This window comes from Patagioenas fasciata, chromosome Z, assembly GCF_037038585.1.
Source record: "Patagioenas fasciata isolate bPatFas1 chromosome Z, bPatFas1.hap1, whole genome shotgun sequence".
Classification (NCBI taxonomy): domain Eukaryota; kingdom Metazoa; phylum Chordata; class Aves; order Columbiformes; family Columbidae; genus Patagioenas; species Patagioenas fasciata.
The window spans coordinates 37,317,621-37,556,264 of NC_092560.1; the positions used below are offsets into that span (position 1 = coordinate 37,317,621).

The following is a 238,644-nucleotide window of genomic DNA, read 5'->3' on the forward strand; positions in this document are numbered from 1 at the left end:
AGGAGCTCCTTCTGCCTGGTCGTCAATGACTGATGATGCTGGAGGTGGAGAGATGAGGGCTTGGATGAGCCTTTCATCTGCCCACAGTGAATGCCTGATGAAGACGATCCTCCCCTTGCAGAGCAGGCACTCGGGCTTAGTCTCTGCCCACTGCAGGATACATGTGAAGCAGAATTGGTGGAGGCATGGCGTCACACAGGCAACCTTGTCCCAGCTGTCCAGGCAGATGGGACAGCGGTCTTCCAGCTCCATGGCCATGCTGTCCACTTGTTGCGGTGGGCTGGGGGGAGCTGGGGATGTGGAGCCGCTCCCTCGCACCGGTGCTGCATCAACTGATGACGTGCTGGAAAAAGAAGAGAAGCCGCAGTCGTCGGCTGGCCCGGGAAGGGGTGGTAGAAATGCCCAGGTGCCTCCAGAAGGAAACCCTCCCAGCTCCCCAGGGTGAGGTGTCCCTGCCCAGCTCACTGCTGCTGCTGCTGCGAGCTGTCTCCTGGGTGCCCCGGCTGCCTGAACCTGGCAGGGCCGGGGAAAATCCTCCAGTGTCTCTGGGGTTGGGCACTGAGAGCTGCAAGAACAACTCCCCGAGCACAGCACCAGCACCAAGTCCTCATTCAACACTCCAAACCTCATAAACTTGCAAGTCGCAGGGTGGGGAGAGGAGAGAGAGAAAAAAGGGAGAAGAGAGGGAGAGTCTATTACTAAGGGCATTGTTCAAATGCTTCTGAAATGCTGTCAGGTATCGACCACCTTTCGAGGAAGCCCGTTGCAGCGTTTGACATCATTAGGAAGGATGAAACATATTCACTATAGTACTACTGGCAGATGCTTTTTAGTCCCAATAAAAATGGAGTGAATGTGTCACTTTCCATGCTACCTGTCTCTTAAGTGGAGATAATGAGTTGTGCCGGAGACAACTGTCGTCTTAGAGGTTGGTGTAAGCAAAATGCCTTTTAAGGGGTTTAGACTTCCCAGATACTCCTGCTTCTTACAGGAAGAGCAAGCTATCAACAACCCTGAAGAATACTCTAGTAATGTTCTCTCAAACAAAGACTAAATTTACCTGTTTCCCATCTTGCCGTAACTGTGTGCCAGCTCTTTGTCTCCCAGGACATAATGAATGCTGTACACCTTGGTAGGCTGAACTTAGTACACAGGATGCTTGCTTATCAGGATTTAAAGTTGATTCTGTAGTGCAGAGAGTGTGAGGTCTGACTACAATTTGTAGAACTCACAGAAAACCCAAGCCGGTCATATCATCTGTGTCAAAACTCTGTATGTGTGTGCGAGGGGGCAAACTGCATTTGTGCCATGTGGTGCCTAACACATTCTTCCCTGCTGGGACTTTGATGTCATGCTTTTTCCATGTTGTAATCTGTCCTACTCCACTGCTCACAGCATGCAGAAAACTGGCATTAATACACACTCAGGTCCGCAGTCTTAGTGGAAATACCAAACAATCTGGACACGAAAACTAAACTCCCGTAAGTATCAAAAAATACTTAGTAAGGTGCAATTCTCCTTTGACAGAAGGAATAAATCACCTACTATCTATTTTTCCCCTTTTGTTAATATTTGTTACCACTGTTAATTCTCTGCTTTTTGGAGGGAACAGAGTTACTTTCTTACTATCAGAATTGTACTCCTTAGAACAAGGGTATCGTATGAGCTGGCTAGCTAACAGTAATTTGTGCTGAGTTTTACCTTTGCAAGGGCTTAAGGAAGAGCTACAATCTCCAGATCTGTCATCTTGACCCTTTACAGTCACAGTTAAAATTTTTTTGATACCATAAGTGAATAGGATGGGACTGTACTGTAATATATCCACACTTCTCAAGTGGAAGAACTTGCAAGACAGCGAGTGGGGGAGCAAAGCCCCTCCCACTGCAAGTGAAGATCAGCTTCATGACCGCTTGAGGAACCTGACCATACATAAGTCTATGGGACTTGATGAGATCCATCCCAGACTCCCAAGGGAACTGGCTGATGTAGTCACCAAGCCACCCTCCATGACATTTGAGAAGTAATGACCGTCAGGTGAAGTCCCGGGGACTAGAAAAAGGGAAACACTGCACCCATTTTTAGAAAGGGTAGAGAGGAGGAGCCCAGGAACTACCAACCTGTCAGCCTCACCTCTGTGGCTGGAAAGATCATGGAACAGATCCTCCTAGAAGCTATGCTAAGGCACAGGGAGAACAGGGACGTGATTTGAGACAGCCAGCATGGCTGCACCAAGGGGAAGTCCTGCCTGACCAACATAGTGGACTTCTGTGAGGGAGTTACTACACCAGTGGACAGAGGAAGGGCCACAGATGTCGTCTGTCTGGATTTCTGACGACCCTTTGACACGGCCCCCACAACATCCTGCTCTTGAGGTATGGATGTGATGGGTGAACCGTTCAGTGGATAAGAAACTCAGAGAGTACCGGTCAACGGCTCAATGTCTGCATGGACACCGGTGACAAGTGGTGTCCCTCAGAGATCCATACCGGGACCCGTACCGTTTAGTATCTTCATCAATGACACAGACAGCGGGATCGAGCGCACCCTCAGCAGATCTGCAGATGATGCCAACTTGAGTGGTGCAGTTGACACAGCTGACTCTAAACACATACATTTTTAGATCAGCTACGATACAAGATTGCACCCCTCAGTGCACAGCTCAGCGGAGGATAGCATTGGCACGGGAAACGAAGGCGCTCAACACCATCCTGGCTGACACCATAATGCTGCATTCCTAGTTGTCGCTCTAAACTACTTACAAAAATTCGGTCTCTCATATTTTAACTCTATTTCTTCACATCTTTAGCTGGCTGACCCTCAAAAGAAACATATTCCAGGATTCTAGAGAACAGAAATACCAAGGTAACAGAGGCCTATCTCTCTAAAGGAGGTGATAAGTCAAACTATCAGTGTTTTTTACACTTAAGTAGATTAAGAACATTACAAATGTATGTAAGTTTAATTTCATGAAACAAGTAACCTTTTGCTACTGAAAACTACTACTAAAACGACCCTCTCCTCCTCACACCCATACAGTTAACTGTCTTGAGCAAAACCAAAGATGTGGGATTCACCACTGTGTAGACATATCTCTTTGTAGAAGTTTTATCTAGATAGAAGTTTATCTTTATCTAGGACGCATTAATAGTTTCTGAATTCAGTTACCAGAAGCAGAAGACAGCAAAAAAAATCTTACCTCAACTGGCTGTGTGCTCCCTACCTTGGATGATTCTGAGGTCAGTAAAACAGAAGTGGTAAATGAATTGCAATGACTCACAACCAATAAATACTGAGGTCCAGATGGGTGTTATCCAATTAAAAAGCTGAGGAAGAAGAAGGTAGACAGGTGGCAGTACTCCTGAAGATTATGTCATTGTGAAGAGGTTTCAGAAAGCACAGGAGAAGTGAGACTGACATACAGAAATGCAGTAAGGGAAATAACATAAAATTATTTAAAATGCATGCAAATACAGTGCAAGCAGTCTGCACCAGCATGAAAACACCTGCTAAAACACTGTTGGACAAGAAATAAATTCTTCCAGGTGATCGGGCTTAGCTGAGGCCATTCAATGGCAGGCTTCACTCTGAGAAGGCAACTCCCTCCTCACCCTCTTTCCCCCACTCCCATTTTCAGCCAAGATTGTCAACAGCTGCTTCAGTCCTACCACTGAGGCTGAAAGCAAAGTGTGTAGGACCTTCTGGGATGTCTCCAAGAAAACGCAATAAGAAACAGAAAGAGGAGGACCTTTGCACCGCTGTTTGAATGTCTCCCTCAAGTCACTCTGGATTTACCAAAAATAAATTTTTAAGAGTTTTAGGAGACCGTGTGCATTCTATACATATATAACACATGGGAGCATCATAGGCAAAGCTCGGTGCTTTGTTAGTGTCGGCTACCACAGTTTCTTCTGTAGGTTTTATTAGATCTAACAGCAGTCAGATTATGATTTTTTGCATGATTCTGATAGTCTTTGATAATTATCTTCTATAACTGTAAACAGTAAGAAAGAACCTTGCAAATGACAGAATTATTCCCTCATTGTTAGCCCACCTGTGGTGAGGAATGACAAGCCTTGAAATCACATTAAAGGAAACTAACAAGAAAAATCTAAACACATGGGAGGGGTGAAGTAGGTATTAGAAATCTTGGGAAGCTGCTATCTGTGGGTTGAGGGATGCTGGGGGGCTGTTGGCACGGGGAGGTGTTGTTGCTGGATTGGTTTGGGTTTTGCCTTGCTTTTGCTGCTCTCTAGATTTTAATCTAGGTTTATGTAAAATTCTGCTGCTAAGCCAGGGTAAGTCTTCTCCCTCCAACACCCTTCAAAAGACCTAGACAGAAATACAGATGAAATGGGCAATACGGAATATGAATCTGATATTTAAGAGAAAACATTTTTGGCAAAAGCTAGAGCTAACAAGAGGAAAATTAGACTTCATCAGTAATTAGAAAAGTCCTGACAGCGTTAGAGACGTGAGAAATGGGAGGACTGTCCTTGAAGGGTGGAAATCACTTAGACAATATGCAGTGATGAGGTATTGGTCACTCAAACAAAAACTGAAGAGGTAGATACTTGACATCATCTGCTAAAGTTGTATTTCAAATCAAGAAAGCCAATGCACCTGGGGTGCACTAGGACAAGTGTGACCAGCAGATCAAGGGAGGTTATCCTCTCCCTCTACTCTGCCCTGGTGAGGCTGCATCTGGAGTAGAGCATTCAGTTCTGGGCTCCCCAGTTTAAGAAGGACAAGGAATTACTGGAAGGAGTCCAACGGTGGGCTACGAAGATTATTAGGTGCCTAGGGCATCTTTCTTGTGAGGAGAGACTGAGAGAGCTGGGCCTGTTCAACCTGGAGCAGAGAAAGCTGAGAGGGGATCTTATCAATGCCTAAATATCTCAAAGGTGGATGTCAAGAGGATGGGACCAGACTCTTTTCAGTGATGCCCAACAACAGGATGAAGGGCAACGGGCACAGACCGAAGCACAGGAGGTTTCATCTGAATATGAGGAGAAACTCCTTTACTTTGAGGGTGACAGAGTACTGGAACAGGCCGCCCAGAGAGGTTGTTGAGTTTCCTTCTCTGGAGATATTCAAAACCCACCTGGATGCATTCCTGTGCAATCTGCTTTTGGTGAACCTGCCAGGTTGAGTTTGGACTACATGATCTCCTGAAGTCCCTTCCAACCTCAGCCATCCAGCAATTCTGTGATACTGGAAGCCAGTTATGCTGCTTGCATAGCCTATGCAGCTTGTACTGCCTGTTGCTTGGGGCTCTACTTTTGCACAAGAAAACCTGATGTTATCAGTGCGGAACTGAGGCAAAGCGGGTATTCCCTGATCATTACACCCTGCATATTTATGCTGTATTGACTAGCCCCAGCAAGATGATTCTCATCAGTTTCCTTTGTCCGGTATTCTGAGTTAAATCAGCTTGGATGATATGAATGAAAGGCACAGCATCTCAGGAGTACCCTGTAGTTCAGACCAGTGTTGGAATCACAGCTGAGATGCGATATAATAGATAAGACTCTGTGTCATGGTCTGAACAATACATCAAGATGACCTTTACAATATCAATGAATTTTGCTTTCTACAAGAGAAATATGAAAAATAACTGTATTTGTTTTGCAATGTCATAGAACAGTTTTCCATGAAATATTGCCTCAAGAGATTAATGTAGCCTAGAAATTTTTAGGTTGCTCATTTGATCTGATCACATAAGATTAGGCAACAGTTACAGCTGGTGTAGTGAAAAGCTTCTATATTCCCATCATTTGCACCTCTGAGGGAAACTGAGAAACACAGGACATGTTTACTGGGTTGTGGTTAAAGTGGTTGTTTAATTTACAAGCAAAGAGGTCATACTTTGTTATGAAAGTCTTTGTGGATTCATTTTCTATGAAATAAGCTAGCTCAGAAATGTTCTATGTAGTTTATTAAATATATTTATACTTTCCCTCCTCCCCTTCCTCCCTTCCTTCCTTCCTTCCTTCCTTCCAAGGTATCTTAGTGACCATGAGTGCAAGCTTGTAGAAAAGCATGGAAATTCTTTTAAAGAAATGTCAAATAATTTGCTTCTTTTATGAATGAGTTACAAACGTCTATCAGTCATCATCTATGTTTAGAAGTAGTTACCTATGTGTCTGAACGAGACCCTGTCTGGCTCTTCAGAGCGGTGAGATGTGAAAAATTTCTATCGTGTTACTTGTTTTACATGACTGTTTAAGCTAATTATGAGTTCAGAAGCTTCCTTTCTATCACTCTGGAGATGATTTAGTGGGTGGGAAACATGAAAAACAGCTACGCAGAATAATTATCAAAATATCAAAATTGTCATAGAAGATTGCAGGTGACAGCTGCGTAGTGACTTACGTATGCTTCATAGCATCCCTGCAATTGTATCCAAGCAATTTATCTTATAATTTTACTTTTTAATTTCAGGATATGGAAAAAAGGCTTTCAAAAATCTGGCTGTACTAGGTGCTAATCACAGCTTTAAGAGTACAACTCTCTAAGAGTGCAGTTCAAATGTATGTTTGGACCTAAGCTACACAGCTGAAACAGGCAATGTCTTTACTACAAAAAACAGTAAGTTATGGCAGTCCTGTAAGTACCAAATATTGGTAGCATAATGTCATTACAGTGTGCAGATACTGATTGTTTCTTTTGTCATGTTTCAACGGGGAAAAATTGTCAACAAGCAGTTGTCATTTTGTGCCTTGGGATTCAATTGTTTTCCAAGACACAGTGTCACGGAGGCACCCCAAGGTTAGTTTAAGGGACAGCAGGGTCCAAAATAACTTTTATTAAACTGGTGAGAAACAGGGTTTTAGCACTCCAAAAGTGACTTAAATACAGGTTCGAAAGTCTCCTCTTTTCCAAGCTAAAGAGCCCCAGCTCCCTCAGCCTTTCCTCATAAGGGAGATGCTCCACTCCCTTAGTCATCTTTGTCACCCTATTGGACTCTCTCCAGCAGTTCCATGTCCTTGAACTGAGGGGCTCAGAACTGGACACAACATTCCAGATGTGGTCTCACCAGGGCAGAGTAAAGGGAAAGGAGAACCTCTCTCAACCTACTAACCACCCCGCTTCCAATACACCCGAGGATGCCATTGGCCTTCCTGGCCACGAGGGCACAGTGCTGGCTCACGGTCATCCTGTTGTCCACCAGGACCTCCAGGTCCCTTTCCCCTACAATACTCTCTTATAGGTCATTCCCCAATTTATACTGGAACCCAGGGTTGTTCCTGCCCAGATGTAAGACTCCACACTTTCCCTTGTTGTATTTCACTAAATTTTCCCCCATCCAACTCTCCAGCCTGTCCAGGTCTCACTGGATGGCAGCACAGCCTTCTGGCGTGTCAGCCACTCCTCCCAGCTTCATGTCATCAGCAAACTTGCCGATAGTACACTCTATTCCCTCATCCAAATCATTGATGAATATATTGAATAGTACTGCTCCCAGTACTGACCCTTGAGGCACTCCACTAGATACAGGCCTCCAACTAGTCTCCACCCCATTGACCATGACTCTCTGGCTTCTTCCCTTCAGCCAGTTCTCAGTCGACCCCAGCAACATTGCTGGAATTCATTTTAGCTTTCCAGAGAATTTCAAAGGCTAGTAAGACTTTTCTTAGAAAACATAAGTAATATACAATCTAAATTCTTTCTTAACCTTATATTTGCAAAATGAACCAGTCTCTTAGGGCTTCAAATACTACTGGGAATGGAGATTATTTCTCAGAAGTGATGTCTGGTATGACAAAACCTGAGGAGTTACTGAATTTCCAGACTACATTATTCAAGAATTCCACAAGTTTACTTTGAGTTCATTAACTATTTCCCTTACTATAATTAAAAGCATTATTACAAAAATAGCAAGGTTTCATTTTAGAGGTATTTACCAGTAAGCTTAACTTGTCAAATTGTTCATCCTCTCTCAAAAGAATAGTTTAATATACTACGTATATCCTTCAGGTTGGAAACCTGGCTTATTGCCAGTGTGAATTTCTCGATTGCTTATAAACCTGCTTTGTATCTTTCCTTGCCCTGTGTGTACAAAAATTCACTGCAGACAACTTCTCTGTTTGGGATAAATATTACAAGCTGCACGCAAATACTATTACAGTGAGAGGAAATATACTCTAGGAATCCTTCGTTTATTTACAGTACTCCCAATATTGATTATCAGTTCTTTGTTTGAGGAGGAATGGTACACACTTTGCAGTTTCAGTCCCAGATATGTCTTCTTGAAATTCTTTGCAAGTCTGAAACAGAAGCTGTGATTTCAGGCAAGAGACTCAAAAGTGCTACAAAGCTTTTCTGCAATCCTATTTCTGCTACACTGAATTTCTGACAATAGTGCTGAGTCAATCCGTGGTATCACAGGCATAGACAATGTACATTAATCATAGCATCTGCTTCAGAGGAATTATAAATATCTTACCGATTATCTTCCAACTTTATTTGTAAGATTATAAAGATCTAATTCCTGTATCTCGGGACTACTGAAATAAAACTGAAATAAAAGGTGAGGTAAAGGTGAATCCATTACTATTCACCATTTTTCAGCACAGTTCTCCCGGGTCAGAAAATTACATGGAAACTCCCTAGCTTTTTTCCTCCAGGGAAACAGCAGCATGGGGGAAACCTGTCTTTTCATCACACTTTCTGACTCTGTGTTAGATCAGCTACAGGACCGCTTCCAAGTCAGTATGAAATAACTCTGGTTATGAGAACAGGAGACACTTGCTTTCCAAAATTCATGGTCCAGCTGATCTGTGGTTTCCCGTCTGTCTTTAAAGGAGAGGCCAGGAGAAAGGAGTGCTATGGACACTTCTTTTCACATAGCATGTTGTACAGCTTCAGTGGGGTCTCCTAATGGTGGTTAGGAAACTCCTTGGGTTTGTGCCCATGGTGCGACATTTCAGACCCCTGTTGTAGTTCTCTTCTGCTTCCTGCTGTGCAAAAAGCAAGTCAGGGTTACAAATTATATTTGGAAGAGTTACCAAAAAACCTTTAAGGTGCTACACTTCACTCTACAATTAAGTCTTGTGAGGGAATTTGTCAGCAGAATTTTGTCATCTTTTTAATTTCCTTTTGAATGCACAGGAGCTGCTTCCTGGCTCATTCCATGGGCTGTAACTGTTGATACTAGAAACAAAGTTTCCTAAAGACAGATGTCTGTGGGACGCCACAGAAAAAGGAAAAAAAAAAAAATCCTCAGATTCCTCAAGTATGTCTTAGCAGCTGCAGTACTTGGTGATGACTGAGAACTGTGCAACTTCATATTTTATGATTTTCTAAAACATTTCAGGTATCATTTTATATCATTCCACCGTATCATGCTTTCCGTTATTTTTGGCAGTACATCCTAAGGCATGTCTGCCTCATTCAAAAATAGTGCTTGTGCCTGTCTAAAACTGGGGCGAAAAAAAGAAGATCGGGATGGGAGGAGCTGTTCATGGAAGGAATACCATATTCACAAATCACTCTTTGCCTAAGGAGATGGTCACCACATTCACCAGTCACCTCACGTTTCAGGAGATCCTGATTTTTATGGCATGTTGAAATCACTTGAGAAATTCTGTGACTCTGTTTGTCAGAACTAAAGACTTTACAGAAAGATTCATCAATATAATTGCTTTGCTTTTCTTTGTTGGCTCATACGGATCTAGGTACCACTTAGAGATTCAGTTCAAGAAAATAACCGACTTTGAATATCTCTGCTACTGGAGCACCTGTTTGGGGCACAGTTGCATAACGTAAGATTTTGGCTTAAAGGTTTTTGCAACCAACTAAACTGTGTTGGTCTGGATGATGTTAAAAGAATTGCTTTAAAGATGTTTCCTAGTTTCATGCCTAGACTTCAGCTCTGAGGTCACCAAGCAACTGTATTTAGTAGCTGTTGGCACACTTTGGTGATCTGGCAGAAATCGGAATCAGGAAAACTGATGGCAGTGTACTGCTGACACTGCTTTAAGGCGCCGTTCCTTTCAGCAATAAAGGGTTAGTTGATAAAAGGTTAATTGTGAAAATCTTGCAACAAGCCATGAAAACTCTTTTTCAGCTCAGTTACACCATTGCCCTGGTAGGAGAACAGGGAAACCAAAACCAGCGTCTTCTAGATTTGGAGCAACCATTCTTCTGGGAAGAACAAGAAGCTGTGTCCACTCGTCCATGTTTCAGATTTAGATAGGCGTTAAAAGACACATTTGGGTGGAGACCAGGCAGGAGGGGGATGCGTAGTTGAGGTCACAGAGTAATGGCTGTTACTATTCAGAAAGCTTCATTTCTTGCCACTTTTCTTCATGCTAACTATCAGTGTACTCCAAAAGCAGTCCTGTTGGGATCATTATGGCTGTTCATATGATTGTAGGTCAGCTTCTGTCTGTATGCCAGCACCTGGCCCAGAGGAAAGGGAAAGATGTCAATGAGACACTTTTCATTCCAGTCATGAGCAAGTAAAAGGGAGGGTCTTGCAGTTAGAATAAGGACTAACTAAGGACTGACAGTGAAGTGAGTAAGGATAAAGTTGATTATTGCCTGCTGAGGACCGTGTCCTTGTTGCCAACGGTGGACAGGACAGACCCTAAAGTGGCTATTTTTTCTTATATCAGCTGGCCATAACTTACTGAAGTTATGGTAGTAGAAGGGGGAAATGTATTAGAAATTGTTGTCTCTTAAAAGCCTTATACCTTCCCTTGGTATGTACAGACAAAACTTAGTACTGAATTTGAAAGAAGCCAGATGGACTTGTAAGACGCAAAAGATTTACCTGTGATTGTTCTATCCAAAATGGATATTCACTTCATTTAACGGACTCTAGGATCTTAAATAAAGGCCTCAGGTGGCTCTGCTATTTGAATTTCATGTCTGAAATGTTAATTTCAATGGCAATTTCATGCATCTTCAATACTCATATAAAATTGTAAATCTTCAAAATATTTTCTTTTTCAGGCCAAATAGAAACATTGTAAGGAACTGTGGATTTTAAAGGATTGACGCGTTTTGTGTGATCAGTCGTTCCAAAGCATAGATGCATCCCAGGAACAGTATTTTCATTCAGATTTTTTCCCTTTAAAAATATGGATGGAAATTTAAAATTATCTGCAGACGCTTTATTAGTATTGAAAACATTGAGACTTTCGATTAAAATACTAGCAATCTGACTGATTGCACGTGCCTTGGTTTAGAAATACTGGGATGTAATTCCCTCATTTAATGTCTGCTTTCCTTTTCATTCAGAATTTTGTGGGTAAATGTGGAGTAACATCTCGCACATATGATATGCTATGGCCGAGGCCTTCGGTAATGTTGACTTTCCCGTTCATGAGTACAGAGGGTTAAAAACACTCTAGAAATATCATTGCATTATATTCAGCTAAGTATAACTTGGTATCTTAACCTTTGTCAAGCTATTTGAAGGTGCATTAAAAGAAAATGTGAGTACAAGCTGTAAATACCAATAACATTTTCTGTAGGACAATAAAGTGAGAATACTCTTTTTACCGCTTCTGCTACTGTTACCTGAGAACTGGAATTTTTGGAAGTCCTCCTCCTGTGTTAATTCACATCTCATGCTTCAATACAGTACACTTGATAAAACATAGTGTACTAATACTTTAGGTACAGACGAGAATTTTCTTGACACAAGAGTTTATATGCGGTCATCATCTGATAGCTGCCTCATAAAATTATATATCCAGGGTGGCTAAAGGTGTGAAATTACTTTCGTCTATGGTATTCGCATGAATTACTGCACTTGTTTCAGAAAGACTTTTTACTGAAAACTTGTGGCAAAAACATCTACAGATAGCATGGCAGAAACCCGAGGCTGTGCAAGTCCTCTATAGTCTGTCATTGTGCATAAAACTAGCAAAAGAGAAGTTCCTCCTCACAGGCTCAGACCGACCCACTGAACACGTGTGTGTATGCAGGTTTCTCTGTTGGACACAGGAAAGTGATTTCCCCGTTTTATTACCTATGCGTAAAAGCAAAGTTTTAGAGAGTAAAGAACATGAGACTTAACTGAATCCAATTATTTTGTTTCCGTCGGCTACAATAATATTCATCAATAACTAGTCCCCAAATTCCAGACAATATGCTTCTTATATGGCAAAGGTTACACATAATGGTTTGGGCTGGGAAAGATTCAATTTGCTTCACAGTGGTTTATTGTTGGAACGATAAAGGACTCAGCACTCCGATTCAATGTGAATCACGCCAAAGCCATTTATTACAGACAGATGTCTCCTTATATACGCAACTATTCTCTAAACACGAATCCACGCTCCAAGCATGGATTCGCTAAATGAGTATCATGGGCAGTCCACATGCTGGAGCCCCACTGATGATAGGTCCGACGACTCACGCCATGCTGAGGCCCTGTTAATGAAGAAACGCCCCTCTTTCTCACAGCAGATTCTGTTCTCAGCTTCTCGAAGTGGCCTTGAGATTCCTTTGGGCCTGACTAATTCAACAACATAGCTCCTTCTAACGAAACCCCTTCACAATTCCCCCTTTTTGTTCTTGAACTAGTCAGGCCCCTTAAACAGCATGCTGAATCGTCTTTGAAATACACTGCAACATAGGACACGTGATTAACAACATAATTACAATTACATATAATGTAGCTAAACCTTACTTAATAAGATTAAACAACTATCTGCTTATACTCAAACCTTCATATCATATATAAAACCTTAATTCTACTTATGACAACCTTACCAACGCACTATTTTAGAATAGTCAGACAACTTAATACAATATATTCTCTTAAATTCTTAAAAGATCTATAACTGCGCAGTTTATAGAGTAACGTACTTAATACCATCAGCATATGCTAATTATTGACTTAATATCTTAAAACTTATATTAACCTATTCATATGCTAATTATTGAATTAATATCTTAAAACTTATATTAACCTATTTAAAAGATCTATAGCTTAATCTTAATATCTCTTTTAAAACCTTACCAGTTGCTAAATTAGGTTACCATGGTAGAAATATCTTATACTTTTACCTTATCTATGCATAGATTATCTAATTGTAATATCACCCTTTTGGAACTCTTACTATCTGTTCAAATTAGCATTCTCTATGGAAGGTACCTTATCTGTTTACTAATAAGCTTTTAGACCACTGGGTCTAAGAGCATCTATAACACTGAATAAGAATTCATGGTTTACATTTGAGACAATTCTCACAACTTATCTCCCTCCTGTCCTTCTGCATCTGTCGAATCTTTGTTGTCTTTATTCAGCCATGGCTTGATCCATTTTGCAGGAATCCATTTTGATCCTTGGTCTGTAATGACACAAGCATAACCCTTTCCCCAAGTTATTAATTGGAAAGGACCCTCCCATTCACCAGTAACTCCATTGCGTATTTTGACCTGACACTGATTTTCTCTAAGGTCTGTCAAGTGTCCTTTTAAGCTTGTTCCATGACGAATCATAGGTGGAATGTCGAACCCTTGCGGAAGGCGTAAAAAGTTCAAGACATATAATGCTTTGCTTAGTCTGTCATGTGGAGTAGTACAGTCAGTTCCCCCTTTTTGTTTGTCAAGCTGATGCTTGAGAGTTCGATTCATCCTTTCTACCAAGGCCTGACCAGTAGGAGAATTTGGTATCCCTGTAATGTGCTTAACACCCCACAACTGAAAAAAGGTGGCAGTAGCTTTGGCGATATAACCAGGTGCGTTGTCTGTCTTGACCTGTGCAGGAACTCCCAAAGCTGCAAAAGCAGAACGTAAATGTCGTTGCACATGTGAACTAGTTTCACCAGTCTGAGCAGTGGCCCATATGGCGAAAGAATATGTATCAATAGACATATGCACATACTTCAGCCTGCCAAATTCAGGGACATGTGTGACGTCCATTTGCCACAATTCCAAGGCTCCTAATCCTCTTGGATTGACTCCTGCACCCAGCCCTACTGAGATGGGCTGACAATCTGCACAACTTTTAACAATACCTCGGGCTTCACTTTCGGACAATGAAAATTGCCGCTGTAAGACCTGAGCAGACTGATGGAGGAAACTATGAGAGTGTACTGCTTGCCCAAACCTATCTATTGGAGGTGGAACCCAGGCAGGAGATACAAGAAAATCAGCTTGGCGGTTTCCTTCAGCTAAATCGCCTTGAATTGTCAGATGACTACGGATATGTGTTATGAAGTATCGGTGTTGTCTCTCTTCGATCACCAACCATAGTTGCCTGAACAAAGACATCAGTTGTGCATCCTGAACCTCTTTGAGCAATGATCTTTCAATGCGAGCTACCACACCTACCACATACAAAGAATCACAAACAATATTCACTGGGCTATGAGCAAATCTGATAAACACTTCTATTACAGCCCTGAGTTCCAAATGCTGGGTTGATCCTTTCAGGTCAGTTAGTATCACATCGTGCCGTTTTCCATCTGTTTTCCATGTAATTGCTGCTTTCTGCATTTTACCCCCTGCGTCAGTGAACACTGTGGGTCCTTTAACAGGAAATTCTGAGAGAAGAGGGGGACCCTCCTTCATTGATCCCATATTCAAAACTGACATTAACTTGTGTGGAGGGGAAAATGTCTTAATTAAAGCTTGAGAATCTAATAACGCAATCTGAAAAGGTAAGGAGTTCTGCAAAGCCCACTGTAAATATTCTGAAACGAGGGGAACAATGATATATGCAGGCTCAGCCCCTGAAATTTCGACTATTCTCTGCCTACCTTTCATTATAAGCTGAGCAAAGACCTCAACCCTGGTTGTAATGGTTCGTTTGAGTCGAAAATGCAAAAACACCCACTCTAAGATCTTTAACGGCTCCTTACCAGTTGTCCATTGCATTATGAGAGCAAAAGGATAGTTAGTATTGTTTACAATTAGTAGTCCAATTACATAATCTGGGTTCCACCTATGGCTGAAAGCTTTTACAAGTTTGGACATAATCTTTTTCAGAGCAGCATCCGCCTCAGCAGTAAACGTTCTAGGAGAGCTAATGTCACTATCCTCTTCTAGCAGTTTTACAATTGGAGCTAAATCCTCATTAGTGATCCCACAAATGGTCCGGACCCAATTCAGATCACCCACTAGTTTCTGCACATCATTTAAGGATTGAATGACAGGCCGACATACTATTTTCTGAGGTTTCACTGTGGACTGAGAAATTTCCCAACCAAGATATTTCCATGCTGGTTGAATTTGTACCTTTTCTGGAGCAATTAGCAATCCTCTATGCTGCAATGTATCAGATACTTCATTTATCAACAAATCAGTCGAAAAAGTTTCCCCAGCTATTAATATGTCATCCATGTAGTGGTAAATCACTAACTCAGGATGAGATTTTCTGACTGATTGCAAGGCCCAAGCTACATAAATTTGACACATAGTTGGGGAATTTTTCATTCCCTGTGGCAAAACTACCCATTGATACCTTTTCGCAGGTTCAGCCTTATTTACAGAATTTATGGAAAATGTAAAACTTTTACAGTCATCAGGATGCAAAGCAATGGTGAAAAAACAATCTTTCAAGTCAATTATTAAGATCTGCCAGTTTTCTGGAATCATGACAGGGGATGGTAATCCCGGCTGTAATGCTCCCATGTCTTCCATGGTATCATTAATTTTTCGAAGATCATGTAACAACCTCCATTTCTTTGATTTTTTCTGAATAGTAAACACAGGAGTATTCCAGGGACTTGTAGACGTCTCTAAATGCCCTTTTTCAAGCTGTTCCTGTACTAGCTCTTCGACATGGGCGAGTTTTTCTTTACTGAGTGGCCATTGATTTACCCATACTGGATCATCATTTTTCCACTGTAATTTCAGTACTGGTCGCCCATCATCAATGGCCGCTTCTAGAAATGCTGTTGTTTTGTCACCAGAGTTGCTCCTAGTTGTCCTAACACATCCCGTCCTAATAGAGAAACAGGGATAGACATCACATTCATGCAGTAAAGAACTAAATTACTCATGTTCTTCTGTATTATCACAAAATGCACATTTTGAGTCAACGGAATCTCATGATTTAACAGACTGTGAACTTATCGTACCATGTAACAAAGACCTATCAAAATCGCAGCATTCTTAAACAGATACCCACAAAGAAAACAGGTTAATAAGGAAAGCATCTTGCAGACTTTAACAAGTTTTCTGACCTGTGTGTTATCAGTTAAGTCTCTCTCAGCTTGTTGAAGTTCAAATCGCCCCGCCTGTAAAACTGTCTGAAAAGATTTAATAATTTCTTGTCCGAGTGCTTTCCTATGTTTTAAAACACCTCCCAATACCGATTTTTTAGGAACACAACTGAAAACAATCATTCCTGACCCCATCTTGCAAGTAAAAACCTTGAGGGGGGGGGGGGGAAGAGGCAAGGGGGAAGCACAGGGCTGCTTGCAGCCTGAGTGGGAAGAGCGGGCAGAAGGTTTTATGGCGCACTTAAAAACAACTAGTGAAACAATTAGCTCACATTCCTGACAAGCTGCTTGATTTTCAGCGAGACGGTACACAGGAACACATAATATGTACTGTAAAACTCGCAAATAACATGCTGATAGCAAACATTAGCATTTTCTACTGCTAATTTCAACACCAGTGCTTCCTTAACTTCTAAGTTTTCAATCTGCTTATTGATGGTCTCTTGAAGGTGGTCAATAAATTGCATGTAATTCTCATTGGGACCCTGATTAACAGTTGCAAATGATTTGTCTGCTTTGTTGGTTTCAGGCACCTCTCTCATAGCTTGATATTGCTGACTGTTGGATTCACTCGCTAATAGTTGATCTGATCTTTCACACAGTTCTTTTGCCCAGTTCTTATCCGGCGGCTCCTTCTGTTCTCTTGTAGGAGTTAGAAGGATAGAAAGCGGTGAAGGCGGACACAAATCAGTAAAAGAATTGATATTACAGTTATTTACGACTTTAGCATTCTCAACGTTCACCAGTCCTTTTGACAAATTATCTGACTCCAGTTCTTTGGACTTCTTGGTCTCTCCAGGGTCGTGTGATGGTACAGGAGGCCATCCACTCGGTAATTTTCCTCCCTCCGCCCCAGACTGTTGTATCATTGGGGGTGCCGAAGGCACAACAGGGGATGGAGTAAGGAGGGTATCGAAAACACGAACTGGGTAAGCTTCACAGTTATTTTTAGAGTTCCTATCAGGCTGTAACGCTGCAAAAATTCCAGTAACCGCAGCCCACTCAGCCTTAAATTCTTTTAAGGTGGAAATTATAAGCTTCCATGTAGTCGCTAATGATTTAACTTCTTTATCTCCGTCGCTAACCTTATCCCATAATTTCTGCCCTATATCGTCCCAAAGTTCAATTTTAAAAGCTTTCTCAGCTTCTGTCGGGTAGCCGTTAGTTCTACACCAAACCAACAGTCTACGTATGTTACTTTCTTCATATTTAAGTCCTCTCATAGAGAGAATATGCAGGAGGATCTTAACTATAGCTTCTTCCTCAGAGGATATATTCTGCCCCATAACTTCACTCTTCCCTCCTCCTGCTCCCAGCCGCTCACCTTTCCCGGGGCCTTCTTCAACAAAACTTATCCGCGGAACGTCCGTACGTCTCCGCCCGGCTCTCAGTCCAGCTGAGCCGCCTCCGGCTGGGCCGCTCCAGGCTTTTCCCCGACCTTAGTGAGACGCCGTTCGGAGTATCACGTCGGGGTCACCATTTGTTGGAACGATAAAGGACTCAGCACTCCGATTCAATGTGAATCACGCCAAAGCCATTTATTACAGACAGATGTCTCCTTATATACGCAACTATTCTCTAAACACGAATCCACGCTCCAAGCATGGATTCGCTAAATGAGTATCATGGGCAGTCCACACGCTGGAGCCCCACTGATGATAGGTCCGACGACTCACGCCATGCTGAGGCCCTGTTAATGAAGAAACGCCCCTCTTTCTCACAGCAGATTCTGTTCTCAGCTTCTCGAAGTGGCCTTGAGATTCCTTTGGGCCTGACTAATTCAACAACATAGCTCCTTCTAACGAAACCCCTTCACAGTTTATATAGTGTTAAGTTTTGGATTTGTAACCAAAACGATGTTAATAAGGACCAGTGTTTTAGTTACTGCTGCGCGGTACTTCCACAGCACCAAGGCCTTTTCTGCTTCTCACACCACCCCACCAGCGAGTAGGCTGGGGCTCCACAGGAAGTTGGGAGGGGATGTGGCCAGGACAGGTGACCCCAACTGACCAAAGGGATATTCCACACCATATGACGTCATGGTCAGCAACAAAAGCTGTGAGGAAGAGGGAGGGATGGAGGGGGCACGTTTGGAGAGAGGGCATCTGTCTTCCCAAGTAAAACTAGATGCAGCTCTGCCTTCCTGGAAATGGCTTAATATCTGCCTGTCAGTGGGAACCAGCAAACAAATTCTTTGTTTTCTTTGTTTGCTCTTGCAGCTTTTGCGTTGCCTTTAAAAATGCCTCTATCTCAACCTACAACTTCTCTGACTTTTACCCATCGGGTTCTCTCTCCCATCACACTGGGGCAGGGGAGTAAGCGAATGACTGCATGGGAATGAGCTGCCTGCTGAGGTTAACTCACATTATGGAAGCAAAATGTTGCAGTATTAGCTACACAGTCACTTTTCAGATTTAACAGCCCAGAGGTAATGAATGAAGGTACAAGAAAACTATCGAAGGTTGCAAGGTCAGGTTGTTGGTGGATTTTGGTTAGCTTTTGCTCGTGATCCGGTCCCTTCTGTCTCAATGCTTGTGCCAGTACAATGTGACTGTGAAGTTGCTAAACTAGGCAATATGCGAGAGATTTGTAATTAGCTGCACAACTGCGTTGAGTTCTGCTCTACAGTACGCATTTCACCCATTCCAGAAGCTCCAGTTGTCCTAGTTCAGGGTATTTCTCAATGTCCATCAGTGAATTCCCATGCATTTAGCATATGATGAAAAGTACTGAATATCACTGACTCTGGAACATTTGAAATGCTGATTTCAGTGCAGTCAGCAAGAGCAACACTTCCATTGCACAATATATCCATTAACTTCTTTTAATGATGTCAAAGTTTCAGAATTTTTAGCCATGAGGGAAAAATGTGGGTTTGTATGTCCCTCTATTGTTTGCTTTTTTTTCTTTTGTTTTTTTTTTGTTGTTTCTGAAAAGAAAGGAAAAAAAGGGAAGATATTGTGATATTGATTTACCATAAAAGCACAGAGATGTTGGAATAAAGATGATGTATCTTATTTTTTGCCGGTTGAGACCTAGATGAATTTATTTGCAGATGGGAGTAAGGAATGGCCATCTTGCCCCTTATTGGCTTTTAAAACACTTTTACCAGCTGAGTTTTTGCCTCCAGTCAGAAGGCAGAAACTGAGTTTTCAACTTGCAACAAATGAACAAACAAATTAATCCTCCCCAGAACCTGTCATAGGCTTCTAAGCTCTTCTTCTTCAAGTGAAAGAGGAGTTTCATGGAAAATACCTGAATGCATGCTGAAGTCAGTATCTGACAGTTAAAGAAGTTTGCAAACTTTCTATGTGTGATGTATCTTAATCTGACCATTTGGAATGTAATCTACAGTGCTAATAGCATGCGTTTTAGTCGTTTCTGTGGGTGACATTCTTCTAAACAGGTGAATGGCAAGTTCCTAAGATTGGTTGTTTCAGTATCATGCGAATTATATTTCTCCATTGTATTAATCTAGTGGCCTATGAATCTGTTCCTGATCGCATAACTCTGTCTTTTACCCTGCTACATAGCTTTCCCATCTGATGTCTCAGGCATGGTCTTGAACCTCTTTCTCGTAGGTCGGCTTCCGTAAAGCTATGAGGAAGCATCAGCCTGTGTGCTAAAACTGCTACTCTCGTTGTTCAGATTTTGAAAATACCTAAAGATTCCTTTCAGGCTAATGGAAATCATGAAATCCTGCTTTCAAACCGATTCCATTTGTCGTTAAGTCAAGATCATTCAATACAATCTTTACAATGAAAGTGTTTTGTTAAAAAAAAAAAAAAAAGGAGAAAATAAAAAAGGGATCTAATAAGAACTTGGTGATTGTATTAAAAAAGTAGCTTACTTATAAAGCCTAGCTGGTGAAAACTGGGTCCTTTTAAATTCATGTTGTGTATCAGTGAAAAATACATTGCTTCTTATTCACAGAGCAGTCAACTGAGAATAAATCTAATCATACAGTCAGTTAAAAGATGGAGTATTTTGAGTCTCAACTGAATAACCAGAACATACATTTACTACGTGGGCACCTGTTCAGCAGAGAAATCTGTCAGGCCTAATCCAGGACAAGAATATCTTGCTAGAGGCGACAGAAAGAATCTCTTACTACAGTTGGAATTAAAATGTTGAGCTCATTAAAAAACAACAACGACAACAAAGAACAAACAAACAAAACAACATAACAGGAGTTGGAACAAATGGATTTCTGGAAAATAAGTGGCAGAATTAGGGAGCTGGCCAAAGTGCTGTCTAGGGACAGCTTGCTTATACATGGAATATGCATTAATCCAAACTCAGCAGCGATACGCAGCAGGAAAAAATGTTCTTTACATTTTTGACACTCATTTCACACAGAACACTTGGAAACCCTCTATTTCCATTTTCTGTCATCTACAAATAACTTTGATTTATTCATCCACCATCCACCTTAACTGACAGTCTCTCTTACTAGTAACCATGAATTAGAATGCATCAGGCTGTTGCCAGCTGTCTAATACGAGTGGTGTGCTCTCGCTGAAGCTCACAAGGCCTAGTTCGTGAGTGGTGTGAAGCCACACTGAACCCAGGAAAGAAACTTACTTTCTTGCAGAATACCTTCCTACTATTTGCTAATACCCTTTTAAAGTGTGTTTGATTCTTCCACATTTCTTCTTGGACTTTTGATATACTAATAGACGGGATAAAAAGATTTTAAAAGTTGTTACTCCAGAGCAAGTACCACAGCTATGTCATAGCAGACCTGGCTAGTCTCTGCTCGTGCAGTATTTCCAGTTCTTTTCACACAGCATTGCCATGTAGAGGAAAGAAGTACATAGAACACAACAGAAAATAAAATAGTTCAGTTGGAAGCAATTTCCAGTGATTTTCTGATCCAACTGCCTGACCAGTCCAGGGCTGACCAGAAGTTAAAGCCTGTTATTAAGGGCATTTTCCAAATAAATGCCTCTGAAACACTGACAGGCTTGGGGCATTGGCCCAGCTGACCCTCTAGGAAGCCTGATCAGTGTTTGACCACTCAGGAAACAGTGGGCATAGGCCAGGAAAAGGGGGAGGAAGCAGCGCAGGTGGGGACAGCAACGCCACCCAAACTGTTAGTAACACCCAGACACACTTTGCAGTTTTCAGGACTTTATTGTCTTGCACTGTCTGACAATCACGCCTAGAGTGCCAGGAGCCCTTGCTGGCTGGCACAAACCCAGCTGCTGGCCCACCCTGGTTTTGACAGAGCCTGGGCCATTCTAGTGCTTCTGGTGGGGTGGCCTCTTGGGGGCTGGAGAAGAGCCCTCAGGGCTGCCGGCCTTCCTCTTCGGGGCTCGCCGTGGCTCCCCCAGGGGAGCGTTCCTGCCCCGGCTGGGAGAAGATGGACCTGGCGCAGCCTCCTCCTGGGGCTCTTGCTCCTCCCAGGGGAGAGCAAGCAGGGCAAAGGGAGGGTTGCTGGGATGCCAAAGCAGGACAGCTGCTAAGGTGCTGGGCCTGCCGCCCACGTTGTTTCCTTCAGGGCTGTTAGAGAGGGCTAGGCCAGGCATGGGAGACCATTCTTGGGAGGCAACAGGCATCATTTCCACAGGCTGTGGTTGTGCTGCTGCTGGGCTGGGTGCAGCTGGATGGCCAGGAGCTCCTTCTGCCTGGTCGTCAATGACTGATGATGCTGGAGGTGGAGAGATGAGGGCTTGGATGAGCCTTTCATCTGCCCACAGTGAATGTCTGATGAAGACGATCCTCCCCTTGCAGAGCGGGCACTCGGGCTTAGTCTCTGCCCACTGCAGGATACATGTGAAGCAGAATTGGTGGAGGCATGGCGTCACACAGGCAACCTTGTCCCAGCTGTCCAGGCAGATGGGACAGCGGTCTTCCAGCTCCATGGCCATGCTGTCCACTTGTTGCGGTGGGCTGGGGGGAGCTGGGGATGTGGAGCCGCTCCCTCGCACCGGTGCTGCATCAACTGATGACGTGCTGGAAAAAGAAGAGAAGCCGCAGTCGTCGGCTGGCCCGGGAAGGGGTGGTAGAAATGCCCAGGTGCCTCCAGAAGGAAACCCTCCCAGCTCCCCAGGGTGAGGTGTCCCTGCCCAGCTCACTGCTGCTGCTGCTGCGAGCTGTCTCCTGGGTGCCCCGGCTGCCTGAACCTGGCAGGGCCGGGGAAAATCCTCCAGTGTCTCTGGGGTTGGGCACTGAGAGCTGCAAGAACAACTCCCCGAGCACAGCACCAGCACCAAGTCCTCATTCAACACTCCAAACCTCATAAACTTGCAAGTCACAGGGTGGGGAGAGGAGAGAGAGAAAAAAGGGAGAAGAGAGGGAGAGTCTATTACTAAGGGCATTGTTCAAATGCTTCTGAAACGCTGTCAGGTATCGACCACCTTTCGAGGAAGCCCGTTGCAGCGTTTGACATCATCAGGAAGGATGAAACATATTCACTATAGTACTACTGGCAGATGCTTTTTAGTCCCAATGAAAATGGAGTGAATGTGTCACTTTCCATGCTACCTGTCTCTTAAGTGGAGATAATGAGTTGTGCCGGAGACAACTGTCGTCTTAGAGGTTGGTGTAAGCAAAATGCCTTTTAAGGGGTTTAGACTTCCCAGATACTCCTGCTTCTTACAGGAAGAGCAAGCTATCAACAACCCTGAAGAATACTCTAGTAATGTTCTCTCAAACAAAGACTAAATTTACCTGTTTCCCATCTTGCCGTAACTGTGTGCCAGCTCTTTGTCTCCCAGGACATAATGAATGCTGTACACCTTGGTAGGCTGAACTTAGTACACAGGATGCTTGCTTATCAGGATTTAAAGTTGATTCTGTAGTGCAGAGAGTGTGAGGTCTGACTACAATTTGTAGAACTCACAGAAAACCCAAGCCGGTCATATCATCTGTGTCAAAACTCTGTATGTGTGTGCGAGGGGGCAAACTGCATTTGTGCCATGTGGTGCCTAACACATTCTTCCCTGCTGGGACTTTGATGTCATGCTTTTTCCATGTTGTAATCTGTCCTACTCCACTGCTCACAGCATGCAGAAAACTGGCATTAATACACACTCAGGTCCGCAGTCTTAGTGGAAATACCAAACAATCTGGACACGAAAACTAAACTCCCGTAAGTATCAAAAAATACTTAGTAAGGTGCAATTCTCCTTTGACAGAAGGAATAAATCACCTACTATCTATTTTTCCCCTTTTGTTAATATTTGTTACCACTGTTAATTCTCTGCTTTTTGGAGGGAACAGAGTTACTTTCTTACTATCAGAATTGTACTCCTTAGAACAAGGGTATCGTATGAGCTGGCTAGCTAACAGTAATTTGTGCTGAGTTTTACCTTTGCAAGGGCTTAAGGAAGAGCTACAATCTCCAGATCTGTCATCTTGACCCTTTACAGTCACAGTTAAAATTTTTTTGATACCATAAGTGAATAGGATGGGACTGTACGGTAATATATCCACACTTCTCAAGTGGAAGAACTTGCAAGACAGCGAGTGGGGGAGCAAAGCCCCTCCCACTGCAAGTGAAGATCAGCTTCATGACCGCTTGAGGAACCTGACCATACATAAGTCTATGGGACTTGATGAGATCCATCCCAGACTCCCAAGGGAACTGGCTGATGTACTCGCCAAGCCACCCTCCATGACATTTGAGAAGTAATGACCGTCAGGTGAAGTCCCGGGGACTAGAAAAAGGGAAACACTGCACCCATTTTTAGAAAGGGTAGAGAGGAGGAGCCCAGGAACTACCAACCTGTCAGCCTCACCTCTGTGGCTGGAAAGATCATGGAACAGATCCTCCTAGAAGCTATGCTAAGGCACAGGGAGAACAGGGACGTGATTTGAGACAGCCAGCATGGCTGCACCAAGGGGAAGTCCTGCCTGACCAACATAGTGGACTTCTGTGAGGGAGTTACTACACCAGTGGACAGAGGAAGGGCCACAGATGTCGTCTGTCTGGATTTCTGACGACCCTTTGACACGGCCCCCACAACATCCTGCTCTTGAGGTATGGATGTGATGGGTGAACCGTTCAGTGGATAAGAAACTCAGAGAGTACCGGTCAACGGCTCAATGTCTGCATGGACACCGGTGACAAGTGGTGTCCCTCAGAGATCCATACCGGGACCCGTACCGTTTAGTATCTTCATCAATGACACAGACAGCGGGATCGAGCGCACCCTCAGCAGATCTGCAGATGATGCCAACTTGAGTGGTGCAGTTGACACAGCTGACTCTTAAACACATACATTTTTAGATCAGCTACGATACGAGATTGCACCCCACAGTGCACAGCTCAGCGGAGGTTAGCATTGGCACGGGAAACGAAGGCGCTCAACACCATCCTGGCTGACACCATAATGCTGCATTCCTAGTTGTCGCTCTAAACTACTTACAAAAATTCGGTCTCTCATATTTTAACTCTATTTCTTCACATCTTTAGCTGGCTGACCCTCAAAAGAAACATATTCCAGGATTCTAGAGAACAGAAATACCAAGGTAACAGAGGCCTATCTCTCTAAAGGAGGTGATAAGTCAAACTATCAGTGTTTTTTACACTTAAGTAGATTAAGAACATTACAAATGTATGTAAGTTTAATTTCATGAAACAAGTAACCTTTTGCTACTGAAAACTACTACTAAAACGACCCTCTCCTCCTCACACCCATACAGTTAACTGTCTTGAGCAAAACCAAAGATGTGGGATTCACCACTGTGTAGACATATCTCTTTGTAGAAGTTTTATCTAGATAGAAGTTTATCTTTATCTAGGACGCATTAATAGTTTCTGAATTCAGTTACCAGAAGCAGAAGACAGCAAAAAAAATCTTACCTCAACTGGCTGTGTGCTCCCTACCTTGGATGATTCTGAGGTCAGTAAAACAGAAGTGGTAAATGAATTGCAATGACTCACAACCAATAAATACTGAGGTCCAGATGGGTGTTATCCAATTAAAAAGCTGAGGAAGAAGAAGGTAGACAGGTGGCAGTACTCCTGAAGATTATGTCATTGTGAAGAGGTTTCAGAAAGCACAGGAGAAGTGAGACTGACATACAGAAATGCAGTAAGGGAAATAACATAAAATTATTTAAAATGCATGCAAATACAGTGCAAGCAGTCTGCACCAGCATGAAAACACCTGCTAAAACACTGTTGGACAAGAAATAAATTCTTCCAGGTGATCGGGCTTAGCTGAGGCCATTCAATGGCAGGCTTCACTCTGAGAAGGCAACTCCCTCCTCACCCTCTTTCCCCCACTCCCATTTTCAGCCAAGATTGTCAACAGCTGCTTCAGTCCTACCACTGAGGCTGAAAGCAAAGTGTGTAGGACCTTCTGGGATGTCTCCAAGAAAACGCAATAAGAAACAGAAAGAGGAGGACCTTTGCACCGCTGTTTGAATGTCTCCCTCAAGTCACTCTGGATTTACCAAAAATAAATTTTTAAGAGTTTTAGGAGACCGTGTGCATTCTATACATATATAACACATGGGAGCATCATAGGCAAAGCTCGGTGCTTTGTTAGTGTCGGCTACCACAGTTTCTTCTGTAGGTTTTATTAGATCTAACAGCAGTCAGATTATGATTTTTTGCATGATTCTGATAGTCTTTGATAATTATCTTCTATAACTGTAAACAGTAAGAAAGAACCTTGCAAATGACAGAATTATTCCCTCATTGTTAGCCCACCTGTGGTGAGGAATGACAAGCCTTGAAATCACATTAAAGGAAACTAACAAGAAAAATCTAAACACATGGGAGGGGTGAAGTAGGTATTAGAAATCTTGGGAAGCTGCTATCTGTGGGTTGAGGGATGCTGGGGGGCTGTTGGCACGGGGAGGTGTTGTTGCTGGATTGGTTTGGGTTTTGCCTTGCTTTTGCTGCTCTCTAGATTTTAATCTAGGTTTATGTAAAATTCTGCTGCTAAGCCAGGGTAAGTCTTCTCCCTCCAACACCCTTCAAAAGACCTAGACAGAAATACAGATGAAATGGGCAATACGGAATATGAATCTGATATTTAAGAGAAAACATTTTTGGCAAAAGCTAGAGCTAACAAGAGGAAAATTAGACTTCATCAGTAATTAGAAAAGTCCTGACAGCGTTAGAGACGTGAGAAATGGGAGGACTGTCCTTGAAGGGTGGAAATCACTTAGACAATATGCAGTGATGAGGTATTGGTCACTCAAACAAAAACTGAAGAGGTAGATACTTGACATCATCTGCTAAAGTTGTATTTCAAATCAAGAAAGCCAATGCACCTGGGGTGCACTAGGACAAGTGTGACCAGCAGATCAAGGGAGGTTATCCTCTCCCTCTACTCTGCCCTGGTGAGGCTGCATCTGGAGTAGAGCATTCAGTTCTGGGCTCCCCAGTTTAAGAAGGACAAGGAATTACTGGAAGGAGTCCAACGGTGGGCTACGAAGATTATTAGGTGCCTAGGGCATCTTTCTTGTGAGAAGAGACTGAGAGAGCTGGGCCTGTTCAACCTGGAGCAGAGAAAGCTGAGAGGGGATCTTATCAATGCCTAAATATCTCAAAGGTGGATGTCAAGAGGATGGGACCAGACTCTTTTCAGTGATGCCCAACAACAGGATGAAGGGCAACGGGCACAGACCGAAGCACAGGAGGTTTCATCTGAATATGAGGAGAAACTCCTTTACTTTGAGGGTGACAGAGTACTGGAACAGGCCGCCCAGAGAGGTTGTTGAGTTTCCTTCTCTGGAGATATTCAAAATCCACCTGGATGCATTCCTGTGCAATCTGCTTTTGGTGAACCTGCCAGGTTGAGTTTGGACTACATGATCTCCTGAAGTCCCTTCCAACCTCAGCCATCCAGCAATTCTGTGATACTGGAAGCCAGTTATGCTGCTTGCATAGCCTATGCAGCTTGTACTGCCTGTTGCTTGGGGCTCTACTTTTGCACAAGAAAACCTGATGTTATCAGTGCGGAACTGAGGCAAAGCGGGTATTCCCTGATCATTACACCCTGCATATTTATGCTGTATTGACTAGCCCCAGCAAGATGATTCTCATCAGTTTCCTTTGTCCGGTATTCTGAGTTAAATCAGCTTGGATGATATGAATGAAAGGCACAGCATCTCAGGAGTACCCTGTAGTTCAGACCAGTGTTGGAATCACAGCTGAGATGCGATATAATAGATAAGACTCTGTGTCATGGTCTGAACAATACATCAAGATGACCTTTACAATATCAATGAATTTTGCTTTCTACAAGAGAAATATGAAAAATAACTGTATTTGTTTTGCAATGTCATAGAACAGTTTTCCATGAAATATTGCCTCAAGAGATTAACGTAGCCTAGAAATTTTTAGGTTGCTCATTTGATCTGACCACATAAGATTAGGCAACAGTTACAGCTGGTGTAGTGAAAAGCTTCTATATTCCCATCATTTGCACCTCTGAGGGAAACTGAGAAACACAGGACATGTTTACTGGGTTGTGGTTAAAGTGGTTGTTTAATTTGCAAGCAAAGAGGTCATACTTTGTTATGAAAGTCTTTGTGGATTCATTTTCTATGAAATAAGCTAGCTCAGAAATGTTCTATGTAGTTTATTAAATATATTTATACTTTCCCTCCTCCCCTTCCTCCCTTCCTTCCTTCCTTCCTTCCAAGGTATCTTAGTGACCATGAGTGCAAGCTTGTAGAAAAGCATGGGAATTCTTTTAAAGAAATGTCAAATAATTTGCTTCTTTTATGAATGAGTTACAAACGTCTATCAGTCATCATCTATGTTTAGAAGTAGTTACCTATGTGTCTGAACGAGACCCTGTCTGGCTCTTCAGAGCGGTGAGATGTGAAAAATTTCTATCGTGTTACTTGTTTTACATGACTGTTTAAGCTAATTATGAGTTCAGAAGCTTCCTTTCTATCACTCTGGAATTGATTTAGTGGGTGGGAAACATGAAAAACAGCTACGCAGAATAATTATCAAAATATCAAAATTGTCATAGAAGATTGCAGGTGACAGCTGCGTAGTGACTTACGTATGCTTCATAGCATCCCTGCAATTGTATCCAAGCAATTTATCTTATAATTTTACTTTTTAATTTCAGGATATGGAAAAAAGGCTTTCAAAAATCTGGCTGTACTAGGTGCTAATCACAGCTTTAAGAGTACAACTCTCTAAGAGTGCAGTTCAAATGTATGTTTGGACCTAAGCTACACAGCTGAAATAGGCAATGTCTTTACTACAAAAAACAGTAAGTTATGGCAGTCCTGTAAGTACCAAATATTGGTAGCATAATGTCATTACAGTGTGCAGATACTGATTGTTTCTTTTGTCATGTTTCAACGGGGAAAAATTGTCAACAAGCAGTTGTCATTTTGTGCCTTGGGATTCAATTGTTTTCCAAGACACAGTGTCACGGAGGCACCCCAAGGTTAGTTTAAGGGACAGCAGGGTCCAAAATAACTTTTATTAAACTGGTGAGAAACAGGGTTTTAGCACTCCAAAAGTGACTTAAATACAGGTTCGAAAGTCTCCTCTTTTCCAAGCTAAAGAGCCCCAGCTCCCTCAGCCTTTCCTCATAAGGGAGATGCTCCTCTCCCTTAGTCATCTTTGTTACCCTATTGGACTCTCTCCAGCAGTTCCATGTCCTTGAACTGAGGGGCTCAGAACTGGACACAACATTCCAGATGTGGTCTCACCAGGGCAGAGTAAAGGGAAAGGAGAACCTCTCTCAACCTACTAACCACCCCGCTTCCAATACACCCGAGGATGCCATTGGCCTTCCTGGCCACGAGGGCACAGTGCTGGCTCACGGTCATCCTGTTGTCCACCAGGACCTCCAGGTCCCTTTCCCCTACAATACTCTCTTATAGGTCATTCCCCAATTTATACTGGAACCCGGGGTTGTTCCTGCCCAGATGTAAGACTCCACACTTTCCCTTGTTGTATTTCACTAAATTTTCCCCCATCCAACTCTCCAGCCTGTCCAGGTCTCACTGGATGGCAGCACAGCCTTCTGGCGTGTCAGCCACTCCTCCCAGCTTCATGTCATCAGCAAACTTGCCGATAGTACACTCTATTCCCTCATCCAAATCATTGATGAATATATTGAATAGTACTGCTCCCAGTACTGACCCTTGAGGCACTCCACTAGATACAGGCCTCCAACTAGTCTCCACCCCATTGACCATGACTCTCTGGCTTCTTCCCTTCAGCCAGTTCTCAGTCGACCCCAGCAACATTGCTGGAATTCATTTTAGCTTTCCAGAGAATTTCAAAGGCTAGTAAGACTTTTCTTAGAAAACATAAGTAATATACAATCTAAATTCTTTCTTAACCTTATATTTGCAAAATGAACCAGTCTCTTAGGGCTTCAAATACTACTGGGAATGGAGATTATTTCTCAGAAGTGATGTCTGGTATGACAAAACCTGAGGAGTTACTGAATTTCCAGACTACATTATTCAAGAATTCCACAAGTTTACTTTGAGTTCATTAACTATTTCCCTTACTATAATTAAAAGCATTATTACAAAAATAGCAAGGTTTCATTTTAGAGGTATTTACCAGTAAGCTTAACTTGTCAAATTGTTCATCCTCTCTCAAAAGAATAGTTTAATATACTACGTATATCCTTCAGGTTGGAAACCTGGCTTATTGCCAGTGTGAATTTCTCGATTGCTTATAAACCTGCTTTGTATCTTTCCTTGCCCTGTGTGTACAAAAATTCACTGCAGACAACTTCTCTGTTTGGGATAAATATTACAAGCTGCACGCAAATACTATTACAGTGAGAGGAAATATACTGTAGGAATCCTTCGTTTATTTACAGTACTCCCAATATTGATTATCCATTCTTTGTTTGAGGAGGAATGGTACACACTTTGCAGTTTCAGTCCCAGATATGTCTTCTTGAAATTCTTTGCAAGTCTGAAACAGAAGCTGTGATTTCAGGCAAGAGACTCAAAAGTGCTACAAAGCTTTTCTGCAATCCTATTTCTGCTACACTGAATTTCTGACAATAGTGCTGAGTCAATCCGTGGTATCACAGGCATAGACAACGTACATTAATCATAGCATCTGCTTCAGAGGAATTATAAATATCTTACCGATTATCTTCCAACTTTATTTGTAAGATTATAAAGATCTAATTCCTGTATCTCGGGACTACTGAAATAAAACTGAAATAAAAGGTGAGGTAAAGGTGAATCCATTACTATTCACCATTTTTCAGCACAGTTCTCCCGGGTCAGAAAATTACATGGAAACTCCCTAGCTTTTTTCCTCCAGGGAAACAGCAGCATGGGGGAAACCTGTCTTTTCATCACACTTTCTGACTCTGTGTTAGATCAGCTACAGGACCGCTTCCAAGTCAGTATGAAATAACTCTGGTTATGAGAACAGGAGACACTTGCTTTCCAAAATTCATGGTCCAGCTGATCTGTGGTTTCCCGTCTGTCTTTAAAGGAGAGGCCAGGAGAAAGGAGTGCTATGGACACTTCTTTTCACATAGCATGTTGTACAGCTTCAGTGGGGTCTGCCTAATGGTGGTTAGGAAACTCCTTGGGTTTGTGCCCATGGTGCGACATTTCAGACCCCTGTTGTAGTTCTCTTCTGCTTCCTGCTGTGCAAAAAGCAAGTCAGGGTTACAAATTATATTTGGAAGAGTTACCAAAAAACCTTTAAGGTGCTACACTTCACTCTACAATTAAGTCTTGTGAGGGAATTTGTCAGCAGAATTTTGTCATCTTTTTAATTTCCTTTTGAATGCACAGGAGCTGCTTCCTGGCTCATTCCATGGGCTGTAACTGTTGATACTAGAAACAAAGTTTCCTAAAGACAGATGTCTGTGGGACGCCACAGAAAAAGGAAAAAAAAAAAAATCCTCAGATTCCTCAAGTATGTCTTAGCAGCTGCAGTAGTTGGTGATGACTGAGAACTGTGCAACTTCGCATTTTATGATTTTCTAAAACATTTCAGGTATCATTTTATATCATTCCACCGTATCATGCTTTCCGTTATTTTTGGCAGTACATCCTAAGGCATGTCTGCCTCATTCAAAAATAGTGCTTGTGCCTGTCTAAAACTGGGGCGAAAAAAAGAAGATCGGGATGGGAGGAGCTGTTCATGAAAGGAATACCATATTCACAGATCACTCTTTGCCTAAGGAGATGGTCACCACATTCACCAGTCACCTCACGTTTCAGGAGATCCTGATTTTTATGGCATGTTGAAATCACTTGAGAAATTCTGTGACTCTGTTTGTCAGAACTAAAGACTTTACAGAAAGATTCATCAATATAATTGCTTTGCTTTTCTTTGTTGGCTCATACGGATCTAGGTACCACTTAGAGATTCAGTTCAAGAAAATAACCGACTTTGAATATCTCTGCTACTGGAGCACCTGTTTGGGGCACAGTTGCATAACGTAAGATTTTGGCTTAAAGGTTTTTGCAACCAACTAAACTGTGTTGGTCTGGATGATGTTAAAAGAATTGCTTTAAAGATGTTTCCTAGTTTCATGCCTAGACTTCAGCTCTGAGGTCACCAAGCAACTGTATTTAGTAGCTGTTGGCACACTTTGGTGATCTGGCAGAAATCGGAATCAGGAAAACTGATGGCAGTGTACTGCTGACACTGCTTTAAGACGCCGTTCCTTTCAGCAATAAAGGGTTAGTTGATAAAAGGTTAATTGTGAAAATCTTGCAACAAGCCATGAAAACTCTTTTTCAGCTCAGTTACACCATTGCCCTGGTAGGAGAACAGGGAAACCAAAACCAGCGTCTTCTAGATTTGGAGCAACCATTCTTCTGGGAAGAACAAGAAGCTGTGTCCACTCGTCCATGTTTCAGATTTAGATAGGCGTTAAAAGACACATTTGGGTGGAGACCAGGCAGGAGGGGGATGCGTAGTTGAGGTCACAGAGTAATGGCTGTTACTATTCAGAAAGCTTCATTTCTTGCCACTTTTCTTCATGCTAACTATCAGTGTACTCCAAAAGCAGTCCTGTTGGGATCATTATGGCTGTTCATATGATTGTAGGTCAGCTTCTGTCTGTATGCCAGCACCTGGCCCAGAGGAAAGGGAAAGATGTCAATGAGACACTTTTCATTCCAGTCATGAGCAAGTAAAAGGGTGGGTCTTGCAGTTAGAATAAGGACTAACTAAGGACTGACAGTGAAGTGAGTAAGGATAAAGTTGATTATTGCCTGCTGAGGACCGTGTCCTTGTTGCCAACGGTGGACAGGACAGACCCTAAAGTGGCTATTTTTTCTTATATCAGTTGCCCATAACTTACTGAAGTTATGGTAGTAGAAGGGGGAAATGTATTAGAAATCGTTGTCTCTTAAAAGCCTTATACCTTCCCTTGGTATGTACAGACAAAAATTAGTACTGAATTTGAAAGAAGCCAGATGGACTTGTAAGACGCAAAAGATCTACCTGTGATTGTTCTATCCAAAATGGATATTCACTTCATTTAACGGACTCTAGGATCTTAAATAAAGGCCTCAGGTGGCTCTGCTATTTGAATTTCATGTCTGAAATGTTAATTTCAATGGCAATTTCATGCATCTTCAATACTCATATAAAATTGTAAATCTTCAAAATATTTTCTTTCTCAGGCCAAATAGAAACATTGTAAGGAACTGTGGATTTTAAAGGATTGACGTGTTTTGTGTGATCAGTCGTTCCAAAGCATAGATGCATCCCAGGAACAGTATTTTCATTCAGATTTTTTCCCTTTAAAAATATGGATGGAAATTTAAAATTATCTGCAGACGCTTTATTAGTATTGAAAACATTGAGACTTTCGATTAAAATACTAGCAATCTGACTGATTGCACGTGCCTTGGTTTAGAAATACTGGGATGTAATTCCCTCATTTAATGTCTGCTTTCCTTTTCATTCAGAATTTTGTGGGTAAATGTGGAGTAACATCTCGCACATATGATATGCTATGGCCGAGGCCTTTGGTAATGTTGACTTTCCCGTTCATGAGTACAGAGGGTTAAAAACACTCTAGAAATATCATTGCATTATATTCAGCTAAGTATAACTTGGTATCTTAACCTTTGTCAAGCTATTTGAAGGTGCATTAAAAGAAAATGTGAGTACAAGCTGTAAATACCAATAACATTTTCTGTAGGACAATAAAGTGAGAATACTCTTTTTACCGCTTCTGCTACTGTTACCTGAGAACTGGAATTTTTGGAAGTCCTCCTCCTGTGTTAATTCACATCTCATGCTTCAATACAGTACACTTGATAAAACATAGTGTACTAATACTTTAGGTACAGACGAGAATTTTCTTGACACAAGAGTTTATATGCGGTCATCATCTGATAGCTGCCTCATAAAATTATATATCCAGGGTGGCTAAAGGTGTGAAATTACTTTCGTCTATGGTATTCGCATGAATTACTGCACTTGTTTCAGAAAGACTTTTTACTGAAAACTTGTGGCAAAAACATCTACAGATAGCATGGCAGAAACCCGAGGCTGTGCAAGTCCTCTATAGTCTGTCATTGTGCATAAAACTAGCAAAAGAGAAGTTCCTCCTCACAGGCTCAGACCGACCCACTGAACACGTGTGTGTATGCAGGTTTCTCTGTTGGACACAGGAAAGTGATTTCCCCGTTTTATTACCTATGCGTAAAAGCAAAGTTTTAGAGAGTAAAGAACATGAGACTTAACTGAATCCAATTATTTTGTTTCCGTCGGCTACAATAATATTCATCAATAACTAGTCCCTAAATTCCAGACAATATGCTTCTTATATGGCAAAGGTTACACATAATGGTTTGGGCTGGGAAAGATTCAATTTGCTTCACAGTGGTTTATATAGTGTTAAGTTTTGGATTTGTAACCAAAACGATGTTAATAAGGACCAGTGTTTTAGTTATTGCTGCGCGGTACTTCCACAGCACCAAGGCCTTTTCTGCTTCTCACACCACCCCACCAGCGAGTAGGCTGGGGCTCCACAGGAAGTTGGGAGGGGATGTGGCCAGGACAGGTGACCCCAACTGACCAAAGGGATATTCCACACCATATGACGTCATGGTCAGCAACAAAAGCTGTGAGGAAGAGGGAGGGATGGAGGGGGCACGTTTGGAGAGAGGGCATCTGTCTTCCCAAGTAAAACTCGATGCAGCTCTGCCTTCCTGGAAATGGCTTAATATCTGCCTGTCAGTGGGAACCAGCAAACAAATTCTTTGTTTTCTTTGTTTGCTCATGCAGCTTTTGCGTTGCCTTTGAAAATGCCTCTATCTCAACCTACAACTTCTCTGACTTTTACCCATCGGGTTCTCTCTCCCATCACACTGGGGCAGGGGAGTAAGCGAATGACTGCATGGGGATGAGCTGCCTGCTGAGGTTAACTCACATTATGGAAGCAAAATGTTGCAGTATTAGCTACACAGTCACTTTTCAGATTTAACAGCCCAGAGGTAATGAATGAAGGTACAAGAAAGCTATCGAAGGTTGCAAGGTCAGGTTGTTGGTGGATTTTGGTTAGCTTTTGCTCGTGATCCGGTCCCTTCTGTCTCAATGCTTGTGCCAGTACAGTGTGACTGTGAAGTTGCTAAACTAGGCAATATGCGAGAGATTTGTAATTAGCTGCACAACTGCGTTGAGTTCTGCTCTACAGTACGCATTTCACCCATTCCAGAAGCTCCAGTTGTCCTAGTTCAGGGTATTTCTCAATGTCCATCAGTGAATTCCCATGCATTTAGCATATGATGAAAAGTACTGAATATCACTGACTCTGGAACATTTGAAATGCTGATTTCAGTGCAGTCAGCAAGAGCAACACTTCCATTGCACAATATATCCATTAACTTCTTTTAATGATGTCAAAGTTTCAGAATTTTTAGCCATGAGGGAAAAATGTGGGTTTGTATGTCCCTCTATTGTTTGCTTTTTTTTCTTTTGTTTTTTTTTTTTTGTTGTTTCTGAAAAGAAAGGAAAAAAAGGGAAGATATTGTGATATTGATTTACCATAAAAGCACAGAGATGTTGGAATAAAGATGATGTATCTTATTTTTTGCCGGTTGAGACCTAGATGAATTTATTTGCAGATGGGAGTAAGGAATGGCCATCTTGCCCCTTATTGGCTTTTAAAACACTTTTACCAGCTGAGTTTTTGCCTCCAGTCAGAAGGCAGAAACTGAGTTTTCAACTTGCAACAAATGAACAAACAAATTAATCCTCCCCAGAACCTGTCATAGGCTTCTAAGCTCTTCTTCTTCAAGTGAAAGAGGAGTTTCATGGAAAATACCTGAATGCATGCTGAAGTCAGTATCTGACAGTTAAAGTAGTTTGCAAACTTTCTATGTGTGATGTATCTTAATCTGACCATTTGGAATGTAATCTACAGTGCTAATAGCATGCGTTTTAGTCGTTTCTGTGGGTGACATTCTTCTAAACAGGTGAATGGCAAGTTCCTAAGATTGGTTGTTTCAGTATCATGCGAATTATATTTCTCCATTGTATTAATCTAGTGGCCTATGAATCTGTTCCTGATCGCATAACTCTGTCTTTTACCCTGCTACATAGCTTTCCCATCTGATGTCTCAGGCATGGTCTTGAACCTCTTTCTCGTAGGTCGGTTTCCATAAAGCTATGAGGAAGCATCAGCCTGTGTGCTAAAACTGCTACTCTCGTTGTTCAGATTTTGAAAATACCTAAAGATTCCTTTCAGGCTAATGGAAATCATGAAATCCTGCTTTCAAACCGATTCCATTTGTCGTTAAGTCAAGATCATTCAATACAATCTTTACAATGAAAGTGTTTTGTTAAAAAAAAAAAAAAAGGAGAAAATAAAAAAGGGATCTAATAAGAACTTGGTGATTGTATTAAAAAAGTAGCTTACTTATAAAGCCTAGCTGGTGAAAACTGGGTCCTTTTAAATTCATGTTGTGTATCAGTGAAAAATACATTGCTTCTTATTCACAGAGCAGTCAACTGAGAATAAATCTAATCATACAGTCAGTTAAAAGATGGAGTATTTTGAGTCTCAACTGAATAACCAGAACATACATTTACTACGTGGGCACCTGTTCAGCAGAGAAATCTGTCAGGCCTAATCCAGGACAAGAATATCTTGCTAGAGGCGACAGAAAGAATCTCTTACTACAGTTGGAATTAAAATGTTGAGCTCATTAAAAAACAACAACGACAACAAAGAACAAACAAACAAAACAACATAACGGGAGTTGGAACAAATGGATTTCTGGAAAATAAGTGGCAGAATTAGGGAGCTGGCCAAAGTGCTGTCTAGGGACAGCTTGCTTATACATGGAATATGCATTAATCCAAACTCAGCAGCGATACGCAGCAGGAAAAAATGTTCTTTACATTTTTGACACTCATTTCACACAGAACACTTGGAAACCCTCTATTTTCATTTTCTGTCATCTACAAATAACTTTGATTTATTCATCCACCATCCACCTTAACTGACAGTCTCTCTTACTAGTAACCATGAATTAGAATGCATTATGCTGTTGCCAGCTGTCTAATACGAGTGGTGTGCTCTCGCTGAAGCTCACAAGGCCTAGTTCGTGAGTGGTGTGAATCCACACTGAACCCAGGAAAGAAACTTACTTTCTTGCAGAATACCTTCCTATTATTTGCTAATACCCTTTTAAAGTGTGTTTGATTCTTCCACATTTCTTCTTGGACTTTCGATATACTAATAGACAGGATAAAAAGATTTTAAAAGTTGTTACTCCAGAGCAAGTACCACAGCTATGTCATAGCAGACCTGGCTAGTCTCTGCTCGTGCAGTATTTCCAGTTCTTTTCACACAGCATTGCCATGTAGAGGAAAGAAGTACATAGAACACAACAGAAAATAAAATAGTTCAGTTGGAAGCAATTTCCAGTGATTTTCTGATCCAACTGCCTGACCAGTCCAGGGCTGACCAGAAGTTAAAGCCTGTTATTAAGGGCATTTTCCAAATAAATGCCTCTGAAACACTGACAGGCTTGGGGCATTGGCCCAGCTGACCCTCTAGGAAGCCTGATCAGTGTTTGACCACTCAGGAAACAGTGGGCACAGGCCAGGCAAAGGGGGAGGAAGCAGCGCAGGTGGGGACAGCAACGCCACCCGAACTGTTAGTAACACCCAGACACACTCTGCAGTTTTCAGGACTTTATTGTCTTGCACTGTCTGACAATCACGCCTAGAGTGCCAGGAGCCCTTGCTGGCTGGCACAAACCCAGCTGCTGGCCCACCCTGGTTTTGACAGAGCCTGGGCCATTCTAGTGCTGCTGGTGGGGTGGCCTCTTGGCGGCTGGAGAAGAGCCCTCAGGGCTGCCGGCCTTCCTCTTCGGGGCTCGCCGTGGCTCCCCCAGGGGAGCGTTCCCTGCCCCGGCTGGGAGAAGATGGACCTGGCGCAGCCTCCTCCTGGGGCTCTTGCTGCTCCCAGGGGAGAGCAAGCAGGGCAGAGGGAGGGTTGCTGGGATGCCAAAGCAGGACAGCTGCTAAGGTGCTGGGCCTGCCGCCCACGTTGTTTCCTTCAGGGCTGTTAGAGAGGTCTAGGCCAGGCATGGGAGACCATCCTTGGGAGGCAACAGGCATCATTTCCACAGGCTGTGGTTGTGCTGCTGCTGGGCTGGGTGCAGCTGGATGGCCAGGAGCTCCTTCTGCCTGGTCGCCAATGACTGATGATGCTGGAGGTAGAGGGCTGAGGGCTTGGATGAGCCTGTCATCTGCCCACAGTGAATGTCTGATGAAGACGATCCTCCCTTTGCAGAGCGGGCACTCGGGCTTAGTCTCTGCCCACTGCAGGATACATGTGAGGCAGAATTGGTGGAGGCATGGCGTCACACAGGCAACCTTGTCCCAGCTGTCCAGGCAGATGGGACAGCGGTCTTCCAGCTCCATGGCCATGCTGTCCACTTGTTGCGGTGGGCTGGGAGGAGTTGGGGATGTGGAGCCGCTCCCTCGCACCGGTGCTGCATCAACTGATGACGTGCTGGAAAAAGAAGAGAAGCCGCAGTCGTCGGCTGGCCCAGGAAGGGGTGGTAGAAATGCCCAGGTGCCTCCAGAAGGAAACCCTCCCAGCTCCCCAGGGTGAGGTGTCCCTGCCCAGCTCACTGCTGCTGCTGCTGCGAGCTGTCTCCTGGGTGCCCCGGCTGCCTGAACCTGGCAGGGCCGGGGAAAATCCTCCAGTGTCTCTGGGGTTGGGCACTGAGAGCTGCAAGAACAACTCCCCGAGCACAGCACCAGCACCAAGTCCTCATTCAACACTCCAAACCTCATAAACTTGCAAGTCGCAGGGTGGGGAGAGGAGAGAGAGAAAAAAAGGGAGAAGAGAGGGAGAGTCTATTACTAAGGGCATTGTTCAAATGCTTCTGAAACGCTGTCAGGTATCGACCACCTTTCGAGGAAGCCCGTTGCAGCGTTTGACATCATCAGGAAGGATGAAACATATTCACTATAGTACTACTGGCAGATGCTTTTTAGTCCCAATGAAAATGGAGTGAATGTGTCACTTTCCATGCTACCTGTCTCTTAAGTGGAGATAATGAGTTGTGCCGGAGACAACTGTCGTCTTAGAGGTTGGTGTAAGCAAAATGCCTTTTAAGGGGTTTAGACTTCCCAGATACTCCTGCTTCTTACAGGAAGAGCAAGCTATCAACAACCCTGAAGAATACTCTAGTAATGTTCTCTCAAACAAAGACTAAATTTACCTGTTTCCCATCTTGCCGTAACTGTGTGCCAGCTCTTTGTCTCCCAGGACATAATGAATGCTGTACACCTTGGTAGGCTGAACTTAGTACACAGGATGCTTGCTTATCAGGATTTAAAGTTGATTCTGTAGTGCAGAGAGTGTGAGGTCTGACTACAATTTGTAGAACTCACAGAAAACCCAAGCCGGTCATATCATCTGTGTCAAAACTCTGTATGTGTGTGCGAGGGGGCAAACTGCATTTGTGCCATGTGGTGCCTAACACATTCTTCCCTGCTGGGACTTTGATGTCATGCTTTTTCCATGTTGTAATCTGTCCTACTCCACTGCTCACAGCATGCAGAAACCTGGCATTAATACACACTCAGGTCCGCAGTCTTAGTGGAAATACCAAACAATCTGGACACGAAAACTAAACTCCCGTAAGTATCAAAAAATACTTAGTAAGGTGCAATTCTCCTTTGACAGAAGGAATAAATCACCTACTATCTATTTTTCCCCTTTTGTTAATATTTGTTACCACTGTTAATTCTCTGCTTTTTGAAGGGAACAGAGTTACTTTCTTACTATCAGAATTGTACTCCTTAGAACAAGGGTATCGTATGAGCTGGCTAGCTAACAGTAATTTGTGCTGAGTTTTACCTTTGCAAGGGCTTAAGGAAGAGCTACAATCTCCAGATCTGTCATCTTGACCCTTTACAGTCACAGTTAAAATTTTTTTGATACCATAAGTGAATAGGATGGGACTGTACGGTAATATATCCACACTTCTCAAGTGGAAGAACTTGCAAGACAGCGAGTGGGGGAGCAAAGCCCCTCCCACTGCAAGTGAAGATCAGCTTCATGACCGCTTGAGGAACCTGACCATACATAAGTCTATGGGACTTGATGAGATCCATCCCAGACTCCCAAGGGAACTGGCTGATGTACTCGCCAAGCCACCCTCCATGACATTTGAGAAGTAATGACCGTCAGGTGAAGTCCCGGGGACTAGAAAAAGGGAAACACTGCACCCATTTTTAGAAAGGGTAGAGAGGAGGAGCCCAGGAACTACCAACCTGTCAGCCTCACCTCTGTGGCTGGAAAGATCATGGAACAGATCCTCCTAGAAGCTATGCTAAGGCACAGGGAGAACAGGGACGTGATTTGAGACAGCCAGCATGGCTGCACCAAGGGGAAGTCCTGCCTGACCAACATAGTGGACTTCTGTGAGGGAGTTACTACACCAGTGGACAGAGGAAGGGCCACAGATGTCGTCTGTCTGGATTTCTGACGACCCTTTGACACGGCCCCCACAACATCCTGCTCTTGAGGTATGGATGTGATGGGTGAACCGTTCAGTGGATAAGAAACTCAGAGAGTACCGGTCAACGGCTCAATGTCTGCATGGACACCGGTGACAAGTGGTGTCCCTCAGAGATCCATACCGGGACCCGTACCGTTTAGTATCTTCATCAATGACACAGACAGCGGGATCGAGCGCACCCTCAGCAGATCTGCAGATGATGCCAACTTGAGTGGTGCAGTTGACACAGCTGACTCTTAAACACATACATTTTTAGATCAGCTACGATACGAGATTGCACCCCACAGTGCACAGCTCAGCGGAGGTTAGCATTGGCACGGGAAACGAAGGCGCTCAACACCATCCTGGCTGACACCATAATGCTGCATTCCTAGTTGTCGCTCTAAACTACTTACAAAAATTCGGTCTCTCATATTTTAACTCTATTTCTTCACATCTTTAGCTGGCTGACCCTCAAAAGAAACATATTCCAGGATTCTAGAGAACAGAAATACCAAGGTAACAGAGGCCTATCTCTCTAAAGGAGGTGATAAGTCAAACTATCAGTGTTTTTTACACTTAAGTAGATTAAGAACATTACAAATGTATGTAAGTTTAATTTCATGAAACAAGTAACCTTTTGCTACTGAAAACTACTACTAAAACGACCCTCTCCTCCTCACACCCATACAGTTAACTGTCTTGAGCAAAACCAAAGATGTGGGATTCACCACTGTGTAGACATATCTCTTTGTAGAAGTTTTATCTAGATAGAAGTTTATCTTTATCTAGGACGCATTAATAGTTTCTGAATTCAGTTACCAGAAGCAGAAGACAGCAAAAAAAATCTTACCTCAACTGGCTGTGTGCTCCCTACCTTGGATGATTCTGAGGTCAGTAAAACAGAAGTGGTAAATGAATTGCAATGACTCACAACCAATAAATACTGAGGTCCAGATGGGTGTTATCCAATTAAAAAGCTGAGGAAGAAGAAGGTAGACAGGTGGCAGTACTCCTGAAGATTATGTCATTGTGAAGAGGTTTCAGAAAGCACAGGAGAAGTGAGACTGACATACAGAAATGCAGTAAGGGAAATAACATAAAATTATTTAAAATGCATGCAAATACAGTGCAAGCAGTCTGCACCAGCATGAAAACACCTGCTAAAACACTGTTGGACAAGAAATAAATTCTTCCAGGTGATCGGGCTTAGCTGAGGCCATTCAATGGCAGGCTTCACTCTGAGAAGGCAACTCCCTCCTCACCCTCTTTCCCCCACTCCCATTTTCAGCCAAGATTGTCAACAGCTGCTTCAGTCCTACCACTGAGGCTGAAAGCAAAGTGTGTAGGACCTTCTGGGATGTCTCCAAGAAAACGCAATAAGAAACAGAAAGAGGAGGACCTTTGCACCGCTGTTTGAATGTCTCCCTCAAGTCACTCTGGATTTACAAAAAATAAATTTTTAAGAGTTTTAGGAGACCGTGTGCGTTCTATACATATATAACACATGGGAGCATCATAGGCAAAGCTCGGTGCTTTGTTAGTGTCGGCTACCACAGTTTCTTCTGTAGGTTTTATTAGATCTAACAGCAGTAAGATTATGATTTTTTGCATGATTCTGATAGTCTTTGATAATTATCTTCTATAACTGTAAACAGTAAGAAAGAACCTCGCAAATGACAGAATTATTCCCTCATTGTTAGCCCACCTGTGGTGAGGAATGACAAGCCTTGAAATCACATTAAAGGAAACTAACAAGAAAAATCTAAACACATGGGAGGGGTGAAGTAGGTATTAGAAATCTTGGGAAGCTGCTATCTGTGGGTTGAGGGATGCTGGGGGGCTGTTGGCACGGGGAGGTGTTGTTGCTGGATTGGTTTGGGTTTTGCCTTGCTTTTGCTGCTCTCTAGATTTTAATCTAGGTTTATGTAAAATTCTGCTGCTAAGCCAGGGTAAGTCTTCTCCCTCCAACACCCTTCAAAAGACCTAGACAGAAATACAGATGAAATGGGCAATACGGAATATGAATCTGATATTTAAGAGAAAACATTTTTGGCAAAAGCTAGAGCTAACAAGAGGAAAATTAGACTTCATCAGTAATTAGAAAAGTCCTGACAGCGTTAGAGACGTGAGAAATGGGAGGACTGTCCTTGAAGGGTGGAAATCACTTAGACAATATGCAGTGATGAGGTATTGGTCACTCAAACAAAAACTGAAGAGGTAGATACTTGACATCATCTGCTAAAGTTGTATTTCAAATCAAGAAAGCCAATGCACCTGGGGTGCACTAGGACAAGTGTGACCAGCAGATCAAGGGAGGTTATCCTCTCCCTCTACTCTGCCCTGGTGAGGCTGCATCTGGAGTAGAGCATTCAGTTCTGGGCTCCCCAGTTTAAGAAGGACAAGGAATTACTGGAAGGAGTCCAACGGTGGGCTACGAAGATTATTAGGTGCCTAGGGCATCTTTCTTGTGAGAAGAGACTGAGAGAGCTGGGCCTGTTCAACCTGGAGCAGAGAAAGCTGAGAGGGGATCTTATCAATGCCTAAATATCTCAAAGGTGGATGTCAAGAGGATGGGACCAGACTCTTTTCAGTGATGCCCAACAACAGGATGAAGGGCAACGGGCACAGACCGAAGCACAGGAGGTTTCATCTGAATATGAGGAGAAACTCCTTTACTTTGAGGGTGACAGAGTACTGGAACAGGCCGCCCAGAGAGGTTGTTGAGTTTCCTTCTCTGGAGATATTCAAAACCCACCTGGATGCATTCCTGTGCAATCTGCTTTTGGTGAACCTGCCAGGTTGAGTTTGGACTACATGATCTCCTGAAGTCCCTTCCAACCTCAGCCATCCAGCAATTCTGTGATACTGGAAGCCAGTTATGCTGCTTGCATAGCCTATGCAGCTTGTACTGCCTGTTGCTTGGGGCTCTACTTTTGCACAAGAAAACCTGATGTTATCAGTGCGGAACTGAGGCAAAGCGGGTATTCCCTGATCATTACACCCTGCATATTTATGCTGTATTGACTAGCCCCAGCAAGATGATTCTCATCAGTTTCCTTTGTCCGGTATTCTGAGTTAAATCAGCTTGGATGATATGAATGAAAGGCACAGCATCTCAGGAGTACCCTGTAGTTCAGACCAGTGTTGGAATCACAGCTGAGATGCGATATAATAGATAAGACTCTGTGTCATGGTCTGAACAATACATCAAGATGACCTTTACAATATCAATGAATTTTGCTTTCTACAAGAGAAATATGAAAAATAACTGTATTTGTTTTGCAATGTCATAGAACAGTTTTCCATGAAATATTGCCTCAAGAGATTAACGTAGCCTAGAAATTTTTAGGTTGCTCATTTGATCTGACCACATAAGATTAGGCAACAGTTACAGCTGGTGTAGTGAAAAGCTTCTATATTCCCATCATTTGCACCTCTGAGGGAAACTGAGAAACACAGGACATGTTTACTGGGTTGTGGTTAAAGTGGTTGTTTAATTTGCAAGCAAAGAGGTCATACTTTGTTATGAAAGTCTTTGTGGATTCATTTTCTATGAAATAAGCTAGCTCAGAAATGTTCTATGTAGTTTATTAAATATATTTATACTTTCCCTCCTCCCCTTCCTCCCTTCCTTCCTTCCTTCCTTCCAAGGTATCTTAGTGACCATGAGTGCAAGCTTGTAGAAAAGCATGGGAATTCTTTTAAAGAAATGTCAAATAATTTGCTTCTTTTATGAATGAGTTACAAACGTCTATCAGTCATCATCTATGTTTAGAAGTAGTTACCTATGTGTCTGAACGAGACCCTGTCTGGCTCTTCAGAGCGGTGAGATGTGAAAAATTTCTATCGTGTTACTTGTTTTACATGACTGTTTAAGCTAATTATGAGTTCAGAAGCTTCCTTTCTATCACTCTGGAATTGATTTAGTGGGTGGGAAACATGAAAAACAGCTACGCAGAATAATTATCAAAATATCAAAATTGTCATAGAAGATTGCAGGTGACAGCTGCGTAGTGACTTACGTATGCTTCATAGCATCCCTGCAATTGTATCCAAGCAATTTATCTTATAATTTTACTTTTTAATTTCAGGATATGGAAAAAAGGCTTTCAAAAATCTGGCTGTACTAGGTGCTAATCACAGCTTTAAGAGTACAACTCTCTAAGAGTGCAGTTCAAATGTATGTTTGGACCTAAGCTACACAGCTGAAATAGGCAATGTCTTTACTACAAAAAACAGTAAGTTATGGCAGTCCTGTAAGTACCAAATATTGGTAGCATAATGTCATTACAGTGTGCAGATACTGATTGTTTCTTTTGTCATGTTTCAACGGGGAAAAATTGTCAACAAGCAGTTGTCATTTTGTGCCTTGGGATTCAATTGTTTTCCAAGACACAGTGTCACGGAGGCACCCCAAGGTTAGTTTAAGGGACAGCAGGGTCCAAAATAACTTTTATTAAACTGGTGAGAAACAGGGTTTTAGCACTCCAAAAGTGACTTAAATACAGGTTCGAAAGTCTCCTCTTTTCCAAGCTAAAGAGCCCCAGCTCCCTCAGCCTTTCCTCATAAGGGAGATGCTCCACTCCCTTAGTCATCTTTGTTACCCTATTGGACTCTCTCCAGCAGTTCCATGTCCTTGAACTGAGGGGCTCAGAACTGGACACAACATTCCAGATGTGGTCTCACCAGGGCAGAGTAAAGGGAAAGGAGAACCTCTCTCAACCTACTAACCACCCCGCTTCCAATACACCCGAGGATGCCATTGGCCTTCCTGGCCACGAGGGCACAGTGCTGGCTCACGGTCATCCTGTTGTCCACCAGGACCTCCAGGTCCCTTTCCCCTACAATACTCTCTTATAGGTCATTCCCCAATTTATACTGGAACCCGGGGTTGTTCCTGCCCAGATGTAAGACTCCACACTTTCCCTTGTTGTATTTCACTAAATTTTCCCCCATCCAACTCTCCAGCCTGTCCAGGTCTCACTGGATGGCAGCACAGCCTTCTGGCGTGTCAGCCACTCCTCCCAGCTTCATGTCATCAGCAAACTTGCCGATAGTACACTCTATTCCCTCATCCAAATCATTGATGAATATATTGAATAGTACTGCTCCCAGTACTGACCCTTGAGGCACTCCACTAGATACAGGCCTCCAACTAGTCTCCACCCCATTGACCATGACTCTCTGGCTTCTTCCCTTCAGCCAGTTCTCAGTCGACCCCAGCAACATTGCTGGAATTCATTTTAGCTTTCCAGAGAATTTCAAAGGCTAGTAAGACTTTTCTTAGAAAACATAAGTAATATACAATCTAAATTCTTTCTTAACCTTATATTTCCAAAATGAACCAGTCTCTTAGGGCTTCAAATACTACTGGGAATGGAGATTATTTCTCAGAAGTGATGTCTGGTATGACAAAACCTGAGGAGTTACTAAATTTCCAGACTACATTATTCAAGAATTCCACAAGTTTACTTTGAGTTCATTAACTATTTCCCTTACTATAATTAAAAGCATTATTACAAAAATAGCAAGGTTTCATTTTAGAGGTATTTACCAGTAAGCTTAATTTGTCAAATTGTTCATCCTCTCTCAAAAGAATAGTTTAATATACTACGTATATCCTTCAGGTTGGAAACCTGGCTTATTGCCAGTGTGAATTTCTCGATTGCTTATAAACCTGCTTTGTATCTTTCCTTGCCCTGTGTGTACAAAAATTCACTGCAGACAACTTCTCTGTTTGGGATAAATATTACAAGCTGCACGCAAATACTATTACAGTGAGAGGAAATATACTATAGGAATCCTTCGTTTATTTACAGTACTCCCAATATTGATTATCCATTCTTTGTTTGAGGAGGAATGGTACACACTTTGCAGTTTCAGTCCCAGATATGTCTTCTTGAAATTCTTTGCAAGTCTGAAACAGAAGCTGTGATTTCAGGCAAGAGACTCAAAAGTGCTACAAAGCTTTTCTGCAATCCTATTTCTGCTACACTGAATTTCTGACAATAGTGCTGAGTCAATCCGTGGTATCACAGGCATAGACAACGTACATTAATCATAGCATCTGCTTCAGAGGAATTATAAATATCTTACCGATTATCTTCCAACTTTATTTGTAAGATTATAAAGATCTAATTCCTGTATCTCGGGACTACTGAAATAAAACTGAAATAAAAGGTGAGGTAAAGGTGAATCCATTACTATTCACCATTTTTCAGCACAGTTCTCCCGGGTCAGAAAATTACATGGAAACTCCCTAGCTTTTTTCCTCCAGGGAAACAGCAGCATGGGGGAAACCTGTCTTTTCATCACACTTTCTGACTCTGTGTTAGATCAGCTACAGGACCGCTTCCAAGTCAGTATGAAATAACTCTGGTTATGAGAACAGGAGACACTTGCTTTCCAAAATTCATGGTCCAGCTGATCTGTGGTTTCCCGTCTGTCTTTAAAGGAGAGGCCAGGAGAAAGGAGTGCTATGGACACTTCTTTTCACATAGCATGTTGTACAGCTTCAGTGGGGTCTGCCTAATGGTGGTTAGGAAACTCCTTGGGTTTGTGCCCATGGTGCGACATTTCAGACCCCTGTTGTAGTTCTCTTCTGCTTCCTGCTGTGCAAAAAGCAAGTCAGGGTTACAAATTATATTTGGAAGAGTTACCAAAAAACCTTTAAGGTGCTACACTTCACTCTACAATTAAGTCTTGTGAGGGAATTTGTCAGCAGAATTTTGTCATCTTTTTAATTTCCTTTTGAATGCACAGGAGCTGCTTCCTGGCTCATTCCATGGGCTGTAACTGTTGATACTAGAAACAAAGTTTCCTAAAGACAGATGTCTGTGGGACGCCACAGAAAAAGGAAAAAAAAAAAAATCCTCAGATTCCTCAAGTATGTCTTAGCAGCTGCAGTAGTTGGTGATGACTGAGAACTGTGCAACTTCACATTTTATGATTTTCTAAAACATTTCAGGTATCATTTTATATCATTCCACCGTATCATGCTTTCCGTTATTTTTGGCAGTACATCCTAAGGCATGTCTGCCTCATTCAAAAATAGTGCTTGTGCCTGTCTAAAACTGGGGCGAAAAAAAGAAGATCGGGATGGGAGGAGCTGTTCATGAAAGGAATACCATATTCACAAGTCACTCTTTGCCTAAGGAGATGGTCACCACATTCACCAGTCACCTCACGTTTCAGGAGATCCTGATTTTTATGGCATGTTGAAATCACTTGAGAAATTCTGTGACTCTGTTTGTCAGAACTAAAGACTTTACAGAAAGATTCATCAATATAATTGCTTTGCTTTTCTTTGTTGGCTCATACGGATCTAGGTACCACTTAGAGATTCAGTTCAAGAAAATAACCGACTTTGAATATCTCTGCTACTGGAGCACCTGTTTGGGGCACAGTTGCATAACGTAAGATTTTGGCTTAAAGGTTTTTGCAACCAACTAAACTGTGTTGGTCTGGATGATGTTAAAAGAATTGCTTTAAAGATGTTTCCTAGTTTCATGCCTAGACTTCAGCTCTGAGGTCACCAAGCAACTGTATTTAGTAGCTGTTGGCACACTTTGGTGATCTGGCAGAAATCGGAATCAGGAAAACTGATGGCAGTGTACTGCTGACACTGCTTTAAGACGCCGTTCCTTTCAGCAATAAAGGGTTAGTTGATAAAAGGTTAATTGTGAAAATCTTGCAACAAGCCATGAAAACTCTTTTTCAGCTCAGTTACACCATTGCCCTGGTAGGAGAACAGGGAAACCAAAACCAGCGTCTTCTAGATTTGGAGCAACCATTCTTCTGGGAAGAACAAGAAGCTGTGTCCACTCGTCCATGTTTCAGATTTAGATAGGCGTTAAAAGACACATTTGGGTGGAGACCAGGCAGGAGGGGGATGCGTAGTTGAGGTCACAGAGTAATGGCTGTTACTATTCAGAAAGCTTCATTTCTTGCCACTTTTCTTCATGCTAACTATCAGTGTACTCCAAAAGCAGTCCTGTTGGGATCATTATGGCTGTTCATATGATTGTAGGTCAGCTTCTGTCTGTATGCCAGCACCTGGCCCAGAGGAAAGGGAAAGATGTCAATGAGACACTTTTCATTCCAGTCATGAGCAAGTAAAAGGGTGGGTCTTGCAGTTAGAATAAGGACTAACTAAGGACTGACAGTGAAGTGAGTAAGGATAAAGTTGATTATTGCCTGCTGAGGACCGTGTCCTTGTTGCCAACGGTGGACAGGACAGACCCTAAAGTGGCTATTTTTTCTTATATCAGTTGCCCATAACTTACTGAAGTTATGGTAGTAGAAGGGGGAAATGTATTAGAAATCGTTGTCTCTTAAAAGCCTTATACCTTCCCTTGGTATGTACAGACAAAAATTAGTACTGAATTTGAAAGAAGCCAGATGGACTTGTAAGACGCAAAAGATCTACCTGTGATTGTTCTATCCAAAATGGATATTCACTTCATTTAACGGACTCTAGGATCTTAAATAAAGGCCTCAGGTGGCTCTGCTATTTGAATTTCATGTCTGAAATGTTAATTTCAATGGCAATTTCATGCATCTTCAATACTCATATAAAATTGTAAATCTTCAAAATATTTTCTTTCTCAGGCCAAATAGAAACATTGTAAGGAACTGTGGATTTTAAAGGATTGACGTGTTTTGTGTGATCAGTCGTTCCAAAGCATAGATGCATCCCAGGAACAGTATTTTCATTCAGATTTTTTCCCTTTAAAAATATGGATGGAAATTTAAAATTATCTGCAGACGCTTTATTAGTATTGAAAACATTGAGACTTTCGATTAAAATACTAGCAATCTGACTGATTGCACGTGCCTTGGTTTAGAAATACTGGGATGTAATTCCCTCATTTAATGTCTGCTTTCCTTTTCATTCAGAATTTTGTGGGTAAATGTGGAGTAACATCTCGCACATATGATATGCTATGGCCGAGGCCTTTGGTAATTTTCTGATCCAACTGCCTGACCAGTCCAGGGCTGACCAGAAGTTAAAGCCTGTTATTAAGGGCATTTTCCAAATAAATGCCTCTGAAACACTGACAGGCTTGGGGCATTGGCCCAGCTGACCCTCTAGGAAGCCTGATCAGTGTTTGACCACTCAGGAAACAGTGGGCATAGGCCAGGAAAAGGGGGAGGAAGCAGTGCAGGTGGGGACAGCAACGCCACCCGAACTGTTAGTAACACCCAGACACACTTTGCAGTTTTCAGGACTTTATTGTCTTGCACTGTCTGACAATCACGCCTAGAGTGCCAGGAGCCCTTGCTGGCTGGCACAAACCCAGCTGCTGGCCCACCCTGGTTTTGACAGAGCCTGGGCCATTCTAGTGCTGCTGGTGGGGTGGCCTCTTGGGGGCTGGAGAAGAGCCCTCAGGGCTGCCGGCCTTCCTCTTCGGGGCTCGCCGTGGCTCCCCCAGGGGAGCGTTCCTGCCCCGGCTGGGAGAAGATGGACCTGGCGCAGCCTCCTCCTGGGGCTCTTGCTCCTCCCAGAGGAGAGCAAGCAGGGCAAAGGGAGGGTTGCTGGGATGCCAAAGCAGGACAGCTGCTAAGGTGCTGGGCCTGCTGCCCACGTTGTTTCCTTCAGGGCTGTTAGAGAGGGCTAGGCCAGGCATGGGAGACCATTCTTGGGAGGCAACAGGCATCATTTCCACAGGCTGTGGTTGTGCTGCTGCTGGGCTGGGTGCAGCTGGATGGCCAGGAGCTCCTTCTGCCTGGTCGCCAATGACTGATGATGCTGGAGGTGGAGAGATGGGGGCTTGGATGAGCCTTTCATCTTCCCACAGTGAATGCCTGATGAAGACGATCCTCCCCTTGCAGAGCGGGCACTCGGGCTTAGTCTCTGCCCACTGCAGGATACATGTGAAGCAGAATTGGTGGAGGCATGGCGTCACACAGGCAACCTTGTCCCAGCTGTCCAGGCAGATGGGACAGCGGTCTTCCAGCTCCATGGCCATGCTGTCCACTTGTTGCGGTGGGCTGGGGGGAGCTGGGGATGTGGAGCCGCTCCCTCGCACCGGTGCTGCATCAACTGATGACGTGCTGGAAAAAGAAGAGAAGCCGCAGTCGTCGGCTGGCCCAGGAAGGGGTGGTAGAAATGCCCAGGTGCCTCCAGAAGGAAACCCTCCCAGCTCCCCAGGGTGAGGTGTCCCTGCCCAGCTCACTGCTGCTGCTGCTGCGAGCTGTCTCCTGGGTGCCCCGGCTGCCTGAACCTGGCAGGGCCGGGGAAAATCCTCCAGTGTCTCTGGGGTTGGGCACTGAGAGCTGCAAGAACAACTCCCCGAGCACAGCACCAGCACCAAGTCCTCATTCAACACTCCAAACCTCATAAACTTGCAAGTCGCAGGGTGGGGAGAGGAGAGAGAGAAAAAAGGGAGAAGAGAGGGAGAGTCTATTACTAAGGGCATTGTTCAAATGCTTCTGAAACGCTGTCAGGTATCGACCACCTTTCGAGGAAGCCCGTTGCAGCGTTTGACATCATTAGGAAGGATGAAACATATTCACTATAGTACTACTAGCAGATGCTTTTTAGTCCCAATGAAAATGGAGTGAATGTGTCACTTTCCATGCTACCTGTCTCTCAAGTGGAGATAATGAGTTGTGCCGGAGACAACTGTCGTCTTAGAGGTTGGTGTAAGCAAAATGCCTTTTAAGGGGTTTAGACTTCCCAGATACTCCTGCTTCTTACAGGAAGAGCAAGCTATCAACAACCCTGAAGAATACTCTAGTAATGTTCTCTCAAACAAAGACTAAATTTACCTGTTTCCCATCTTGCCGTAACTGTGTGCCAGCTCTTTGTCTCCCAGGACATAATGAATGCTGTACACCTTGGTAGGCTGAACTTAGTACACAGGATGCTTGCTTATCAGGATTTAAAGTTGATTCTGTAGTGCAGAGAGTGTGAGGTCTGACTACAATTTGTAGAACTCACAGAAAACCCAAGCCGGTCATATCATCTGTGTCAAAACTCTGTATGTGTGTGCGAGGGGGCAAACTGCATTTGTGCCATGTGGTGCCTAACACATTCTTCCCTGCTGGGACTTTGATGTCATGCTTTTTCCATGTTGTAATCTGTCCTACTCCACTGCTCACAGCATGCAGAAAACTGGCATTAATACACACTCAGGTCCGCAGTCTTAGTGGAAATACCAAACAATCTGGACACGAAAACTAAACTCCCGTAAGTATCAAAAAATACTTAGTAAGGTGCAATTCTCCTTTGACAGAAGGAATAAATCACCTACTATCTATTTTTCCCCTTTTGTTAATATTTGTTACCACTGTTAATTCTCTGCTTTTTGGAGGGAACAGAGTTACTTTCTTACTATCAGAATTGTACTCCTTAGAACAAGGGTATCGTATGAGCTGGCTAGCTAACAGTAATTTGTGCTGAGTTTTACCTTTGCAAGGGCTTAAGGAAGAGCTACAATCTCCAGATCTGTCATCTTGACCCTTTACAGTCACAGTTAAAATTTTTTTGATACCATAAGTGAATAGGATGGGACTGTACGGTAATATATCCACACTTCTCAAGTGGAAGAACTTGCAAGACAGCGAGTGGGGGAGCAAAGCCCCTCCCACTGCAAGTGAAGATCAGCTTCATGACCGCTTGAGGAACCTGACCATACATAAGTCTATGGGACTTGATGAGATCCATCCCAGACTCCCAAGGGAACTGGCTGATGTACTCGCCAAGCCACCCTCCATGACATTTGAGAAGTAATGACCGTCAGGTGAAGTCCCGGGGACTAGAAAAAGGGAAACACTGCACCCATTTTTAGAAAGGGTAGAGAGGAGGAGCCCAGGAACTACCAACCTGTCAGCCTCACCTCTGTGGCTGGAAAGATCATGGAACAGATCCTCCTAGAAGCTATGCTAAGGCACAGGGAGAACAGGGACGTGATTTGAGACAGCCAGCATGGCTGCACCAAGGGGAAGTCCTGCCTGACCAACATAGTGGACTTCTGTGAGGGAGTTACTACACCAGTGGACAGAGGAAGGGCCACAGATGTCGTCTGTCTGGATTTCTGACGACCCTTTGACACGGCCCCCACAACATCCTGCTCTTGAGGTATGGATGTGATGGGTGAACCGTTCAGTGGATAAGAAACTCAGAGAGTACCGGTCAACGGCTCAATGTCTGCATGGACACCGGTGATAAGTGGTGTCCCTCAGAGATCCATACCGGGACCCGTACCGTTTAGTATCTTCATCAATGACACAGACAGCGGGATCGAGCGCACCCTCAGCAGATCTGCAGCTGATGCCAACTTGAGTGGTGCAGTTGACACAGCTGACTCTAAACACATACATTTTTAGATCAGCTACGATACAAGATTGCACCCCTCAGTGCACAGCTCAGCGGAGGATAGCATTGGCACGGGAAACGAAGGCGCTCAACACCATCCTGGCTGACACCATAATGCTGCATTCCTAGTTGTCGCTCTAAACTACTTACAAAAATTCGGTCTCTCATATTTTAACTCTATTTCTTCACATCTTTAGCTGGCTGACCCTCAAAAGAAACATATTCCAGGATTCTAGAGAACAGAAATACCAAGGTAACAGAAGCCTATCTCTCTAAAGGAGGTGATAAGTCAAACTATCAGTGTTTTTTACACTTAAGTAGATTAAGAACATTACAAATGTATGTAAGTTTAATTTCATGAAACAAGTAACCTTTTGCTACTGAAAACTACTACTAAAACGACCCTCTCCTCCTCACACCCATACAGTTAACTGTCTTGAGCAAAACCAAAGATGTGGGATTCACCACTGTGTAGACATATCTCTTTGTAGAATTTTTATCTAGATAGAAGTTTATCTTTATCTAGGACGCATTAATAGTTTCTGAATTCAGTTACCAGAAGCAGAAGACAGCAAAAAAAATCTTACCTCAACTGGCTGTGTGCTCCCTACCTTGGATGATTCTGAGGTCAGTAAAACAGAAGTGGTAAATGAATTGCAATGACTCACAACCAATAAATACTGAGGTCCAGATGGGTGTTATCCAATTAAAAAGCTGAGGAAGAAGAAGGTAGACAGGTGGCAGTACTCCTGAAGATTATGTCATTGTGAAGAGGTTTCAGAAAGCACAGGAGAAGTGAGACTGACATACAGAAATGCAGTAAGGGAAATAACATAAAATTATTTAAAATGCATGCAAATACAGTGCAAGCAGTCTGCACCAGCATGAAAACACCTGCTAAAACACTGTTGGACAAGAAATAAATTCTTCCAGGTGATCGGGCTTAGCTGAGGCCATTCAATGGCAGGCTTCACTCTGAGAAGGCAACTCCCTCCTCACCCTCTTTCCCCCACTCCCATTTTCAGCCAAGATTGTCAACAGCTGCTTCAGTCCTACCACTGAGGCTGAAAGCAAAGTGTGTAGGACCTTCTGGGATGTCTCCAAGAAAACGCAATAAGAAACAGAAAGAGGAGGACCTTTGCACCGCTGTTTGAATGTCTCCCTCAAGTCACTCTGGATTTACAAAAAATAAATTTTTAAGAGTTTTAGGAGACCGTGTGCGTTCTATACATATATAACACATGGGAGCATCATAGGCAAAGCTCGGTGCTTTGTTAGTGTCGGCTACCACAGTTTCTTCTGTAGGTTTTATTAGATCTAACAGCAGTAAGATTATGATTTTTTGCATGATTCTGATAGTCTTTGATAATTATCTTCTATAACTGTAAACAGTAAGAAAGAACCTCGCAAATGACAGAATTATTCCCTCATTGTTAGCCCACCTGTGGTGAGGAATGACAAGCCTTGAAATCACATTAAAGGAAACTAACAAGAAAAATCTAAACACATGGGAGGGGTGAAGTAGGTATTAGAAATCTTGGGAAGCTGCTATCTGTGGGTTGAGGGATGCTGGGGGGCTGTTGGCACGGGGAGGTGTTGTTGCTGGATTGGTTTGGGTTTTGCCTTGCTTTTGCTGCTCTCTAGATTTTAATCTAGGTTTATGTAAAATTCTGCTGCTAAGCCAGGGTAAGTCTTCTCCCTCCAACACCCTTCAAAAGACCTAGACAGAAATACAGATGAAATGGGCAATACGGAATATGAATCTGATATTTAAGAGAAAACATTTTTGGCAAAAGCTAGAGCTAACAAGAGGAAAATTAGACTTCATCAGTAATTAGAAAAGTCCTGACAGCGTTAGAGACGTGAGAAATAGGAGGACTGTCCTTGAAGGGTGGAAATCACTTAGACAATATGCAGTGATGAGGTATTGGTCACTCAAACAAAAACTGAAGAGGTAGATACTTGACATCATCTGCTAAAGTTGTATTTCAAATCAAGAAAGCCAATGCACCTGGGGTGCACTAGGACAAGTGTGACCAGCAGATCAAGGGAGGTTATCCTCTCCCTCTACTCTGCCCTGGTGAGGCTGCATCTGGAGTAGAGCATTCAGTTCTGGGCTCCCCAGTTTAAGAAGGACAAGGAATTACTGGAAGGAGTCCAACGGTGGGCTACGAAGATTATTAGGTGCCTAGGGCATCTTTCTTGTGAGGAGAGACTGAGAGAGCTGGGCCTGTTCAACCTGGAGCAGAGAAAGCTGAGAGGGGATCTTATCAATGCCTAAATATCTCAAAGGTGGATGTCAAGAGGATGGGACCAGACTCTTTTCAGTGATGCCCAACAACAGGATGAAGGGCAACGGGCACAGACCGAAGCACAGGAGGTTTCATCTGAATATGAGGAGAAACTCCTTTACTTTGAGGGTGACAGAGTACTGGAACAGGCCGCCCAGAGAGGTTGTTGAGTTTCCTTCTCTGGAGATATTCAAAACCCACCTGGATGCATTCCTGTGCAATCTGCTTTTGGTGAACCTGCCAGGTTGAGTTTGGACTACATGATCTCCTGAAGTCCCTTCCAACCTCAGCCATCCAGCAATTCTGTGATACTGGAAGCCAGTTATGCTGCTTGCATAGCCTATGCAGCTTGTACTGCCTGTTGCTTGGGGCTCTACTTTTGCACAAGAAAACCTGATGTTATCAGTGCGGAACTGAGGCAAAGCGGGTATTCCCTGATCATTACACCCTGCATATTTATGCTGTATTGACTAGCCCCAGCAAGATGATTCTCATCAGTTTCCTTTGTCCGGTATTCTGAGTTAAATCAGCTTGGATGATATGAATGAAAGGCACAGCATCTCAGGAGTACCCTGTAGTTCAGACCAGTGTTGGAATCACAGCTGAGATGCGATATAATAGATAAGACTCTGTGTCATGGTCTGAACAATACATCAAGATGACCTTTACAATATCAATGAATTTTGCTTTCTACAAGAGAAATATGAAAAATAACTGTATTTGTTTTGCAATGTCATAGAACAGTTTTCCATGAAATATTGCCTCAAGAGATTAACGTAGCCTAGAAATTTTTAGGTTGCTCATTTGATCTGACCACATAAGGTTAGGCAACAGTTACAGCTGGTGTAGTGAAAAGCTTCTATATTCCCATCATTTGCACCTCTGAGGGAAACTGAGAAACACAGGACATGTTTACTGGGTTGTGGTTAAAGTGGTTGTCTAATTTACAAGCAAAGAGGTCATACTTTGTTATGAAAGTCTTTGTGGATTCATTTTCTATGAAATAAGCTAGCTCAGAAATGTTCTATGTAGTTTATTAAATATATTTATACTTTCCCTCCTCCCCTTCCTCCCTTCCTTCCTTCCTTCCAAGGTATCTTAGTGACCATGAGTGCAAGCTTGTAGAAAAGCATGGAAATTCTTTTAAAGAAATGTCAAATAATTTGCTTCTTTTATGAATGAGTTGTAACATAACAAAAGGGTATTTTATAAAGCAGTGAATTAGACTATGATGACAAAGACCATCTGCTCATGAGCTGGTGTCCATCCTGATCCCAAACACATTCTAAGTGGCCTGAATTATCCTCATGTGTTCAAGTACTAATTTTATTTGACTGTTCATTAAGACCACTTCTGTTTGGCAAGAGACCTTCATGAGTCTCTTGAGCAGTGATTTAAGATAAGTTTTGCTACACTGTCTACAAACTGGAATCACATTACCAGTTGTTGAAGCATAGCTGTCACTGGCCAGATCCTGTATGCAGCACAGAAGGATGAATGTTTTGAACAAATAAACCATTTGGAAATCTGTCTTCTTTTAAAACTGGATCGTGATGTTCAAAGGTGACTCTTAAGTCTGTAAATTGTATAAAGGCTTCACCCAAGACAGCATATTCTGCCCTTCTGTTTTTACTCTAGTCATTACATCTCTAGCTGCTTCTACAAATTTTCTCAGGCTGGGAAGATGGATATTGGATGTTTTCTAATGTCACATTCACATATATTTTCCACTATGGAAAGTCTCTTTAAGTTCTGTGCCAATGGAAATCAGTGGAGAACACCTCTTGGTTTTAACTGCTGGTCTGAAAAGCTCTGTCATGTTAGTCTTACAAGTCTTTGCTCTTATTCTGTGTGTTCTATTGTCTTCTGCTTTTATTCTGTACTTTCTAGGCTATGGTAAGTATTATCACATTTCCTTTGTTCAGTTTTCCTAGCTGTAACTGGGAAGTTGATACTAAGTCTTTCTAAAAAAAAATTACATCTTACATATATTAAAAAAAAAAAAAGTGTGTTTCCACATATCCAAAAATATAAACATGCTTTCTTTCTAGGCAAGTAAAATATCGAAGAGAATAAAGCTGTTCATGTTTCTGTATATGCATGTTGAAAAAAAATCCAAGGCCCAAAGGTTAGGTATCCTAGATTGTTAAAAAATATATCTATCATAGATATGATGCTTGAATTAGCAAGCACAGGTTTTCAATTTTAAAATGTCAACGGCAAGTTAAAAACAGAGGATCTGGTCAAAAAGATGTATGACTATTTTTCTCTGAATGAAAAAAACATATGCAATCTGTGAAATGTTCTACTGTAGGCTGAAGGGGAAAGGGGTGTAACTAGCATTTCCTTTTCAGTCTGAAAATTTACAGGAATGCAACAGTACATCTGTATGGAATTACCATGGCTTCTTTCCCCAATACATTCATATTCATGTGACTGCAAATCTAGAGTCTATAATCTTGAGTACGGATTTGTTTTACTTAATAAAAATATCAGGACTGATTGTACCTTAGGGTCTAATATTTAAAAAGACTACAATGATATTTTTAAGAAAATAAAAATAAAAGCAGACAGTTTCATAGTATTGTTAAGCACTTTTATCTTCAGATATCCATTTAAGAGACTGTGTAGCAGGCTATATACCGAACCAATATTTGCAGGCATTACAGCTGGATTTGAGACCATCAGTATACTCAGAAAAATCCTTCTTATTGGAAAACCACATTACAAACTTTTCTGCTGGCTGCCAGTTTTCTTATGGAATTTGCACTGATGTATGACCTATTCTGTTTTCCTTTCATTAGTCTTTACAAAAGCCATGCTGTATGTAACATGGCCTAATTACAATATGCTGGCATAATGCTGCTGAAGTAAGTTAATACAAAGTTTGAATTGCTCTTAGTATATGTCATGTCATCACAGATTTTTTAAGCATTCCATAATGGCAACATATATATATATATATATATATATATAATATTCTACATAATATTATATATTAGAGTTTTATAATGTAACATATAATAGACATTTATTTCTCCATTTGTTTGGAGCATAGACCTTTTTAAAAATCTCCTGAATAATGATCAGAGTTTTATATATCAAGATCATGCTGATTTGAGCCATACATATATTTGGCATGCATTTTAATTTGTAGTTGAGTGAAAATTACCAGCTCTGTATTTCATAGATATGTGTCCATATAAAGGAACAGCCACGACGGTAATTTGGCAACTGAACACACGCATGTATCTTACAGCGTGAAATGGATCAAAGTCTACCCGTATTTATATTCCATAAACCTATTTTAATTTCATAAAAATAAAGCTTGGTTCTAGTATGCAAAAAAATCTTAATTCACATCCATCAGATAGGAAGAACACAAAACAAACACTGCTGTCAAGATTGCTTTACTTTCATGACTCCATAGATGAAGTGAGATTTAATTAAAAAAGAGAGAGAACATAGGGTTGAAATATTGATGCAGCCAGAACAGCAGTCAGTACAAAATTGCATCATTTACATAAATGGTGCAATTCAGGTGAACTGACACTAGGCTGCAACTATTAAATACTCTCTCAGTTTGTCCTTGTGGTCTTTAGTCAAACTTTATCTTCATGTGGACATGTGGAAGCATTGAAATGTAGTACAGATTACGTTAAACATGATCTCTAGTTTTTCAAATTCCTAATTTGTGGTGCAAAACTTACGTGCTTGTAGCAGCAACTCCTAGAACTTCACCACTGCTTTGAACAAAGAAAACTGTCTCAGTGAATGAACTGTGGAGATGTTCATATACTGCATAATATATTTTATGCATGCTTTTAGGTGAATAGCTAGAGGAATGTGTATTTGAATATGTCACCTCAGTGAGATCAAGGATACTTGAATCGTCTATTTTTAAAGATTTTGTTAAAGAGAAGCTGAGTCAGAAAATAATGCATAAAGGAACCTATGAAAGAACAACTATTTTAAATCATATATCTATAAAACTACTAATGTATTTAGATAATTAAAACCATGCAGTCCAGAGCTTAACGACAGATGAAACTTCTCTTGAATAACTAAGGCCTTCTATGTGCTCCACCTACACATTCCCCTGGGTAGGCAGCAAAGACAAATCAAAATAATTATAACTACAGACATCTTCCTGTAATCTGTGAAGTACTGCAGCATCTAAATGTTTGTTTGTTTTTTTTTTCATAGACAAAACAGAATATGCAAGAATCTCTGTTGTGTTCTGTGTTTTATTTAACCTGATTCATTTTAATATAGACACTGAGGTGTTTTAGCACTGTGAAAGGATGACTTCAACCTCCTCTTTCATTTAAGACATACATGCAGTAAGAGGGCTACCCATGGTGCACTTGCACTGCTCTGCACTGGTGCAGCCTCACCTGGAGCACTGTGTGCAGTTCTGGCCGCCACAAGATAAAAAGGATATAAAGCTACTGGAGAGTGTCCAGAAGAGGGATACAAAGTTGATGGAGGCTTTGGAGAGGAAGTCGTATGAAGAGCAACTAAAGTCACTTGGTTTGTTCATAATGTGAACTTTTACAGACAAAATAGTCAAATCAGTCCTGGAAGGATGTGCTGAGATATTCTGCTGTGTTTACATTTTTGTGTGTATCATAAAGGTGAAGTAGCATAAAGCTAAAGAATCAGACATTCAAAACTAGGCTATATTCCTGTAGCTGAAGATTTTTAGCACTGAAAGATTTTTTTTTGTTTTGCTTTGTTTAATTGCATGGAACTCTTATGTTGTGTTACGGTATTGTGGTAGCTTTTTTGCTTTTTTTCAAATTGTTGTCTGAAATCTCATGTATTTCCTGCCTTATTTTATAAGCTCCACTTAATGGTTTCATTTCTTCTTTTCAACAAGCCTCAGTTATTGTATACTTTTTTTTTTTCCCTATAATCACTGAAAGCACTACTTTGAAACCACCGCTAAAGTAATTTTGAATTTTAGAAATAATAAACTTGCAATTCTGTGGGATGATTTTTCTATCTGTCGTAAATGTAAGGGACTTTATGTTGAGGGACAATATCTGAGGTTCTAACTGCAGAGAAACTATAAATAAATTAGTCAAAAACATGAATCAGAATTTCTTCTTAAATGGTTGTAATATCCTTTATATGCATTGAAATTTTACAGATGAGCACAGACATGGAAGAGATCATAACTATTTACTTTTTTTTTTTTTTTCATTCAGGATAAATTTAGAGTTGGAATTAATTAGTTTTCTCTCTTTTTGCTTACTAGTTTTTATTTGTTTTTCTACTAAATTAGAAGCATATAACAAATCAGTGCATATATTTAAAGATAGGAAAAATAAGATAAAACAACTAATCTAATTTCCTGGCCTCAAATAGTGCTGAAAAGAAATAATTCAAGTTTCCATGTGAAAACAAAAACATCGAAAACAACCAAGTGAGATTTGTCAAAAGCAAGGAAGACACGGTCAGATAACAGGACAGATGAATAGAACAAAAACAAATAGATACTGTCTACCTCATTTTAGTAATGGCTTCAAAACAGTCTCAACTGACATTCTCCAAAACAAGCAAGAAATCACAGCCCAGATTAAATTACTCTGTGAATATATAATTGATTAAAGAAAACATACTGAATCAGTTATCAATAGCTTATTGCCAAAGAGGAGGCAAGTACTATGTGTCAGTTTCAGATAGGCTCAGACACATAATTTTTTAATATGTTCTTTTAAAGAGCAGATGATTGAAAATTTATTCCATTTGCAGACTAATGCCAACCTGGAGGGAGTACAACTACAGTGAAAGATGGGATTAGAATTTAAAATGGTGTGATAAATTAGATAAATGGAAAAAAGAAAAATGAAAATGTTAAAAAAAAAAAAACAAAAAAACAAAAAAGGAAAAAGTATGTAGCTCAACAAATTGTGTTTTCACTGTTTAGGTAACACTCTTGCAGAAAAAGATTGGAGTTTTATAGGATACTATAAGCTAAAGTGAGTAATAACATCAGTACTGTTTTGAAAAATAAAAGCACCCTGTAGTCTGCAAACATTATTGATTTTAGGCTGTAAAATCAATTAATTACTCCCTCTTCTCTGATCAGCTTGGGCACCATGTCAGCTAGAGAACTGTCTTGAGCTTAGAGAACCCCACTCGAAGAAGGATGTTGTCTCTGTAGAACAAATTGAGACAACAACAACTGAAGATCTGGGAAGCCTGAAAAAAGACATACACTGGTTTAGTCAGAGGAGAACAAAAAGAAGAAAAAAAGGACAGAAAGATATTCTTCAAGCATGAAGCATGTAAGAAGATGCTGGAAATAAAAAGTGAATTGGGAAGATGTGTTAAAAATGCAGAAAGCAGGATTCCTATCGGATGTTTGGGAAACTTCAGGGGCAGATCAATGGCATCTGTAGCAGATCACCTGCAGCCCTACAGAATTACTGTACTTGAGACACAGGTTAAATGGTCAGGTTCTAGGATACAGGTTGTAGCTGTTTGGTTGGTTTGGAGGCTTGTGTTGGTTTTTTGGCGGGGGGGGTGTGTGTGTGTGTGTGTTTTTTTCTTTGAGTTGTTCGTTTGTTTGTTTGTTGATTTACAGCAGAAGGGATTAACCAGATGACTTTCCAAGGTCTTTTCCAGAAATACTTTTAAAATATTTGTCTGGTAAAGGTATTAGAGAAAGACACCAAACGAAGATTTGGCCCTGACTGAAAAGGTGAAGCTAGGGAGCATGCACTAGATCCAGTGGGGAAGAGAGAACAGCTGAATAGAGTCAGAGAGAGTGAGCTTCCGTAGTTAGAGTTATCTCTATCAGCTGTAATCTCAAACAGGTTTATACAAACAAAGGTCAGAAAGGAGGAGACAGCAATGAGTTAAATGCAAAATTAGACTCATGAAATCAGGTAGACATTACATCTGAACATGTACTTCTGAGGAGAGAGACAATGTAGCAAAGAATGATACAAAAGTTACAAAACTAAGCAACAAAAAGTTTACCAGTTGTGTTGGTTTAGGGCTTTTTCACAGAGGAAGAGGAGGACTGGTTTAACAGGACAAGTCCAAAACCTCAATGTTTACAATGTTTATTTTAACACAACAACTAAACATTCACAGGAAGATGTCAGAAAGAAAGGATGACATGTTAGACTTGTTGAAGTGAAACAGTTTATCAGAAATCAGTGGTATTTACAAATCAACAGCATACAGGCAGGAGTTCACTCAAATGCCTCAATTCTTACAGAGCTTCAGTTCCACTTTGGCCCATTTTCTATAGGATTTAGCACATGGAAGCCCAGGATCTCCTCAGAATCAGTAAGTATTTTGTAATTTGCCTTATTAAAAGTGGAACAGAAAGAGGAAAGATCAAACTGCACTTCACAGGCATTCCATTCAACATGTTTGTAACTTCACAATTTAACATTTTCCAATGTTTTCTGCTTCTCAGTGTGCCCTGCCACATTTAAAAAAATGCTTGTCAAAAGGTGGCAGTAAGAAGTCAGGTGAGAGCATTTGCCCTCTTTTCAAAATAAAGTATGCTGGAATTATACTGAAAAGATATTTAACAAGTAAGGATCTTGTTTTTACAGAACAAGTCAGCTATGCAGGTGGAACTTGATATGTAAATAGAAAAGGAGAAAGAAAAATCAAAATATTTATGCATTCTTGAATGACTGGATTATTTTTAGTTTATTTTGGTCACTTCCAACAAATTTTTGTCACTTGAACAAATTTTATCTAGAATGAAACCAGACCATCTTTAAAGCATTATTCAAGCACTTTTTCTTCCATAGAATAAGCAGGAGGTATTACTCATGATACCCAAAACCTGAATGCTTCCTGTTTTATTTGGTATGGCCAAACACTCAGATACCTCCCTTGCTACAAGGGTAACTGTGTGGAAGGACCAGCAAGCTGCATCCTGTACCTGTATATATCCAAGTGCTTAGAAATGTCAGCTGTTGACCGTACCATACCTGTTGTGGTTTAACCCAGCAGTAAGCTGCACACCACACACAGTCATTCACTTTTTCCTCTCCCACCCCTGCAATGGAATGGGGGAGAGAATTGGGAGGGAAAAAAAAGGTAAACCTCATGGATTAAGATGAAGACAGTTTAATAAGACAAAAAGGGGAAAAAAAAAAAAAATAGAACACATAAAACAAGTGATGTACAATGCAATTGTTTACCACTTGTTGAACTGATGCCCAGCCTGTTCCCAGGCAGCGATCACCCAGCTAACTTTTCCCTAGTTCATATGCTGAGCATGGCGTCACAAAGTATGGAAAGTCCCTTTGGCCAGTTGGGCTCAGCTATCCTGGCTCTGCCCAGTCCCAGCCTCTTGTGTCTCTCCAGCCTCCTTGCTGAAATGTCCTTGACTTGGTATAAACAAGGCTTAGCAACAAACAAAACATCAATGAATTATCAACATTCTTCTCATACTAAATGCAAAACACAGCACTACAGCAGCTACTAGGAAGAAAATTAACTCTGTCCCAGGCAAAACCAGGACACCACGGTATGCTAAGGTCCTAAAACCGGTGTCTGGCACTTAATACTGAAAAGATAGGGCCGTGGTCCTGAAATGTATGGAAGAACAAGTGTGCACGTCCACAATTGTATCATTCTTACAGTAGTGTCTTAGCCATGAAGCAAGGCAAAACCAATGACAAATCTCAAAACTATCCTACTGAAAAACCCTTTGAAACAAGTATGTCCTTTTATATTAGGTATGAATTGTAATTTATGTGACTTACGCTTTCAACTTATGGCCTTGGGCAAACAGCTGAACCCAATCCTGTAGTCTCTTTCATTAACTTCAAGGGAAAATTTTCCATAGGACAGGATCAGTTTACAATAGATTAAACTCCCCTTGATGCTGTGGAAGGAAAACAACATGACAGCAGTTTGCATAGCAGCATTAAGAAAAAAAAAAAAGAAAAAGAAAAAGAAAAAAAAAAAGTTTGGTTTTTTAAGCTTGAGTTTCTCTTGTCATTTGCACTTTTAATACCGGTACTGATCTAGGCATCCACCATTGGGTGCTTTTAATGATTCGGGGTAATGAATAGCTGAGAATTGTTTAAACTGACAATAAATTTGGACATTGAGAGACATGATTTTCAGAACTAAAAGAAACTATTTACATCTAAGAAGTCTAGTTTAATTGCATTCTGCTTTAGCAAAGTGACAGCCCACATTTTTACTTTGTTTCCAAATGCCAAAATAGTAGGAGTGCCTTTACTTAAAAATAACTCCCGCTCTCTTTTGGGAAGGAAAGAAGTCAACCACATGGGAAAAGTGTGAATTCAAAAATGATCTGCATTACAAGTTTTTCTCTGGGCATATTTTCTGTATGTAAATGTACACTTACATGTTTCCTGAACATCCACTATATATAACATTTTGAATTATTTTTATCAGAATTGGTCAGACTTGAAGTTCGGCTAGAGAAAAATAGACATAATTCATCCTTCTGCATCAGTCACACAATGCCAGTATGTCATGGCATCCTCCGGGAAATAAACTATTCTATTTTATAACAGCTAGGGAATAGAATAGGACGGAGCCTCTGGGTTCATTGAATTCAAATACTCTTTAGAAGTTCGGAGACTAACCCTAGAACATCTTTCCTAAATAAATCTAGGTTCATCCCAAAAGTACTTATAGTTGTGGGCTTTACTTTTTCTAATGCAGAACTGTATTCCCATCTTGTCTAATAAACTCTTCTAATTGCACTAATTTGAATGATCATCACTTTATACTTTTCTTATACTATATATTTTCCTTCACTGTTTTTTATGAGAAGTGGTGTGAGCTGAAGAACCCAAACACTTTAGCAGTGGTTTTCTTCCCTTGATCATACAAGTGGCTTTTATGTGTAGCTATTCCAACATCTGTTTCTAACATGAATGATCAGAACATAATAATTATTTTAGATGATGTCTGATCAGTGTCTTTTACTCATAGAGAAGTACTAATGCTTCCCTTTCTAACGAAGATAGCTTTGTTGATAAGTACTTAATCTGTATGCATGTTTACATGGACCTTTTATAAAAAAATCATATCAGAATTAAGGCTCCTTGCTATCGAAGGCTTTATAGTCTTGTGTGCTAGTTCCTTTTAAAATTCTAGAAAGGTGCTACCTAGTCCTCTTCTGGTTTAAGTGCAGGGTATCTGAGCCTTAGAAATCATGAACCACCGATAGCTGCTGACCAGTCACTTTTGTTCCTCTGCTCAGTATCTACAGTTTCACAGTTTCAAAGTAAAACAAAACAAAACACAGCACAATAAGAAGTATATATATCTATCTTTGTTTTGAACCATAACTTCCCCCCACCTCCCGCTGGATTTCTAGCCCCAGGAGTGGGTTAGAAATGTGTTGTCATTTTCAAGATGCAGCTCTATTTAACTTCTAGGAATTACTTCTTTATCTCTGTGGTTCCTGATATCCAAGGCCCTAAGCTTATCTCAGAACAGTTCTTTCTTTTTTATTCTTTGTAGCTTCCCTCCTGATTCTTTGTATTTTTCTTCAGATAGTTATTCAACCAAACAGGCACTGAATCCTTCTCTTTCCCTGGCTTTGTTAGGCTTGTCTCATACATGACAGCTTTAACAGCTTCTGTTTTGAAGAAACTCCAAACCTCACCTATACCCATGAGGTTCCTGAATTCTTCTGCATAGTTGTCTTCATTAAATAGTTCCTTCATTAAATAATTATCTCAATTTCTCAAGGTTTTACCTTTCAAGATTCAGATTTTCCAACCCAAAATTATTTTTACCAACTTTTCAAATTTAAACAAAACTAACTTCTGATCAGCCAGAATCCAGATCTGTAAATGGCGCATCTATTAGAGGCACTGGACCATCAAAGTAAGGCAGTGGCTTGACAACAAAACATAGCTCCTGGTTCTCATTCCTGAATTAAAAGTAATATGCACATGAATCTAAAAGAAGCTGCTATATGTTTATTTATTTATTTATTTATTCTCGTTTTAAAAGATAAAAAATATTTCCTGGTTGTCACTGTATGCATGGTGAGGTGCTCAATCGTACAGCTGTAATTAAAGTGATTCATCTTGGATGACAAAAACAGATTGTGTCCTGTAATCAGAATGACCCACAGGGAGCACTCTGGGACTTTGAGCAGGGTGCATGTCTTCATTGCTTTTGTTTGCCTTTTACTGATGGCTAACTATCCACCACATCTAGGTAAATGCATGGGTTTGGCCTTAGAAAGTGTGGAATTAACCAAGCATTCGTTTTAAGATGCTTATGTAGAGAGAAACGCAAGGACAAAACAAGTAAAACCTTAAGGTGTGGACTAGCAAAAACTAGTCGTGAAGGAAACTGCAAATATACTCCAAAGTCTCTTAGCTCTCGGTGTTTTCCAAGTGATTTGAAGAAATTTGACAACTTGCTGACAAAAATACCAACGCACACGGCTGGACCGACGCGGGACCGGAACGAGCTTCAGACGCCTCTGCCTGGCGCTGCGGCGCCCGGCCCCAGCGGGGCCCCGCGGCCACTCACAGGGTGGGTGCAGCTGCCCCCCTCCCGCCTCCTCCCCGCGCCGCCTCCCAGCCCTTGTGAGGCCCGGTGAGGTCCATCCCAACCTTCACCAGGACGTGACTCATCCTGCGGCTCTACCTGGACCTTTCCTTTGAACCCCGAGTGCTCTTCCATGGAGGGGTTTTACTTACAAGACCCTCCGCAAATGCGGGACCGCGTACATAAAAGTGGTAGACTTCCCAGAGGTTTGGGAGGGGGCACCGAAGGAAAAGGGAAAATCACCTTTTGGGCAAACTCTACCTGCACCGCCCAGGCTCCATGTGCTCCGCGCCCCACCCCGCCCCGTAGCCGCCCGCCCATTCCCTTTCCTCCCTCACGACTCCCCCTCTTCCCGGCCCCCGCCGCAGCCCCCATGTGCAGCGGCAAGGACGCGCGATCCACTTCCCTCGGCCCGCTCGGGTCCACCCCTCCCAGCCCCGCGGTGACGGTGGCGGCAGCGCCAGCCGCACCCCGACCCCGCATCCTTGCCCAGCGCCGGGGAGCCGCTCGCCCCACCTCTCCGGGGCTGTGTCAGCACCGGCCGGGAGGCCGTGGCCCCGCCTCCTTGCCGGCCCCGCCTCCTGGCCCGCCCCGAATCTCCGCCAGCTGTAAAACCGCCCCTTGCGCTGGACAAGGGTTCTTGCTCTCCTCTCAGTCGATCTCTACACACTTCTTTGGACGAGGCTATTGTTAAAGATCATCTAGTTCTTATTTTTTCTAGGGAAATTCAACGTGAATCTGTTAGATTTTCTTTTTCGGAGTGGGGGAAGAAAATTACAACCAACACAACTTTTCTTGTTTTTTCCTTCTTTTTTTTTTTTTCTTTTCCCCCTCTCTTTGGAGTGAGAGGAGGGGGGGATGCAACGTGGACCTCACTCTTGGTATGCCCGCGTCCCGCTGACGGCTGCGGCGACAGGGCAGGCTGGGGAGGAGAGAAGACTGAGTTTCCGCGGCTGAAGCCTTTCCCCCACGAGGAGCGGATCCGTGCCCGCTGCCGGCGGTGCGGGACAAACACACCTCTCCCGGCTCCCCGCCCGCCACCACCTCCGCCGTTTACCACCGAGACAGCAGCAGGATGGGGAGACGGCGGTGGCTCTGGGTCCAGCTCTGCTTCCTGTGGCTGGGCTGCCTGGCGCTCTGGGCGCAGGGAGCAGCCGGGCAACAAAAGTCGCCACCGCCTGTCCGTCCTCCTGGAGGAGCAGGCGGCATCCACCCTGCTGCCGCGTACCGGCACGATGGGGCCGGCAGCACTGCCGCCGCCGGCCGGGTCCGCAGGCGAGGACAGCAGGACGTGCTCCGCGGGTAGGGATGCGCCGCGCCGCTCTCGGGCCTCTGCCTTCCGCAGCCTGAACCCCCTTCTCTGCTGCCCCAAGCCCCGGCGGGCGGACCCCGCGTCGTGCAGCCCCCTCCCTGCAGCTACCCCCCACCTCAACCTGTGGCCTTCATTTTTGTTTTCGGTACATCTCACCTTCCGGCCTCTTTATATGACTAAGAAGTTGTGGTTAATTGAACTCTATATTTTGTTCTCAGCTATGAAATACAGTCTTTTAATTATTACGACTATATTAAAAACAGATAGTGTGTGGGGCTATGTTACCACTAACAGATGTACCACTTTGGGCTTTTTATTCAAACATGTTACAGTATTAAGACACTTAAATATTGTCTCTGGCTTCTGAGAAAGTGAGAAAGTGTGCAAAAATTGTGTTTTGTTTTGTTTTTTTTTTATTGCTAGTGTTTTGGGGAGTTCTTGGTAATTTGAATAAGTTTATTAATCTTTATGACCAGTCCTCGCTTCTGTTTTGTGTCAGTTGGCGGCATGAAGTCAATTTTTATAGCAAGACTCTAAGACTGTATAGGAATGCGGAGCCAAACTCATCCCTTGCATATCCTCAGTAGTTCCACCAGAGGTGAATGTGGCCTGTTGGTGCCTTGTTTGTCTCTCCTCTTCATACTAACCAGCTGAAATAATACAAAATAAAGTGCCTTGGAACTCCTTATAGTGGAGGAAGATTTTGTTCTTCTGGAAAGGATTTTTTGTTGACATCTTTGCTATACATTTTGTTTTATGCCACTGGTTTCTTTCCTTGTGCGTACATAAAACTTTGGATTCTATTTATGCTGGTTTATACTTCTGTATATATATTTATTTGTTTGTCTGTGTGACAGGCCAAATGTGTGTGGCTCTAGATTCCATTCTTATTGTTGCCCTGGATGGAAAACACTCCCTGGAGGAAACCAGTGCATTGTTCGTAAGTGTCTGACTTCAAGTTTCTACTGTCCTAGAGGAAATAATAAAAGTAATTATTCATCTGTGAGTTACTGCTCCATTCAGTATGAGAAAAGGGAGTTCATCTCTTTTGCTTTATGTTTAAAAATAATAATAATAAAAAACGTGGGTTTACAAGTCCACGTTTGTTGTAATTGAAAGACTGGAAAATTGCTGTAGTTTCTTTCATGTGTTCATAAAAGGCACGTCTCCACTTAGTTTTTTGTTGTTTTTTTTAAAGAACACAACAAGGAAGGAAAAAAGGAAAAATACTTCCATAAGACAAATGATCAACTAGAGTAACAGGAGAAGGAAAACCAATAAACCCCCAAACCAAAACCAAAAAAAAAAAAAAAAAAAAAAAAAACCAAACTAAACATAGCACACACACACACAAACCAAACACACACACAAAACCCCAAACCAAAATACAAAAAAACCCTCAAATTATCTTGATAATAATACAAATCAGATCTGAAGTTTTGTGAAACTTCTGTGTTAGGCATGGAATTACAATGAAATGGGAAAATTTTTTCCATCTGGGGTGCTTATTCTGTCATTTTTAGTTGTGTTTTAATAGCTATAAAGCATGTAAACTCAGGTTATTGTCTGGTCATAATACATAATGTGCTGACACATGTGGCTGTTGACATGGCTTGGCAGAAAAAAATTAGGCAAAATAAGGGAAATTTGTTCAATATTCTGGTTAGGGAATGTTGTCTATCTAGAAAGGAAATGAGTTACGGTGTTTTCTGTCTGATAGATACAAGCCGCTATTAGACGCATGGTTCTTTAATGTGAGACCGTTCCATGCATCCTAGCTTGTCACCATCTCTTAAGCTAATAAGTGTAGCCAACTTCAGGACTGAGGTTCAGGAACATAATGTCCTTTATGTAAGCAATGAAGGTCTTTGCAATATTTACCTAACAAGCTACAGCATCCAGGACTAAACTAGGGAAGGGATGGGTGGTAAGCCAACATCTTCCAAACTTAAAGGTGACTTTTGGACTGTTGCCTTATGATTTGGGACTCTCAACTTCCTCATATCTATTTGTTTTACATAAGTAAATTTGCCTTGGTAAGATGTCTTGTAACTGTGCCATGTATCACTGACTTTTATCTAAAGTTGACCAAGTGTTTCCAAGCAAAATTTAACTGTCATTCAGAGGAAGATGCTGATATCAATGCCAGTGTGGAATAAGAGCGGGTTTCTCAACATTTTCAGTTCACATTTATGATCTCTTATGATATTGGCTTACTTAAATGTAAACTTGGGTTTTTAAAATAGAATTAGGCTGCCTACTTGCTAGGTTTTTCGAATTCAGCTGGGTATCTAGCTCAAATGAAATCAGTGAGAGACACTGATTTAGATGCTTTCAAAAATCCTTATAAATTAAATTGTGATTCTCAGTGCCTCTTAAACACCTTGGTCTCAAGTCTCTTCACATCCATAATAATCTTTGATTTACTATTAATTTATCAGCACAAAAGCCACCTTTAACTCCTGTTTGCTTACTGAAACTTAATTGCAGCTCTCTGACATGTTTGAAGGGTGAGTGATTTTGCCAGGCAGTCTGTAAGACTAGCTGTTCTACTTGTATTTGTGGTGAAGGTTTAAGAGCACAGTTTTCTATGCTTGCACTGAACGTTTGTTGACCTGATGATCTCCCAGGTTAGATGTGTAGCTAGACAAAGTCTCCCGCACAGGATCACCAGCAAGCTAGCAAAGTTCTTATTGGAGATGTGTTGATTATAATCAGTGCAGATTGTAAATGGCTATTTTAAAGTATTATTTCATGAAGAGGCACCAATGAGCCGGTGGTAGATCAACAGGAAATGATTCTAATCTTAATGGTGTTTTTAGTTGATAATGTGAGGATGGTTGTTGGTGGTTTGTGACAGGTTTAGGATTAGAAGTGATCTTTTATCTTAAAAAAAAAAAAAAAAAGTCTGGTTGTGTTTACTTTTTCTTTAAGTAAAATAAACTGTACTGATGAAAGCATATTTAGAATATGCTTTCAGCTATAGGAATTTCAGTTGTTAAAAAATTGTTTCCTAACAGATAATAATGGTCTACATCAGGTCTAAAATCTAAATGATCTAAATGGCTTAATCAGGAGATTAAGCTACATTGTATAAAGATGAACTAATCAGCTATATAAGGAAAACCCTGTTCCCTGTTTTTGTCCTGTTACTGTGTTTCTAAAAGTGCTCTAAGTCTGGGTCCTGTTTCTCACTTTTGAATCTGCTAATAAAAGAAGTATTTCCTGTCAGTCAATGGTGTGTCTCCAATTTCAGCTAAATGGTGAAATCCCGCGAACTCTTTCACCCGTCATGCTTTTACGTTTAGAGCACAGTTGTAAAGGAATTTAATTATGAATGTTGATGGTGCATGTTGCATTTTTTTGATGCCCAAAAGGTGGTGTCAGTGGACATCTAGTGTGGCTTTGTCTACTCCTCTCTTGTAAAGAAAATGTGGCCTTCATTGGAGTATGTCAAAGAGGAAGCTGGTTTACAAAATCTGGTCTGGTTTGATCATGTTCGGTATCAGTAAAGAGCTGATTTGGTGGAGAAGGGATAAAAGGGAGCATGTAAATTTACCGAGGGGTGTATTTGAACTTCGCTAGTGGGACAAGAAAATAATTTGCTTCCTTGTGGGAGCTGAGTCTCATTTCTGCATGTTTTTTTAAATCAGAAGTGGAGCACATATACTCTGGGAAAGGTCTTGTCTCTGCTTTGTTTCTTTATGTATGTGGCCAGGAGTTTTTTGTTCTTGTTGTTTGTTTGTGGTTTTTTTGTCTTGTTTTGTTTTTCTTTCCTTTTAAAGTATATAGACTTTTTTTTAAAGTAGTTGGTGTGTTCTTGACAGATTATCTAGCAGAAGTATTTGTTGCTTTTGTAGTCCTTCAGTGGAGATATGCTTCCAAATTATTTGATTATCTCAAAGTTCCAGAGTTATTTACAAAGAAACTGTGATTCTCATTTGGTTTTTTGTTTTACAAGCAGTCTCTTGTGCGATACATGTTTTTGGGGTCCTCCTGTGCCGTACTGGCTCTTGATGTTTCAGGTACCCTTTTGATGCATTTGCCAGTGCAGCAGATTATTTGGATGTATTCATTTGAATCTCCTTTAGAATCTGGATCTAGCCTTTAACTCTTTTCTGATTCTGTAATTCCTTTGTGCAATGGGGCTCTTTTGGCTGGTGAGTGAGAAGGGAAGATGCAACTTAGATCCATCAGGGGATACCACAATGGTATGCATGTTGTGGACAGGTGGTAGGGTGTGGACAGGCTTCCTTGTTAGTTTCTAAATGACAATGTGGAAATATTTGAGTACAGAAAACTATACTAAGGGAAACTATGCAAAATCTGTGAAGACCAGCGTTTGCACATTGACTTCCCATGAAACAGCTGTGTGTAAAGGATGTATAGTCTTAGAAGAAAGAGAGACTCTAAAATAGCAATTATAGGAGAGAAGCCATACCATAAATTGTTGTTTCTGATCTATATTATGTATATTCATTCACATCTTGGATTCTTGGTAAAGTTTTCTACAGGTCTTGTGGTCTAAAACATATAATTTTAATAATTTTACATAACTTGTGTAGTGGGCTGGTATTTCTAATTAGGGAAAGAATTGATTATCTGGTTTCAGTGGTCAGACCAGTGTTTGAATATGCCATATTTAATTCTATTTTTCTTTAAATTTGTCAGAGATACCAATTATACCAAAATTTTATTTGCTTTATTTAACTTAAAATTACTTTTACGTGTATATTAACTGTTCTAATGAACTAAGCATTCAAGTGAGTGGGATTTTGTTGTAGTTTTGTTTTCTTCTTCTTAAAAAGAAGCTATTAACATCCTTTTAGCTTTCACTTTTTTTTGTGTGTGTGTGTGTCATTTAAGACTAAGGTTACTGTTAATCGCTGTCTTTTTAATTGCTTTCTTCCTCAGCCATTTGTAGAAATAGCTGTGGTGATGGATTTTGTTCCCGTCCTAACATGTGTACTTGTGCAAGTGGACAGATATCACCTACTTGTGGATCAAAATCTAGTAAGGACTTAACATATTTGTTTTTCTTAGAGATTTAATTTTAAGTAATTATCTTTGGTGTCAACTCAAAAATAGCTACTGCGTAAATCCTTTAAAAATAACTTGTCATTACTGCAGAGACATACGCTTTGGTATGTCTCTAGTTTTTGAAAAGTTTGATATACCATGTATGCACTTTTACTGTCTGACAAATTGGAAAAAAATGTGTTTAAAGAGAAGAGCAAGTTTAAATACAAATGTGTGTGGTATTAATGCTTTCATTGAGTCCATTATCCTAAGAATGAAGATTATACAACCTTGAATATAATTAAAAATCATAAGTTTCTAAATATAGTCACGGAAAGCTCTAAAGAAGCTCTTCATGGCTGCTTTTAAATCAAAGGCTGACTAATAGCTACAGATTGGATGGCTTTGGTTACGAGAACACCTGAGTGTACACTTGAATACATAGCGTATATTGTACGAAGCTCCTGTCTGGTTTCTGGTGCCTTTATTTTTATCCATGTTTGCTTCCCAATGCGATATTTTTGCTTAACACTGGTGTCTCTCCACTGCAGCACAACAGTGCAGCATCAGGTGCATGAACGGTGGCACGTGCACAGATGACCGCTGCCAGTGCCAGAAGGGCTACGTGGGAACTTACTGTGGGCAGCGTGAGTAACTGCTTTGTGGCAGCTAAAATTAAACGCACCCAAGTCCTGCAAGTTATCTTTCTCACTTTAGGTAGAAAGTAAGTATGAAAAGAAAGCCAGTATGCTGAAACATAATGAAATGTCAGTGAGAAATTTAATGTTGTTTCGGGGTACGGTGTGCAGCTGAAAGTCAGTTAATGCATGAAATGTGTCTGTGTTCTTCAAAATTCAAATTAGGGATCGAATTCACCAAGTAGTTTTGAAAATCCTTTGGGAACAATGGCATTATATGTTCCATTCTCCTTTTCTAACCAGATGATCACTAATTTTTCATTCTCTTTGACAAAGTTTCTCTATCTCAAAAGAACAACCAAACTGCTAAGTTACAACACATTTTTCTGTTTTCTACTTAACTACAAAAAAAGATGAAATATTGTTTGAGCTTTTGGATACCCTTTTGGTTTAGCAGGCAAGCTAGAAAGTCAATTATTTGCACAGCTCTACCTATCACAGTGCAGTGTTTACACGTTGTGCAAATTTAGCTAACAACAGAAATCACTTAAGGCTACAATGATGAAGAAAGACTCAAAGTGTATTCTGAGGCCAGCTGAGAAATTGAGGTTGTGTGAAGGAACCAGAAACAAACAGAAGGCAGCTATGCAAAGAACAGTTAGATTTAATAGTGTGGAAAAACGTCCTTTTGTCTTAGTAATTTTTGCAATCCTGGAGAGCAGTCTTGTTCTTGCTTAATTTCTACCTGAAAACAATTATCTAAAATTTTAGTTAATAATTGTAAACCTAAAATGTGACCCTAGTCACAGTCAGATTTAAGAGCTGATGGCCTCTTCCTGCTCATTTTGAAGTATTTGGTCAACACCTGAATGCTCTCAGGCAGGGCATATTTCCACTGAATAAATGAAAAGAGGATTAAATTTTCAAGTAGCAGCTCTAAAGCAATTCAGAAAATCTGTACAAACTGTGGAGACTGATCTCAGTGTATAAGATACTTAAAATTTCAAGTAAGATTAAGTATTTGTCTTCTAGAAACAGTATGAAATAAATGTCTGAAAAATGTAAATATGTCTTATTTTTTTTAGTAAAATGTAGTTCTCTTAAATCTACTGAACTTAATGGTCTCACTAAAGTGTCATTGACCATTAACTCAGTAATGTAACACATGCAGAGAAGTATCTACATTTTATGCATAAAACATGCATTCTCAGTAAAAAGTAATTCAATTTTATAGCTCTTAGTAAGAAGCAAGGCTTTATCACATTTCCACATAAGTGTATGTTCCCCATTGTGATATAGGAGGCATGTGCACATTTTTTTCCAGTTTAACAAATTTACCTTCTCTAGATTGCTGAAGTTCTTTTTCAGTTGGTACTCAAGAATGTTACAAATGCCACCTTCAAACTGGGCAGACCTTCAAAGGAAAGCACCTTAGAGACTTCTAGACTGAAATCTCTTCACTGTTGTTCAGAGCCACTTGAAAACAGTGGGATTGTCTTTTAAGGTGAAATATATTGATTAGTAATGTGTGCTAATTCTGAACGAGGCTGTATGTCCTGGAAACAACAAGCCTGAAAACAGATAGCATTGATTAAACCACTCTTTTACTGGTATTTTTCAACCTTGCTGAAGAACTGTCTTCCTTTCAAATTGAAGAGATTTCAGTGCTTTGGCAGGAGGCTTTGTTCTTCATTCACACCATTGATAAATAGCATGAGTCGGTGCTCTGAGGTCCCACAACTGTAAAGTACCTTCTCCATCTATATATACTGTGGATTTATAACCCACAAAAATACAACAATCTCTTGTTGGAATCTTTTAGGCACCACAGTTTTTTAAGGTACTTAAAGATGAGTTAAACTAGTAGTTCTTTTCCTTTGCCATAAACATCACTTCTACCTGCAGTATCAACTCTGAGAGCTGAATTATCTGTCTCTCAAACTCCCCAGGTCTCCCTTTTTGAAAGTTTTGTTGCTGTTGTGACTGAATAGTGCAATTTACTATGCTCAAAAAACCCTCAAAACAGTTGAGTTTTTATCTGCTAACTTTGGTGATGGATGTAAGATGTTATGAGTAGTGACTAGAGCTGCACAACTGTTTAAAAATGTACTGAAGTTAACCATCTGTTAAGTCTGTGCTGAATACTATTAAACAGCTGCTTGCAATTAGCATTAAACAGGTGCTAGTGGAATTTGAGGCTAATGGAATTTGACTTGAATGATTGTTATTGTTAGTAATGATGGATAGGTAGGACATCAGTTTGATCTTCAGATCCAGAAACAGTTGAGAGGAAAAAATAAGTTGAATATCACATATGGTAATCTTTGATATATGTCATTGCTATAACATTTAAAACTTTGTTGTTGTTGTTTTGTTAATTAAAGCTGTCTGTGAAAATGGCTGCCAGAATGGAGGACGGTGTATTGGACCTAATCGCTGTGCATGTGTCTATGGATTTACTGGCCCTCAGTGTGAAAGAGGTAAAAGAGATACATAATGAAGGAAATTATGAGCAGTTATATACAAGAATGTATGTACATGTGTTATGTTGTGCATTTTCTGGCTGAACCAATAAGCTTCCAGTAAACAATTAATTATTTGTAATTTTACAAAGTGTCTTATTTTTTAATCTGGTAGCCAAATTTCAGGTTGGCAAGTACAAAACTGTCACAATTGGTAAGGGCTTGAGCTAATTTAGCCTGCTTATTTTATTTGTATAATAGTTAATAGATCAGGTGTCTTTTGCTCTCAACTGTGTGAGATAAAGTTACAGCAGAATTACTGATGATGTTATAATTTTGTTAACGTTGCTAACTGAACGATTGTTTTTCTGTGTAACACCTCTTTCAGAGGAGAAACTTGGAAACTTGCTCTGGTTAGTTCTATGCTGTAGGAGAAAGAGATGGAGTGAAAAAATAACCAATTACAGTAATACTGAGATCAGTTCCTAAATCTCTTTTTACTCAAAAAAACACCTAAGACATGGCTTAATTTATAGTGCTTTAATGAACTGGGGACTGAACTAGGATTTTATTTTGAAATTCTGGAGAAATCCCTCAGCATTCTTTTATGAGCTTAGAAGTATCAACAAAGTCAGTTTTAATGATGCTGGACAAAACATTTTTAGCATTACAGTATGTGATTAACACACAAATAATCAAGGCACTAAGTCCATATGTAATGATTTAGAATAAACCTACTTCCACTCTCAGAAATGTATACTTCTTGCTTTTTAATAAATTGGAGCATTGCTTGTATTTTAAAACCAAGACTGTGGATATATAGTGATGTAGAACTGCTCAACACTAGATATAATTGTAGAACATATTCAGTCTGCATCAAACTGTCAAATGTAATGCAAACTATTGCCTATTTAGAATGGATTTTTATTGAACAGATATAGTGAGGATTGCTTATCAAAACCATAATGTACATCCTTCAACAGGAATTTTTCAAGAATTATCTAAGATGGTGTTGAGGAGCTTAGCAGAAATATTATTCTTTGTCTTTTTCCAACTTGGTATGTTTGTGAATACATGTTCTCATCAAAAAGAGTACTAAAGAACTGAGCAACGATAGTGGGAAATAATAAATGCCAGTTTACATTGTTATCTTTCTCATTTAAAATACTAAGGTTGTCAATATTAAAAAGGGGGATGGGATCATTTACATTAATAGAAAATAAAAAGTCACATTCTTAATTTGCATTAGGAGTGGGCAAGGCAATCACTCAGGGCAGAAGTAGACTTCTTAGATTCATAGAGTAATTTAAGTCAGAAAGAATTAGGTCAATAGCTGCTTAAACCAGGTCTAATCAGATCAGCCTGCACAGATCCATGTTTCAGATCCAGAATGCGTTCAAGGATGGAGATTCCACATCATCTCTGGAAAACCTGTTCCAGTGTTTGAACCTCGTGGTAAAAAATCTAATAGCAATTTTACGTGTTCTATCTTGTATTTTTTGCCTCTTGTCTGATTGCTGTGAGCCTCCAAGAAGAGTCTGGCTTCAATTTCTCTGTGTCTTTTGAACAGGTAGTTACAGACAGCAGTAAGTCCCCTTGAAACCTCTTCTTAAGGCTGGATGAACTCAGGTCCCTCAGTCTCTCCACACTGACCAAATTCTCCAGTCCCTGACAAATTTGGTGTCCCTCCCTGGACTTCTTCAGTACACCCATTGCTTTCTTGTATTAAGAGTCCAAAACTGGACACAGTACTCCGTGTAGTCTTACAAGTGTCAAATGGAGGTGAAGGACCACTTCCCTGGATTGGATGTGACCCTCATCCTGATAGAGCCCATGCAGCTGGTCATCTCTGCTGCAGGGGTACGTTGCTGCCATGTTCAGGTTGTTGTCTACTAGGAACGACCCTGTCCTGGTTTTGTTTAAAACAAGGCCAATTTTCTTTTAGTGAATTTTCATTTCAGCTAAGTTCTTTTAAGTAACTGTATTTTTCTGAAGTTGGCTGTGTGTTTTTTGGACACTGTTTGCTCCAGAGCTGATAACAGTAGGAATTGTATGCAGAAAAGGCCCAAGTATATCCTTATTGCTATGGCAGCCAAGGTCACTGATAAATTTTGTAGGTCACATAAGTGAGAGGGGTATACTCACAGAGAGGAGTGGACAGAACAGATGACCAAAATCGGCTAACTAGGTATTCCATACCTTCCACGTCATACACCATATAAAACTGGGAGATCACGAGGGTCTCACTGTCTTTGTCCATGGTGAGCATTTGAAGAGTACCCTACCAGTTCTACCTGCACTCCTAGGCCTGGTTCTGGGCTGTGCATCCCTGCATCCAGTCCCTTTTTTTAATAGTTTGCATTATTATTTTTCTCTCATCATTAGTATTATTAGTAAAATATTTTTAAGTTTCCAACTTGTAAGTCTCTTTCATTCCCTTTCCTTAGCAGGGAGGGTAGGAAGTTAACAGAGAGTACTTGCAACAGTTTATTGTCGCCCTGCAATAAGCAGTGACAGCCACTCATAATCCTTTTCTCAGAGCTGCTTCACAGGCATTTAGCCTCCAGCTTGTGTCGTTCTATCACGTTATTCCAACCCACATGTGGGGAGACTTCCTTTGCTTTTGTTTAACTTTGGGAGATAACCATCCACTCATTTTCTCCAAGTGATCTGGACCACTCTGAGTGGTAGTCCTGTCCCCCAGTGTATTGACTGGTGCCTCAAATTTGGTGTCATCTGCAATCTTGCTGAGAGTGCACTCTTGTGCCATCATCCAGGTTGTTAACGAAGACATTAAACTGTTATACATGCCAGTACACATCCCTGAGAGACTGCACTAGTTTCCTGGCCCCTAGCTGGACATTGCTGATCACAAGTCTTTGAGCCAGCAATCCAGCCTGTTTTCAGCTCACCTTACCTATTGTTCCCTTATTCAGCCCGTATCTCACCGAGCACAGTCTCTGTGGGAGCCTGCCTCAAAAGCCTTGCTCAAGACAAGCAGCATCCACTGCCCTCTCCTTGTCCTCTGTACCAGTGACCTCAGGGTTGAAAGCAGGGGTGAAATTTGTCCTTGGTAAACCCATGCTGGCTGCTCTCAAACACCTTGTCATTCTTGTGTTTAGGAATTGCTTCTGAAGGGAATCTTGTGGAGTTCTCTGTTTGAAATTCAGCTCTGAAGTGCTCAAAGATGTATATAAATTGTGACAAGATCTTGCACCATTTTTTTACGTTTGTTGACTGTCAAATGGAAATAATTTCCATGTAGATGAAGGAAATAACTAAACAAAACACTGAAAAAGGAGGAGTTTCTATTTGCTATTCCAGGCTGGTTTTGTATACCTACTAGATGTCACAAGCAACAGAGAAACATATAGGATGAATTTGTTTCTTTGTCTCTAATTGCTTGTCACTTTGATTCATAAAACCAGACTTATAGACTTCAATTCATTTCTGTTTGTTCAGGTTTTTGCTGTCACATGTTACATCCAGCCCATTCTCTGTACTTGCTTCTTATGAGCCAAGCGCAAGGACTCAAATCTTCTATATTTTGGTTAGTGGTGAAAAAAGAAGCATTTTTGTCTTAAAAACTCTATTAATATTTACAGCTATTTTCGGAAATAGATCTTTGTAGAATGTACACCTGCCTTCTAGCTAAGAGACTACCAAGTCTGTCAGTTTAGGATGGAGTTTCAAGGGATTGGACAATGTTAGATTGCTTTACAGTTAGAGTCTTAGTTCATATGGAACTTCTGTTTGTCCAAATTCAACAGTCTGAGCTGTGTATCCAAGGTGGATGATAATTTCAGCTGAACTTTAACATGATAGAACTGCAATATTGCAAATTTATTTATTTATTTATTTTAATTGATTGCATTCAGATATCAATATTTTTTGTTGTTGTTGCCAGACAACTTGGTAAACTTGATTTTTTTTTCTCTCAGATAGAGGCAACTGTTCCTACTTAAGATTTGCTTCTGTTCTCTGACTCAAATTCAGGACTGTAAAATCATGTTAATACATATGATGGACTCCAGCTGTGATGATGGCTCATGGTTTTTAATAACAATGCTTATATTTGAAATAGATTGACTTGTTTAAAAGGTTCTAGTACATATGGGTATTGTAACTTTGCTTTTGTGGTGATGAGAGCATTGAAGTTTGCTTTGCTACAATTAATTGTGAAACTTTAAGCTACAGAATTCAAACCACGTAAAGGAATAAAACACCGCTATTTTGGCATCTGTATTTCTTTGCTGTCCTTGAAAATCTTAGCCTTTCAATTTTATGTGTAGAATGCTATTGTCATACAAGATTTAAGCTATATTGTGTGATTATTTGGAAATGGAGTTATAATTAGGAGTTTAAATTACCTTACTTGAAATTGGATGTAGGAAGCTAAATCTGCTTCTGTCACTGTCACAAAAATATAATATATATATGTAATATATATATAGTTGCATATATAATTTGCATATCTAATATAATATAACATGCTTTTACAACAGTGGACTGGCTAAGTAACATTTCCTGTAGTATCTTTCCTTGATGTTGCCTAGACTTTCTCATATTCAAAACAAGAAGTTGTTACTAATTTATTGTACTATTATTCAGTTAAAGTCAGATGACGCCTGTAATGTATCTTGTTAATGAACGTAGAAAGTCTCTAATACAGTAACTGTAAATGTGATTTTGGTTTTTTTAATGCTTTATGTGAGCTGGAGTACATGAAGAAACTGTAAAAAATTCATTAATGCCTATTCTGTTCAATAGTAATTTGTAATATATGCTTTTAACCTAATAAGAAGTTTATGATTTCCAACAAAATGCAAAAGGTAATGATTTCTTCATCTGTTGGTTGCAATAGTTGCCCATAATACTTTACAGTAAGATAAGCCTCTATAGTTTAATTTTAAACTGAGTTTAGCAACAATTCATAGCTCTTTAACTCAAATTTTATAATTTAAAGTTATGTGAACTTCCTTTGCAAATCACATCAGGGTTATAGCAGATTTTGTTGTTGAGTTTTTGCATCACTGTGCTTTAAATTCAGACTTCTTATTGTTCTCTAAATTATTTTAAATTAAGTATTTTCTTCCTGATATAGAACACATGTGTCTTTCCTTCAAATTGGCCTTCCAGCTTCAGTTATATGATAAAACGTGACTGCCTGTTCAGCTATCTGGGCCCTGAGCAGACTAATTTCCGGGCTGGAGACAGGAGGCTGAGCAGTAACTGATGACTGGCATGATTACAGTATTTAACCTAAGACTTGCTGCTGGGTTAACAAGAAAGCAGAACCTGTTTGAGAGCTCGTACTTTCCTCTTTCTCATATTTACAATGACCTTTTATATTTCCTATCAATGTCTGCTCTTTTCTTTAGCTTCATGTCTTTGATTTGTAAACAAATAAGATTCAAGCTTTTGATTTTGTCTGTTTTGTTGTGTGGTTTTTTGTTATTTTTTGAAAAGAAAATAGAATTTTAAATTTTGCTGTTGAATTTTTCCCAGTGAAAATAATTGGAAAAAAAAAAAAAGAGATAGATTGAGTCCTCATTCTCAGATACACATATAACAGCTGCTTTTTCCTCCATAACCTGTTCGTTTGGTTTCTTGAGACTGTCTGAGCAAACGATTTTTGTATTAGTGCACGTGGCCCATGCATTTTTTATTTTTCTTTTTTTAATTGATGAACTGTAGAGGTATGATGTTGTGGAAAAGCAATGTTGTTTTTTACTTCTTTATCCTGGGTTAAAGGGAGGAAGAAGCAGATGGAAAGGAGAGTTCTGCCACTGATCTTAATTTGCCTTCATTCTGTGTAGAAGGAGAAAGAACAGTGCCTTCTTGCTCTGTATGTAAGTAGCTTATAATGAGAAGGAAAAGTGTCTGGATGGAGTAGAAATGCATAGCTTGGGAAGAATATCCTTTTGAAGACGGGAAAGGATTTTAGATAAAGATATTGAACTTGGTCAGATGAGAAAAGAGGAAAAATGAAGAAATGTAGTAGTTGAATATAGCATGAAAACTTCTGAAAGTGGAGAGCTTTTGGGCTGTTCTCAGGAATATTGCTGTTAATGTGTCTTAGCCCAGTGTGTTTGTTGCACCTGATACTCCCAGTAAAAGTATTGGGCCGCTTTCTCTGACTGCCTGAATTTTGGAATCTCTGTCTATCAAAGGACTTGAGAGCCTGTACCTCATGACAGATGAAGCAAAACAGTGATCAGGGCAGCTACCTCCCTGTAGGTTCTTGTTGGGTTAATAGGGAAGACTGTGTAGATGTAAACAGGTAGAAACTCAGTAGAAACCCTCCTCTGTGCAAGGCAGCAATTCGTAGGCCAATTCTGCAGTGCATACAAGAACCTGGCCCATGCAATTGAAGAGTCATATGAGGGACAGCAACAGATTAAGTCAAGTGTCCCTTGAATTGGAGAACAGGATGTTCCAGAGGATAGTGGAAAAGGTTTGAGGCAGAGGATGCAACTGAAATAAATGGTTCATTTTGTGGGGTAGGAGAGCATACTTCTAACATTGTATTTGATATCAGTTACCTTCATCTGACCCTTTCCAATAGGAAGATAATCAGCGATGATCCTGTGTCTAAGGACAACAGAAGAAAAACTGAAAAACAAAACAAAACCAAGCCAAAACACAGCAACAAAAGAGAAAATGAGGAAAAAAGAAAATAGGTATTCTTCAGGCTGGGAAGAGGATGAAGAAGCTAATTAACAGCACAGAGGAAGGGGCAGGAGGAATTAAAAATCATTGTCAGTGAAAGTGTTAATGGTGTGTAGTGACAGAGGAAAAAAAGGAATGAACAAAGAAAACAGAACCGAAGTGGAGCTGTACAGAAGAAACAGATTGACATTTTAAAAGATACAACAATATTTGGGGATTATACATTTGAACAAAATTCAGCTTATGTAGGAAACTGACAATTTTAAATAGGACTCTATACTTATCAAATAGATTTTTATTATGAAGAAAATCTACAGTTCACATTTAGTCTGTAGTGCTACTGAAGATGCTTGTGTGTGCTTCAGTGACAGTGATTACGTGTAAATGAATCAAGGAGGGAATTTCCTCTGACAGGTATTCAAAAGATCTTTTAACTTTACACAACTTTTCTGTATCTGTTGGTGGCAGCAATGCCGTGAGAAGAAGTGATAACTTTTTGGGGTTGTATTCAGATCTTGTACATTTGGTTTTACCCCTGTAATCTCATAAACTGCAGAACTTCTTGCCATGAAGACTGTGGCAGGTTATGTTCAAAAGGTTTTCTGTCTGACAGCTGTGCATGTGTGGTTATAAAAGGACCTGTACTTTTTCCTCAAGTTTCTTGGTTTGTTTTAGCTGCTCCTCAATGACTGTAAACTTTATTCAGATGCTTAACAGCAAAATGTTCTTCTGATCGTTGACGTCTTCTCTTTTTGTAAGAGTTATGGCAATGTAACTTTTTAATTTTGCTCGTTTTTGCTTTATAGTGGCTACTGTTAGCCTGAACTAAAAAAGAGGTTCTTTATGTGGGATAGGATGTGTATGAGTAAGTGGGTCCCCACTCTCAAGGGCTAATCGGACAAAGGAAGTATTATTACTCTCTTCCCTGCCCTCAAGACATGCTGAGGCACATCAGGTTGTTACTTGTTGAAGGCTGAGCAGGGAAGCTCCAGCAGACTTAGCAATCAACCCATTACCCTGAGTTTCAGGCTGAGGTTTTAACTAGGGGCTCATCCTTCCTGTTGTATTAATGTGGTGTAAGACTATTGAATTTTGCATGTTCTAGGGGTGAGTATAAATGCAAGTGCAGGCATTTTAGGAGAAGGTAGGAAGAAAGGAAAGCAACAGGATTAAATTAAAAATAATTACTGAATGCTGCTGTTAAATATCAACCAGCAGTTGTGTTTTCTTCTTGCCACGAGGCCATGTGTCCTGGTGTCTTTTTTTCAGTACATTGTAAATGAAATGCTTGTCTGCTAAACACTAGTTTAATTCACTTTCAGTCTGCTTTTAGCCACTGGGAAGTGGAGCATGTGGTCTTTAGATATTTCCTGGAAGTTCGTAAAGATGTCATTCTGGCTTTCTTGAATGAAAAAAAAATTAGTTCACTGTAGCTACATGGTCCAGTTCACATAGGGTGTTCATCACCACTGGGGTAAACACAAGAGTTATGTCATCGACTTGAAGTCTAATTTACCTGAAATAAATTTAGTGTAATCAGTTTAACTCAAAATAAGTTAGTGGTAGTTTAAAGCTCTACAAAATGTGATTCTTCCTAAAATTTTCAATTTTCACCATTGTTATCTACATTATTTTGTAACTATTCTGTTAAAAACATTTCTGTCAGCTTTTTTCTACATGCAGTGTAAAGTTGATTATAAGCAGAATGCCACAATGGTGGTATTATCTTTTGAAAAGGCTTCAGTTTAAAAGAAGAAACCATACTACTGATTTCTTTTGGAGATTTTTGTAATACGTACAGTTAAATGCAGTCCTTACTCCTTTTTTCTTCTACAGGTTCAGACCTGTAGATATTCGCACATATCAGTCTTTGATGGATTACACTAGTTCTGAAGGGCAAATTCAGAAAGCTACTTTTGTGCTCTTAGATAACAATAGCTAGTAGGATTAGAGGATTCTGGCAATACATGACTCGGTTTTGCCATCCATTGTTATCTCTAATAACAAAGTTTTCAGACTTTCCTTGCCTCAAATTTCACAAGCTGAGAAATACTATCTAAGCATTAAAAACCCCACAAGATGTCTACAGAGTATGTATTTATTTGTCATCAGCCGGTAGCTGAAAGTTTCTCCTATCTGTGCAAAAGGTATAACATTTTGCAATTTAATACCAACATGAATAATGCTGTACCTGCCCTTGATAGTAATGACTAGGAAAGTAGTATAATCCCAGTCAGAGTCTTTCTCTTTCTTCCCTCTTTTCCATTTTTTGGGGACTTCAGGATGTGATGACTAGTATTTTCCTCCCTCTTGCCCACTTTTCCTTTGGTTGCACTGGCATAAACAGTTTTATATAACTGTCTAGCAATGGGCAGAGCAAACGAAGTCACTCTATGCTAGAACACTAATAATATGTAGCATATGCTTGTAAGTTACTTTGTGCCTTTCCTCACTCCCCAGATCACTTAGGATTACTGGATCAGTGTAGATCCCAGCATTCCTTCCAGTGTGAAAACTAGTCACATACTCCCCACTTCCTCCTTCTTGTTTCTTAGCCAAGGAACTTCCTTCTTGTTTTGTGCCTTGTTTTCTTGAAAAGCCTATGCTTGAGGTCCTTTGTGTATCCCTCTAGACTGTGTCTGCTTCCACCTAATAGATGTGTTGATTCATTAAGAAACTACACTAGTCACATAGGGTTTGATTTTCTTTCTCAAAATCCAAATTGGTGCTTCCACAATGCTGTACGTATCAGTATTCCTAGGTCAGTTAAAAACCTAGCTGTTGAAAAAAGGAGACTTACAGGATGCTTCTTGAGTCTGATTTTTTTTTTTTTTTTAAATTTAAATTAGTGTGGGGATGATTTTAGAAATGGAAACTATGGGAATTCTGCTGTTTCTTGCCTTTATTTTGTAATGTGAAGATATTTAAATTTCTGTAAACCTTGAACTAAAGTCATGCTCTGACTCTGTGGGGCCTAGGTCTTCCTTTTACCTTCTGATTTAATCTACTTCATTGGCTTATGTTAGTCTTCTGGTTTTTAACCCACAGTCATGGATTCTTTGTATAGAAACAAATAATCTTGTGAATGTTCCACTTCCTCCAGTTCTTCTATATGACATATATTTTGTTATTAACATCAACTTTCAAAAAGAAGTCTTTAAGTGGAAAGTTTTAACTGTCTTTAGAGTACAGCATGAAAATGCAAGAACAAGATTTTCATGGTTTTCCACTGCAAGCTTTATGAAGATTTTCAAGTCTTTACTGACTGAATCAAAAACTATTTTTGTCTCCCACCCTTAGTCATTAACCTGCACGCTGACAGCATCCACAAAAAAGCAATTTTTGCAAATATGAGAATGGGACAGAGGCTGTCACTCTGATGATCCAGTGCCTCAGATTACAGTCTTGGTGTATATGAGAGATTAAAAGGAACCAGTCAGCTCCTGTGGTGGGTTGACCATGGCTGACAGGTAAGTCTCCACACAGGTGATTGCTCATTCCCCTGCAGTGGGATGGGCAAAGAAACTGAAGGACAAAAGCTGAATATTCATGGCTTAATGTAAAGAGGAAGTTTGATCAGTGAAGCACAGTGGTGCACACAAGTAAAGCAAAACAAGGAGTTTATTGACTACTTCTCATCAACGGGTAGCTGCAAAGCCTTTTTCTGGGAAGCAGGGTCTTAGCATGTGTAACAGTTGGGAAGACAAATGCCATAGCTACATACGTTCCCCTTTCCTTCTATCCCCTAGGCTGTGTTTTTTGTTTGTTTGTTTGGAGTTTTTTTATTTTTTTTTCTTTTTTTTTTTTTCTGAGCATGGAGTCATATGGTATGGAATATCCCTCTGGTTCAGCTTGGGTCCACTCCCAGCTTACTCACTGGCAAGAGCAGAGTAGGAAAGGATGCAGAAACAAAACCTCGACACTGTGCGAGCACTCCTCAGTCATGGTCATAACACCGGTATATTCTGGTTTAGTCACAAATCTGAAACACAGCACTCCCACCATCTACTGTGAAGAAAATTAACTCCATCCCAGCCAGATGCAGTACACTTCCCAGAATGTTTCTCGGACAATATAGATTGTTAGTGGACCTTTCATTTAAGAAAATAAAGGAAAGGATAGGAATTTTCCAGAATTCAGTTTTAATTAAAATTAGCGTTCATTTTTGAAACTCAAATTAGTCAAATTAAAAATGTAATCATTGGTGCAGCAAGTTGAAAATAAACTACAGGACAGTGGATTGGTTTGACTGGAACAGGGTTAATTTTCCTTCTGTGGTCAGAAACTTTTCAGTAGCTAGCATGGTCTTCCGTTTGGGATTTACTTTCAGAATAGTCAGATAACATTGCTCTTCCCTGGGTTGGAGTTATTTTGTATTTCTTTCAGTAACTAGTTGTGGTTTTGAGTTGGTATGAGAAGAATGTAAGAACTTACTGATATCTTGGCAGTTGTCAGGGAGACCAAGGACTTTTGGCCATCCAGCTACAGGTGCAAATTGGTAGGATGGTGCCACAAACAAGGCAGCACTTCGACTGATATTGAGATTGATCAATGGAATATTTCCTACCACTTACTGTCATGCTCCATATATAATCTGAGTTGGCTTTTCTGGCTCATTATTTCTGTTCTGTTTGGGTTTTCTGGCTAGTTAGCTCAGTTTAGGAATTCCATTCCTCAATTTGGTATTAGTTCAGCCCTTTGCCATTTTGCAGTTGGCCTTTGGGGCTTTCTACCTTTTTGTTCTCCTGCTAGGATTTGCTGTTTGAGACCAGGGTGCTTTCCTTTCCACACTGACTGTTTGGCATGTCAGGAGTTGTCAGGAGTTGTCAGGAGTTGTCAGGAGTTGTCAGGAGTTGTCAGGAGTTGTCAGGAGTTGTCAGGAGTTGTCAGGAGTTGTCAGGAGTTGTCAGGAGTTGTCAGGGATTGCACAGAGTATCACTTATTTTATTTTATATATATAATTATTATTAGTAGTATATTGTTATTTTTTTTTGTTGTCCTATTAAACTCTTTTTGCCTTTCAGTTCTCTTTTTCCCTTTCAGTTCTTTCACTTGCTTAAGGGGCTAGAGGGGGAGAGAGGGCGCAGCTATCGTGGTTCTTACTTTCTGGCTGGGGATAAACCATGACAGATGGATCTCACTGAAGTTCTTTACCACAGTTTTGTATGATTCCACTGTGTTAAGCATTGATGTCCTGGATTCACATTGATGTTCATGCTGGATTCACAGTTTCAACTTATGTCATGACAACAAATCCAATACTGTTGTATGCACGATTTGTCATACTTTTATACACAAAATGAATCATTGAATTGGGTGTGCATTTGTGTACGCTTAGTTATTCCAGTTGTTACCACATGGGAGTTCATCTGTGTTCTTTTCTAAAAACAGATGAGAAAACAGTGGGAAAACAGTGTCAGCTGCTGTTCTGACAATGGTGAAATAATGGCATTTTACATATTTTTACAAGTTTTCAAGGCCACATGGGGTCATACTGGGCCTGTTCTCTTTCCTTTAAGTTCCAGAGTCTTCAGAGCCCCTTCTGGGTTTTACCATACGCAGGACATTTTCATAACAAGATGTCTAAATCATCTGTAGAACATTTATTGTACGTTGCCCAACTTACGTAATTAAATGGTTGACTGGTCTATGACATGGTTTGTGTGTTTGCAAATTACTCCTGCTGTATAAAGAATGTAATTTTTTAACCTGGAAAGTTGCATTTCCTCTGTCGTTTTCCTGTCCGAAAAATGTTTGAGTCATCCAACCTGCAAAACAGGAATAATAACATATAACCAGCTGAATAGCATAGCAAGAACAAATAAGTGTGTGGATGCGTACTAAGATTGAAATGATTTGAAAATATTTAGTTAATTTGTATAGTCCAGAAATCATCATCATAATATGAAAAACAGGAATTAACAGCACTGTATTGGTGAGGGAGCAAGAACATGGCTGAAACTGTTGCACAAAGCATGTAACTGACAAATTTTTCATCAAAATTAAGAAAAGGAATGTATGCTAAGAGATTTGCTATGAGTCCTTTGGGAGGTCACTATTTTTTCCTCCTTTAGCAGTTGCATGCTCAGGCTACTTTGCTCTGTAATGCCTTCAAAAGAACCAATGAAGGTGCTAGTGGCCTGTTTTTTTCTTGTTGTTCTAAATGCAAGGAAGGAAGTACGTTATTTGCTCAAGTTTCTTAGCTAGGAAATTGAAATTCCGTAAACGATAGACATAGATGACAAATATCTACCTTTCCGTAAAACAGAATGCAAAGTGCTAACAAAAATCTCAAATAGTTACATTTATTAGTATTAACTAAGTTGATGACAATAAAATGTGATTTAATTGTAACTGATACTTAGACAAAGTGTTATTGGATCAAAGTTATGTATGTTTCTACTATAGTTACAGCTTTCCGTGGTCTAGTAAAGATAGAAGTAATTGATGATGTTTTCAGGCAAATACCTCCTTAGGAACACTGGTTTGTAGAAGCCTATTGCTGACCATTTTTTAGATGGCTTTTTATAGAGAAGATTTTTCATTAGTTATCTGATACCTCTAATTAACTAACTAGTAGCCAGTGACATGTCAAATGTTCAAAGCATGAAAAGTCCAAAAGAGCAGCAAAGGAACAGTCAGTGTAAATAACAAACAGGAGTCGAAATATTCCTTGTGAAGAATGGAGGTGCTGGAAACAGTGGAAGAAAAACAGTCAGAAATGAAATTGAATAGAATAAAAGCAACATAGGTAAACGGTAAAATTTGTATTAGATGAAGATTGACAAAAAAATGTTTTGATGAGCCCCATGGAAAATGAAGACATTTGTGCTTAAGGTCAGTACATAGCGAAGTTTCAACACTTTGTCAGTTCACAGTAGTGGAGCCATACACACTGTAACACCACATCTAACTGAAAAAGCTGTGGTAATGTATTGTCTGGAAACCTTGACATGCTGCTAAACTCACTGAGCTGTTGAAAACCATGCAACAAGAACTATGGATAAATTTCAGAAAAAGCAGGAAGGATATCACAAAGATCAGTTTTTACTGATCTTAAATATCAAGTAAAAAAAAAAAAAGTTAATAATCCTTATAAAGGAAATATTCCTGAAAGAGTAGTGGCACAGATATGCCTACTCTTCTCTGTATCTTCATCTGCTCTATGTGCCTCATTAAGGACACTCACCTCAGCATGTGGCTTTGTGGCACTGTGACAATCTTGCTATTTTTTAGTATTTTGCCATTGTGGTGTGAAATTTATTTTCAAAAATGAAACTATTGACTACATTTGTGGCAGGTTATTGGATGGATCACTATTGTGAACACTTTTTCATCTTCAGATTTAAGAGAACATTTCCAAAGGATTGTATTTTGCCTGTGCAACTCAACATGCAATGCAGACTTTTCCCATATGTGCACAGCTTTGTATTTTTTGTGAATTTTGAGCTGATTTTTAGAGTAGGATATGGCATACATTATATGTCCTAAAAAGCTGAATGATGAGAAAAGATTTCGTCATTCCTGTCAGTGTCTTCATAAACATGGACACCTATTCTTAATCAGGGCTGAGGAAGGACAGAGAATTTTGCAGTCTGATGGCCAGTCTCTCATCTGCTTGATTTTTTTTTTTTTTTTTTGACTCTTGGGAAGAAGATGTATAATCCTACTTTAATGTTAGTACAGCATTACAGTAGCTAACACTGTCTACCAAGAAAAACTTTTTTACACGTCTCTTGCATTATACTGACTCTTTGCCTGCAAGAAGTGATTAAGTGTCCTAATTTTTCAAAGGTGATGAACAATATTGACTTTTTTAGGAGCTCTGGGTGCTTCTTGGAACTCAGGCTCTAATATAACTAAAAGGTTCATGAAATACTTGCAATTCATTGTGCTTTCAGTACATCAAGGAAAAGTATGTTTATAACTGATGTCCAGACCTCCTCACACCATAAAACTGTCAGATTAAGCTTTTTCTTATGCAGAAATCTTTCTGTTGTCAGTTGCTATAAACCTCTGGCTTCAGAGAACAATTCCCTGTTGTGCCTAAAAGGATGCATCTCCCTACTGTCATGATATCCATCCCTGTACCCTCCTTTTTCTTTTCTGCTTTGTTCTTCTTCCCTAATTATCCTCCCATGTCAGGGTGAGACATAGTAGGCTGTTTTTGTTATTCCCCCTATACTTTCAGTGCAGGTGTGTCTTTCCAGAGTGGGTATATCATTCCTCAGTGCCTTACTCTGAATCTTCAGTTTTCTTGTTAGGACTGACAGTGAGTGACCTTCATGTGTGAGCTAAAATTTTGCTCTTCATCTGCTTGAAGACCCTGAGCTGTGTCTCCCCTTTGCATCTAAAAACCTGATTCATATGCTTGATGTAGAGAGTATTTTCAGATCTTTTCAGCCTTTGTGCCTTATAGCATAAATGGCAAGAAAAATATAGAGGGAGAATCGTTGTTAATTTTTGACCTAATTTCAACTATTTTAGTAGATGGATTGTAGTGTAATGTGACTTCTAGACATTGTACTACCAGAGACATCATGTACCTGCCTCACACTTAGTCTTTAATTGCTTCTGAACATTTGTAGAATGCAAGCTTGACCTGCAGTATCTACAGCAAATGGAGAGTTTACGCAAGGCCTCCCAGATAAACCAAAAACATCTGAAAATAATAAAATGTAACAATGGAAGAGACATTTTCCAGTATGTAAGTTGTATCATTAGAAACTGTAAGATGTATGTTTTCTTTCTTGAGAATGTTATTCTTTTTTTTTTTTTTTTTTTTTAGTTTTAAACCCTGGTCAGTTGAGGGTTGGAGATCAGTGTCAACAAAGTTAAGTCTCAGATGGTGTAACTTAGAAGCTAATCTTGCATTCATTAGGTAAAGGATTTCTTTTGTTATTTGACTGCTCTGTGCAAATGTGACAATTTAGGCAAGTATGTGAAAAGATTTTTCCTCTCCATGTTAGAGTTAAGGCACATAATGCAAAATTTTTTACTGAAAAATGTTGAATTCCAATGTAATTGCATAAAATTTTCATTGTTACTGAGATTTGGTAGAACAGGAATTAATGTTTCTCTTTTCAGTCCCCTTCTCAGACCCTTTTACTTGCTTATTGTAAATGCAGACTTAGCTGTGCCACTTTGTACCACTGCAGAGCTTTAAGGCTCCCCAACACCATCAGGATCCTGCCAGAGGAAGAATTTTCACAGCACACTGCAATTACTGTTTTATTACTGTGAAGTGACTGATATTGCTCTTGAATAACCCTACATCTTGCCCATAGAAAAGATGTTTGATCAAGGTGGAAGAAGTGTAAGTAATGCCTGTGATTTCTGACTGTTGCTGGAGAAATCGTTCTCACTCATAAACCAATATAGGCAAGATGATTGATGCTGGTTTAACTCAGTGAGACACGAGGTTGCTCACAGATTGGCCAGCATTATGAGGCAGAGTAAAGCCATCTTTTTATCTCCTCTTGAAAAGGCACCTGAAATACAATTTGAGTGTGGCACTAGGAATAACTGAATTTCTTTGTTCTTTTCTGCCTAGAGAATCATCTCACTTCATTTCTATTAGCTTGTCCTAGCTGATGGAAACTTTAATGATTAGATGAGTATTTTACAATATAAAACAATATAAAAGGAATTTAAACTACAGATCTTCATGTTAGTTAAGCAAAAACTTTTCTGAGTAAAGTTACTTTTTTTTTTTTTTTTTTTTTCCCCAGAGACAGTCGCTTTTGAAGAAGTAGAGTAGTTTTCATCTGGGGTAGTTGCCTTTTAGTATTTTCCTTTTAATTAATACTATTACGCTACAAAAGTGTAGATCTGTTGTTTCATAGTGTTATGTTTTTACAATTGCCGTCTGTCTCTATTGCCAACCATCTGCTTGAAGTTACTCTGCTTATTGAGTAAATCAAACATATGAGGTTCAAAATTACAGTGAACTGAACCAAAAGCAGTTATTTGTGATGCATGCCTGTTTCTAAAATGTAACACCATAATGAGCAATATTTTTTATGATTTAATAGATTGTTATAATTTTGTGGGTACTTTAAAAATATGACTGTGTAATGCTTTTCACTCTGCCTCTCCTCACACTTTTCCTGTATTTTTTTTCTTCTTGAAGTGTAAATACATAGAATGGATTAGGAGAAGGATTAGCAGAGGAAGGGGTGGGGATGGACTATAAAAGAAGTAGAAGAAGGCTTAGCCAGAAACTTGTAGTTTTATTGAAATCTAGTGGATTTATTTTCACTTCAGTCAGGTTAACGAAGGCCTCCCAAGGAGGAAAGGAGAAACCTGTGAATGAATGTGATATGCTTTTGCTTCTGTGCTGCTTGCTAGTAACATCTGAAAATACAGTGACATGCAGACACCAATCAAGCACGCTTATGGAGATGCTTTCTGAAGGAAGGGATGGAGGGAAAGATACCCCTCACTAGACTGGTTTACATAGTTCAACAAACCAGACAGAGCCTGAGTCATTTCAGATGTGATAAAGGGACACATTTCCAGATTACTTTTCCATTTTTCCTCAACTGTTTCAGCTTTATCTGAAAAAGAGCTTACCCTTCTGCATACATTTTAGGTAAAACTATGTATCTAAACTGAAAAAGCTATAATAGTACAAATTCTTACAAGATACTTTTCTGGTCAAAACCATCAATCACATGGTACCTGGCTTGCTTTTTAGTTTATTATCAACTGAAACAAAGTATCAGGATAGTCTGGACAGTCATGGGGGTTAATGTTTCTCGCAAGCTAAATGTGATTTATTTTTTTTTAAGAGCAATGTGTGAAACAGGGGGGTTTTGTTTGTTTTTTTATTTTTGTGGGGTTTTTGGTTTTGTTCTTCCTTTGTTTGTTTATTTGGGTTTTTTTTTTTCTTTAACAATTAACAACACGACAGTCAGCTGCATGTCTGTGGTTTTAATAGGGTTTCTGATCTGCTGAGGCTTTTTGTGTGTTCTTCTTAAATTATGCAGGAAATTTGGTTTTGAAATATTTCCCGCCTCCCTTCCTTCTGAGAGTATGCATGCATTTTGAAGGCCTTCCTAAAATGGTTACTAAGACGAATGCAGTTAATGAGAGAGACTTCATGGCTTCTGTCCTTCACTGTTACCTCCTTCCACAGAGGCTGTATGGTGCCTTATGGTGCCTGACTTTGTTCTGGCTCCGAGCTGTGGTCAGATGTGGCTAACATGTAAATATCATCTCCTTTTATGTCTGCCTTCTTATTTTTGACCTAACCAAGCAGTATGCAGATTGCCAGATGGTTGAAAAAAAAAAAAAAATTGGACCACTTTCCCACCTACCATGAAAGTTTAAGTTACGTTTAGCTGCTTTTAAGTCTTGCAGCTATAGAAAACTGTACATTTGCACCTTGAAGTTGTCCTGACTGTTCTTTCACACTCAGCTACCTGAATTACGTCTCTATACCATGGCGAGATCAGAGTTTCTGAAAATAATTAAGTATTTGCTGTGGACCTGTTCTGCAAACCCTCTCCATGCGGGTACTCTTAACCGGTGTGACATTTGACATACCACTTTGATTAGTGGGTTTGGTTACTGGCATGAGTGATGACACTGAACTCCAATGTAGAGGGTTGGGAGTAGGATGAGGGAGTCTACACTGTAGTCTCTATACTGATACTCTCAAAAGTTTTTCTTATCTGTAGACCTGAATGTTTAAATTTCCTCTTTGCTGACAAGGGCTTCTCTTCCTTTGTGACTGAACTGAATAGCACTGATTTCCCGGGATGGGAAATCAAAATATAACTGAAATTTTCATTTTATGGTTCAGGAAGTAGCACGTTTTCTTTGCAGGCATATAGCAAGATATTGACTTATTAATTGTTGGGATATGAAGGAATTGAAGAGTATAATGTGTATTTGTTTGGTTTTTCCAGAGGCCAAATATTAATGAGTAATATCTTTGAATTTTCATCATATGGGCAAATGTTGTCTTGTCAATGAAACTGGAATACAAGGTTTTGCGCAGGGTACAGAGTTTCAACACAGGTAATGAGAATCCCTTCTGTCATTGTAAATCAAACATCGAGCTGTCAGGCTGTAGCAGAAAATATTTCTGCACACCCCTGTTCCACATATGAAGCTTTTTTCATGGTGCAGCATGCTCTCCTGATAAGGATTTAAGTGGCCTTGGCTTTACTCTGGTCCTCTGGTATTTGGTGGACTTAGGTCTTACCCTGGACTGTATAATGGAGAGAAAAATCTCTGGCTTCACTTCCGTTAAAGTTTTGATGTTTGAGGCTTTGGGTATGGTTATTATTTGTTGTGTTGTAGTTCTGAAGGAGCCTAGTTGTGGACCAGAATGCCAGGGTGTTGGGAATTCATCTAACTCTAAGGAGAGAGCAGTAGTCAGCATGATATGGAGTTACTTCACTGCTTTGGATTTAGCAGACATCTCAACAAAGTAGAGATGTAGTAAGCTAATGTTAAGGTGGTTAGTAAGAACTGCTGAATCTTGCAAAAAAAAATATTTTTGTGATTTCTTATCTCTGTGTACACTTTGCACAGGGGTAATTGAGCCTGTAACTTCCTATAGTAACTGTCAATTAATATTTTGTGGTGTTTCAGGTATTTGCTCGTAGAGGTGTTTTGTTAGAGTCCAATATTCAAACTCAAATGTAAGCTTTATATAGTAGTAGAGCTTGTAGAAGTACAAGGAAATACACAGATTTACAAGAAGCTCCAAATGAATCAAAATTGGAGACCTTGCTGGAACCAAGGTTCAGCTATATTTATTTCCCAGCTTTTATTCTACTCTTGAAATTTTGTAGCAGTATGATACTGCAGTTGCACGTGGCAACCATTTCTTCCAACAAGATTGTAAGAAATACCAAATTCCATAAATGACAAAAGCAGCAAATATCTGTGTTTCTAGTTTTCCCTGCTCTTTTTGTATGTATATTTATAGGGTATTTTGTATCTTAAAATATTAGAAGCGTTGTCTTCAATGTTCAGATTGATTACAGAAAGTTGCATTTTATTTCAGTTATCTGTTGATTATTGGGTTCTTTGCCATACTTTCCCATGTGCTTAGGTGTGTAAGAATGAATTATTTTTAATAATGATAATAACAAAAGAGTTTGAGATCTGCAGATAATGCTATATTAACACTTCAACTGCTTAAAACTGACATAATCTCAATTATATTAAAATGGATGTACAGAACCTGGGATGTTGTTTTTGAAAAAGACCTGCTTTCACTGTTTCAGCAAGAGGAAAATGAGAACGTGCCTAGAATGGACATGACAGCAGTACTGGTGGAAACTGGAATTTTGCTAAAAGCTACAAAGCCCACATAGACTGCTACATTGAACATGCTTTTTTTTTGCTTTTTTTTTCCTTTAATTTAGAGCTACCCTCCACTCCCTTTTTAATTGCTATGTGTATATTAAGTTACCTAATCAATTGTAGGATTTTGTGTGATGGAAAGTATTGCTTTGCAGGAGCTGGTCAAAAATGGTCATGTGGGACCAGTAGAACAGTAGTAAAAATTCAACCTGTAAACAAAAGCTGTCAGCTGTATAAAAATGTTCAAAACTTCATGATATATTTAACATAAATGTTCAAAATATTTTCAGCTAAACTGTTCTCCACTATTACATATCAAAATAAATATTATAAAAATCATTGCTTCAGAGGGCTAAAGAGCCTTCTGGGGATACGTCTCAACTTTGATTTATCCACAATTTAAAATGTTTGAGACTTTGTTATTTACATTAATAATGAACTTATTACTTTTAAATATTTCATTAAGGACTTGGCACATGAGTTTACATTTAAAAAAAAAAAATCGGGGAAGGAAGTGCAGACTTTACTATTCAGGCTTTGGTTTATGTGAACATCTTAATCTAAATAGTTGTACTGCCCATAGACTATTTTTTTCCAAGAGAAATTAATATCTTTGCCAAATGTCTTTCATTTTCCAATAGACTAGCTCTCATTTTCAACCAACGATCTTTTTTTCCATAACTTGTTGGATGTCACCTTTGAAAAAAATGCTTTTTATTTATATCAAGCCTGAATCAGTACAATTCATCTAACTTCTTGTTATCTTTGAAACCTCCCTTACAGTGAACTTTCAGTGCTGGCAACTAAGCATTACTGCAAAAAGAACAATTTTCCATACTAGGATGATTAAAATTATTGAAGGAAAAAATTTTAGATAATATTTAATAAAACAAACATATGTACCTTTGTAATGTTTAAATATTTTTTTGCATACTGTGACTTATGATGTGCAGATGTTGGAGTTGAACAAGAAAAATAGTACTTGCACATGCATTCATTTTGGATTTGTGGTCTGAACTCAAGTACAACTATACATATTACCAACCCTTTCATACCATAATGAAAAGTTAATCAAGGAAAACCCTGTTCTCCTATATTTTTTTTTTTTCGGAAATGCAAGACCTGGGCAATGCTGTCATTTATGCAGAATCAATGGGAGAATGGTATATACTTTACTCTTCCAGTCCTGCTGATATTATGGTAGGAGTTGCACATTCTGGGATTCCCCATTGCAAGAAGAGCTCAGTTACACTTTTGATTATCGAAACATTTAGATTTCACATTGCAAAGGGGAAAATTCAAATACAGTTTCTTTTTAAACTCTCAACAGTAATCAAGGAGCAGATGCTGCAGCAAGTAGCTAAAATCAGTTTCAGGTTTCTGGAGACCTCTTATTGTTAGTGGTAATTATGGGTAAATTTTTGAATGGACAGGATTTTATTTTTTATAATTTATGTAATAAAAGTACTGTCTTTGTGGACTGATAGACACAAGGGAATCTGAAGATTGTTTTCTAATGAAAATCAAGAAAAATCAAAATTCACAGTCCTTACCAAGTTGTTAAGATCTTTTAATCTCTTGTTATTGTTAGGTATTTTTGTTATGGATATGTACATGCTTGCTTAATTTTATTTAAAGTGAACAGCCCAACTGCAATGAACTACCAATGCATATCAATAACATGCAGACATCTTCCCAGAGTCATACCTGAATGAACCATGTCAAAGACAGAGAGCAGAACATTTGTTTCCATTTGAGCCAGCTTTTAAGAGCTTTATGTCTTAGTGCAAAGAAAGCTTAATATGAGGTATCACTGGAAAGATAATTTTCTTCCTTTCCAAGCATGTCAGAGCTCTTATTTTTATTCTTCAGGGTGAAAGTATCAAATTCTAGGTGACATAAATTGTCCCATTTGTAAGCTTGATTGTGAGACCAATGAAAGTGTGCAGAAGACAGTGTGTGACCCACATAGCAATTTATGTTTTCAACAGGAAAAAAAGAATAGGACAGGAGAGGAGAGAGCAGCTGTAACCCCACTGTTCTGTCTTCTTTCATGCGACTGGGTCTGAGTGGAAGCTTTGCATTTTCTTTTTTTTTTTTCCTCCTCTTAAAGTTTCCATAAGGATATGAAGTCTGGCTTAGAGCAACCATCTGTTTCTCATTTGTTCCTGCAGAATTTCAGTTAATTCTTGTTCCCAGTTCGTGTTGCCTCATAAGGTCAAAAAATCTTTTTCTTTATACAGATTGAACCTTAATGAGTTAACTAATTACAGCAATTTGACTAAGAATATATTTTCAAATAGTTTGTGTGCTATATTCCATGTACTCAATATAGCTTGAATAGGTTGTGTTATCTCATGTTATTCCTCTGAAAATCCAATTAGTTTCCAGTAGGTAGCACTATTTTGCCCTAAGCATTCCAGCAGGAATGTTGATTCTGTGATGGCTGCTGGCATGGACCTTGATCAATGTGGAGTGAACAAACGTGTGGCTGCCGTGGTCTGTAGTTCCCTCCCATGAATCACTGTGAAGTAGCTTAGGAACAAGGAAGCCAATTCCCAGTCCTTGTTTGCTTAATCTGATCTGCTCTTTTGATTCTTTGCTTGCTTGCTTGTTTGTAAAATTCCTTCACTTGTTATGTATTTTACTGGTTACATTGTCAATGCACAGATTAGTTTGAGGCCCAGCTGCCTTTCATTACTTGCATCTGTCAGAAAGAAAGAAATTGAAAGATAAGATAATCTTGTGAAAATCATTCTCTGCACTGGAAGCTGTCATGCTACTTCTGTAAGAAGCAACATAACTTAAATTTCAAGGTCCTCTTGGAATTTTCTTCATATAGGTATTCATTGGATTCAAAATTTATTCTTTCTATAGTCAGGAGTACACTATCTTGTAAAATACAGTGATTTTTTTTTTTTTTTTTTTTTTTTTTCCAGATTACAGAACAGGCCCTTGTTTCACACAAGTTAACAACCAGATGTGTCAGGGACAGCTAACTGGAATTGTTTGCACAAAAACCCTCTGTTGTGCAACCATTGGGCGTGCATGGGGTCACCCATGTGAAATGTGCCCTGCTCAGCCTCAGCCATGCCGTCGTGGCTTTATCCCTAATATTCGCACTGGAGCTTGTCAAGGTAAGCCTTCTGGTTTAAATTGGTCATGACTGTGGTGTTGCTGATATGCATCTTGAAAACCTTGCTTCAACTTAAGACAAAGATCACCATTTTCCTTGTGTGTATTCCGTGTCTTACTTTTGATAACATTCAGATATAAGTTGCTGCTTCCAGATTTTAGCTTGTGTACATGTAGAACAATATCCAAGTGAATGTCACTCAAAAACTCATAAATATGGAGCATGAAAAGGTCAAAATGTCTGTTGAGCACAGTCATCAGATACTGCAGTAGAACACCAATCAAGCAACTGGTTTATGTTGCTGTAGGCCTTAACTAACATATACTTCATTCATACTACTGAAAAATTCATTATTTCTTGATGCTGAGTTGTTTTCTTTCTGAAGTGGTTGGGAGTTAGGATACAGACTTTTTTTTTTTTTAATCCCATCATTTAGATAAAGTATATAGCGAACATTCTGGATGCTCTGTTTGGATTATTTGTACAGGGCTAGAAGAATGCATGAATAAGGAAGGATTTCAGTGTTATATGTTTAGATTAATAAAGTGTTTGAGAAATGGGAAAGCCTTCTTGCCTTATCCAATGTCTCTTTCCATGATGTTAAAGAACTTTCTGCTCCTCCATTTTGTCATTGCTGAAATCCACCTATCCTGAAAGGTAGGTATCAGTTCTACTGTAGCTGTTTTGCTAAGTTTTAGAAAAAAATACAGAAAGACTGCAATAACAGACAATACTAGAACTCCTGAAGGAGAATGGACTACTTCTCTGGTCGAGACTGGCACACATGGTCAGGTTGCAGGATGTGCTGTTTTAGGACTTCCCAAGACGTAGTGGAAACCAAGTAGTTGTTGTGGTCAGACCCTACAGTGCTGTCTTCCTCTTGAAGGAATAAGATTCAGAGTCCAAGGTACAACAGTCTGTTATTGCATTGATGAGTGCACACACTCCACCTTGTTTGAGCAAGAGGACATCTAGCACCGGTCTGGTTTGTATGACAGTGTCATGTTGTTGGTGGCTTGCAATTGTGTGTTGACCAACATGAAGGATGTACTGGCACTGCTGACCAGTAGAGGAGAGGGACTAGATGACCTTTGGAGGTGTCTTCCAACCCAAATTATTCTATGATTCTGTGAATTCTGGTATGTCAATGCATAAAGGTATACAGGTGAGCTCTCAGCTGTCATCAGAGTGGCAATACAGGCAGAAAATGGACTATCATTAATGCTCACATCTTACATAAAATCCGTTAGTATTGGCAAGACTACATTACATTTAAGACCTTCTTGAGTGAAAGCATCTGTCTGTGGGGCAGTACTGGTAGCTGTCAGGTTAAAGAGGCCAAGCCACTTCATGTACCAATGGTTCAGGTGCCTGCAATGCTGCTCAAAATGCAAGCCATTGGCAACATGCTACCAGCAACTACCCTACACCAAGCCCCTCTAGGAGAGAGCCTGGTCTAGCCCGTGACTGAGTGTAGTGTCATTCATTTGCTGCCTGTGTTTTAGAGGTATGATGCTACATGTCGAACAGCTGCACCAAAAGTTCCAAAAACCTTTACAAACCCATACTGACCTTGTCACTAAAGGCAAACTCTCCATTCCCTCCAGTAAGTCAATTAACACCACCCTGTATTCTTGCCATGCTGACAATGGGACCTCAGCAGAATACAATGACCATGTGCCATACAAGTGAACCAAATTATGCCATTCTGAGTTGTGAATTGATCCATGACATTCCTGCAGAACAGAAAAGGAAATGGTCTCGGTGGGGAAAGGCCAGACGGTTACCCCTGGATCCACTTGTGGGGAATTTTTAAGCTTTTGCTGTCAGAATGCTGGATGCTCCAAATGTTATTATGCATGCTCAAAAGAGGCCTTGTTTAAGCCACTCAGTCGGGTGGTTAAAAGAGACTGCTTGCCTGACCTGACAGGTCCAGCAATGGCAGTCGAGACAAAAAAGCCTTGCCAATTGCTTGGCCCTGTGTGCCTCAGCAGAAGTTTGTTTTTTCCAGGGCTGTCCAGCTTCCCCAGTCAGGCTCATGGAGATGTAGTGTTTGTTTTAGGTCAAGAAAAACAGCAGCTTTAACTTTGCAATGTCTTTTCCTTGGGAAGGTGCAACATCACCCAGGCAGTGGGCACACTGGCAGGTTGGCTGCCCGTTCCTTGAGTGTAAACTCATGCACAGGGAGAGATACCAGGGGTTGCCATTGAGGCAGAGGGAAAACAAGAAATCTGGGCTCCAATGTCGATCAAACATCTTACAGGGAATCTATTAGGGCCTAGGTTGACAATGATATATAGACCCCTGCTTGGTGTGCCGCTCAAAAAGGTTTGGCTGCTGTACCCAGAACACCAGACAGGGTATGGGTACTAGTAGTTCTCTGCCAGTGGGGCAGCAGCATGTCGAATGGCATCTAGAGCTTCTTGGGCATCTTTATAGAACAGGTCAGTAGATGGACAGTCTGCACCCTTGCTACACCAGCCAGCTTCATGGGCAGCTTGGACCATGGCCCCTAAAACTGCTAGTGGGTTTCTTGTGCATTAATTCTAGTGATAAACTAGGTCTAAACCTGCTCTCCACAGTCTGATTCTGAAGTCTTCGTCGTCTCTTGTCCTGCTTGACAGTCTGTGATTCTGTGAAAAGCATCGTGATGCAGGTAGTTTCTGGTGCTCATGGTGTTATGAAAGATTTCAGGAAAGTTACTCTTCTACTGCTTCAAAAGAGTTTAGATAACATCCTCCTTTTCTCTTTTATTTCCCTATTCCTTCTCTTTCAGTCTTCTCCATAGCCCCATGTATTCCAGCATTATTCATGGTGCTGCTTTCCCCTACACTGCATCATATTTCAGTGGTCTAAATTTGCACAAGTTTAATAAAGTCAGTTGGCTGGATTTCTGCTTCAGGTCTCTTCTGTAAGACCTCTTTGTATGATTGCTCTGTAAACTTGAGTTGAAAAATTGAGAGAAAATCAAGATGCTGTAAGATTTTTGATTATTGGAAATTAAAACTTGTTGAAACACCTTTTTTTAAATTTTTTTTTCCCTTAGTTTTTATTGAAATAGTGGTGTGGTTGACCTGAAACTACAACTGAAGCTATCAGCTCGAATTCACTTCTGTGGAACTCCTCACAACATTATCTTAGCAAAGGCATCTCTTTAAAATACCTAGTTTAGTTTTAGGCAACAATAAATCCCTTCATTTTTCTTAACTTCAAATATTCACTTTCCTGGTTTTTTATGCTTACACTGCTTGAAGCATCCATATTGCACTAAGGAGAAATATTTAATAGCACATTTATTTATATGTCAGAAATAGGCCTCTGTGTATAACAGCTTATGCTTTACTGTTCATCTTGAAGTGATTAGTATGTTTTAGACATTCTATTAGTAACAATGTCATAAACAGAAACAGCGTACTGAAGGCATGCATGTTGGTTACAATCTCCAAGTCAAACTCTTTTGTATAACAAAGATGTTGGCCAGATATAATGACTTCTAAATACTTCTCTGCCAAACCAATCCTGGCATAGCTTCTGGGGCTTCATTCAAATTATGTGAGCAATCAGTAGAGCTCTTTAGCACCCATGCCCGCATTACTGTGGGGTTTTTTTCTGCCAGCTTATGCTGTGCGGCAAATATTTTTAACTTATGCAGTTAACATCATGGCATATTTCCCCTGGAAAGCACAGAAACAATGTGGTAGTCCATTTTGTGTGATAGATGAACAAAGGAAGTTTAAACAGCCATCATTTTTGCTGTGTTTTTAGTGTATTATTACTATATATGAAGATCTGATTTTATTATGTTAACAGGAATTATCACGTGATGTTACAAAATGATGGTAAGGCACAAACAGATGAGCAAAAGTAAGATTTTCTGTGTGGAAAAGGAGAGACAAACAGTTTACTTGTTCCATAGAGTTACTGGCTTTACTTCCAACAGTCGAAACAATCAGTTTTAAGCCCTGAGTACTGGTGATTCCTCCTGATCAAAGTTCTGTGGTGTTTGCAGGTTGATAACATGTTGTCTACTCTGTTCTGAATTACCAGACCACACTGCTATAGGAAGGAACTGGATGTAGTAATTGACAGTGCGGAGACACCGTTTAACTTTTTGAACTCCAAGTTCAGGGTACATTGCCTGTTGAAACAGACCATAGTATTTTGCTACAGCTAGGTAGAAAAGGTTCTTCTTCCTGCTGCCTTTGCTGACATTAAGTATATATAGCCCTGATAGGAGGTAATATCCCCAAAAATCTGTTCTATAGAAGCAATATATTGTGGTTAATATTAGGGGCACTGACATGGACTGGACAAAAGAGAGAAGATAGGTGAAGGTTCAAATTCACAACAAAGAGTGATCGATGATAATTTATAGATAATCTAGTGTTTGGGATTAATTTGTCTGGTTTACTGACTGTATTAACAGTGTCATCTAGGATGCCATTCTGCTGTCATGAAAATAAATATTAAAACAGAAAGAAAAAAAAAAGCTTAGTATTTTTTATGTTGTGTGTTTGTAGAATTTCTGTTATCTAGGATGCAGAGGAAGAACCAACATTTTCCACTGTACTGATGACCGGTTTACTTTTTAGTTCCCACATGGCACATCCCTTGCAAAGAAACTTCCCATACATGTTGTAGGTAGAAATAAAGAGTAACTTTGTATTTGGGTAATTGTTATTGCTATCATTGTAAATAAAACATGTGCTATCCAAAATTTGTTTATAAAACCTGAGAGGATTTATTTTTCCTGAGCTTTTTGGTTCTTCAGAGTTTTTTGAGAAATAGCTCACTCATCAAACAGGGAAGCTGAATCTGACTGTGTTTTCAAAGGTACGTGTTTAAAGTTTGTTGTGCAAATCCCACAGGCATTTAGCAGAGAAAACTGCAAAAGATAACCTTTTTTCACTTGTCAGATATTATCAAACCTATGAACATTCTACCTAATCTGTAGCATATTGAAACTCTGTATACAGAACTGTATCTAAAGAGTTATTCATCTAATGTTTTGTTCATGGTTTTGTGTTAGTGTGGTTGGGGTTTGAAAGTGTGAATGAATTGATAATTAATAATGCTAAAACTCCCGTGTAGCTTAGCGTGACTGTCAAAGTTGTAAAAAAGTAAATAAAAATATGCTTAATTTCAGATTTGTTGTATTTTCAGGAAAAAGGTTCTTATATCTTAAAATTGTATTTAGGAAGCCTTTAATAAAATATGCCCTTTTAAGTAAATACTTTTGTCCTTTCTGACTTTTCTCAGTTTGAAAACACTAATGATAGATTGAAAAAAACTTAGTTTTTCCTCAAAATGTGATACTGACCAAAAAAGCATCAGACTTATAGTGTGTATATATGTTTTTAAGCTAACACTGAAGTTGAATATACTTATTCTCTTTACATTTAAATAAGACTTAGGATAGTTAGCATATAAGCACTCACAGATTAAGATTGATATTAGCACAGAAAAGCAAGTGCATGTGATTTGAAGATTTGCAGGATCTCACCTTCCAGAGGGATAATATTTCTGTTTTCTTCACTGGACAAGTACTACACTTTGTTTCATAATTGAGATCAGCTTTTCAGACTTCATCAGAGCTTGATGCTTACTTGTCCTTTTAAAACCACAGGACTGGAATTGAAAGAAATTAAGGGACTCAATAGGTCTTTAAATTGTATTTGCTTCAAGGCTTCAGTGTTACGTTCTCTGTTTCTGGAAAGTATTAGTTTCCTGCTGCTACTGCCATTAATTTTCTATTACTTGACATCTTTGACTTACAAAACTGCGAAAGATGCGCAATGGTTATTTTTAACCGCTGATCTGCTGACACAGTCGGCTTAATTTAAATAAGCATTAATAAGTGAAACAAAGCACAGACATACTGCATGTGATAAAGGCATTCTGAGGCCCAAGGATCAAAAAGCAAACACTGTATTAGTTTTCCTTGGAAGGGAGCTACTGGGTGGGCTGGGTGTGAATAAATGATGGATCCCATCTTCTGTCTAGATGTTGCTAAATCATGTCCATGTGGGGGGGGGGGTGGGGGGAGGAAATCCTAACCGCTTTAAAAATAAAGTAATCTTAAACATGTATTTTAGCCATAATGGAGAAATGAGTGAAATAAAATTATGGGGGTTTTGTGGGTTTTTTTGGTGTTTTTTTGTTTGTGGTGGTGGTGTTATTGTGGATTTTTTAATAGGTATTGCTCTAACTCTACATATAATTGAATTCTATACTTAATTGTAATCCAAGATAAAAAAGAAATTGAAATTGGCCTCTGCATAGGAGAAACTCTTTGGAAGCCATGTGGCTTCCTTTTCTACAACCTGCAAAGGACCATTTATTTCCGTTTCCCAGTGTGGAGAACTTACAAAATCAGTTGATTTGTGCCTCTTCTGTGAAAGGGCAAACTGTTTGACAAGAAGTTTTACCTGAAATCTTACAGAAGAGCTTCTGCAAATTTTGGAACAAAGCTTCCAAACCTCTTCTCCTCTATGAACATTTGGATACATGTGTAATTTTGCTGTGAAGAAAGTAGTATGGTTGCTTGATTCTGAACTCTCTGATAGCTGTAGATGAAATGAACTTTTAAAACAAGCTACTGATAAGCTAAATGCCCACATGTCATATGTCATGCACTAATCTAGAGCCTGTTCTTCCATTCCTTGTGTACAAAGGATTTCAAACTCCTTTAGCATTGGTTATTTCATAGAGGCCTCCATGATCCTTGGTCTTACTTTAACTGCCCATTTGCAATTACACATTGAGTCGTGATGGTTTTGCATAATAACCTACAGAAATGCAGGATGCTTTCTGTATAAACAAACAAGAGTGGGGAGCAAAAAAACCTGACACTATTTGAACTGGAAATAGCACATAATTAAATACAACAGGATGTTACTGAAAGTAAGATGTAAAGCAAGAACAGCACTGCATTTTCTAAGAGCATTTATTTAACATTGACAGGCTAGCCTAAATAAATCAATGAAATTCTAGTCCTACTTATTACCTCAGTAAATAAAGTTATGCGGATCGTTTGCCATACAATGCATACTGGCTGAATAGCACCTGTTTTCTATTGACTTGAAATTTTACTTCTGTCAAGATAGAATATCCTGCAAGAACTATCATTTCTAGTTAAGTTGTACAGTAAGGTAGTCCATACATGCAGGTAGTGATCCTTTAAAAATAAGAATCTGTATTTTGTAATGGAATATAAGGTACAGTCTGAGTGCCTAGGATACCAACAGTAAGTTGTACAGATTTGACTTAAGTACACTTACTGACTTACAGCATCCTGGCTTCTATCAGGAATAGTGTGGCCAGCAGGACTAGACAAGTGATTGTGCCACTGTACTCGGCACTGCTGAGGCCCCATCTTGAATCCTGTGTTCAGTTTTGGGCCCCTCATCGTAAGAAGGACATTGAAGTACTGTAGAGAAAATGCAGAGGAGGGTCATGAAGCTGGTGGTGGGTCTGGAGCACAAGTCTTATGAGGAGCAGCTGAGGGAACTGGGGCTGTTAGCCTGGAGAAAATGAGACTGAGGGGAGACCTTATAGCTGTCTACAACTACCTGAAAGGAGGTTGTAGCATGGAGGGTGTTGATCTCTTCTCCCAGGTAGCAAGTGATAGGACAAGAGGAAATGGCCTCAAGTTGCACCAGGGGAGGTTTAGATTAGATATTAAAAAAAATTTCTTCATGAAAAGGGTTGTCAGGCATTGGAACAGGCTGCCCAGGGAAGTGGTGGAGTCACCATCCCTAGAGCTGTTTAAAAGGCGTTTAGATGAGGTTCTTAGGGGCATGGTTTAGTGCTGGAGTTAGGTTATGGTTGGACTCGATGATCCTGAGGGTCTCTTCCAACTAAAATGTTTCTATGATTCTTTGGTTCTATGAGTTACATAGCTTTAATTATTTAATACATGTAATATGTTTTGAGCTAATATGAAGCTGAATACAACACACATGAAGGTCTGAGTCCTGTCACTGCTGTTATTGCCGTAACTTAAATTGGTGGAGCAATGTATTGAGGTTTCCTGTTGTTATTTTTGAGAATAATTCCAGAGCTCTTTGTCTATTAGCAAGAGCCATGATGAAATTCGGTGTCTTTCATCAAGTAATCCTTCCTTTTTGTCTTTGTAGATGTTGATGAATGCCAGGCTATCCCTGGAATCTGCCAAGGAGGAAACTGCATTAATACAGTAGGTTCATATGAGTGCAGGTGTCCTGCTGGTCACAAACAGAATGAGGCAACTCAAAAATGTGATGGTAAGTCACGTTTTCAGAGAACATACCTAAAAAGTGGTTAAGTAAAGCATTAAAGCACTTTAGTAATGAAACAAAAAGTTCTCAATAGTTGCTGTGTATGATCTGAACAGACATAACATCATTTTACTGTGTTTTTCGTTTTTTCTTCACAGCATAGCCTGTTTCTACTTTGCTGTTTATATTTTGCATTAGATTTTTTTTTTCTGTCTGACTCCTGTGGACCAAGATGGTGTTCAGTCTTTGTCAAAAAGGCTGCATATGCACCATATGCATCTGTGAGCAGCATATAACTGCAACTGAGTTATTAAGATCTTGTTCTCTCAAAAACGCCCAAAATATTCTAGTATAAGTAGGTATTTTCAGCCTACTGACTGCAGTGTGAAAAGCAAATGTGAAAGTTTTGGTAATGGATATAAGAAATTACTGCTATATACAGTTTGTGTTACAGAGCCTGGGTAAGTAAAAAATACATAGGAAATGTCCCTTTTTAGATGTAAAATAAAATAGACCATATTCAATAAGCATAGTTTAACAAACACGGACTGTGTTTATTCACTAAACATCTTGATGAAATTAAGAGCAGCAATTCTGTGTAGTTTAAAGTAATGTGATGTCATAGAAAATTACTGAGTTTTTGTGGATTTGGTGAAGATTTCACTGATTTGCATGGATCTGCCATGCCTTTGAAAGAAATCAGAACTCTCAAACTTCATCCCACCCAGTGGGTACCTTCACAGTCAAGTTACACAGATAAGAGGACTACCTGGTCCAGGCTTCACTTTGTGAGTAGGCAGCAGTTTGTTACCAAAATTTATTATTCTTCTTGCTAGGGAAGCAAACAGGAAGGAGTGGCCGGATAGGATACAAGAGATTTGTAGGCCCTCAGTGAGGCACCAGTGAGGCTTCTAATTAGTAGAAAAGGAAGAAGAAAGAGTGCTTTGTTTTCCCTTCACAAGAACCTTCCTTTGGGCTGGTCCATGTTGGAAAACATGGAAATATGGTAATTGAGACCACGTATCCACTGCACCTTCCGTTTTTAGGAAAGGATATCACACTTATCAGCTTGTGACCCTTTACTTGACTTCTTTATCCTCTTCATCTATTTGGGAGGAAGCCCAAAGGAATGCTTTCTATTAATTGTTAATGGAAAAAACAAAACAAAACAAAACCAAAAAATGCTGCTATTAGAACTGCCTGCTGCTTGATCACTGGAAAATTATAACTTTTGGTTTTCTTATTGAGCAGTAGTGGTAAGAGCTGTGGAGGGCAATCTAAACTTCCCCTGCTGTGTTAGATTAATCACAACACAAAGTATGAAGATGTATGGTAATAATCTAGCACTCCTTACTTTTCTCTGGTCATGGAGTCTAATCTTGGAAAGGTAAATTGGCAGATACCATTAACAATTACTAACAATGTCTGCCACTGCTATGAGGTTAGACATTGTGCTGTACTGATGTGAATACATAACTTGCACTCCAGAGCTAACTTGCATCCTACCAACTCGGAGTACAGGCACAGTGAACTTAACAGCTACCTATACACACCTTGAATCTGATATATACCTGACATGATTGATTTTTTTAGTATCCTAATGCTATCATTAGCTTCTAAGCAATGTACTTCTGCAATAGTTACACAACATTTAGGAAATGAATAAGCATCTACTGGGTGCAATTGTCTTTGCATAACTGTCTATTTTACCCTCATTTTGCATTATGTGGGACATAAAATAATTAGTTATCATAATCTTGAAAATTCTGGCAATACAGTTTATCTTTCAGTAGAATTCAAGCTTAAGTTTACTGAGCATGAGAATATAAAGTACACAAAATTCAGAAACATTTTCTTGTAATGATTCCATTCAATATTAACAACTATCAGAAAAAACCTTGCAAATGTTGAATGTTTTCCAAAATCTGACTGTGATGCCTCACTTGAAAGAGTGGATTTGAAAGTATTAATATTAGAACTATAATCAACCCGTCATTTGTGCTGTTCAAACAGTCTAGCTGCCAACCTCCACGTGTGCTTGGTGCAGTCAGTGTGCAGACATTGTCCACCTCCAGAGCAAAGACCATTGCTGCTTTTGCATTTAGAAGGGACCACTGGACCACTTCAGCAGCGCAGCCCAAGCAGATGTCCCTGAAAGCAGTTTCATCCCTGTGTCCAACCCCTTTGGACCATCTCATGTCGGCAAAATGAGGCTGAATTCCCTGGTGCTCTCACAGTGGCGTGGGTGTAGTGGCTGGCTTCTTGCAAACCCAAGCTGGTAGCACAACATGATAGACCATCTTATGTCATTTAATGAGACCTGAGGGAAAGGCGGGAAGATGTGCCAGAGGAGTTATAGATTGGACATTAGGAAAAGGTTCTTCGCCCAGAGGGTGGTGGAACACTGGAACAGGCTCCCAGGGAGGTGTCACAGCCCCAAGCCTGACAGTGTTCATGAAGAGACTGAACAACGTCCTCAGACACATGGTGTGAACTGCGGGGTTGTCCTGTGCAGGGACAGGAGCTGGACTCAGTGATCGTTGTGGGTCTCTTCTAGCTCAGGACATTCTATGATCTCAAAGCTGAAGCAAAACCAGCTGTAATTGCTAAACAAATTGTGTAGGTCATGTGTAGATTAGAAATGTATGCTTTGTTGCTGTTCATCTTGGATTTGTGTTGTTAGTTGCAAGACATTTCATTCGAAAGCTTTTATTCAAAATGATATTCTTTCAATTACATGCGTTTATTTTAGTAGGACTCTTTCTGCTTGAGATTGTTTAGCACTTTTTATAGTATTAAATGCAATGATCACTGTCATGTTAGAGAGCAACTTTTAAATTTTTTTATGAACAGCTACTTGCTCATTAGAAGGACACTTGGTTTTCCAATTCTCTCAATCATGGTGTAATTATTATTATTCTATGAGACTTGTACAGCAGGAGTAGGGCAACAGAGCTTTTGTCCAAGCCAGCTGTTGAGGTGTGAGTCCTGAAAAAAACACATTTCTAATGTGATAAATACACAATTAGATCAAAGACAGCATTTGGATATATGTTATGATGGACTACTCTCTCAGTTCAATAAATGAAGTACCTGTTCTGATGATGTCTATAGTCTGCCTGTGGCTGTCCTCCTGCTCTACTGTTGTTAACCGCAGAAGAGCTCCATGTGAAGGAGACCTGATACCTCCTTTCAGTTGAAATACATGAAACAGATATTTTCCTAGAGATTCAAAAAATGCAGGTTATTCATTGTGCTTGTCAGACTCAGACAATATTCTAAAATGGTGACTCTGATGTGGTGTGTCAGCTGGAGACTAGGTTTATTGTGTTAAAAGTATATAGCAGCAGAATAAATTAATGTTAGAAAAAATTACATATATATGCATACATGGAAGATTTTATGAAGTGCGTAGATCTCCAGTAAGATATATTGGTCTGAAAAACTCGCATCGTACTTTCTTTCTGTCTCCACTCAAAAGAGAGTACCAGAGTTCAAAAACAGGCTGGGAAGAAAAACAGTATTATTATAAAACTGTGACACCATTGAAATACCTGAGATGTGGTGACCAGCATGTGTGACTGGAGTTCTGCAATGGAGGCTATTTAAGAAAGTCATAAAAGATGGATGAGGATTGCCTTGCACCCAAAATGCAGCTCAAATATAGAGTTATTTTGTGAAACCAATGCTTGATTAGCTGCAAGCTCATGAGTCTGAGTCAGAGGGGAGGCTAGTAAAGGTAAAATTTCAGTAACATTGTTGTGTTTTTCTTTTTTTAATGTCTGCCTTACCAGGATTCAATAAGCAAGGAAGCCTCTAGATCAGTGTGGCTGGTTCTTATGAGAGAATCCCTGAAATCTACAGGAATGGCGACACCTGTGCCCTCCTGGGATACCAACTTTCCAGGAGGTTTCTGGATGGTGTCAGGGTTGACTTCTAAATACATATATGTTTGAGCCCTAGCAAGTACACTGGAGCTTCTACACATGAGAAACAAAGAACTGGTTGGGGACATGATAGTCTATGTCAGCCCTGGAAACAAAATAGTACAGTTCAACATCCTGAGGGGAGTGAGGATCCTGGACTTCAGGAGAGCAGACCATGACTTATTCAGGGAACTGGTAGTTAGGGTCCTGTGGGAAGCAGCTCTGTAAGGCAAAAGATTTCAGAAGCGCTGGCTATTCTTTAAGAAAACCCTCCACCAAGCACAAGAATGGTCTATTCCAATGCTCAGGAAAACATAGACTTCTAAAGACTCCAGCCTGGCTGAACAAGGAACCCATGACTTTTTTCTTTTAAATATATATATATGTTTTTATATATATATATATATATATATACATCATAGGGGGGTTTTTTCTTATTTTTTCTAGCCATTTTAGAACAAGAAGGCTTTTTAACCTTGTTTGACCTACATTACCTGATGTTGGCATGTTACCAGTACTCTGGCACTTTATACAGATAATTGCATGTGTTTTTGTGGGCTGATTGTACGTGTGAATTCTGTGTATGTTATGTTTCTCTCTGTCATCTGCACTCCAGCTTTGATGCCAAAAGAACTGATTCAGTAATAGGTTTCCTTCCTTCTGAAAACAGTAACTAAAGCATTCTTTGCATTCTACTGCTTTAACCTATCCAAAGGTCTGCATTAATTGTTAGAACTTGTGTTCAACAGTTTTCCCTGACAGTATCAACAGGAAAAAGTGAAAGTATTTTTAACATGTATTTGCTTTAAAATCTTCGGTGTTTATGGGACTGTGCATAATAGAAGTGAAACATCGTCCGCAGTTTGAAATATTTACTGTTATTTCATAGTTCAGTAATCAATGGGTTTTCATTTCGTGCTTTGTTGGCAGCCTGCTGCAGAGTAGGTCATATGCTCTGACTGTTTCGTTTAAGCCCTTCCCGCTTTGGTCTGTGGCAGAAGCTAGGTACTAATTAGTTCCTGGTCACAGCTTCCCCCATCATATAGTTCTGCAAAGGGAATAATGTGGAAAACAAACTGCAGTGCCCAGTTTGTACCAGTTATTTTGAGAAAAAAAATATAATGAAGCAGGTATTTGTCCATTTCTCCATGCTTCACAGCCAACATGGTAATGCCAAAATTATACCAGCATAATACCATTCTTGCATTGTTCCAGAAAAGGAACAGAGAATGAAAGCCAAGCCATAGTTTAATTCAGATTGTGTTGTTTTATTGTGTTTTGTTTTCTAACAAAGGCTTTGAGAGTTCATATTCTCTCAATGTGAGAGACAAAACTATAGCCAGCCCTCCAAAGAATTACACTTCCAGTTAGTGGGACAAGCGACTGGTCATTTGAGGAAAGTTACATCGCTTATTTGTATGGATTTGGGCCATTGGGAAGGATTTAAGTAATCGGTCTCCTATGAGTTAGAACCTGCGTTCAGAGAAATGGTTTAACAGAAATTGTGGTTTTTTAATGAAGTTTTTAAATGGAGTATGCTCGTCCTTTCCCTTCTTTAAGTATGGAAAACCAGATCAAATGTTACTTGCTGGCTACAGATGACAAAGTCAAAGTTGGACCTTGTAACTAGGCAAGGATCCAGTGTTCAGAGGCTTTATCCTTTGCCCTGAAACATCCAAATATAGTTTGGGGGTTAGGATTTCTTATCAGAGAGCTGAAAAAATTTGGAAAAGACTAGTACAGGGGTTGTACCAAATTCTAAATATCTGGAGCACTAATGTGATTTCTTAACTAAACAAAAGAAAACCCCAAGCCCTTCTCTTTTTTTGTCTAATAGTTTTGATCTTACAATATATTGCATTTTCATTGTCTTTTTAGGAATTAAATTATGTTCGTTTTTAGGATGTTATCTTGCAGAATTGATGTAATTTAAATCCATAGGTTGTTCAGGTAGGTATTGTATATAGATAAAATGAGAGGAGAAATAAGCTTTCAGTTGTGCCTGCTGGTTTACAAAGTGGAGTACTACTTATTGGTACTACAAGAACCTAATAAATGTGTTCTACTTACTCTTCTAAAATTCTAAATATATCACTCTCCTTGACTAAATGTATTTAGTTATGACACCCTTTACCACCAAAATACTCTAGGAGATAAGATGCATCTGATGCTCTTCCAAAAAGATGTGTTGCTGTGCTATTGCCATCAGAGGCCTAGAACTACATGACACAGGCTAACTCCTTTTTTTAAAAAATGTGGCACTGAAATGCAAAGAACCTTTCAGAAGAAACAGTTCTATTTCTGATTTTCCTACTTTAACATGGAATTTCATTACACTGTGTGTTATTCAGATTTGATATTACCAGGTATTACTATAGACTAAAACTAATTTGAAGGAACCTTTTTTCAGAACTCAGCAGTTGAGATCCCCTTTTCTGGTACTTTTAATTCAGTTATTCATAAAATCCTGCTTAGTGTAGTAGTAAAAGTCATGAATTCTGGATGACAGGTAGCCAGGCTGGTTTTTTCTGGCAGAAGCTCAGCTATTAATACTCACACCTGCAAAGTTTATGCCACACATTTAAGACTGGTTTTCACATTGAGACTGGCTTTCTTATCTGGTATGCAACATTGGAACCACAGCCATTAATGCCACCAATTATTTTCACCCTTAAGACAGCATCTTCTCTTAATATCTTTGGAGCATTTTCACTAAGACTATTTATTTATGTATTTTGGAGGAAGAAGGGAGGAAATGGAGTAACTTTTTCAATCAGCCATCCTAAAAATAACTCTTCCTGAAGTAAAGTCTCAGAATTTCCAGTCAGAGGTAACAGAGATCTTGTTGAAAGAATTGCACATGCAAGAACCAGGGAGGGGGAAGGAGAAACAGAGATTTAGCTCAAAAACTGCTGGAACAAAAAATCCACTGACTTGGAACTGTTCCAGTAAGTAAGAGAATTATTCTTTCACAAGGGCCTTCTGTGTTAATTGGTAAAAAAAAAAAACGTTTTTTTCTCCACATGGAGAAGACTGTGGAGTCTTCCATTCTGGTCACTGCCCAGATTTTAGGGAAGGTACTTCCTCCCTTCCGAGCTCTGTGTCATTCTTGGACAACAGCCCCTACAGTGTTAAACTCCTGTACATGTAGCCAGGTGAGAAGGATAGTCTAAGTCTGCATCTTTGCAGAAGTGGCTAACTACTTTTTTGTCTTTCACTTGCCAGCACTACAAACTCCACCTACTGTTTACCTTAACGAGCTTTGCGCCTGTATGATCTAGCAGTTTGGAATTTGTTTTCCTTTGGTAAAAGATCAGGTATTATGTTCTTGTAATTAAGATTACTGCCTTTAAAGTAGCAGGTACCTGTGCTAGACAGGGTGAAAACAAAGGGTTTCAGTTTTCAAATGTCTGCTGGTTTTAGTAGTCTGATTTTTATTGATGCATTTTACTTGTGTACTTTTTTTCCCTTATGTATATTAGCTGCAGTTCGACTTCAGGTCTTTAAAAAAGAAAAAAAATAGAACAAAAGCAATGAAAAAATTTACAAGATTTAAGACCCACTCTCTGAGAGTGACTGAATGAAACAGGTGTTTTGAAAATGGTATGTAATTTGTTCCTAGCACATGGATTCTTAAATTTAACTTGTTCACATATCACTAGTGGCGGGTGCTACCAGCTTTGTGTCATCCTGTTTGTGTGTACAACATTTACATCTTCACACAGTATTTCCATGCTGGTAAATCATGATCACCATGCTGGTGTTACCTTTATCAAAGTTTGGGTTGCTCTGAACTTTAGAATTAATCTTGGAATTTATTTTTGGAACCACTACGGTAGTGATGCAAAAAGGGTCATGTATTATTTCTTTGAGATTGAAAATGTGCATCAAGGGACAGCAAAATGAGGGAGTTTTCTTGCATAGCCATCCAGTGACTCTAGCATCAGGAAGGTGTCACTTTCCAGAAAAAACTCTTCCTACAGAGTCCTCATTTCATCCAATTTTCTTACCTTTCTGTTGTGATGTTTCAGACTGTGTGTGGATACAGAACACAATATTCATGCTCAAAAGGCTTATGAGTTGTGAAAGACCTGTACTGTATAAAAAATCTGATCAAAGCATGCAACCAGTTCCAGTTCTGTTTTAATTTACACACGTTTTCATTTCATTGAGTTAGCAGTTCACCACATTCTATGTATTGTCTTTAATACAGTAAATTAAGGCAAGATTTCAGAGCTTCTAGGGAATTATTTGGTTTTGATTTATACTGTCATTTGGAATTCTGGAGTCTCTGCAGTGGGTAACTATGAAGTCTTAAGTGAAAGCATTATTTCTTAGAAGAGTTTTGTTTCAGCATAAATAATGCTTTCTTTTGTACATACTTGAGCAGATGTCAAAAAATGTGGGCAACAGTCGTCATAATTTCATAAATATTTTAATATAAAATTTAATTTTTTTGTGTCTTCTGAAATGCTTAAATAACCTTCTTTAAAAAGCCCTAAATTGTCACCTTCTCTGATTCTGCTTTGAAGAGAAAAAACAAAACAAATCCAAAAAAATCTGACAAAGGCCACCGGATGTTTATATGTGTGGACTAGTTAGGACATTAGAAACCATGTTACTTGTAAGATAAATTTTATTTTCTATAACTTCACTACAAATGACATGCTGGTGGAGGAGCGTTTTTTTTTCATATCTTCACTTTAAAAAAAAAAAAACAGTTTTCACATTCTTAGTGGCCCTGTGGCAAAACTTAATTTTCTTTCAGTACTTAAATGTTGTCTCTAGATTAATATCTAAAGGGAGTTCTTCATATGTGGACCTTACCAGAGTGGGGAGTTACCTTTTTGATATAGTCCCTGTGCATGCCAGATCTTTTTGGCATTCCTTCTTTTGTTTGAGTTTTGGGTGTGGAGCATGTAGCAAAGGAGAGGGCAAAGTATTCATCGCATAAAAGCTTCATGAGAAATAACACCGGCTGAAGTTAATTTCTCAGGTAGTTATTTGTCTCAAGGGAATTTCTAGAGTGACAGTTCCAAGGAAATGATAGGTCTGTGTAAAAGTGCAAGGAATGTTCCAAGGCTTTCTTAGACCTTGGACCTTAGACCTTGGCGTCCAAGGCTTTCTTAGAAGGAATGTGGAGACTTTCACATTGTAATCACGAGATAATTTCAATCATACGCTCTTTCCTATGCTTCTTCTGCATTGATTGACATCAGAGAGTCTGGGTTCAACAGTCTGACCGTTCTGATTTTTGTTTCACCGTATGAAAGCTACTGTCAGTTAATACTGCACACAGATTTTTACAAACAGGTTAAGGAAAAGTCTTGTACCTTTGGAATCAAATGGTGCAAAACCTGTGGTATCACATCATTCCAACTGGAAAACAGCTTGAACTAGTTAGAAAATGTTTTCCCAGAATGATTCCTGTGTTAAATGAGGGCCACAGTTCACATTCACTGAAAGCCACTTGAAAAGTTAGTGCACAGAAGTCAATTAAAAGCAAAATTAGGTGACTAAAATGAACCTAGAAGTATGTATATGTCTATAGATTGTCACAGTTGTAGAATGAAGTTGCTACTTAAAACAGCTCATTTGCATAAACAGTCATGACATAGTCTTTACTGTCATACTATTTTTCCTGCTTGTGGTTCTTCCATTCCAGTTCACCCTGCTGTGTTTCACAAATCTAACAATACAGGCAGCCTGCTTTCTGCTATTGCTTCTCATTGCCTCAGCACCTGATTTTGCTTCCAGTTTGTTCTGGGACAACACATGGTGCTCTCAGTTCTGGTGCCAAATGCCCTAGCAGCCCCTTGTTACATACAAAAGCTCACTTGTCAGCTTGATAACTTCTCACATTCTATGTATTTACATACATTTTTTTTCAGTGTTCAGATGAGACCACTACTTTTAGTTAGCAGAAAAATTTTGATAGATTAAAAACACTTGAAAAATAAGAAAAATGCAACATTTGGTCACATTTGAAGAGCTTGGCCAAAATTCTTCCTTACTTCTAATAAGAAGACCAGAAAGTGGTCAGATATGATAAGCAATATTTCTGTGGTTACAGAAGCCCAGAGCTGTCACACTTGGCTGCTGTACCATCCTCCTGCCTTCAGCTCAGAAGCAGAAGGTGTATTCTGGTATTGCGTTGTAGCTGTTGTGTGCTTCCTTGAGATGATCATCAGTATGTGTCATTTAGAGGAAATCCAAGACTGCTCTCACATAATCTGTGAACTTGAAGTGGTACACTGCTTGAATGTATAAGGAAAGCTTCCATTAGATGGCAAACAAAATTATTTGCAGTATGCAAACACTAGCAATATGTTATTCAATTTAAGTTGAATGACAATTTCAGGAAACCTCTCTTTCCCCCTTTTTTTGTACAATGCGTTCAAGTGCTCTGCTAGTTATCCTATGTACTTTCCTTTTTGGATAGATATTGATGAATGCAGCATCATCCCAGGAATCTGTGAAGGCGGTGAATGCTCTAACACCGTGGGAAGTTATTTCTGCATCTGTCCACGGGGTTATGTGATATCCACGGATGGCTTGCGCTGTATTGGTTGGTATTCCACCCTTGCAGGCTTCTAGAGCTCTCATGGTTATTAAGGCAATTTATACACAGCAGCATAAGACCTTCTGCTCCAGCCATCTAGCACTGATTCTCACCTGCCCCAGGAGCTAACTATATGTTAACTCACTAGTATCTCTGATCCAGCTGGTTAAAGTTCACAACACTCTCCTCTGATGACAATTGCCACTGCAACCATCTTTATGTAGATAGTAGGTACCTCTGTATCAGCTGTATTGTAGCCTGAAAACTCCTGCCTGAGATCTGAATCTTCTTAGGATAAAAGCAGTTACTGTTTCTCTGTTGTTAAGCAAACACAGAAAATGTTAATTATATTTGTTTTCTAAGCTGCATCTGACGAAATCAAAAGCTAAGCTCACTTTGGTTCTAAAGAAGCAAACTTTTATCCTTATTCTGCATTTTAAGTTCCATCTGACATAGGTTAATTTAACCTTTAGAGACCAATAAATACACATATATAAACGCAGAAGGCATTAAGTAGTGCATGCTGAGGTGCCATTAATTTGATTGGAACAGATAATCAAAAAAACCCCAAATATTATATTTCAGCAGATTGCCACTTTTATGGGAAAATTTATTTTAAACCTGTTTCTATATTACAAAAAATATGTATACTTGTCTTCACATGAGGTGATTTCTCTTATACAGCTACACGTGTCAAATTGGTGTTATAAACTATTCTAATTAACTAAAACACTGCATACCATGTGTAAAAATAATTAACAATTGATAATAATAGTATCTTTTTTAGTTCTCATGTGGTTCTTCTATTTCCCACAACTCAAAGTGCTTTTTTCTCATGTTGGGAAAGGGATGAGAATCCTGAAGGGATTTCTGAATTACAGATAAATGATGTAAACAAGTAACGATACAAGATTTACAAGTGATTTCACATGGATAATTTCTTGCGCAATGTAGCCAGCTTTTGTTAGCCAGGTTCATATCAGAAATGCCGGACTTCAAGTATATTGTGGCTGGCTGCAGGAATACTGAGAATCTATGATTTCTAATATGATCAAAATTTCCATGGGTCTTAGCACGTTTTGCAATCTGGTCTCAAAAGTCAGCTCCCGAAAGCAATTACACACAAACCAAATGCCCTAATCCACCAAGACAGGCCCTATGTCACAGAGTCTCCTTCCCTTAAGTGAGCATGTGTCCAAAAGTTCTTGTGCTCTCAAATCTTTATGGTATTGGAATATCATTTGTATACTCTAGAAGTATAATTTTTCATTTACTTAGGAGAAAAGTGAAAAATGTAATCCTCGTTAATACAAATTGTTTTTCCCCATTGAAGATAAATATTTGCTTTTAGCCAAAATAGCAGGATGTGCTCATTTACTGTAATTAGTACCATGTCTTTCCAAATTCGTAGTTCGTTTCTCCTAGTCAGCATGCAGGAATGTGACAATAAAAGATACAGGATGGTTTCTTGAAGGAACTAGAATATAACAAACGCTGACATATCTATGCAGAGTAGTTTTCACATGGCACTACTAAAATTACTGTTGTGCATTCAGTCTACTGAGCAGAGCAGAGCAGACTGGATAACATTTCTTCAGTCAAGATACATCTACACCAAGGAAAAATCCATTAAATTAATTTACTGATGTTGCTGTTGTTATGTGAAATGTCTCAATTTTTGCCATACCAGGCTTTTTATATAATTCTATCTAGTTTCTATTTGTATTGCTTTGTATGTTTTGTATCATCCATATTTCTTGTTAGCTTGAGCAGACTTTAAGATCATGTGTTGGGTTAATGCAAGACTAGTGTCACTATAAATGTAAAATGCACTGGTGCTAATCACCTCAGATTATTATTGGGTGTGGTTTGGGTTGTTTGTTTTGTTGTTTTTGTTTGTTGTGGTGGTGGTTTTGTTTTGTTTTTAATACAACTTTTTCAACAATTTGGTCCTTGCATGAATTTAATAAGGGAAAGTGATTTTGAGAGGTTGCATTATTATTTCTTATTTTCTTCTTAAATTAATTCGCAGATCAGAGGACAAGTACATGTTTCTCCAGCATAGTGAACGGCCACTGTGGGCAAGAGGTTCCCGGTAGGTTCACAAAAAGGCAGTGCTGCTGTGAGTCTGGCCAGTGCTGGGCCATTGGGTCTGTTCCAGAGATGTGTCCTGTCAGAGGATCTGGTGAGTGGCTTTTTGACTGGTTGGTTTATTTCCGCTTCTTGCTGACCTTTCTAGTTAGGATGGAGTTCACTGGAATGTATTTTAAACTGCTTTGAAGAAAGTCAGGAATTACATTATTATTCATTCTTATGCTTTTAATACTGATGTACCATCTGCGAACCATTTTTTCTGGTCCATGACTGTTTGGGACTAGTTTTTTTAACATCCTTTTGTTGACTTTGGAAGTAGTTCTTGGGAGATGGGAAAGATTTTGTGGTCAGTCTCAAAGAGGAAATGACTCTAAGGGTCCACAGTTCATTTTGATTTAAAGGAACAGCTGCTCTCTTGTTGTATTAAATTTGGGGTTACTTTGAACTAGAAATGCATCAGTATTTCATTTATTCTTTTAACTCTGGTCACAGAACAACGGTTCCCATCTGTAGTGAAATGTATTTTCAGTTTACCTGTGTCAAGATCCTTGAGTGACCAGGGAATTACAGTGCTGCTGGAATCACGTCAACAAAAATGTTTCAAAAAATAGTTGTACATTACAATACTTCCTTTTATTATTCTTAGTGTCCTTTCTTAAATAACACCTGTCACAATCATGGGATTTGCCTGAGCTTAGAAGTGGGAGACGGAATACATACCAAAGAAACGAGGAGCTGGTGATCTGGTTTTTGTAGCATACAAAGATCTGTATCTTCCTTATAAGCTGACTCTGAAGAGTTGGTTTACTTTCTGCTTCTTGTGTGTTCCTGTTTAACAGATGAACACCGCAGACTTTGTGTGGATGCTGCTCGTGCTGGAGGTGGTTCCAGAGACAGTGGGACAGGAGGAAACGGGTTCCTTCCCAGTGGCAATGGCCATGGCTACGGCCCAGGAGGAGCAGGATTCATTCCCTTCCCTGGAAGCAACGGTTTCTCTCCAGGTGTAGGCGGAGCAGAGCTAGGGATAGGTAGTCGAAGTCCCACTGGAAGTGGCCCAATAATTACAGGGCTAAGTAAGTACTTGTGCCGTTGTGACTTGTTTCTCTCTTTTTTTATTCCTTTTGTGATTTCTCTTTTTTTCTGTGTAGCCTTTAGTCTGGAAATGACATGGTGTTCTTAACACATAAAAATGCCTTTTTATCAAGCACATTTAAGAGACCTCAGCTGATACATTAAGAAGTTCAGGACCCTTTTTTCTAACAAGAGTTCAGATTTAGAGGTTTTATTTTTTTTTTCACTTCAGTTATAATGTCCTTAAGTCCATGCTGTGCCTGCTGATCTGCCTTGGTCAACAATAATAAAAGTCCAAATTTCTAAGTGTTTTCAAAAAACACCAGATTTTAAAACGAACTTTTCTCTTTTCTTGTTCTTCCAAATGTAAAACTTGCCTATTCTGCAGGAGTACTGCCTTGACTTAAAGCCCAAGATGAGTAATACTCAGAGGGAACTCTCGTGTATATAAAGTTGCTTGTAACATGTGTAAACACATCTCTAGCATCAGGACAATGAAGTTAATAAAATGCAGGGAGTATTATTAAGACAAGTACACTGAAAATAGTAAACACATAGGAACAGACTGGTTTATCTTTCACTTAAACTGTGGGTTATTCATAAAGTCACTGACAAACTCATCAGGCTATACAGATAATGGGTAAATCATAATTAAGACTGTCTTATATGTTTTGTTTCTGAGAGCTACTTGTTTTTGTTAGTTTACTGTTGTGTCAACAGATAGTGCTTGGAAAAAATACTTGGCTTGATGGATATATTTATGCACCTGATAACATACTTTCTGAAGCAAAGCATAATCTTCGTATTTACTTGTATTTGAAAATATGAGTATGTCTCATGTTCTGGTTTTTTATTAGCAATTCTCAATCGGACAATAGACATCTGTAAGCACCATCCCAATCTTTGTTTAAATGGACGTTGTATACCAATCCTTTCTAGTTACCGATGTGAGTGCAACATGGGATATAAGCAGGACACAAATGGAGATTGTATAGGTAAGCACACATTTCTAAAATCCATTATTCACTTCTAAAATGCTAATATTTTTGTGCTTTAAATCAGATTTTTTTAAAAAAACATATTCTTTTGCCCTCGCATACATATTAATTTTCTTGATATTGCTCTTGTGAGAGTGCAAAGACCATGATATTACTTACTGATATTGACTATTTCTGTACTTGATGAGTATTGCACATTTTTGAATTCACATTCAGTAAAGTAAGTTCTATTCCACATTCTTTTTTTATGCTCATACAGCTACATTTTTACTACAGGAGTTAGTGGTGAATTATGTTCAAAATAACAATGGGTAGAATTTGTGTTTAATCTACTTGTAAGGATGAATGACAGTTTTAAGGTTATCAAGTCATTAAAAGAATACATTTATTAACTTCTGGTTATATTTCAATTCATTTGAAAATATTGAATGCTAACTTTTTATAATGAGCTGAATTTGGGATTCTGCACTTTTATTCAGTCACTGTGGAATTCGCTATTTCAATGTCAAAGGCTCATTAAGTATTTCAGTGAAAATACAAAATTTTGGTGTTCTTCTGGGGTAGTTGTGTGGAGAAGAATCCTGTATGGAGGACACAACTTACTAAACATATGGGATCCTAAACAGAGAGGTCTGGTTATATTTCTGATTGAACATTTCCTTACTGATTCTTTATAAAGAGATTTGAGATCTGTGAATGAAAAATATTTACACAAGAGCTTACTAGCAATAGGCTTTTCTCACTGTAACTACTTTTAGAATAAATTTCTAGCATGCCAGTGAATTAGAGGAAAATATAGGAACAAAAGGAACACAGAAAATGGCAGCTACCTGAATCCTTTAAAAAATCTTCTAATCCAAGACTGCGCAGTTTATCTTACACAAGCAAATGCAGTAAAGACAGATTTTGACCTACATGTAGCAGAGTGGGTATCAGCTAGAAGGTCAGCTGGGGACACTGAGTGTCTGTGTTGCAAATTCTTTCACCTCCCACTGAATTACAAACTGAGTGTTAATACCTGCCTGTCTTGGCACTATGCCTTTGGGAAAAATGAAATTTGACAATTGTTGAATCGTACTTTTCCTGTAATATCCCTGGTTTTTACTGGTTTTAACCTCTCTGTTTTCCTTTCTCATATGGCTAAAAGTCAGAGAGTCCACTTAGCTAGATCATTCTCATGCACCAGAGAGGCCAGCTATAGCTACATTATTCCTGACAACTGTTTTGTACACCCTCTTCTTAAGAAACATCAGTTGATGGAGATTCCATCATTTCCCTGGGCAGTTGCCATGCTCCAACAGTCGAACTTCCAGAAAGTGTTCAGAATGTCTAATCCAAGGTAAACACCATTTTGGGAAAAAAAAAAAAAAAAAAAAAAAATTGTTTCTTGTCTTATCCACGGTATATAAGGAAAGCAGTTCAGTACCTTTAACTTTGCACATTGGTGTACACGGGGAGCACTACAGTTCTTCTTCCAACTTGCCCTCTGTGATACAGCAAGCCCAACTTTTTCAGCTTTTTTTGTTTGGGTGAGAGTTTTCTCTAGCTTTAATCCCTGTCTGGGAGATTCAGGCATCTTAGTCTCATGCTGCACCCTTGGTCCTCAAGAGCTATAAGTGCATTTTAATGGGGAGTGGCAGTTTTACTATAAATCTGTCTTGCTTGGCTATTCTTGGCTATTATAGTGTATGAAGAGCCCTGACGCTTTCATTCCCAGCACTAGATTTTACATCACTGAAATCAATAATATTTCTAATTATGGTGGACCTTGACTTTTGAGGAAGTCTTGAAACATGCTGAGCAGCACCTGAAAGTTGGTGTATTGAACTAATGTTTCTTGATGAAACCTAGTTCAGAGCTTATATTCATACTCTTTGTTACTTGGCAGACAAGTTGAAAATATCATCTTAAGCACATAGACGTTTGTTTTATTTATTATTTTTTTATTCTTTTTGCTTTTTAAGTTCAAATTAAGAAATAAAAGTGAGTAATGATAAAAATCTGAATATATGGTTGTTACAAAGCGAGCAATTGAATACAGTGAAATGTTTTTCTAAACTGTACTTTTTGAGGCAACCATCCTGTGTTTGAATCATTAAAAAAGCAGTGATAAATAACATTGTGATAGAGCATGATTATGATAAATGCTTGTTCGTGTTTATGAAGAATTATTCTGCATAAAGAAATATACTGAAAGAGCACATAGCTGAGCTATGTATGAGCTATTAATACTTAGGTTACAGGAAGCAAAACTATATGGATTTAATTTAAACTTTTTTATTTTCAATTTTCATTGAAGAAATAAAGCATGAAAAAAAAATGAAGTAGCACAACCACCTGTAGTTTAAAAGATCCATCACATTTACATGTCTGAGTGCTGAAATTGATTGACAGAAAGATATAAGGTGTCCTTAACAACTGGCTGGCATTCTGTCCATTTCTTTTTTGTGAGGTCACCCTGGAGGCCACCAGCCTTGTTGTTCATCTTTCACTCCAGGCTTGTGGTAATAATGAAGTTCTTTGATTTTCAGTTTGAGGTTAAAGTGCCTGAAAACTGTGAGACTAGATTGAGAGGTGCATGGGAGAAAAAAAAAAAAAAAAGTTTACCTTAATTCTCTAGTGCACAGTTATGTGCCCAGAAAAACAGGTATATTCACTTAGGGAACTTTGTAATGCACACCTCAGCATGAAACAGTGGTCTGAAAACTGAGGAAACTTTGCATACACTGAGATCAAAAGAAAAATTTCAGCTGCTTTAACAAAAGCAGAAGGTTGTGTGCCAACTACAGTAATATCCTACATTGAAAGTGAGGCAAAAATACACAGTGATGGCTTCCAGTAAATTAAAGTGTAATTTTGACTGGTTTTTTTTCTGTGTGAAACAAATCAGTCATTACTAATTATTTTAACACTTCAGTGGTTTGCCTTTTGAGTAGCTTCTTGGATTCAGAAGATTTTTAATAAGAGGGTATACTTTATGAATACTTTTCTTAGATAACACAGCTTTGGCTTGCTGTTATTTTCTAATTGTATTATAAGGAAGTTAGACTTCTTTTTTTTTTTTTTTTTTAAATAGAGTTAAAGAGTCGTCTTATTTCAAAATTTGCTGATAAATAAGAAAATAATGGTCTTACGTACTGCCCTCTGACCTAAACTTGTATGATGCTGAACTCAGGATGGAACATGCCTGATGTGGCCGTATGTCATAAGTAATCTGACCCTGAATGGCCAGTCTCTTTACCAAAAATGACAGACAACTGTAATACTACCTTTCCTTATTTCATTCTGTTTATAAAAACTCTTGATGAAACTGTGGAGACTTTGAAAGTGGCAGTAAGTCTGTAGCTGTGCAGTGTTCAATTTTAGTTGTTTTGCGAATACCAACCTTCATATTTTAGATTTTGTAATGTATCTTCAAAGTCATCACAGTAATTCTTAATGGGGTTTTGGATGTTCCATACTGTGTCTACTGAAATTCTGACAAGTGTTACAGATGGAATACTGAAAAGTGGAGATGTGTGATGCAAGTAGCGATAGAGAAATATTGAACACCGAAGAGTAGTATACTGGGAGATAGAATAAATGGGTTAAATATCTCTGTCTCAGATGTTTCCTGTTTATACTACTGTAATATGCATGCTTGCAGTTCAAACACAAAGCCCACAACTCCTTTATATTAACATATATTTACCATCTCCCTCTTTTATCAGGAGCTAATAAAAATAAGAGCATCTTAAGATGCATATTTTAAATGGAAATCAATTGAAGCATATGGCTTTGGAAGGATTTTCTAAGCTTAAGTAAACTATTTAATAGAGGAACATTATATTCCTGCTGTACAATTTATAGATTAATTTACAGTGATATCCATTCCTAGCATGAATATGTTTGGTTTTTGTTTAGGCAGATGAAGCAAGTTGAATCCTGTAATAAAGTCGTAAATATTGTTGCCTGTAAGAAAATAAACAAAACAGACGAGTGCCATATCTATTATTTATAAGTTCCTCTGTTGTCCCCTATACTAAAGTAAGATTAGTATACAGTAAAGTCATCTGAATTAAGACATTTGACAAAACATTCATGTGAAAATGTGATTTAGAGTTTGACATTTTGTAGGCAGCTGAGTTTTTTCCGGAGGAATTATTTCCAATCCTCCTTAACCCCCCATATCAGCAGAACACTGAGGAAAAAATACCCTATCTAGCACTTCTAACAACGAGCATCCCACCAGCCAGACACCGTAGAGAAGCAGGAGAGCAGGAAACTACTATAATTACATAGAAGTCTACTGCAGTATTAGGATACAGTTACTGTTTTCTTCACTACACTTAATGCTCTGAATTTATTTTTTCTTTACTTCATTCCTGTGGTTTTACTGGAGTGATGTTATGAGCTGCTATGCAAATATGAACGAGCTAAATATTCATGAGGGGAGGTATTTAATTTTTCCATTTGCTTTGCCTTTATTAATTTAACAGCTTATCCATATTAACGATCTGCTTGTATCTAGACATGAGGAGTACTGTAAACCAGTTCACTAAATCAGTGATTTGGATAAACCCCGATCTCTTTGATGTATACATAGATGCTATTGGTTTTAGATGTGTATGTATCAACATAGTAAATTCTGTGAAAATTATGGTCTTGTTTATTATTAAATTAAAACAAAAGTAACCTTTTGACATTTTTAGAATCAAGTCATTCATGGTACAACACTTTCTTGATGTATATATTTATTTAACATATACATCTGCTTATATGTTTAATTTCTCATTGCATCCCAATAGTTTGAAGATGTAATGAACGAAGTTTTAGAGCTAGACCTGGTAAAGAGTGAGCACAAACAATCAACAAAATTACCCTGTCTTTTTCCTGGTATTACTGGTAGCATACACTGCAAAATGCATGGGGAAATCATCATGACTAACAACTGATCAGCAATGACTTTACCTAGCCCCAGCTTCCTATGGCAACTTGCAGCCAGATACAACAAACCCCTCACAAATCAGCATTGGCTTTGTGGTATTAAAACCTACCTAAATGAAGAGATGAGTAATTTCAAACCTGTAAGAGAAATGCAGTGCATAGCTAAAAGTAAGAAAGTCAAGTTAGCAAAGGTTATTGATGAAGAAAAGAGGATTTAATCAAGAGATTGATTCAGTTTGTAACCTGTGAATCTAGATGATCAGTTTATCCCCTGGTAGCTGCAGGAGAGGCTCAGCGAGCAGTCCTGTCTGCCAGACCAGTGGGATGCACTTGCTCTGCTTCCTGGATCACAGAGGGCAAGGATCCTGGGCGGGTTTAGAGGAGCATAATAGAGAGGAACAGTCACCATCGTTTCAGAGCTGGGAATAGCTGTCTTGGGCCAAAGACACAGCTGACTCATTGTTAACCACTGGGGACCAAGTCTGAGAAAGGTGCTTGAACAGAGTTAAAGTTTTCAGAGCCTTGTGTCAAATCGGAGTTATTTCTCTGCAGTTACCTGAGATATAAGGTGGTTTGGTTGCAAATACCAAAAAACCTTTGGAAAGAAGAGTAAGGGACATTATAGAGAAGGGCTAGGTTAGGTCTGGCATTACTCAAATGCAAACACTGGGGTTGAGGATGAAATGGGGCATGAATAATTGAGAGATGGTGCACAGACTGTGGTCTCATTAAGAATCCCTCCTGCTGCTGTGTGGCACCTCTCACATTTCTACGATAAACCTGTAAAATACTGTAGGGTTTTTGGATGCTATGATTTGCTCTGATTTTAAAATGCAGTTTTGATTGCTTTTAGTTTTATTCTGAAGAAGAATGAATGGTCATTCTGTTAAACGAAACTATGTTGAATAACGTGGTGTTTGCTTTCAACAGGCAACTCTCAGATCCCATGTCGCAAAATCCTCACACGTGTTTTTACTTCTGTCTTTTAAGATATGTATAAATGAGTAGTCATGTTTCACTTCCTAAAAATGTCTACCTCGTTGGACTGAAAACAGCTTTGTGTTCTTAGGAAAGTAATTATTTTCTCCAAGAACAAGTTCTAGTATTTAACATTTGACTGTTAGTTACCATTGTTTACACTTACAGTCTTCTAGGCTTGATAAAAATTTTGTATACATAGTGAAGTTACTAATGCTTCTCTGTGCTGCCAACAGATGTTGATGAATGCACATCAAACCCATGCTCTAATGGTGACTGTGTTAACACACCTGGTTCCTATTACTGCAAGTGCCATGCAGGTTTCCAGAGAACTCCTACCAAGCAAGCTTGCATTGGTAAGAAAATTTGCTTCACATCTACTGACATTGTATATGTTCTGAACCCTTATGTCAGATCATGTTGAATTCAAAAAAATAGTGAACAATGTTATGTCAGTAAATTCTAACAGTCGTTATACTAATTGAAGCTCTAGTTCTGGACTACCATTCCATTTGATCTATTGTCTTTTAATGTTTATCCATTATTCCAGAATATCTGTCACTTGGCCAGGGAATTCCCCAGCCAGGTGTTCTATAATAAAATCAGGAAATAGACTGTTAGTACAACAGATGTATGCTTACGTATGTGTGCAGATGAATGTGTGAGAAGATTTTGATCTATTCATAAAGTAATTGCTGAGCATCAAAAAATGTAACATTTATTGTGCAAGTCTGTAAAATAATGTTCTGCCTGTCTCTGATGCAATGACAGTAAATTCCTATCTGTCTTTGGAAATTTTTTCTACCTAATATTTAAATAACATGTCAGAGTTTTTCAAAGCAACAATTGTCACTATATATATTTTTATCTCAGAGTAATTATCTGATTGTGTGATTTTTTTTTTTGTCTTAGACATAGATGAATGCATCCAGAATGGTGTTCTCTGTAAAAATGGTCGGTGTGTAAACACCGATGGAAGTTTTCAATGTATTTGCAATGCTGGGTTTGAACTAACTACAGATGGAAAAAATTGTGTGGGTAAGAACCCTTCTAAGTAATGGGGTAGGCATTAGTTCGGTGATTCTAGAAATTGTACTTCATGCTACAGTTAAGGGTCATTAAGGATTGCATTTTTTAAAATAAGCTACAACCTGAGGTGAACTTATAGCCCCTGCATTCCAATAGTTATTCTGCAGAACTGCATGATTTCAAAGAAAACTTGAGGTAATTTTTGGTTTTGAAGCCACATATTTCCTCCAGAGTCCCAGGTAACTCAGTGCCAGGAATAACATTTTTCCCTAAAGCTTCATAGGAAGTGTTCCACATATCAGTGCTGCTGAAGAAATAACTGTTTTTAATTTGGGCTGTACTACGTCAAAAAAACTTCCTAGATAAACAACAAGTTCTTAATCTGTCAGACGACTGAAGCTTTTTATCCTTTCATGTAAGAAAGAGAGATTCACCTTCTTCTTTCATACACAGTCTGCTGAAACATGCAAATTAACTGATCACAATAGAAAAAAAATGCTACTTTGTATATAGAACGAATAATCTTCGGACACTTAATCAGAGTTCTGAGTAGAATTTAATCTTCAATGAAGGCACATGTCACATGAGTCCTGATTGTTTATTATTACTATGTCATCTTTTGGAAGGTAAGAAACTATAAGCAGTTTTCTTTGCAATGTTTTGCAGATCACGATGAGTGTACCACTACAAACATGTGTTTAAATGGGATGTGCATAAATGAGGATGGGAGTTTTAAATGCATCTGCAAACCAGGATTTATTCTGGCTCCAAATGGGCGTTACTGTACTGGTATGTAGAATGGAGGGGCAATGCAGTAAGACAGTCTTGATTGAAAATGGCTTTTCCTGTCCATTAATTCATGCAAGAATGGTAATCTTGTCACATGGATTTAATATCATACTCTAATACCTTACTAACTTATTACAGTAGACTTCTTAGGATAACTAGAATAGAAATAGGTCTTTAACTTGCAGAAAGAAATAACTGAGGTATTTAATAGTATTGTGAAAGCTACAACAGATGACAAATTAGCTTTTCAAAAGTCTTTGAGCACGGTAGGTGCAGCGAAGTGTGCAAGCCCTTCATGAAATAGTGAAGCATTACAAACTTTTTAAACTGAGATTGTTGAAAACTCATATTAAACATTTTAAGAAGATAGTCTGATTTACCATCAGTTTAAGTAAACTAATGGAAGATACCTGTTGCTGCCAGTAGAAGTATGCTGGAGCTTGAGTCATTTCTAGTAAGTGCAAAATTGTCTAAACTGTTACTTTTCTGATTTGAAGTTGAGCTATTTCTAATGATTGTGATTTTCTTGATGTACATGCTTCTGGACTGTTGACTTAGATAGGAATTGATGACCACTGAAAAGTTCTTTGAAATGAATATTTACCATCATATGGATATTCTGTGATTAGTACTTCCTTAACCACACTTTGAAGCAAAGTTATAGTATCATGGGGTGGACAAAGAGGAAATTTATCGTTAATTTTGCTCCATGTAGAAACTGAAGTTCCTCTAATGCTACATTTTTTTCTGGTTTGGGGAAGTTTGATTATTTAGTGTAATTCCAATACCAGAGTTTTATTAGGAACTCTCAAGGACATGTTGATGATTCATCTGCTATCATAAAGACTTTTAGTAATGTTTTATAAATATTAATTGTAATCTTGCTTACAAGCAGCAAATAAATTGATGAATTGTGTTGCTTCCTGATAGATATTGATGAATGTCAGACATCAGGAATTTGCATGAATGGTCATTGCATAAATACTGAAGGATCCTTTCGGTGTGAGTGTCCATCTGGCTTGGCTGTTGGGGTTGATGGACGTGTGTGTGTAGGTAAGTGAGATTTTGTTTTCCTTAAAAAGCAAGCGGAATTATCAGGTTTTCAATTTAAAGAAATGCATCAAATGACATCCTTCTAGATAATGTTGACATCTTACCAAAGAGGATCTGTTATAGGATAATCTGGAGTATTCTTCTTCCATTCTGCTATGTGTTTGTGTTCACGTATGTACACTATATATAGATGTGTATTCATGTTTATATTCAGTCGTGCATGATCCACTCCAAATCACTCAAACAAGTACATAACTCAGTTGTGACACTGATATTTTTGCACACCCCTTTCAATCTCTTTCTCTAATCTGAAAACATTTTATTTATCCTGTAGCATAATGTTGAAAAGAAAAAGCTGTAGCAGGAGAAATAGTAACAAATAGATAGATTTGTTTCTTTGAATTTGAAAATCATTATTAGTATTATTAGAAAATCTTGCACTATGCTCTCCCATAAACCTAGTGTTAAAAGACAAGAAGCTTAAAATCCTCTGTGGAATTGGAGTGGCTCCAATTCTTGTTTACGTGTTATTCCTATAAATTATGGTATTAACTCTTCCTGGCATCTTCTTGGTTTTGAGCCATATCTTTTCTAGTCTGCTGATGAATAATCTTTTTGTCATATAATCTGAACTGCAGCCTCTTATCTCCTCAAATGTTACTGGTTCACAGTTAAGAGATTTCACCCAACTCCACCAGAAACTCTAGTGTAGCTTCAGGGAGTTGCCTGGAGAATAATAGAGCATTTTCAATCTGATGAAGAATAAAAAAGGGTGAAGGACAAGAGATATTAAGTCACTTGTTTCGTACTGGTCACTGATGAAGAATAGGGAGAGGAATATACCTTTTTTTAGAAATTTCTGAGAGTGATGGGACCACATACACTAGGGATTTCAATACTACAAAGTTCCTTAAACCCCTTCAACCCACAGCAGATACCATTTTCCCTTCTTCCACGTAACAGAACATCAGTTTTGTATGCTGTAAGTTTCTTCTCTCCCAGCTTACGAATGTTTCTGTCATCCAGCACATTGGTGACCCAAGGCTCAGTTAGTGGCTAGGTGTGGCATTAAGCTTCACCAGGTAAATGTGCCTGTGATGAGGACTCTTAGAGTGAAAAGATGAGGCCAACTTGTAGATGTTTGACAGGTTCATGAAGCAGTAAAGACAGAGAGGAAAGCATCGGCTTTGCTCTGTAATAGTCACATATATTAATCAGTGCTATGACTGTTGTTGATTCTACCTATGTCTTATCTGCATGTGTCCAGATAAAGAAAACACAGACTTCATCACAGTGTTTGGAGGTTACCTTGCACATAAAGGGATGTGAGATACTACATCCTTGTGTTGCTATTATCAAGTCATTTAAAATAAAATTTAAAGTTGTGCAGCAATTCATAGCTCTTTAAAATACAATCTAGTGCAATCATTCCTATCAACTGCCTGTGCAAGCTGGCCCCTTCTGTTAAGACTTCAGTTTAAAAAGTGCACAATAAAAGCTCAGTATGGCTTAAAAAATAGGCTAATAGAAAGCTAAAACACTTACTTCCTTAGCCTTTTAGTTGGAACCCAAATATTTGATGTTCTAAATAAGTGAGATTTTTTTTTTTTTTAGTAAGCAAAACTGCTTACACACTGAAGAATGAACTGACAAAAGCAAGGTTTGTTCTGTCCTATGCAGTAGCCAAGTTCAATAAACATTTGGAGAAAAGAGATTAAAAGATAAAACAATGAGGAAAGGCTTGGTACACTATTTTTAATATAGGAGTTTCGCTGTTTAGTAGCACAGCAGCAAAACCAGATTTGAGTACAAACTGTTCAGTACCTTTTTTGTGGTCCAAGTTGGCCTCATCTTTAGCCCTGTCAGTGATACAGCTGCAAAGAATCAATGCAGTGCTCAATTTTCTGTCCTTTCATTTACCTAATGCTACCACAGTTCTAGCAGCTACATGCTTCACATGTTGGCCATCAGCTGTGAACACTATTTTTTGTTTGAAAATGTTCAGCTCTACGTGTCACATAGCTTTAAGGCTTACTACAAATGCTTAAGTTTTCAACAGGAAATATCCTTAATATGGCAAAAATTGGTAGGCAGAATGATCATTTATTTAGAAAATCAGTTTTAAAAGGTGATGTAATTATTCCAGGCATAAAGTAACATAGGAAATTTCAAATATTGTGTAACAAAAATGTCCTCATACATGACCTTTAGAATAGAATTTGCAAGCCAATTTGCTGTTCAGAATTTTATGTGTGTGTATACATATATGTAATTATATATACATATACATGCCGCGTTAACTACAGGAATTCTCTGTCTGGCTATTCTGTCCCATGCATTACATGAGCTAAATAATCCTTTTCAGACATTCTGGCTGCTAGAAGAGTGTTTGTCTGAAAGTCAGTAAGTTACACAGGCCTTCCTTTTAACAGTACTCTCATAAGTATGCTAGGCAGTTAGCAAAACTATAAAATCCAAGAGCCTACAGTCTGATTCTCTCACTCTTACCTTGAGCTATATTTTCCTTTTGAATCATGATCTTGATTCTGGTGAGACTATTCATAGAATAAATTCCTTTTTTATTTAGTACTAATAAGTGTGGCAGAGTCAATCACAAAATCACAAGCTGGGGAAAAAATACAACAATGGGGAACAAATGCTTGGAAAAGGAACAGTTGGCTAAATACTCAGAGCTAAACTTCTATCTGCAGGCATATCAGGTTTGGCTATACTACTAACTGCAGCTCTATGCTTGTTTACCTCCGCTGGCTCTGTGTGTGTGTTTGTGCATCACCTCAGAACTGATGCTGAGTTACGACTGTAGCTTTGAGTAAAGTTTTTTGTTCTCTGCTGAGACACTTTCAATTATAATTCAGGTTGCAGGTCACATGTCTGCCAAAAGCGATAGGCATCCAGGACAAACTAGCTAGGTTTTATTTTACCCTGGTTATTTTGCAGAACCATACCTCAAAGTCCCTGTTATACCATTATTTGACCTGCTATTTAAGAGTTTAGAAACACCAGCAGAGTTTCTCATAAACAGCTACACAGTTACAGCAGAACCGATGCTGAACTCTGATGCTGGGCATAAAGTAAGTTCTGTAGTGTTCTAAAATTAGTAGAACTTTCCAATCTTTTCTCCCCCTGCAGTTTTCCTTGGTGCTGTTTGCTTCTCTAGAATAGCTTATCCTTTCTCCCTCAGATACATAGCTATGGGGAAGTCTTCCCTTCCACGACAGGGCAGTTATTGAAGGCCCTTTATTCATGCCAGACTGTGGCAGAGTGGCATCTGGACTTGTTAGATGTCAAGGGAAAGGATGTGATGCAACTAATTATTTTGCAGACTACATGAGCAGACATTTCTTGTGGAAGAATTCTTGTCAAGCGTAATAATCTTTTCCTGCTGTGAAGTGCAAGCAAATTGTACTGGCTTCACCTAGACTCTTGGCAAGGAATAGGCTCTGAAATCTGGGCCATATTTAACTGTGCTCCAGAACTGTCTGTTCCATGGGGTACCAAAAGCAACAGAAAACATTTATGTCCAGTTTTATAGAAGCCAGCTTACAACACTCAAAGAGTAGGCAGATCACATAAGGAATTGCAAGTTCTTATTCCAGTTGGCACAGGATATTCAACATCAACTGTAAGATTTTTTTCATGCAACTTTTCTTTGCTATTTTAGGGTCGTCTGTTAAATAGGTAACTGTCTGGATCCCCTCAGACCCTGCTTACTTTCTGAATGCACCCAGGCTCATGTGCCTGTATGTATGATAACTTCACTAGAAGATTGACAAGGAGCATAAATAAAAGCCATGTTCTGGTCTCGTCCATAAGGATGCATGAAACAGAGAGTATTTCCACAGCTCAGATGAGCATTAGTAGAAGTATAGGAGTTAAAACTAAAGGCTATTTACTCCATCTGTATCTTGCACATCTCAACCACATGTTTAGGTGGACTGTCCACTCACATGCTTGTTAGAAGATCTCCAAAATCATCCTATAAGCAAATATGCAGAAGGGATCTAACCCTGGAATGACCAAAAATCCCAAAACAGTAACAAAAACTAAAACAGGAGTAAATAGTTTTGTGAATTGGCCTTGATGCCATCAGGATTGCTGTGGCAGAGCAGAGCAGATGTAGCCAATGTGACTGTTTTGTTGAACATTTTTTTATTTTTTTAACTCGCATTGAGATAGTATACATAAGTTTCATTCTCAGCCTGAGGAAATAAATTATTTCTTTGTTTGTGCTTTCTTAGATACTCATATGCGTAGCACATGCTATGGAGGTATCAAAAAAGGAGCATGTGTCCGTCCTTTCCCTGGTGCTGTAACAAAGTCTGAATGTTGCTGTGCCAGTCCTGACTATGGTTTTGGAGAGCCATGTCACCCCTGCCCTGCTAAAAACTCAGGTAAAATTTTGTGTTTCCTTGCATACTAAAGTGAACATAGAGATGTTAAAAAATCTTGTTCAGATCAGGTTGTTCGTTTATTCCATGCCTTAAAGAGAAGTGAATAGAGTACTTAATGGAATTGTACACTTGTTCTGGAAATAGTTTCTCCTTTAAAGAAAAAGTGTCTGGTATTTTATGGTGAGTCCTTGTGGTTTTATGCATTGTAACATTTGACATGAACCTAGTTCCAGAATTGGCCAGACTGTGACAAAATTCAAGATGAAGGATCTGAGTATACTGTGGATAATGTTGGGTCCCTAAATTAAGTGTTGACTATACCAAGTAATACTTTCAAAGAGAATAAGCAGAGTTCTCTGATGAATCTGTAGATTTCCTAGTCAAATCAGTCCAGTTTAACAGAGCAACTCATGTTAATCTTAGAAATCTGTTTTTCATTTTATAAGAATCAGTTCTCCAAATAAACCTGGGGATCAAAAAAAAAAAAAATCTCTTGAATATAGAACTGAGATGGTGTATCTTAGAAAGTATTTCCATTCAGTATCATTTGCTGAGATAGAAGTGAAGTACAACTGGCATTATGGTTGAAAGTAGTAACTTGAGATAGTACTGTCAAGACTGTGATGAAATTGCTTGACTTTTTAATTCTTGCTAGCAGATTTTGATTTTGTCTATATATGAAAGTTCAGGGTAGAATCTTACTTGACATATTTTATTATCTATAAATAGTTATTTCATGTGAACAGTACCATTTTATTAGTTACATTGTAGAAAAATTATTTTGAAAAAAGATCAGGTGGATTTGGTTTAGGATTAACAAGGATGAAACACTGGAAATAACATTTTCGTTTTTCTCCAACAACTTGCTTCAATTGAGTAGCTGAATTCCATGGCCTGTGTAGCAGTGGAATTGGTATTACTGTGGATGGACGAGGTATGTTGCACATTTTATTTAATGCGTATGATTGTATGAGTCATGGTTCAAAAACATATATACAGAGATTTATGTTTTTCATTAATTTACTGAGTTTTTTGCCTCAATATTAGTATGTTGATTTCAGTATTTTCATTGTCAAAGTAGAAAACACCAGAATTAATTCTCTATAGTGTTGGATTTTGCAGAGAGAGGGATTTTATGAATAATAGCTGAGCCAGGTCTGAAGTAGGAGTGATGGATGCTGCAGCTGCTAAGTAGAGCGAGTTGAAGAAGAAATGGTGGAATGTAGTATTATGATATTTTGCGAGATAGTTCCATGACGAGTTAATAAAGTTGCAGCCAAATTAGAGCAGATACTGTACATTTGGTATTTCCAGTCATCTAATTTGTATAGCTTTTATCCTTGTCAGCATTAAAGCTCCTGCTCCATTCAGCTGGAACAAAATGAGGCCCTCTGATTGTTATACTTAGTAACAGCCTACATAATTTTTAAAAATAGTACTATAATAAAATAAACTCAGTTTCTGTTTAATACTGTGAGTGTATATGTATAGCTTTTCCTTCTCTATGAGCTCATTTCTTAACATGTTGCCAAACTTACAAGTAATTTGTAATCCATAGAGTTTGTAAATTCTCTCAGTTTTCTTTTCAGTGAATTATACAAGGTCCATTCGAAGGACATCTAAGTTTCATGGAGAAATAATAGCAGTGCACCATAATGTTGTTTTACCAACAGCATCCTACCACGAGAATTTCCATGTATTCTGGCAGGGATTTTGTATGTTATTTTGGATACATGGAAAACATACAGTTAGTCACTAAAAACATAAAACCAATTGGGGTCTCTACCAACTGCATGATAAAGACTATAATCTCTTGGGGGTTCCTGTCTCAAATAAAGTCCCTCATTCTTCAGAGCTCTAGACAAAACCCTAGTACTGTCTGTACATCTTGTGCAGCGACCTTGCAGACATTTTCCTTGCTGCTACTCCTATCACTGCTTATACTAAGGGACTTTGTTTGCTAATTCTGATTCCTAAGGAAGAGGAACACTGATCTGACATTCAAACCCCAATAAAAATTCTACTGTGTTCCTAATGTATTCTCCTTATCAAGAGTGAGAGTCAATACATTTTATCGGTGAAATTCTTGTCACACAGATTTTATTTGATTTTTAGCTGATGCAGAGCTTGTTAATTAGACTGCAGTCAATTACCACATCACTACTCCTCTCATTCAGTTTATGATTAACAAGTGAAAAACCTTTATGTCTCCAAGTAACAGAATTCTCGACATAGGTGAGGACAGAGATTTTGTGGTCTGGTTCAATATAAAAAGTGACAGGAAGGGCTGGACCTTCTGAAATCATTCATTTGATAAGGAGAGATAGAGTCATGAAATAGTGTGGATTGTTTCAAGATACGAACAAGTTTAGTAAACTACAGAAAACATATTGCTCAAAAGAAAGTATAAGGCTGAAATATTATGCCAGTTCATATTTTCTTATGAAATTTTCAGGTATCTCGTGGCTTTGAGTTTAACCCAGGGATAGCATGATTTTTCTGAATACCTATCTGAGTATATGTAAATCATGATCTAAACTGCACTATGATTAAAGAGGAAATGTCCTATATAACAAGTTGAGCAGTACTAGTATAAAAGAAGCTTTTTATGAAGTCAGACCTAGGCCTGCACCCTCACTGTTTTTTCCAGGATTTGGAAAGGGAACTGTTTAAAGTAATGAGTTTACCATGTGGGAAGAAATAATATTGAAAAAACCTCTTTTCCTCAGAGACAAAAAAAAAATTAAAACTAGCCTGTTCCTGTTCTTACAGTAAATATGAATATTTTGGAACTTTCCAACTTCAGCAGAAATTCTATATGGGACTGTAAATTCAGGGAATATATCTCATTCATCATGCTATTCTGTTGATCTGTGAAAAATTTTGAATTTCCAACAAGTGCTATGATTTCTTTGACTGTTGTGGTATTGACCTATGCATTAGTTCTGTATTAGGGAAAGTATTTGTGTTTCCTAATAATTTATAACTTCTTACCTAGATCTTTAAACCACAGGCACTGAGTGTACAGGCTAGATATTTTGAATCAAGGTATTCTTACAAACACATGGTTCTCTGTTGATTTATGTTGGAAAGGATATCTGGAGGTCATCCACCCTAACCTTTTGCTCAGAGCACGGATATCTTCAAAGTTGAATCAGGTTTCTCAAGGCCTTACTCAGTGCAGTTTGGAAAATCTCCAAGGATGGAGTTCCCATAGCATCTCTGGGCAGCTTGCTCTAGTGCTTAACCACTCTTATGGGGAATAATTGTTTTACTGGTGTTCAGTGTAAAATTTCCCCTGTTGCATTGTAACTTGTAACTGTTGCCTATTGCCCTGTCATCGTGTACATCAAAGAAGAGTCTGGCTCCAGCTTCTCTGCAGCTATCTATTAAGATCAGAGGACTGCTATTAGACGTCTCTCTCATCTTCCCTTCTGCTGGCTAAACAAGTCTAGTTCCCTCAACCTTTTCTCATATGTCAGGCACTCATCCTGCTAGAGGACTTCAATCATCCTGACATCTGCTGGAAAAGACACACAGCAAGCTGTATGTAGTCCAGGAGACTCTTCAAAAGCACTGAGGATCATTTCTTATACCATGTGATAGACAACCTGACCAGAAGATAAGTGCTACTGGACCTGTTGCTTACCACACAGATGAACTTATTAATGAGGTCAAGACTGGTGGCAGGCTGGACTGCAATGATCACGTCCTGGTGGAACTCATGATTGTGAGCGATGTGGGCCAGGTAAAGAGTGAAGACAGGACTCTGAATGTTAGGAGAGCAAACTTTCAATTGTTTAAGGAATTAGTGAATGGGACTCCTGGGAAACTGCCTTCAGGGATAAAGTAACAGAAGAGAGCTGGCACCTCTTTAAGGTCATTTTCCAAGGATCGCAGGGGCTGTCTCTTCCCACGTGTAAGAAATCAGGCAAGGAAGTCAGGAGACCACCAAGGCTGAGTAAGGACCTCCTGGTCAAATTAAAGTGTTCAGACGGAAACGCAAAGGCAATGGAACCAGGGACATGTATCCTGGGAAGAAAACAGGGATGCTGCACAGATGTTTAAGGATGGGATCAGGAAAGCCAGGGTAAAGCTGGAGTTGAGTTTGGTAAGAAATGTGAAGAATATGACAGGCTTCTACAGGTACATGAGGCAACAAAGGAAGATTACAATGAAATGTGCACAGACACAAACAAACACCATAAATAACACAGGAGAAATAGTGACAACCAACATGGAGAAGGCTGAGATACTAACAATTTTTTGCCAGAGTTTTCACTGGTAATCGTTCTTCTCATCTCTCTCAAGTCTCTGGGCATCAAGGATGGACGGAGAAAGTCCCTCCCATCATAGGAGAAGATCAAGCTCAACACCACCTGATGAATCTGAACATACACAAGTTCATGGGACATGACAAATTGCATCCCAGGGTCCTGAGGGAACTGGCAGATTAGTTGCTAAGCCACTCTATCCTGTATAATATTTGAAGAATGGCAGTCAGGTGAAGTCCACAGTGAGTGCAGAAAAGGGAATATCTCACCCATTTTTTTAAAAAAGGGTAAAAGGAAGGACATCAGGGAGATCAAGGAAAGAGTGAGATCAGTAAGATCAAGGAGCAGATCCTCCTGGAAGTTATGTCACAACATGAAGGACAAAGGTGATTTATGACAGCAAACGTGGCTTCACCACAGGCAAACTGTGCCTGATTAGTCTGGTGGCCTTCTACAATGGAGTTACTGAAGCAGTGGACAAGGGTAGAGCTATTAATATCATCTACCCTGACTTCTGTAAGGCCTTTGATACCATCCCCCCCAACATTATTTTCTCTCCACTAAATTAGAGATAGATGGGTTTGATGGATGGACTGTTATACAGGTAACGAATTGGCTGGATGATCATGTGAAAAGAGTTACAGCCAAGGACTAAATGTCCCTCAGCAATCTATACTGAGACCAATACTGTTTAATGTCTTCGTAAATGACAAAGATAGTGGGATTGAGAGCACCCTCAGCAAGTTTGCATATGACACCAAGCTGACTGGCATGATTGATTTTGCTAGAGTCAAGAGATACCATCCAGAGGGTCCTTGACAGTCTTGAGCAGAGGGCCCATGTGAACCTCATGAAGTGGCCCAAACCTAGGCACAGTATTCCAGGTTTGGCCTCACCAGTGTCAAATAGATGGAAATAATCACTTATTTTAGCCTTCTGGCAGCACCCTTGCTGTATCCTTGGTTTGAATGACAGCCCCAACATCCAGTAAGTCAGATATTATCCACATCTATCACATGATCAGGTTTTTCATATCTTTCAGTATCTGGTTATCTTCTGTGTTGTGTTAATACAGATATTAATGAGTGTGCATTGGATCCTGATATTTGCTCTAATGGAATTTGTGAAAACTTACGTGGCAGCTATCGTTGTAACTGTAACAGTGGCTATGAGCCTAATCCTTCTGGAAGAAATTGTGTGGGTAAGTTGCCCAATTTTTTTATTTCTTTTGAATAATTCATCACTATATTGATGCTAATTTGGCCTCATTTAGTTTGCAAGGCATCTGCTTCATAAAGCTACAATAAAAATGCAAAAATTCTCTAACATAACTGCTTTTCTCAGTTACTGCATAACTAATTTTCTTACAAGTGTATTTTTCTGTTGGGGTGGGGGCTACTACTGTTTGGGAAGTGTAAGCAGGACATATCACTGCAGATTAGAAATTAATTTTCTCAAAAGCATGTATCAGTTTTCATTATATTTTAATGTCATACATTTGTAAAGACCACATAAAATGCGTTTCTTTCAAGGCTGGATGATAATTTATCAAGAGCTGAAGGTCACAGTTTTGCATGATGACATGTAACAGATTGCTATCATTGTCATAATGAGTGATAACTGGTGATATATGTACACAATTTCTTCACTATGCAATAGTTTGTTATGTCCCTAAGTTACACAAATATGGCAAAATGTATTGCTCCACACTTAGTTGTCTAATTTCTGAAAGTTTCAGCTCGTGAGATGCAACAACCCACTCTTAGGATTTCACAAATCATGTCTGAACAGTGAGCTCAAGTGCAACAGCTCTTCTATTAATCTTCAGAATTTCAGGTCACCAGTATACATGAATGATTCACTTTAGAAATTTCTATTTGTCTTTGTAGTTTGAGTTTATACCAGGCTGTCATTACAGTATCTAGATTTCTGCAAGTTTTTAAGTATATGCAGCAGAAGATACGTATGTTATACATTTCACTCTCTGTGTTAGTTTATTTTATAATTCATGGTCATACATGAAACTCAGTTGTTTTTTTTTTTTTCTTTTAAGAATTCTTACACTCAAAAAGAATGTATTATGCCACAGGTACATTGTACAGTAATACTGCTTATAGTCCTCTTATAGTCCTGTAATTCTAAACAGAAAACTGAAGTTTGTTTATATTAAAAGCTAATGAAAATCTATCTGAAGCCATTAGAAAGTCTTAAGTATCATCCTGCCATCTGATGTGTTTATTTTGGATAATTATTTCTCCCTACACTTGAAAGTTGATACTGACCTATCACTGGTATTTGTGGTCAACAAAACACCACCATTTTTGGTAGGTAAAACCTATGCTATATAAGTGTGGTATTATTTCAATACCAAACATTCCTACCTAGTGATGCAAAGCAAACACGAAGTAATATAAGTGTTTCTTTTCATCTGCTTGACATAAGGAATTTTGCAGCTAGCTACTGTCCTATATGACCTTTTGGCAGGAAAGACACTGCTGCCAAAAACTATTGGTGTTGGTTTTTTTTTTTAATACTTCTACATAATATTCATTTTCCAAATGGATTTTATGGCAAGGGACTGTATTTATCTAGTTACACTTGGGATTATGTAAGTGCTAGTATAGGTACATGTCTCTTTAATTATTTAAATAAACATACAGCATACTGACTGTGAAGATGCATTTATTTTTAGCTAGTAGAACTTTTGTACAAAAAAAAAAAAAAAAAAACCAAAACACACCACACACAAATAAAGAGTTGAAATCCTTTTATTAATGATAAAGATTATGAGTTGCCAGGAAATAAAAATGGTCATCAGACAGAATACAGACAGTATTTTTTGTCAGTTTTAAGCACTTTAAGAGAATGAACTATATCGTCCTCTGTTTTTGCAGTGCATATCACAATAGGTTACAGTCCAAATCTGAAGTTATTCCGTGAGACCCTAAGGAAATAATATGTTCATAATACTGCTAGTTGAGTTAAGGGATCATATGACAGCAAGCTCAAAATTAAAGTCTGTTGCCATTGAAAATGTCAAATTCCAAATCCATCCTCCTTTACTTGGTAAAAATCAGATGAAGCTAGATTAAGGATAAGTTAGTTTAGAAGAGTTTCTTTACAGCTGCCAAACTTAAATATCAGATTCATCATCTGTGGAAATTTAGACTTTATTGTCTGAATCCTAAAGGACTTCATAAGCATAGCTCGCAAAATCTAATGTGTTTGAGAAACCAAAAGCTTCCAGATTGTAATTATATTGCAATCTTGGTTTTCTTTTTTATTTTTGAACATAAACTCTCTAAAAAATCTAGTTAATTTAAGATTTCAGTTGCAAGGTTAAGTTTGAGAGATCAAGTACTCAAAATATAGGAGGCACCCTGAAACAGAAGACAGTGCCAGGTTTATCGTGGCTTATCCTGTGAGTATTCGTTTATAAACTTAAGTATTTGTGCCATGTGATGGACACTAAAGGAAAGTAGCTTAAAATGTAATTTTTTTCCTATTAAAAAAGAAACAGTAGGTCAATGAGGAAGATTGATTGCTTTTTATTAGCGTTATTTGCACTTAGCGTAAGAGGAGTTCAGGGAGTGATGTTAATTTATGTGGCTTTCCTATGCAGCATGTTTGATAACCTGGTCTTAATCATAGGGTTTTTTTTACTACAATATACCTCTGGAGGGGAGATACATACGTGTACACTTGAGGTGTCTGCCACACATTCACTGTACAATTTTGATTTTGACACTTATATTGACTTCATGGATAACAAAATCGGTGTTTGCCTATAAAACAGGGCTAGAATGGTAATCTAATGCCTTTATTTGGTTGTTTTAAAAAAATGACGGTTTCAAAGCAAATAGACTTTCATGAAGTTGTCATGGTGACATAGTCATACAACTGACAGATATCCCAAGGACTTTCTAGGAAAACGTAATTATAATTTTAAGACTAACCATGAACTATTTTTAGAGACTGCTAATGAAAAAATTTGAAGGCAGACTAGATTTTTTGATAAAGAGAATCTGAAAAGAATTGTCGTTTTTCATTACTCAGTCACTGTTGTAGAAAACTGCATATCCAGCAACATTATTGCTCCAGGAAGCAACATGGGCTACTTGTGGAGGCGAAGACATCTCTTGGCATTTGCATTCATTCATATGTCCTACTTCATCTTTTTGCAGACATTGATGAATGTTCAGTGAACGGGCTGCTGTGTGATAACGGTCTCTGTCGAAACACCCTTGGAAGCTACACCTGCATTTGTCCAAAGGGTTATGTGTTCAGCACTGAGACAGACACATGTGAAGGTGAAAAATCTGCAAGTTGTGTGAATTTTGTTGCTTATTAACTAATATTAAAGCTAAATGATCACAAGAGATTCAGAGTGGTGACAAATATCAGAGGAAAAGACAGAACTAAGATATTGTGTAAATCCTCTTAAATTTCTCTGCAGTAATTTTTAATGTTGGGTCCTGCCATTGAATTTCTTTCAAAGTAATCAGTTCGTTTTTATATGAAAATGTTTGCATTTCCTTAGATAAAACACTTTTAAGCTGGAATAAACATGAATATATGCTTGCCTCTGGTCATGTAGCAGGGACACCTAGTCTGTCATTTAGGTAAATATATCTATTTTGATCACAGAGTCTCTGCTTTATTTTCTCCATTCAACCTCTGGCAATAGTTAATTATAGATCAAATTCTGGTATTTGCGATGATTTATGTGATGCTTGAATTCCAGGATCTGGATATTACTGCCTGGTGGTACTAAAATTGTCCTTTGTTTTTACAGTATAATCAAAATTGCTTTCTTATATTACTAATGAACACAGATGTTAGAGCAATGAAAATATTACATAGCTGAAACCAATGAGAAGTTTTAATTATAAAAAAATTAAGGTTGTATGAAAACGTCAAAATAGAAGCGTTAGCTTTTGCCTCCATTTTTAATTAAAATTTAGTGTAGTAGAATTTCACTGGTCTTTGCTTTATGTTCTATTTGGTTCCATGATCTGTAAATTTCAATATTTGCTATCATTAGAAAGTTTTTATAGTAAATATTCTTGCATTTGAGTGAGCGATGGGGAAGCTCTAGTTCTTTGCTATGGAATGCCTATTATGTGAACAAATGTTTTCATCCAGATTTGTCTGAAGCAGTGGAAGACATTATTTTCGTCAGCTGCTTGTTATTACTGATCAGACAGAAGTTGCTGCCACACAGCTAAACAAACACATAGCAAGGAAAGTGGGAGCACTCTGTAAACCATTCTTGCTGTTTAAGATCAGTCAGGTTAACTGAAACTGTCTCCTCGGCAGCACATGCTGGATGGGTTGTCTTTGCACCGAAGCAGGTGAGGAGCACTCCTGTACTCTTTGCCAATTTTCAGCAGAGGAGAGGAATCAAACAACATGGGGAGGAGGCAATTGTGGTTTGAATGTCTCCAACTGTTTGGGAAGTTAACATGTGTTTGCATTCAAAATGTCTCACGAAATGTTTTAAATTCTGGCAGTATCAACTCATTCACCTCTTCACCCTTACTGTTCAAAAGAAATTATGTTCCTTTGTATTTAAGTAAATGTGTGTTTCAGAGGTCACTTTCAAAAGTTAAAATTTCTTCTCTCCCTGTATGTTACAAATCAGTAGCACTTGTTCAGATTAGGGTTTTTCTTACATCATATGCTCACGGATTTATAGTGCTCTCTCTGGGAAGTTGTCTCAGTGCCTAGTATCTATACACAGTGCACAGGTAAAATTTATTATTCAGGGTCTGTCTATATGCTAAGTTTCCATGCACTCAAAGATTTCTAGCTGTGAAAAAGGCTTGCAGGGTGTCCCAGTTTGCACGTGTCTTAAGGATTCTTCTAGACAGAAAAAAAAAAACAGAATAGGAGTTCATTACTAGGGTGACAAAGCCATCAACTTCAAAGCATAAAACTGACCAAATGGTAGATGAATGAGATGCCAGAATTCAAACAACCTAGCCAAAATTATTGAAATAAAATTTATATAGCCTTTCAAATATAAAATGTAACTTTGTTTTAATTATAAGGATAAGAGTAATATTAATTTAAAGGCTTGAAATTAGGATTTGACAACAACAAAAATTTGATTTCATGGTCTCATTGAGCCACCACAGCCTTGGGAAAAAAAGTGATCTTTCCTGTCTTCTGGACATTTTTATCATCAATGCAGTGTTTTCTCTTGTGCTAGAAGAAATTTGGGGATCATGATATAATGAACCAAATCTGGGAGTCCCTTATCTTGTTTTATTTGTGAGGAGGTTGTAAGTGGAGAAGAGAATGAGGGGCAGTTGTCCTGGAATGGAAATGAATTTAATTGTTCATTTAAATTAATAGTTCATTGAGAAGAGGGTGATTTCTTTAGATAGTGTTGCCAGCTGATATTGACTGCAAACTATAGTATTAAAAAAAAAAAAAAAGTTACAGTTAAGATAAAATAGGATTCACAGGAAAGTATATGAAGAAAAGATACTAGCAGAAATCCAAATGGCAGGCATGTTCCCTCTTAATTGCACCTTAGTGCATTTTTCTAAGTAATGTGACTACTTTTAGGTTTTGTCTGAGGGAATCAGATGCATTCCCCAAATTACCAATTTATGAATGAATTTTAAAAATATTAATAAAGAACCAGTATGATTTATTCAAACTAACATATTAGAGTGTCTGACAGTCATCCAGTACTACAGGAACTGAGATATTTCACAACTCAAGCCAGCCGGAGCATGAGGTAGAAAATGCACACACACCTTATTTAAGCTAGTTGTTACGTGAATTAAAATCTATTTTCTTGTGAAAGAATAGTTACTGAGGTGATCATTCAGGCTTGCTAAGTAAGGCTGCTTGGGTTTCTGTTTGGTGGGTTTGGTGAGATTGTAATTAATGCATTTACCGTTGTTTTCTTTTTTTAACATTTCTTTTTAGATATACATAAAAGAACATGCTTCTGTACATATTTGCAATATTTGTACTGTGACTCCTGCAAAGACTAATGAAGGAATATTATTTGATATTCCAAAAGATCCTAAAAAAAGAATAGATCTGTCCCTGTCTTATCTCCCTTTCATGGTGGTATCAGGCTTAGCTTGTGATTGAAAAGGGGGTGTTTGTTGATGAGAAACTCAATATGACCCAGCGATGTGCACTCACATCCCAGAGAGCCAGCTGTATCCCAGGCTGCATCAAAAGAAGTGTGACCAGCAGGTTGAGAGAGGTGATGCTGCTCCTCTACTCTGCTCTCATAAGACCCCACCTGGAGTATTTCATCCAGCTCTGGAGCCGCCAACATAAGAAGGACATGAACATGTTGAGGCGAGTCCAAAGGAGGACTCTGAGGATGATCTGAGGAGGGTTGGATCACCTCTCATGTGAATACAAGCAAAGAGAGTTGGCGTTGTTCAGCCTGGAGAAGAGAAGGCTCCAGGGAGACCTTACAGCAGCTTGCCAGTACCTACAGGGGACCTACAAGGGCATGTAGAGATAGGACAAGGAGTATCACAGTATCACAGTATGTTTGGGATTCGAAGGGACCTCAAAAGATCATCAAGTCCAATCCCCCTGCTGGAGCAGGAAGGCCTAGGTGAGGTTGCACAGGGACATGTCCAGGCGGGTTTTGAATGTCTCCAGAGTAGGAGACTTCACAGCCTCCCTTGGCAGCCTGTTCCAGTGCTCTGTCACCCTCACTGAGAAGAAGTTCTTTCTCAAATTTAAGTGGAACCTCTTGTGTTCCAGCTTGATTCCATTAACCCTTGTCCTATCATTGTTTGCCACAGAGAAGAGCCTGGCTCCATCCTCGTGGCACTCACCCTTTACGTATTCATAAATATTAATAAGGTCACCCCTCAGTCTCCTCCAAACTAAAGAGACCCAGCTCTCTCAGCCTTTCTTCATAAGGGAGGTGCTCCACTCCCTTAATCATCTTTGTTGCCCTATGCTGGACCCTCTCCAGCAGTTCCCTGTCCTTCTTGAACTGAGGGGCCCAGAACTGGACACAATATTCCAGATGGGGTCTCACCAGGGCGGAGTAGAGGGGAAGGAGGACCTCTTTCGATCTACTAACCACCCCCCTTGTAATACACCCGAGGATGCCATTGGCCTTCCTGACCACAAGGGCACAGTGCTGGCTCATGGTCATCCTGATGTCCACCAGGACCCCCAGGTCCCTTTCCCCTACATTGCTCTCTAATATGTAATTTCCCAACCTATACTGGAACCTGGGGTTGTTCCTGCCCAAATGCAGCACTCTACACTTTCCCTTGCTAAATTTCATCAGGTTATTTCCCGCCCAACTCTCCAAACTGTCCAGGTCCCTCTGGATGGCAGCACAGCCTTCTGGCTTGTCAACTACTCCTCCCAGCTTCGTGTCATCAGCAAACATGCTGATAGTACACTCAATTCCGTTGTCCAAATCGTTAACGAATATATTGAATAATATTGGCCCCAGTACTGACCCCTGAGGCACTCCACTAGATACTGGGCTCCGCACCATTGACCACCACTCTCTGGATTCTCTCCTTAAGCCAGTTTGCAACCCACCTCACTATTCTATTGTCTAGAGCACACCCCCTCAATTTAGTTGTGAGGATGCCATGGGAGACTGCGTCAAAGGCTTTGCTGAAGTCAAGGTAGACCACGTCCACCGCTCTGCCATCATCCATCCACCTTGTTACATTCTCATAGAAGGCTATGAGGTTGGTCAAGCATGACTTACCCTTGATAAAACCATGCTGACTGCCCCTAATGACCCTCTTATTCTTGATATGCCTTGAGATGGCACCAAGGATAAGCTGTTCCATTACTTTCCCAGGGACAGAGGTGAGGCTTTAAACTGAAAGAGAGTAGATTGAGATTAGATAGAAGGAAGAAATTCTTCACCGTGAAGGCATTGAGGCACTAGAAAAAGTTGCTCAAAAAAGTTGTGGATGCCCCATCCCTGGAAGTGTTCAAGGCTAGGTTGGATGGGGTTTTGGGCAACTTGGTCTAGTAGAAGGTGTCCCCTGTCCACGGCAGTTATCATTAAGGTCCTTTCCAACCCAAACCATTCTATAATTCTATGACATAGCCAGCTTCATAGAATAAATCTGGCTGTGCTTCTCTTGGCTGTATTTCATATTTCTGTATGTCTGCTGAACTTTGAACAATGAGCTTGTGATTGGACACGAATGCCACAGTAGTATTTGAAATAATCAAGCTTTTTGTTAATGGAAGAAAAAAAATGCTGTTTTCTCATTTAGAAAAAAACAAGAACAAAAGACAACTGATAACTGAAACTTCAGATTTGTAAGAGTATTTTGTTTCTGAGCATAGTTTATTGTTATCACCCTAAAACTTTTTGTTGTCTGTACAGCAGAAAATTGAAGGATTTTAAATTCCTTTCAATATTATTCTCAACATTAACTTGTATACATAGGTCAAGAAGGAACTGTCATCTTGAATCTCATATTTAGATGATAATTAAATTTATCAGGAGGGGTTTGGCATAGAACTGTGTATTACTTTTTTCTAATGTTGAGTGGGTTGGCAGCAGAGAAATAAATTTATCTCTTTCTGTCCAAATTCTGCTTTCAAAGAAATGCTGCGTAATTCGATTTGGAGTTAGAAGTTCACTAGCTGTAAAAAACTTGTGTAGCTAGAAGCGTTGTGTTATGCTTTGAAAATGCTCCGATGCTTATTACTCACACATATATTTTTAATTAATATGACTGTCATTAGTAACTGTGAAGAAACAAGAAAACTCTTCACTCTTCCCATTTATAGTTCAATTGAAATATTTTTCAATTTCTTGTGGGGAGTGGGGGCATTGTTCAAGGCTCCAGAGGCTGTGAAAGCTGATATTTTTACAACAAATTCTGTGGTTTAAATCGTGTTTCCAGTGACATAACTAGTTAAACATAAACCAGATGTGCTTTGAAGTTCATTTCCAGGAATGTACAGTGGACTGTTTCAATTTTTGTTTCTCTGACATTTACAACCTACACTTACTTAAGAAATTGTTTCAAAAAAAACCCTGATTAATATTTTCAAACACATTGGCTTCCATTTTAAAATATAAAACAGTATTAAAATTGATTTCTTTCTCATTCTTGTTAAAATTTCCTCATAAGGTACATGGAAACAATTTTTTGTGTTTGTTTAAATTGTGCATATGATACTTTTTTGACTGTTTCAGCAGAACACTAATGCTGAAATGCATTCATCTTTTATATTTTTTTTTTTCCTGAATAGTAGTTTTGGAAAAAAGCCAATGCAATATTACAAACTTGTTTATGCCCAAAATAATTTGATTTGGCTTTTGTTTCTTTTGTTTGTTTGTTTCTTTTTTCCTAGCATAGCGCTGAATCCTGTCAAAAGCAAAAAGTAGCAAACTGTTTTTTTCAGGGTCGGAGGCCTAGAGCATAGTCACATGATTGATTTATAAATGACCAGAAGTTAATGTCTCCAGATATGGATACCCCATCCTCAGTGAAAGCTGCTCTCCCTCTTTCTGCTCCATAGAGAGAAATGGGATGAGTATGCCTTGACATGTGCCAGAGTAAAGGGAAATGTGGAGGAGTCTGATTATGTGACACATCTTCCCTCACCCACAGTCTTGTCGACCAGCTTCTGCTGTTCTCATTTCAGAAGACAAAAGTGACTATTTGTCTGTGAGATCAGTGATGGGCTGTCACTGGTGCTTGAGAACAGTGGAAACTGAGATTGGGAGAAGAAGGAGGAGGAAGGAAATGTCCCCTGTGGACAGCAGCAACCAGGCAGATTGAGCAAGCTGTTTTGCCAAATAACATTTGATGCAAATTTGAGTGAAAATTTAGACTAGATCATCTGACTTTGGCTTGAAATGGGCAGGCAGTTCTCGCAGTGTAGAAAGTGGTCAGCTCTTCCCTGTTTTTGCTCTCTCATACATACAGTTTGAGTTTTTTTCTCCCCTTTCACTGTCTTTGGACAGAGAATGGATAACATGGCCCATGATGTCAAGAGAGCTGCTTCAGTCATCATGAGGTGTTGATCTCTAGATGCTTTAGCCCCTCCGTCTCCACTTACCCACTTATCTTTGGTTGTAGTTTTGGGGACACTGACTTCCAAGTATGGCCCTCAACTAGTTTTTGATAGGTTTGGGTTTCTTGTTAACTCTGAAAACCTGGAATACAAGGTGTGTTTTCCTAGAAGAAAATAAATTTTAAACCTAGCTTGCTAAGTAACAGGGAGAACTAAAGATAAGAATTACAAGATGATATTGCCTCTATAAATTGTATTTTAAGTTTAATGCATTTTTTTAATATTCTGAATATGGTATCTCCTTATTACAGTGTCTTGTCCTGCACATTGGTTGTGTATGTGCGAACATATGTGGGGTTGGGCTGGCAGCTGTTAAAACTGTGAGACGCTTTACATGAAAATCTGTTGTTTTCAGCTATAAATAGCTGCAGCAATCTTCAAGCACTTTGCCTGTAATCTTTTTCATTGGGTGTCTGAGACAGACTAGATTTTAATTTTGCCTTTAGAAAGTTCAGACAAAGCTTTTTGTTCATTTCCAATAAAATGTTAATTTGTATATTTAGAAACATGCAAACCTTGTGACCTTTTTCTTTAAAAAGCTGATGGTCATCTCTGCTCTTGCAGCTTGAAATTTCTTGAGTAGCATTTGTGTCAGGATAGTGCTGCTTTACTCTGAAAATGTGTTCAGGTGTGGCCAAGTTGGAAGCCTGATTTTGCTCAGGCACAGATTATGCCTGGTCCCTCATGGGAACTTCTCTGAAGTTGCATCTTAGCTAAAAGCAGGGTAGAGCACTTGCAGCTGACTGGACAGGGAATCATATCTGCATAAAAGCAAAGACATAAATGCAGATACTGATAAAAGATCATTCTGACCCACAGCAGAGCAAGTATACAATATTACTTTCCAAAGATACTTTTTCAGTCTCCAACAGCTGTGGTTCAGGGACCTCTGACACCAGAAGCAGGATCTTTGCCTTATGCAGACTTTAGTGAATTTACCTTCCACGAACTTTTCCAGACCAACACTGGCTAGTGCAGACTTTCAGCATCACAGGGCAAGGGTTCCCAGTTTCTGTTGTGTAAGGAACCAATTTATTTTAACTAGATCCTGCGTTAATTTATAATCAATTTGATTCACATTGTTTTAGTTTATAGATATGACATAATTCCTCAAGCACTACTAGCAAATATAAGCAAGCACTAATCAGTTTTATTTCTGGCCTGCCAAAGGAACTGCCAAGTTGGGTTAGAATGTATGGCTTGAATCAGGACCCAAATCAAAAAGTTAAATTTGTTGAGTTGAGGAAGAAATGGTGGATATGCATCTGCAAATGTTCTTTGAACAAATTTGCCAGTATTGTTTTAATCTTAAAATCGATTTCACTTTAAAATAAAATAATCAGCAAATAGTACTGTTTTCAGAGGTCCTATTCTTGCATGTGAACAGGCTTAAACAACTCACAAGGGTAATAAATAGAAGGAGTTAGGGGCTAGACGGAAGTACCATTTACAGTGTTGCAGCTTTGACTCCTACTTCTTGAATGCTTTCCAGAACTAGAGAATCACAGCCAGCTTTGTGATATTTTGCTTCTGACAGGGTTTTATGAATTCTCCCAAAGCCTACATGGAGTCATGAACGACAGAAACAATAAGGCTTTTATTAGTGCACTGCATGTTGTGGATGGGAAGGCATTGCATTCTACGAAAAAATCATTTTATTTTCTTACAGGACAGTTATAATTGATGCTGGAAAACTTTATAGTCCAAGTTGTTGGAAATTTCTATCTTTGTAAAAAAGAACCATTTAATTAACACTTTCACAATATGCTCTCCTATACATATGCACATACATGCTACCTGCCTTCCCCTATATCTTTTTAACGTTATGCTGAGAGGAGCAGGGGGGGTAAATATAGCAGGCAGTCTTGGTGAGTAATGGTCCACAGTGGCATTTATACTGTGTAATATTTTCCAGAAGCAGATTGTAGTTCTAACAGTGTCTTTTGTTTCTGGATTATAGATATAAATGAATGTGAAAGCAGCCCATGTGTCAATGGTGCTTGTAGGAACAATCTTGGATCTTTCAACTGTGAATGTTCACCTGGCAGCAAGTTGGACTCTACAGGACTGATATGTATTGGTGAGTGTTTCCTTATGTTATTTTCCCTTTTCTTAATAACTTAGAAAACATTGATCATATTGATTAATAAAGCCAGAAAACAATGCATTTAGATAATTTCCCCATGACAACAGACAATATGTCTGGTTCTGTAGGTAAGACTAAAGAATCACATACTCATTTAATTGCTTCCATGGAAGCAGGAGAAAACTGAGAGAAACATAATTCATGAGGATGTCCAAACTATGGCGAAAGTGGTGAAATGCACATATCAATTGGTGGGAAAGAGTGGGGTGTCTTAATAGGAATTATCTTGTCCTTTGGAAGAATGAGATTCTGAGTAAAGCTGAAGATGATTAGTCTGGTAGTTGAAAAACTCCAAAGCAGAAATGGTCACTCAGTTCTTTGGCCACTTTTAAACCTGAGACAAGAAAGCAAGCAAATCTGGAGGAACATGAACTCAAATAATGATAGGAAAGCACATCTCATCAGTTCAGAACATCCTTCATGAATTGTGAAGACTGACTTCCCTAGCTATAAGGAAACATTAACGGCTTTTTCATTATAGCACAATTTCTTACTTTACCTCTTTTGCAGGAAGCTGGTAAAGGTAAGAGAGATCTGAGTTTTTCCAGATCACTGCCTCTGGAGCAAACACGAGTATTGTCTTGGTTTTACATGTATACATACACAAAATATATATTTACATAAAGAAATAATATTAGCACCTTCTGAGGATTCTGTTGCATTGAAAAAAAAAGCGAAGCACTGTGCAGATTTTACTAGAACTAGCAGCAACAGTTGTCTGCAAGATGTTGTTGGTATTATCTTTGGAAACCATTTGTTAATGTTTTTTTTCTTGCCTTTCCAATAAAACTCAAACGATTGGAGACGTGTACTTCTCAGGTGATCACAAGCTGCCATTGTTTCATCTCATTTGTGTAATGTAATTGAAGTCATTGTAGGATATGTGGGACAGAATGGATTTGAGTGTCGTAACTGCATGGTGCTAATTTTAAATGTTCCTTTTATTTTAAGATGGATTTGTCTGGTGTCCTTGGTTCAACTTTCTTGCCTTGCCAAGGTTTTCTTAGATAGGAAATTGAATGCAAAGACGCAAGTTCCCATTTAACAATTGAGCCCATATATGCCCCAATATGTTTTTGAAGTGAATGTTACTTTTGTGCTTAGGTCTTCTCTTAGATTTCCTTGTAGCATCACTAGCCAGTAAAATTTTGTATTGACTTTGTTCTTTTTTTTTTTGCATTGTGCTAATTTCTTGGTATTTCTTGGCCACACTAACTTATGGGTTTTGTACTGCTTGTTTTTATTCTTCTTGTATTTCCATATCCAAAGGCACTACAAGTTCACTAGGGGCCTAATTGTAACAATGTTCTTGATTTACTTTGCAAATTATTTCCATTGGAATGTTTCCCATGCGATGTTCCATTTGGCCTGAATATTAATGATAAGTAACATAAAATGTAAAGAAAAAAAAATACCTGAACAATCAGATTAAAAGTGAAGAATAGGAGCCACATATATACTGGAAGCTTAATCAATTTTTTTTTTTTTTTTTCTGTTGACCAAATCATCTCAGGAAGAGTTTTCTGTACCACAGGGGAGAATATGTTAAGAAAGAAGGATCAGAAGTATAGCTAATGCCAGGCATACAGATTTATACTGATAGAGCCCAGTTGTATGATTTTTTATCTTGGCAAAATTTCCTTTGGAATTGGTAGCGAAGAGAGGAGGGCAGACTGGATTATTGAAAAGTGAGTAAGGGGTTGGAAGTTACAGGTACTTTACTGTGTGAAAAACGTGCAAATGCTCTTGTCGTATGTAAGCCATTTTACATCTTCACAGTAAAACAAGGGGTTTTTTTCCCCATTACCACTGCAGTGAAAGACTTTTAAATTGAATGTATTTGCCTTACTTTTTTTAGCAGATTGTTCCTGTAAAGCTTTCCTGTAGCATCAGATATGAAAAGCATATGACAAAACATAAATGCATGGCTAAAATAAATGCTGTAGTTTGGGCATGTGTTGCATTCTTATAAGAATGATCAAAGTACAGTTATGACAAATTATGACTCCTCTGTAGTTTTTCTTTAATTTCAAATTTGCTCTTGTATCAGAATCACAATCAGTCCTACATTTTAGAGTTTTTTCTTTCTCTCCTTTCTCTCTCTCCTTCTCTCTCTCTTTCTCTTTCTTGCTTTTTCTTTTTTCTCTCTCTCTTTCTCTCAATGATGATTAAAGTTGTCAAACTTAAAAATGACACAAGATTTTTAAATAAAGGCACATAACAACAATATTAGAATAAGAAAGGGTTAACACAACATCACTGTTAATTTGGTTTTACAATTTATTGCTCCAATGTGTTTGTTGGTGTTATTGCTGATTTTTACCGTCTTGTGGACACGTCAGACTGCTTTATATGGAGAAATTATATGGCCTTCTGCACAGTTTGTGGACAGAAGACTTCACTTTGTCACTTTGTCTGGTTCTTTTGCTCAGTCTGCTCATCCTCAAGGCTGGAGGACCAGGTGGCTTTAGCCATTTGCATCCATATTATCTGTAGAAGTTGAGCACGGGTGTGAACCATTTGCCTCCTTCTTTGAACCTTTCTGGGTAGAGAAAAAATGACTTGCTCAAATTCCAGTCAGAATCCAAGTAATAAGATTTGCACTGAAATTTAAGATCAAACCTCCAGCAAATGCAGGTTGTTAGTTCAGCAGTTACAATAAAAGCATTCAGCAAAAAATGCTGATGTATATTGGATTTATTTTGCTTGCATACTGACAACATTTGCAGTATTGAGGCTGCAGCCTTAGAGGAAAAAAGTCAAATTGTGTTTGAAATACATCTGTCGGTTATACAAGTGTTGCGTTGCTATTTTGGGAATTACTCATACAGTAGGGATACTGCCATTTGTGCTTTTTGAAATATGCACTTAATATATGCTTTTTATTCATGTTTTAGTCAAGATTTGTGGAATTCATACATTGCATAATCAGTAGGCTGCCATCTGCCTGTACTATGCATATATTCTTCTTCAAGTCAGAATCAAAGAGATGCAAAAAACAGAAAGAATGCTTTGATGCTGGATAATAGCTTTTTAACCAAAGCAAAAGTCACAGTTACTGCCCATAGTAGGTTTTTTTTTGTGGACAAGAGAGATTATGTAAAATAAAGGAAATTAACTCATAGACTGAAAAAGATAAGACGAGCAGACTTTGGCAGGGTAATATAGATGCAGCTGACGTGAGAGAAGTCACCAGCTGATTTGTATAGTTTAAGTGATTTTTGAGATATTAGTTTGATTTTTCCATCCTGTAAAGTTGACTACTAAAAATAAATAATATTGAGCTCAAGAAGCTTCTAGTGAATAACGCAATGGAAGCATTTTGAAAACATAAAGCAGAATCATCAAAATATGGGCAACAAGTTGGATGTTGTGTAAAACAGCAGCTGAAGAAGAACCTATATTCCTTCTCCCAAGGTTGATCCCTGAATTTGGGACATATCATGAACAAGGACATGCCCATCTGATGACTGGTTAAGAGCCAACCCAGCTAATGACTGTACAGGTTTCATCTTCAGTCTTGTTATGTTAATCCAAGTCTTGAATGTTGGTTTAAGGTTGATCAAGGTGTGGAAAAGATGCATTTTCCACGCCTCTACACCCCTTGTTAGTTTGTGCACTTGCTTAAATGTTAGGCCCTAGATGTTTTAGACCAACATTAATCTAAATAATACAACTGTTTTACACTGAAGCACCTTGCTGAGTTTCTAGAGCCGGCTCCAGTCATATTCATGAGCAAATTTTTTTCTAGTTACTTCAGCCAAAGAAGGGTTGTGGTCTCTGTAGTCCACATAATTTTCTAACATAAAAAATCTGTAGAAAAGTTTAAGTTGTTTGAAAAAAGTAAGCTGAAATGATTCTATCTTAAACACATTGTTCCTAAACATGATGTATTAGTAACACTGATCAACAGCACCCTATACATAGTCTGTGTTTTTGTACTTATACGTAAATCTTAAAACCAAATCTTATTCCTCTTTCATTAGTCATCTCATTAAATTCATCTGGGCCACATACTTCGCTTTGAACTCTGTGTATGCACATGCATTTAAACTTTACCCAGGCTGACGTCCAAGTCTGGGTTAATCTTTACAGACTGCTATTGCTATTTGATCACAAAAGTTGTTGTCTGCTTCAAGAAATTCTGTACCATTTGAGTGTAACATTGTGAAGGTACTGAGCAAAGGTGCTGTAGGTGCAACTTCTAAAGTATGTAACTGATTGAAGATCTAACGTTTTAAAAAGTGGCTTGGGCACTGAAACCATGTTTTAAGAATGGAAGATTTGAGTACCTAAAAAAGAATTCTAGAGGATTTCTGGCAGCAAAGGCAACACTTGTGGCTGAAAATCTGCCCCCTGCTCAGTGTCTGTCAGTCAGGAGGTGCTGTCTGGTGTGCCTGGGCACTTACTGGAGCGGGTTTTCCCTGAGCTGGTCTGCATTCCCAGCCTGGCAATCCAGTTTGTGATTCACGAGGTGGGTGTGCTAGAACTTAGCCCTCAGGAACAGGGAGTGGACTATAACCTAACAGACATGTTCAGACCCCTAAAATAATATAGCACACCCCTATTCCCCACATATTTAAGTTGTTTGTTTGTTTGTTTGTTTGTTTGTTTTCTTGAAGGTTAACTGAGTGAGAGGCAAGAGGACCTGGATTTCGTAACCCAGTGGTTCAGGTAGTCAGTTGGAAGGGAGAGTCACAGGTTATGATCCCTGCTTATGTTGTAACTTCTCTATTTTAGACTGATCAGTTATCAGAATAAACAAATAAACAAATACACTGTAGTTTCTGAAGGATCTCTGGTAGCATTGAGACCTGTGAGACCTGGGCTATAAAATGGCTCAAGCAGTGTGCTTTGTTGCTCGCTCATAGTAATAGTGCTATTCCTTTCTGCCACTGCTAGTCTAAAATATGTACAAAATAACTCTGATGGAAAACTGCACTGATGGAAGTCTGCACTCCCTCGGTACTCTGTCTGCTGGTGGCATGAACATGGCATGCCAACTCTTTTTACTGTGGCAATTCTGTATCGTTTTCTATTCTGCTGCAGATAGCCTGAAGGGGACTTGCTGGCTTAACATCCAAGACAGTCGCTGTGAAGTCAACATCAATGGTGCTACACTGAAATCTGAATGCTGTGCTACCTTAGGAGCAGCTTGGGGCAGTCCATGTGAGCGGTGTGAATTAGGTATGTCCTTGTATCCTGCATTTTTGGAGGAAGAGAGGAAATACCACTAGATAGATTCTCATCATTTTCTGTATAGAAAACAAGTAAACAGACAACACACACACACACACACACACAAAAAAAGCAGCTAAAATGAAATTGTTTTATTTAGCATCATTTTTATTCTCCACCATCAGAGATCATTCTAATAGCTTTGAAGTTACTAGGAAATAACATGTGAATAAATCTTTTATTAATGACATATGTTTCATCTCCACAGGGTCTGTGCGTTGGTGTAGGGAAGTAAAAGTCTTGAGGGCTTTTTATGTTGTGGGCTGCTAACAATTCTTTCATCTGTTTTCAAATACATAGCTTATTGCAGAATAGTACTGCTATTAGATTAAAGGTTAGGTCTAGAAGTTGGAAGCGGGAATGTCCACTGTGTGCTCTAGTTTGTGGAGAAATACTGTGACGCATTCTCCCCATAAGGTTTGAATAATGCCACTTGCAGCTGAACCAGTGTCAAGATGTTATAGCCTTTCATTTCTAATTGGAACAGTAACTTCAGGCACGCGTATCACATCTAACAACCATGTTACAAACAATATCCAACTGAGCTCTTAACTGTGCAGTGCAGTATCAAGCAAAGATATTACTTTGGACTCCAGGAAGCAGCACTGTCAGGTTAGACTGGTAAAACTAATAAAACCCCAGTAATCTAGAGATCTAATTATCTCAGACTTGGGTACATTTGGCCATTTAATTTTATGTTCTCTGACTAATTAAATTTCAGCAAGCTTTCATATCACTAAATCATGCTACACTTTACCTGCATATCCTAAAATAATGTTATTGCTCAGGTCCTTTACTAAGCTGCAGTGGGAAAAAAGCCATTAGTGATAACTGGCATCACTAAAGTGTTAAATCTTCAGGCAAGTTTACAGGCAATTCACCCTTCAGCTGCATCTGAGTGCAGAGACTGATAGAATGAGATGCTGAGGATTCTCATCTCCACTAAGGAATGCACATGGGAAAGTAATTGTTTAAGATTTAATTTCCGCAACTATTCACTTGTTTTAAGTAATACATATGAATCAGTACTTTTCTTGATTGAGGCTAGAGCACTCACCACCCTGTACAGTCAAATTACTTTAGAATTCTGAAGATACATTCATTTTAAAATTATTTACTCCTGCGTTTCTGCCATTCTAAAGCAGTGATATATCTTTCTGGCTTGATTCCAGACCCAGCTTGCTCAAGAGGATTTGCCAGAGTGAAGGGTATAACCTGTGAAGGTGAAGTTTTTGCTTCTTACTCAAGATGTCACTTTTTTTTTTTTCTTTCAAAATGAGATAAAAGGGGATTTATTATGTTGTTGTTTATGTCATACATAACCATGTTAATCTGAGATGCCTTCACAAACGGTTACTGACTGTTGGGAAAAGTTATGTTCCACTGTTTGTTGGAGAATATCAAAATAATACAAACACAATGGAATTGCTCCTTCAAAATACCTTTGATCCCTTTAGATTTTGCTTTTCTCAGCCACATCCATCATCTTGTCTTAGAGAAGAGAATGTGGCATCTTCGTGCCCTATGACTCGAAGATCTTGCAAGAGTCCCATGAGACTAGGCCAGGCACTTGTTCAGAGCACTGTTCAGACTCTAATACAGTATGGATGAAAGCCTCTTGCTTCCTTTCATGTAGCTTAAATTCTCAATAAAGCCGTAGTTGTCTTCTTCCAGTTGCAATATAACTCAGCTTCTTGTTTCCCCAACAGATGTAAATGAGTGTGAGGTTTTCCCGGGCGTTTGTCCCAATGGGCAGTGCATTAACAGCAGAGGCTCCTTCCACTGCGAGTGCCCGGAAGGGCTGACACTGGATGGAACAGGGCGAGTGTGCTTAGGTAAGAGTGTGCTCGATTCCACCAGCTTTTTACCTGTATCCATCAGTTGTCCAAAATTATTCTCAAAGGCATGTGGAAGAATGTTTGGTTTGTTTCTGAATTCATCCAAAAGCAGTTTATTAAGGCTGTGTTTTATTTTATGGCTGCTTAGATATCAAATGCCTGTGCCTGCCTCAGGGCAGAGCTGTTAATTCCTTGGGGAGATATGAATGTTTGTGTTAGTATTTGGTTTGCCCTCAATGCAATCAGCAGGTTTTGCTAGAGTGCTGCCCATGCTCTTCCTCCTGCTCATGGACAGAAATGTCTGACTCACTGGAACGGGTTGATGAGCAGCCAGCTGCTCAGCCCACAGCTGTAGTGCAGTGTGAACGCTGCTCTGCGCTACTGCTATCTCACCACCTCGTGCAACTTGGATACTGCCTTGTACCACAAATATGCTGATGCAGATTGGTCTGTCTGAGACTAATCAAAGTGAGTGTAGACAAAAAGAGGGCCTGATCTTCGTTGTACAGCTTAGTATCTTCTACTGACAAAACATGATGTCTGTGACAGCGTACATTCCTCTAGGAAAACTTCAAGTATAAAAAGTACTGAACCCCTCTGTGAGTTCAAGAAAACAGCAGTATCCTGTAGCAAGTGTAGTTAATTAATCTGCATCTTCACAGATCAATGATCAGAGATGAAAAAAGATAAATTCAGGGTCCTGCATGTTTAGAACAGATGCAGGAACCCGTATTACTTTTTCTTAACAGTTCTAAAGACTGTAAAACTATGATTACTGAGAGCATTGATTTGTTTTAAGAAAACAGAGCAGCAGAACAACGACAACAAAAAATTCAGCCCTTGCTTCATGTCAAGAATTCTCCTACTCTGACCTTTTTTTGTTGTTTGAAGAGTGTTCTCTGTCCTCAAGCAGAATCAAATTTAAGCAAATATTTTTGCTTTAATTGCACTATGCCTCACCAATAACTGATACAAACAGTTACCAGATTGTGGGATCTTTTAATGTGAATGTTATTCTTATTTTTTAAAATAAGCAGGATTTTTAAATGAAGCAGATGTTTACAATTGGTATAAATGTCTCAGGAAAAAAAAAATCAAAACCCAACCAAACAAAAAATACCCAAACAACAACAAAAAAGCCACACCAGTTCAAAATCAAGTCTGCCCAACTGCACATATCCGTTAAGTTTGTGTATATCATATGCAGTTTTCCTTGTTAGACTTTACTTAATATTCCACTCTGCACCAACTCCTCCTAACTTACTATTTCTGGTGCAGTCACTGTCTGTGGCCACCAACCCTGTATCATTTCTCAATGAGAAATTTTATAAGGACAGGTGTGGATTTAATCGTGGTTGATAGATATAATGAAAATTTGAAACAAAGGAGACATTTTCAAGCAACATTCATGATTCATTTTCTCTCAAAGCTGTGTTCTCTTTTCTTATTTTAATGAAAAAACATCATTTTACATTACAAAGTATGAGCCTTCTCCTATGCTGCACGTAACATATATGTCTGAAATATGTTTTCTTCCTGAAAGACCCACTATAGTGATTTTATTCCAAAGAAATACGTATTAGCAGTATGCTTGTTGAATCTCTGGAAATGGAATAAATGTGAAATAGTTTACAGAAAACCACGAGTATTATTTGAACCATTTCCAGTTCTTATGCTTGTTTAACTTCAGATGTGCATAGGGTAAATTTATATTGTAAGTCTGCACAACTTTGAAGGACTTGTATGGAAAACAGTTCAGCAGTTTATCTGTGTTATTTTTAAATCTTGCATCTTCTCCAAAGCTCTTTGCACAAAGCATTTAAGAGTTCTGTCAGGCTTGCTAAAGCCTAACTTCCTGTCCAGTATATCACATGAAACGCGAATATTTATCCTGAAAATAGAGCTGATCTCTAGTTCATTTCAATCACGTCAGAAGGCTCTAGAAGATGTCCAGAACTTGTTTTGTCAGATGCCATATGTCCCTGTGTTCTTCCCTTACACAATGGAAATAACTCTTGTTTCCTGGAGAGTATAAAGTTACCAAGAAATTTCTGTATAGTATCATAGATATCTTCTCTAGCACTACTGTAATTTATACTGTCCATTTCTCATTATTGGTATTGTTTGACAGATTATTAGACTTTGGGCATAGAAATTTTCCTATGTTGTGGAAATTAGCATATAGAGACTTAACAACCCATATTTATACCAATTTTATATTTTAACAAATACTAAAATTTTTTCTAAAAATTTTAAAATATTTTTCTTTACTAAAATACAAGTAGGTGAAAAGTGTGTAATGTCCTGATGGTTTCAAATGGGTTATTGTTGTTATTTGTTACTGTATATGGGAACTGGTGAAGGTGGTTTTTTCTGTCTACAGACCAGTGTGTGGTACTTTTCCTGACAGCTGGGTATGCAAGCACAGATTTTGCCTGCACACTTGGTTGACGTATCATTTGCTTGACCTGTTTGCTTGTTTGCTTGCTTTCCTTGAATGTAAGCATAACTAATTTTTCTGGAAGCCATGTTGTTTTCTCCTGCTAACTGGTGTTAAAGTAAGCCTGACAATGTGAACATTTTTTTCTGTATTCCTTGTATTAATAAACTAATATAATAATATAAACATAGGTAGGATTAAGTTTGGGGTTGGGTCTGTTGTTTTTTTAACATGAATACATGTCAAATTGTAAATGAGAATACCTGATACAGTAAAGAAATACATGTCTCTGTCCTATCAAATACACACAGGAACCTAAAAAAGCACTTTCATGTTAGAGTAGTGGTATATCTTAATATTGCAAGACAATGAATGAAATGTTTGTACTTTTATGTGGTGCAACAGAGATCCAGAAACTTAATTATAATGTAATATTAGCAACTTCAAATGGTCAAACATTGTGCAGAAGTGTAGAGTCTTGCACAGAAATCTGCCTCCCAGAAACTAAGCCTCACATGTACTCCTGCCTTAGAAATATGTGCTTCTGAAAAACAAAAAAGCTTTCATGAAGGGTAAAATGCTGATTTGTCATTGTAAAATGAGCAGATATTCGCATGGAGCCATGCTACCTGAAATGGGATGAAGATGAGTGCATTCAGTCTGTGCCTGGCAAGTTCCGTATGGATGCCTGCTGCTGTGCGGTGGGGGCTGCCTGGGGCTCCGACTGCGAGGAATGTCCTAAACCTGGCACCAAGGAATACAAGGCTCTGTGCCCCAGAGGTCCTGGCTTTTCCAACAGGGGAGATATTCTAACTGGCAGGCCATTTTATAAAGGTAAGGGTTCATTCTTGGATCTAAAATTAAAATATAGGTACGTCTGGGTGAATATTCTAAGAGAATGCCAGGATTTGTGGCTATGTTTGCTACATACTTGAGATGAGAGATATGATAAAGATTTTTGTCCAAAAGAGCTGACCTTGCAGGTGGGAAACTCTCTGTTTGCTTGGTTCTCGAGAGAGTTGCAGGAGCCTAAAAGGAAAAGCTGTGAAGTTTAAATTTGGTAAGGAGAAAGAGGAAACGGTTATAAAAGAACTGAAGGGAAAGAGGAACTCTGAATAACAAGAACAACACAAAATGTGCACCTTTATTAAGGCAGTGCCTTTCAAAGTGTGAACTGAGGGTCTGATGATGTTCCATGAAGTCAAAGAGTCGAGATGTGAATGTAAAATAGTACTAAAGTTTGGCCAGGGTTCTCTGAAAGAGATACTGAAGAAGAATGGGTTCTGTCTCTGGTTTGCAGAATTATTAAGTTACTAGAAGGGAAGTGTGTCCGACACTATGTTAAGATTACAAGGGCAATGATAACAACAAGCTGCAGTGATAAAGTAAAAAGCCTTTTGTTCAGTTTTTACTAGCTTCAACTCCTGTAAGGCAAAAACAAAACTGAAGAGGCTGGAAAATATTAAGAAACTAGATCTGAGATGTTTTAGCTGATTGTGTTAAGAAACTAGATCTGAGATGGTTTAGCTGATTGAGATCAGAGAATAAAAACTGTAAATTTCTCCGTGCAGAAGCTGAGGTGATCCAGAAATGGTTTAGGTATGGTTTTTTTGTTGGATTTTTTTTTGTGGTTTTTTTGTGGTTTTTTTTTGTTTGGTTGGTTGGTTGTCTGGTTTGTTTGTTTGTTTGTTGGTTTTTTTTTTTTTTAATGTATTCTGAAGCATTTATCTTGAAATATGTTGAGTTGCTTGAGAAAACTTTAGCAGATTGGACCTCGGCTTCCCCATAAATAAGGTCTGATATTCAGGAGTTATTATTCTCAGGCAAAGCTCTGAACATTCTGTGGTGACATACTAAAACAAATTAAGGAATTTAATAATAATAATAATAATAATAATAATAATATAATTGCTTGTTTTTATTAAAATTCAATTCATTAGAAATAATAAATTTAAAAATTTAATACTAGTAAATATCTCATCCACTCCAAAATTTTTTAAGGTTTTCCTGCTTGTTTCTGGTTTTGTATGTGGACCGCACTTTTCTCCCACTCACATGAGTACATAGGAGACAAAATTTTGTTTCATAAAAGATGATTCTTGGGTTGGGACATTCAACCAGCAAATTATATGACAGAATATAAGAAAAGCTCATTCAAGTTTGTAAATGCTGCTGGGAGTGTACATATGAGAGAGGCCGAAACATGAAAAACCTTTATTGTCCTATGCAAGAACCTTTAACAGCAAAATATATTTAGAAGAGGTGAAACATTTCATTTGATATTCAACAAAAGATGAATTAACCTTTTCTAAACTGAGCTCCAGATATCACTCTAGCAATCTCAATTTAAACCAAACCAAACCAAACCAAACCAAACCAAAACAAAACAAAACAAAAACAAACAAAACCCCAACAATCGATCAGGTAAAAGTTACATCTTTTACAAGCTGGCACAGGAACACCATGAATGTTCGTTGTATTAGAAAGCAAAATTGAGGACAATACACATATTGGCATAATGGGCAGAAGAGTCTCAGCTCGGGGAATTTCACTGAATTTGGTTCATTGCTGATTGACGTGAACTTTTAGTTACTGATTTGGACATTGAGAAGCGAAGGAAGCATAAAGAAACCAACAGTAGGGAAACATCTTTTCTCTCCTACCCCCAGGCTTGGATCCAGCCTGGCATCTCTCCTGCATGCTTCCTGGCGTCTTACTGCCTCAGTCTCATGGATGAGACAGTTGGCAGCACAGGGCCTTTGGGACATTGCAGTGGTTTCTCTTTGTCACCACCCATTGCTTAGTCTTTTATTTTACTGCTCCTTCCTTCTGCTCATTTGTTGTGCCATGACATGGGCTCCTTCATGGGACAGAGGCCCTCAGGTGTGTTCCTGCTCAGCATGGGTTGTCCACAGCCCATACTCCTTCACGACATCCCAGTCACAGTGTGGGTCATTTGTGCTTAGTCCTGGGAGGAAACACCCACATGTTGTGGTCCCTCAGGGATCTCTCTGCCCCAGCAAGGGTTGCCTATGGGTCACAATCCCTCAGAGGTGTCTCTGCCCCAGCATGCATGGACCACTGTCTCTCAGGTGTTCCTGCCCCTGCTTGGGCCACCTATGGGCTACACACCTCAGGCATGTCCCTACCCTGCCATGGGTCACCCACAGCTGCAGTCCCTCAGGGCTGTCCCTGCTATGGTGTATGGGTCTTCTACAGACTGTGATTTCTCTGGACTTTCTCTGTGCTGGCATAGTTCCTCCAGGGGCGGCAGTCCCTCCGGGATCCTTTCTCGGATGTGGAGTTCTACCCTCCAAGAGTGCATCTCCAGTCATGTCTCCAACTATGTCCCCTGCTGCTTGCCTCCTCTGTTTCATTTCTCCTTTCTCCTAAACTGCGTAGGAGGAGGCCATACCTCAGACCCTGCCTTTTACACCCAATACAACTGGTAAGAAGAAGCAGGAAACTTTGATTATATTTATAGACGCATTTATGCTTAAGAATGCTCTTTTGTTTTATTTCATAGATATAAATGAATGTAAAGTGTTCCCTGGTATGTGCATGAATGGTAAATGCAGAAACACAATTGGAAGTTTCAAATGTAGATGTAACAATGGGTTTACTTTAGATATGGAGGAAAGAAACTGTACAGGTAAGTCTTGCATTTTCTCCAGTTCTTCCTAGAATCATAGATTGGTTGAGATTGAAAGGGACCTCAAAATATTATCTTCACCAATCTTTTGTGTGTTAGGGAGCCTAAATAAGATTATCTAGTTGCCTGTCCATCTTGAAAACATCAAGTGATGGGGACTCCACCATGTCGTCAGAGCATTTTAAAAAAACTTGTACTTGTTGCATATCTTTGTGATCCAGAAACTTAATGTAATTCAATTCCTTCAGTTTCGAAGAGCTTTGTCTTTGGACAGAGTGACCAGCTGTCTTGAGATTCCCTTTCAGAAAGTGATTTTTTTAATAAATGTAACATTCTTCTTCTACATGTACATGAGGAATTTTTTAATTGATGTTAAATATTCTCAGGTTGTGGTCTATCAGTGTAACTTGAAAAATCAATAAGAGTCACCAGCAGAGACAAGTTCAATGTTTAAACAGACAGATTAATTTATGTTATATTCCTTACTCTCTGGTCATTGTAATACCAAACGAACTAAGAAACTGCACTGCAGATTAATTTTCATTTAGATTTGAAAGCCAAGCACACTCAGAGGCACCTCTGCAATTCTTTCATCAGTGCAACATTAACTCGAGAAGTGCATTTAATTTAAAAGTTTAATATTTTGTTGTTTACTGCCTGGAAAAACTGAAACAGAAGATAAGCTTGATAGTTTTCTGGTTATGAGAACCTGGATGCCTGCATTGTGGGTGGCTCTGTGCTGAAAATGAAGGAGGTTTTGTTATACCGCACAGGCGTCTATGAGTAAGTCAGCATAATATGAAGTGTGGGTGGTAAGGCGTGCTAACTGAGGTGGGTCTGGATGTTAATGTTGCCCTAACTGGTGATTTCCTTGTTTTTATAGTGATTGCATTGATGAGAAATGTATTTAACAAACTTTATTTCTAAACTAACAAGAATAATTCAGAAAACTTCTCCCTCCAGAAGCTTTTTTTGGTTCTGTTTTCCATTGGAAGTTTGTTCTGACAAAAATGTTCCACTGAGCAGCTGTAGAGAGCCAGGTTTTATTAATTTATTTATTGTTTTGTTTTAAATTAGCAAAATGTTTTATAAAGCCTTCAGGAGGCCAGAGAACATCCCAGGCCCAACAGGTGGATTACCATCCACCAATTCCACATGTCTGTGTGTGATGGAAATATCTTCACCAGACAAAAACCTGGCCATGGGGGGTGACAGAGAGGCGAAAGAGACTTTTGCATGTTGTGAAAAAAGAACTGTTGCAAATCTTTAGCGGTTTCTTCAGTTAAACCAATATTTGTGTAGTTTTTCTCAATCACTTACACATGTGAATCTACTGCCCAGCTCACCAACTTACTGCCCAGCTCACCAACTTACTACCCGTGTGTTAATGTTCTCCTCTGATTCCTTGCTCCCTGGACTTTGGTCCCTGGACTTCTTGGATGACAGAACCAATCCTATGTCCTATCCTGGACTAATGTCTTTATTGTTTCAAATATTCTGTTATTTTTACTCCCAGTAAAGGCTTCATGATTTCTTAATATGTAGAAATTAATTACACAGTAGTGAATTAAGTTGAAGGTAGAGCGTATAATGGAGAACATGAAACAAAGGCATGGAACCCTTGTTCACCCAAAAAACAATGGATAGGCAGTAGAGTAAGGAATAGAGAAGTCTAATGGAATGGGTAAATGCAAATTCATATTGCTATTAGTGGTTTAATGTCTTGATAATTTAATAACAATGACACTGTAGTCATGGTGTCAATTAGTACCTCTGTAATAATAACAACTTAGAATTTGCTACAGTTAGTAATTTCCTTAGAAAACTAACCTTAAATTACACTTAATGAAAGCCTGCTTGTTAAACAGTCTAGTGTATAGGTCAGAGATCTGAAGGCATTGCATTATGAATCTTTCAAAAATTGTTTCACATAATCATAATTCCTTTAAATATTAAATTAATTTCATTTTTCTCTGTTGATTGGTATACTGTGAATTATTTCTGTAGAGTTAATTTGTAATGCCTAAGTGTTCACTTCTGTGAAAAGCAGTATAACATTGAACTCCGTTTGATTTTTCTCTCTCTCCATTACTATGAAATAGACATTGATGAGTGCCGGATCTCCCCAGACTTATGTGGAAGTGGCACTTGTGTCAACACTCCTGGAAGCTTTGAGTGTGAGTGCTTTGATGGCTATGAAAGTGGATTTATGATGATGAAGAACTGTATGGGTAAGTGTTGCCAGAGTGACCTTGCGTGTGTCCATTGTCTGCAGAAAGCCTGACCTGTTCTCTGTACTCTGTACTATACTAGATTTGCTCCACTGAATACTTCATATGTGTAATTATTCTGACTTCTTGAAAAAGAAGTTTATAGGACAGATAACTGAACTGTGCATCTAGCTTTGTTAGTTCTTTTTGCTAATCACTTTTACACATTTCTGTATAGATATTTTAGAAAGGCAGCAAATATTCATTTACATAATTTAACAATGTCTAATGAGGTATCCAAACATTTGGTAAAGTTAGGAATAGAAGGCTGGAGTTTCGAAAGTAGTGTGATTCACATTTCCTCGATTCTTCTGGTACCACAGAAATTCTGAGAGTATTTCATGGGAAAAAAAAAAAAAAATCACATCTCTTTAATCTTTTTAAAGTTGTAAGAATAGATATGGAGACACCAAAAGTTACTAGCCGCTGTAAAACTCTTGAGTTAGTATCGTGCAGTACTTCATTAAATATATCACAAAATATATAATGAAAGTGAAAAGTCTTTTCACTTTTTCATTTTGATGAGGCTAAATGGGTCCTCCTCCTTGCCCTTCTTGAAGACATTTCCTCTCCTCTCCTCTCACGCAAAAGTTTCTTGTCTAATTCCATGGTCTTTCACAGATGGTCAAGAGTGGCTTCAAAATTACATTGGTCAGCTCCCTGTCAGCACTCATGAGTCTTTTCCACATCCTTTGTCAGCAGTTCCCTTCCACTCTTTCCCCTCATCTTTTATACCCTTCACATCCCCTGTCAGGGTCAGCTCCTGATGGCGATGGCTTTGGCTTTCCTAATCCCACCTCTGCACACTCCGCGCCTCTGTATTTCTCCTGCATCACCTCTCCCTGCTTTGGCTTATTTTATGTTTCCTTTTTGTGTTTGAGTTTCACCAGGAGCTTTTGTGCTTGTATTAATAACTGGACTCAAATAAGTGGTCCTATGCCACTGCCATGCAAACGTCCTATCACCTTTACTTGATTTCCTGCCAATCGCGATGCTTTTAGACTCGAAAAGTTGGCAAAAAATCATTGCCTGAATCACAGGTGGACATGACAAAGACACTAAACTGTGTGAGCTGAATAGCCTTCAGGAAAGAGAGAGTACAAATGCAGAGAATCAATACCATATGGTGGAGATATAATATCTATAAAACAGAAACAGGGTATCAAGATGTCAGGTAATAGCAGAGAGGAGACAAGATAAGTTACTTATTGAGCACCTTTTGCAGAGGTGGGAGAGCATAATGTTCAACAAAAACATTTTTGAGTTGCAAGCACTATCCAAGTAGGAGTGTAGCAAAAGAGATGCTAAATTCTGTCATCGGGTAGTTTCTCCCCTCATGTGAATAACCTGCAAAACCCAGTGATATCTTGGCTAAATTCCCAGTCTAAGGTAAGATAACACTAGTCTGCCTATCTGAATAAAAGTCTCTAGTTTCAAAGACAGATAACCATAATGCTTCTCAGGAGTCCCAAAGTGTAAGCACATCGTGTACCTTGAACACCATTTGATCATAATTCTCTTCATCCACATCTACAGTGTTAGCTGTTTTTATCAGGTTTGTGAGTCAAATATTGTTAGTCATCATAAGCTGCAGCAAGCTTATTTCTCAGCCAAACAGTGACATATGTAGGATTTATCAAACTGAATAGCCATTTAGGTAAAAGTTTACATATACAGCCCCATTAACAGCATCCATAGACAACAATTTCATTAAGAAGTACTTTTCAAAAAATTTCATCACATTAATACATTGTTCTAAGTGGCAATCATCCAAACAGTTGCTGTCTTTTCCTAGAATACTTAATTTTGAATGATGAATCTCTGTTATTTTCTAGGAGAAAGATACTAATCTTTAGAGTTAATAATGCATAGTTTTTTATTCACCATTATGCAAGTATGAGGAAAGGATCAGTACTGCTTCAATTAAACAGTCCTTTTATTTCTGACCTCCAGATTTTAGCACATACAGACACTGATAATTGCTTTTCTCTTTGTTGCTCCTTAGTAAGGATTTTGTATTTGTTTATCATCGTGTCTTCACAGACATTGATGAATGTGAACGCAACCCTCTGCTGTGTAGAGGTGGCACGTGTGTGAACACCGAAGGGAGTTTTCAGTGTGACTGTCCTTTGGGACATGAGCTGTCACCATCACGTGAGGCATGCATAGGTGAGTTTCAAGTCAGAATACTGATCTTCAGCTTTTTAATAAGAGTTTTCATTTGTGCTATCAAAACTTCTTGTCTCTGGCAAGGATGGGGTCTCAGGAATATCTTCTACAAATTCATGTTCCTTCTTTATAAGCATACCTTCAAATTAAAACCTTAAAACAGATCCTGTAAAATCTCCTGTGCCCTTAATGCTGTTGACTTTAAAGAGGAGTATTTTACAAGGCCTTCTATCAATTATTTAGCAACTCAGAGGACTGCACCACTCATGTTGGCAACTTTCAAGAAAAATACATACCAGCACATAGGGAACTTTGTTACTACAGTCACAAAAAAGCGTTGTCTCTTGTTGAAATGCAGCTCTCCTTTTTGCACATAATTCATCAAAATGCTAAACAAAATGAAGAGAACATAATGCATATTATCTCTTTGACTTCTCTCTTTAATTGATAATTGCTTCAAGACTTGCTTTATACTACTGCAGTTAGTGCTCACAGACCAGAAACAAAGATAAACCTTTGGGCACTGGCTTAAACATGCTATTCAGAGCTCCATACCCTAGACTGGAACAAGAAAGGAATTGAAAAAGCCCAAAAGCCACTAGTTTAAAAATCTGCCTCTCACCCTCTTTCTCTGACATTCAAACAGTTTTGCTTAATGAGTCTGCATTCTGAATAAGAAGTAATTTATAAGAATGATTCTTTTCCAGATGTAAATGAGTGCTTATTAAGTGACAATCTCTGCAGAAATGGCAAGTGTATGAATATGATTGGAACATACCAGTGCTCCTGCAACTCTGGGTACCAGGCCACTCGTGACAGACAAGGCTGCATAGGCAAGTGTTGAACACCTTCACATGTGTATTTGTGCTCCATTGTATATTGTTTCATCTGTCTGTCTTTTTATTTATCTCATCTTTTCCTTTTGAAACTGAGCAGGGCCGTCTTCTCATCTGTGATTAGACATATCCTGAGCTATTGTGGACCCACACACTGATAGCTTCTCTTTAATTTGTCCTCCTAATTCTACACATCTCTTAAATCCTCCGCTGAATATATGTATATAATATGTACACATAATATATGTAGTACCAAATTATGTAGGTGTCATCACATTGGTAAGGAGAACAGAGGTATTAAGAGCTTTTTTTTATTTTTAATTTTTTTTTTTTCAAAAATATATATTTATGCTACTTTTCAAGCTTTAATGAAACCTAAGTATCTCAGGGCTTTTCTTTCTTTCCTTTCCATATGCTGTATTTTGCACCTTTTTTACATCCACTGTTAAAACATGTTAATAAAAGCAACAAGTAAAAGTAGCCACTTGCTCCCACAAATGACAATAAAGTTGAAAGAGAGAAAGCTGAAGAAAATGTAAATCAGAGACAGTAGAATGAAAATAACAATTCAGAATTTTGTCACTGCTGAACTGTTTCATCTGCTAAGTAAAATGGCAAGAGAAGACGGCTTTTCCTTATTAAAGCAGACTTACTACTACTAGTGTTGCTTCCCCAGATATTGATGAATGTATGATAATGAATGGAGGATGTGACACCCACTGCACTAACTCAGAAGGCAGCTATGAATGTAGCTGCAGTGACGGCTATGCTCTGATGCCAGATGTCAGGACATGTGCAGGTAGGTTTTAATATCTTAAAAGTTCCTCCATTGTACATTTCAGTCAATATGAGCATGGTATTCTTTTAGCCAAACCATAGGAGAGTGTCAGAACTACTATCTGTTGTTTGGTTGGTATGTTGTTTGTTTTATTTTTTCCTCCAGACATCGATGAATGTGAAAACAATCCAGATATCTGTGATGGTGGGCAATGTACCAATATTCCAGGTGAATATCGCTGTCTCTGTTATGATGGGTTTATGACTTCTATGGACATGAAGACTTGTATTGGTGAGTAGCTGTATGCACAAAATTTAACAGAAGTCTAAAAATTCTTCAGCTAATGTTTTAGGATGTTCTGATGAATCCTTGAAAGTGGGTATGGAAAGTATTTATATTATTTTAAAAAGAAGTCGTAGGAGGGGATTGGACTAGATGAGCTTTCAAGGTCCATTCCAACCCCTAACATTCTGTGATTCTGTAATCTTTCTTACCTATCAATGTGCATGTCAGGAAGGGTAGAAAAATTTTTGAAAAGTCCATAAAGATGAAACAAATCACATTGTTCCAAAAATAGGAGTGATTTAATTGTAATTATATGACTCTGCTAAACCATCTTTGTTGAGAAGAGATTATTTGAGGGCCCATACATTTTCTTGTCTCTTGTAGATGTTTTAGTTTATACCCTCAATTACAGAAAGATATCACGAGTATTTATAACGGAAATTAAAATGAAATTATCTCCTCAAATTAACTTAACCTGTTTAGTGTATCTTGATATTCATATGAAGTTCATACATTTTACATTAAATATGAAGTTTCTTATGTTTCATATTTCAAGGTGATTTTGGCTACACTAGTAACATCATTTTATATTTTGTGAGCATCTGCCAAACCAACCTTCACTTTGCACAAATACATACTCACTGTGGAGAAACTAGTCATGTGTATTGCTGAGCATAGTTGTCCTGAACTGTTTTTTTCTCCTTTCTTCCATAGTTAGAGTTGAATTTAAAATTTTCTTTTCACCCTCACTTTTAATGTTACTCCAGGTTCCTGTGTTCAGTTTTGCACACATACTCCCTGTTTATGCAACCAACTTGAAAGTTCAGAACTAATAATTTTAGTATTTTTTTGATATTAACAATGTTAGTAGCTGTAAAATCAGAATACTGTTTTTAATTTTATACATAACTGCTCATAAATGTTCTTCTTTGGGAAAACGGTATCTGATATTAATGTAGAAACCTACAGTAAGAGAGTGAATTTCTACCATGTAGGTAATTGATTTCCTTGCTAACATTATCCAGTTTGTCAAAAAGACTTTGGGGTAACTACAGTTCTTACTGGGCGTAACACTACTTTCAACAAAGTACTTGATTTTTTTTTAGCAGAAGTATTTGCAGTATTTTGTATTTGTTTGATAGTATGTGAAATTAGATTATCTTTGCCATTTAACTAGTGTAAAATTGGATCTATTTGAATAAAGTAAAAAAGTTGACAGGGGTATAGCTCACAAGATGACTATGTTTTAACTAAAAGCTTTTAATCAGATTTTTAATTATAAACTAATTAGCTCTCTAATGACACAAGTTCTGGACTAATGTTAAAGCACTGAATTACAGTTGAAGGCATATATTGAAGATTTAACATGCAATATAAGAATCTAAAATGCAGTTCAGGTGCAAACTACATTATTCTTTAGGAGAGGTTTTTTCCTAATGGAAAGTTTTCATCATATATGCAATGGCCAGTGAAACTACAACGAACAGAGGGACATCAGCAGCAAACTTTCCTCTTTCTTGAAACTTCAGTGTGTATCAAGGCAGCAAGTGCTGAGCAGTCATGTTGTTGAGCTGCCTAGGAAGGGAGCCTGGCACAAGAGCACATCTGATGTCCTGATGCCCTGTCTTTCCTTGTGACTATTTTATTTTTTACATGGTTGCAGGAAAACTTTCCTGGTCATGACTTATCATTTGCTCTTTCTGCCAGTGTCATCCTCCCACCTGCACCCTGAATTCTTCTTGAATATTACCTTTGTGGTAGCCTTGTACCTTTGTACATGCCAGAGATTTCTGTAACTTTTGGAAGCAGTTCTCAGGGGCATTCTTGTAATGTCGCTGCTCTTTACCCTCTCCAAAACTGGCTTTCAACAACACCATTAGGACAATGGTTACTGATTTCTTCTTTCATTCCTACTTAACCTCAGCCTTGATAGACATTTTCATTTTTCTTCCTCTCTTTGGGAACCGGGACTTTACTTCTTCTCAGCAAGGAATTCACCCCACCATGCACATGTGTACACTCTTGGAGTAAGTAATAAACTTTATTTCCTAGGTACCCATTTTCTAATGGCACAGCAGTGTGACAGATGTAGGTCTGTACTAAAAAGCTGGCAATGAACTATAGGCTTTCTCTGAAACCTAAGTGGAAGGCTGTGCCAGAGCTACTCAGAACCGTGAGCTACTAAGAAGAGTTTGAGGTTTCCTTGTGGTGTTAAGAGTTCCCTGTTTGATATGCTTCACAGTTCATGTTTTTCCACAGAGATTTTGAAAGAAGCAGGTCAATTCTTATGTTTCAGGTGTGTCTGAGCAGGCAGAAATAGGAAGGTAAGCCTGCAGCTAGTGCAACTGAGAAGACTTAAAGCATGGCAGCTTTCCTTTGCCTTGTAGTGTGACAGTTGGATATAGTGGGGAAATAAAGGTTGCTGTAATGACAGTATTTAGCAGACTGATGAAATCAGTCCTGTTTTAAAATACAGAACTGAATTTTACTAAATTCGTTTAATAACAACACATTTGCCAGTAGTCAGTTCTTACACAATATTGATCATTAACACTGCACATACAAAACTGTTATGGGTAGTTTGCGTTGACTGCCTTCCAGGCCTTGGTGCTGCTTAGTCATGAAGGTCAGAGTGACCAGGTATAGAAGAAAAGACAGAATTGAAATGGGTCTTCTTACTTTTAGTACTCCTCTCAAAAAAAGCAGACTCCCTTCTATGTCATGTAGGGTTTACCTTGTTTTCTTGTCTTGCTAGTCATTCTCCTGGTACCCATGAGGTTTTCCTGCCTGTCTACAATTCCTTGTGCTTATATTGTCCTTTGTCTGGCAACTTGTATGATTTTGATGTGCCCTACATGCAGCTACATTCATCTTTCTTTGTCTATTTGGCAGTGTCCTTGCTCACATACTTATGCAAAACCGTGTCTGGCTATGCCATCAGAGTATTACACAATACTTACCTGCTATCGCTAGTTACACTGTTCTAGCATGCTTATGCTGTAGTTTAAGGGAACATAATATTAATTATATCTCGAAACTCTCCTAATTTATATGTGATGTGGACCTCTGCTTTGCACTACATGACATCTTACTTCACTCAAAAGGACAACTACAAATACCAGAAATACCTTTACCATTCCCAGTACAGTGACTTTCTTAAATGTCATAGTATAATATTGTTAGTTAATGTCATGCCAAAGGACAAATGGAAATATTAGACAAAGCATTTTAAAAGCTCTACGGCCATATGACACCACTGTAGCATGACTCAGAACATTCATAGGAAACTCTTCAGTTACCCACCTGGCAGGTGCCCAAATCTAGGTTGTTATATCAGTTGCATTGTTTCGTAAGATTTGTTGTCTTTCCTAAATTGAATTAAAAAAAAAAAAAAAAAAAAAACCACAAAAAACTGATGTAGTTTCTTTATTATTCTTTATAATTTTGACAAATGCGATTCAGAGGTATTGACACACATTTCTGTACAAGATTATTCAATTTTAAATAGTGATCAAAATGTGCAAGTTGAAACCTGTATTTACTATCAGTACAGGAAAAGTAATCCATTTATTGTAAAAATTCTTTTTTGGAAGAAAATTACAGCTATATTATGATCAAGAACATGCTTTTAAAAAATAGTTTAAAATTATTATTGTAAGAAGTAGTTGACTTAATAGTCCAATAATTAGCATTCTAATCAAATTAGAAAACACTGTATTTGGACTACACATTCATCCTTGTTCCTAGGAATGTAAAAGAATACAGAATGAAAAAGATGTTACAGTTATAATATATGTTATATTATGGTGAAGATTAATAAATGTGACGTGCCATAGAAGTGCATCATGCTTCTGATATTTTCACCTGAATGAAAGTATTCCAAAAACACAAAATATGCTGTTAAATGACAGTAGTGTTCCACTAATAATGATTTTATGTGTACTTACAGATGTGAATGAATGTGATTTGAATTCCAACATCTGTATGTTTGGAGAGTGTGAAAACACTAAAGGTTCCTTCATTTGTCACTGTCAGCTAGGATATTCAGTCAAGAAAGGAACCACTGGATGCACAGGTAAAGCAAATGTCCAGCATATATATCATGGTGTACACATACCTTGCTTGACTTTCAGGTAAAATAAATGCCTGAGTGTTCACAAACAAGTGAGAGATTGTAATCTATGCATAATAGTAAATATAAAATTAAGTATTTTATTTTTATCGGAGGTATACAGAGTTTGAAGAGGTATGTTCCTTCAACAGTATCAATATTATATGAGATGTCCCTCACATAACTGTGATTTTAAAAGCAAAGCTTTTAGCAGCATAGATTGGGGAAATACCTGTGGTATGAAATATAGCTTGGGTGGCCACAGCCACATTTGTATTAGAAGCGTTTGATGAGCGCTCATTTGTCATACATACTTAAAGTATGAACTACTCTTTCAACTAAAGTTTCTGGAAATGTCTCTGTGGTCTAAGAACAGGACAGAAGAAAAAAGTAAAAGAAAATTATTAAAAATAGTGGTGATGTAAAAGGGCAAGTATATGCCATTATTCGACCCATGCTAACAGATTTTAAAGAATCATAGTCGGTAATCTGAAGCTCTGTGAGTTCCCATGATAGTTAAGCAGTACCTTGTCTTCTGCAAGCTGGATCCACTGTGTTCAGGAAGCTAAGTTCGTCCAAAATTATTCTTCTGTGGAAGCTGGCAGACTTTCTCCTATAAATTAGAATTAAGTATTTGTTCTACAGTTATTAAAATCTTGGAATAATCATTTTTGTAACTGAAGTGAGCCTATGCAACCAAAAGTCTTATCCCAGTTTTAGATATATAAAGATCAGCATATTTAATGTGTCTGGAAAACAGCACTAATTTCAAACTGAAAAGGAGCTGTAGGAAAACAGACTAATTTTGTCATGTATACAAAGAACAAAATGTAAATACAATTGTCACTATTTTTTAATAATGTGTAATACGAAGTAACTTGCTTGAATTATTCTGTAGTCTTGAGTTTCGCTTTTTAAAGGACTGCAAATCTGTACAGTGGAAATAAACAACATATAAAAGGAACATAATTTGTAATATTCCGCTGCTCCTAATGTAAATACTAATACCTTTTTTTGGCTCGTAGATGTGGATGAGTGCGAAATTGGTGCTCACAACTGTGACATGAATGCTTTGTGTGTCAATGTACCAGGAATTTTTAAATGTAGTTGCAGAGAAGGATGGGTTGGAAATGGCATTAAATGTATTGGTAAGTATCCAGAAAATACAGCTTCTCTCCTTTTTAGATATATATGTATTTTTTTTAAATCATGTAATGCGAATGTGTGGTTACTTCTTTAGAAACAAAGTGTTATTCTTCTATCTGCTGCACTCTGTGGATAGATGAGTACACAAGAGTCTTATGTTTCAGGCGTTTCGTCTTCTGAGAAAAAAAAAATGTTTTCTCTCAGAATCCTTTCTGTGTAACATCTTACTGAATTAACTATGTATTTGACAAAGTTTACATATAACTGCTAGAATGTGCAAATTTTTTTTAAAAAGGTCAAAAATAAAATGGATTTTATCTTGTGATTTCCTGCCAGTAAGATATTATTTCTGTTACTTAACAACATTATTTGGAAATGTCCTGTAGTATATCTTGTTAATAGACCCTAATGTAAAGCAGATTGGACTTGAGGTACAGGAAACTTGATTCTACTTTTGCTGGGCTGCTAGAGTAGCATCATGTCCCCTTGCTTTTATTTTTTCATTTTGGTATGTAAAAGATTGTAATATTTAACTTTTTTCAGAACATTTTGGCATCTATGGAAGAGGAGCTTCATTTAAGAATTAGGCTTTATTGGTTTAATATGTGAAAGAGAAAGTACCATATTATGAGATTTTACTGCAGTCCAAATTTTCTAAGCTTGTTAAGCCATACCTGAGACAAAAGGGAAGGCCCCCTAGTCTTTATTACTGTCATTTAATTAAAAATATGTGAGATTCTACCAAGAAAATAGAAAGTACCATTTGAAGGAGAAAAGTTCCAAAATATTTTCCAGAAGCATTTTCATAGTTTGAATAGTGTCTGAGTATAGAGTGTTCTTCCACTCTGCAGAAAGGTAAGAAGGCACTGTCAGGCACCCCATAGCACCAGCTAGTGTGACACATATGTCATGTGTCAGTATGGCCATCCCCAACAAACATTACCTTGAGGTGAAGAAAATTATCTTCCTCTTCCTTTTTCCCTTTTTCATCTGAATTGACATGCAAGTAAATAAGTGAGCTTGCATTAACTTTCATTGGGTTACATTGTTGTCAGATTCTTGTTACATATACAGCAGATTTTCACCTCACTGTATTTCTTAGGTTTATTGTTTTTTTTAACTCATTTTGAGTTCAAGTTCTTTAGCAGGGTATCAACATTCAAGTAACAAGTTAGCTGAATTCCATTTGTTGCTTGGAAACATTTTACCAAATCCTATGCATTTTAATTTAAAGGAAAAGAGTATTTAAATGAAATCACTATAGATTATGCTTGTATATTCTAATGACAATTTTTTGTATTTATGGAAACATAAATCATCTTTGTAGCTGTATTTGTTAGCTTGATAGTGAATTGTAGGCCAGGTATACTAGCTGCTCTGTTACTGCTTGCACTCTTGCCCCTGACGTGCAGATCTTGATGAATGCTCCAATGGGACCCACCAGTGCAGTGTGAATGCCCAGTGTGTGAACACCCCAGGATCATACCACTGTGCCTGTGCAGAGGGATTCACTGGGGATGGATTTATTTGTTCTGGTAAGAAGTTTCTGTAAAAGACAACTTGTCACTGATTGTTTCTGTTGTACAGAAGGTTTGCAAAATAGATCTAAATCTGAAGTGCAAGGCAATAAATGTAGAAGTGTCTTTTAAGATCAGGATTCTTCCCATCTGCTGATTGTTCTTTTGATTTGTGTGCCAAGTTGGGCTTGTGAGGTCCAACTTCACCTGTGAGGTGAAGTTCCTGTCTTTTTCTTCCTCCTTCTCTGCTCCTTCGAACCATTTTTTTTGTGCTGCTTGAAGCAGCAGGCTCTCCTGTCAAGGACAAAACACATGGTTAGGGTTCCTGGCTTGTAGGCCAGGTCTGTCTCAAACAGGGAAGGCATCATCTGTTTTCCCCTCACTATGTTAGTTGAACAGCAAATGATTAACAAGGAACTTTTTAAAAAGAAAAACAAATTGCAGTTGAAAAATATTACCCATGTTCTCTGCATTTAAATTTGTTGGTAAATGCTTACTGTTAAGAATTAACATCGTTTAGCACACATCAAGTGGTTCAAAATAAACTGTGTAAAAGATCATATAAAGTGTGAAGATTTTGTGTTAAACATAACGGCCAAGCATTAAGTTACTGTCTTTTTTGTCACTTGCAGAGTAGAGATGCAACAATATCTCTGCTCTTGACTATGAACAAGTCCTGTACGTGGTCAGCAAATTTGAAGGCTTGAAGGAATGCATCCTAATGATAGTAAAATACCTAGAAGATAATGTGAATATGTTCAATATTAGCTAAGTGGCTAATTTGAAATAAAAATAAATTTGCACCTTAACTAGATAGTCTTCTGATTAATATTGTAAGTTTATTGATTTCCAAATTCGGATCTTCAAGTGTTATTTTTTATGTGTTTCAAGATTGTGGTTAATGAACAAGAATTTTCATTCCTATTATCAACACACTAGTTTTCAGATCTTGTGTTTTTTAAAAAGCAGGTAGTATACTAGGGAATGACTAAGAAAATGGAGAAAGTGTATACACATATATTTTTTAATAATCATAAGCATACCTGGCAAAATGAGAAGTCTTTAGGATGACTGCAGTGATGATTGTCTTTCTTTGTCATTCTGCTCTTTTATAGCTTTTAAAGAAAAACAAACAAAAACCCTTCCTTTTGGGACATACTAGAAGAATTCTCAGTAGTGTGCAAATTGTAGTTACAATGTTCATAATCCTCAAAGTATATTTTCTAAAATGGATATGAAAATAATTTTCTATGTATGATCCATTTAAGAAGATGTGACTTTTGAATATATTTTATGTCAAAGTAATATAGCAATATGTACTAGGAGACTAAGTTTTGAATTGGCAAGCAAAGTACTCAACTTATTTGTCAAAGCTGAATACTATTGAATCTGAAAATCTGGTGTTATTCAAAAAACGGAAATCTGTTACTGAAAAGCAAGGAATAAGGAGTCATGGCATGGCAAAAGGAACAATTTTGGAAGTGACACAATGTTTGCTTTTCTGCATTCTTTCAAATTACTTCATCTTCAGATGTGTTTTGTTTTATATCAACAGTACTCAACAACACTATTATTTTGAACGTCAGGATAATATTATTTGTATTTTGCTAGTGAAACACAGTTTTCAAGAAATTTTCTGTCTTCCACAGATGTTGATGAGTGTGCAGAAAATGTTAATCTGTGTGAAAATGGACAGTGTTTGAATGTCCCTGGTGCCTATCGCTGTGAGTGTGAGATGGGATTCACTCCCGCCTCGGACAGCAGGTCATGCCAAGGTAGGCCACTGCTACTTCAGGTTCCTTTTCTGAGTTTGGACTGGCTGCTATGAAGCAAACAACAAATGCTGGAAGGACCTCAACCCAGAAGCAGAATATTCAGCATAAGCTTCACATATAAGTAATATCTTCAAGTGAGGATTTTTTTGCGGTGTGACTTATGTTGAAGGTAGCTTTCATTATTCTATGAAGTTTTCCTGGCCCTGCTCCAAAAACCTCATAGGAGAGGTTTGGCTCAGTAATTTAGGGTTTTTTTAATTGTTATTATTATTTCTCCTCTTTTTGTCAACAGTGAATAGTGTGTGGAAAATCCTGTGTTCATCACTGGTTTGTTTAGTGTACTTACACAGGAGACAAAACCAGCATTGTGACTTCATTTTAAAATAAATGTTCTCAGGAAAATTGAAGTAGGCAAATCACTGATATATCTGACAAGTTTGTAACACTTCTTAAAATGCATACTGAAGATTTTTTATCATCACCCTTTCACTCTTAATACTGTACCAGATCATCTGGATGGCAAAAGGAATTGTTGTCTTTCTAGTCAAATTCAGTCTCTGTTGCCTGTTGTGTTGTTTCATCTTTTTTTTTTGGTTTTTTTTTCATGTAAGAGAACCATCTATTAGATGAAGTATTTTTAGCTGGTGCTTCAAAACTTTTTAACTTATTTCATATTTAATCGTAGAAGCCTCATAAGGTCTTGGGAAGTTAAAATTCTTGATAAGACATTAAAAACAGATTCCAAAATATCACCTCTAAAATTCAGTCCATAACTTGGTATGTTCAAACATTGAGGTGCACATATATGAGTCAGACTTCTAGCTGTAAAAAAAGTGCACATGTTTCTGAAAAATCAGCTCTGCGACTGTTTTGGTCAGATTTGTTAGTAATTACCAGCTAATGTCAATCATCTTTACTGAACTCAGTGCAGCTCAGTTAGTTATTCATGTTATAGTCAGGGCAGTGTTCTAATAAAAATCAAAAAATACATATCAGCCAATTAGTGTTTTGAAAAACAATATGATTCTGAATCTTGTGACAGCAGATCACCAACATTTGGCTTTTCAATTGGTCCACAGTGATGCTCTGAAAAAATGAATGGAAGAATTTGGGAAAAATATTTGGTATGTTGGTATATTATTATGATTCCAAGAAAGATCTGAAAGCATTCCATAGATTAAATTGTACTGTTGGAGAACTAAAAGATCAGGGTGCTGAATACTTAAAAGAAGTTATCTTTGTTTTTTTTTCTAAAAAAGTTGGTAAATTACTTTGTCCTATGATAAGGTGAATCTTAGATGATTTCTGCCATCAAGGGACAAAATCTGAAGGCTGAATTTAGTATAATAATTGTGACATTATTAATTTATCCAGTTCCTTCAGAAACACCTTGAGATGTCAGTCCATTAGCATCTTGATGATACAGTCTTTTTATGAAGCTTTATCTGAACACAAGTTATATTCGTGATGTGATTTTGAGGTCATTCCATAGCTGTAGTCTGAGGTTCTAAGCCCTCTAATTTCCACTTTAAATTTACTGAGGACTGTCAGATATTAGGCATTTATCTTAAATTTCATTTTCCCTTAAAAATTTATCACTGTTACCCCTTCTCATAATTTCCTGTAAGGAGGCAAGTAAACCAAATTCAAAGTAGATATTTAATTAACTATTTTAATATTGTTTTATACACCTCATCCATTTTTAGTTTATCACTCTTAAAGAGAGCACGGTACGCAGAATGTCAAATGAAGGTTTAGCTGTGTATTGTGAGATGGTGTGAATGCTTTTTGCTTTCCTATCTCCGCTAAAAATAGCTCACTATTACATTCTAGAGGTGCATTAGCCCTTGGTGCAGCTGCTTACTTTGGCAGCTTAGAAGTCTTGCTATCAGACAATATATGCACAGATTTTTCTCCCTCTTATCTTATTTACCTTAAACTCAGAAGTCCTTTGTAGTTTGTGTCTAGAACCATAACTTTTCACTCTGTGTTGTTAATATTTAACTTGTTTTCTAGCACTGTAGTTGACAAAATCATCTATTTCTCTGCCCGTGTCTTTCAGCTTTTTTTCATCTTCAATTTACATGAGCACACGGGCAGTCCTTCACATATATTTTAGCTCATCTATATGTAGTTACTATATAATTGGTTAAACATGGGATAGAGAAAATCAATTCTTATGCCCTGTATTCTTTTTCCCTATATTCTTTCTCCAAGGAGATGTAAGTAACTGTTGATGCCTTCTCCTTTTTCTTTTTAGTATATTTTTTTCCCTGAGAATGGTATTTTGAAAATCTTACCATTACTAAGAATCGTTGCAGACTATGAGCTGGGAAATGAATGACACCTTTGCACAGTGTTACGCTTCATTCTGTTTAATGCACATTTTGAAAGGAACTTACTGACTTTTTGACTTAGCTGTCATTTTGATTTCTGAGAAGTCAGTTTTACTACTTTTACTTCACACTATGTAAAAGACGAATAACTAACACATGGCTTAATGGAGAATGCCTCACAAATCCCTAGCTATGACTTGTACACAAAACCAAAAGTGATTACTCAGTCCTGCTCTTTAAAATATTTTTTTACTCGTGGCTTCACTTGCTTTTAGTAGTACAACACCCTATTGCAATATGTTGTAATGATGTGTATTTTTCTGTCCTTAATATATTCCTTCAGATATCGATGAATGCTCCTTCCAGAACATATGTGTATTTGGTACCTGTAATGATCTGCCAGGAATGTTTCATTGTATCTGTGATGATGGCTATGAACTAGATCGAACTGGGGGAAACTGTACAGGTATAACTCTTCTGTTCAGAAATACGTCAAGACTTAAGTTTTTTTTTTAATTGCACCAAGTTAATTTCAAGATGAGTTCAACATGCATCGTATTCTCTTACAAAAAGTACATTTTTCTCCACTAAACAAGCAGTGTGTAGGATTGCATGCTTTGGCCTTCGTTTAAGAATGGAACAAAAAGAATGGCTTTTTAAATGTACAGCTGTACAAAGGTTATTCCTAAATGGTTGATGAATTATTAGAAGTTCTTTTGTTCAATTTCAGCTAAAATTCACTTGCATTTGAAATTTTCTTGACCATTTTGTCTTTAAAAAAGTAAAACTATTCTTATTTTCTGTCTGGTGAGCATATTTACAAATGTAACCTCCCTATTTTAGATATTGATGAATGTGCCGATCCCATTAATTGTGTTAATGGCCTTTGTGTAAATACTCCTGGAAGGTATGAGTGTAATTGCCCTCCAGACTTCCACCTGAATCCTACTGGAGTGGGTTGTGTGGGTAAGTGAAAGCTACTTAAACTATTTCGAAATCACAGCCAAGGTGACTGTTTTGATGCAAATAAGGGTAGCAAGGTAGAAAAGTTTTACTTCCATATGCTACGTATCTTGTTATATAGTTTTCTAGAGATTAAGTTAATTATTTTAACTGATTAATGGTGTTTATAGTTTGTTTAAAATACACATCTTTAATTTTTGTCAAAATGTGCATTATCTGCATTTCAATTCTCCTGACAGTCAACAACTCTCTTTAAAAAAAACTGATTTTTTTAATCCTCGGTTTCTCTTGGCACTGATCTATGTATTTGGCTTAAGTTTAAACTGGAATTAAAACTGGTTGTGGTACCCATTTGGCTGGAGACAAAGTAAAAAGCAAAATGTTTCACTGTAGTTTTTATAATTCTCTCTGGGTTACACAGACTTCAAGTGAATTTTCATTCTATTTCCCCCTTGCTATATGATAGTAGGACTGTCATGTGATTAGTGTATATACTAGCAGCCTAGGGAAGTTTTGGGGAAGAGGGAAGTTGAGAGAGAGGTTAAAGTTCAATCATAAGAATGTGTCTGTGATCCTGGGAAAGCCTCCTAACTCTTTATTTGGAAAACAGCCTTTTTATTATATTACCTTGGTTACACTCCAGTTCTCCTGAATTGGTAGTTAGAACTCTATCCATTTTCTAAATGTGTGCAGTAATACTATGGTGTGGTGGCAAATAAATATATTCTAAGCAAATAATTTTTAAAGAAAAGCAGATTTCCTTCAGAATAAATTTTTATTGCTCATCTTTTCCATGTTGCTCCGTTTTCTGCCTATGAATATTCTCTGTTGCTTCTCTGGATGCTTGAAACAAGTCCTGTTTGAAACCCTTAGATGTCCACAGTCATGATCAATTTATTCTAAAACTTTAAACTGAGATTTTTAAAGATAGAGTAAGTTTATATAATCTATTCCCATTGAATTGGAAACCTGTGTTTCTGTTTCCCGTAGACTCTTCTGACAGTTCCTACCTTAACATTTTTCTTCTGCAGTCTGACTTAAGCTTTCAGCTTGGCTTTATCCGAAGAATCAGTTGAAACTATGAAATCCTGCGTTTTTGGCTTCACTTCTGCAGCATATAACTACTGAAATCCTCATTCTTTCCTACAAACAGATACTATATATCATCAGCCCTGCAAGCACTGAATTATGACCGAAGAATTTAAGTGATCTCTGAAGAACCTTATGAGAACGGATTGTCCTGTTGCTAGCTGACTTGTGTTTCACTGAAAAGTAGGAGTTTGAGTTGGCACTCAACTTTGGGGCCAGTTGTCCCAATGACATTTTTGGCAGGTATCCCATGTTTTCTCAAGGAAACTTCCACAGTGAAAAGGAGCCTACTCAAGGGAAAATCTAACAACTCTAGAGTCCCAAATGAGAGAACAAGCTCTTCTTCTCTGAAGAAAAAGTGTTGAATAAGAAAATGGTGGAAAAGCAATTTGACCCTTCCTTGTTTCTGTCCTGAGGAAATACTACTAAGGCTGTCCCTCTCTCTGGTACAAAGACTCTTTTCCTTTGCTGTGTGTAAGAAGCATTTTCAGTTTCAGAGGGATTGATCGTACAAAAGAGAGATTCCCAAGACTTAGGCCCCTGAGTAAACATGAGCTTTTTAAATTTTTTTTTTTTTTTCCGAGTTCAATTTCAGACAGTGGCAGAACTGGAATCCACTTATCTGTCTGTGGGAGGAGCTGCAAGCCTTGGATGTACATTTTCCATCTCTCTACAGTTTGATTCTATGACAGTCCAAAAAACACCCAGTGAACATTAGGCTTTTGTTTTTGACAGGGGCAAGCAAAGCCTCTGCCTCCCGTGAAATATCATCAGAGTAAGCTAATAGAAATAAAGCCCTAACCCATGAATGAAATGATACTTTAGTGCCCATTTTTTCAGAAGCCCTTGAAGAGATGGGGCACCACATGCAACAAAAAACATTGGTTAATTTGTTTTATATGATTATAGACATTGTTAGGTTTTGAACTTTTTTTCTTTCACCAACAGTTCTCATTTGTAGTATTTTCAGAGGCTTAAATTATTCTACATGGGAAGTGAAAACAGAGAGATTTGCAATTATCCAATGCAGCTATACTAGTTCTGGCTCTAAGATTTGGTATGTGTTGTGTATGTCTGCTTTACTGATTAAGGAGTCCAAGTAGGGAAGAACTGAAGTTCAGTTTCCTTGTGATCTCTTATAGTCTTAGGACTGCAAATCCAAATTGCATCTTCACTTGCAGTGGCATTTGTGTCACTGGCACATGCTAAAAAATTACCTAGTTTGCAATCTAGGCTTGTACTCATCTGGAAGAAAAAACTCACAGAGGCTAGTAGACCTCACCAAGAAAAAGGAAAGTTTCTTGCTTATGGAATGCACAAGTTTTGCTGAGAAATATTCCAGAAAATTTTTGTCAAAGAACAGCAGCTTCTAGTTCTCTTTAATAGCACTCTTTCTTGCATGCTTGAGGAGAAAATAAAAAAAAAATAGGCAGAGGAATTTAAATTCCAGTTCCTTTAAGAAGAAACAGAAACATCGTTGGCAAAGAGGAGCATAGTGCTGTGTCAAGATGATTCATGTGAGGAATAAACTGAAACTTAAAACTCTTGGTGGACTCAGTATTGATACTCTGTTAGAGAATTCCAGGATCTACCTTCATTCCAAGGTCTGTCATTTCCTATCGTTCTTGATGGGCCTGAGGTCTTGGGCTGAATCCACCTTCCAAAGTGGTCATTGTTTTTCACTTCTACCAAAAAGAATGGAGCCAAATCTCTTCCTGGCTTCTCTTAAAAAGACAGATGTCTTGTACTATCACGAATGGAAATCTTGCCTCTAAGGAGATAAAGGTATCCTGCCTGAAGTTCATTTTCTTTCCATCAGAGACTCAGAGGTACAGGACACATATGCCTCCACCACTTAATTCTTAACTGAGTATTTTAGCTTTACCACAATGTGCATTTATGGTGAGATACTGAAATTTGTTGTACAATATGTAGGGCCAAAGAACAACCTCCTTTTCCACAAGTTCTGCTAACGTATGTTTGTTCTGTACAAAAAAGATTAATCCAAACTTGTCTGTTAATGCTTAAATTTACATAAATTTAAATCCTTTGGACAGCTTGAAGGTTTTGTCTTGATTGATGTTAAGAATCTTTAAAAAAATATTCTGTCTTAAAATGAATGCGAAGTTGTGGTTTAATATTATACATATTTAACTAACTTAAGGGTCTTGAGAAAAAGTATTTCCTAATGATTCAGAAAGTTGCCTTCAAGTTTCTTTCATAGATATGTCCCAAACCTCAGGATAACTTAAAAACTCATGTCATACCATGACATTTCTTAACCTCTGGAAATTCTGAATATGTGAACTACCCACATTTATCATACTGTGGTCATTTTACTCCATGTAAATTACAAAGTCTATAGCATCTGGCACTTGCTGCAAGCAGGAAATTTAAAACATATTTCTTGGTAAAATACGCATTTGGGAAATAACTCAAAAATTCATTTATAAGTTTCTTAGTCATATCATTAACAGAAATAGTGAAAATGCAAAAAGGTATTGTGGCCTTTATACAATGAATTTATTAAAAAAATTTTTGAATAGGTTTCTGTGCCTCTTTACAGGCAGTCTTTGATAGCAAGTTAATTCTTTAGAATTACAACACTACTCTGTACTATTTGTCTGTAATAAGAAATATATAAGTTCTTATATTTGTACCTCACTGCTAGTTACTTTCCATTTATAAAGAGCAAGGAGACAATATGTACAAGAGCGAGGAAACTCGTAGCTTTACTTCTCTAAGATTCCTTACTCGTTATACTGATGCCAGCAGTTGTCTCAATCATGAAGTTATGCTTTGTGTGAACTAATAAATTGACTTTCCTCAAGCGTACTGCACAGGTAGATTATTTGTTTCAATATTAATGCCTTTTTGAGAATTTTTTTGCCAATGGAAGAATTCTTCCAGTAACATGACTTTATTCTCTGATTCCATAGAAAAATATGTAAATTCTAATTCCACAAGAGTCATAGTCTAATCACAGTCAGAATATTGAGAAGAAATAATAACAGTAAACAGCACAAAGATCTCTGATATTTTCTGGAGTGAAAGACTGGGAAAAGTGTATGTGCTATTAGAGTATGGTGTGACTTCAAGAGATGTGCAAACATTTTAAACTTGTCTTTAGGTACTTAGAAAGCTGAAGCTACCCATTTTCTGTGCTGTCTGTCTCAACATCAGTAACTGTCGGTGTACTTGAGTGTTTTCAGCTTGTCAATGGCTTCAAAGCCACAATGCTATCTGAATTCCTGCTTCTAGATACAAAATATTAAAGTGAATGCCTGCTGTTTCTTTGTCCGGATCATTGTCTGCAACCGTACTCATGTGTGTTTTATATGTAGATAACCGTGTTGGCAATTGCTACCTGAAGTATGGACCACGAGGGGATGGGAGCCTATCCTGCAACACTGAAATTGGGGTCGGAGTCAGTCGTTCCTCATGCTGCTGCTCTTTGGGAAAGGCTTGGGGGAACCCCTGTGAGACGTGTCCCCCTATAAACAGCAGTAAGCAAATGTTCTCTTGGTCTCCACCCACCCTCTTATTACAGAAGATTCTAACAAGGGAAGGAAAAAGTATTTGAAATGTTTTACCCTATTGTTATACGTTTATTATTTAAGCAATCTATTTTCTTCATGAGGCAGTGTTCTGGCACAGTTATCAAATAAAAATCTCCCTACTGCTAGCAGAGGGGTGAGGCAGAGGTGCAGACCCAAGTATTAGAAGACCTGACCTTTAGTCTTCTGTGACAGACTGGTTCCTATTCTTACAGTGTCACATTCCTATGTATCTTAAGAATGGAGTGGTTTGGAGGCATCTACTAGGAATTTTTACTCAACAGCTCCATGTTGGTGGGGAAATAAAGAAATTAATAATGCTTAGAATTCAAATAATGCCTTTAATTGGAGAGCTGTGGTAGTTCTCTATTGAGAGTTTTGGTAACTGTTGGGTAACTATTTCTGGTTCAGTCTGAAGTAGTTTCAAAACTGCTATGCAATGATAGTTATCCATTTTTAGAGCATTGAAGTCCTTTGAATGACTGATACAACAGAAAGGTCAAGCATGCTGTTCTTTGAAGTGTCCTAATATTATGAACTCCAATTTTAATACCTATCTTGATCAAGGATATACTGATATTTCATATTAAAGAACTAGCCAAAATGCAAAATATGTGCTTTTATAGAAGCACAGTACAGAGGAAACAACATTGTGCCTTCCTCAAAAATATCTGAGGTTTTGATGATGTTTTAAGCAGAACTCTTACCTTCATTTTATAGTGATCTAATGCACTTGCTTTATGTACCATGAATAGGTCAAGAAGAGCAGAAAACCAATGAGTATAAGGAAGAAGACTCATTAAAAACACAAATGAAATTTTATGTTTCTATTAGCATTTTATTCTTCATACGACTGACATGCTCTCTCTTGTTACACTTTACTGTAGCGGAATATAATACTCTCTGTCCAGGAGGAGAAGGCTTCAGACCAAATTCCATCACTATTATTTTAGAAGGTGAGTTTATCATAAATGACTGTGATGGATGGTAATAAAAAAAGTCTCATCTTCAGACAGATGTATAGAGTAACTATATTTTGCAGAAACCATTGCATTTAATGGTAATACGAATTTGACAACAACGTGATGAAAAGGTATACTGTAAATGAATATTGAAGAAGTCCAACAATATTTCAGTAGGAAAATAAGCTGAGGTATACCTTTTGTGTGTCTTCGTACTTGAACTGGCTTTTGAAATTGGCCCCTGAAGGATAAGTCATTTATGAAAATTACAGCTTATCAGTAGAATGTATAAGTTTCAGGAAATACTCATTGGGCAAAGAAATTTTGGTTCCAATGAGTGTGCAGGAATGGGGAATTAAGTGCCAAATTCCTGTAAATATTAATGGAAGTTGAACTTCATGGGTTCAACAAGCTGGAACTTGCTCCTGAAGAGCTATTTAAATGGAAGAGAATGAGCATCTCATCCATGTTTTCACGCAGTGCAATTTAGAAGCAAAAAAAAAAAATAATCCACTTGACATTTAAAAGCTACTAGGTGGTAAAATTTCAGGGGAGTGGTTAAAATCTCTTGTTTCTTTTCATTCTGGAATAAAAATATGGTTATTTTTTTTTTTCTCTGCTTTCAGACATTGATGAATGTCAGGAGCTGCCAGGTCTCTGCCAAGGTGGGAATTGCATCAATACTTTTGGCAGTTTCCAGTGTGAATGCCCGAAAGGCTACTACCTCAGTGAAGACACAAGAATCTGTGAAGGTTACATCCCTTTGAAACCCCCTTCTCTGCCACAGTGCAGTTATTTTTTAAACCATTCAATTTTAGCCTTAAATTCATAAGCGGATATGGTACTCACACCTTTACCTAAAGTCTTCTCTAAAAATCATCTTTGATATCAGTGATATGACCAATGTAGAAACTGAAATGCAACACTTGAATATACTACTGTTTGTTTCTACGTGATAGATCTCAGCTATGTGTTTTCAGCAAACTAAGTGTTATTCGTGATTTCTAGCTTCTTAACACCTTCTATCTCCCACTAGCTTCACTAGGCTCCATGTATTTTAAGTGAGTTAAAGCTGTTCTTTTCACAGTATTTCAGAATAGCAGTTTAATTTATGCAACATGATGTAAAGTGAATATTGGTCTTCCTATTGTGTTCAATATTTGTCATAAGTGTTAGAACAAAAAATTGTAAACAGACCAAATAATGTAAAGAATCTTTCATGGTTTCTTCTAGTTTGGAGTGTCATAAATCAGCTTCCTTTTCTTCATTCTCTTTGTGAGGAAAAAAAAAAGTCTCCTTTCAAAACAGAGCCCGTGAATCCTGAGGCTTTGCTAAGCTCTGGTGAAAAACAAAAAAAAAAAACCTGACCAAAGTGAGTTTGAAATTAAAATTGAATGATCAAAAATGTCTTACACCCCAAATACCACAAATACGAAGATCCAAAGTTAGAGCAGCAAGACTGTGATTATTCAGTTTGCCTGTTTCTAAATAGAGTACTTAAAAGGTCTTTCCTCAGTGGAGTAGTAAAAACATGAACAGAACTGAAAAGGGACAGTAACATTCCTCTGAGAAGAGAGCGTGAATGTCTTCTGTGGAACTGGTGAGGCAGGAGGTGCTCCAGTTTCAGTGGTAAATTCAACAACTGTGGATTTATTTAGGGTGTTCTTTTGTACTTCACTGGTTGGACTTTAATAGAGATTGCAATATTCTGTTAATAATACTTTTCAGCAGCTTTTACACTAGCTACTTAACCCAAATCTGATCTGTGCTTTCCAAGCTGGCCTTTAAATGAAACATTTTTTGTTATCATAGCATAGTTTATTATGATCGTATTTCTCAGAAGTATTTGCTGGACCTGGTCCTCTTTTCCCCTGTTAATGGTAGCGTTTTCACTTGGTCTCTAGATATTGACGAGTGTGTTGCACATCCTGGTGTCTGTGGTCCTGGCACCTGCTACAATACACTGGGAAACTACACCTGCATTTGCCCACCTGAATATATGCAAGTGAATGGAGGACATAACTGCATGGGTATGCAAAATGTCATCTTTACTAGAACTACCTGTACGCCAGACTGTTTCAGGGCCAGACACTGCTTAAAATTTCCTTTTAGACGTGCCAGTTCTAAAGCCTTGTATTGCTTCTTCCTAACTTTAACTACCAGACAATTATGCCATGTAGCTAGGAAAGAAATCCCAATGAGTCACGTGCAGTGTTCAAGTGCTCTTATTCCTTAAGAGAACTTAGAAATCTTTTTTTTTTTTTTTTTATTTTCACTGGTCATTTCCAAATGGCGGGGTTTACTATAGAGATGGATCTGATGAGCATCTGTAGTGTCTTTCTGATTTCTTGGGAACTTTTATTTTTCCCATTTATGTCTTTGAATGAAAACTGAAAGTATATCAAATTTCAGGTAAGTCTAAAAGAAAGAGACTAGATTACTTCAGTTCTTAAATGATTTTAATATGTATCCATGCATATGGTTGGGTTGCATACAGATGCCAGAGCTAATGAACTACTGTCTAGGTTGGTAGTGAATGATATTTACTCAAGTTAGTTTGTCGATTACTTTGTAATTTTATTATTTTCTCACCTCTAGATATGAGGAAAAGCTTTTGCTACAGAAGCTATAATGGAACCTCCTGTGAGAATGAACTGCCCTTCAATGTGACTAAAAGGATGTGTTGCTGCACATACAATGTTGGGAAAGCCTGGAACAAACCTTGTGAACCATGTCCAACTCCAGGAACAGGTAAAGCCTACTATAACCATCCCGTTTTGTTACTTTCTTTGCTCGTCTACTTCTTTGACCTAAAGTTTCATTTCAGCCCCCCAAAAAACCTCGCTGTAGTCCCAAAGCAAAGTGACAATATCCTGCCAACCTGCCACTGGCTGGATTAAGTCTTCGTGTGCTAAGCAAGGATAGGTATTTCTTCCATATTTTTGAGTGTAAGAAGTATCACTTCACATTGAACAGAAAGATATAGCTTGAATAACTTGAAGGCACCAATCATTCCCCACAGACGAAAAAAAAAAATTCAGGAAGAACATGCATATTTTCTCTCTCAGCTACCCCTGAAGGCAAGGGCAAGAGAACAGGTCCCTGTCAGGTGTCACTGAGATGAATAAAAAGGCCTGGAAAACACAGACTGACCTTCCTATCAGCAGCAGGAGTAATTCAACCCTGTGGCTAAAAGGATATTTGTAAGACCAATATCTGTAGGTAGATCTAATTATTTAGACCTTTTTTTTGGTCATGTGGCTCAATAAAATGAGTATGCTGTGGTTATTTTATTTTTTCTTTCTTTCTTTCTAACAAATACCAGGCTTTCAGAGGTCTTGTATGGATGCAGAATTACTTTCAGTTATCTAGATTTATGTCAAAGATCTATGTTCGCGTAGGTAAGACCCAGCAGCATGGCACAGTAGGCATAAGTAAGTTTTCTGAATGCATTGTCACAGAACTCTGATCTCTAAAGCTGTCATTTTGGGGTTTCTGGAAAAGCAGTCACTGGGTAGTAACACTGGGACTGAAGATACTGGATGTCAAGATAGACCTGCTACATCATCTGTCTTCCAGGATAATTAATTTAGGATAGTGCAATTTAGTTACTGCATAGCTGGGGTTACATTTATCCTGATAGTCCTAATCTGTCAGAATAAAAACTTTGGTTTCATTGCTGAGTGTATTGCCTTTCTAGATTTTTCATTTTTGTCTCACATTTGAGTGTGATCCTCTCAGTTGCTTTTGCATTTCCTCTATTGAAGGTGATGAACATGCAAAAGCTCAATAAGCAGGGTGTTATAAAAAGGAATAAAAAATTCCTTCTCTAAAGAGAGATGAGAATAATTAGGTACAGTTCTTTTTCAGTTAGTCTTTATGGAGTTCCTTGCCTGGAACAAAATACCCTTGAAAGCTGAACTCAGAAAAATCATTGGTGGAAGAATCACCAACTTGGAAACTTGACAGTAACACCTGGCTTTCATTAAAAGAGTCTTACAATTGTGAAAAAAAGCACAGGTACCTAGATAAAGCTAAAAAACTCAGGTGCCTGTTTAGTACAAATGCATTTTTTTGTTTAATTGAATTTATCCCAAGTTTACTGCCACTAAACCTGTACCTCCAGTGCTGCATCATTTGTTATGTCAGTGTGAAGAATGTATTACTTTCATTCCAAGTGGTTTATCCTGGTGATATAAGGGAAAGAGCAGATAATGTAGGAAAGAGATTCCCCCACAAGCAGTAAAGAGGGGGGAAATGGGACTGAAAATAAAAACAGTCTCTTCCTTTTATTTCTTAATCAGGAGAAAGGAGAATGAGGTTCCTAGTAGTCAGGGAAGGGAGATGGAAATAATCTTGAGAGGGGAAATACATGTTTGCTGTCACAGAGAGCTCATAAATTTTTTTCCCATAGCGATTTATCTCAGTGCAATAAAATCGTCATCATGATGACAAAATGACGAGAAAAATACAGCAAAGTACTAACAGGCGTTCATGCAATTAATGTTCTTGAATGGAAGAAAGAATTCACCTTTTAAATTGCTAAGACTGAAGTTCTCAAAAACTTCTACAGCTTTTAAATATTTGTTAAGACAACTCCACTTAGTCTGCAAGCAATTATGGGGTTAAAATATTTCTCAAAATATTTCATGTTGCCTTGTTAGCTCTTCGAAATGCCTTTACTGTGTTTGGAGACATGGTTGAACCTTTTTCACCCTGAAAAGCAATTGAGTGAGGGATCAAACACAAATTCCAAGTGTAAATGGTTGAATAGCTGCACTTATTTAGTATAATCAATTGTTCTGAGATCTGGGTGGGAGCTACACATCACAGCCAGGGGTTATGATACACTGACCTTAACCAGTTTGCTAGACTGAGCCCAGTAGCTCATTAAGAGCATTATTCTGCTCCAATGAGAATTATGTTTTTCCTGTAAATGAACTTTCACATGCCAATGTGTTTGCATTTTTTTTCCATTGTGAACAGAGCTCTTTCTTCCTTTTTATATATTTATGTTTAACAATCAATCTCTGTTTTATGACTTTAGAGATCATAGCCTTTACCATGCAGACTTTGATCAGAAAAAACTCATTCTTGTTTGCTTGTTTTTTTCACCCAAAGAAGTGTAAAAAGCTGCTTCACTGCTAAGAGATAACCAAGTACTTACAGAACTCTTTCATAGTTTGATCACTTCAGAAGTACTTGACCTCAGAGAGTTTTTTTCCTGTTGTGTGATATAATTTTTTCCTAAAAAATAACATAGTCATAAGAATATGGGGTTTTGAAATATTTTTAAGTCATTGATGTAAAGGCTTTCAGAAAGTAAATCTCTGGCTTGTTTGTGTGTGGATAATTCGGCACTGTGTATAAATGTATTGTCATACGATCTGTGTCTCTTCTTCTACACAGTACAAACTGAAAAATATATGGAAAATTTTGTTAAATGGAATATATGGAACCTGGAGGTAGCATAACACAGATGAAAGAAGGCCTGCAATCCTCAGTGCCTCTTCTTCATCCTTGCAGACCTGGTGTGTTAGGTGTTGTCACAGGAATAGGTTATCATAGTCTGTGGAAACAGGGTACTGAACATAAGGTCCTCTTTTTATCTAGTGTGTGTCTTTCACCAGTTTACTGAGAGCACAGTAGAATTCACAATGCTCCTGACAGAAGAGAACTGTTTTCTAACCCTCAAATCTTACACATGTTAATATAACAGAGCAGAAAAGTGCTGGTTTGTAAAACACTGTGGCAGGGACCTCTATGGTCCAGTATTCTGTACTGTAAGAATAACCTCAGCAGGTTTTAGGCAGTCATTAAATAATATAATAAGAGAAAGAAGAAAATGCTGAAGTTCAGGTATACTGGACCATACTTGACTTACAGAGGAAATAACAAAGAATGTTTGAATGTGAGAAAAATATTTTGTCAAATCTCATTTGGAGCAATAAACAACTACATCTGCCTAAATTTTAATAAATAAGACTGGTGTGAGAGGGACATGAATTACTCATGTTGTAAACTTAGTGGTTAAACTTTACAAAAACATAAGCTGCTGAAGAGCTGCCATTAAAATGTAGATGATCAAGAAACTCAAACTACAACCAGTAGAGAAGTCAACTATCACTGCTCTAGATTGAAGATCATTACTCAGAGAAAATCAGAAGGTTCTTCTTTTTCTTTTTTTTTGATGCTAGAAGAGGTTTGTTTGCATTTCAGGTTTAGAAATGAGTTAAAGGTAGTTCCATATACTTCCTCTCGTTGGATAGATAGTAGGCTTCCTATAGGTCCTGAGCAGCATGAACAGTGGACCAAGCACTCATGGAAGTCTCCAGATATTACAGTTCAAGAACTCCTTTGAATTTTATGTCAGCAGGACATTTTTGTAAATTTTATCTATGTTCTTTAGAAGGATATTTTACCTTGGCTTAATGCCCTGAACGTACAAATTATCTACTGCATGTGTACAGAAAACAGCTTCCTAACACAGTTGGTTAGTGAGCCTACTAGGGAAGAAGTCTGACTGGATCTGTTGTTGTAAACGGGCTCATTGGCCACATGTTGGTTGGAGGTCGCCTTGGGTATAGTGATCATGAAATGATTGAGTTTACTATCCTTGAAGAAGTTAGAAGGGTGGTCAGTAGAGCTGCTACTTTGGACTTCTGAAGGGCAGACTTCGACCTGTTCAGAAGGCTGGTTGGTGGAATCCCTTGTGAAGGAGCCCTGATGGACAAAGGAGTCCAGGAACGCTGATCTCAATTCAAGAAGATAATCTTAGAGGCACAAGAACAGGCTGTCCCCATGTGCTGAAAGGTGAGCCGGCGGGGAAGAAGGCCAGCCTGTCCGAGTAGAGAGCTGCAGCTGGAACTTAAGAATGAAAAGAGAATGTACAACCTCTGGAAGGAGGGGCAGGCTACTCAATAGGAATACAAGAATTCTGGGAGGTTATGCGGGGAGAAAATTAGAAGGGCCAAAGCCCAACTAGAGCTCAGCCTGACCACCACTGTGAAAGGCAACAATAAATGTTTCTGTAAATGTATTAACAACAATAGGAAGGCTAAGGAGAATCTTCATCCCCTGATAGATGCAGAGGGAAATATAGTAACAGAGGATGAGGGAAAGTCTGAGGTACTAAATGCCTTCTTTGCCTGAGTCTTTAATAGTCAGAACAGTTGTGCTCCAGGTACCCAACCCCCTGAGCCAGAAGACAGGGACAGGGAGCAGAATGAAGCTCCAATAATCCAAGGGGAAATGTTAGTGACCTGCTACACCACTTGGATACCCACAAGTTTATGGGGCCAGATGGGATACACCCAAGGGTGCTGAGGGAGCTAGTGAAGGTGGTCACTAAGCCACTTTCCATTATCTGTCAGCAATCATGGCTAACTGCGGAGGTCCCAGTTGACTGGAAGTTGTCTAATGTGACATCCATGGACTGGAAGGAGGATCCAGGGAATTACAGACCTGTCAGTCTAACCTCGGTGGCAGGGAAGGTCATGGAGCAGATGATCTTGAATAACATCACACAGCACATACATGACAACCGTATGATCAGGCCCAGTCAGCATGAGTTTATGAAAGGTAGGTCCTGCTTGATCAACCTGATCTCTTTCTACAACAAGGTGAGCCACCTAGTAGATGAGGGAAAAGTCGTGCATGTTGTGTACTTAGATTTCAGTAAAGCCTTTGACACTGTATTCCACAGCATTCTCCTGGAGAACTTGGCAGCTCACGACCTGGATGAGTGTACTCTTCAATGGATAAGGAACTGGCTTGAAGGCTGGGGCCGAAGAGTTGTGGAGAATGGAGCCAAAGCCAGCTGGCAGACAGTCACGAGTGTTGTTCCTCAGGGCTCAGTAGTGAGGCCAGTTCTGTTTAATCTTTATCGTTGCTCTGGATGAGGGGATTGAGTACACCCCTCAGTAAGTTTGCAGATGACACCAAATTGGGTGGGAGTGTTGATCTGCTAGACGGTAGGAAGGCTCTACAGAGGGATTTGGACCAGCTGGATCATTGGGTCAAGGCCAATTGGATGAGGTTTAACCAGGCCAAGTGCTGGGTCCTGCACTTGGGTCACAACAACCCCAGGCTAGGGGAAGAGTGGCTGGAAAACTGCCTGCCAGAGAGGGATCTGGGGGTGTTGATTGACAGCCAGCTGAACATGAGCCAGCAGTGTGGCCAAAAAGGCCAACAGCATCCTGGTTTGTATGACCATTAATGTGGCCAGGAGGACTAGAGAAGTGATCATGCCACTGTATTCAGCACTGGTGAGGCCCCATCTTGAATCCTGTGTTCAGTTTTGGGCCCCTCATCATAAGAAGGACATTGAGATACTAGAGAGTGTTAGAGAAGGGCAATGAAGCTGGTGAGAGGCCTGGAGCACAAGTCCGATGAGGAGCAGCTGAGGCAACTGGGACTGTTCAGCCTGGAGAAAAGGAGGCTGAGGGGAGACCTTATTGCTGTCTAGAACTGCCTGAAAGGAGGTTGTAACGTGGAGAGTGTTGGTCTCTTCTCCCAAGTAGCAAGTGATAGGACAAGGGGAAACGGCCTCAAGTTGCAGCAGGGAAGGTTTAGATTGGGTATTAGGAAAAATTTCTTCAATTAAAGGGTTGTGAAGCACTGGAACAGGCTGCCAGGGAAGTGGTGGAGTCACTATCCCTGGAGGTGTTTAAAAGGTGTTTAAACAAGGTTCTTAGGGCCATGGTTTAGTGCTAGAGTTAGGTTATGATTGGACTCGATGATCCTGAGAATCTCAGGAATTTTTCCTTAATATCAGTTAGGAAACTTATTATGGAAAGATAATTACTGCTTTTCTGGAAAATTTGAGTGCTGATTTGATCTAAAAAGATTCTTAATAGCAGCTGCATGGTTATTGTTCGTGAGTACGTACTTAAAGCAAATTGTTCGTTTAAACTGGTTGCGAGTTCACATTGGAAGTATTTTCCTCTCTGCAAACAAGGGTGCTTTCAGTACACAGTTCTACTGATAGTCAGTATTTTGCAAATTTGACATAGTTATAGTTGTAGTCCTGTCATTTTTCATATTCCTACATAGATCAAAATTTATCAGTGTGCTGTAAATGTGTAATACAAGGCAGTGTTTTACTAGTAAAATCTCATGCCAGCATAGATGCTTTACAAGAAATACTCTTTTAAAATAAGTAGTTATTTCTTACATCCTGCAAGAATTAATTGATTCCATGCTAGCAGTTTTCCTCTATATGTTTCAAATGCACTTATCTTCGTACACCTTGCCTGGAAAACCATGGTTTTGTCGGTTTTGTACTTTTTACTGTACAGTTCTGATCTTCAATATGCTCCAGAAAAGAGGATATAAAATGATCATTCTAAAACAAAACTCTTTTTTGGAGTATTCTTTTTTTTTTTTTTTTTTTTAAAACAGAGTGTCAATTCTGCTCTACAGTTTAGTGGAATTAAGCTGCAGCAATATTTGCAGAAAATAACAGAGATAGTATCACCAAAGAGCGCTAGGTACTGCTAAGTTACATTTATTTCTCCTATCTGAAACTGTTGCTGCAGATTCTCTTTACAAATGTCTAGAATGCAGGAATAAACCTTAAAAGGTAAGTTGAGGAGTTCTGTTTAAAACAAGAACTGAAGTGCTGCTTTCTCAAACCAGATATCTACTCACATGTGAAAGTCGGCAAAGATTTGAGAAAAAGAGAAGTATGAATTGGTCTTTCAATTTCCATTCATTTATTTGCATTCTGAATTTTCAATACAATTTGTACAGGTGGCAATGGCTTTTCTGAGTAGATTTGGCTTGTATCAGCTTTTGAAATGCTAAGAAGACTACAAGTAATTCTTGGGAGATCTAGAAATATTCACTAAAAATGCATTGTTCTCTGTTTTGGTGTAGCTGAATTCAAGAACTTATGTGGCAATATTCCTGGCTTCACTTTTGACATTCATACTGGAAAAGCTGTTGGTAAGTTTCACTAAAATTATTTAAACAAAAAGTTCTTTTGTGTGAGGTTGTTGCAGCTGTATAACGGTACCAAAATGAACATTTCATATAATAAAATTCTAATTTAATTTTGGACCTACAATTGTGACATAAAATGTGACACTATTTTTTGTGTAAAATGTTTCTGATTTACATTATTTTATTTCAACATTTTGCTATGATGTTTCGTTTACCTTTCATGGTTTTGAGTTTTAATTGGTAAGATGAAATCTTTTGGCTTCAAAAATGTTGCAGAACTTATCTGCACATAAGTAACAGTTCTGCATCTTGTCTAATATTCAGTATTGTTCTATTTTGATCACTTCCTGAAGTTCATGTAGTTCATTTTCTTTCATAACAGGCATATGTTAAAGTTTATGTCCTATATATGATTTTTATACTTCAAAATGAACTTCTCAGTATTAAACACAGTGAAACTGAGAATCAAAGCAGTAGGTAAAGCCATGAAGTACTGTACTTTGACCAACTCATCTCACTTTCAGACATTGATGAATGTAAGGAAATCCCAGGAATCTGTGCAAATGGTGTTTGCATCAATCAGATTGGCAGCTTCCGCTGTGAATGCCCTACTGGATTCAGCTACAATGACCTGCTCTTGGTCTGTGAAGGTGATGTGAAATGACATTATTTTCTACTCAGCCCCTGTAAGCATGCTTATCTTAAAGGGAAGGGGAACATTAAACTCACATGTTTTTCAAAATCTAAGAGACTGACTGTGATCTTTTTTGTAGGGCTCAAGTCTATAAATCAGTTTGTGATGTGTTTACCTTTAATACATATGCACATGCACTTAATAAAATTTGTAATAGTTTTGTGTCAAGCAATTCACTGACTCCTAAATTGGAAGTAAATGAAATGCTTTTATCTAATTTTATTTTATTTTGGGAAAGAGCTTGAATTCTTGCTCTTAAAACTTCTCAGAGACGAGTTTTCTTGATTTTTTTCTGTCTTGTGTCTGTTGTTCTACAGTTCTACAGTTAAGAGATACTCTTAGAAGCTAATAGTGAAATTGTGTATGTCCCAAAGTCAACAGGAGTTTTGTCATTGGTGTTCAAGTGTCCTGTGTTGATATGTGCACCTTAGAAAGCTAACAAACTGTGATACTTCTTATTTCAGTTCAAAGGCGAGAAGGAACATTTTTTTAAAATACAAAAACTAATTTATTCAGGCTGGCATTTGAAATTGCAAAACCACTTCAGTGTGTAGTGAACTGGATTTGTAGGATTCTCCCTCATCCAAAAAGTGTGTTATAGATGAAATAGTATTGATTTTGCTTTTAACTTGCATTTATGGCACAGGAGGCTGGAGGTCAGCATATTCATACTTTATTGAGAACAAAAGATTTGTCTTGCACGAGATGAACAATACAGCTGAAATTCTAGGCAGAAGTGACCGTCTTGTGGTTTCTGTTGCTTGAACCATGATTCTTGGTGTTTCAGATATTGATGAGTGCAGCAATGGAGACAATCTCTGTCAGAGAAATGCAGACTGTATCAACAGTCCTGGTAGTTACCGCTGTGAATGTGCTGCTGGTTTTAAACTTTCACCCAATGGCGCCTGTGTTGGTAAGAAATCAGTTGATGTTTCTTGTCTGTTTGAATTTGTTTGTACCTAATCGATGGTATGTGCGTGATTCTCCCTAAGGGTAACAGCATCCTTTATTTTCTGTTACTTTGTGTATTCTGTTGTTTCATTTAACAGTTTCTACTTTATAGCCCCATTTCTCTGTAGAAGGGAAGAAAAGACAGGATAAAATTTTTAAAGAGCATTCTTGATGTATCAACCAAATCCTAACAGTAGTTTTGACCTCAAGGTGTATAGGCAAGACATTCCTATAAAGTGAAGTTTTGTTATGATTCAGGTTTAGTTATGGATAATTTTGAGTCTGGTTTTAATAACAGTAGCAGATTGTAAAAACATGTTTGTGTGAAATGAATGAATAATAAAAGTCAATAATGTGTACCATCTGTTTTATATTTTTGTTATAGATCGCAATGAATGCCTGGAAATTCCTAATGTTTGCAGTCATGGCTTATGTGTGGACATGCAAGGAAGTTACCAGTGTGTATGTCACAATGGTTTTAAGGCATCCCAAGACCAGACTATGTGCATGGGTATGGAAAATTTTGTATATGGTTTGTTTGGTGTTTTTGGGAGGAGATGAGTCTAAATTCTTCAGGAGATTATAGTGACATTAAAGACTAATTCATGTGGTTTTAGATTTTTGTGAATAAAGTATGTGAATTTGCCCTTGGAGTGGATACATTAGTTTGAGGGAAAAAAAAAAATCACAGTATTCTTATAGATATCTCCATGCTACTGAAGAATATATTAGCACAATTTTCACAAAAATACTTCATAGTGGCTTGTTTGACAGAGAAGTTTATATGAGATATCACAAAGTGATAGAGTTTGGACGTTAAAAAAGACAGATTTTTCAATTATTTAGAAAGTTACTGAGTTCATCTTTCATTTAAAACCAGAATACTATGTTTAATCTAACAAATCTATACTCATTTTGTATTCAAATGATGACATGATAGAGATGATATAAGAAATAAGAAGACTGCAAAATAGGAGTGTTTTTCCAGTTCTATTAGTGTTTCATGATCAGTTCTACAGGGCTTTAGAAAGAAAAGATGATGCATTTGTGAATGCAGTTCTCTTTGAGAAAAATATTTTTAAAAAGTATTTTGAAATAATTATAATCTAGATGTCAGTCCTAAGCTATAGAGAAGTTCAGTGTGTTCCAATTCCAACCTTAAACAGACATTTAAAACCTATTCACATTGTATTACATATTCATATATGCCTTGATTCTTCTCATATTTGGACTAAATCATATTTGTCAAACAATCTGAAAAGGATATTTGGGAAAGTGATTTCTGTTAACAATGCAAAATTTTGAGAGTGTGGTTACTCAAAACAGTAAATTCAACAATTATAAAACTAATTTTATATATTTTGTAGCATGAAATACAAACTTAGACAATGACAGGTTATGGAAATTATCTGCATGACAAATGTTTACCTTCTGTAAATAAATGTTTCAGAAAGTCCACAAGAACTAGGAGAACAAGGTCTAACTACACTCCAGATCCACATAAAACTCCAGAAATTACTGAAATGCACAGCAGGAAATATTTAATTTTAGTGTTTTTTAGAAATAGATATTCCCAAGAGTTTCTGAACAATCTTTTTTATAGTTCCAGATGTGGGACTGAAATAGTATATTTACATATGTAAATTGACTTGTAAACAATGATGCAAAACTCCTTTATAGTGCAGTTTCAACAGGTTTTCATGAGCTTAGGAGTAAAATATGTACATAAAATTTGAGGCAGTTCCAGGACAGTGTACTAAGTTCTGATCACTAGTGTACATTCAGATATTTTAAAATGTTAGCAAGGAAACAAAAAGACAGAATGCTTTGAGATACTGCACATACACTTTTATCTTTGCATGTAACAGTATCTTTTATTTTAAAATTCATATAAAATATGTGTCATGTAACCTTCTCCTATGTGTATCCAGAAGCTGTAAAAATCAGTGGTGTAAACAGAAAATGTGACAGATGGGAGACTGAGGTTTAGAATATTGTCACTGTGCACAGATTACACATTAACACCTACCTGGGAAAATCAGTACCCAGATACAGTTTTGTTTCTCTTTGCAGATGTTGATGAATGTGAACACCATCCATGTGGAAACGGAACTTGTAAAAACACAGTTGGATCATATAACTGCCTGTGTTATCCAGGGTTTGAATTAACTCATAATAATGATTGTGTGGGTAGGTGATGTAATCCAGACTTGATTTTCATTGCTTCTGGCTTGTTGTGCCAAGGAGGATGGTATATAGTTAAAACTCAAACAGAAGACAGGTCAGGGTGTTAAGAAAGTTGAGTGCAGTTACTGATACTGTTAACAGCCCTAGAGGTTAATCATTACTATAATTTTTTAAACTAATTAAAAATATTTTTTAATGGCCACCTTGAAATAATGTAAACCCTCAATTTCTGGACTGCTGGAGCAACCTTTCAGTTCACCGATGTTTTAATGCAGCCCTCACCTCCATTAGATTTGTTCGGTAGTTACCGCACACATCCTTGACTACTGGCAAAGTCCATAGGCACCACTCACAGTAAGCAAATATGTCACCAGTGTTGCCTCATTAATTTGAAAACTTTTATTTATTTCACTGTATTACTTGACACTTGTCCACAGGGTGAAAAAGGAAGCAGGTCAGCAGGAAGAAAGCCAACTAATCTAACAGATCTGGTCTCCTAAGATGAACTCTGCTTATACAGGGTTTATACTGGCATTGCTATTTCCTGTTTCCTAAAGCACAGGACATGGGAATATCTGATGGTTTTGGACAATTTAAATTCCTGGATATATGTGATAAAGCAACTAAAATCTTCTTGGGCTGAAGAACAGGCTCATAAGCCTTTGGAGATCCTTTTCTTTGTACAGAACATAAGCTGAAAGAGAGGAAGACTTTGCATTCCTTCCTGCTAGAGAAGGAAAACAGAACAAAGTCTACTTTTTCCTTTTGAGTTCAGGAAAAAACTAAAACATCTGACTTGAGTATTTTAAATCCTCATCTTCTCCAGGAGAGATGAAATTAAAAATTTGTTCAGGTATGAAGAGTCTGCTGCCAAAGATTGGCACTATTTACCAAGGAAGTTCTTTCCTTTGGCAGTAAAGCTGCCAATCTTCTGCCAGGAGCATCCTGCGTCTCTGCCCTTGGTGCTGCCTTTAGGGAGGCCAAGGAGCCCAGGCTGACTCAGAGACTTGACCTTTTGGTAGCACTCCTATCTACAGCTCAAAGAGTCTTGAGGCTTTATTCCAAGCAATCCCAGTCAGTCAAAGGCAATTTAGCCATGCCAGTATAATACCTTGGAGGTATTCCTGCTTGTAGAACTGTAACATGGAAGAAATGTGCTATGGAATAAACTAGTAACACAAGCATGGCTGTATGGGCTGAAGCAGAAGGTGCCTCTTTTTCAGGGGCTGGTACTTAGTACTTCTGAAGAAGAATATTATCTCTCCCGTAAAACTGATGTTAGTCTTCATCATTTAAATTCAAGTGTTTTAAAACAGAGAAGTATAAGTTGTGCTTACACCACGATGCTTCTCTGATCTCCTTTTCGTTCATTCTAAAACTTTCTCATTAGCATTTTCTCTGATGCAGTTCTCCTTTAAGTCTGCATTACCAAAGTAACTCTACAAACTAATGAGCATTTCCAAGCCTCATTTTCAGAACTCTTATGAAGGAGAAAATCATCCTGCAGAAAGCAAATGACATGTTCCAAAATTTGGAAATGGCAAGCAGGTTTTAGGAGGAAACTCAAGCACAAATAAATCCACATAAAATCCAGAACACTCCGTGTAATATATTCTTTTCTGTGTCTGGAGTTAGTATCATACAGTCACTTGGCAGTAATTTAATGTCTCCAGATGCAGTAGCTGCAAGTTTGAAAATTATAATACCTTATTAAAAAAAATGTTGTTTATATAGAACATATACCTTAATGGAGTGTTACTTTCCACTAGCTGTCATCTGTTCTCTTGTTGCTGCAAGATTTGCCTTTTCCACATAAATATGTATTGCAACTTGGGTGTGTTTATAACATACAGTATATACTATGCTGGGACTCAGTTCTCACTTGTGGAGTTTTATTTTGTTTTGATTTGTTTTGGTTTTTTTTCAGATATTGATGAGTGCAGTTCCTTTTTTGGTCAGGTGTGCAGAAATGGACGGTGTTTCAATGAAATTGGTTCCTTCAAATGTTTGTGTAATGAGGGATACGAACTTACTCCAGATGGCAAGAATTGCATTGGTATGAATGATCCCACAAAGGACGTGTTAAAGTACTGGTGACCTGAAATAATCAAACTATTAGCTCCCATCTATAGGGAAGCACCACAGTCTGAGTATCTATATATATATATATATATAAAAAAAGACAGTGATTGTAATGAAAACACAGTAGAAGTAACTGGATTTTGGAATAATTGTTGACCTTTAAGCATTTAAATGCCTTAAAAAATTAAAAAAGAGACCTACAGACTTTTTAATGTATAAGCCTGTTTTGTTACTGTAAGAATTACACGATTCTAAACCTTTCTTAATTCCATTTGCTCTCCAAAGATACTAATGAGTGTGTGGCGCTACCTGGTTCATGCTCTCCTGGTACCTGTCAAAATTTGGAAGGATCATTCAGATGCATCTGTCCACCAGGATATGAAGTAAAAAGTGAAAGTTGTATTGGTAAGGCAAGATGTAATTGTTGCTTCTGAACAATTTAAAAGTTAGTGAAAGTATCCAGTTCTAATTTGGTAGAAAGTAGCTGTATACCAAAATATTTGTGAATGTCGTCTGACTTAAAATCATAGTGACAGGGAATAAATAAGCAGAAAAAATCTTCAGGAAGAGGTTTTAAAAATGGAAGGCAATATATTTTGTACTGTATTGAATGATATTTTGCACATTAACTTCTTCATTAATGCAAACAGAAAAATATTTGCTTTTCAAAAAGTGGTATTTTATCTTTCATTCACTTTTTTTTCTTTCTTAAATACCATTCATAAAACAAACCAATCTGTGTACTGGATTTATTTAATGTTTACAGAACGGTAATTACTGGCAATCAGTGCATGACCTAAGCTTCTGATTTTAGAGGGCTATGAAGTATAAAAATCTTGATAAAATTATGGAGTTTAAGGGAACAATTGCTTAAATTGGTTTCTTCTAGCAACTATTTTCCAATTTTGTGTTTTGTATAATGGCCCTCAAGTGCTGAGATTCATGTGAGGATGAAGAGGGTACAGCAGACCTTTCATCGTTTTGCATGCTCTTGATTGTTCATAGAATTCTCATTTAAACCCTTGAATATCATTCAGGAGCCGAATGTCCCACAATGAATTAAGAATTGGTGTGACAGAGAATGAGAAATAAATCCAAGTTACAACTACCTTTTCCAGCAGAGCAAAGCAAAGGACTACTGTGAATTCATTGGGCATTTAAATTGACTGTGTGGGGCATCGGGCAAGGAAGGTGCACACAACTTGTTTTAGGTAGCTAACCTAGATATCTTAGGTTTCTGGATGGTCAGAGGACAGGGTAAGCACTGGTCTCTTCCCTGTGACTACATTAAGAAAACTGGTTTTCAGCTTAAATGGCTGAAGTTAGGTGGTATGAAACCCCGGACACTCATTCATCCAAATAACTCCCAATAATAAACGAGCAGCTTGTCCTTGTATGAACTGACAAAAACTCTGGCAGGGACATAAAGACTTGGCCTATAGCCAGCTCATTTGTATGGGTGCAGGAACTGGATCACAGAAACCTTTTTGAATTTTTGTCTTGAACAATAGGATGTTTTCTAAGCCCCAGGCTTCTCTCATCCTTTTGTATTATGCATCATGCCACCACATTCAGTTTGCCTGCCAACTTCATTGTTTCTTTTGGCAGCTTCTGCTTCCATACTAGCAGTTATGTTTGATATGAATTCAAACCACCTACAGTTGTAAAATCATGGATTTAAAATGAAGGCTTTCAGTTTTCCAGGAATATCATTGGCTATGGCAAGTTGAACATGAGCCAACACTGTCCCTGGCAGCCAAGAGGGCCACCCGTGTCCTGGGGTGCATCCAGCACAGCATTGCCAGCCAGGCAAGGGAGGTGGTTGTCCCGCTCTGCTCTGCACTGGTGCAGCCTCACCTGGAGCACTGTGTGCAGTTCCGGGCAACACAGGGTAAAAAAGGATATAAAGCCACTGGAGAGTATCCAGAAGAGGACCACAAAGCTGGTGAAGGGTTTAGAAGGGAAGCCATATGAGGACCAGCTAAAGTCACTTGGTTTGTTCATCCTGGAGGAGACTGAGGGGCAGCTACAGCTTCCTCACAAGGAGAGGAGGAGGGGCAGGCGCTGATCTCTTCTCTCCGGTGACCAGTGACAGAACCCAAGGGAATGTCAGGAAGATGTGCTAGGGGAGGTTTAGACTGAACATTAGGAAAAGGTTCTTCCCCCAGAGGGTGGTGGAGCACTGGAACAGGCTCCCCAGGGAGGTGTCACGGCCCCAAGCCTGACAGTGTTCAAGAAGAGACTGGACAACACCCTCAGACACATGGCGTGAACTGTGGGGTTGTCATATGCAGGGACAGGAGTTGGACTCGGTGATCCTTGTGGGTCCCTTCCAACTCAGGACATGCTACGATTCTAGTTTTGCTCAAGAATTTGTCAATTAACATGAAAAAAGCCCACTTTTAATTACAAAGAACCTCCAACACACGGATTTTTTTTTTTTAATTAATCTTTGGATGTTTAATGTTTACAGAAAAATACTTATCAGAAATACACCTTCTGTTTCATTCTGAAACCATTTATTTAAAGTTTATACTATAAATATGACAAAGAACAGAGAATAGTATTTGGAGAGGAAAACGCATGCCAGTGAAATGCTCTAATTTGAAAGAGTTAGTGGAATCTTCAGGCTGCTTTACATCTTGAGTGCTTTCTTCGAGAAGCACCTCCTGCTGAAGTTAAATAAATAAGCAATCTTTCTTAACTGCAGAATTCACAGCCAATGGGGTTATGGTGAAGCTTTTCTCCTTTAATTTACAGATATTAATGAGTGTAATGAGGATCCCAACATCTGTCTCTTTGGCTCTTGCACAAACACTCCAGGAGGTTTCCAGTGCATCTGTCCTACAGGTTTTGTTCTGTCTGATAATGGACGGAGATGTTTTGGTAAGTTAATGATTAAGGAATGTAATAACTTATTCTAACAGATAACAAATAATCTATAGAATGAGTAAGAAGTATCATCTGCAGGTCCCATCTATGCGTTTATGAGGAGTAGAAAGTACTTTCAAAATAGTATGAAAAAAAAAAGGCCTAACATTACTCCTTTCAGAGCTAGACAGTCATCATCCAACCAGGTAGGAGGTGCAAGGTGCTAGCTCCACATAACTGTATTTTCTTCTTTTTTAGATACTCGCCAGAGCTTCTGTTTCACTAATTTTGAGAATGGGAAATGCTCAGTGCCAAAGGCTTTCAACACCACAAAGGCAAAGTGTTGCTGCAGTAAAATGCCAGGAGAAGGATGGGGTGACCCTTGTGAGCTCTGTCCAAAGGAAGAAGAAGGTACACATCGAGATTTAAAATAAAGTCTTTTTAGGTGGCAGAAAAGGGAGAGCACATTTGTGTTCTACCTTTTTGATGATTAGAAGGGGACAACTTTTTGGCGTTCTCTCTTACAGCCCTTTCTAGAATGATTTTCAGGTCAACAAAAGGAACAAAATTAAATAGAAGAAACCACAGGAGGAAAAGAAAAAAAAAAAAAAAAGGAAATACTGCGTTTACTGAGTTGTTTTTTTCTCTGTAGAGAAATGAACTAGTAGTCTCCATCTTTAGATCTAGCCTGCTCTAGGCAAAAGAGAAGAGCAAAATGCAACAGTGCCAAGAATTCCTGAAGTAATCAACTGTTTTCAGTTCTTGGTTTTCTCCAAGCACAGAAAGGGAAAGCCTGTCAGGGTTGTCTCTCTCACTCATTTTTATTTATTTAAAACATACCTCTACAGTTGCCTTTCAGGACCTGTGTCCATATGGTCATGGAACTATTCCTGGAATTGATGACACACGTGAAGGTATGTATTCCATTTCCTGATAATTAAAAAAAAAAAAATCTCTTTACACATAAAACTAGATTTGGATATTATAGGATGTGATCACTTACTTGCCGTAGCCCCAGGTTCCAAGAAGTTGACCTTTAATAAATGTGAACTATTACAAAATGATAGTTAAAAGATTACTTTTGAAATCACATGGCTAGAGATAAACAGAATAGGGTGCATAGTTTTTTGAAAATACTGTTTTAAGACTTGATACAGAAATTAACTAAGTGGTTGTTAATATCTTCTTGCTTTTTAGATGTCAATGAATGCCTTGAAAGTCCAGGGATTTGCTCAAATGGTCACTGCATCAATACTGATGGATCGTTCCGCTGCGAGTGCCCCATGGGATACAACTTAGATTACACTGGAGTACATTGCATTGGTGTGTCCATGTATCATAAATTATGAGAGTTGTAACACTTGAATTTAAAACACAATTTTAAATATGTCACAGTTCTCTTCACTCTGCGTTTATTCATTATATACAGACACTGATGAATGTTCAATTGGCAACCCATGTGGAAACGGTACGTGCACTAATGTGATTGGCAGTTTTGAGTGCAACTGTCATGAAGGATTTGAACCAGGCCCAATGATGAACTGTGAAGGTAACTTGTCCTCTTCTTTTTTTTTTGTTCTTTAGTTTTTGCCCAGTCTTCAGTACTCAAACTATTTTATTAAACAGGCCTTTGTTGCTATAGTAACTAGGAGGAAAAAAAGGGTTTCTGCTTGAAATATGTCATTACAAAGTAAGTCCTGAACTGATTTAAGTGGTATTTTTAGTTTATCACAGGATTTTCCAACTGCATATTGCAGTATGTCACATTATTTAGCTGCTTGTTGGGGAAGTAAGGAGGAATGTAAACTGTGGGATGCATCTCTGCAGAGTGGGTTTAATATCTACTGGTGGATCTGTTGCCCAAGAATCTGTCCAGTGCAGTCTTGCATCGCTGATACCATCTGCCTCCACAGCCTCTTGTGGCACTAAGATCCAGAGTGTCACTACTTTCACTGCTTAGAGACTTATTTTCTTTCATCTGTTTTAAACTAATACTTTGTCAGTTTCTTTAAGTACCTCTTATTTTTCCTAGTGTAGGATTTGTGTACAACTGTTCTGCTCTCATTGAATGCTGATCAGGATACTTCTTACTCACAAGTTTTGCATTTATGAATCATAATTAGTTTGCTTTCTGAAGCAAGAATTCATTTTTTTTGTAGAGTTGGAAAAAAAAGCTGACATCTCTCATCACACACACAAACACAAAAATACATTTAAAAATTATCATAGAATAGAACAGAAATCTGAACTAGGCCTGTCACAGCTTGTGATTCTAAGCTCAGGTAGTTCCATAGTTATTATGCAATTGTTTTCTAAGCAGAGCTTTGTTCAGTTTTCTCCGGCTACTCAAAACCAAACATCTGGAAGTTTCTGGTTTGATTTATTACATATCTGATACTTTTTAGCTGACAAGAGAAGCACAAGTATAAGAAAACTTTCTAGGTGATTGTTTTAAAACTTAGTGGAGAATGACTGTTTTGTTCCTTTCTGTTCAGATATAAATGAGTGTGCTCAGAATCCCTTGCTGTGTGCTTTTCGTTGTATCAACACTTATGGTTTTTATGAATGCACATGTCCAGTTGGCTATGAACTAAGAGAAGACCAAAAGATGTGCAAAGGTAATGACTGATTTATGAACTTAACTGCAACTTCCATCACACTGTACTGGCCAAAGCATAATCCAAATATTCCTATGCACCTTGCATTCATCCTCTCAGTGGAATGTAGCAAACACCACAGCAGATGATTATTTACTCTTTCAAAACTCATGTCAGACCAATATCTAGTGGGTTTTTTTATCAAGTTTACCTCTTTGTAGTGGTTTAACCCCAGCCAGCAACTAAGCACCATACAGCCTCTCACTTATTCCTTCCCGGTGGGATGGGACAGAGCATTGGAAGGGTAAAAGTTAAGAACATTCATGGGTTGAGATAAAGACAATTTTTAATAAGTAAAGCAAAAGCTGCACACAAAAGTAAAGCAAAACAAGAAATTCATTCTCCACTCCCCATGGGCAGACAGGTGTTCAACCACCTCCAGGAAAGCTGGGCTCCCTCATGTGTAATGATTACTTGGGAAGACAAACATCATAACTCCAAATATCCTCCCTTTCTATCTTCCCCCTGCTTGATACGCTGAGCACAACATCTTATGGTTTGGAATATCCCTTTGGTCATTTGGGATCAGCTGTCTCAGCTGTGCCCCCTCCCAGCTTCCTGTGCACCCCAGCCTCCTTGCTGGTGGTGTGGGGTGAGGAGCAGAAAAGTCCTTGTCTCTGTGTAAGCACTGCTCAGCAGTAACTTAGACATCCCTGTGTTATCAACTCTGCTTTCAGCACAAATCCAAAACATAGCCCCATACTGGCTACTATGAAGAAAATTAACTATCCCAGCCAAAACCAGAACACTTTTGAAGGGGATTGTGAAGTCAAGAAAGTCACAATGATGAACTTCAACCTTAACGTGACATGATGATACAGCTCACAAAGATTAAGACAACTGTAATTAAGCATAAGTCTCATATTTTTCTTCAGTGCTTGGAGTTAGGGAAGTCTGTATGTCCTTCTTCTTGAGAAAGTGCCAGTAGTGTTTGGTAACTGAAGCTACTGGAAGGAAGTTCAAACAGAAAATATGTCTTTTTTCCAGACCTAGATGAGTGTGCTGAAGGTCTCCATGACTGCGAATCAAGAGGCATGATGTGCAAAAATTTGATTGGTACCTTCATGTGCATTTGTCCTCCTGGAATGACCCGAAGACCCGACGGAGAAGGCTGCACAGGTAAAGCTTAGAAAGGCAAGAAGACATTACTGAAATACAAAAAAGCAAACACATGAAATATTCTCTGTATATGTATACAATAAACTAGGAAATTTTGTTTCTTCTTTTACACAACAAAATCAGGAAGTTTTTCAGACACTTGTTAGATTTAAAAATTAAAGTGGCCGAACAAAAGAAACCTCATTTGATGAGTAGGAAGCAAAATTATTGTAAATAAAAAGTTACATTTCCTTTACCATTAATGCTGTTTAGAAATAGTATGACAGTTCCTTAAGGAATTAAAACTATAAGATTCTGAAACAGCATAAAAAAGCCATGAAGAGCAAAAGATGTGGAAACTGCCGTATTTCAAAATAATGCTCTATCCTGTAAGTAAGCAAACAGCTTTCCTCCATCATTTTCTGAGTTACTTGAGGTGGAAATGATAGCTATATATCTAGCATACTTTCTTCTGCTACATAAATTCAGAATAGTCTTTTTTTTTTTTTTTTTTTTAATCTGTGGGCAGAAGCAGCTGAGACTGTCATTGGCACAAAGAGAAAACAAAATCCATCCCCGTGAATGCTTTAAAGGAAAACAGTGTTAACAGTGCTCCTTCAGCAAGTCAGTGACTCTCCTTGACAGATCTTTATGCATTTTTTTCAGGGGAAATAATCGTTATTAAAAAGAACTCTGCCTTTTTTTGCCATGTCATGCTGCCTTTAAATCACCTGAGGCTTTTCTGAGTTTTTACTTTAAGCATCCATAAAGATGTATAATTGCTTAGAGTATCTTTGCAATTAACTATGGAACAAAATACACTAAAATTGTAAACTGTTTCAGGGAAATTATGTGTGGACTGAAATGTGACTGATTGCAGAAGAGATCAAATGCATTCAGAGGCTCTTCTTAATTATGAAGTGAAAATTTGTTACTCAAATCTTGCATGTATTCCAATTTTATTTAAATGCTACTTGCCAGGTAAGAGTAAGTATTAGAAGTTTCTCTGCTGCAAGTGTTTTCTTGTTACAGGCTGCAAAGAATACACAAACATTAAAATTTTCATCTTAGAACGCAGTGTGTAAGGAATGGAATAAGATAATGTTATTAGGAAAGTCTTTTCCAGGCTTAGTCAGTTGTCGATATTCCAATTCTTGCAAATATTTTGCAAAAATTATGCAGAACAATTCTTGTATTCTATAAGGCTGAAATATTTTCTTGTAAGAATTTATTTAATTATTTTTGTTACATTTTTGTGAAGATGAAAATGAATGCCATACCAAGCCAGGGATCTGTGAAAATGGTCGTTGCATTAATGTTATTGGGAGCTACCGATGTGAATGTAATGAAGGATTCCTGTCAAGTCCATCAGGCATTGAGTGTCTTGGTAAATACTTCTTTTGTATACACTTTATCTTACATTAAAGTATAAAGGCTGTGGAGTGTAAATTAGGCTTCTGAGTACCTAACAGCTATCATAGCTACAGAACTTAAATAACAATCCTTATTAGTTAAAGAATGAGATGATATTAAATAATGATAGGAATGAGGATCATCTTGAAAATGCCAGCTAAGCCTAGCAATTAGGGCCCTCACCTAGGAGTGTCTAAATCCCAAAGGACATAAATGGGGTGCTGAGCAACACTATCCAGACAATTTTTTTAAAGCAGCAGCAGACTTTAGTTACCTTAGATAGATCAAAAACCAGGATGCAGAGCAAAATTAAGTGTTTACATATTCAGAACCTGATCTTAAGCACCACAATACTGCAATTAGGCTTCTGAATTTTCTGTGCCTTTAGTTCAGACGGCGATTATGGATACAAAATACTAGGATTTCACAAAAAAATTGCAAGATATATTAAAAAGTTTTGAGTCAGGCCTGCACATTAAGTGCTGATGGAGGGTTTTACATTCATCAACCTGAATTTCCTTTTCAATATGTTCATACTTGTTATTTGCATTATAAAATTATTGTTCCCTTTTTAGAAATCAAGCAAATGCAAAAACCTTGCTTTTTCATCATAAATATTCAAGTGTAGATGCTTCAAAGTTTTTTACAATACTGAAATGCTGTGAGTATTTATTAGTATTCTTGTGTAAAAAATACTTTTATGTTATCTTATGTTAAGTACTATAAAACCAGTTCTCTGCAAATTGCCATCAATAGTGTGCTGACTTCATAGCAAAGCCATAACGTTGGAAGTGCAGGGTATTTCCTAAAGATCAAGACCAGATGGGAAGAAGATGCCACAGTCTGTTAACTCCAGACAGTCATTAATGCCAAGGAAATACCCTGCTTGGAGGTCATTATTATTTTTTTGTATTTAATATATGATTTTCTTAATATTTTCCGGAAACTATGCTTTGGGTTAGTTTGTTCATTACTGTTTTTCCTTTAGGGTTTTCTGGGTCAAAAATTACAACAAAAATGAGCCTGGCAGAAACAAAGTATTTCCTCAGAATTAAAGTACAAAAGAAATGTTAGATTACATTATTTTAAATATGTTGTGCAAACATTGTATTCTGTTAACATTAAAATTTACTCCATATCTCAAACCAAGGACAAAGTATTATATGTTCTTCAAGTCACAGTGACCTGCACAATGTACTTATGTAGGAGAACAGAAATCTGCTGAGTCTTGCAAACTGCTACAGCAAACCTGCCAGATCACACAACAGACACTTTAAGTGAGGACAGCTTTATTTCATATAAACAGTTATCACGCACCCAAAGTACATTTTGCCTAAAGCTAAAGTTCACATTTTACTTAATGCATGTAAAAAATGTACAGATTCTACTCCTCATACTTGTAAAAGAGAAGATCAGCTGGGTGTTGATACATATGCAGATTCTGAGGGATCTGAAGGGTTGTAACTTTAAGAGAAAATAAATAAAATCTTTCGTTCAAAAACATAAGCATCTGTCAGACCATACTTGGCAGTGTCTCCATTTTAATTAACAAACAGGTGACATACAAACAAAACAGGTGACATAGCCTATTTAGAAGATATAATTTCTGCAAAATTCAAAGTTCCCACCAGCACTTGAAGGTGGGATCTCTGCTCTCCTCAGCTGCCTGTTTGAAGGAAGCTTGTAGGAGTTTAATGATGGTGAGGTTTTGCTCCTCTTTAATAATTGACACATATTAAAGCAAAGGTTCAAAGGTTAAGTGAAATAGCATTAGAAAGAAACAGATCAACAGTAAGTCCATCTAATTGTTTTCCCCCAACAAAAACTAGGAGTGCCATTGAAAAGTGCACTTTCTAGTAGTAACACTTTTGTAATTTAAATCACATCAGGATAATTACAGATGACCAACATGCTATTTTGGCTAGTAAAACAAACAAACAAAACAAACTTGTAACCCCACTCCAAGTAAATTGTTCAAATGCTAGCCAAACTTAGGCAGCTTAAGTGGAAACTCAGTTTGGCCTGCAGCCTGTTTTACTATTAGGCAAGCTCACCAGATATGCCCCAGGGCACAACGTTCCTAGAAGTAAATTCCTATTCAGCTCATGCAGGTACTGAACTCAGGAATATTTGGAATACACTGTGAATGGTAGCAGATTATCAGAAGACACAAGAAATCTGAAAGGCTAAATCAAAATAGACTTCACAGACTGCTGGCTTAATAATCATCTAGTCTTTGCATGTGTTGACAGAGAGCCGGATCAGATGCTTATCTCCTGTGCTTTCTTAATCTCCCTACTTCTTCCTAACAGATAATCGCCAAGGGTTTTGCTTTGCTGAAGTTTTACAGACAATGTGTCAGATGGCTTCAAGCAGCCGGAACCTTGTCACTAAATCTGAATGCTGCTGTGATGGAGGCCGGGGCTGGGGTAACCAGTGTGAGCTCTGTCCGCTGCCTGGAACCACCCAGTATAAGAAACTGTGTCCACATGGACCAGGCTATACTACAGATGGAAGAGGTATTTTCAGGGATGAAAAGAGGCAGAAAAGGGGAAAACTGTCTTTGAAGTTCCTTTGAAGAATTTCCTGAGAAATGAGAGTTTGATTTTTCAAATGTTGCTGAGAGACCAGAAATTAAAAACATCTTTAAACAGGCGCTGCACCAGAATACTTGCAGCTGTGCAGAATTTTGAGGTTGGGATCTAAAACAGGAAGTACCAACCAGTAACTGAAACCTAGACATTTTTTGAAAGGTTTTGTGTGCTGAAAAGTTGCATAGTAACAATTGTTCTAACAACGGTCTCACTTAATGTTTTGCAATTACTATTGATATTTCCACACAAGTAGCAGAAGCTAACTTTTCTTTTAAATAATGGTGAAAAATTTTTGACATCCTTTCACTGGTCATAAGAAAATTAACTTCTACGGGATTTCTGTTTTGTTAGCAAAACTGCAACCTGATTACCCAATGAAATAGCAGGAAGGTTTTTATATTATTACTATTATCGTTATCATTAATAATAACAATAATAAAAGTTTGAAGGATTTTTTACTTGGAATGCAGATTCTGTTTTTAAAGAGAAGGAAAGGGTAAAGTTTCCATCAGAAGTATGATGACAAGGAACTGTGCAAAAGTGGAAAAGAAGAAAAATATTGAATTTTAAACGGAAATATGACATATTTAATATTTTCTGTACAGATATTGATGAATGTAAGGTCATGCCAAATCTGTGTAGAAATGGACAATGTATTAACACTATGGGCTCCTTCCGATGCTTTTGTAAAGTTGGCTACACCACTGATATAAGTGGTACATCTTGTATCGGTAAGATTCAGGATCTTAATCCTCAGTTATGTTTTTACTTGGTACAAAACAACATATCAACCTGTGTAAAGCTTTGTATCAAAGCAGTTTTTGCTCTTTATCTCTTCATATAAATTTTCTGTCTTTTTTTCTTAATACACATTTCTATTTTTGTATTTCATTTGGGTAAACTGAGAAACAATCTGTACTGGCAATATTCATGCAGCAGAATGAGCACGAGTATATCATAGTATGTCCAAAAATAAATACTTAGTCCTTAGATGAAAATATTAATGCCACTATATATTACTCTTTCAAGACACTGAGTTTGTCACTGTAATGGTGACTTCCTAGAAACTCCACAGCAACACATCCATCAAGAAAGAAGTAGGAACTCTGAACAACTGTAAATGGGGGACTTTTTCTACAAACATTTATTCTCATAAATAGTGCTGTTTAGAAAACACCCTTCAAAGACAAAAAATCAGTAAAACAGACACTCTTCTCTGTTTAGATCTTGATGAGTGCACCGAGTCTCCTAAACCATGCAACTTTATCTGCAAGAACTCCGAAGGAAGCTATCAGTGCTCATGTCCTCGGGGCTACATCCTTCAAGAAGATGGAAAGACATGTAAAGGTAAAGAAAGTTATACACAGTAACTTCAAATTTTGTTGTACCTTGACTTCAAAGGAAATAGATTTGAAGTGTATATTTTTATCAAGTTAGACTAAATGCACCTCTTTTTTGTCGACTCTTCTTAAGACAACAACCTCTCTTACTTTCAGATCTTGATGAATGTCAAACAAAACAACACAATTGTCAGTTTCTTTGTGTCAACACACTTGGAGGCTTCACATGCAAATGTCCACCTGGTTTTACACAACATCACACAGCTTGTATTGGTAAGAAAAACACTGGGTTTCTTGCATCAGTTTTTCTATAAGAACAACATTCTCAATTCTCTCTTTTTTTTTTTTTTTTAATCTGTATAAACTGTAGTAATACAGAGCAATAATGTCAGCAGTCTAGAAAACAGATTTGAAAAGCAAAAATTGTAGCTAAAGAAAAATCAACCTATCCACCATTTGTATTTTATTGCTTAGTAAACAGTTGTACGTATTTAATACATTATTATATTCTAAGTATAACCACATGGAGACAAACGGGTAAAGTATTGAAATCTGATTTAAAATGTAGTTAAACAAAAACAGACTGCCTTTTTAATAGAGACAGATGTCTTTAGACCTTAAGCGTAGGTATGAATCTTGCTACCTGAAACTATTTTAGTTCAGCTAGTACAGAAATGCAGCATTTTTCCACTGTCAGCAATTACATACCTGGGTTTTTCACCCATAATTGAATTACAACTTATACTTCCAGTTTATTAATTACTCATAGTTCTGCATGAGTCATCAGGTCAACTGACATTTAAATATGTAAAACTACATTTTCAAAATAAACTGTTGCAGCTCTGTGGACTTCAATCTCTGAAAAAGTCTTACATGAACATGGGCTAAATTCCTGCCACAAGATAAATCAACCACCTTCTCTCTCCTCTGTTTTTTTAAGACAACAATGAATGTGGTTCTCAGCCATCACTTTGTGGATCAAAAGGAATTTGCCAAAATACCCCTGGAAGTTTTACCTGTGAATGTCAAAGGGGTTTTTCTCTGGATTCTACTGGGTTAAACTGTGAAGGTAATTAGCAAAGGTCAATTTTTTTTATGGTGCAAATCCTTACTTCTGTGTCTAGTGAATCCTGTGATGTCAAAGACATAAAACAGAACACCAGCTATAGTAAAAGTAAATACTAAACAGAAATAGGAATTATTTAAATAATTTTAAGCATAATTGTATGGAAGAACATACTGCCTGCGTGATTTTTTAGCTGAATTACTGTTTCCAGGCTGCCATTTCAACTTCACATGGGTTTATGCATCTAAAACTGTAGTTGCTTTTTCTTTTTGATTTTCATACAGTCTAAACAGAATCTCTCTACAATCTTTGTTTCACCTAATTGTAATCATCTACCTGAAGGTATCTAAGATTAGATTTTAAATTCTGTACTTTAAATCTCCTACCATAGAGATACACATTCAGAAAAGTAATTCACCACAGTTAAACACAAATTGTATTGTTAAGCTTTATCTCTCTCTTTTGGCCCAAAAATGAGCCCCAGTCAGGAAATCCCTATTTGAGAGCTGCAGACTCTTCAGTGGACCTTTAGCAAATATGAAATTAAAAAGCAACACTAGGCTATCTGGCTGCTGAAAATTAGAAATGCAGAGGTATACATCCACAAATCTATGACATCCCAAAATGTCAGTTGCCTTGATATAGCATTTAAAACAGGAATTGATATTTAAAGCCTATTTCTAGTGTAAAAGTGCAGAATATATGCAGCCAGAACTTGTAGATAGCATTATCTTCTGTCAGATTGCTTTGTTCTCATAAAGTAGATGAATCCTTATTGTGTACTTTACCCAGCACATATGAAACAAATCACTAAATTATACATATCAAAGCATTCATAAGATATGTACACAACTGGCACATGAGAACAGACGTATACACTATCACCAATAAAATGACAGCTTTCTGTTCTGGGTGTGATGGTTTTCTGCACCTCAGGCTTTGGGACATCACAATTCCATTAAATTTGTTTCGAAGTGTGGACAACCAGAATGTAACTTAGGACCTGTGATAGCATGCATGTTTTTTTATTTTCTACTAGGATTGCATACTGTACTTGACACATTAGGCTGCTTCCAATCTACTTATTTCTTACAGCAGACACAATTTCAAATGACTGAGGTTTTACATTTTGGGGGTTTTTTGTGTCTTTCTCCTTTATTTACACATAACTCAGAGACTTTTTAGGTAGATTTTCTTTTTAATTGCAAAGGTAAGCACTTACATCCAAACTCAGTATTTTTTCCTCATATTCAAATACTTCAGTATGTTCCAGGAAGCTGAAAGTTTAGTCCTAGATAGTTGTTTTGAAAACGGAAATTAAAAATCATTCAGATTCTAAACATGACACCAACGCAATATCATGTGGGATTACCAGGAATAGTGTTTCTTCTCCAAATTTGAGTAAAGACTCAAATGTTCAAATCAGGTTATTGTTAGATAGAAACAACACTACACTAATTTACTTTCAGGCTTTCCAAAAGACCAGCCTGAATGGTGCTTCCATCTTACAGCAGTAGGTCTCTGTCAGAAATACTGGTATTTAAATAATAATGATCACAGAGAGTAATATATTTGCAATGTGTATAATTGTGAGGTCTTTCATGTTCTGCTTCCCTCCTGATTGCAAAGATGTGGATGAATGTGATGGAAACCACAGGTGCCAGCATGGCTGTCAAAACATCCTAGGTGGATACAGATGTGGATGCCCACAAGGATATATTCAGCATTACCAGTGGAATCAATGTGTTGGTAAGGAAACAAGCAGCACAGAATATACTGAAACAACAAAAACATCATAGTGTTTATAGTAACAACTGCAAGGTGAGGACAAGAATGGGCAGGTCAGAGGGTATGCAAACATGAAGTTTTTCTAACTCTCACACCCTCCTTCCTTAATACTTAATACTCCCAACATAAATTAATGGTGTAACAATGAGTTTTCCTAGTAAGGCCTAAATTCTGACTCCCTTCTCCTTGAAAAAATCCCGTCTTAGAAAGGTAGAAAGATGTTCATTGAATTCCCGAAACCATCAATGTAAATACCGCTGCTGGAGGGAAAAAAAAAAAAAAAAAGTTTAAGAATCACCATCGTTAGCAATTTGGGAACACTACAGAATTGTATCCATAGTAAAAGGGAAGAAAAATATCAAAAACCATCAGCTCACCAGTTTTATTGTAGATTTAGCTCAATGTGGGAATTTTTCTTTTAATAAAATGCAAGACACACCCAAATAACCCCATCCTGTACTGTTCACAAGGCACCATAGCAACATATTTACCTTTTCAGGTTTGCTTTCATGGTTTTCTGTCAACGGTGTTATAATCAGAGGATGGCTGTGAGCATTGCCACACATTTCTTATAGACTGATATTACTGCCCTGATCCTAGACATATGAATTAGTTTATTGCACCCATTTTACATTAAGTAGCACACCAGCAGTTTTTGAAAAGTCCCAACCACCATCAACGCTCCTTACTTAATAGTGCTCTACAGCAAAGAAAGCAAAGAACTGGAGTGAGACTGGCAGAAATACACAACAAACAACTCTCACAAACCTCCAAACCAGCTACATTCTCTGAATATTATAGATAGTCCTCAAAATTGTATGTCTCCTAGTAACAGCAGGCAAGAATGGTAAAGCATGTTCTAATGGTATTGGAAAGGAAAACACCTACAGGAAAACAGTACCTTGGTAAAAGAAATAAAACAGACAACACATGCCAACTATCAAAAGCATGATCTTCCATACAACAAGCTAGTTTTGTTCCTCATTTTTCACAATATAGCCTGGAGCAAATCAGTCACACTGACTAGACGAGTCGTCTTCTCTGTACCTTATTTCAGCATCCACAAGGTGAAAACAATACATCTTCCATTTTGGTTGGCTATTTAGATTGGATTTCCCCTTGTAGAGCCTGCAGATTTCCACCACAAGTATGTGCTAACTTCTCCCCATTGCTAGGTAGCCAGGAGAACTATCGTGGTGGCAGTATGACTGGAGTATCAGTTTATTTCTCCTCTGTGGACGTTATATGGTAGGAGGGTACTCTGCCAGGAGAAAGATGACCCATAAGCAAAACACCAGCCATAATTTGAAGGATGGGGGAGCATTCAGTCAATATAAAGTGAACAGTAACGGTATCCTAAAATATCTCTACCGCCCAGCTATATGCGTTTGTGACCTTTGTCAATGTACTTTTTCTTTAGAGACCAAGTCTCTACGGGTAATGAAGTTAAGGATGTAGCAGAGCCCTGGGACTTGCAGATATTCTGAATTGTTAGCTACATCATGCTTGTCAAATGTCTATCAGATTAGAAGATATCAATATATCTTTGTTTACGTACTAGATGAAAATGAATGCTCCAATCCTAACACATGTGGCTCTGCTTCTTGCTACAACACACTTGGAAGTTACAAGTGTGCCTGCCCATCTGGATTTTCTTATGACCAGTTCTCCAGTGCATGCCATGACGTGAATGAGTGTTCTTCCACCAAGAACCCCTGCAATTATGGTTGCTCCAACACTGAAGGAGGTTATCTTTGTGGCTGTCCACCTGGCTATTACCGAGTTGGACAAGGGTGAGTATCTCCACACAGTCATTCAACCAAGACACATTCAGAAAGCCATAAAATGCTACACCATAGCCAGAGTGAAGAGCAGAAGTGCAAATGAAGGACAGTCTGCTAGGTCATCCTTTATGCTCCCTTTGCACAAAATATCCATAAGCTGGAAGACATGTCTGTACATGCAGCATGACACTCATTTTAAATCCAGTACATAAGTGACATTAAGCAATTAGTTCTACTTTCTCGGCCAGTATCAGCACAAGAACTACTTCACAAACCTGCTTAATGAGGACTGTTACTGTATAAGGATAGGTACCATCTGTACGGACATAATTAAAGGTTTTAAGACACACTGAATCAACCCAGAACATTAAACACAAAATAGCATTTTTCTGGTACATGACAATGGCTAAATTGTTCCAAAGTTCATGGCAGGCTGGTTTTGTTTGTGTCTTTGTAAAACTTGTAAATTAAAATTAGAAAAGCCTACAGGCCTTCAGCCAACAGTTGTATTTCATTCAGTATGCCATACTACTGTGAAGAAAATTAATTCGAAGACCTACTGAGGAAGGGAAAGGAAAGGGACCAAGACACCGTGTTACAGATTACATACACTCAATTTCCATTTAACAGGACAGTTCATAAAACCACAAAAGGTAACTAAAACAGACTTTTTTATTCAACAGCCACTGTGTCTCAGGGATGGGATTTAACAAAGGGCAGTACCTACCACTGGATGGAGATGCTGATGAGGAGAACGCTTTGTCCCCTGAAGCATGTTACGAGTGCAAAATCAATGGCTATTCCAAAAAAGATAACAGGAGGAAGAGAAGTGTTAATGACATGGTATGTACCAGGATAGCACTATAATGTATTTTGAAGTATTTTCAGATACCAGACCCCACATTGTCAGTAAATGGAGGAAACTTCTTAACAGGCCACATTCAATGGCAAAAATATTTGCCTCAGTGTCTTTCACACTTGGGTCCTATTGGCAGGAATGATGTGACAATCAGAAAGACATCAACAACCATGAACACGTGAAGCCTTAAAGCTTGTTAAGAATCCTTTGTAGTGCAAGGCATGGTCTACTTTCTCAAAATACATTCAGTGAAATAACTTTCTTATGACTACAGAAAGTTGGGAAACTGGTCATGTCTGCAATCTGTCCTGTTGTCATGAGGAGACTGGACAGCATTTTACGGTCTGGGAGGGCTAACAGATCTTCTTGTAGATCATTTTAGTCTAAGTGTCTATTCCATAGTAGCTGACAGTTGTGGGGGACTCTTGTCCATGACCCAGCTGATACACTGAAGTCCAATATTTGCAGAATTGCTGAGGGTACTAGAGAATTACAATTCACAGTTAAGTTTTTTTAATTGCATTTTGTGGACTTGTAAAAACAAGTTATGAGATACTCATGAAAAGACAGGCCTACTATTTACACCTTTTAAATCACTTTTTTCATACACATCCATACTCCCCACAAACATCCTGTTTCACTTCATACCATTGCTCCCTATTGGACCTGTTCATAGAATCACAGAATCAGAGACTGGTAGGGGTTGGAAGGGACCTCTGGAGATCATCTAGTCCAACCCACCTGCTAAAGCAGGTTCACCCAGAGGAGATCACACAGCAATGTGTCCAGGCAGGTCTTGAATGTCTTCAGAGAAGGAGGCTCCACAACCTCTCTGGACAGCCCGTTCCAGTGCTCTGGCACCCTCATATTCAGATGAAACCTCCTTTGCTTCAGTCTGTGCCCATTGCCCCTCATCCTGCTGTTGGGCATGTCACCATTTACTGCTGGGTGACACTAAACCATGGCAGTTGCTCCTGTTAACCTCCTGCCCTCCCCACTAAGGAAAGGTAATAGGAGGAAAAGTTAAAAATGCTTTACTAATGATACCAATAAAGAGAGAAAATGATACAAAATATACAAAAGCAATCTTGAATTTCTGGCGGTAGTGCAGCTTGGCATAGCTGGCGTTGCTCTGGCAGCTGCACGACAGGTATCTGGAAGTCTTGGGCTGGATCCTGCAGTAAACCAGAACTGGATTCAGGGATGCAGGGCCTGGAACTAGGCCTCGGATCACAGGCACGACAAGCAGGCTCGAAGAGAGTGAGACCCTGGTGATCTCCCACTTTTATAGAGTTTATGATGTGTATGGGATGAAATACTTAGTTGGTCAATTTTAGTCACCTGTTCTGTGCGCCCCCCCTTGCAAATACACCCTTCTCACTTATAGGGCTCCACTGAAAGGAATCTGGTCCCATCCTCTTGACATCCATCCTGGATTTATAAACACTGATGAAATCCCCTCTCCGCCTTCTCCAGACTGAACAGACCAAGTTCTTTCACTGTTTTCTCATAAGAAAGATGCTCCAGCCCCCTAATCATCTTTGTAGCCCTCTACTGGACTCTCTCTAGTGATTCCTCATCCTTCTTAAACTGAGGAGCCCAGAACTGGACACAGTACTCCAGGTGCAGCCTCACCAGGGCAGAGGGGGAGGACAACCTCCCTCGACCTGCTGGTCACACGTTTCCTAATGCATCCCAGGATACCATTGGCCTTCTTGGCCAAAAAAGCATGTTGCTAACTCATGGTAAACCTGTTGTTGACCAGAACTCCCAGGTCCTTCTCTGCAATGCTGCTTTCCAGCAGGTCATTCCCTAACTGTACTGGTGCAGGACCCTATACTGGCCTTTGTTGAACTTCATCAGGTTCTTCTCTGCCCATTCCTCCAACCTGTCCAGGTCTTGCTGAATAGCAGCACATTCTGGTGTGTCGGTCTTTCCTCCCAGTTTGGTATCATCAGCAAACTTGCTGAGGGTGCACTCAGTCTATTCATCCAGGTCATTGATGAACGGGTTGAACAGGACTGGATCTAGTACTGAGCCCTGGGGAACCCCACTAACTACAGGCCTCCAACCAGATCTGCACCATTGATCACAACCCTCTGAGCTCTGACATCCATCTCACTGTGCATTCATCCAGTCCGCACTTCCTGAGCTTGCCTATGAGGGTGTTGTGAGACACAGTTTGAATTCTGTGGTCAACTCACCACAGAAATACATGGATGCTTTGAAGAAGCATTTTTTTCTATTACATAGTTAATTTCATATCTAGTTCATAATTGTTATATCTTGTTATTATGATTTCTTTATGACATTAACCTTTTCAGTTTCTCATACTGGAACTACCTGAGCCATAAAAGTGAAAGGTTTCACACCCACAAAACTATGTGAAAAAAAGAAATATTCTCATTAATAATGACATCCATCGGGTGCGGGATTTAATACACAACAGTACTTGCTCCTGTCCACAAATTTTCCTTGTTTTCACTATGTGTTTTCAATTACATTACATATTAGTACACATATGTACTCACATGTGATTGGAATTCCCTTAGAGAGAGAAATACTTTGCTATCTTTACAAGCATGAAAGGACCTTAACATGTAGGCTAGGTGTACACTTAGTATCAGATTTCCTAAAGAAATCTACATATTTTTCTAGAAGCACTTTCAAAAGCTGTTGCTTGTTAGATGACTTTCCTGGGAATGCACTCATTCTTGCCCCCACCCACCCCCAAGTGTGTTCACAGCTAACAACTCCAGACAGATTCACACCTGCACCATAACTACAGAGAAGCTGACATTAAAAGACAGCACGTCACTGATTTGTCAGAAAAACAATGCTGGGACTTTTTTCCAGACTCCTTTCAGTGGTCCAAATAGGATGTAATTGGACAACATGACATAATACCCCTTTCTGTAGAAGGCTAACAAATACAGCAGTTCTCTCCTTACTTCAGTTTTCTTTATAATCACTGTACGTACTTATCACCAAATACTGAGCCTGCTTGTTTTCAGAAGCCTGGACTCATTAAAACAGTTCTACTAGGAGTTTCAGCAAATTCCCGTACAGTGTTGTGATATGTGTTTCTCTAATGTTCCTCACTCAAGTTGATCATAAGAACAAGACTGTGCCTCACATAGTCTTTGCTGCAGCATTAACACAGGCCACTTTTTTTACATGGACTTTTTTGCAAGCATGAAGTTAAACAGATTCTGACAAGAATCTGAAATCTGAGTCCCCTCTGTAGACCTCGTGCTGTAACTTTAATTACCTTGTTAAGCCTGTATGAGAAGCCCTAAGATTTACAGCTAGATTTTGACTAATGCAGAAACTGTCAACAATCATATATTATTATTCTCTCAGTGCAAGTGAATATCTGTTTCTCTCCTGCTATAAATAATCTTTCCTCCTCTACTTTAGATCAAGCAGATTAGCCTGGAAAGTCTAGACATGGATAGTCCTTTGAAGATGAGAGTCAACATCTCCAGACTTGGCAACAAGGAGCACATCCTAGAACTCATGCCAGCCATTGAGCCCCTAACCAACCACGTGCGCTACATCATCTCACATGGCAACGATGATGGCATCTTTCAAATCCATCAGAGGGATGGATTGAGTTATTTGCACACAGTTAAGAAAAAGTCAGTGCCTGGATCTCACACACTAGAAATCACCAGCATTCCTCTATATAAGAAAAAGGAGCTAAAGAAGCTGGAAGACAGCAGTGAGGACAACTACCTCCTAGGAGAGCTCGGGGAAGCTCTCAGAATGAGGCTCTGGATAGAGCTCTACTAGCTGTCTTCCAGACTGAATCCAGAGTTGCTTCTCTTCACCTGTCTGCCCACCTGAGCATATCTTCTTTCCAAAGGCTTTGGAAGTCACTGACTTTTGGGGGAGGAAGGGAGAGGGGAAGACCTCTTCCATCCTGCCAACACTGCAGGACCACCCTTGCAGGAGGGTACCTTAAACTTTGCCATGATCAAAACTCAGATTACAGTGGCAATCATGGTTACTGTATCTTTTATATAATCTCAATTAAAAGTATATAAAAAAGCTAAAGTTGTAAAAGTCATCATATGGCACTAAATGGCACAAAAATGTGAGCTGTTTTTTTCTTTCCTGTTAGCAGTCTGTAACACTTTGGGTATTTTGCTATAGCTCCTAATTAAAAAAAAAAATATAGACATCTATTTATTTTTAATGCAGTAATATATGAAGAAAATAACGAATTATGTAAACAAAAAGGGAAAGTTGCTTGTTTTTCTTTAGATTTATAAATCTGAACTATAAAACTTCAGAGGTACTTTCTTCATTGAAAAAAAAAAAAAAAAGATTTGAAAGATGTTTCATTTTGTGTTTGGGCCAGTCATCCAAAGAGTATATAAGTAATTTTTTTAAAGTATCAGAGCTGAAAGAGGACCATAGTACATCTTCTGATCTTTTGGATATTCTAAAGTGCTCTTGCAAAACTTTGAATATTCAAAAAAAAAAGTAACAAAACAAAAAAAAAAAGAGTATCTTAGAGGACAAGAATTGCAATATCAGTCTCTGCAGAGATCGTATTTCACAGCAGCTCAATAGGGTTGTATTCTAAATCAGCCACATCAAATAATGGAAGAAGAGGCACAACCACTGTAGCAAAATACCTTGACTGCTTTTAGTACCATTAGAATTGCAGAACCAAACTGTACTGTACTTCTTTCCAATAACCTCAAGGAACCACACATGAAACCACACCTCATCCTCAGAAATGGTGCTCTATAAACTTGCATTACTGTAGGCAGCTGAAGAAGATGTCTTACTCTGAAGGGAATGTGTGATGTGTCATACTGTTTGGTGCTGGCTTGAATTAATGGTGCATTTACTAAAAACTGAGAGCTGCATCAGGACTGCCATATGTGCAAACTAAGTCTGCAGCGCAGACAAGGAAAATGTGTATTTGAAATCCATTTGTTAGAAGTTTCATTAATACTGTAGTTATACACCGTAAGCCTCATTATATCATATCTTATTTTGTAAGAAAGACGTTTGTACGATGAGTTGACATTTAGTTTACTTTAGTCTTTGTTTTTTTTTTTTTCCTAATGTCTTACCATTATGTGTTAAGTGTATGTCTCAATGGTGCTTTTTTTTGGACAGCTGGTACCTGTAAGTAGTCATGTAACAGAATTTCATATGTGAAAACAGCCAAAGCACATGCTGACTCCAGGATTGTTTCAGTTGCATATCAGTGCTGACCAAAGATTATATCAAGTTATACTCAGTGATTTTTCTTTTCTTTTTTTTGACTTTGGGGATCTTGAAAAGAAAAAGAAACTTTGTACATTTTTAATCACATGTTTGTAAGAGAAGAAAAAAAAAAAAGGTTTGTTTGAAGCTCTGTATCAGTAAGACAACACTTTTCTTGCAATAAAGCTTATTTTGGGTTAGTTTTTTTTCTTTGAAATGTCTGTGTTCTTTACACAAAATAAGCATCTAATTGTAAATCTGAAGGATTTCAGAGCAGAAAAGGGAGCTGGTATGGCCCAAATTCTTAACTCACATTTGAGGTTATACAACATTTTCTGACTTAGTTTCTCTATCATGACAGAGCTGAAACACCGAAATTATCCTGTCCTTAAAAAGTTAAACGTCTGTCTCAATTCTCAAAATCTGTCGTGTGTTAGGTTCATGTGAGCCTGTCTTGCTTTTGCTTATCTGTGTAACGAGGGCTGAAGGACCATCACAATTTAAGTCTGATAATTCAGTTCTAAAGAAAAAAAAAACCCATCCATTTAAGAGTAGGAATGTAAAACCTCCATCCTATCTAAATGGTAAAAATTTAGTAAGACCATCAATGAATGTAGTCTTGCTTGCTGGTGGTCCCTACCTTGAATGCCCTTCATTAAGTACACAGTCAAACTCAACGGTGCAAAAAATGTTTTTTCTTAAAGTATGCAAGGTTTCTGCGAAGACCTCATTACATAAGCTGCACTGTCTTTTTGTATTGTTGACTTACACTGATGCTTGGTTTTAAGTAATAGCCAATAATGACTGTATGTTTTTGTCAAAATGATAATAGCTAGAAAAAGGGAAATTGGAGATATTGGCTTAAGCACTGAATCAAGATGCAAAATGCTTGTTTCAGACATACTCTTTAGTTTCTGAAAATAAGACTCTGATGGTCTGCACCAGCAGAATTAGCCCTACATGTTCTACTTCTGTTCTTCTGGAGGAGTGGCATTTCACAGGTGAATTGCATTAAAAGCCAGGTTGCAGGTTTGAAGTCCCAATTTCTGGGTGCAGTAGCAATGAGCTTACCTAGCATTTGAGAACTTTTTTCAGCATAAAATTTCTCTTCCTCAGGCTCTCAAAGATCCATGGTAACATCCTTCTGCCACCCTGCTGTCTCTCTGCTCTTCCCTGAAGTATTCATAACGTAATAAAAGAAACACACATTTTTAAAGGAATCATACACTTAGATTTCACTCAAGAAAGAAAACAATCAGGAGTTATGGCATTACGATTGTTTTCATAATTACTGATTTGTTTCATGGGAGTTACTTGCCTTGGGTATTCCTTGAAGCCTCCAAACGTATTCAGATTTATCTAACATTTAATAGTACATCAGTTTAAACAATATGAAACAGTATGAAATATCCTGGAACCAGACTACTTTGATATTACCTTCAGATATGGCCATGCAAGTTTCATTACAATTCAAAGCTCCTTCTGGGTAAAATGACTGACATCTACAGAAATAAAATGGTCTCTGGAGTTCTTATACATAAACCCAGTATGGCACTGACTTAACAGTTCTGACAGCTAGTTTCCAAGAAGGCTACTCTTTCTCCAAAACGGGAACTTTCCAGGAAACACTTACTGCAAGAAACGCCAACAGACTGAACCCAGTGAAGCATAATCCTTCATTGCCAACTCCCAAAAAAGCTGAGAAAAGAGTAGCAACACTTTTACCAATGACCTCTCTGAGGCTACAAGTTCTGGAGATTTTTACTGGTAGACAGAAATTATTTCTACGTGGTATGCACACTTAATAGATTTAAAGTCTTTTTTCTAAATAAGAAACTATGATCAGATCATACCTGCATTAACTATTCAAGAAGTAAGTATGAAGTACAAATAATACCTTATCTCTTCAGTAGAAAGTCTGTATTATCCTCTGTCATCTTAAAATGCACAAAACAGTTACAATACCCAGAAAGAAGTCACCCTTAGCTTCATATCCAGATTAAAAAATATCTTAAAAAAAAAAAAAAGAAAAAAAAAGCCCAATCAAGAAATCCAAAATGGATGCACTTCCGTTCCACCCACCCTGTCATAGTATATATTTGTATACTCATTTCTCCAAACTCTACTTTTTAATAGATTCTAACCTTTTAGTATTTAGACATCTAGTGAGAAAGCTGACTACATATGCACAGAAAGACTAGTGTTCCAGAAAGCTACCAAACCCTGAAGTTTGTTGCTAACAATAAAATGAAAACTGTCTTGCTGTTTAAGAAAGACTGCAGTATAAATCTCTTGTCAACTTGAAGCAAGATTGTAGTGAGTAAATCATAGAATCGTAGAATGTCCTGAGTTGGAAGGGACCCACAAGGATCACTGAGTCCATTTCCTGTCCCTGAGTAGGCCAAGCACAAAATTCACACCATGTGTTTCTTCTTTAACACTGTCAGGCTCGGGGCTCTGACACCTCCCTGGGGAGCCTGTTCCAGTGTTCCACCACCCTCTGGGTGAAGAACCTTTTCCTAATGTCCAACCTAAACCTCCCCTGGCACATCTTCCTGCCATTCCCTGGGGTTCTGTCATTGGTCACCAGAGAGAAGAGATCAGCACTTGCCCCTCCTCCTCTCCTTGTGAGGAACCTGTAGCAGCCATGAGGCCTCTCCTCAGTCTCCCCTTCTCCAGGCTGAACAAACCAAGTGACTTTAGTCGCTCCTCATAGGGCTTCCTCTCCAAACCCTTCACCAGCTTTGTGGCCCTCTTCTGGACACTCTCCAGTAGCATAAATTCTTTTTTATCCAGTGTTGCCAAGAACTGCACACAGTGCTCCAGGTGAGGCCGCACCAGTGCAGAGCAGAGCAGGACAATCAACTCCCTCGCCCAGCTGGCAATGCTGTGCTGGATGCACCCCAGCACACGGTGGCCCTCTTGGCTGCCAGGGCACTGTTGGCTCATGTTCAACTTGCCGTTGACCAGAACCCCCAGATCCCTCTCTGCAGAGCTGCTTTCCAGCATCTTGTCCCCCAGTCTGTATGTACAGCCAGGGTTGCCATGTTCCAGGTGCAAAATCTGGCACTTGGCCTGTTGAACTTCACGTTGTTGGAGATTGCTCAGTTCTCCAATTTGTCCACATCCCTCTGCAGGGCCTCTCTGCCCTCGAGAGCATTGACAGCTCCTCCCAATTCTGTGTCACATTGACAGGCTTCCCTTGGTCAACTAGGGGGGTAACCCCTCATTAACTCGTGCTGGCTGGGACCAATGACTGTGTTGCCGTTCAGGTGTTTTTCAGTAACTCCCAGAACAATCTTCTCCATGATTTTGCCAGGAACAGAAGTGAGGTTGACAGGCCTGTAGTTGCCAGGGTCATCCCTGTTGCCTTTCATGTAGATTGGGACAACATTTGCCAGCTTCCATTCGATTGGGACATGTCCAGATTTCCAGGAGCACTGAAAAATCACAGTGAGAAGTCTCAATAATAACATCAATGGTAAAGACAGCATCTAAACTGGGACTCGGCAATAGGGACTTCACCAGTGCACTCTAGCTATCGTAGCAAGTCTGTGATACTTCCTCATAGTAATACTTTTTAAAACCTATATGCATGAATAATTGATAACATAAAATTTCATTTTGAGGAAAATATTTTGGTTCTTTCCAGCTTTACCACAAGGACTCAGCCCCTCAGCTCTAGATCAAATCATTTTCTTTCCCAGCATGCCAGTAGTACAGTTCAGCACCATTTACTATAACCCCACAACATTACCAGGCCCAACAAAGAATGCATGCCTCCTTTTCTATCCTCAAATGCTCCAGAGTGTTTGAACTTTATGTATGTGTCAAAGCATCTAAGACACGTGTGCAGACTTTTTAGAGCTCTTCCTTCTTCCTGAAGCATGACTCCAATTCAATAGACAATGGAGCATTGCTGGGTATTTCTGAGTCTAAGGATCCAGTAACTGTTTCTGAGCACATAATTTCCTTTCGTCACAGCCACACTTGTTAATCTAGCCAGTAGTAATGCTACAGGAATTCAAACACCCAATTATTTCATGTTCCTTCTCTGACTGGATGAGCCTGTAACAGTTTTTCATAGGCCAGGCTCTTCAGTGATGTTCTGGTTTTGTTAAAAAACGGGTTTCTCTTTTAGTGAATTTTGCCTGTCAGCTAAAGCCTTCATATTAGCTGCATTTTTCTGGAGAACCAGACACATGTTTTGGTAAACCTGGCAATGCAATGCAAACTCATTGATAAGCACGGATGGACATCTCGCGAGAGGGGCAACGAGAAACTGGTGACAAAGAGACTGACCAATGGTGTATAACATTCCATTCACGTGAATACTTCATATAAAAGTGGGAGATCACGAGGATCTCGTCCCTTTTTGCCTTTCTCCCTTTTCCTTCCCTTTGCCCTTTTTTCCTCCTGGCTGACATTAGGAGAGGACCTTGTTGGTTGTCCCTGCGAACTGAGGCCTAGTGAGAGACTGAATCCAGCTCCGGTTGGCTACAGAGTCCAATCCAGGACTTTGGGTGCTGGCTCTGCAGTTGCTGAGACTTTCAAGATTGGTTTTGTATATTTTGTATTATTTTCTCTGTTCTTATTAGTAGCATTAGTAAAACATCTTTAATTTTTCCAACTCTCTTCTCTCTGTCCTTCTTTCCCTCCCGATCGCCTGTCCTGAGTGGGAAGGGGGGAGAGGGAGGGGCAAAAGGGGGAAGTGGGGGGGAGAGGAGGTTAACAATACATCTGCCAGGGTTTGATTGTCACCCCGCAATCCTAACCCTCGACAAGTGAGCATTCTAGAAAGCACTATTTTTCTATGAGACTTTAATAAACTGACTTGGAATCGCCAGTTAAATTTTGGTGTAATGGATGTGGTCTGCAGACTGAAAACTGAAGAACCTGCCTTTGGGCTAAACCCACAGAAGAATTCAGGAGTGGTAATGCACTGCAAAACCAAATACAGTAAAAATCTCACTGCCCTAAGTGTGTTTCTTAATTCTTGACATGTGTTACAAATGAAGCCTAAGCACCTAAACTAACCAGTGCTGCAAAACAGACATGCCTCAAATCCAAGAAGAAAACTGGCTGTGAGGGGATGAAGATTCACAACTCTACATCTATGCTTCTTAAACCAGGAGAGAAGAACATGAAATTGCAGAACTACATCATTTTATATCTAAAATAAAAACCTAATGTGACTGCTTATGTTTTTGACACCAAATTGCTATAGCAGAGATAGGAGATAACTTAGCTCCCACAGTCTCACAAAAATGATGACAAAGGTGGTTCTTCACATGACTTGTGAAGCTTGCTCCAAGAAGGGCAACTTTATATCAGCAGGTGTGGTCACAGAAGTGTTTAACGTGTATTTTGACACGATTTTAGTACAAGCAAGGACTCCTTGCTGCTTGGGCTTTTCAAGTATTAGGTGTCTATCCATGGCCAAAACCAAATCTTGAGAAATAAGGAACCACTTTGATGCCTCAAAAAGTACTTGCTACCCACACAGGGATTTTGAGGTTTAAAATTCTGAACATTACGGCCAAAGCAGGACCTCAGCAGCACTTGCACATTTCAGATTATGCCTACATTGTACTAGAGTATATCCAAAACAGAAGTACACAAAGCTAGCTCAACCCTAGCTAACTTTAGAAACTACTGCTACGAATGACACCATGAAGAAATTATGAAAAAGCGACAGAGTGAACATTACCCATAATGAATGAGAAGCATAGGACCCTCAAGGGTCTCAATTCCAGTCAGTCATATGTACAGCAATTGAATACGCTGAGGCACTAGAACTGGGAAGCATACATAGATCTATAGTAACTTAAGGACACAATGTCCATGTATTTAAAAGTATAACAATTCTCACTGTTTTTACCAGAAGGAGTATCAAAGCACAGGAAAGCCTAGATTGTCAAAGTCCTGACAAGAAAACCGCTGCACTGAAGCATTACATTCCTACTGTATCTGAACCAGAACTGAAAAAAAGAGCATGTATTACTTTTTTTTGGTGCACAGTACATTTTAAAACCCTGTGTCTAAAGATATTCTTACATAAAGCAAATCTGAAATACCTTGATTATGTTTCCATGAACAGTAACAGGTAATTTATCTTTTTACTGCTGGCAGTATTATACTATTGTAGTTTTATCCAATTCTAGTGTTTCTATACTGCTTTATCCAAGATCTGCTATTTCTATACATCATCCTTTAGTATTTCTTCCCCATTGTAGACTCAACAAGCTCCTGTCAGTTGCCACTAAGATTTGCTCCAGGGCAAGACTACTAGGAAGCTAACAAAACAAAACAAAACAGAACAAAACAAAACAAAACAAAACAAAACAAAACAAAACAAAACAAAACAAAACAAAACAAAATAGAACAGAACAAAACAAACAAACAAACAAACAAAACAAAGAACATACACATGCACACAGCTGCACAGACACTCCCTCTTCATTGCAGTGAAGCAAACAAATGAATTACTGTCTCTGTTGCATCTGAACTGTAGATAGATTTTGAATTTTAGGCCAGATCAACAAACTGGTCACTGAATACCAGATGTGTTCTCAAGGCTTGGTTTGTGTTTTGAAGCCAAAGAATACATATACATTCAAGAAGACAGGACCCCAACCCTAGTATATTTATTTAGCAAAAAAATAATGCAGTATATATGTAAGTGATGCAAATACAAGGGCCTAAACCTGAATTTCTGAATTCTGTCAAATAATTGCCATAGGTCTAGGTCTTATTGTTCTTTATGTGGAGATAGCTTATGGAACTTCATTGTTCATCTCTCTACCCTAGGTTATTAAAACTGTATTCATCACTATGAAAGAAAAAAAGGACTGGGGGAGGAGGAATCAAATAACCACTATGCCATAATCTTCAAGTGCACATTCATTTTTTTCTGAAAAACATTAATTTTAAGAAAAATGTCAACACAGAGATCAACCATATCACCAAAAAGCTGAGTTTTCTTGCTGTTTTGTCAGCTTCTGGAAAAACATCTAGCAGAAGACTGAAAGTAGGCAAGAAATAATTGATTTAAAAGTTACTAATTCAACAGAAAGCCTGCCAAGTAGTTCACTCTGAAGCTTAAAAGGTAATTGCACTGTTCTCTCCCACCCACATAACATTTTTGAACAGTAAAAATTCATACAAATCAGAAATAAAGGCAATTTCAAGCATCTGAGACAGAAAAGAATGAAAGCATTTGAGCATACTGCTCCCACACAACATCGATTGGCCCAAATGAGCTATGGCCTGAGTGATTTGCAAACACTTAAGTTTAGCATCAATGATGAGTTGTTTAATACAAATATAACACATTTGGTATGCTATAATGAGACAAGAAGTTCAAATCACCATTTTGTGCCCATATTTTTACCCAGGTGTATGCACAATTAACCCAGGATGAAGTGATCAGACTGGAATTTTGAGATGTACTGTGGCAAAACCCAGTAATTCCTACCTCTTCCAATCTGGCTTTTGACATCATATAACCCTCATATTATATGCTTAAACTCTCAAAACTAAGATTAAGTTGCCAGCACCAGTCTCCTTCTCAATCTTAGTGACTCAGCACTGCCTAATGCAGAATCCTAGCCTGCTCTTACATCCTCAACATCCAAGCTGCACTCATTTCCAGGTCTTAGTTTTATGGGCAACCACAATCTTCAGCTTTAGTACTGGAACAAAGTCTACAGTTCCATACCATCTAGAAGTCACAGAACTCCTTTCTTTTTCCATCTAAATTACTCAAAATTTATCCAAACACTAACAACAATTTCTGTGTCACATTTTTGAAGGCTATTATACTGTAAAAAGACTGCTATTTTTTGGCACAGTGTTGGTGGACGCCTTATTTTCACGACATTGATTCAAATACACAGCTTAAGAGCCTAATACATTAATTCAAGAGTTTGCTCTGGTCTTTATTTTCCCCTAGCATGTCTTCTCAAATCCCTTTCTCAGTTTCAGATAAGGCCTCCAATAGACTAGGTCACTTCACATATTAAGATCACTTTTTTCAAGGAAGACTTTTCCTTTTTTTTTTCTCCTGGATAGTCAAACTATGATAGCAAATAAACTAGTAAATCTGCAGAAAAACTCCAGTTCTACTAATAGCATCATCCTGACACTTTTATGAAAAAAGCACATATTCATATGATCTGCAGCTAAATTTTCAGTTTCAGTTAAACTTTTCTCGTTTTTCAATACGACTACAAGAGGCACAAATTTTCCGTTTGTTCAGAAAACACACAGGAACACAGGTGAGGCAAAGTCTCAGTTTCCATAGTACTTGCAATATGACAAGCACCATATGTCCTGCTTCAGTGTTGGGCTTAGCATCTTCAACCCAAAGAAAGAATTCTTAACAGGTGAACCTACAGTATAGCAAATAATGACTTTAAACACTATAATTCGAACACCTTACACTGTAATTATAATTTTCCCCATTTCGCAACATTAACTGAATAAAATAATCTACCCTATGTCCCACATTTCCTACCTAGACTAAAAACTTTTTATGAGGATCCCAACAAAGAGTGGAAGAAAGGGGAAGTTATAAATAAAACAAAACAAACCTCCTTCCCTTGGAACTTGCACTTTAGTAGGCAGTCTCATCTCCCACCATACCAGGTGCTTCAGCTAATTGTTTCTACTATAAATTGAAGAACATTAATGTCATCAGCCTTGTAAGCTGAATTGTCCAACATTAAGTTTTTCTGTACAAACCACTCTTTCTGGCATGCCTCTTGTGTTGGTTCCCCCCATTATTTCCACACATATCCCTGTCTCTTAATGTTTTCTTCACATTGAAAATAATACTTAGGGTTTATATCATCTATGCTTACATAAAATGATGTAGTAATGCTGACTCTAGAGGGGAGGCTTAAAAAAGGTATTACTTCAGAATCTTCCAGTTTATATGCACCACTCCTGGCATAAACTTTTATTGCCTTTTTATCTTTATACAAGTGTGGTAAGAACAGGTCATAATGGCACCATTGCTACCACAATAAATAAAGGTCCTGTCAACATTTCCCAAGTAAAACCCTGTATTCAGTCTTGTTACACAGCTGTAATAGTGCTCCAAAGTGAGCGCGTAAGGCTGGTGTGGAAGTGTACGTGCTTCTTCCCCTTGTTGCTTCCAAATGTATATTATTTAATCAATTGTCTGTTATTTATGAAGAAAAATAAGCTAGTGTATATTTTAACAATGCACTTAGATCAATTTAAAAGAAACCAAGCCAGATGACACAGTTGATCCAACTTTTTTTTTTTTTAAATAGACTGAACTGGCTCTTGTGTATTTCACTTTGTATTTAATGCCCTGTCTACTCCTATATGTTCCCCAGCTTCTTTCAGTGAAAGGAAAACTAAGTTACCCTTTCTTAAGGAAAGCACAGTTTAGAGGAAATAGCTAAGAAAAACAAATGACAGTAACCTATGTTTGTTCTAAGCACCAGCAAAGCAAATAATTGAAAAGGTCTTGTTCCCATAGAGTTACTTTAAACCCTATCAATACATTGCTGTTTCTGAGACAAAAAGCCACTAAAAGAGAACATGAATGGGCCTCAAAAATGTATATAATGTATATAATGTATATAATGTATATAATGTATATAATTTTAAAACAAAACAAAAGCAAAGAAACCAACCCCACCGTAAATAAACACACAAAACAACAACAAACCAAATCTTTGTGGAAAGCAGGGTTTTTTTAAATGTTTCTGAAGGTGCAAGACCAACATCCACAGAAAACTGGGTCATATTTTTTTATCCACAGACCATGAAAAATGTTACAGTCACAGTGCCAGATTTACCTTCTCTATTGCTCAGACAATACTTTCTAAAATGAATATAACAGATATGTTTTCTAGACAGGAAAACGAATCACTCTTAACTCCCTCAGTCCTTTATCTCTCTTCAGACTAACAGCATCGGCTAATATCTTTTGTGGAATAACCATCAGCTGCTTAGAAAAGCTGCTTAGTTTTGCTTTTGTTTCCTGTCTCTACCACGTTAGCCACTCTGATTTTAGTTTTTCACTTTCAGCCACCAATTCTTTTAAATAAATCTTCTCCATTTTCTAGTGTCATGGCTTCTCCCATATTTTTCTCCATAATGTTCAGAAGTCTCATCTCCAAAAGCAGTACACCCATCACCAGTACTCATAAATACACAAAGACTCCGTCACATCCTACTGTAGTAGCATATCAAAGAACTACGCATTCAGGTGTAGAACGCAGTCTACATCAAACAAGCACACAAAGATGAAAGCTGGTTATGAAAGCAACGAAGAGCAAATAATCTAAACTGACAGAGACAAAATGTAAGATTTTTTAAAAACCAAGAGGAAGGAGTCTACATAAGCTGTCAAAACCCAAAGTTTTTGATGATGCAAGGAATAGTAAGCATTCTGTAACTAAGTGGTTAATTATGAAAGAAAAAAAAAGATCAAAAATGGTGAGAAAAAAATAGCAAAACACTTTAAGCACTTCCATAGTACATTGTTCTTTTAAAAAAAAGAAATTGCATGCACAGACAGTATTTATAGATTCTATACACCAGCTCTGATAGAAAATGGAAATTATGAGAAAAATAATTAAAAATGTTAATCTGCGCTTCCAGGTATCCTATAACATTTCTCCAAAGTATTTTTATGTCAACTTACCTTTC

The 238,644-nt window shown here is 38.6% G+C and overlaps 1 protein-coding gene and 1 long non-coding RNA gene across 4 annotated transcripts; one reads left to right on the plus strand and one right to left on the minus strand.

Annotated features, from left to right (window-relative positions):
• Positions 1-49,695: 49,695 nt before the first annotated feature.
• On the minus strand, positions 49,696-66,574 carry LOC139826546 (uncharacterized). The gene is made up of 3 exons (XR_011736690.1): positions 66,522-66,574; positions 63,488-63,609; positions 49,696-50,180 (listed from the first exon to the last, which is right to left on the minus strand). It is a non-coding gene; the product is annotated as an uncharacterized lncRNA (long non-coding RNA).
• Positions 66,575-66,905: 331 nt separating this feature from the next.
• On the plus strand, positions 66,906-228,157 carry FBN2 (fibrillin 2). Of its 3 annotated transcripts, XM_065860700.2 has the most exons (65): positions 66,906-67,580; positions 68,448-68,530; positions 72,505-72,603; positions 73,161-73,256; positions 75,632-75,727; positions 98,647-98,844; positions 106,982-107,107; positions 117,470-117,595; positions 119,622-119,774; positions 120,523-120,756; positions 121,612-121,749; positions 127,893-128,012; positions 128,569-128,694; positions 129,352-129,474; positions 130,405-130,527; positions 134,787-134,939; positions 135,820-135,873; positions 140,289-140,414; positions 143,398-143,523; positions 152,247-152,366; positions 157,482-157,619; positions 158,843-158,893; positions 159,380-159,505; positions 162,555-162,782; positions 165,475-165,600; positions 167,703-167,831; positions 169,914-170,039; positions 170,747-170,872; positions 171,552-171,674; positions 171,819-171,944; positions 175,888-176,013; positions 177,075-177,197; positions 178,608-178,730; positions 180,362-180,487; positions 183,167-183,289; positions 183,667-183,789; positions 188,220-188,381; positions 189,320-189,388; positions 190,021-190,146; positions 191,299-191,424; positions 191,993-192,145; positions 199,274-199,342; positions 199,864-199,989; positions 200,821-200,946; positions 201,370-201,495; positions 203,058-203,174; positions 205,099-205,227; positions 205,539-205,658; positions 208,014-208,139; positions 208,383-208,535; positions 208,973-209,038; positions 209,322-209,447; positions 209,554-209,673; positions 210,620-210,742; positions 211,769-211,900; positions 213,141-213,266; positions 215,605-215,811; positions 216,492-216,617; positions 217,111-217,233; positions 217,383-217,499; positions 218,167-218,295; positions 219,922-220,041; positions 221,642-221,873; positions 222,548-222,707; positions 226,144-228,157. In XM_065860700.2, exons 1-65 carry the CDS (start codon positions 67,354-67,356, stop codon positions 226,516-226,518), a joined length of 8,700 nt encoding a protein of 2,899 aa, XP_065716772.1. In that variant the 5' UTR covers positions 66,906-67,353; the 3' UTR covers positions 226,519-228,157. The 3 variants fall into 3 exon arrangements, with proteins under 3 accessions (XP_065716772.1, XP_071658924.1, XP_071658925.1); XM_071802823.1 differs by lacking the exon at positions 117,470-117,595; XM_071802824.1 differs by lacking the exons at positions 213,141-213,266; positions 215,605-215,811; positions 216,492-216,617; ... (5 more) ...; positions 222,548-222,707; positions 226,144-228,157 and adding an exon at positions 212,723-213,081.
• Positions 228,158-238,644: the final 10,487 nt, after the last annotated feature.

Coding starts and splice junctions, on each gene's coding strand:
- FBN2 (XM_065860700.2), top strand. CDS start 67,354: ATGGGGAGACGGCGGTGGCTCTGGGTCCAGCTCTGCTTCCTGTGGCTG. Junction 159,506..162,554: donor AACAGGGCGAGTGTGCTTAG/GTAAGAGTGTGC, acceptor TAAAATGAGCAG/ATATTCGCATGGAGCCATGC. Junction 162,783..165,474: donor TGGCAGGCCATTTTATAAAG/GTAAGGGTTCAT, acceptor TTTATTTCATAG/ATATAAATGAATGTAAAGTG.